Raw genomic sequence first — 263463 nt, 5'->3', positions numbered from 1 at the left:
ACAAATCTGGAACATGGTTCCAGAAAACAGCTGAAAAACTGAGTTTCTTTAAATCAAGGCTGAATCCACCTGTTTAGAGTTGCTTTGGAACCGTAATACATGACCAACATCTTTGATGTTTAATGGCAGCACGAGACAAAATGTAAAATGTTTACTGGTTTTCCAATTGACTGATGTTTTCTATGACTTTGTATTTTTGTGATTTTATGATGTAAAGCAATTTGAACCAAATTGTCACACAAACATGCTATACAAATCTTGATCAAATACAAATAATCAATGCAAATGATCAGAAAATGGGAACATCTTTAAACAACGTTTATGACATTGCAGAGACATTTGGTAATGACGAGATATCTTGTGTCTGACCTCAACACAGCACGAGACATAAAATTATTTGGAGATTTTAGCATATCAGGTGTTTAAGGTGAGCAGAGCGCAAGATGAGAGCCCTGTCAGTTTGGGTTAATCTGCAAAGGGAAGATGTCAGAAAACATTAAGGCCCTGACTCAGAACACAAATGCATGTGTCACATTAAGATGGGAACTTTTTCAAGTCATTTCAGAGAAATTAAAGGGGACATAGCTTTCTGGTGGCAGCTATTAGCACCCACAGGGTTTTAGAAGTGTTTGTGATCTGTAAATTTTAGAGAGGGAAACAAGAGAAGCATTAACGTTTGGAACTGAAGATTCTGATGCTATGAAACAGTAGAAATCAAGACACTTTGTGACTTGAAATTCCAGAAAATGTTCATTCAGACAGACTGATCCAACTATCAATGTAGTGAAGGTTAGCTTAACCCTCTCAGGCTCAAATTATGTACTTGCAAAGACTAGCTAAGTAGCATTTAGCTGTTGCAAATCTGCAACATCTGCCTGGAGAGGGTTAAAGAAAAGTACAGAACATTTTTTTAATTGTCTGACAATAGCATTTCCTGTTTTAGACTAACTGGAATTACCAACATTATTTTTAGTTCTTAAATGCCAGGAATGATGAGGAACACTATAGTCATTTCTTCACACTGAGAGGTTTAGTTTTTCTTCTGGGGTTTATTTACACTCATATCTGGGACACATAACCTAGTTACTGCTTCCAGAAACACTGTGATGCCTGGACATTCCCATGATGTTCAGACTAGTACATACAGTAGCTGGCTGAATAAATGCTTATTCCACCTTCAGTCATCTGGTGAACTGGATGCATGTTTTGCATCCTTACAATCATCTGGACTGTCCAAAAATGAGTGTAGTGCCACCGGACATAAAGAAAGTTATTTAGAAAGAAATTCTGGTGCTCAACAAATACAAACATCGTTGGCAATGCCAACTGATCTAAAACATAAAAGTTTGAACAGCTTTAATCTCAGGCAGAAAAAATATAACAAAAAACATGCTTTTTCTGTACAGTTTATGTAAGACGTAGTTTCAGCTGGGTCTGCTGCTAAAATATTTTTCTTTCCCAAATGGTCCAGTCATGTTTTCCTGTTTTAATTCCAGTGAGTCAGAGGTTGCTTTCAGTCTAACACTGTGGCATATCTCACACATCTCAGGGTGTTCCATCTGTCTGTATCCTGTGGTGTCAGTTTTATTCATGAATCTTCTTTTGGTATAAGTAGTTTTTGTTTTTCAGAACACACACACAAACACATACAAGAATCCACTGGAAATGCACAAGGGTTGCATTAAAAATGAGCAAATGCTGCAGGAATAATTGAAAAGATGACAAGAAATTATAACATTGTGGAAACACTATAGAAAAGGAATCAATGGTTGAAGACTTTAGCAGTTCAGAAAAATAAATTGTTTTCTTTCATGTAAATATAAATATAAAGTGTTTTTACTAAGGTGGAAGATGGGGGTTAAATTAGCGCAAATATGCATGGTATGGATCTGTCTGTTACTGCAAGTGTTCGTCAGAATGATAACCTGAAGGAAGAAACTGTTTTTGCAAGTAGTGCTCCATAACACCAACCTCAATGTAAAACTCTAAGCAGAGTGTGTCCAGGATGTGTGGGATCCACAAAGGGGTTTTGGCCTCTACACAGTTCATTCAGGTGGTTTGTTGATTGTTCAGGAGCAGTTGGTGGGCAGCAAAGGGAGACAGAAATGTGATCTGTGTTGAACCAGAGACAGAACCAAACCACGCAGGATGCTGGCCTTTCAGGACCAGCTTTGGAAACACCTGTCCTAGCCAATCTGTGGCCAAAAGTCTTCAGACTTTTTTTGGCCAAATGCGGCAGAGTTAAAGTCTCGCACTGAGTCTATTTGATCCTTTACAGAGTTGGTATTAGTTTAACTCTGCATTCTGTCATTAAGAGACTGCATAGCCTTAACTATTTCAAGTGTCAAATTTGAAAGAAGGAGCTGGCATCAACTGACAAACACAAAGGCCCAAAACTAACAGAATCTGTTTGCTGGCTGCTTTGCTGTGGTTGCTGCTGGAATAGGCCGGAGGAAAAAAAGATCTGTGGATTTGGGGATTAAGTGTTTGACATATGAGTATGTGTGATTTTCAGAAATTCTGAGAATTAGTTACCATTTCTAGAACCCACAACCCCCTGATATACTGCTGATCCTGATAAGTTTGAACAGCACTGCTAGTCAGAAGCAGAATTATAACAATTACTTTTACTTGAGCTGCACAAACAGATTCTGAGGGCAGCTGTCCTACAAATGTTCTGTTAGTGTGAGACGGTCTTCCATAGCAGATCACTGCTTCTAAACCTCTCCATGCTCAAGTGTATGGCTTTCCCAGCCTTTCAACGGTCAGCTATGATCTATTCTGATGACAGAGGCCCTGAGGAATGAAGCTAAGGACATTTTGCATGGATTAAACTCCAGATTTCCTCTTGCTTGAGGGAGTGGAAAAACTCCAATCATTCCATCCTTTTTTCCTGATGGGAAGGAGAAAAGTGTGTGTGTTTGGTGCATCTCTTCATTTTCTGCTTACACTGACATTTTCCCCTAAAACCTGTTGGCCGCTACTCCCCCTCTGAACTCCAGTTCACATTTTTAAATATTATCTCAGCAGAAATGAAGTGTCAGCATGTGGTAATAGGGATCAGCTAGTTTTGATTTCAGGCTTTAGGGATTCAAAGGGCATTCACAGACTTTTAAAACTGAAAACTGGTGATTAACGTCAATGCTCTGGCATGTGAATGAGCAGCACTTAATTATGACAGTAAGCCTCCAGCCCGCCTTGGACCCTCCTCTGCTGTAGAACACATGCTCTGCCCGTACTCTGCATCAAAGCACTGTCCATTTTGATTTAATTCAGTTAATTTAATTCACTCTAGCTTATTTCATTTTTACATAGAAACTAAATTAAAGGGAAAGGAAAGGGGCTATCACATAAAACACACATCAAGTTCAAATCTAAATGCATGACTGACTCAGTGTGGGCTCATTGGTATTCAGTCTGTTGTGGTCAGGTTTACATTCAGCCCAATTACATCCACCGAGTACAACTGAAAACAGTTAGATCCATTAAATTACTAAATGCCAATAGATAAGCAGCCTCTACTTAAGGGGGATGAGCAGCTTACATCTGGTTAATGTACCTTTCAAGACACCTGGACAAACAGAACGAAATAATTAGTTATCCTAGTAGAGAAGTGGTAGAGAAAGAAATGATGAGTGTTTTGACCCCCGTGGTCAGCAGACTGCTAGCTGTGGCTGAGAGCAGCTTGTTTACTTGCTGCCCTGTGGCTGAACATCAGGCCACTCAGACAAAAGCAGAGGGAATAACTGACAGCGCAGCAGCCCGGAGCAGTCACACTGAACTAATGGAGGGTGGAGAACATGAACTCTGGAGAGGAGTGTTTGCCTCAGTGTGCTGTCCGCTATAATGCACCGCTGAGGTCTTATCAGTTGTGAGAGCAGGCAGTGGAAAATTACTTATAGAATGAAGCTGTAACTCCAGAGCTGGAGCTGCACTGGACGCACTAAGTCAACATTATTGGTTAGGAAGACAAAAGCAAATGTGAAGTGAACTAAGGATCCTCTCAGATGGAGGCCTGGGATTAGGCATGTTTGGCTTGTTTTGTTGGAAGCAACAAGAAATATGTTTTTGCTTGAGTTTACACAACAGGCTTGATCAAATAAGCTCATTAATATAGAACAAAATTGGAAGGAAAAAGCTTTTCTGATTACATTTATTTTCGTCTTAGGGAAATGTTATTTTTTTTAACTTGTGAACATGTATGTGTAACCGAGTTCTGCTTCACTGTACCAGGCTGACCCAAGTAACCCCTCAACTCTGTGTTGTGTAGATGTTTTTAATGAAGACCAGGAGTTTCTGGGTGAACAGGCAGTTTATTTCCTGAATGAGAACAAATCGGGTTGGAATCAGTGCAATGGCTCAACTTTCCTCAGCACACTACAACAGAGCATTATGTTAGCTTTAACTTAGCACAGGAAGTGTTTTACAATATTAACAAAACTAAAAGTACAAAATTGGTGCCAGGCACACAAATCATAAATAGTAGTCACACACTATTGGTGTAAGTTATTAAAAATGATATTTTATGTGTTTCTAACTCTTCCGTGCTGTGTGCTGAAGAATAAAATTCACCTCTTGTGCAGCTTTCATAGACTGGCACTGATTACAGCAACATATAACCAGCCACACAGAGAGGAGGGCACTGTTTCCCATTGCACTGATAATATATAAAGCAAGTGGGATTCTACAACATAAACTCTGTTACATATGTCATTTCTAACAGAGTACACAACTACTGGCAGTCATGCCAACAGATTTTCCCAAATGCAGCTCCTCCAGATGTACCAGAGTCCTCTTTCCTGCTTCTCTGATCAATGATCTCTTTGCCTATTAGTTTATGTGGACAGCCATGTTTTGAGAGGTTTGCAGCTCTATAAATCTATAGCTGAAGCCTTTCACCATCCTGATGATGGATCACAACAGAGCATCTTTGAAGTGTTACGGATCTGGGACATTGTTTGGTTTTCTTCACAATGGTGTATCTGCTAGGTTTCTTGGTTTGTTGACTAATGTTTGCTAACAAACCTCCAAGATCTTTGCAGGACAGTTTATTTTGTGTTGATCTTTCATATGAGAGGACCTAAATGCAGGAAAGGAACTGAAACTCCAGTTTCTCTTTGACTTAAGCAAACTGTTAAAGACCAGGGAGAAATCCAAAATGCTACAGCACAAGGGAATCCTCGGGATGATATTTCTGCAGGGGAGTTGAACAAGGAGCAGGTGGCTGATTAGAATCTAAGTGCAGCTGTGAGGAAAGGAAAGTACCGGTAACTGAAGTTACTGAGAAACAAACAAACAATCCAAATACACAGACTCTTCACAATGTGTCTGTAATGTGTCACAGCTCTGAGTGTGGATAGAGATTTCAATAAAACGCATGAAAATGTCTGGTTATAACATGAAAACTGGTGTAGAAGTGTCAGACTTCTGCAGGATTTTCTGGTATGTTGAGGAATGTTTTGAATGTGATGTGATGGAGAAGGAAACCTGTAAATGCAACAGTTCTAGAGAAAATGTCATTGCCACAACCTTTCCTTCACTCTCTACTCTCTCAGTCTCTACTTCCTCTTCTGAGAGGGGAGATGTGCTACCAGCTCCATCTAACGGGTGAATTGAGTTTCCTAAATCTGCTGGGATTTACCCTATCCAGAACTGAAGAAAACTCTGTTAAGCTGTCATCGAGAAAGGAATTCGCCTGATTTCTACGACCTCCATCCAGATGTCTCACCCTTCTTTCCCCTGTGAATTAGCCAGACTGAGCAGCCTACCGCCAAATAGTTTCACACAGCACATCTGTTAACGGTCGCGCCTTCTCTTTTTCTACAACTTGCACTTGTTACTGAATCAGGTTGGTTTTAGTGTCTCTGGCGAGTCCCAAAGATGTTGTTTTAGATTTGGGCTAAAGCAACGAATAAAACATTTCCTAGTTTTCTTCCCCAGAATCAAACATCACAGCTATTTTACTACCATCAAAGAACTTTGAGGTGACTCATTAATTGAATGTCCACAACATGTTTTAGATTTTCTTTATGCTAAATATTTTATTAGTAAAGCAATTTTGCAAGGGTCAGTACAGCTTAATTAAGTAGCAGAAATAATCAAATAAGTAAAATCAATCATCTCGCCTATCTTTCCCTAACGCTGATACTAAGAACTAAAAAGGGAACATTTTGAGAGAGACGGACAAAGTTTGGTGTTTCGAACCCCAGAACTGGCTCGATGATGAAGAAGGTGTTGCAGCAGGAGGAGGAGGTTGATTGATGAAGGCAGGGATCTCTGTTGGTCTGATGAGCTTTCATCTCTGCATCGATGGTGAGGTCACACAGGACTTGGGTCTTTATCTTTTCCTTGGTCTTCATCTTTGTCTTTGGGGTCTAAACCCAGCTGGTGAGAGAAGTGCGATTTGAAGCCACATGTTGCGGGGCTGATGGATTGTCCCCATGCGCAGGACAGTCTTCGGCTCTGTGGCTCCGGCTCTTCTTCAGCTGCAGAGTTCTTTGTCCATCTCGATCTTGGCTCGAAGCTGCCTGGAGGATCCAACCAAAGATTCCTCTTTTGCTCTCCCCTTATATAGGGTTTATACCCGCTTTCGGTGCATTTGCATTAGCTAACACTGTTGCTGTGCTTGCTTTATTGGGTAACTGTTTGGACAAATGAACTCATATCATCTGTTCATCCGTCAGGACAAAAGGTCTTAGAGGTCTTACAGACCTTTTGTCCTGATGTCTTGGCTAATGTCTCAGGGTTGCTCAACGTTCCTCCCAGGTCCTTTCTCTGACACGTTTAAGTTGTTCAACAATCTATGTCCTAATAAGGCATTGGTCATCTCTGCTTGCCCGTTTGTGCCCATTTTACCCCTAACCTTTCACCTACTATCCACTTCCAACACATCATCAGTGATCTTTAAAAGCAGTTACATGTTTTACACCATTTCAAGTTCAATGTCAAAATCACATTCATAACCCTTTTAATTTCTTTGATTACCTGGAGGCAATATAATTGCCTCCAGGAAGCAATTTGAAGTTTGTCTGTGATGTATGTAATGTGCCAGTTCAACACTAAGAAGCTTACTGGAAGTTGCCTGTGTTGTAAACAACCCTCCTGCAAAAGAGAATAGTCAGTCCTCCAAACAAAGCAGTTGTTCAAGTTAATTCAATATTTGGAATTAAAGTGTGACCAAAACTGACTGAATGGCTTCCTTCACTTCATCTGCTGCCATTCCTAAAACTGTAGGCAGACTACAATTCTATAACAGTGCAGAACAGCAACGTAATCTTTCACAACTTCTCCTTCTGTTTGCTGATTGGACCCATTGAAAATCTACCTGAAGAAATCCAAGTGAACGGGAGAATGACCAGACTATCTGCAAAACGAGATTTGAGTTGAGTGGAATACCACAGGAGGGCAACGGACAGGCTACATCAAGTTACCCACTCAAACAACATTGAACCAGCATGAGTCAAACTATTTCTCCCATAATTAGTCATAGTTCAAACAGTCAAACTTAAATATTTATGAACTTTCCATTTTGTGACGCTCAGAGCTTAGAGTTTTAATTACTGGCAGAGCTTTGAGGACGAATCTGAGCAGATGTAAAAACCCTGACATTAATCAGAGGGCTGCAGCAGGTCCCTGTGCCTGGGAGTTAAATGCGCCTGTAGGATGTTTGTCATGGTGCTGACATGCCATGTACCAAAACCGACTTAAAACTTTCATCGAAACTTGGCGCCTCCAGGATTAATACTTATTTAACACAGGCTGATGTCACTTTGGAAGGCAAATGTTGTTCTTCAGAAGTGCCCTGGGAGTCCTCCCAGTGACTCAGTAATAAAGCTGAGGAAAGATCCCTGCTGGGGTTCATTTGTCGGTTTTAGTGCGCTGTGGCTGCAGCTCAGCGTTGCAGAGCCTCTATGCCTGAAACAGACAACCCCACTGGGGGGAAGAATGGGAAGTCACTGTAATCGATAAGGCCAGTCACCTTCCATCAAGCACCTCACCAGCACTGTTTAATACAATGATTGGTTCATGTTCCAGTTCAGGGTATCCCTTTGGGAAGGAAGCAGCAGATGGCAGTGTTTCTATCTGAATGCGTTCTGGCATGAGAGGTGAGAGAGACGCTCAGAAATGATGCCGCACTCTCTGGGTGTGTGTGGCAACATACATGCTCCCAGATATTTGAGTTACTGTGTGAAATTAGTGAGGAGACCTTTCTCTCCTCACTCTGGCTTTTATTTGCAGAACTGAAAACTGAGAGCAGCCTCTGGCTACAGAGATGCTGTCTGTCTCTGCTGCATCATATTCCCACAGTAAACATTCTCTCTCCTGATAGCCTTAGCATGCATCAAAACAAAGGACCTAGGAAGAAAATGGAGCAATGCAAGGACAAAGTGGAGCTGTAGCATCATTAGGATAAATATCTGTTTCTCCACTGCTTTTACTTCCAGGTAGAAATCATTTTATGTGTTAGTCTGTTTGTGATGTTCTGTGAAAGCACCCTTGTTTTAGGACTCAGTGGTGACCTCTTAACCGAATAATTCTACAACTTAAATCAGATAGTTAAACAGAAGGGCTTTGGCTTCCTGGTTAAAACGTCAATAAATGCAGTGAATGCACTGTGAAACAAACAGACAAAAAAATAAATAAATAAATAAATACCATAAATTATTTTAAAATACTGGCAGCTGTGATTTTCAGAATTGAACTGTAGAAAATGCTGCCATACTGTATGAAGCATTACGGTATAATATTTTGACAAACATAATTTTATGTGAACTATAGATTGTTTATTGAACTGTGTGATACATTATTAAATTTTATTATAAAAACAAACATTATGGTAACTTAACAGCAACTGCAGTTGCCAGAATTTTACCATAAAAAAACAGTAAACACGCAGTATTTTTGAACATTTCAAAATGGAAAGTCTTAAAAGGAAAAAATGTAAAGTGAACAGTGGCTGCCTTGCAGCAACAAGGTCCTGGGTTTGATTCCTAGACCTATCTGCACAGTTTGCATGTTCTCCCTGTGCATGCGTGTTTTCTCTCTCTGGGTACTTCGGCTTCCTCCCACAGTCCAAAAACATGACTGTCAGGTTAATTGGTCTTTCCAAATTCTCCTTAGGTGTGAGTGTGTGTGCATGGTTTGTTTGTCCTGTGACAGACAGGCAACCTGTCCAGGGTGACCCCGCCTCTCGCCCGGAACACAGCTGGTGAGATAGGCACCAGCAACTCCCGACCCCAATAGGGACAAGGATGAACAGACAATGGATGGAGGAACAAAAATACAGACTATGACTGATTCATTTAAATAAAATATTGAACGTTCAGTAAAAACAGAACTGATTCAATTTCCTATCCAATATCCTCACAAAGTATTACTGAGATCTGAAAAAAACAACAGATTTGATTCCACATTCCTACATATTACATCATTAGTAAAGCAATAGATTGCAGAAATGATAGTATATTTTGCAATAAATTATTGGAGTAATAAAACCATATCCTTACAACAAAACTGACAGAACGGTAAGCTTCCTCAAAAATAGCAACAACATTTTTAATCAAACTATCTCATTTGTATATTTAATACAACTGTGTTATAACAGTTGTGTCATTCATTTCTACACCCGGAAATTAATTAATCTCACATACAGGAAAAGGAAACCAGTTCTGTTCAGTTCTAAAAATACCGGATAGTTCAGTTTGACTCTAACAATGTCTTATTTGAAGTGTTTCATGTAAAGTAGCACCAAATCGTCTGTTCTTTCTTCAGCCTGCATTGGGATAGATGGTAGGAAATAGAGCCATACACAAAATTAGCTGGATGGATCAATTTAGCTCTTTAACTGCAAAACAGAAGAGGCTGCCAGGACTTTGTTTATAACTATGCTGCAATCAATTATGAACAAGCTTTCAAGAAGAAAAAGAAGAGAAGCTCTCATGAGCTAGTACTTGTGGATCCGCTACCTTGGCGTTTGGCAACTTGTGTAATAATTAACACACGATTCAGTAGTGCAGCAAAACCTGCTAATTAAGCTCCTTTCAGCCTAATGTTGCTCTTATTCTAATTCTCTCTCCATCTGAAAACCGGTGCACTACTGTTGAAGCAGTAGGGCGATGACAATACTGCCCAAGTCTGCAGAAGGTTACATGGCTAATTTATGACTAGCAGCATTGCGGCAGCTTATAACAAAGACAGCATAAACATCCAATCAGCACCATCCACCACCTGAAATTCAGCATAGATTTCTTTGATGGCTCATTCTTGAGTCTTATATTTAACAGAAATAAAAAATATTTGCTCAATTCCAACTTGTGATAAGATCTACTTATCCAGGTTTACACAAGCAGTTGCTATAGATGCTTATGATTGTGGGTAGACAAGCTCTCCTGTAGCAGTCAGTACTGCAGTGGATCTGAGGAAGCCTCTCATCGAAAACAATCTTTTGCTGTTTCATAGTCAGATGAAGAGGATGCTGCAATGTCCTTCAATTTATGAAGAATCCTTCTTTATGCAATAATCTGTCCAAGACCAGATGTTGCAGAACCGTCCCCAGAACTGACCCAACATTCTTTATCAGCTTGTTGAGCTTAAGGTCTGCTAGTTCCTGGCTCTGAAACTGGAATTCCAGGAGAGATCTCACTGTATGCAAGACATTCTTAGAAGAGCTGCAGCATCTTCATCCAAACGACCTAAACTTCCTCAGGAAGTGAAGTCTGCTCTGCCCCATCTTAGAGACAGCATCATTGTTTTGTGTGTGTTGCAAAAATATATGAATGTCTCTGATATTTGTTAAGTGTACAGCCATTCTAATATGAAAATATGAAAATTACATTAAATTCTTTTGACATATTACATAAAAAATTAATATCTGATATTCTCAAGTGTTTGATAATTTATCTCAGATTGGCTCGGCTATTGAAAGGATATGAGTTTGTCTTGTTGTTGTTGTTTGAGAGTCGTGGTTCTGTTAATTACAATTTATTAGTACATTTCCATATGGTGGTAACAGATGGACACAGTGGAAATTATCATGTATAAACACTTTTTTCCCAGAGACTCTTACTTTTGCCATCATCAGTACTTGGGTTAAATATTACTTTCCATTTTGCATCTTGCTATTGCTATCATATGTATGAAGACTACACCGTGTTCTAAATGTAACACGCAACTAGTCAAAGACTTTTATTTTGGCGGGCCCACTTCCTGTGTTGTCTCAAACTCTGCCAGCTTATTTAAAGCCGCCTCCAGCGCGCAGTTTAAACATTCTCAGCTGTTCCACTGTGATTGTTGCTTGCTGTTGTCTTCTTCACAAACGCACCCAAAACTTTGAATGCATTGATTTGATTGCCTGGTGAGTTTATTTGATAGCACTATTGCTTTTATATGTGAAAATGTTGCTTGATTGCTCATTGGAGCGTTGTTTTATTTGAATTATTGGCACGGCTTACCTGGACCGTCACCTGGATTCTGTCACAGATTGTGGCTCAGTATGCCTCACTCTCTCTGGAGCCTCCAGAGGCTTCCAGTGCATGAATGTACTATTTGGCCCCCCTAACCAGAGCTCACAAGCAGAAACGGTCGCAGTGGGCCCAGCCGTACATGAATATTCATTTTCTAACAGACTTGTTCACTGATGACTGCTGTGCAACCCTGGATGGTCCAGATGGACGCAGTAGTGAATTGGTGCTGGGTGACCACCATGTCCCAACATGGCTGTGATGTCAGCAAGAGGTGGTGGAGTCATTTTTTGGGGCTGAAATCATGTGGAGAGAGAGAAAGCTGGTTGGCCCCTTCAGAGTCCCCAACGGTGTGAAAATGACCTCAGCAAAGTATATGGACTTTCTGACTGATCACTTTCTTTCATGTTTAAAAAAAAAGAGCCATATCTTCAGTATCAAAATCATCTTCATGCATGACAATGCAACATCTCATGTTGCAAGGAATACCACTGTGTCACAGTGGCGGAGCTAGACTTTTTTTCAAGGGGTGGCCAAAGGGTGAGCAAGGCTTTATCAGAGGGTCCATATACAAATGATGAACGAAAGGAAACAAATATTTTCTCACACACACTCAAATTAAAATGGTTTATTTAACGAAGATTTGCCATGACCAAACAAGACGTTAAACGGCTCTATGGAACAGTGAACATGTAAATGTAAACTCAGAGCCCAGAATATGACCAAAAACAAATTCTCAAAAGTAAATAAATAAATAAACTGGTGCTTCTGGTGTGCAATAGGTTGTGCTGGGTGGGGGCAGTTCAGTGCCATTTCCTTCTGCTTCACTGTCTTCCTCCCCAGAGTCTGACTCTGAATCTGTATCACCCTCATCTCTCTCTGGAACTTCATTGGAAATGCATAAACAGACACAATAAAAAATGCAAAAAGCATCATGTTAACCTTTAGAATTAGGCTTATTGGATTTTAATACTTAATAACTCTCTGTCACAGCCTCTAACCTGCTGGTGATCCACTTGGGCCTGGAGTCTCCTGGCTGGATTCTCCAGGTTGGTCACTGCTGCAAGGTTCTGTCTGGTCCTGGTCACTGCTGCAGGGTTCTGTCTGGTCCTGGTCACTGCTGCAGGGTTCTGTCTGGTCCTGGTCACTGCTGCAGGGTTCTGTTTGGTCCTGGTCACTGCTGCAGGGTTCTGTTTGGTCCTGGTCACTGCTGCAGGGTTCTGTCTGGTCCTGGTCACTGCTGCAGGGTTCTGTCTGGTCCTGGTCTCTGCTGCAGGGTTCTGTTTGGTCCTGGTCACTGCTGCAGGGTTCTGTTTGGTCCTGGTCACTGCTGCAGGGTTCTGTTTGGTCCTGGTCACTGCTGCAGGGTTCTGTCTGGTCCTGGTCACTGCTGCAGGGTTCTGTCTGGTCCTGGTCACTGCTGCAGGGTTCTGTCTGGTCCTGGTCACTGCTGCAGGGTTCTGTCTGGTCCTGGTCACTGCAGGGTTATGACTGGTCCTGGTTTTTGCCTCTTTAAGAAGAACTGGGAGATATTCCCTTTTCTCTTCATTTTGGCTCTACACAAAATAAGAGCCTGGTATTTAGACTCCATGACTGTTTGGTAGAGACACTATTTTAACTATTATTTAAACTATAGTTTTTAGTTTTCTGTAGCTAGCTAAAATACTAAATTAAAATAGATTAATTAAAATTAATTAATATAACTAGTTAGGTTATAATTCAAAGCTTTCATGACATAGCCTACTTACATTTCAGTCATTATAAAACTTAATGGTTTTTCACATATTCTTACCACACATTTCAAGCAAGAGCTGGGAGATATAAAACATTAGAGGGCAGCATGTCACTAAAACATGTGTTAAAAGAATCTGTTTAAAACACGATCTATCAGCACTAGCATGGCTAATATAATAAACTAGGCACAACCATTTATTTTTTTTTTTTAGAAATGTATGACAAGTGCCGCCTCTCATTAGGAAGGTAACAGCGGTTACTGCTGAGCGGTAAAATGTAAATACCTGCAAAACTCCTGAATAGTGTAACTCTAAAGCCATGGATGTGTTTTGGATCAAGCAGGACCCACATGTCAGTTAACCAATGAACAGCGTCGGGCATCGGGCTGCCTTCAGGGACAGTCGGAAATTACAATTTTTCTGGCAAATCTTTGCCGATCTCATAAGTATTATATTTTAAAATGACCATTTCCAGTGGGGTGGCAGTAGGGGTGGCAAGGGCTCTGTTGGGGGTGGCAAGTGCCACCCCTCTGGCTCCGCCACTGCTGTGTCACTGGCTGCTATGGGCATTAAAGGGGAGAAACTCATGGTATGGTCACCATCCTCCTCTGACCTCAACCCTCTTGAGAACCTTTGGAGTTTCCTCAAGCAGAAGATCTGAGGGTGGAATGCAGTTCATATCAAACAGCAGCTCTGGGAAGGTTTTCTGACATCCTGCAAAGAAATGCAAGCAGAAACTTTCCACAAACTGACAAGTTCAATGTATGCAAGAATTGTGCAGGTGATATCAAAGAAGAGGTCCTGTGTTAACATGCAACTCTGTCAGTTAAGATGTTTTTGATTAAAATAGCTTTTGATTTTAGTACATATGACCACTTAATCCTGCACATTCAGAGAATGACCGTTTGCAGTTCATAAAATGCTAAGAAAATTTGCTGTGCATAATAATTGGGAACAGAGTATTTTGAGGTTTTTATTTTTGAAGAAGTATTGTTCTCATAGGGAGCTTTGTTCAGTAAAATTTGATTTATACTGTAATAGTTCATGACTTGAAAATGATACTGACCATCATTTGCATTGACCATTTAAGAAAATCCCAGAAAATATCACTTGCATAATAATTTGGAACCCGATTTACTTCACACTCTGTCCTGTTATCACATGGATTAAAGTTAATTTTAAATGCTCACACACAGAGTGTGAGTCCAACAACATGAGCCATCTGTTCAGACTGCAAAGAGAATCCACAACAATGTTGTGATGCGACGTGACGGCAAAGCTCTGTCTCATCCTCTGACATGTCAGATAATAGTAGTATTGATAATCTGTCACCTAAGGTGCTTCATATGTCGCTATGGTTTAGATATGATATCTGACTGAAAATTGCCTCCAGTGTTCACTATATCGTTGCCATGCTTTATTGATCTGACCTGCTGGTTTCAGCCGGTATGAATCTGAACCAAACCTTCTTCCAGCATTGAATGTACAGGATTGAAATAATTGAACTTTGAAGAATTCACTCTAAAATGGCACATAGTCAGTTTGGTTTCTTTGAGACCAGTTTTGACATTGCAATTTTTGGCATTTTGTCTCGATAGATCCTCAGAAATAGCTGTTTATTATTACAGAGTTTTGAAATAAAGAACAATCTCTTGAATTTTATGCTTTTGCTAGAGGCGTGCAACTTTCACAAGTCAGTGGAAGGACTTTAGAACTGGGTGATGTGCTCTATCTTCCTGGTTTCAGTGAGAACACCAGCAGCAGCGTTCTGGATCATCTGCAACTGGAAGACACTGTTGCAGGAATCAATGTGACTAAAGATAAACACACAGATTAATTTTTCTAGATCTTGCTGAGACATTAATCCTTTAATTCTGGAAATGTTCTTTAGGTGATTGAAGGTCGACTTTGTAACTGTCTTCATGTGGCTCTGAAGGTTCAGGTCTGATCCATCACCACTCCCAGTTTTGGGCCTGATCTCTAGTTTCTAGCCGTAATAACCGCTACTCTAGATTGCTGCTCTGCACTTTCAATACAAGATAATAACTTCTTATTGTGAGTTGTAGTTTAGAAGTTGGACCAAAAAGCAGACTGTTAATAGGTGTGTATATCATGTTGAAAAATTGTTTTAAAGGAAAAATGATGAACAAACTTACAAAAATCACAGAGAATCAAGGAAGAAACAAGAAGTAAGCCAAAGCAAAAATAAATAAAATAAAAACAAAAACAAAGAGAGCCTGGAGGCACAAGGAGAATACAGGAAAGGATGGGAGGATCTGGCCAGTAGTGAGTGAGAAAGAGACTTAAATCCTGAGGAGATTGAATGCTGAACAAAAGACTTGGGTTGTAGAGCTAACTCAGTGTTTCTCAAACTGGGGTTCTAGATTACAGGTGGTCCGTGGGCCCCCCTAGTGTTCCAGAAAATATTCCATATAATCAACCGTTTATTTGCTGTTACTTTAGCTCAAAGTATGGCGCATATTGCTAGCTTCCCAAAAGGTTGTGTTTTAAAATAATAATGGGTGATGGCTTAAAAGCACAAAAAAAAAAAAAAAAAAATCAGAATAAAGAAACCTAATAAAAGTAGAGTAGCAAAAAATAATTACAAACAAGAAATAAATATAAATATGACTCTAGGAGGCTGGTTCCAGAGCCACAGCCATGCATTGAGGTGAACCTGACTATTTGTAGCTGAAAGCTCTCAACCTCACACACCAGTTCAGTTCAATTGATTCACAATGCTCAAAATGTAATTTTAAAATGCTCTTAAGTTGTGCCTCTTTGCTGCTCCTACTTGCGAGTTTACTGCATGTTGCATTACGCATCCACCCAACCACAGTAGGACGCTGTGTCTCTGTTGATATAGCAAAGTAGCTAACAGCCAGCTTCTTTTGTCTGAATGGAGTGTGTTAGCATAGAGAATGAGTAGAGTATGATTCAACACGACTTGCTGTAGCTAACCAGTGTCTGGACACACTTTATATTTCACAATGTGCCAGGGAGGAGAGATAAATAAAGAGCAAGCAAAATAAAGTAAAACTGAGATACCTGGGACATATAACCAATGCCCAGGCTCATTCCATCTTAACTATGTACCACAGCCTTCTTTTTGAAGACTGCCATGTGATTTCAGTGTGTAAGTAAATGTTGAGTTTGTGTGTGTTTCAAGGGGCTGGAATAACAACCCGTCATCAACCAGACAGATCCAGGCCATCTTCTGCCATCTGATTGCAGGGTGTTGACAAAAAAAGGCTTCTTGTTGTTCCCCAAACATGGAACATGGTGTGAAAAATGTATTTTTCATTAGTTTTTTGGGGGGGGCAACTTGTCATTTTTATTATTTTCTGACCATCATAAAAATTCAGTTTAATAACAATATTACATTTAAGATACCCTATTTCTTTAAAAATATGAATCCAAGAATCTTTGTCAATTTTGTTACCATATATTCTTTCCCTTTAAATGTGTACAATTTCCTCCCACAATATGATGCCAGACTTGTATCATTGGGACCTGTATTCAAATGGCAACTTGTAATGCACAATATTATGCTTAGCAATTTTTTGGAATGGCCAGTGCACTACTTAATTTTGAATTATTTTTGTGATATTTATGAATACAAATTGTGTACAGCATTGGCTTTATTTATTTGAATATTATTTTGTAGTTGTTCAGTACAAAATGTTGCAAGTGTGCAAATTATTTGGATGAACAATGGGTTGTCTGATCCTGGTCCTTAGCTTTGTTAATTACTCTTGTTTGTTAATTACACTATTTGGTGAAATAACCAGGAGGTTTTCAATGGTGTTCAGTGGAGTGGTCTCTTCATTTCTTCCAGATCAGAGTTGTTAACACTTTTGGTTGGACAAAACTATTTAATTTCTTATGTGAATTTATGTAAATAAGCAGTGACATTTAGAAAAATACACCAACAGACCAACTTCTCTTGGTCTGACCTTACGGTCAGATCCTAAAATCCCCAGTACACGATGAAACCACAAGAAGATCACTTCCGTCATCTGAATATTCTACTCATTTAAAATGAAAAGCTGTAGATTTATGCACTAATCATTTTACTTGAATTTCCTACCTGTTAAAAAATATTTTAAAATACAAAGGTGTTTGTAAGAATAAAACAGTATCAGAAAGGGAGAACACGTTTTATTGGAATTAAATTAAACAGACAAATACAGATCACTGCAACTCTTTTTTGCGCATTGATACGTTCTATGACTTTATGAAATGCAGCGCAGCCACAATGTGTCCACCGAACTGCGCAGCTCCAGGTCTGAAATGATAGGATATGATTAATATACATCAGTGTATACATGGTGAGACAAACATGTTAACAAATAAACTGGACAGTATGCTGTAAGTTTAGTGATATTTTCACAGTTGGGGTCTTGACAGCTCTTGAAATAAAATCCCCAGTCCGAGACGAGATCGGTCACGAGTACTACAACACTGATATACACTAATATTACACGGCTATCACACAGCTTCAATCCCACATGGTATCCCTGACACAATTTAGCAACGTTTCATAATAAAAAGAGTGTAATTAAACTAAAATATTTTAAAATGTAGGGACAAAACAGCCCAAAAAACAATGTATTTTGTCGCGATTAACTGCCAAACAATGACTTGTTTACAGTAGTAACAACTTTGCAGATGGCAAACTAAAGCTATATATAAATATGTTTACAAGCTGCCTGTCATGTAAACTAAAAACATGAAGTAATACAGCAGCTTCATGAAAGTCGGGTATAAAATAAATTAAATAAAGCTTACTGTAGTTTTTGATGAAATAAAACACATGAAAAAAAACTTCAACAGGAAGGACATATTTATAAGAAATCTGCTGAGTAAGCTATATGTGACATAGCATCGATGTGTGCATGCACATTACCACCAGGTAGGATGGATTTACCTTGTGGTAAAGGTAAATCTGTCCTACCTTGTGGATTTACAAGCCATAGCAGTTTATCCATCGAACAGAACACCTGTTCATAAAATAGTGTACTTAAATTCATGTATGCCCCCCCCCCCCACCAAACACACAACCACTGTGGCTGTGTGTTTGTATATGTGTTCAATGTCAATATGAAAATGATTGATCATTTGTATCAAATGCAACAACACTGTGCTCTTTTTTCAGAAAGCAAGAAACAGAATAATCACATCAAAAGTTAAAAATGTCTTAGGTGCTTGTTTGACTTCTGAATATATTAGTGTTTGCAGGCAGATTTGGCAGACAGTGTGACATATCGCAGCGATGGGCTGACCTGCTCTATGAGCTGTGTACATGTTTATGCCTATGATCTCTAGAGCAAAGCTGCTATGAGCCAAATAGCCAAGCAACTGGTTGATCTTGTATGTTCACATTAGATTTCAGTAGAGTGGGTGGTCGTGTGTCTCAGACATTGAATTCACTATAATCCCTAAATCTTGAAATTATAATGCAGCAGTTCTTATCTAAATCTGGGTTGCAAAAGATGTTTTATTTATAGATAAATATTAATGGCAAAGAAGCAAACAGCACATCATGCTCCCTAAACTTTATAATATTATGTGTGTTCATTCAAACATTAAATTGCTGTTTAAGATCATTATCCAAGGAAACCACCATTATCACAACATTATAAAGGATAGTTTCAGACATGTAGGCTACAGTACCTCCTCCTGCTGGGCTCAGTCCTTTTTATCTTTGGAGTATGTTTACTGCAAAGAACATCTGAAACACTGAGATGAAAGCAAAAACTTTTTGTCAGGTCACCAAAACAGGCAGCTGAAAAGCATTGTTCATTTGTTCTTTAACAATCTGGCAGTAACTGACAGGTTTATTTGTTTTTGACCTTGTTGGCCTTTTTTGCAAGCTTACTTCCTGGATTTTCATTCTCACTTTTAAATTAGATTAATATCCATTTTACACAAACTTCCACTTATTTGAATGGAGACACTGACATACAATTTACAGCAGATGTCAGAAAAAACCCAAGTACTCTCCAAATTCAAAGAAATCCTAGTTACAGTCATATCACGTAAAGTAGATTATGTGTTCTGATTAGGCTTGCTTGACAAATTAAAAGTACCTTTTCAAAATAACATTTAGGCATAATTTTCATTAAGCCACATTTCTTATCAAAATATTTTTATTAGTCTCATGCAATATTCTAATCTTAAATGTCATGTTTCTATTAGCTGTTGTAAAATTAACAGAAATAAAAGGCTTTAAACCATAAGTCTGTGTGGAATTAATCTAAATAATGAGCTTTATTTAGTTAATTGAGATACAGAAATCACCTTTCAAAAGTATCCAAATTTATTGAATGGGCCTGTAGTCCACAGAACATTTGGATTACAAACAGTAATGGATTGATGGATGAATAAAACAAGTAGTTTTCAAATACAGTGTCAGAGTGTGATTATATTATTTTAATTGATTCACATCACTAGTTTATGTATATATTATATGTATATACTTGCTATGTTATTTAAATGATCACCACTATGTGTTGAAAATGGCAAGAAAGTAATTTATAACCTTATCTAAGAAGAAAAATGTAAAATCCAAAGTATAGAGCAGATATTAGGGGTGTAATGGAAGAGAAGTCTAAGGGAGAAGATTAGTCATGTCTTTAAATGGTAAATATGTATTTATGTCCTACTAGTTACAGAATGCCATGGGCTGTTGGCCCTTCTATGATCCTGTCCCAGGGCAGGCAGCGCTGCCAGCTGGTCCGGCTCCTGCTGTGGAGCAGGTTATGTATTCAAAGTTCTGGTTTAAAACACATCTCCACCTGAACATTCAAGAAAAATTAGACTGAAGCATTTTCTATTTTATTAGAGAGGTACTGGATGACTCATCAACCTTTGGTGTTCTATTACATTTAGGTTGTTTGTGTGCTGCCAATTCACATCAAATCTCATTTCAAGGCACTCAGAGCTGAACCAGCCTCATTTGCCAGTTGAAAAGCTCTGGCTTGATGTTTCATAAATATATTACCAAGAAGTAATTTTTCACTGTTGCACAATTAGATACACAATCAACAATAGGTACATTAGGTTGCCATTTCATTCATTCTCATGGGTGATGTGAGATCTGTTACTACCAAATTGCATAAATTGGTGGTGCTCACCTTTTTTTTTTTTTAAACGCAGGCGCTTACCTGGCATGGAGGAGACCAGCTTGGTTATCCTGGCTGAGACTTAGCTAACCCTGAACTCACACAATGTTTGCAAAAGATTTGAGTTATGTCTGCACCGCAGGACATTTTTGAAACACAAAAGACAATTTACTCTTGTGTCTAATTTATGCCTATTTAACTGAGAGTATCGTTGTGACCTCTAACATTTGCATATTTTACACTGTACTTGAATGAAATTAATAAGTTAAGTCTGGGAGTAGCGCCCACCTGAACCACAACTCAAATTTTTCAAGCGGCCTATTTTTACTCTGCTCACCCATTCTTCTCAGTCTGTTATGTTTGGTGAACTGTCAGACTCGTGACTCTTGCTATGATTACAATCTACAATTTTGACTGACCATAGGAGGCAACGTTGCTTTTCAGATCAACCCTTCTGATTTGGATGATGATCTCTTCAGCACTCCATCTTATGCTGAACATTGTCCTCCTCCACTAATGAGACAAGCTCCAAATCACAAATGCCTGTGCTTTGTTTTCTTTGACCCTTGTGGTCAGGCTCCCACTACATCACCATCAGCTCAACATCTGTCTGAGGTTCATCTTTCACCTCCAGCAGCATCCCAGTCCTGTGGCTGTGCACTGCTCAGAAACATCAGGCAACACATGAGTCTCTCAGGCAAAGCTATACTAGTGCATCCATGTCTCAGTGTTCCTCCTCACATACTCAACATGCCAAGTCTTCAAATCCTGGAGTGTCACTCACCTTAAATGCTCTTTAAAAGAGAAAATAATTCCATTTAGCCGCACAGACAACAAGTTAAGCTTCTTCTAGCTGCTTTCATCTTTAGTACCTCAACAAACAACAGCACCACTGTCATTCTGGCTTTCTCCTCAGTGTCATCTTCTTCCTCCAACATCTTCCGTGACGTCATTCTGCCGCTGGCTTCTGGACTTCCATTCACACCGATAGCTCCCCCTTGTAGTAGCCAGGTCATGTTTGCCCCTGTGCCTGCATTCTCTCTGAGATTTCCCAACATTTCATTCCTGTCCTCTCAGGCATCACAAAATCCTTGTGTACATGCATCCTTTCATAGCTCCTGCTTATTTTCAAAATGCTTCAGGACTTCCTCATCCATTTCTTTCTGACCTATCCTTTCCTTCTTCTCATCTCCCCAATTCTCAAATGTGTTTTCTAATGTCAATAACCCTTTCAATATCACCACTGTAGTTCCTCCTGGCCAGTCCTCCTCATCAGTTCAATGTCCTTCAGCTATATCACCCTCATTACAATAACAAATTCTGAATGGTAATTATGTAGATTTAGCCCAACTACTTCAGCTTCTTAATAGTAGCTTCAGTCAGTCAAGGGAATTACATTCAAGTCTGGGATTTATCTCCTCATTGTTGTGGGTTCAGTGATTTAATCAAAGTCTTCTCAGAGCTGCGTGTCCCTATTTCTGAAGAGTAAACTATGGGCTCATGCACTTCTTTAGAATTCTTTGGCATTACTTTTGATTCCTCTTTCCCCAAGCATCTGGTGACCTGTTCAGGATGACCCTGCCTCTTGCATGTTGGCTGCTGGAAATAGACACCAGCACCCCTCGCAACCTAACCAGGGATAAGTGTGTAAGGTACAGGATGGATGAATGGATAATTTCATCTATTCTTTCACATCCAGCCGGGGTATTTCAGACTAGACTGTCCAAGCTTAAGTCGCTGCTCATCAAAGACATGCTATTCCTATAGCTGCAGTATTCTCAGGGATTTATGCCATGCTCACTTTCACCTCTGATCATTAATGACCTCAGTTTTGGAGGTCAAATGTGAGCTCAGAAAAATTTGAGGAACAAATTTTGCCGACCATATCCCCACACTAAGTCTTTATCTTCCAAGGCTTCCGAAATTTTCCCCAGATGACCAAACCAAGCTCGTTCATTCCAACATCCCCTCATCCCTTCATCCTTACTGTAATATAGAAATTCAATATCTGTATTATAGAAATTGAAATCATTAAAAAAGCCTTATCTGTCATCTGAACAGTATAATTTCAAGATTACGTCCACCTGGTATCAGCCCACTCTACAAAGATGAGAATAGCATCTCTTTAAATAACCTCAACAGCTCTAACAGTGTTGATAACAACATTTAAGGTAGTAACTGATCCTCCAGGTCCACGGTTTCACACATGAGCAGTCTCTCATTTCCAGGCTGTTCAGTGGTCCATGTATTGTCCCAGCTTTGATGCTCTTTCAAACGCAACTCATGAATATGTTAACTGGGCCTTTTCAAGGCTCAAAGGAAGGCTTCCTGGTCTTTGTCTGCTTTGTTTTCTTCTTACGATTTTCACTTATGAGAGTACTGAGGTCATACAGCAAACAAAAACAGAAATCATTGTCTTCACACAGACTGCTAATTATTGGTCTCAATAGAACGTTGGGAAATGAATTTAGACCCCTCTGGATAAATCTGCAGAGAATAATACTGTGCTTAGAATATACTTGGTTATTTTCACGACTAACACAATGCTTGAATTGTCATTTTAAAATCCTTATCTCAGAATAGGACTGTTAAACAAAAGTAAGCATCTTACTTTTGGGGAGAAATAATATGATTAGATGCGCACCAACTATTTCATCTTTTTCATCTGTTTCTTTGCAGAGCAAATTCCAAGACAGGCAAGCAGTGGACACAAGTGATGCCCTTTGCATCAGCTCGGTGAACAAAGTGGTAAAAAGAAGCACAGGCTCTACTGATTGACAAGCTGCTGCTGAGCCCTCAGAGGGGCTGTTAATCTTCCTCTGTGAATGCTGGAATTATCTCACTGGACCTTACTGCCCTTTGAGTAAAAGGAAGAAGTCAAGTTTGGGAATTACATTACAAAAGGACATGCTTCACCAGGTGGAAGCAGTAAAGAGGAGGTATTTCAGGTGAAATCTCCTCTGTCTAAGTGTTCCCAGCAGTTTCACTCAATCTGGGCCTGACTAGAATTTACCAGATCAGTGAAGTAAAAAATTGGTGTCAACAAAATGAATAATAATAAAAAAAAAACTTAAGAAATTGCATAGGCTTCACTAAGAACCTCCCAATTACAGAATCTAAAAAGTGTTTGTTTGATCATAGAAATGAAGAGTGACGACTCAAGCAAAGCGTTCTCTGCTTTCTGCTTCTTCTGAGCATACAAACAAGCAGCAGTGCCTCTCCAAACCTCTACCTGTTTGTCAGTCAGTAGAGGATGTCTATGTAGCTGCCTAAAGTTTGATGTTTCCTCTGTATTGCCTACCTCTGACAGCTTTACGGTTGAGCTGTTTTGTTTTTGCAGTCTGACTCAGTCTTCTATAAACCTTCCCAAGCCTTCTGGCCAGAGAATGACTTGCCTGTTTCCCAGAACATCAATGATTCTTTTAATTTCTCTGTTTCATTGTCCCTGATGCTTCAAAGCTGCAAAAAGCTACAGTTTTCTAAAAATCAGTCGCTTCCTGGTAAATAAACAACTTGTCATAGCTCAGAATGCTGAAAAACACACAACACATGGACAGACAGATGGAATTCTTTACTTCAGTGAAATTCAAACAAAAGTACAATAAACAGGCTTCAGGCAGAGATCTGGCCCCAAAACAGGAGAAGAGATCTGTAATGACGTAACAAAACTCCAGAAACACTTGAAGAGTAAAGACTCATGCTTTGCAGTTTACATCCACTGTATTTAAAGACACAAACCATTTTCTCTCACTGTCTGACATTAAGTCAATTCAAGTTTATTTCTATAGGGCATTTCAGCTACAAGGCAGTTCAAAGTGTTTTACACCGTAAAAACATATAATAAAGTAACCAATCATAAAGCAGACGAAAAACATTACATTCTTTCAAATGCCATCATCAATGTCACCAAGAAGATATTTGGAGTGCATGTGTTTATTTATTTTTGTGTTTAGTCTAATGCATATAAGTCACATTGGGTGCCATCATCTGGTTAAATGTTGCATGAATCCTCTCAGCAGGTGTGCTGATTGCAACAGAACGAATGCCCGTTTTCTAATGGCTCTAGTGAACCCAGCTTCTCAGCATGTTTCGGAGCGTTTCTTTTTTTTGTGACTTAAATATACTGCTGTGATGTTAACTGATTGGCAGAGGGGGTGGTCAGACAAAGGAGCAAAGATAACAGAAAAACAAAGGCGCAAAATTTCAAACTCGCTACAACACTCAAGAGTCCTCAGAAACTACAAGCAAGCAGTGAACAATGAGATGCACAGTTTACCAACATCTGAAAACACATTGGTATATACATGTGACAATTCTGACCCCAAAGTTATTCACAACACCTTGGCTAAAATTAGCACATGTATATTCAGAACCACAAGTTTCATAGTAGTTAGAGAACAAAAATCTGCAGTGACCGAATCCTGCTTGCCTCCAGATGCAAGGCTAATTCCTGGTTACCCATATATTCATAAAACAAGTTCTAAGTCAGCTCCTATAAAACTTAGAATTTCAAGTAGAACATAGATTAGCCATTGCTTCCAAAGATTCAGGAAGTTTATACATGGATCGACAGGTCTTGTCAACTGACCACTGCTTCTGCTACACATACACATTTTAACGTCAGAATTCACCTTCAAAATAAAATACAAATAACAGGTCACTGACAGAATAGAAATTTTTAATCTAAATCATAATCTTTCAACACAAACAATTATGGATTAATTGTTACATTTTTATAACTAAATTATTATAGACTATTTTTAACCTTAAGCAAAAATAGTTAAGCAACAATATTCTCTCAGCTCTTGGTTGAGTTGCCTTTAAAACTCTTAGCTTCAACTTCCTGGTCGAGTACTTCTTGTTGCTTCACTATTTCCAAATAGCATTTTCATACTTTGTAAATTACACAAAGTATATTATGTGAAATATACTTTCAAACTGCAATCTAGTTTGTTTTTTGAAGCATTAGCTTCTTCCTCTTTAAGTGATCTTGTAAGTCAGACAAGACCACTTAAAGTGATGTGATGGACTCAGTGAGATGAGTGATTGTCTCGTCTCACTGTGGATAATGACTCTTTACAAACTTCTTCGCAAGGTCTTCTGCTTTTGTGCTGCAGTTGATCATCACATTTTTCTCAAATAACGTTCATCTCTGGGGCACGAATCCATTTCTTTACTGGACAGTATGGTGGATGAATATTACCATCTTGGTTTTGTTCCCATATGATTGATGAACATGACATCATCAGGCATCTGGAGAATTTGGAAAATTCTGGGACTAAAAATGGGCACTGGCTGATACTTCCCATATATTTTTTAACAGTCAACAAAAAAGTTGTCCTGACATCTGTTTACATCTATCATACATCAATTATTTCTTTATTAAATTGCACCTTTAAATAACTCCCAGTTATCTGTATGTTTGTATCAGTTCCACTATAAGTCACCATAGAAATAAGAAAAAGAAGGAAGAGAGAAACAAACAACACAGGTTTAAACTGATTGTTTACCCCCCCCTTCTCTCGAGCCCCCCAGCTTGTTTTTACTGTCAGGTTTTCCACATTCATTCAGAGCCACTTCCTCTTGAACAGCTTCAGGACTGAACTGGCTGCAGCAATAAAGATCCAATGTGGCCATCTTTCAAACAGTATTTCATATGTTTACTTTTAAAACGTAATGACATGTGTGTGTGTGTGTGTGTGTGTGTGTGTGTGTGTGTGTGTGTGTGTGTGTGTGTGTGTGTGTGTGTGTGTGTGTGTGTGTGTGTGTGTGTGTGTGTGTGTGTGTGTGTGCATGTATGTGTGTTTGCTAGAAGTGCTTCACTCTCATTGTGGACCTTACAATTGAACCAGACTTGTGGATGTCAAAATTCTCTTGCTGAGTCTTAGCTGATTTAATCTAATTTTTGACATCCACATAGAGACATAGCTGTTTACAGCAGTTTCCTCTTAGTGACTGCTGTTGTTTCTGGAATATGCTTTGTAAAGAAGTGCAGAGGAGCAAGTGATGTGAGCTTCAAATTGATGGCAGCAGTTCATCCAGTTCATTGGAAAATAACTTCCTTTTTTTAAGTTCTTCCAGCTGTTTCTGCTTCCACATGTTAAAAAAGATGTTACAGGCTGGAAGAAAGTGTACAGCAAATCTTAAGCTGTTGCTAGGCAGCAACTTCCCTTTGAACACTGCCACTATTTCACATAGAGGAGATGTCAACATAATTGACAAGGCAGAAATACGCTTGTTTTTAACTTGTAAGTGCTTGAGAATCCTGCCTTCTTCTCACAGTATGTTATTCTAAATATCTCCACTTATTTCATCATGCAGTATGTAAGCAAACAGCAGCACCTAAATATCTAACAAAAATCTGGCCACAATTTCTCTAATCAAATTAATTTTTTGTTTAAAAATTTATGAGAATGATTGAGATATTCTTTCCATCGTTAAATCATCTAATGATGTAAAAATAGATATATTATAAATAAAATGTATGTGATTGCCACTGGTCAGATACTTGCATCTCAGTAACTGCCAAATCGAGGATTGGAACCATATTGCCTATCGCTGCATTGCAGCTGGAGGACCATGCAGGGATGCTGTGTGTCAACATGCTCAACCATAGATCTGTAGAATATTGTGAGGATGCTAGTAGGAAGGACCATTGTTTCAGTTTCCTCAGACACAGCTGTTTCTGCTGGCATAAAGAAAAAAACAAAACTTGCATTTACAGTAATGTCCATCTCTCATTTGTTACCAGGTGAAAAGGAAAGGGGCCAAACCTGGTGGGAACAAGCATACAGCTACAGGGATTATAATATTTATAAGAATTATATTAACGTCATATCAACACTCCAATAGAAGATCCTACAAAAAACTGAGTCAATCAGCTGTAATACTAGAATAATAACAAACAGATCAGGACAAATAAAAAGAGGTAATCAGCAGAGAACCTCAGTCAAAAATACACTGAAAGGAATAAACTGCCCTCACCATGTGTAACTCTTACAAAGCTAGACAGCTAGACAACACTTCAAGGTTGTTGAGTTGAAGATAATCAAGTCCTTGAGAGTTTTCTTGTTTTATTTTGCAACTCATACGCGTTTTTATTTTTACTTTTTTTCATGTTTTGTTTTTGTTTTGTAAAATTGTAACAAGGCACAAAAGTACACATCAACCACAGACAAGATGCAGAAAACAACTAGACTACAGCAAACAAATGACCACCAATTAGCTGACAATATAGCGTTAAATTTCGGTTGGAAAATGTAAAACTTTTTATAAAATATAACACAATACTGATGATGATAATTAATAAAATGAACTTATAGACAAATAGTGTTGAAGGAACAAACATGTCTAAGCAGTCGATGACACCATGCGCACAGCTGGACGAGTTCCGCTTGACTGACCAAATAAAATATGCAAACAATGTCCACTAGGTGTCAGTAAGGTTCTGTAAGTTCACTTAAAACATAACATTGGAAACTAAATGAAACATAATGGTGGAGTCAGCACACCTCCCGCTTGGCAAAATATCATTTTGACATTATATTTACGGAAAACTGTTCATTTTCAAATACCTTCAGAAAGCAGAACAATCATTTCTTCGATAGGTCTGAGGAAAATCTTGGCATGTCCCCCTTTTGTTGTCTTCACTTCTACCGTGCATACAATCTTGTCGCTGCTCGGTAAGGTTTTCACAATGATTCCAATGTGCCAGTCGTTCCTTTGGGCTTGACTGTCTTTAAGCAAAATAACATCTCCCACCTTTATGTTTTTTTTTCTTGCCAAGTCCATTTCCTGCACACTTGTAGAATGGACAAATGTTCCAGTTTCCATCTCTTCTGAAAGATGTCTGCAAGACACTGGACATGTTTCCATTGTTTTACCTTGAAGAACGCCCATCTTGAATTCACCATAAGGAGCTGACACAGTGCTTGTCTTTTGAGTAAGCAGCAATGCTGGAGTGAGGATGGTTGACATCTCAGCATCATTAGACACAGGCACCAGAGGTCTGGCATTCATGATTGCCATGAGAGTGCTCAAAACCTCGCGTGTGAGATGAGTGTGTACTGTTTGGAGTAATATAGCATCCAGAATGCGTCTGGCTACACCAATAAGTCTCTCCCATGAACTACCCATGTGTGATGAATGTGGCAGGTTAAAAATCCATGTGCATCCTTTGCTTTGGAGTTGGTGTTCAGTTCTCTGCATGCATCCACAAAGTTGGTTCCCCTGTCAGATCAGAGAAGCTTGGCAAGACCTTGGAGGAAAATCTCCTCTGAGCGTTGATGAAGCTATCTGTTGACATGGATTCCACCAGCTCTATGTCGACAGCTCTGGTTGACATACAAGTGAAAAGGACTGCCCACCGTTTACCATTAGGACTTCCTCCTCTTGTGTGGCGTGTACTTTTGATCCATGGTCCAAAAACATCAAGACCCACATTTGTGAATGGAGGTTCTGGTGTATTTTCTGATTTTGTAACTGTCCAGGTAGCTTGTGGCAGATAATGCATTTATGGATTACAGAAGACACTAGATGCTTGGCTCCAACAATCCAATAGCCAGCATCTCTTATAGCTCCTTCTGTTATGTGGTGACCTTGGTGAGCCACCTCATTATGAAAAAATCTCACAAGTAATGTGGCAATGTGGCATGTTCAGGGAATGATCAGTGGATGTTTCTATTCATTTGATATCTGCAGATGAAATACGACCTCCTACACTCAGCAAGTCATTACTGTCCTTCACAGGGTTAAGTTTCTGAAGTGGCCTTTGTTTAGGAACTGTCTCTCCTTTCTCAAGACACTTAAATTCCTCTTTGAAAGCCTCTTGTTGGATGTCATGAATAATTAGAGTTTCAGCCTTTTTGAGCTCCACTGTACTTGGTATTTTGGCAAAACGTTTCCCTGTTTTATGTTTTGCATCCTCATGATGCATGCACAGGGAGATCATGCGGGAAGAACACGTTCGGGGAATCACACCCAGGACCTTCTTGCTGCAAGGCAACAGTGCTACCTATTGCACTACTCACAACTCATACTATAGCAGCCAAATCAAACACGTTTAAGAAGCTGAATATTTTTGCAAAGCCAGAGCCATTCCAAATGTCAACAGGTCACTTTGAATTTACTGTCTTCATGGTTTTTAGATCACCTGTCATGTGTTTTGGATTAAAAGAACACTTTAAATATTTTATTGCTCATACATACATTCATAGTATAATCCAAATTTAATTACAAACCCAGCTAGGTGGTTTTCTAAACTTGCAAGTTGCCAGAAAAACAAGATTAAAATATTATTATCTGTTGGAAATCCCAAAGACTCTAAAACTATTCATAACTTTAGCTTTTAACATTTTGAACATGTATTTTCAACATTAACAACTGAAGTGAATTGAAATAGAATGGAGTTGAATTTTTGAGTCCTTAATAAAATTTGATTGAGACTGTGGAGAAACCTAAAGATTAGAGTGATGGCAAAGAAATCTTCCAACTTTGAAGTTCATCACTAAAGATGAATAATCTCAATTCAAATCTTTATAAACTGTCAAAAAGCTGTTTTGTTTGATCACAGAACAGGTTTAATTGCTCTAATAATGATAAAGATTCTTTGTTATTGAGAAGATTGCTTCTGACTAATTTGATAAATGTAAACTGATACTCTTTCTAAATTGTTTTGCTATAATTTGAAAGATACTTGCCACCTGTCCTATGAGAAACAGGTTCCTTGATAAAAGGAAAATAATTTTAAATCTACCTGACACATTTCAGTCAGGTAGATTTGTTTCGGTTTTGTCAGGATAAGTAATAATACATTTTATTTACAAAGCCCTTTATTTCCCCAATTGAAATCTCAAATGGTTCATTCACACACTGATGACTGTCAGCTGCTGGATTGTAGCTACAGCTGCCCTGTGGCAGGCTGACACAACCTGACCCAACAGCAGCAGGCAGGGTGGGTGAAGTGTCTTGCCCAGGGACACAAACAATGAGGGCAGGCAGACTGGGAAAGGAACCAACAATCCACCAATTTCAGGGTGAAGACCTACCTTCGTCACTACAGTCACTCCTTTCATGAAAAATTTACTAGGTAGCATTTTCAATGGTTAAAAAATAATTGCCAATTGTGTGGAATTTAAGCCAAAACCTAACAGTAAGTATAAAATTTACATTAAACTTGGAAATCTCAAAGGTTTTTTTAATGAACTTTTGAAGTACACTGAAAACAGCTACTGCCTTATTAGCAACAGCATTCAGAGGCTCTCACTCAGGTCCACAGTACAGCTGATATACACAATGAAATTGTTTCAATGTGGTCCTGAAGTCATGAATAAGGTTAGTGTCTTTGTTACACCTCGTGGTAAAGCCTGTATGTTTTTTTTTTCAGATCTTTTTTCTCCTCGAAAAAAGGAGGAGACTAAAACAGACTATGAATTCACACTCTGATCACGGATCCATACTTTAACAAAGATAATTTCTCCATTTGGAACATGCAGTATGGTCTTCCCTTGGAGCCAACAACTGATTTCTGTTAACTTAAAGCTTGATTCAAAAGCATAAATGAATAAATGGTAGAGAGAAATAATTATAACATCTGAGTTCTTCTGGAGCAGCTTCACATGATCACTGCACCTATCACACTGAAGAGAGGTGTTTCATGATGAAGCTCTGGTCTGTTTCATTTGTATCATGCTGTCATGTGTCTACTCACTGTTTTTTCTGATAACAAGAAAACAGTCTGCTGCTGTCTGCAGCTTAGAAAATAATTATTTCATGATCATGAAAAGCAGCTTGACAGCCAGAAGAGTTGCTCACAGTATAATTATTTTCAGAGGAATACAACCTTCAAAGCAAACAACAGTGTTATCTTGCAGATGTATTATGCATATAAACCAACAGCTGTGGCAACAGAGTGATCTGGGGTGAAGCTCAGTTTGATGCTAAATGATGCTTCCACCTCGTGAAAGGTGATATTAAGGCAGAAAATATTACAAATAAATGAAAGTTTTTTCTGACAGAGAGCGTCAATGACAGTTCTGCAGAAAATATAAATGTTATATTGTGGAATCTGCAGTGGAATTAAAGGAAAAAATGGTTTAAACTATCTGATTTGCATGAGCAAATGTGTATCAAATATTATACTAGTATGTTACATTCAAACAACTGTAAAACATAAATGTTATGAAGTAAGTGTTATTGTGATTTATAGTGGAGGAGAATTGTTTTATAATATCCAGGACAGGAAGTGTGGGCATTAAGCCAAACATCTTAGAATAATCTCACAGCCATTTAGAGTAAGTTTCCAGCAGCAAACAATACCCAGCAGTGGGCTTTGCTAATTATTGAGGCGGTAATTAGTACTAGCGCTACATGTTTTTTCAATCCATTTGATACAAACACTAAAGCAGTAAGTATATAGAGGATATAAAAGTGTAATGCCAACATGAGTTATAAGCCATGAAACATTCCCAGAAACAGCTTATCCTTTGTGATAGACACTGAATGTTTTTTATCCAAAGCTTATTTTTTTGCTAAATTAATTGGGGACATTTTCACTGTCAAGCCTAAAGCAGGGTCACTGATGACAACTTATGTAGAGGCATTTCACCAATGCAAATTTCTGCATTTATCACTAATAGTGTACAGTAGAATGTTTCTTTACTGGATGTTGCCAACTTTTTCTTTTGCTGTTACCATGTGCTGAGGTCTCTTACAGTTAGACAGTGCCCACTGGGAAAATAATCTAATACAGTATACTTATCCTGTCTGGAAGCAATAAACAGAGCTTTGAAGACCTAAACTTCCACAAATGTTGGAAGACCAAATATCTGTACTGAAAAACTCAAATCTTTTCCAGCCTTCATGACATGATTGTATTTGCAGCTTCAGAATAAATAGCAAGAGACAAACAGATCAGACAATTTATTGAGAACTTCATTTAACTCAAAGAGTCTGTTCTGCTGATCAAAAGTTATATGAATATTATTGTCTTAAATATCAAATTGGGCATAAATTTGACATTTATGCTAGTTTTGATGAGTCACTCAAATTGTCATGAACCAAAGGCAAGAAATTTCTGAATCTTTGAAACTTTGAAACTGGAAGGACTGCTGAGCTGAACAAGGAAGGCCTCTTAAACTATCCCCATGTGGGTGGGACACAGTAAGACAGAATGCTTTAAAGTTCTTAAAACATTTTGAGGGGCTTTTGGGTAAAAAGGCAAAGTCACTCCAAAAAAAAAATCCTTTGCTTTGAGTTCAAGAATCAGAAGGGCTGTTCATTTGGAGTTTATAAGGAGCACCAGACATGGGACATTTAGAGATGAAAGTTATATTCTCAGACAAGAAAGAGTTTCATCTAGATGGGCAGAAATGTTCCTGGGTTTGAATCCTGACTGGGTTTCTGTCCAGATCCTAGTTTCCTCCTGTCCTTCATAGGCAGCACTAAACTGGCTCCTGTCCTTTCTTACAAACAGAAGTTTTTCTGTAAATCTTTAACAGCAATCTTCCTCTCTGTCTCCTCAAGTATGGGGATGCCCAGAGGTCAATATTAATGCCTTGTATCTGCTGCCTCTGGGTTGTATTTTTAAAAAGCACAAATTCTCTTTTCATTGTTTTGCTGATGACATTCAAATCTATCTACCTGTATCTGCAAATAACAGCCAGTCTGATTTACATATGTTACGGTACGGAATCATCTTCAGGATGTGCAGGCATGATTTTGAGAGGGCTATCCACTCATTTATTACATCACGTTTAAATTATTGCAACTCTTTGTACTTAGGGTGGACTGCACAGTCCACCCTAAGTAGAACTGTTGCCTTGCAGCAAGAAGGTCCTGGGTTCAATTCCCGACCTGGTTGTTTGTCCTGTCTGTCTCTCTGTTGCCCTGCGACAGACTGGCCACCTGTCCAGGGTGCACCCTGCCTCTTGCCTGAAACATTTGCTGGAGATAGGCACCAGCACCCCTCCTGACTCCACTTGGGACAATGGTGTACAGAAAATGGACCAGAGCTGCAACCTGCTGATCAAAACAAGGAGGTGTGAATTTATCACTCTGGCTTTGTGCACCTTTCACTGGCTCCCTTTTGCTTTTAGGATAAAATTTAGGGTTTTATTGATTGTTTTTAAGTGTTTAGGGCCTTCTTACTTAAGTGAGCTATTGCAGCCCTACACTCCACCCAGAGCCCTGACCAACTGACCAGCTCTTATTGTCTGTCCCTAAAGTTAGGCTCAAAACTCAAGGGGACAGAGCCTTCTCTGTGGCGGCAACCAGACTGTGGAATATCTCTTAAGCTCTACCAGTCAGGTCAGTTTTAGTCCTGCCTGAAAACTCATCTATCCTCCCTGATCATCAAGACCAGTCAAAGAGAAAAGGTACAAGATGAATGATAATTGTTGCAGCTAAATTTTAAAACAGTTTGGTTTTTATTCATCTTATTAGCTTTAGGTTTCTCTGCCAATTTTATATTTGTCTTATTAGTCTTACTAAACTTATTTTTTGTTGTTGTCTACCTGTGTTGTTGTTTGTTGTGAAGCACTTTGATCAGCTGAGGCTATTGTAAATGTGCTATATAAATAAATTTTGACTTGACTTGACACCCTGACTATATGGAACAGCATTTCTACTAAGAACACGATTTTTTCCTCACATAGTTTGTAAAACTTCTGGAGGCTCCATGCTGGATAGAAATTAAAGTTTCTTTATTCATTAATTCTGTTGAAGCGTTTGTGACAGATCTTATAAATATTTATCAGAAATAAAAGAGAATTAGAGAGAAAGAGAGAAACAAACCACACAAATCATTGTAGGTTTTTGTGACGGTTCCTCTGACTGCTTTGAGAATGCATTTGTTCAACAATGACCTGTTATGGGAATGTTTCTGCTGTTTACTGCTGGGCTGGTGTCTTCTGGAGGTTTGATTATTGCTGATAGAGAAGCAATGTGTAAAATTCTGCATTGTAAAATCAAAGTAAGGACGTGAGAAGAAGTGCAGATAATTCTTTTTATGAGTTAGTTACCCATTACTTAGGCTTACCTGACATTAAAACAATCATTATGAACATGTAAATGTGGTCATTGTGAAGGCAGTTGTTAGAAAAATGTCCTGCAGCTTCTTCAGTAATACACATTATTATTCCGGTCTGCTCCGTGTCTGTGCTTTTGTCTGAGCTTCTCAATTTCTCTCTTCCACTTGAGAGCATGCATGGTGACTAATTGGATTTTCTTCCTCAGTCGGCGAGAGGGGGCATGCAAGCATGTGACAATGGCAGGCCACACACACAACACACAGCAATTCTATTAGTATTTGGACTGGACTATATGCTAATCGCAGCTGCTGTCCACTTACTTCTTCTAATCGCTGTAATTATTTCTTGTGAGATGATGGTGGCTGATGTGAGAGAAGCAGGTTAGAAAGTCAGAACTGCCTCCTGCATGCACATCGCCACCTCAATATTCACATGCTAATTACTGTCAGAATTTTTTTATCATGGCTCATGTTCCAACATGATGATGATGTCAAGATGACATAACTGTTTTTCTAAAAACAGAATTTGATTCAAATTCAATTCAAAAGGGGAAAATAAATCCAAAGGAAAATTAAATGTTGCAGCTATTAATTCAAATTCTTCAAAGAGTAATTGTAGATTGTAACGGCTGTTGGCAGGAAAGATCTCCTGTAGCAGTCTGTGTTACAGCAAAGTTTTATCATCATCTCCATAGGTTCCACAGTCATCTCCAGAACAGAACCAGCCTTCTTTATCAGGTTGTGAGCTTTTTTAGGTCTCCGGGTCTGATGCTGCTGCACCTAAAGATAACAGCAGAAGAGATGACGCTCTCATCAACAAACTTATAAAAGATCTGCAGTGTCTTGCTGAAAACCTTGAAGGATCTTAACTTCCTCAACAAGCCCAGTCTGCTTTGTTCCTTCTTATAGATGCTTTACTGATGCGTCTCCAGTCCAGTCTCTTATCCACATGAATGTCGAGGTATTTATATTCCTCAACCACTTGCACTTCTTGTCCCATGATGGATATATGGTTTGATCTAACTGTGTTTCTCCTGAAGTCATCTAATTTGTTAGATGATTGTTCACATTTAAGATGATATGATTGTTCCCATACCATGAAAAAGCGCTCCACCAGCTCTCTGTACTCAGCCTCTTGTCCATCTCTGATAAACCCGACAACTGCAGAAATGGTAGTAGGAAGCGGCAGTTATTTTGAGGTGTAGAACAATAAGTGACTGACTTGCGAAGCATTGCTATGGCAGGCCCCAATAAATAAATAAAGTGTCAATCAGTCCTGAGGGTGCAGCAATGCTCATTGTTGCATTTGCTTCAAATAGATCAGGGGTGTCAACATCCAGTCCTCGAGGGCCAGTATCCTGCAACATTTAGATGAGCCTCTGCTGCACCACACCTGAATAGAATAATTAGGTCATTGGCAAGGCTCTGGAGAACTGATCTACACAAGGAGGAGGTAATTAAGCCATTTCATTCCTGTGTTTTGTACCTGTGGCACATCTAAAAACTGCAGGGCAGCGGCCCTCGAGGACTGGAGGTTGACACCCCTGAAGTAGATTAAGAAGACAGTTTATACCTTTTGCTCACATGAAACTTCTTCAGAAAATTTATTTCCAAATCTCCGTAATGTTTATATTTTAAACATTCACCATATTTAATGTCAAACTCAGACAGCATTTAAACACTATTAAAGTGGTGTAGTGATGAGTCACATTAACAGGTTTCATTTAACTTTTTACATTTTGAACTGATTCCAGGCATAAACCCCAGCAGCAATGAAGGTGTTAGTCTGATCTTACAGACTGGGATGAAAGAAACAAAACTTTTTAAATACTTTTCATTCCACATCATATGCTGGGGCTGGCTCGCAGTCTGAGAAAATGACATGCCAGTAACTTACTAACCTCCTATAAGGTCCTATAAGATAAAACTACACATCAGCTGGGTTGAGATAAACACAAATTACCTCAGCCAAGCCTTTACACTTATAGGAAGACTTGACTTGGATTATGTCTAAAACCTTTAATCAAGAAACCCTACCTGAAGTTGAAACTTTTTATGCTTATTTTTCTTCCTTTTTTGTTTTTACCATTAATTCTATTTCACGTTCAATTTCAGATTCAACCAAGAAGTTGGATCCTTCCTCTCCAGAAACTTTGGAGTCATCATCGCTTCCTGTACTATATGACTCAATAAATAGGAATTCTGTCCTTCATTATATCACGCACTTACCCATAGTGGGGTCATGAGGTGTGTTGTGCCTTTCTCCAGCAGTCAATGGGTGAGAGACGGGATCACCCTGTACAGGTCACCCGTCCATCACAGGCTCCAACTTGCTTCTTTGTCAAAAACTGCAGATACATTGGCAAAATCTTTGATGAAATGCTTACATCTTTCTCTGCTTCTGTATACTAGCTTAGTTGTTTGCGGTTGTTGTTTACCTTTGTTATGTCACAATATGGCGCTGGTATTTGACCAGATGAAAACAGCAAAGCATTTATAACATTCTGTGAGAAATGTTTATTATCACAGCTTGTACACAGAACAAAAGTACAGTAGTTAATCTTTTTAAATCATCTAAGTGGTTTCATTGTGTCACTGACACTTTAGATTTGTTGCACTCCTAAACACTCAAAGTACACAAAAAATTTATTCCGGCGCTAAGAAGGTAGGTTTTTTTATGTTATGTCCTCTTTAGAAAACATTATGACTGGGACAATGAACTGCCATATTTTTCTTTAACATGTTCTTTAGAAACAACAACAAAATTTGACAAGTGAGCACAGCTTGTTGAGCTGAATGCCCCTGTGTGGCTCTGCCTACAGGTCCTGTAAACTAAGGGTTGCAATAAGCCAGTTACTTTTAAAGTGTGCGTAATGAAGTCTCAGCATGTTTCAGCCTCCTTTCTTCACAGTCTATAATTACTGCATAAGCATTGGAGTTTTGGAACAGAACAAGGTTTAAGGTCTTCGTTGAGCACATGGATTAAAAGGATTACTATACTGTTCCATAATACAAGACAAATTACACTAAACCAGGGGTTTTCAAAGTATGAAAGGATGAGCCCCCCCTCCAAGGAGCACAATGCCTGCTGTGTAAGTCATTTTATTTATGATTTTAACTAAATTGGCAACGTGGCAACATTACTATTCAGCTCACCTTCGTTTTAGTGGGAACAATGTGCTTGTGCTTTTGATGTGCAAATCCGGTTAATGCGGGGTTGCACTGTGGAGCGGTATAACCGCAGATCATTTTCAACCAGCAGCCTTGACCGGGATTTGCTTTTTATCATTGCGAGTGCAGAAAACCCACATTCACAGAGATAGGTTGAAGTGAAGGAGATGGACACGTTTACTAAAAATTTGTCAATTGTTTTCTCTCACATCAGTAGACAGCAAGCGGATAGCTTCTTCTTCGGTTTATTTTTTCCCTCGCACCGTGCCTCCCCTAATGTGCTCTGGCGCCCCCCAGGGGAGGCGCGCCTCACACTTTGAAAACCGCCGCACTAAACCCTTCTTACTTGTTACTTACATTTCTTTTTTTATTAATGAATTTGAACAGTTAATTAAATAACATTTTACCATGCTGTGTGTGGTTTTACAAACCCAAAACTCTTGCTCTCTGCCTTTGTGTTCTAATTAAAATTTGTATTATTTTACGGCTGAGCTACTCACACTTTCTGTATGGGGCTGCACCTGTAACATACTAATGGAACCGTTCAAAACTATAGTGGTCAAACATACTGGCAGTTAGATTGGAGTTGTCCAGCAATGCGAAAATAACTGGATGAACAGAAGAATAATTTTTACACTTCCAACACACTGTAAAAACATGTGAGCCTCATTAAGTTGTGTCTAAAATCTTCTACTCTTTACGCTAAATAAATGTAATGAGTTTTCAATTATGAACCTACATGTTTGAGTTTGTGAAAGATAAACTTACAGTACTATGTTGTGTTAACTTTTTATTCATTTTGTCAAATCTTCAAGAGTTGAATACACATGATTTAAAAAACTGAATGAAGACAAAGTCAGCAGCGGGAACTGGAAGTGTGTTACATTGATCTGACTCGTGTGTTATTAAGGTAAACATTTATCAGATTCAGATTCAGATTTTTTTATTAGTATCCCAAATGGGCAGTTGATGTTACGGAAAGTGCCAAGGGTTAAAAGACAAAGTATCAAAGATTAAAATGATTAAAAGATAAGAAAAGAAAAAAAAAAACATGCCAAAAGGACATGAAATACATAATGGAAAAAGCACAGCAGTGTTTACACTAAAATGTTTAGAGTAGAATTCATTGTGATATTTAATAAAATCAGATCAGAAATTTTGTTAATCACTGTCAGTTGCCATAAACACCCAATCAGGTGCAAGTCCCTCTATCTTGTCCTGCATTCAAAAGAGATATTGCTGTAGGAACAAAAGAGTGCTTGTACCTGTTGCTTTTATTCTAAGAAATCTGAGGCTGATACCAGAATGCAGAAACTGGAAGTCAGGCTGATGAGAAGTATCAGCCATGATGGCTTTAGTTTTCCTAATAATTTTTTTATTGAACAGTTTTGAAGTGAGCATTGTTCAACCCCTAAGATCTTATTACTGGTATGGATTACTCTGCTGAGGGCATCCCTGGGCCTAATACTAAGATTCCTAAACCAACAAAGGAGAGAAAAAGACAACACAGATTCAATATATGATCTATATAATAAGATCATCATTGACTTATCAACTTGAAACTTTGCAAGCCTCTTCAGAAAAAATAATATTTGCTGGCCCTTCTTTTGTAGATTTTCTGAATGACAAGTAAATTCTAACTTATTATCCAAAATAGTCCCAAAATATTTGTAGTTTTCTACCGTCTCCACTGTCTAACCTTTAATTACTGTTTGGTTTGTATTGTGGGGCTTCTGTCTAAAATCAATGCACATGTCCTTTGTTTTCTGTACATTTAATAAAAGAAAAGCTTCATCACACCAGTCAACAAATTCATCGACCACAGGGCCATGGGCAGGTTCATCATCATATACAAGGCTAATCATCACAGAGTCATCTGCAAATTTTAATATTAACCTATTATCATGCCAGCTGCAACAGTCATCCGTGTAGAAAATTACAACTGATTATAATAAGGCTGACAGTTTGGAAAGTTTGAAGATAATGTCCGGTTTTACACTAAAATGTTTAGAGTAGAATTCATTGTGATATTTAATAAAATCAGATCAGAAATTTTGTTAATGCAATTTTAAATAAGAATTTTAATTATTCTAAAGTAATATAAGTCATTATTTTAGCTTGATAATAAGTAAATATGGTAGAGAAATGTGTGCTGTTTGACTAGGTGAGGGAAGATTTTGTCCTGCATATTTTGAAATTATTTGGTTTAAAATAATTATCTTAAATCTGGATCATTATTTTAAACCAAATAAAACTTGCAGCAGTACGTTAAAACTCAGTATTCAAGATTAATGAACTTAAAAAACAATGTTTAGACAACCTGTCTGTGCTAAATCAACTTCATGAACTTTAATTTATGAGTTAAAAACCAAAACAATTTTCTTGTTGAGTTAAAGTGCATTTTCAAGGCAGCAGGTGAACTTTTATTTTTAAGTTAAACCATCTTCAAATGTTTTACAGTTCAGTTGTTACATTTACAAAGAAACAAACAAAACCCAGCTATTATGTTTTCCTCAAGATCTATTTGTTTGGGTAGTTTTTCCTTATTTTATTGTTTATGTTTTACTTGATTTTCAAACGAGCTTCACCAGTGTGATTTAAAAAAGGCATGATCAGGAAAATACATTAGAGGAGTGAAAACAGTGCAGCGTATTAAAATGATGATTTTTCTTTTATTGTTTTAATTATACTTAAACATACTCTCTGGTTTTCCAGCAGCTATGAATATACTAAAAGTTTTCCTGAGGTCTGAATTTTAAACTTCTCTTTCCAACACAGTGGGTGTCAGTGCTGGTTCCAAGAAAATCAGCTCTGAGACCAACTGGGAAAATCATACTGTTGGCAGCTGGTTCTTGTTGCTAGCAGCAACCACACTGTCACAGTTTAATGTCAGCTTGAAGCACATAGGATGGATGTGTGTGGAAGAAGAAGCATTATTTTAATGTCACCTGATGTAAAACTGTCGTCCAGGTGGAATGTGTATGTGTAAATTTAAGTTTCATTCTTCTATTATTCTCTGACAAAATCCCTTTAGGAGAAAAACTGAATAGAACAGCAGTTTTGGGTCACAGAGGTTTCCTAGTGTATGGCAGAATCAGTGTTCAAGTTTTGTGAAATAAAGTGTATTTCATTATGTCAGGTGACATAACGAAATACACTTTATGTCACTTGAGTTTAACTAAGCAAATATGTAATTACTACAGGGTGATTCACTCTCATCTGGCTACAACTTATTTAACCCAAACTGATCCAGTAGCTTCTCATGCCAAAAGGCACACAGGGAAAATATGTTAGTCTATTTAAAGGAATCCATGATTGGTTGTAACAATATACTTCATTTAAGAAATATTTATTTTAGATATAAGAACAATGAAATTAATATAGGCTGTTTGACTTTCACACTGCAATGCATACTGGGTAAATGATGTATGATAGATCCTATTGAGCTGGCTCTTTCCAACCAAAACAGAAATGAGTAATGTAACGTCTTTTCAATTTGAACCAGATCGTAAGAGGTAATGAAAATGAGGAGGACCAAACGGAGAAAGAGGACAGAGTTGGCTCTTCATAAATGTTTCATTTATGAAGGTTTCAGCTTCATGTACCTCTGGGTGGACTGTGTGACCTGGTAAGGCACACAGTAGTTGTCGTGCTCTGTGTCTGATCCACCCTTTGGGCCTTTAAAACCCATTCATTGTCTGGTCTTTGGTCCAGTGTCGGGTCCATAGCTTCACATTCAGTACCAGCAGCAGTAGCAATACTTTTATCATCATTTAAAAGAACTTCCAGTGTTGTCCGTTTCTGTTTCGGTGGCGGGGCTTAGACACATTGTGGACGCAATTTATCGGCATGGCATTTGGTTTTCTTGGGAGGGAAACAACCGTGTGTTAGAGCCTTCATCAGTTTTTCTTATACAAAAACCATACAGAACGGACCGAACCGCATCATCAACCAAGCAGGAGAAAACATGGTCACCTCCATGGGTGAAAAATATAACAAAAGATCTAAAATACTCAAAGTAATTATGAATTTGTATACATCACAAACAGCAGTTTTTTTTAATTAATTGGAAAATTACAACATATTTAGGTCAACATGTTCAACTAATCATGAATCCTTTTAAGAAGTGTGAAATCACTGGAATACATGAAGCACAGAAAACATCTGAGGAGATTTGGTTGAGAACTGTCTGACACATTGTTAAAAATGGAAGGAAAATGGAAAACCATTGCCTTCCAGGAAGAAATGCCAGGAAAAAAAAAAATCTGAATTAGATTGCTAAACATTTCATGAAATAAAATGAAAGAAAAACAACAATGGAACTTAGGGTTATGTTGGTAAATAGTAAATGACCTGTAGTTGTATAGTGTTTTGTCGAGTCCAAAGCGCTTCACACTCAATTCAGTCATTCACACACAAATTCGCACAAGTTTAATAGTGAAAGTAAAATAATTTCCACACCAACAATGCATAGACAAGTGAAAGGACTGAGACTGTAAACCATAAGAAAACTACTAATCAGACTAACTAGAGAAAAAAAAAGCTTCAAGTTGCAAGAAAGCATAAAGACTGGAAGCAGGTCATGAGTCCATATCGACTCTGCTCCAGTCTGGATGTATCAGGGTGAGGAGGTCATGCCTGCAGAGCCTCTTGCACCAGCCTGTGAGGTCAGGGCTTTGTTCTGGGGTTGTTACAGAAGGACCAGCAACATTATGAGTCCAAAGATTGAGGTCAACTGAATACCTGGATATACTGAAAAACCAGGTTATTTCACAAATATATATTTTTTCTCCCGTGGCGACACAGACACATTCTGAGATGCCAGCTCCAGGATTCAAACCTTAAACCCTTTAGAGGGCTTCAGGAAGTAGTCAGACTCTTCCCATCATCAGTAAAGGATTTTGTTGAAAAATTAACTCAGCACTGGATGGACACAAATTTCATCACATTGCAGAAGCTTAGTGAAACAATGCCACAAGGATTGTCTGTGCTAATTTAAGCTAAAAGCAGACCAATGAAATATTACAGTTGTCGGGTTGTTTTCTTTTTTTTCCTTTTGGCCAGGCAGTGTATAATTTTAAGATTCAGGTCATAGAAAATAATTTCTATCACTGTTTTAGTTTTAATTAAATATGTACTGGTTTTAACTTGTAATAAGCTTTAAATCTAATATTAAGTGCACAAAAAAAAAAAAAAATCTAAACAAAGCCAAAGGCTGTATGTGAAAGCTTATGTGAACTCCATAAATTATTAGCTTAGCAGTTATGGCAGTATTAACTGAAAATAGTTTCTGAATGACTTTATCAGCCTCTGACATGACCGCTTCAGTTCATGTGGGGTTGCAGACATTTTTATGCGCAGCTCTGCTTTAGGGCATCTGTCTGAATGATTACCAAGCATTTGACTCTCAAATACTTTGCTTCCTCAATCTCTCCAAACTTGCCACACTGCAATATCCAAAGGCTGAAAATGTATTATTATTATATATTTTTTTGTATTTTAGTTTAGCTTTGCACAGTGTGACCTTGGGATGAATTAGATGGGATGCACAGTAATAGGAAGATTGGCTGGTGTTTTAATAAGAATTCTCATTGTACAATGAGGCACCTTAAATAGTTTATAAATGTCCCTAAAAGACTTCCCAGATTGATGAACATGCAATAATTGCTTCTCTGTCATTGAAGATATTTCTCATTTTTGGCATTGTGTGAGGTTGCACACAGAATGATCCAGATTAGCAAACTCTCAAAACAAATTAATTAGCTGCTTTAATTAGCAGCATTCTCCATAAAATCTCATATAAAACAGCAAATTTGTACATTGTTTTTGCAAATGTCTTTTTTGTTCACTTTGTTGATTGAAGAAAGATAATGTGAAATCGGTTCTATATTTCAGCACATTTGGAGATTTAAATAATGATCTCATGACCATCATGATGACCTCATACACAACATGCTACAGCTGAAATGGGTTGTACTGTCTCTTTATTCAGTATAGGTACTGTATAAACATAGAGTTTTATAGGAATTGTTTTTGTCCAAAGTGATTACTGGCCTCATACAACCCTTTTCTTATGACACACCTCTCATGGTCATTAATAGAAGTTAATTTTTTCCTGATGGAACTGGAGCTCCTTTAAATCTAGCTGTTCTTATTTCTTACCTCAACTTTCTGCTATTTGTGTTATGTTACATCTCGTCTCTCTGGTTGTCTGTGCGTGCGTGTGTGCGTGCGTGTGTGCGTGTGTGTGGCCATCTTTGACTGTTTATTGGCAATCATAACAGTAAGCCTCGATCGCAGTGAAGCATTGTATCAGTATTTATACTAACCTTTGTCAGTCCTCTGCTGCCTCCGTCTTCATAGCGCTGCGGCGCTGCCTCATCACCAGCCTGTCAGGATGTCTGCTGGCTGCTTCTCTTCCCATCAGCCCATCATTTGTCTTGTCAGAGACCGCTGGGCTTCATCTCACATTATCACTAGGTTACTCTGTGAATCCTTCATACATTATCTGATCACCCGTGTCAGCTTTCCACCTCTGTATGACAAGTTGATATATAATTTTATGTTGTTTTCAGTTCTATGTTTGCATTCAGTAAGAATGGAGTAAAGAATGTTTCCCAGGATGGACTGCATGTTGGAACAGTTGGTAGCTCTGTTGCCTTTCAGAAAGTCCTGTGTTCTGGCCTGGAGTCTCTGCATGGGTTTGTCTGTTCTCCTCATGTAATCCAGTTTTCTCCCACAATCCATTCGGTTAACCTGTTCCCTTTATATCAAGTCAAATCAGAATTTCACTTACAGGTTAATTTACAAAAGTAGAAAATGTTGAAAACAGTCAATATTTTTGTCATTTATTTCAGAAACTTATTTGCCATATAGATTGCTTACAAATAGAGTAAACATAATATAAGTGTTTGTTTCTTGTAATTTGTCTTTCAAGTGAATGAAAATCCAAAATTTTATGTGTCAGAATAAATGGATATTTTTAGAAGAATATATTCCCAAACCTGACACCCTCACCATAATGTCTTTGTTTGTCCCTTGTTGAAAATGTCTTTTCACTTCTATTAAAAAAACCTCTAGTCAAGTGAATTCAGGGTTAAAGCACATCTAGGATTTAATCAGATTTTAAAGAACTTAATCTGTGGGTTATAACAAAAAGAAAAAACCTTTAGCTCAAAAAATAAACAAATAAAATTTACCCTCATTACTTTCAGCTTCAGTGTTTTTTTTTTGTCTTTGTCCTGCACACTATTTTTCTACCAGGTCTTGTAATGTCTGGTAACATTATAGGAACAATGAGTAACATTACAAGGAGACAAAGCACATTTTTCTTTCACTTTCTCTTCCTTCATTCTGGCTTTTTTCAGATAGGCCTGCAGAGACGTGCTGTGACCATTTCCATCCACTACTGTTCTGCAATTAATAATTTGTTCATGTGGGAAGTCTTTTTGAGAGGCAATCAGAGATGTTTCACAGGAGGTGACATGTGTAGCTCCAACCCTCTGTTGCTTGGCTCTCATTGAGTTTTTCAGTGTAAACAGATATCAGAGGACATGTTCAACCCGGAGCTGTCTGTGTTCAATGTTATTTTAAAACAGCATTTTGATCCCATTCTGATGCCACATGTTGCTTATACCAAAAGGATTTCTATTACTGTTGAAGCATTATTGAACACATTACTGCTACGTTTTAGCTTAGTTGTATGTGGACAAAAGTAGAACCAATAACAAAATCATTTTCTTTTACACAGCTTAGCAAAGATGTCAATACCTCTTCAAGTTTTGTTTTTCTTTACATTTTGCCATGTTATGACCAGAATTAGTTCATTATCATACTGGGATTTTATGATAGGCGAACACAAAAAAGGTATAACTGAGAAGAAGGAAAACCATATTTTTTTTTCCTCATCACCAGCCTGACAGGTGATGAGGAAAAAAAAAAATATATATATATAATATATAAATATATAATATATATATATATATATATATATATATATATATATATATATATATATATATATATATATATATATATATATATATATATATATATATATATATATATATATATATATGTATGTGGCCAAAGGAGGATATAAAAGCCACAGATATTAAGACCAGAAAACTACTAACGATGCATGGAGGGTTCCATCCCAAATCCAGCACCCTGAGATTGTACACGAGCCGCAAGGAAGGAGGCAGAGGACTAGTGAGAGTGAGAACCACTGTCCAGGATGAAACATCTAAGATCCATAAATACATCAGGGACAAAGCCTCAACAGACAATGTGCTCAGTGAATGTCTCAGACAACAGGGAACGGAGGTTGAGGTGCCAGAGATACCATCATGGGAGGACAAGCCCCTACATGGGATGTACCACCAGCAAATAACCCAAGTGGCTGATATCAGTAAATCCTACCAATGGCTGGAAAAAGCTGGACTCAGGGACAGCACAGAGGCCCTCATCCTGGCCGCCAGGAACAGGCCCTAAACACCAGAGCAATAGAGGCCCAGATCTACCACACCAGACAAGACCCAAGGTGTAGGTTGTGCAAGGAGGCCCTGAGACAGTCCAGCACATCACAGCAGGGTGCAAGATACTGGCAGGGAAAGCGTACATGGAGCGACATAACCAAGTGGCAGGCATAGTGTACAGAAACATCTGTGCAGAATATGGACTGGAAACCCCGAGATCAAAGTGGGAAACACCCCCAAAGGTGGTGGAGAACACCAGAGCTAAGATCCTGTGGGACTTCCAGATCCAGACAGACAAAATGGTAATGGCGAACCAACCAGACATTGTCGTAGTGGATAAACATCAGAGGAAAGCCGTTGTGGTAGATGTAGCAATACCAAGTGATTGCAACATCAGGAAAAAGAGAGCACGAGAAACTGGAGAAATACCAGGGCCTCAGGGAAGAACTGGAGAGGGCCTGGAAGTGAAGACCACAGTGGTGCCTGTGGTCATCAGGGCCCTCGGGGCAGTAACCCCCAAACTGGAGCAGTGGCTACAACAGATCCCAGGAACAACATCAGACATCTCAGTCCAGAAATGTGCAGTCCTTGGCACAGCCAAGATACTGCAGGACCCTCAAGCTCCCAGGCCTCTGGTAGAGGACCCGAGTTCAGAGGATAAGAACCACCCGCGGTGGGTGAGAAGGGAATTTTCTTTTTTTTTATATATATAAATCCTCTTCACAGTACCTCACCAATTTGTATTACTCTGTCTCATAAAATCCTAATAAGATACACTGAACTTAAATTAGGTTTTATTGTGACAAAATGTGAAAAGGTTCTCTTGGGATTCCTATATGTACAAGGCGGTGTAGAAAAGATGCAGTTTTCATAATGTTATTTTGTCCTATTAAAATAACAGGACAAATTTAATTAGGACAATTAAAATAATAGAACTTCTTATTATTCGTTCAGTTCTCCATACAGAAATTGCTGAACACTCATGAATAGTTTTCATGACCATTTTGCTTCACTGTACCAGCTTGCTTTTAATTACCTCCATTTGAGCATCAACTACACCAAACACTGCGCAGAAAAAAAAATATCCAAGTTGTTTTCTGGCTGAGGTGAAAGTTTTTTTTTCTAACAAGCTAAAGCAGTTCTAACAGCACTAGAATCAGTTATGACTGGTTAATTACACTGCAAAATTCAACCATGAGTAAATTGGGACATCTTGTTTTACTAGTTGAAAGAAATGTCTTTATTGGAGGGTAAGATCATAAAGACATAGGAAATAAGCAGCAGCCGGTTTGCATATTGGCAATAACAGCTTGTTGCATCTCCCTACAGAAGCCCAGGTTTCACAGCTTCCTAATGGGTTTCATATTTATACATATAAAATATGTATAAATATGTCTATCTTCATACTCACACACACAAACACATACACACACACACACACACACACACACACACACACACACACACACACACACACACACACACACACACACACACACACACACACACACACACACACACACACACACACACATATATGTATATACGCATAGATAGATACACATGCACGCACGCACATACATATGTATATAGACAGATGGACTGACAGATAGGCAGACAGATAGATATCCCTACTAAGAGGACCCACTCTGTCACTTTTTCCATTTCACTTCCTCCCAAGTCTGCTGACAGCTCCATCTGTTGCATATTTTTTTAAAGGGTGTCATTAATTATTGTCAGCCTCCCCCTGAACCCTGTGCTGGTCATTTCTGTAATGGGATGTCAACAGAAAACTAGACATTTTGAACAGAAGCACCTCTGGAGTTGAGCTCTGCTCCAGATGTGTTAAACATGCAGGTTGAAGTTGAGAAGACACAGCACAGCGCTGCAGTCGGTATGAACATCTTGGCTTTGAATAGTGAAATTATTTAGTCTGCAGACTTTGTCAAACAGCATTCACTCAGGTAGATATGAGTGTGCTTAAAAGAGCATCCTCTATGCCACAGCTCATTAACTCTAAGGTTCAGTGAAAGTTACCTGCAACTTTACTTGATACTAAAAACAGCCCCTGTACTCCCTGGTGTGTGTGTGTAGGTGGCCCTGAAGCCACAACAGAAAGTTGTGAATCTAATAAAGATGCAGCGGAAGGGATTGTAACGAACACATTTCTCATGGATATTAGGCATATGTGCGTGTGCGTGTGTGTGCGTGTGTGAGTATGTGATAAACTGGATGGAAGTAAGAAATTCACACACTCAGAGGACAACAGTTGGTAAATGGGACACATGTGAACCCATCTGGGAGGATTTAAAATGAGCACCAGCTGTGAAACTCTCCCCAGCATGGAGTCATTACATTACTTTATCAAACTGATAGACGTTCACTCGTCACAATGTGTGTCTGCTACTCTGTGCCCAATTTACCATGATTGGTATAGATGATTATGCACAGAAACCTGCATAAACACAGATGGCATCCTGTCACACAACTCTGTAGTTTGCAGAGCTCAACCCAGGCTGCTTGAAAGCCATGGCCGCTGTGATATATGTGGCCTCAGGACACAAGCACTGGCCCCTGGCTTACAGATGTGAGAGGAGGCCGGAGCAGTTTTTATTTAAAGTTGAATTCAAAAGAACAGCTGGAGCAGCAGCAGAACAACAGCAGGCACTAAATGGTCCACAAGGGATCATTCAACCAAGAACACGGTTAGATTGAAGATGTGAGTTGGGAGAAGGAGAAATGGGTCAGAAACCTGAGGGATGTTCTTCCACTCCACTGAGTTTAGGTGAACAAAACATTTGCACTTTTGCTGGCTTCTATTGCAAAAAATAAAAATAAAAATGTACAATTTCAGACACTATTATATTAAAAATGTCGATGACAGTTTAAAGGCAAAGGGCGTGTTGGTGTCGAGCATGAACAGGTCACTCCATCGCAAGGCAACACTGAGACAGACAGGACAAACAACCATGAGCACACGCTTAAGGAGAATTTAGAGATACCAATTAAATTGATAGTCATGTCTTTGTACTGTGGGAGGAAGCCGGAGTACTCAGAGAGAACTCATGCATGCACAGGGCGAACATGCAAACTGCATGCAGAAAGAACCTGGGCTAGGATTTGAACCCAGGACCTTCTTGCTGACAGGCAATAGTTCTCCCTACTTTGTAGCCCAATATTTGAAGTCATTTCTTAAAACAAATATACAACTAATTGAGTTAAAAGCTTAAACACAACTAAAAATATGTTGTGAAAATAGTGATATGCTTTCATAATGACTTAAATAATCAAGGTCATGTAAAAATATCATGACTGGTTTGAAGTTTTGGGCACATCAGAGCAGGACGGATGGATCTATTATTACAGGACCAAAGAAATTAGATTTCAGTAACAAAATTAATCTTTCAATTCTTGAAATAGGAACTAAAAATAATTTTTGTACTTGTCCAATTTAATAACATGTTTGAAGAGATTCAGTCAGGTTTCTGAACTCATCGCTGCAGTGAAACAGCGCTAGTAAAAGTCACTAATAATTTTCATATGAAAAAATATATGATGGTTTCATCGATCACTAGATTGATGAAACCATCAATCATTAGATTGATGTTTGAGTCTTTCAGCTTTCTGAAGGTCTTTCAAAGTTTTGGATGGGTATTTTTATTCACTTTCAGTACAGCTTTTCAGATAAGACATGTCGTGTTTATAGTGAAGCAACTTATAACTAATACATGAGTCATTCCTCCATGGACGTTGAAACATGCCATGCTATTTGGTTCTTAGTTAGGACATGTTTTGCCGATAAAATAATACAACATGACCATCATGAAGAAATTAAAACTCTGCACTGCGAAATGGCTGAGCCTCCGATAGTACATTTAAGAAGAAAAAAGACGCATTATAATCCTGATCAAAAGCAAAAACATCTATGTTAGAATCAATCATGTGCACCTAGTCTGAATGGAAGTTGATCAATGGTGCAACGTGACAATAAATAAATGAGCACTTGTAGCTCATGCTAACCCTCATTTTTTAGTTCTTCCTCTCATTGACCATTAGAATGAATTTATCACCCATACACAGAGATTATTACACTGATTAATAGACTGGCTGAGAGGATAGTGATTAAGTATCACAACCCTGTAATTTATTCTGTGACCCTTTAGTGAATGGTACAATGCACATAAACTACTTAACTGCTGTGCTCTCATTTGTTCATGGCATAGTTCTGACTGTTTGACCCTTTATGCAGTCCATTTTCCTGACTAATACAGATGAGGGAGTTCCTCCTCCATTTTCTGCAAGTTTTGCATAAGCTGCTTGCTTTGCAAAACTGCTTTATCTCTCCACCAGATTTACAAAGCAGATTACACTTAAAGCAAATTCAAACACATTCATGCAGCTGATAACATGGGATAAATTTGGACCAAATTAAATGGAATTGTTAAATGATTATAGTTTATTGAAGAAAGACCAGGCCTAACATCACATTACGTGAGCAGTTCATTCCAGCGTAACGTGTTGAATCCTCCAGGGACTCTCAGCATCCATCAAACCAGTGATGTGTGGTGGGGTTCATGACTCCTCTGGAGTTGAATGTGCAAAGTCCCAACTAGAAGCTCGTGTATTTTAATTGTGACCTTGATTAAAATATTTAGTTGTTATAAATGTTTTCAGTAATGCCCATATTTTATTAAACCCATATGGTTCAATGAAAAGATAAAATATTTTAACACATTTTATAAAATTTTATTTTTGTCTTTTAAAGTTATTTCTTTTTGATAAAACTGAAAATCATGCATGATCTTAACCTTATTTGTATATGCAGTCTCAGTCAATGTTTCAAAATTTGTTCTGGTTTGTCTCCTTTTTCTTTCAGTTTTTAAAGTCCAGCTCTTTCAAAAAATATGTTCAACAAAGGGGGAGAGTCATCCTGGAACAATTCTATTCCAACTGTACTTTTGTGCTTTTGCTAGATTCTTTGTAGTCTGAAGAAGAAAAGCACATATTGCTCTTTGTGTGGATGGGGTTCAGCACTGTCCTCACCCTGCATGTTCAAGTATATCACACACATTCATTAAATGTATCAGATACACTGTCAACATAGGGCATGTGAAATCGAGCATGTATGTTGACTGTGTATAGAGAGTGAGCAATGGGCAGGTGGCAATTGCCTGCTTCAGTTAGAGTGCGTAACAGCGGCACCAGCAGTGAGGCACAGCACTGCCTCACCTCCTACTTTTCCCAGTAATTTCAACAAGCAGATGCTTAAACTTAATATTATATTTTGTAAAATTTAGCAATTTTCAAGATAGAAATGTTGATACCATACATGAAATGAATTTGCAGGACAGTGAGGTGAATAAACTGATTTTCTCTGACCTATTTGACTTGTCATGATGACAGTGGAGACAGTGTTTCACCTGCCTCCCTGACTACACATCACTGCATCAGACAGGACAGATCCTTCCAACGTCGTTCCTCATTCTGACCTTCTCTGTTTCCTCTCAGGCTACTTGCTGTGTCTCAGCCTTCAATCTGTTTTAGCTAAACAAACTGCTCCCCCTTCTCTCCAAGTTAAAGATGTTATAATTCCATAATTGGTCTTTTTCCTTTTCCATTCTTTCCATCGTTTGAATAAACTCTCTAGGTATCGCTATTCGCAAGTACTCTGGCAATAAATATTTTATCTATCAACTTCACACCATTTATAAAACTCTCCACCAACAGTCTGATACCCAGCTACGAGCTACAGAACTCTGCCTCTGCTGACCATACCTTATCTTTATTTAGTCTAGCAGCAGGCTAAAGCAGCAGACATTACTTCATTTTTCAAAGTGTATCTTTTATTTGTTTGGCATCTATTAGGAAGAAAAATGTGTCTTGCCTTTGGCTGTAAAAGCAGACTCAAAATCTTCAATAAACTTGCAGAAGCTCTCTGTTGGATTCTTCACACTACATCTATTTTTCGTCCTGGTTTCTGTTTAACAATCTCCACCGCCCTCCAACAAGATTTGGTATTTTTACCTTTGCAACTTGCTTCTCTGAACTGCTCTGTTTATCCTTTCTAATGTCATCAATTCTCCAGACTATTCCACGCAACAGTTACTCTGCCTAGTTTTTCACAATTTTTTTTAAATGTGTATAATCCCTGAGGGCTGCTTAATCATTTCTCAGCTCCCTAACATGCCTTCTGTCTCCTCCTCCAGTCCAGATTTATAAGAAGCAAACCTGGAACAACTGGAACTTCTTTCTTCTGCTCTGATTCTTTTTATTCTTTTTGAAGAACAACTAGTTTTTTAAAGGCTCAGCTCCTTCTGCTTGGAAAAATTCTCAGATTCCATTTAATTTCCTTCAGATGATCTCTCAACCCTTCAACCCCCTCTATTACTACCTCATAAATCTGACATATGTGACTGAAATTAGCTACTTTTACAAACTAATCATTGGCATTCTCCATCAAGTCATCATCGACTCATTATATTACAGGAAGAACGCCAGTAAAGAGAAACATGTTTTCTCTTCAATGCCAACATCTCCACAACTACTGCAACTGCTTGAATACCCTATACCAATATCTGTCCCTCAATGTCCCCATTCGTCCTCCTGGCCTGTTTAAGATTAACATGTTCAGGGTATGCAATATTAACCTTTCTATTCGTCCATGTCCCTCATCAGTGATATTTACGTTGCTTAGTTTGCCTCATTTAAAGTATGTATTGGAGAGCTAATTTATTTACGTTCTGTTTCTTCATACCTTCCTGTGATGCATCCCACAACCATGCCCTTTGTATTCTGTATTTCAAAAAGTAATAGTCTGAATTTAACTGAACTGACAGAATTTCATTTTGTTAACCGTAAGATCTGCAAATCCATCAAACGTTTCCTTGCATGTAGGAATAAATTCAAAATCAACATCAATTGTCTACAGTCTACTGTGATCATTAGAACTGGAGTATGCTGTTATACTGCTTACAGATCTGATGCAATGTACACCTTCTTTCCACTAATTTATTCTTGACTTGAATATCATTGGAGTTTTCAGTCATGTCAATCAGGAGCCAATCAGTGAATGTGGTAAGCTGTTAATCTAATCACTTCGGTGTCATATCTGGCTTGGTGCTGCTGGTACTGTCCCTGAAGTAGGTACAAAAATCTGAGAATAGCCAGGGCCACACTGGATCTGCAAATGGAAAATGGATCTGGTCGAGGCAGACCAGGACCAAACTGGTTGGAGGGGCTCTAGTGGAAAAGTGCCTCATACATAGCAGAATTCCCACAGAGTTTTCTTTGATCCTTGAGTTGTTCATTATACTTGTCATCAGGACTACTAGATACTTTATAGATTATAAATTAAAGCTGTTCTTTGGTTTATTTTGGTAAGAAATTTCTAACTGTTGTGCCAAACTGATTTGATCAGTCGGTATTTAAATCCCTTTTTGTCTTTGGCTGTTAACATTTATATTGCTTATTAATTAATTTACTGTAATGGTAAGTTGCTGATAAAGCCAAACTTCATTGATCTCTGTAAGGGCCTGTGATGTAATTTCAGTGTCACATGTCTTTTGGAATTGTGTCCTTACTTTCATGTTTATCTGACCTTGAGAGCATCGTGACTTCTTTGGATTAACATCTCAATTACATTTGCATTAGTCATGACGAAGGCAGTGAATTATCACAGCAATTGGTTGATTGCCAGCTTGATTCCTGGTCCACCCGCCCTTGCGCGCGTGCGCGCACGCACACACACACACACACACGCACGCACACACACACACACACACACACACACACACACCCACACACACACACATGCACACACACACACACACTAGGGAGAAGTTAGAGAGACCAATTAACCTGATAGTCATATTTTTGGACTGTGGGAGGAAGCCAGAGTACCAGGAGAGAACCATGCATGCACAGGGATAAAATTCACACTCTGTGCAGAAAGCCAGGAATTGAATCCAGGACCTTCTTGCTGCAAGCAACAGTGCTACCAACTGCCCCACTGTGCAGCTTTAAATATTATTTATAATTTAGATTATAAATATATTAAATTGAGCTCTGCAACAGAAGCGAATGAGGAGGACTTAACTGAAGTGATTTTTGTTTGAAATGAGCTGGATCAAATCAAATAAATTAGACTACCGGTAATTAGATTTCATTTGTGTATGTTTAGTAATTTCTCAAAATATAAATACATCTAAATTAGTTCTCTATAAAGAAAGTCTTTCCTTGTGTCAGTCACCATTTTAATGTTCTTCTTTGGTTCAAAAAACATTTGCCATAAGTTAGACTAGTACTTTCAAGTAGGAGTAATTTGGATTATTACCCATAAGCTGTTTACCTTTCTGAGCCACATGCGAGGTTGACTTTCTTGACTCATAACCAAGTTTAAAGCAAAAAGAGGCAAACGGCTTCTGTTTAAGCATTTAGGATTGTGGTCCTCCTACTTCTGCTTTAGGCTGCCATGTCCAGACCTTTCTTCTCCTGCTGTGATGGGAGGAATATTAAGCCTCACTCATTGATTCGGGTCTTTGCTCTTACATAGCTCACATTTAGAAAATCCATTTGGAATCCAGAGAAATTGCAGGCTAAGATTTGCTTGCTTTAATCCGCTTTCAAGTTTTGCCTTCATCAGTGCTTCCAAAGTGACCATAAGATCAGCTGTCGGTCCTACTTCAGTGATCACAGTGAGTTGTGGAGTGTAATTTCTACAGCCACCTATACTCTGCTGCTCCCCCTGCTGAGTCACAAAGTGCTTTTCATGTTGCAGACAAGTTTGCAGACAGTAAATACTCAAAGAAAATGACTATACCTCCTGATAAGAGCAGTCTGAAAATTTAGCAGTGTAAAATTGCAGCCAAGCGCAGGTTTGCTATTAAACTAGTGCAGGCATACTTGAAAAGAAGTGATTGATGGGAAGTGCATATAAAAAAAAAAAAAAAAAAAAAAAGAGCAGACTTTGAATCACTCCCTGCTCCTGTAATCCCTCAAAACAGAAGCACTGCAGAACTGTTTGAGATTACCACAATTCTCAAGAAGACTACAGCGCATGCAAAGTTCTTCTTTTGTACAGCTGGAAAGAATTTAAAATTGTACCCACTTTTTGAGGAAATGGATTAGGGAATGAAATGAGTGGCTGTTAAGAGGCTCCTTCATTGACAGGTGGAACCTTTGGCTGTGGAGAAATCTAATTTTAGGTGCATTTTCCGATTTTCTGTGTGCTCTGAAATGTAAAACCGATGCACTTCCTCTGTGTTTTGACCAGCAGGTCAGTTCTTATTTCCAGAGTATCAGATACCTTTGTTCTGTCAGGAAACAGCAGTTTTTCAGAGATATGCATAAAGCTGCCAATTGGTATTGGAGCGACGACGCTGTGGCTGTTGTGATATTTGATGCCAGAGGCAAACTGTGGCTTATGAAGGTGGACCACATTCTATTTTTTGGAGATAAGAAGTTATGAAATGATATTAAGTGCCCCAGAAACAAATACATCTAGAAAATAATGATGGAGAAAGAGCAGCTCAATCATTTGTGGGAAATGAAGAACAAGGAATTAATACACTTTAAAACAAAAAGACAAACACAAAAGTATCAGTTTTATTTCCATTTCTGATTTATTTGAGTTTATTTTTAAAGCTATAACCCAGTAGAGATGCATGCATAATTTCCTTTTTTCCAAGAATAATTCCCTCAAAATGGAAGTGGGGATTTTTACATCGTCCCTTCATTAAGTAGGTCATCCAACAGAACGGAATCATTAATAGTCATCTGCATTTATGTGTCCCTCAGAAGAGAACAAATGGAAGTTTCTGTATTTTAATATCTTTTCAAATTTTCAAACGTGAGCTATAAAAGCTCTAAATATTTTCAGTGATTTCACAGATATGCAGCTCTGAGCATTGTGATGCAGTACATTAAACAATCCTGATTCAGAGACTAAGCAATGTCTTTGAATGTTCAGTGGGATTGTTGGAAAAAGTTCTTAGTGACAGATCTCAGCGCCTGCAGGCATCTGCTTGTGATCTTGTGACATGCCGCACCTCTTCGGGTTATCCTCCGACTCCAACAAGTGAAAAATCCTGCGCAGCATACCTTGTCTGATTTAAAACAGACTTTGTCTTGATGATGACAAAGAAGTCACGATGCTCTAAAATGCTCTGAAGCTTTTGAATGCGTCATCTTTCAAACAATGTTTGAGGTCAAGCCAATATGTTGATCACATTCAGTGAAAAAATTTTTTTTTTGTATTAAAAAAATGTTGTTTACCAAGGTAATGGGTGAATTATATTAAATCATCCAAAACCATAAAAATATTTATTTTGTATGATGAGGTCAGAAAGGTGGCTTACTTTGTTCTGCTGGCAACCGACCTGTAGACCCACAGTCTTCAGAAATGAGAGAAAAATCACTCCTGAGATACACTTTCTTATTTATAGCTGCCAATGAAGGTTGTAAAATATATGTAGGATAACATTTGAAAGTCAACGATGCTACAAATTTTGACCATATTCTATGGAATACATTAATAAATTAATTACAAAAGATGCACACTTTTTAAAATCAGATGAGAGTCAGGTTTAACTATGCTTCTTCTGAGCCCTCTATCCTCAGCTACTCTGATCCTCACTAATTACTTTTTGCCACACTATGTAAAAGATAAGTGTTCACTTTCACAAATTGTGAAAGTGAACAATATGTGAGCGAAATGTTTGTTTTGTGTATAGAAAATGTTTAAGCTCTTTTAGTTCAGCTCATGAAAAATGGGAGTGAAAACAAAAACAGTTTCTGTATATTTTTGTTCTAGTTCCTTTGCCCACATGCAGAACACCACAGGAGAACAGATATTAAGTAAAGAAAGTTTATTGAAGAAACAGGAAAATGAAGGCAAAAAGGGATTGGCTCCAAGGATGGTTGGGCTGTCGGTGTAGCGGCGCACTATGGAGACAGCGGAGCGGTGGTGAGTTTCAGGGAGTCGGAAAAGGGAGCTTTGAACAGACAATGGACTGATCTTACTTGTGGGAACAATGAACTCGGTCATGAAGGGTTCGGCTGCTGGGTCGGGTCTCGATCTCTCTGAAGGTCTCTCTGTGTGTCCAGGTTCTGGGAAGGAAGACCCGGTAGCGCAGGTCCGGATGGAAGGATGGAGGCTGCGGTGGAGGGTGGACAGGTAAGTGCTGGTGGCGTGGAGAGAGAGGAGAGGAGTGACTGCCAGTTGGCGTCTCCAGGAACAGCTTGGTCCAAATGAAGAAGCGGGGAAGGAACTCGGGCAACCAGTGGGTAACTTCCACGGCGTCACGTGGAAGATAGGTTTCAGGAAACGGGGATATGATGGGTGACAACAGAAACACATAATTAGTTACATGTAATTACACGTTATTGCTTGGATATTACAGTTAAGTCCCTGAACTTCACATTTTAACGAACAAATCAGAAAAGCGGAATGCCACTGGGATGTAAGGAGTAACACAATGCAATGCTTTCGTAAAAATGTAGTAAAGTAGAAAGTACAGATACTTACTGTAAAATGTGGTGGAGTGAAAGTCGAAAGTATCCAGCATTAAATCTACTTCATTAAAGTACAGATACAAGAAAATCATACTTAAGTACTTGTACTTCTTTACTTTCCACCACTGGACAGGATCCAAGTTAATGGCAGAAAGCCCAAACTGCTGCAAGCTTTTTTTTATTTTGTTTTTGAGAGGGATTGCTGTGGAAGGCAATGGCCAGTCTTCCTCCTGACAAAATGTCATGACTTCACCGCATAAAGAAACTGAACTTTTCACTTCTAACTGTCAGGCCAGGAGCTTCTACAAGAGCTGTTCCCTGTTGTGCTACAGCACTCCGTTTGTATCTGCTGCTTCGTTGTGTATCAGAAAAAGACTGTAGCAATTTTGGTCGAAACATATTACTCTCACAAATTAACATCTCTTAAGGTTATAATGAAGCTTACCCTTGAGGACATGGGAACAGAGAAGCAGTCTAAGGTTTTTGTTCAGCTGTGTTTTGTTTTATTCTTTCAGGAATTAAACCATTGCAGTTTTCTTCAACCCAAACAACCTGCAGCCTTCAGCAAACAAAAGCAACATCTCTGCAAGGTGATTCAGACCAACGGGTCGACAAATATTTTCCATGCACTGCCTCGGCACTGAATGTCAAAGTATGCAGTGTCTTACCGGAACATGATGCTATTACAGAAAGCTGTTGCCCACACATCGCTGGGCCCAAGTTGAACCCCTAAACGTTGTGTGTTTGAACTCAGTAATGCCAAACTCTGTGGTGAGTTACAGATTTATTCGTCAGTGTTGATTTGTGAGGTTTCGAGAGGCACTAGCGATTGATGGCGTACAGCCGACAGGGGTGGCAAACGAGAAAACGATCTCAGCTCACTTGGTGGTTCTGCAGCTTTCAGGTTTCCTCATCAGCAGAATGACTTCCATTGATTCTTCTCCTGCATCATTTGCTTAAAATCGACCAGAGCACTGTTTATTCACCCAACACCATCAGAGTGCCCGCTTCACATTAACTGCAGCAGAGACGAAGCTCTTCCCTCCATCTTCAGCTCTTACACTTCTTTATTTTCCAGCAGTTTTACTCTTTTAAAAGGAACATATCCATAAGGCTTCAGAAAATCTTCACTATAAAAAACCTGAAATCTTTAATAATTGATGCACCTTTCTTTTCTTCAAAAGGAGTTCAGAGATCTACAGCTCTTTGGTCAAGAGGAGTTTTTAAAAATGTTTTATAAAAATTTTATTTGAATCTTTTAAATCAACGTTAATGACTTTGTGTCAATAGCTTGTGTGTGTGTTGTATCTTTTACAACTGCAGTATGTAACTTGTAAAAATATTTTTTTTTCTTTTTTTTTTTTTACAAATTTCTTAGAGTGGACATATGTTTTCAAATCTTTTCTTTTCACTTGTAAATCATTCTTTAATGGTTTATATAAAGTGGAACTGCAGAGCTTTGATTTGAATTTCTGGTTCTTGCAGGTCCACAGACCCTTGTTTATCTGTTCAGAGGCATTTTACAGTAACTCGTTTTGCTGCTGTCTTTTTATATTAAAATATTAATGTTTCCACAATATGAAAGAAGCAAACAAAGCTTTGATAAAATTATGGAGTCAGATAACACAAGTGTCAAGAATATCACTGAATGCATTTGGATGATGTTCCCCAAGAGAAAAACAACACCAAATAAATATATTCAAAACATGCAGCACAGCACAAGGAAGCAGCAAAAAGCTGGCATATAGCGCTAAGAATTAGAAGGCACAATGCTACTATCAAACCAATGGCCAGGATCTCATTATCAACACACAACGTTCATGTCTGAAGTAAAGTTCTACTCTCATTTTAGCGTTATTAGCAGTTTACAAGTTTACCAGTAGAGAGAAGGAACTGACCCTCAGATGAAGTTTTTCAGAAAATCCCTTTTAAATACTGGTGGAGGTCTATAAGTGATGAATGCAGGTACATTCCTGAAAAAAAAAAATAACATTTTACCAGACAGTTTGAAGAGGCTCTGATTTGTGTGGATTACTTACAAAAACATTTGACCTGTCTACTTGTAATAGTAGACTGAACTTGTACTACAAAATCGTTACCAGGATTAAAAAAGTGATAAAACTGGCTTAGCTGGCTTTGTTTAGCAGTTTCAAAACATATGTGTGACATCATAAACAACAAAAAAAAAACATTACACCGAACAGAGAAAAATGAACAAATTGAAAATTATGACTTTCTTTTTTCCACTCCTAGACATTCAAAGTACACAAAATAGGGCTAAGAAGTTAATTTTGCCTGATATGTTCCCTTTAAAACTATCACTATACCATTAAAAATGACACTGGAAATCTGTGAAGAATTGAGGTTGTCCGCTTCCTCCCTGTGGTCCTACTGCCATTTACAGAAACACCCCATTCCTGAAACGACCAGGGAGAGGGACTTGGCATTATCAATCAAGCTTGTGTATTTGCTGCTCAATGTGCTAATTACAGAGAAACAACTTAACCTTTTAAGAAAAACTATATATCCGCATCCATCTGTGCCACTCATGGCAGGTTTCTTGCGGTGAAGTAATTGTAGCGTAGCAGTGAGCAAGAGGAAGGGTGACTCCCAGCACGAGAACCTTCCCCCTCACTCTGGTTGGTTGTTTGAGGCAAAGTCATGTATTGTAGATAAAAGTAGGGAGAAGGGAGAGGAGACTCATTTTGTCCCACAGATTATTTGTCTCACAAAATGACTGTTTAACAAGCATTTATTTTATAAGCAATGCATATTGTTTATAAGTTACCTACTGCAATTTTTATTGATAATTAATTGCCTTCTGGATATTCAGTGATTAAAGTGCTAATCTTTGAGATGATTTTCAAATAAATCCTGAATCCTGAGCAACATGCTGATTCCTCATGCGATCAAGACAGCTGCCTGAAAAGAAAATATAATTATCACATAAAATTTAATTAATCTTTGAATATGAATATAATTTTATGCATCTTAACTTCACTACATGTCTTTCATTATAACTGCTAAAGTGGATATATACAACTGTTATGTCTTTAACAACTGAGGCAATAGTTGTATCTCACAGCACACTAATACTTTTACTCACGTAACAGGAAGACTGTTAATCAAGATGGTTGAGCTCTATTCATCTGATAATGTTCCACTGTGTTCTTTTCAAGGTTGTTGTCAGCAGACACTAAACGAGGAACAGTCTGAGCAATTTACCAACACAGAGATACACGAGAATAACAGCCAAGTTTAAGCCTAATTGCAGAGGTTTTGTTTTCCCTTGTGCTGCTACTGAATTATGAAGAAGGCAAAGAGCAGCCAACATTACCTGATTATCTGATCAGCATCAAGAACGAGGGTAGTTATGAAAGCAGATGTCTTAACAGCTTGCTGCTCTTCTAAAAGCTTAGATTAGCACAATGCCAAGAAGGAAAGACATCAGCAATGAAGAAAATCTTGTTACCCATCAGAGCCGGGAAGGATTGTAAGGTTAAGTCTAAACAATTTGAAACCTGTAAACCTACAGTGAGAAAGATTATGTACAAGTGGAAGTCAGGCCACTTGTGAATTCAGAGATATTAGAAGCTCTGCAGGCCTTATATTCCAGATTGGTGTTAAAATTCATCACAATAAAACAACAACAAAATTACAACAAAGGAATAAGTTTGTGATATGAGTCAAAGTTCAAATCTCAGTCTGGCTGATTTATGTTGAACTTAAAGAGAGCTGTGCAAAATCAAAGAAGCACGTTCAACATCTCCTTCTACACCTCATGGTTCATTTATTTCCTTCCATTGAAACCAGTGTTTTTATTTAGTGGTATTGGAAGCATTAAAATTATCAGAAAACAAAATATGTACTTATGTAGCGGTGAGGTTACAACTGACTCCTTCTTTTATATTAAACCTGTTTTATTTCTGAGGACGGTGTGGCATAGCTACACGTATCAATGTTTCAAGTAATGTAAAACACAAGTAATATATATGAATAACATTACTGCTTATTATCCTGGTGAGACAGTGTTGGACTCTTGGATAAAAGACTGCAGCAATAGAAATGTGTTTGCAAGAACCCAAGCAGAAAAGTTTAGTAATATACTCATTTTTATTATTAAATTATACATCTATACAGTAGATCCTTAATAAAACTGCAGCTATACAAATTATTAAGAAGTGACCACATGTATAACCCATTGCAATATAACCTAAACACTCAGAGGTATGTGTTCATTCACTGTTACAGGAAATCTGCTATCACATCTTTGAGGGATACTTGTGGGACATGCACAGGGGGATCCAGTGGCTGCAGACTCATCATGCTTGTCTTGTTTTTCTCAACCTCATTTACTTCAACCTAAGCCATTATGGAGCTCCAGTCCACCAGTGCATTTGTCCAAAAACTTAAATTAGAGGAACACATCCTCCCCAAGTGTTTATGCCAACATTTAGAATCCCCAGAAGGTGATTTAAAATGTCTTAAAGATGCTAAAATAACAGAGGTTGTTGCATTTGTGTTAGCATGTAAATTTAGCTTTTCTTTGGGATTAACCTTTATTTAGCCTGGTGAGCTAAAGCATAGCTGATGCTGACAAAGACACTCAGACTCCCAAAGAACAGGGCAGTAATGAGAGGAACCAGACAAGCTGAGTTTTAAAATTTGGGAAACATCCTTTTCCTCTGGCATCAGAACTTTCTCCTGCCCTTCCAAGGCATACATCTATAAAAAGTAATGCAGTTGCCATCCAAGCTTTGATGTTGCTTTAAATGTGCCCTGTGCATCACATGTCCTGTTGCAGATGGGCTATGTTTTAGATTGTGTGCACATATTCTACCAATGTATCATTTAGGGAAAAATAATGATTATACTTGAGACACACTGGAAAACCAAAAATATATTTTCCACTTGGTATGGGTCACTCAGGGCATGGCAAAATGAGCAGATTGGCTTTTTGCAGGTTGCAGAAAGTTCTGGCTTTGCTGATTTGCATTGTGAAGTAAGAAACAAATTAAACCTGTGCACAGCCAGACACTCCCAGATAAACTGCAGTGGGCCATCTCCCTGAAATGCAAGTCATTACAAAAGTTGAATGTTGTTATTTTTGCTGCTGGTTATTTTAAATTCTGATCATTTGTTTCACCAGAAGTATCTGTCACCACATCCACCATGTTTAGAGGCTGTGAGCAGTTCCTGGTTGCCTGCAGAGCACACTACTTGTTCTGTGCACATCACATGACTATACTTATTATTAATACAATGCCACTTTACATTCACGTCGTTTCTGCAACTTTAAACATTTAGTTTTAGAATGCTTGTGCTACAGTTCCTACAGACGAGTCTTAGAACTTGCAGAGAATAATGAAGCCTCATTTATCAAACATCCCTGTGCGCAGTGTGGAAACTGTTCCAGGTTTCCAGACAGATCAGGATTCATGTGTTCCAATGCGCATGGAGGTTTGCTCATTTAACGGGGCTCTGGGGCTCCTGACAACAGGTAGGCAGCTAATTACAATAAGATGTATGAACGAAAAAGTTTTTTCAAGCCTTTGTTGGCTGTTTTTACCTTCCTGCACTACTTTGCTTCTGACTGAGGATTTTTATTCCATTCTGCAGAAAGAAGCTATTGATTTCAGAAAATGGCTTTTCCATTAAAGATACTGCTATGTTCCGGTAAGTCCTGCCAAAGGAACATCTTCTTGAATTGTAGCTTTCTTTGCGTAACAGTTCACAGAACATCCTCCACTGGCCACTGGCTTGTCTTCCCTCCACAGTGAACCCATGTCCCACTTGAGCATCTGGTGACTGTGTGTAACCTGAAAGTAAAAGTCATCACTTTTGTTTCTGGTAATAATCGTCAGAAAACTTCTAACATGTTCATTGCTCCTGGACTGAATTACAACATCCATTCCATGCCATGGTGAAGGATTGCTTTCAAGTGGCAGCGCTGCCTCCAGACTCCTGACTGCTACATGAACCTGTGAAAAGGTTTCATCATTATTCTGACTACCTGTCCAGTGCAGGGCTATTTACAAACTGCAGCTTTAGTGTACAGTGTGACAGCTCAGCACGCCACCTGAAGGTCAGAGAGTGCAGCTTCATGGTGCTGTGGGCTCCTGACAGGAGAGCTGGAACATTCCGGACAGGGATGGCACTCTCTACATGCTGCAGCTCACACTGTCAGTTCATTAAGTCAGCAGCTTTAACGCTTCTCAAACCAATCAGAATCCGATTGAAACAATCACGTTTTGTTATTACCTTTTGCTATGTGGAGTAACTTTAAATTATTTCTTGAAATCAAAGTGTTTCAACCAGACTTGGTCATTTATCAAAACTAGAATGATTAAATACGCATAACAGTTTGATTATGTGAATCGTTTTTCATACACCAGCCAGTTGTGGAGTACCATGAAGTCCAGTACCTGGATCAGTTTGCTTTACCTTTACGTAACTCTGAAAGTCCCATAAAGCAGTATTATGTGTCTTTATAATTTAATGATTGAAAAATTAGCTCAAATAAAACTAATAAATGGATGTAGTTTGAGCAAGTAACTTCTCCGTCTGTAGAAGGATTGGATGTGGGCTTTTCAAAGTAACGTGCAATGAGCTTAATTTTGTTTCTTTATAAACAAATGTAAAATTGGAGTGAGATTGTCTGTCTCTTTAATATTCAATAGAAGAAAGTTTCACAAAGCCATGCTTACTCCCACATCTCTGCATATAATTAGCCCTTTCTGAGTTTGATAAATGAGGCATCGGGACTCCATCCAGTTACAGATTTAGAACTTTTCTGGTTTTCTGGTGAAATGGAAAATCCCTCGGTAAGAGAAAAAGTCTCCCCTGATCTGTTCAGGAAGCAGCGGATGCTTACGGCTGAGAGGCTCAGCTTTTACTGTGTTGGTCACACACCTAAATGACAATAGGCTCCTATTAAATGCAAATTAGACTGCATTGGTGCATATCTATGAAAAGAAAATTTCTAAAATGTTGAAAAACAAAAAGGTATATGCAAATTAGGCACTCATACTGTTTAGGCAGTTTTGTCCCTGTTTTTTCTACAACATTCACCACCACTGGAAAAAAAAAGAAAAACAATTACAGCAGCGAATGCACGCATATCTTACAGGCCTGATCTCCAGCTTCTCATCTGCATGTCCAGCTTAGTGCGTTGGGCGTCCTGGGAGAAGGCCAGACTTTCACACGGAACGGGTCGAGTTGTGTTCGTTTAGCAGCTTGTGCTCCCTCTGTTCACAACATCCTTCTGTCAAGCCCTGAAGGACATTCATCTAATGCTTTACACAGTTTCAATGACAGAAATCACAGCAGCTTGATTCTGACAATTTTACCAACATCAAATACACTAACAGCTGCAAAGATTCAGCCACTAGCTTGTAGAGGAGCATTGAGGGGGCGGACGGCAAGCTGCAGGCTGCAGGTGTTTGCAGTGTTCCTGGGAGCTTCCAGGGCACTGGGATGGGTCGATCCTGCAGCAGTGTGTCCACCTATGAAGTCCTTTGTCAAAGAGAGGTACGTTTGTGGAACAGGCTGCACGCCGCGCTCAGATGTAGTACTCCTTCACGTTGTCCCTGACAGAGTTGTGGAGGTGCAGCTCAGTCCTGTAGTCAGTGTACGTGCTGTGCCTGTGCTCTTCTTTCATGCTGCTGCTCCTCTTTGCCCGCCGCTGCTGATACAGGAGGCGGCTTATCACAGCCAGAGCACACACGGCAATGAAGACGACCGCTGTGACCACACCTGAGAACACAGCAGGGAGGGAGCATTAGAGGATGATGACAGGAGGTTGAAAGTCATGCCTGGAGGCAGGAAGACTTTCAGCTTCCAGAACAAAAACATCCAGCACTCAGAAAACAGACAGCAGCAGCATTTCCACGTCCCATGTTCACCACTAAACATGGTAAATCATTCATAAAGGAGCCACCTGGATCCCTAAAGCCGTGGCTGCTTATCAATACCTTTGTTTTCTGTTTCATCTCTTTCCAGATCCTATAAAAGAGACTCAGATATGTGCTGTTCTGTGTTTAGGTTCTGTTTTAGATGGAATGCCAATGAAGGCAAGTTTGATGATCAGGGTTTTGCTCTACTGGAAATGCTTGGACATTTTTCTCTTTGAAACCCAAAGGCTGTTAAAACAAAACAAATCAGACTCCATAAATAAAGGGTATGTTGGTCTTTTCAGTGGATAAAGAGCCATGTAGTCTGTGACCTGCAGCAGTCTGGTCCTGAGCCAAAGAAACCTCTCAGAACAAATCTAATAAATCACAAATATATGTGATTTCATCTTTTGGAAATTGATGTAAATAGCTAAGTTATATAAACTTCAGACAGTCTGTATTTTAGGATAAGCAGAGCAAGCCTCTCAATTGATTTGATTCCAGGAAGTGTCATATTTTAGATATTTTACCTGAAAGGCTTGAACTGTTCTAGATCAGATCTGGGTCACATCTGGCTCTTTAGATGTCCTGTGTAATGAACCAAGTATCACTTCTACATGTAAACCAGAACATGCTGGTTTTATTTGGAAAAGTTTGCTTTTATTCAGAATGCAACCAATGCAGCCTCTCTATGGTAACAACATTAGCATCATTATGCATTTGCTATTGGCATTTCAGGCTAAAAAGTGACTGTAGAGTGTGTTTTTAATGAGAACCAGTTCTCATTAAACTAGTTTAAGCTTCACAAGCTTCACAAGGTCACTTAGCAAAACAAATGTTTATTTTTAAATGCAAAGCTTTGGTTCTACACCATAGAAATACAGGCCAGCAGCTTTAAGACCACAGATTTACAGAAACAGCATAAACATCAATTACTGATTTCTCTGCAGAGGGTGAACCAGAGTGCAAATGTTCTACATGAAGCTTAATCTCTGCATAATCCAGAGTTATCAAAATTATCATAACTTTTACAATTTGATAGCAGGTCTGAAGCTGTTATTGTGAATGTACTACATTAATGTGATACAACATAAATCTATAGTAACAATGTAGGTCAACCACTACATCTCAACAGAAGGCATTCAGAATAAATGAATGCATGAATGAGTGAGTGAATGGGTACAGCATATTTTCATTCTATTTACTTTTTGATGTAAAAAAATAAGAGTTTCTGTCTTTATGTTTTTGTGAGGATGATTTTCTTCACTATGGTTCAGTTTGAACAAGAATCAACTGTTCCCAGCCTGCTGTGTTTTATACTCTCTACACGACAAACAGCATTATCCAGCAGAAATGAAAGTGTCCATTTCTTTTTCTTTTTTATAAGGAATGCTGATCAGATATGGACTGACAAGTTTTTCATGCATCACTGATCAAATTATTGTTGATTCGGAAAGCATTCACATCCTTTACATACTATGCTTCTTTTTTTTAAATTATATCTTTATTGTTTCCCAAGAAAGTATCATCTACATCACAGTAGGAATTTAGATCTCCAAATTAAGTTCAACATTTGAAATAAGATGCACAAATAAACCATTGCCTCATAACAGTAACATCAAAAATGTAACTGCACTTCCCTGAGAAAGATTTTAAAGTGATTACAAAGAAAGCAAGAGTAAAAAAAGAAACTGAGGAAAAAAAGAAAAAAGAAAAACAACAAAACAAAAAGAAAAAAAAACAAGAATATAAATTTACTACGAAGTATGGCTATTGTTGGAGAGTGGATTGTCAAGAACGTTCAACAGGTCTGGTCTTTAAAGATAAAATCAGGTCTTTTAGGCTGTACATAGTGCTGCATGGAGCTCTGAAAATTATTTAACCACACCAGGGGACAGGCAGTCCAAACCTGGCCACACACTAGATCTGAAGAGTTTTTCTATTTCACTTCATTCTAAACATGTAAATAACTCAGAGGACTGATGAAGTTCAGGATACATTGTGAATTTGCTTCTTTTTGAGCTAATAAGGATAAAAGAGCAACTTAATGTTAACATGTCACACATTCAGGAACTGATAGCAGGTTGAGACAATAAAGCAACACAATCAGAAAGCGCCTGAAATAAAACCTCATACTAAACTTCCTTAAATTAATTTTGTCTTTATCTTTTCCTTTGTTTAAAGGGAACTTTAGAAATAAGTGAGAAACATTGTTTTGTCTTTTTGGGCAAGTTCAGTGAGCAGGTTAGTCACGCTTTCATGTCTTTTCGATAAACATGAGGCAGATCTGTAATATGGACTCACGACTTGTTGCCTGGAAACCGGGCTCAAGAAATACTGTGTGAAGGAGGAAATGATCCTTTTCTCAGCTCTTACTTAAAAAGAAAAACATCCAATGCCTACACACTCATCAAATGTATAAGCATTCTGGCTCTGATCATCTTTATGTATATTCCTAACTTAAACATGTAGAACTGACTCTTTGCTTGTTTTAATCTTTTTCAACTGATAATTGTGAAATCAGTTTCCATTTAATAAGCAAACAAACACTGTGACTTTACCCTCTTGTTTTGTGAAATTTAACAAATTATCTCCAAAAGGAATAAAGTGGTAATCTTGTGAAGAAAAGTAAGTGGAAATAAAGACCAGAAGAACTAATAGAAAATTTAAAAAGAAGCCAAAGTTTAGGAGTCAGGTGACCATCCCGGTTGTCCATTTCTGCCTTCTCCATCTTTAATTTAAGACAAGCACTCCTCTTAAAATGATGCTCCATGTGAAGTTGGTTAGTGCTGCTGGAGGCAGAGCAGTAAATGCAGCTTTAAAGCAGCTCACCGTGTGCTGAGAAGTAGAAAACTGATATGCAGGAATCCTTACAAAGGGCATTGATGAACAGGGGAGAAAAGCTTCCTTTGTCTTCGCCAAAGCTATTTTCCTTGTGCTTGTCTGAAAAGGTTATAAGGCCAAAGAGAAATGAAAGAGGCATCCTTAAGCTCTCTGCAGAGCAACAAGAATTCCATCACAGTAAGCTCCTCAGTTAATCTAGTTATTACAGTGATTAACTGGGCTTGTATTTTTTTACATCAACTAATCAAAAAAAGATTTTATGCACAATATTTCTCAGCTATAATTACTAGTTGCAAATTTTAAACATCTACTGCATAGTTCTGATCATCTTAGGCTCTCACGTCAATGATCTTATGCCATATTTATTAAATGCTTTCTAATTAGTAGCGTACAAGTGAGTGTTGCTGTTTGACATATGGATGACCAAAGGGAGTACCATATTTTCTGGACTATAAGTCACAGTTTTTTTTGTAGTTTGGCCGGGGCTGCAACGTAAGCTCTGGAGCGACTTATATGTGGAAATTAACACATCATTATATCATATCACATGTTATTTTCAAACTAAACTGCAAGAGGGTGCTCTCGGCCTGTGTTCTTTTACTTTCGGCGTTAACAGAGTATTTCAAAAGCGACACGGAGGACAAAGATTTAATTTGATTTAATGATTTGGAGTGACACAGATGGTTTGATAAACTTGTTAACATGTTATTTATGATATAGTTATCTGAATGACTCTTAATATGTTACGTTAACTTGCCAGGCACGTTTCTCAGTTTGTTGTTTGTCATGTAACTTTAGCATACCATACAATTATTCAGCTTGTTGCCTCTATTCTATTTTTATTGCCTTTCAAGATGACATATCTGTTCTTGATGTTGGATTTTATCAAAAGATTTTCCTCAAAAATGCAACTTATACTCTGGTGCGACTTTTATACGTATATTTCTTCTTTATTATGCATTTTATAGCTGGTGTAATTTATACTCCGGAGCGACTTATAGTCCGGAAAATACGGTACCCTTAAAGAATCGTCTTCTTTCTTTGAAAAAGGGGTCTTTGAAGCACTTGTCTTTTGTCTGTTGAAGAATCAGACAGCTCCTTTCACTCACTACTTCAGCTTAATCAGTTTCATCGGTTAGGAAAGTGTTTTGCACAGAAATTCCCTTCTGGCTACAGATTCCATTACCTCTTGTTTGAAAATTTGCATAACTCATGTAACTTGTGAGATTTTGGGCATCATAAAAATTAAAATTTATCATCATTTCAGTTTCTATACCAGTTTAAAAAAAAACTGCAAAGGTGATTCATCATACTGTTTCTATGGTTTAAGGGAAGACAGATAAAGAGTCAGTGGGTCTATTTGTCCCAATAGACAACGTGCCTGTCAGCTGGCTGAAGCAAGACTAACAAACGTTAGTCATTAAAAACGTTGACAACTACAGAGTGGTGAAAGAGGACAGGCCGTGGAATGGTCCAGTCGGCCTCCACTCCAGAACTCAGTCCTACAGTACATCTGTGGGTTTGAAGTTAAACTCAGAATCACAGTTAAACCTACTGTTTACAAACCACAGATCTTCAATCACAATGTCAATGTTTCATTAGTTTTCCAAAGGTTAGATATAAAAAGAATGTGCTTGAAATTATCTTAAACTGTTAGATATGGGTGATGTCAATGTTTCTGTACAGTTAGTTATGGTAGTTTTGTTGTTGTTTTTTTTTGTCCAGACTGAGGTCATTGAAGTAAAGGTCAACTGTGTCACTGATGTGCTACACTGTGACTCTGAAAAGTCAGAGCTGTCCTTTCTGCAAGGGCAGCAGACACACCACACACATATACATCTCAGCTTGTTTGTGGCTGTTCTGTTGTTGGGTTTGTGACCTCAGTCATGAGCCATGTTTTTCCAGATATCCCTCCTGAGTTGATGAGGTTAGAATGTAAACAAGTTTCAGATGTCTCCTTTTGCTTCTGTATGTTTGCATTTATTTTCAAGGCAATGACATAGACCTCTCATGGCCACCAATATAACTGCCAGTGATCTGGGTCAAACACCAGCTATTGATCTGAGTTCATTAGGTGTGTTAGTATACCACTGTGTTAAAACCACTATGTTTTTAAGGATCTTCACCAAAGAAAGCAGCTGTAAACTTCTTGCCTGTGAGATGAATGTTTACATTCACCTGTCTGATATTTTCACTTTGACTTGTTGCAGTCATTTGTGAATGCTGTAGATCTACCTGAACCAAAACCACTGAGGTGGATTTTTCTGTGGAGCATAACTCTAAATTATTATTATTATTATTATTATTATTATTATTATTATTATTATTATTATTATTATTATTATTATTATTATTATTAAGTATCTTAGGCATAGGCTATGAAAGATATTTGGAAAAAATGTGATAGAAAGCAGAAATATCTTGGAGCAATGCTATTTGACACACTATTGGTTGGCCATTCATTTTCCTTCATTTTCATTATATCTAACTTGATTTGCTGTACTCTAAACAGCAAAGATAAGGCAGGCTGTGGATGTCAGGTTCTGTGGTGGTGCCAATATGGCTTCCACTGTGTCTCCTTATGGATGTGAAGATATATTTGATGTTTGAACTAATAAAATAGGCAATACTATTTTTTTTTGAGGGAGGTATCAACTATTTGGAGATTTCAGCCATTCTGTGATGCTTGTGGTCCTCTGTGAATACCAAAAGATCCCCAATGGAAACATTTACATTCCAACTTTATTGCCATTACTCAGCTATATTGTCCTATGGTATTCATGCTGTGCAGTAGACTGCCAAGTCATTACTAAGTGAATATGTCAGTAACCCATAGAACACATGCTTTTGTTGCTGAGCGCTCATGCTGCTCAAATCATCATCACACCTTTATGCTTTTGGTTTTTCTGGCAGGTCTTAATGCTCTAACAGTTTGGTTTGATTTTGAGAGCTGGATTATCTAAATAGTAAAATTAGATCTGAACAGAAAAGTTTCACTAATGTTTGTGGATGCTGTGTGATGTGTGAACTAGTAGAGTTGTAAAGAAGTATTAAGGGATTTCTTGCTGCTTGTCTTTGTGTTCAACCTAACTGACTCTTCTCTAGTATTAAAGTGAATTCAATCTTCCTGTTGAACTTCTGACAGATGACAAACTGTGGCTTTTATCTAAACCAAACAAGTTTCGTCTCAGGGTGACATGCCAAGATAAAGTCCAAATTATGTTTGGATTGAATACTTCAGTGATGATAACATTTGCCAAAGAGGCATTTTTAAGCTCCTGTTCATTACCTCAAAGACTGTAGTTACATTTATATCTAACTTGTTTTTCTGACTGCTTTCTACTGTTAAAATCTGAGGAGAGCTCTTTTCATTTCCTAATCACAAAGCCGACATTACGCCATGAAACAAAACACACGAAGCAGCCGGATTGAAAATGAGCTGGAGCGGAGTTATCAGGAGACGAGACAGGAACATTAAGACTGTGAAAAAATGAGGAGAATAACAAACAAACAGCTGGGGCTCATTTTCAATTAACCACAAGAAGAAAAGCTGCAGAAAGGAGGGGAAACAGACCTGCTATTACAGCCAAATCCTTCTGGGCGTTGCTGTCGTGCTGCTCCTTATCTTCATTTGCAGCTTGATCTGAAGAAGCATGAATGAGGAACAGATTCATTAATTATTGCCAAAAAGACAAATGAGAGAGTGAAGATACCAGGAATCCTAGAAAAAAGTTCCATTTATTGTCCTAATTTCTGTTTAGTCATGTTTGACAAAGACATTCTTTTAGGTTTAGAGTGAGTAAAGCTGTCTTTTGAATATTTTTCAGAAAATTTGCCTTGACATTAGACCCATCACACATTCTAAGCCACTATCTGAGAAACACTATCTGAGAAACACTATCTGAGAAAAATAAATTATCTGCAGTACATACTGCTGTAAAATTGTTGAAATAGAATTTTAAATTAGCACAATTGGACACAGGCTAACCTTTATGTTAAAACAAACTTAGATAAAGATCCAGGCTGGGGCAGCTGGTGATTCTCTGAACTTGCATAAATTTCTAATCAGAAGACAAGGGAGTGTATTTGCTATCAGGGCAATAAATTCTTACTCAGGGTTGAATAGTTCAGGCAAACATTAAAAACTATAGAGGTTCGTTACAAAATATAACCAAACGTAAAAATATATTTCTTTAAGCATTAAACAGCATGTTTTGAATTAGAGACCTATTGAATTTTCAATAGGTCTCAGAGGTAATAAAATTAACATTAAGACAACCCTCAAAAAGGTTTAAAAAGCTTTGCTTACAACAGAGGAGTTGAATCGTTTTGTGCTGAGTGAGTGATTCCCAAAGATGCATCTTTGTTCTTTGTTTTTCTTTTTAAACTCATTTCAAGTATTTTTCTATTTGTCACTTTTGGGGACTGTTGATTTCTGGGTGAGATGCTTATTGTAACATTCTGTATGCATTTGAATTCTCTGGATAAAGCCTTAGATATCTGAAGTCTGATGTCGTATGATTGCTCTTTCTCCCTGCACACGCTTAGACTCACAAATCCAGGACAAAAGAGGAAATAAATCAATGAGCTAAATCAAGTTATTCCTCTTTAATTTTTAACAAAATCTATTTGCTTTCCCAAATAAATGCCATATTCTAGCTAAATATCCAGGCTAACTTGTAGGCTTACATTTATGTTTTCCGTCCTTTCACAACCTGGATTCTTTAAAGCCAGTGTTCAGAAGCTGGTGGTTGAGGGTGCTTTCACGGCATCATAGCATATACAGACACATTTTCTCTAATACTTCGTGATCACACTAATGTTCAAGTGAAGTTTTCAACTTTAATATTCCCATTATACACCATTTTATTTAATCAGATTAAAACACAAAGGTTCCATCATGATGAGTTCTCACCAAGGTTAGTTTTTGTAATGAGCCTTTTTTAAATGCCAAAGAAATGTGTTTAAATTGACTACCCAACAGTGTGTGTGTGAATGCGTGCGTGTCTCTGTATTGCTTTGTGATGACCTGGCTTCTTGCTACTGGGCAAGAGCAGTAGCAAGTACTAACATGACTGCAAATTAGAGGACAAAGCAAGTTTTTTAAAGAGAAAGATGGTCGAGCATGGAGCAGAAACGTCCTGACCTCAATTTGAAAGAACCTTTGGGTGTGAAGACTTTGAGACAGGCCTTGTCGTCAAACATCACTATCTGACCTCAACATGCTCCGCTCAGAAATTTCCTACACACACTCCTAAACCTTTCAGAAATCCTTGCCAGAACAGTGAGAGTGAAAGAGGGGGCTGATATTATATTAAACCCTAAGATTAAAAATGTGATTGTCACTATCAGATGCCACAGGAGCAAAACTATTGGGAACACAGTGTCTGAACAAGTGGTGAACAAATGGACTTGATTGAAATGATTCTCATGATAATGTATCGTCATCATGGGAATCATGATGATGCTTGTATTTCCTTAAAAATTTCACTGTAATTTTTAGAAAAATTGAAGGAGTATAAAAATGTGATGAAAAGCCAAGTTGTCCACATTCTGTATAGATATATGCTCATGTCTTTTGTTCAATTGCTTTGGATGGAATTTTATTGCTTGAAATTTCTCAGTAGCATAAAGAGCTGATATATAAAGGGTCTACCACATTTTCTATCAATACACAAGCCCTCCAGAGGAGATGACATGCAAGTTGATCTCTTGAATAGAGGGAAACAAAATGTTGTCAGTAGGAGATGGTGTCACCTTAAAACAAGGACAATCCGTCTGAGCCGTTGAGGTTTATTGTGTCATTAATTGATGACAAGATAAATGTGCACCAGAGGAAAAAAAAAACATCAGCAAACACCTGCTGGTTGATGGGCAGCCTAGAAGGCATCATGTTCAGCTGCTTCACTGACTTTATGCCATCATTTAAGGACTGCTTAGCACTGAAACAACCTTACTCTGTTATAATGTACACAGGCTTGGCTTTGGGTGCACAAGCTTAACTTTAACTTGTCAATGCAATTTAAACTTTGTGCAGACCACACTTGTTTGTGTTAGAGTTTTACCTTGCAGAACATGTGAGGTGGATTCAGCCAAAGCTCCACAATTTGATTGGACCAAAGGGCCGCGAATAGTGATGAGGGAGCTTCCCCGATTGGTCAGTGCTGCCTTGAGTGGAGCAACATGGTTGAACTGCACTGAAGAGAGACAGCCGGCAAAACCTTTGGAAGCAGCTTTCACCACCTCTTCACCAAAGCTGTCCATCCCTGCAGAGACAAAGGTTAAAGGAGAAAAGACAAGATGCACAAGAGCTCTATGATTCATTTCTGTGAATCACATTAATTTCTGATTAAAATACCATCAGCAATGACAAAGGAATGGTGACAGGAAATGATGAATGGTTGCAACACAAGTAGCACAGTGTGCGTTTTCTCAGCACTTCTCCTTAGATTGGACAACTTACTGATGACTTTGCCCAGCGTCAAGGATCTGATTAAGATCAGCTCTGCATCAGATGACAGTGTGTACTTTCTGTGGATGTCCTGGTCGATCTGGTTGAGTGGAGAGAAATCAAATAACAAGGCAATTACACGAAATGTAAACCGAGCAAACGGCTGCAGAATCAGCAGCTCACTATAATATTTTATAGATTGATATTTGTGTTCTCTGCAGCTTCACATAAAACCTCCTCTGCCCACAGCTGAGTGATTTTGACCTCTCTTCTCTGCTCTGCCATGCTGACTCAGATGCAATACTTAACACAATGACGTGGATTGAAACACTGCAGGATTTTCTGTCCACTGCCATCAACACACCAGGGTTATTTTCAAAGAAAACAAGTTTTAACATGTTTTCACTGCAGCTCATAAAGTTGTTGGAGGGCTACAAGCTTAGTCACTTCTAATTCTTCTGATAATTGTGTGTAAATGCTAAATTTATTTATCCTTCTGATCCAAAATATAGGAGGAAAGTATAGATCACCTCCCCCACCCCATATCATAGGAATTAGCCAGTAAGCATCAACTAGGCTCTGAAAAGCAAATAAATCAGATAGGAACTCAACAGAGGTTCAGACATTGAGAGTGGAATACACCAGTGTTTCAGGAGGCTTCAGCTGCATGAAGCTAGACCGTCACTGGATGAGCTAAAAAACTACATAGCTGTCTGAAAACTAAGTTAAAACTATCAGCAATGACTCATTAATAATTTTATTCAAATGTTTTGGAGTTCTAAGCTTGTTAGGATCTAAAAATTATTCAACCCAGCCTGTGAAGGTTCATTATTCTGCTGATGTCCTGTCTGAATTCTGTCAGGTTTTGTTTTACAGTGTAAAATTCTATATTTGGGAAAATTAATAAGAATAATATAAAAGTTCACAGACACACCAGAGGACTCTGGGAATATTAAAACTAGCAGTCCATTCACCAGCCAGCTCTGGTAGACGCTCTGAAGACCTGCTGGTCTGAATGTGACACATAATGCCTTTTAGCAAAATTTGGTCTTGTTCAGAGCCTTCTGTGAGCCTTTTAGTTTAACCCCTTAACATTCACCTCAAAAACACTTTCATGTTGCCCAGTGGTCCATGAGGACACTGGTGTCAACATGACAATTAAGGGGTGGAAGTATGAAGGTTTCAGTGTTGGAGGCAGATTTGACTTTCTGCCTTAGTGACATGTTCAGAGTGTACTTTCACCTCTCTCCCAATGATTGATTCTAGGGACCTTGGAAAGGGCATCTGCAAACATCAGTTGTCAAATTTTGCCTCATATTCTCAATTGGATTTAGATGTGGATTTTGACTGGTCTACTTTAACACCTGAGCAAATCTTCGGTGTAATATATAATCTCAGAATGTGTTTCCAGTGTGCTTATGGTGAAATGTAAACATGACTCCTTATAGCCTATTAAGAGTGACTTCCTTCTTGCCATTCAAATATAAATGACAAATTCTTCAAGTTATCCCATTAGATCCTCCCACCTGAGTCTCTCCAGTGAGAGAAGATTGGACCAGCAGAAGAGTTACCATGCTCACCATGCCTGGCCTGTCAGTTAGGTGTCCAGCAATGTCTTGGTAGGTTTGTAATTGTGTCAGACTCTTTCTTCCAGATGAAGGATTAAACAGTGATCTATAAAAAGTTTGGAAATGAACCTACATCTGCTTTAAACTTCCCCGAAAGCCTAAACAAAATGTGTATGGGTATGAATACATTAGCATGGAAACAATTTTTAAAGTTTTAAAGACATTTTATCTGATTTAAACTAAATAAGCTGTTGCAAGATGTTAGAACTTAAAATCATTTCATCATAGCTCTCTGTTTGGCTGGTTCAAAATATTTGTTTTTCTCTTTTAATACAATTCTATCAGTAATGCAAAAAACATAAGGGAAATGTCAGACAGTGTTTCTACATTTGGTATTCTTGCAACATCTGGGCATCAGGCCACTAAAACCACTTAGCAAAGGTCACAGGAAAATGTGGTTACAAAGCAACATGACACCACTGGAAACCTTTAGCTGACCTTTAGTGGCTTATCTTGTCATCCGGCTACAGAGTACTTGTCTTGGGGTTGGTGGTAAAACAATCTTGATAGTTGCTATGAAGAAAATTCCTTCAACAATCGATAATAAGCTGATGAATGAATAATTTAGGACAAATGCATCTTCACTGTCTGGGTCAGTCGTGTTATGAGGAGTCTGTTGATCAGACGGGAGCAGCAAGATTATAGTTAAACACGGTGAAAACATGCTTAAAGAAAACTTGTGATAAAGCATTATCCTCAGGCAAATGACAAGAGCTTGTGGTGAGTTTAAATCCAACTTGGACTCATTCTGTCTATCTTTGCAAAGAGTGTCTTATGACAGATTCTTTTACACCACACTGAGATACAGGACTGTGTGTGTTCAGGTAAACTAATGAGTGAACTTCAGTCCTCACAAGCTTATTTTTGTTTCCCTTGTGCAAAGCTAATATTAGGTACACACTTCCACAACATCTGAAATGGATTAAAAAAGACTGAAGTTAAACAGAATAGAAAAGTAATTTAAATATGACCTAAATATAAAATAAATATATTAAAAAAATACAATAAATCTACAAAGGAGTCCAGAGTAAACTTAGATTTAAAGAGACTCAGATTTATTAGGAACAACTTCATTCTGGAGTCAGCCAGGTTATATTTATATCCAATCATTACATCACATACAACATACTATAAAGTCATGTTGACACTCAGTTTGTGTAAAATGTTAAAAAGATGAATAAATAAATTTTGATGACATTATTGATGTCATGATTATTGGTTAGAAAACATTTCATTTTGGGCTGCACCTCCCCTTTAAGTGCACACTAAGGAGACCAATGAATGAAACACTGCAAGCACAGACAGTCAGACCATTTAGGAAAGGTGTTTTGAGTCAAACTCTCTTGTTTTTAAGTTCTCAGACCTGAAATTTACTTACATACTCCAAATTTTCATTTCTTTTAGCAAACATCTCCAAAAATTGTTTCTGGAAAATCTAAATTGATTATTTTTAATTGTATATTATAACCATATTATTGATATTACTCTATTTGTAGTGTCGTTGTATATTGGTGACCCACCCAACTGGCTATAATCTCTAAATAAGGTAATGACCTCCATTTACATGGTCATTACATGTTGCTGTAAAAACAAAGCAACAACTGTTAGTCTGTTGCAATAAATCAATTAATGGCATGATAAATTCAATGGTAACGAACCTGTAATGTATGGCGCTTTAACAAGTCCAAAGAACTATAAAGCACTTCACACTTACTGAGCTGAGTTACATTCAGTTACATTCAGTAATAGTTACAAACACTATCCAGTAGCTACTATCCCATGGGTTGCCATGCACCAGTGCTGCCTGTTGGGTTCTCTAACCAGGAGAAGAGGACAGTGAAGTGTGTTGCCCAAGGACACAACAGAGGCAGACAGAGTGGGGAATTGAACCCCACTCTGTTTCTGCTGTTTGGTTTATGTATTTTGGCTATTTAAAATGTCTCCCAGTTCCATTAAGATTTAAAGATGATTGATCTTTTGAGAATGTGTTCTTGCACTATATGCCAATACCATTATATTACTTGAAAAGGTTATTATTTATTCTAATAACTTCTGGGTCAATTCATTTCACAGTAAAAGTTGCTATCATTGCAGAACTACCAACAACACCAGAAGAAACTCAAACTGAGCACTCTGTTTAAATTGTTTCAGCCCGCATGTTGTACTTATTTATATATTTTTTTTCTTTTACTGCAAGCTACTGTACAACTTTGATCTTGTAGGACTATCACTTGAGTCAAATTTGGACTCAGTGTTGCTTTTCATTCAACATACAGTAACTGAAGACATTCTTAGTGAATTATGAAGTCCAGCTACTCCTGAATATCACTGGGAGATCTCTTAACAATCAAAACGGTGTCGACAATTATCCTGTCTATCTAAGCTACACCATAAAGAGGGTGTTCTCTAGTGTGTCATTTACAGCTTTGCGTGTGTTTTCTGATGGTCTCTAAAGGTTTTTCTTTAAACAGTGGCTGCTCATTCATATTTGTGGTTTTACAGATTTTATGAGTTATTGTGTAGAGGAAATTTTTAAGCATGAGGTGACTGAGACACAAAGATTGGGGACAGAATGAGGAGTTGCATCTCCTTGGGGAATACATTTACAAAAAACATCTGCAAATGTGGAGTTATTTAGCCTACACAACAGACTGGAGGACACCAGCTGTGAGGAACAAGACAACCAGACTATTCATCCTGTAAAGCCAATCTAGGACAATTCATCGAGTGGGCAACCTGTGGCGTAGGAGCAAAATCAAATGTGAAACTTTCTTGAGTGTCCTGGAGTGGAAGAATGACTGTAGTAAAACACATAAAGACTTAAAAGCCACATGACTTAAACCCCACTTGTGTTTTCTTTGTAAAGTTACAATAGTTTGGTGAAGTGCTTTTCAAAGAATATTCTGCCTTGAATCAGAATTTTGGATTTTTCTTTCTGTATTGTGTGATTATGGTCCCATGTGATTTTTACAACAATCTACTTTAAAAGGGTGGTATTATGTATTTTCCAGGCACATAGTGCCATATTTTAGCACATAACCATGTTAGCTTCAAATCCTGTTTGATTTATCTTAAATCCTACAAGATTTAAAAGAAATTTGACTTCGCAATTTAACACCTTGAAATTGGGCCTCTGTCTCTTAAAGAAGCTTTACACACTCCTGCTATAGCACATAATGTTCCATTATGAACATAATGTTCATAATGTTGACATTATTTACAACAGAATAATGTTGGCGCATTGGACTGAGAAGTAGTTAACATGACAAGTTCAGCAGACTCACAGTTCCACTAGGTGTTTGGTAATTGCTGCTGCCACTAGTCTAAATGGGGGATTTGTGGGGCAGACGTTTTACTGGAGACTGCAGCTTAGGTGAGACTTTGGATAAATAGGCAACACATTGTACCAGCAAGTGTTTAGACATCTTTGAATGATTGTCATGGACGATTAAAGAATTCTCCAACATGCATGAAAGATTCAAGGGAACGCTGCCAGTAAGTTTTTGATGAAAGAATTAAAATAAAAGACAGCTGAACTCTCAACAAAGCCATTTTCCAGGCGCCACATGAGTCAGTGGTGGAGCAGCAGCACCACAAACTGAGGTTACGTTCTCAAAACTCAGTAGCACAGGCCATTTGCTTCTCCTTTTTCTTCACATTTCTTCATGTCAAACTGTTGTTAAATAAAGGCCACTGGTATTTTCCCACTTATCTTAATATATCGGATCATCAGAATATTAATTAATGTTAAATTTTCTGGACAATATATTTAAAAAGCTATTTTTATTTATTTTATGAAGAGAAAAACTGTATATTTTTGTTGCATTCCTCTTGCCACACCGAGACCTAAATACTACCTAACCTGTAGAACCAGCCAGTCATTATAGCAGAACCACTAAAGACAGATCTGACAGCAAAGATCCTACAAAGGATCTTTTAGCCTTAAGTTAAGGCTAGAAGATTGCAAGTTCGAGTTCAACTCGAACTTACAACTCAAACTTGAGTCCGTTCAGAAACCGGACTCAAGATATTTAAAAATAGAAATTAGGTTTTTTTGCATATAAAAACTTCTTTTAAGCTTAACAGATAACTGAAGTATCTGAAATTTCTCAATCTCTAAGGGTTGCAAACTGTTTTTAAGGCTTTAGGACTCCACCAGACAGCAGTGAGACTCATAACTCACACATGGAAAAGGCATGGAGAACTTCTCCAGGAGGGACAAATCTATCAAAATAACTCCAAGAGTGCATCAAGGATTCATTCAGGAGGTCATAGAAGAACCCAGAACATCTGAAGCATGACAAGCCTGATTTCAGTTAAGGCCAGATAAAGTCAGTGTTAAGGTCAAAGAGAGAGCAAGAATGGCACCAATGGGAAAATTCTATAACACCAAGGCCCATATTGTATTAAAAAAAACAACAAACAAACAAAGCAAAACAAACAAAAGAAAACAACTTGATGACCCCCAAGAGCTTTGGGAGAATTTCTGTAAAGAATGGTTTCCCAAAACTCTATAAAAATAAAAGTGGAAAGTTTTGGAGTGTGTATCCTTACATAATTAACACAACATTTAAAAAAAAGAACACCATACCTGAAGTCAAACATGTTGAGGGCAGCGTGACACTCTGGCTGACAGTCTTCTTTGGCTAATTCCCCAAAGAAGAATTCTATTAAATTTCTCCACAGTGACATAAAAGATTCACTTCTGGCTATCTCAAAGTTGAAGATAATGGTTCTCGCTGGTGATGCAATCAGTTTTTATCTTTTTCAATAATTTGTGACATCAGAATTTGAAACTGCTTTTTTAGTCATGTTATCTTTGTTGATATTAAAATGGATTTGATTATCTGAAACATTGTGGCAATTAGAATAAATGTGTTAACTTAAGTTCGGGTTATGGGCCACGCCCAAACTGCACCTCTAATTTTTCAGGTGGCCTATTTATAGTCTGCTCCCCCACTCATCTCAGTCTATTACATTTTATCAACCCCACCTTGCCTTACCTTTTGTTTCTTTCATTTCATCCTTCTTCAAAAAATGCTTTGCTATCTTTTTTGCTGCAGGTTTTGTCTGGGGGCTCCTATGGAGACTCGGGGAAAATAAGAGGAACCGTTTCCTGAAGACCAAACCCTGACGCAGAGTCTTCACCTCCTAAACCCTCCATCATTCTGCCCAGATAACCAAATCAACAAATCACCTCTTCATCTCATATTTCCTCCCTTCATCCTTCATCCCTTCATTCATACGTCTTTAAACATATATCTTTGTGGTGTGGTCCTTGCTAGTAAAACAGTGAAAAGAGACAGATCCTACTTTACAGCTCTGCAGTTTAACTACTCATTACTGACCTGCACGTAAAGGTTTTTGCCAACTCTGTGGATTCTGATTCGATGGAGACGCCCATCTGCCAGATTTTTGGGGGCAGGGTTGAACACATCTGGACTTCTGTCTGTTTGAAGATGATACCAGATCTGAAGGCTTCCTAGAAGGAAAACAGAAAAACATATATGAACATGTAGCACATCTTTGCAGAAATTATTAACACCTCGTCTTAACAGACTTTTCATCTGACTCAGTGTGCAAACTGCAATGTGTTCTTGTGAACTTCAGAGAATTAGATTCACAAACACTTCTGTTCCTCATTTGTCACCAAAATTAAACCCTTTGAGATTCAGGAAGCAGGGATCTGCTGTTCATTAACAAATACTTATGAAAGGTATCAAACGTCCTCTCTGAAATTCAGAATATTCTTAACCCTTTGAAGGACAAATGGGCAGGCTCAGCTGGAGTCTCATTAATTTAAATCTGTCAGAATTCAATAAGTGCCATTTTTACTATATATAATAAAATTTTTGGTGGCTTTGGAATTGAGGATTTACCATTCTACAACACCATTGATAGAATAGGAGGTTAGTTAGCAGCAGAACATTTCTAAGATTTTTCTGCAGTGAGCCTAGAAAAGCAGCTTTGTCATCCATCGAATCAGACTTATGGGTGTACCAGAAACACAATTTAAAGGTTTCAGTTTGGGACTGTTGCACATAAAAGCTAATTTATTTTAGGCTTAGCTTTTAATTTCTAACAGAAATGTTATATGGGGATGCCATTCTATTTGTGAGATCAATTTTGTTATATCAAGATTTCCCTAGGCATCAAAGTAGACAGGTTGTAGACTGAAATATGAACCCATATTGATATGACCTTAGGCCTTATGTGCATATATAAAATCTCATTATCTTTTTAAACTTACAGACTCCATGTCCACAGAAAGTAGTGACTCATTTCCAAAACTCCTTAGCATGTTATTATGAACTGTCTACAATTCGAGTTCAGAAAAAGTTTGTGTTTCTTCAAGCAAAACATCAGATACTTTCCACCTATTTTGAAGTTAAATATTTTTTTCTCATTGCTTCTTACTTCAGAACTGAACAAGTCGATATGTGCTCAGTGTTTCTGGTTTTAACACACACACACACACACACACACACTCAGACAGCTGCTGCCAGATCAAAGAGTCAGAAAGCTATGCATTGTCAAGTGGAGCTGGGTCAATATTACAATTCCCAGAGTGTAAGTGAAGGGCTTTGTGTTGTGATTCATTTCAGATACTGAGAGTGCTCCACCAGATGAAGGTCACCGTGGATAAAGTGTCTTCTTGCCCTTCCACTGTTTATGGAGGCCTGAGGGACACGGTTGTTCTGCTTTAACACACAAGAGTGGATTAGGAGGGTGACTAAAAACTGCACAAAGGTGCAACATATGTCACTCAATATCATGCTGTTGAGTGTGGATACAGCTTAAACAGTGGCAGCTTAATGCTTTGAGGGCTGTCGTGTGTCAGAAACAGAAAATGCTGGGACACGAGGCTGACAGCAAGTAACAAATACAACAACCTACATCTGAAAAGTGCTGCACAGTGTGATAGCTCTGGTGTAGCACAGTGGAGTGGTTTTTCCCATTTTTTTTTTTTTTTGCTAAAGAATTTGAAGGCCATGAGAAATCCAATTAAGGAAGATATGCAGAGGAGGAGCAAAAGCATAGAGGTCAAATCTTTTCATTTGCTTATGAACAGAAACCTGTGGGGAGACTACAGGCAGAAGATGAAAGATCAGCTTCCTGCTGGCATATATATATATATATATATATATATATATATATATATATATATATATATATATATATATATATATATATATATATATATATATGTGTGCAGAACCACCTGCGGTGGGTGAGAAGGGAATTTTTTATATATGTAAATTCCTTTCTCACCCACCGCGGGTGGTTCTTATCCTCTGAACTCGGGTCCTGTACCAGAGGCCTGGGAGCTTGAGGGTCCTGCAGTATCTTGGCTGTGCCAAGGACTGCACATTTCTGGACTGAGATGTCTGATGTTGTTCCTGGATTCTGTTGTAGCCACTGCTCCAATTTGGGGGTGACTGCCCCGAGGGCCCCGATGACCACAGGCACCACTGTGGTCTTCACCTTCCAGGCCCTCACCAGTTCTTCCCTGAGGCCCTGGTATTTCTCCAGTTTCTCGTGCTCCTTTTTCCTGATGTTGCAGTCGCTTGGTTTTGCTATATCTACCACAACGGCTTTCCTCTGTTGTTTATCCACGACGACAATATCTGATTGGTTCGCCCTTAACATTTTGTCTGTCTGGATCTGGAAGTCCCACAGGATCTTAGCTCTGGCGTTCTCCACCACCTTTGGGGTGTTTCCCACTTTGATCTCGGGGTTTCCAGTCCATATTCTGCACAGATGTTTCTGTACACTATGCCTGACACTTAGTTATGTTGTTCCATGTATGCTTTCCCTGTAATGTGCTGGACTTTCTCAGGGGCCTCCTTGCACAACCTACACCTTGGGTCTTGTCTGGTGTGGTAGATCTGGGCCTCTATTACTCTGGTGTTTAGGGCCTGTTCCTGGGCGGCCAGGATGAGGGCCTCTGTGCTGTCCTTGAGTCCAGCATTTTCCAGCCATTGATAGGATTTACTGATATCAGCCACTTGGGTTATTTGCTGGTGGTACATCCCATGTAGGGGCTTGGTATCTCTGGCACCTCAACCTCCGTTCCCTGTTGTCTGAGACATTCACTGAGCACATTGTCTGTTGAGGCTTTGTCCCTGATGTATTTATGGATCTTAGTTCTTTCGTCCTGGACAGTGGTTCTCACTCTCACTAGTCCTCTGCCTCCTTCCTTGCGGCTCATGTACAATCTCAGGGTGCTGGATTTGGCACGGCACAGAAGAGTATCGGTGTATATAGTAGAGGAGCCAAACACCAACTCCTCGTAGACCACACAGTTGCCCGAGACTGCAAAACCCAACACACCAAATCTGTGCATGGCTTGGATTGATTACAAGAAAGCCTGTGACTCAATGCCGCATACTTGGATCATTGAATGCTTAGAGATGTATAACATCAACAGGACTCTGAGAGCCTTCATTGCAAACTCGATGAGGCTGTGGAAAACCACCCTTGAAGCCAACTGCAAAACACTTGCACAAGTGTCCATCAGATGTGGCATATACCAAGGAGATGCTCTGTCCCTGCTACTGTTCTGCATGGGCCTGAACCCCCTCAGGCAAATTATCAAAAAGACTGGCTACGGATACCGACTCAAAAATGGGACCACTATCAGTCACCTCCTCTACATGGATGACATCAAGCTGTATGCCAAGTGTGAGCGAGACATCGACTCACTGATCCACACCACCAGGATCTACAGCACGGACATTGGGATGTCATTCAGACTAGAGAAGTGTGGTCGGCTGATCACAAAGAGGGGGAAGGTGATCCGCACAGAAGGAGTCTCATTCCCACAAGGAACAATAGCAGACATAGAGGACAGTTACAAGTACCTAGGTATACCACAAGCAAATGGCAACCTCGATGAGGCCACAAGGAAAGGAGCCACAGCTAAATACCTACAACGAATAAGGCAAGTCCTGAGAAGCCAGCTCAATGGCAAGAACAAAATCTGTGCAATAAACAGCTATGCCTTGCCAGTAATCAGATACCCTGCTGGAATAATTAGCTGGCCAAAGGAGGAGATAAAAGCCACAGATATTAAGAGCAGAAAACTACTAACAATGCATGGAGGGTTCCATCCCAAATCCAGCACCCTGAGACTGTACACGAGCCGCAAGGAAGGAGGCAGAGGACTAGTGAGTGTGAGAACCACTGTCCAGGACGAAACATCTAAGATCCATAAATACATCAGGGACAAAGCCTCAACAGACAATGTGCTCAGTGAATGTCTCAGACAACAGGGAACGGAGGTTGAGGTGCCAGAGATACCATCATGGGAGGACAAGCCCCTACATGGGATGTACCACCAGCAAATAACCCAAGTGGCTGATATCAGTAAATCCTATCAATGGCTGGAAAAAGCTGGACTCAAGGACAGCACAGAGGCCCTCATCCTGGCCGCCCAGGAACAGGCCCTAAACACCAGAGCAATAGAGGCCCAGATCTACCACACCAGACAAGACCCAAGGTGTAGGTTGTGCAAGGAGGCCCCTGAGACAGTCCAGCACATCACAGCAGGGTGCAAGATACTGGCAGGGAAAGCGTACATGGAACGACATAACCAAGTGGCAGGGATAGTGTACAGAAACATCTGTGCAGAATATGGACTGGAAACCCCGAGATCAAAGTGGGAAACACCCCCAAAGGTGGTGGAGAACACCAGAGCTAAGATCCTGTGGGACTTCCAGATCCAGACAGACAGAATGGTAATGGCGAACCAACCAGACATTGTCGTAGTGGATAAACAACAGAGGAAAGCCGTTGTGGTAGATGTAGCAATACCAAGTGATTGCAACATCAGGAAAAAGGAGCACGAGAAACTGGAGAAATACCAGGGCCTCAGGGAAGAACTGGAGAGGGCCTGGAAGGTGAAGACCACAGTGGTACCTGTGGTCATCGGGGCCCTCGGGGCAGTAACCCCCAAACTGGAGCAATGGCTACAACAGATCCCAGGAACAACATCAGACATCTCAGTCCAGAAATGTGCAGTCCTTGGCACAGCCAAGATACTGCAGGACCCTCAAACTCCCAGGCCTCTGGTAGAGGACCCGAGTTCAGAGGTGAGAAGGGAATTTTTATTTTTATATATATATATATATATATATAGAGGACCCGAGCTCAGAGGACAAGGACCACCCGCGGTGGGTGAGAAGGGAATTTTTATGTGTGTGTGTGTGTGTGTGTGCACGTGTGTTTGCATGAGGTTGCGTTTTGAAAAGTTGTATTTGCTTCAGCTTATAATTAGCAAGTTGCCAGTCACATTTGCTATTTTAGAATTGATTTCATCATCAGATAAATCATTATTGATTTATCTGATGGGCCATAACCAGGTTCTAAGCAACCTGTTTATGGCCTATCAAATTTCAAAACATACCACAGGAGAGGGAACACATAATTTAAAAACAGTATTTAAACACAAACAGGCTGCTCAGCTAGTCATTTTAAAATGATCTGGTCTTCTGTTATTTTCTGTCAGTCATGACTGACCCCTTCATGACCCTTTCATGGAAAATTCTTTGTGTCTTTGAACATGGTGGGATTGTTCACATATCAATGCTACAAAATGCGGCATAAAAGAATCCAGAGAGGCTTTTTAATCTGCCAATCCCCTCCTCCTCCATGGCTCCGTTTTCTCATCAAACATCTTTATGGCACATGTAAACTGCCTCCATTTTATTATAGCGTAGAAATGTTTTTCTTATTGACTAATTACATAAATATTAGAATGGGTTCTGGGCTTCTGCATGTGTCCTTGAATGGGTTTCTGTTTGTTGATTATCCTTTGTGTTAACTGGAGTTCAGAAGGATTACAGCTGAATCCTTCCACACTGAGTGAATTCTATTTTCCCCTCTATGTCCATCCGCCTCCAAGTGAACTCTCTGAGTGTTAAGTGGACCAATTCACAGTCAAAGACGCTATCTCCAGTGTAATTATGCAAGATCATTCGGTTACCATGACGACACACACATTTGTCTCAGTTTGAGAGTAAAGGTATTTTTTGTGAAAAGGAATGAGTAACAATTCAAAATCAGGGGGATAAAATTAAAGAAAAGATATATGCTTTGAGCAGCATGAGACGCCAGCACGACACAGGCATTTCCAGATACAGCTGTATTATTTTTAATAGTTCTGTTAATGCAACATAATTAAAGTACACCTTTCTGAAAGGTTCACCATCAAGCTGTGGGCTGGTTAGGGCAAGTGTGTTGACTAACTGAATGCTGGTCCAGCTGTCACAGCAGGGTTGAACTCTGTCATCTCAATCAAAAACACCTGCACAGTTTAATGGCATCAAACACAAAAGCTCTGCAGTTTTTCTGTTCGACCAAAGCATCAACCTATTCCAGTGGCTGTAATTGAGGTTCATTTTTACCTCTCAGATCATCATGGTTGGCTGTGCTGTGCTGGACCAGAGAAAATAGAGTTTCATCATGATGTTTGTGACTCACATCAGATATGAACATTTTCTGGAGCCAGAAATAGAAACAATCTTCTTGTAACTTCTTTTTGAATATTTGCCACTCTGCCTTATCAAAACTGTTTGTGTTCAATATAAAGTATGCTTATAAAAATGCATGAACCATGGATATAAGCATGTTTAATTGAACAGCTCTTTCCTTGAGGATCAAGAAGCCAAAGCAGCATCCTGAATTATGTACAATCTGGAACTCAGAATCAACGAGGCTGATCTAGCTTTACATACTGACTTGGAATAATCTCTGTGAGGAAATTGTCTCGTTTCACACACACTTCCAGGTATCCTTCTGATCAAAGGATTCATGGATGTATACTTTCGCTTTTAAAGGAAAAAAAGTTTTGTAGGAAAAAAAGATTTTTTTTTTCAGATTTCTAATGTTGCTATGTGTTTCAACTAAAAGTTTCTGACCATCAAACAAGAATGAATATTAGCCAAAGGCAACATTAGTGAATAAAAAATAAGGATTTTAGTGTTAAGAGGAAAACTAATGCAAATTAACCTGTTCCTTTTGGAAAATTAATTGGCCTCAAAATCTCGTAACTGGTTATGCCACAATTGGCAATTTAAAAAAAGCCATCAAGTGCTTTTATAACTGGCAGTGGGTCTTTAACATAACTATGGTCATATTTTGGCCCACTTCCCTTTAAAGAATGAATTCATTTCATAGAAAGTAATCATAATCATGTCCCACAACCAGACTTGATTACTGCTTGATCAATATACAAATATTTTAATAGATCTTGCCTGACAACATGAAGAAGACAAAAGGATCTACAGTGTTTCATGTTATTCCATATCAGTTTTGATTTAGTAAATTAGGGTGTTTACTATAATCCCACTTGCATTTGACTTTGAATGAATGTTTACTTTTTTACTTGGCATTATTTGATGTAAGGAGTATTGTAACATTTATTTGACATCATGTATAATTTTATGCTGCTGAGAGCTACAGTGTTAAATATGCAATTACTAATTACAGGCTTTTCAGTTGTCTTTTTGACTGAAAACATGCTGCATTGTGCCTTCAAATATTTGGATGTCTGTGAAAATTAGGTGATTTTATGGTTCCATTTTCCAGATCATGTAGAAGAATTTATTACTAAGGAGAAAACTTAACAACCATGTGATCAGTATCAATGATCGGCTCTCATGGGCCATCGGTATCAAAATCGGCAGAAACAACCTGATCGGAGCATCCCTTGTCCACATAGAATATGGAAGATGTTTGAAAGACATTTCCAGTTCCTATGGTCCCTGAATGCAACTGCCATTGTCTATCTGTTGCAGGGAGCTCTCTGTCATGATTAAAATCCCTTGTCATTCAAGATCTTATCTTAAGGCAACAACAGGGCCAAAAGTTTGAAACTAAAAAAAAAAAAACAAGTTTGAATCTGAGAAGTTTTAAATTTTTTTTTCAGTTTCATCTTTTCAGTTTCAAGTTGTTACTTTCAGTTGCATATTTTTTTTAGTTTCAAAACTTTTTTCAGTTTCAAATTTTATTATTTTCTTTTTTTTTTTACATACTTTATGGTCCCAATTTAGCTCCATGTGGGACATGCATGGGAGAAGGAAATGCTTGGTTTTTCAGCCCTGACTGGTAGCCACGAGAAATTCATGGATTTCTCAAACGTGCATGACAGAATCAAGACAACACTCCAAGTCTGTTTTCGATTAACAAATAACATTATCATTTAAAGCTAAAAAAAAGTTAATTTTATATAATACTGCTCCTTTAACAAAAGAGCAGGAGAGTTACATTTTTACACAGGTCTCAAAATATGTAGCTATATAGATAGATTTTTAAAATAAATTTATGAAGTCATTATTTGTTCTTTTTGTATCATGTTTAATTATCAATGTTAAAAAAACATAGCAAATACATTAGAAAAATGTGAGGAGTTAAATCCAGCTGCACATGAGATAAGCAGGACTCCACTGTCTTTACCATTAACCCTACACAATAATGTACTGACTGCATGAAGCTTTTTAAATGTCAAACAACCTGTTTATCTTTTCTGCCCTGTGATTATAGTATTTTTATTTCACTTGACTTGATTTGAAATGTCAAGTGAAATAAACCACCAGAGAGCTGATGGTTTTCATATGACAGCAGGAGATAAATGTTGGGCAGCTTTGCATCTGTCGATTTGTTTTCTCATTCGTGAGAGGCTGCAGTGCTCACACGAGCAGACTGCTGAAGATGTATACACACAGACACTACTCACTTCAGAAATTAAGAAATCAACAAAAAGCAGAGTAGATTAGTCACTATTCATGTAGACGCAGCTAATTTCAGTCACAACAAAACAGCCCGTAAACGTGACAGTGATTCTGTCATTTTGTGACAATATTGCATCAGCACAGACTCAATAAATAGACTCCTGCTTTCACATCATTTTCATGATGAGCTGCATGAGTGTCAACAAGCAGCAGTGGTCTGTGTTGATTATGTGTTATTAGTGTAAAGTATGGATGGATAAAGTGTGAAAAATGACAAGAGTTAGAAGAGAAGGATTAGGAGGAAAGCAATAGTTATGAATCTGTGATTTTGATCCCTTAAATGGAGTTTTCTGTCTGTGGTCTAATGTTTGTCTGACCCACACCACCCTGGCCACATCTGGTATTCTTTGGATCTTTTATTGAAATTAAGAAATCTGGAGCCACCTTTGGCATAATTTTTCAATTGATTAATGGAAGATGTGACAGTTGATACCTTCCACTCTTCCTGAACTCATTAGACATCTACTGTAAGTACAGCAACATGGCAACCACTGAACTCAACGTTTCAGTTCCACTCCCACATGCTCAGATGTGTTAACGTAGTCTCAAAACAGAGACTGCTTTGCCTCTTGCAGTCTCTGTTGGACTTTAGATATTGACAAGAGAAGCACTAAGTTAGTTCAGTCCATTTACCAAGAGCAGATTTACTACGTAATGTCTACCAGTTAAGAAAATGTAACATGTGTATATACCATTTCTAAAATCACACTCCTCTGCTTGGTAAAAAAAAAAAAAAATATATATATATATATATATATATATATATATATATATATATATTTTTTTTATATATATATTTATATATATATATATATTATATATATATATATATATATATATATTTATATATATATATATATATATATATATATATATATATATATATAATATATATATATATATATATATATATATATATATATATATATATATATATATATCAATCTTCTCTGAGAAAATATATAATACATTTGTTTTTTCTATTTCTTGTAGGAAGTTATTATAAACTTGTTGGAATTGTAATTCAGTGTAAAAAATGAGGAAAGACAACTTGAGACTGGCTTTATCACTAACAGGACACAGGTAACTTTCTCTGCAGGTTCAGGTCAAGTTCTGAGTGGAAGTTAACCAGTTTGGTAACCAAAATGTAAGGTCTTCCCTGTATCAATAGAAACTCTTGAGCAGTGTTTAATGTTTACTCAATTAAGCAGCCCTCTGTGCAAGATTCAGGTGTGTAGAGCAGCTGATCCGTGTCAGCTGTCAAATGATTTCACTGTGGTGACGCTTATTGTGTTACAATCTGTTGTGTCTGTACTGGCAAAGCACTCTGAGAAGTCACACAGTTTTAATTCTCCTTCTCCCATATGACATCTGAGCTAATAGCTCTCTCTGTCAGGTGTATTTATGTGTATATAAAGTGGGGAACTGAAATGAGATCAAGAGCTTTATCAGAATCAGGAAACATGTTACTACCATCTCTGGTCAGACTAGTAAATACATGAAGCACTACTTATAGCATCCAAAGCACCTATATCACTCAGTAAGGACATAGTAAATTATTTTTAAAGAAAATACTGAAAGAACACCCTTTACATTCTGAGGCGTCCCTTCTCCCTTTGATTAACATCTTGCCACCTGGAAAAGTAATGGGTGCTTTACCTGAAAAACAGACGGGCTTTATTCCATTGATATTAGCGCTACAAACACAAAGTGTTCCCAGCAACAGTCCCTGCAGATTGCTGTTTACCACCCTGGAAACTCAGTCAGGAATAACCTTTCTCTCCAGAATGGTTAAAAAATTGGGCAAATAACAAAAAACAAAACAAAACACAGTGCTCTGGTGCAGAGCGCTCACTAAATATTTTCTGGTTTTTATAAGATTGCTGTGGGTGAAAACCCAGCAGGTTCTGCGGGACTGAGACCAGCTGAAGTTGTGCATTAAACATCCAAATCAAACAATTCCTTCTGGGAACTTTTTGTTGTTTTTAGGGATTATTTAGATGTGTCTGTATCATTTTGGATTATAAAGAAAAAATTAAATACAGACAAATAAACAAAAATATAGACATTGTCCATACTTTAAATCTGTCAGATATAGCACTGCCAAACTGTCATTTTCACTTTTTCATGCACCATAGTTCATTGCTATTGTTTATCTCACATGTGAATTTGTTCTTCATGTACATTCTTACCATTTTTGGCAAGGATGGTTGTAATGTACTGCTGAGTGAAGGTGCTGACAGTCAGCAGCATGGCCGGCCTCTGGGAGGTAACAAAGCTGAAGGCCATGTCCTCTCTGGCCCTGCTCTCGGTGAATGCACTGGAAGCTTGAGAGCTTCTGTTCTGCATCACTGAGAAGGGCTCCTGGAAGGTGTAGGTCACTGAAGAATCTCTGTCAAAGGACACAGACACCTCTGCAGGGACACAAGGAGAAAAACCTCAGTGCAATGTTATCAGCACAGAGTTCACAAGTCTAGGTTCATTTGCATTTACAGTTGAAATAAAAGACGACAGGGCATTTAAATTACATCAAAAGATAAATCAACAGACCCAAAACAACAAATTTCTTGAAAGACATAGTGCTATAAAACAAAGCACATGATAACTAGAAGGACTTTCACAATCTTAAAATAACCAACATTAGTGTCCATCGTGCAGAGCCTGGTTACATCCAAAAGAGTTGCTGTATTTCATGTCTCATCACTTGGGGCAATTTATCAGACGGATCCCTCTGCAGGCCCAGAAGCCTTTACACAGCTTCTTTCTCCCTCATCCAGTGCTACTTTCTGAGACCTACAAACAACTTTGATGTGTAAAATTGGCACAGTTCTCGAGCCTGTCCTCCCAGACAAGCATGGCGCGTTAAAACAAGCCTTGAAAGTAGAGCATGCAGGATCAGCCTTCCTTGTGTTGATATTATATAACCACTGAGATGGAGGGCTGAAAAACAGAGGAAACCCAAAGTTCTCCTAAAACTTTATGATTCCACACATACAGGAGAGTTTCTTCAAACAGATGTTAATGAGGACTTCACCACAGAACCATTGTGCTACCGGTACTGCTGCAGAGTGACTGATTTCTTTTGTTTTTTCAAGCATAAGATCAAATGCCGTCTTCAAATCCCAGTTTTTTCTCCAGAATAAAGGATGATGGGGGTGAGTAGGAGCGAGAGTATGGTGGTACACTCTGCTCAATGTCTTTACATTGCTGCAACAACATATTTGCATTGAGAGAGGCTGAGTAGTGCCATATCCTTGCTGCCAGCAAACAGCAGTAAAATGGATCAAGACGAGGCGACTGCTTTTCCAATGCACATCAATGCTGGCTGCCACAGCTCTACACACACCACTACCTTTACACACACACAAAACTACTGAAACAAAATGAAGAAAGAGTGATTTTCCTGCAACCACAGCTCTGATGTCTGATGTCTGTGTGTGCGCGTGGGTGCATGTGCGTGTGTGTGAAAAGCTCTGCAAAATAAAAGCATACACAGTGACTTGAGATCACGTTTAAGAATCACATTTTTAAAGTGCATTACCCTTCTGAATGTCTTCATTCAAAATTAGTTTGTTGGATGTAAAGTAAATAAAAAATAGTTCACTTATGACACAGTAGTACTGTCATGGATTCTTTAAAAAAAAAAAAAAAAAAAAATATATATATATATATAAATATATATATATATATATATATATATATATATATATATATATATATATATATATATATATATATATATATATATATATATATATATATATATATTTTATATATATATTTTTTTTCGTTAACACCAGGGCAACTGTGGCTACAATGCAATAGCTTGCTTATCATGATGATGACTGATTTCATTAAAAAAGCATCTTTGAGTATCTTCATAAGCACTACATAATTCTGATATAGTTTAATTTCACGTTTAAATTGGTACTGTAAATCCATTAGAAAAGGGATTGACAGAGATTATTCACACTCTGGCACTGTTATTAATCATGATTAATCGCTGTGCCTAACTTTGCAAGCTTCAAATACAAATAAGCACACAGATGTACAAGCCCCTCCTGCTTCATTCCGACTAATACAAATGCAAACAATTATAAATTTTTTGTAGCAGAAATCAGGTAATGTAGTCTCCATATACTCAACAGCAACTAAGGTAAATTTACTCCAGTACACATACAAACAAGTAATACCAAACTTCTTAAGAGGCCAACTGATAGATGAAGCACAGTTCATTTTCAGGTTCTTTTGTGCCCCAATCCCTTTATGATGTCATCCTGGGGAATTTTTAGCCCCTGAATCAGATTGCCCATGAAGTCCAAATCAAACTGTATGATTTGGACTGTATGAATGTTTTCTAAAATGTGTCATGATCTCAAACCAAACATGTAATGTAATATTAACTTTTTATTAATAGCAGTATCATTAACAGATTGAATAGCATGTCTTAACATGTTAACACTGACAGCCCTACTGTAATATAACATTAATCTGTAATGATATGATTAAAATATCTGCAATCTAAAAATATTTGTGTAGTTTAGTATTTATTTTACGGATTTGAAAAAGTATTAGTCTAGGAGTCATTCATATCTGGCTTCCTGTAAGAGTTGTGAATGAATATTTCCTGTCTGCTGTACTTCAGCTGGAGTTCCACCATGAGATGCAATAAATCAACCTATCCCTCTTCTGTAGACACTAGGCACTGATCCTACAGCCGGAGGCCATATTTTGGGCTTTTCAAATAAGACCTCCAGCTGTAGACCTCGGGCTCTGTTCTTACAGAGTGTTCACTTTGTTTCTTTGTTACTTGGTCAGATTGCTGAGCCTACCCCTCTCCAGCTCATCTCATCACACAGATGAAAATGAGTTTAGTTAAGCTAACTTGGGCAAATTTACATTGTATGATGTTGATTAACGTGCACCACCCCTTGACAAAAAAAAAAAAAGATAAATAAAATGAATTATTCCCTGACTGTAACCCAATCAGACAACAATTAATAATTGTCTGATTGTAAACCAAACAGCAGCAGTCCATAACCAAATACATCCTTGTTTTACCTCAACTGGGTCCAACAGAACCAGCTGGTGAAGTTTGTCTACATCCTGTGTTGATGAGGAAAGTATTCAGGCTTCTCTATGTGACTCAGTACTTCATTTGTTCTGTTCCCTCTTGACTGCTTTGTTCACTAGTGAAATAATTTGGCTGTGCCTGTTTTTAGATCTACACAGAAAGTCACAATTCCATCTGCTATACTGGTGAATTTTGACCACACACTCCCAGCTATTAAATAGTTTTTTTTATAACTAATTCAGAAATATAAATCAGTACATTCAGAAAGACATTTAAAAGCATCATATCTTAGTGATTAACAGAGCTATAAACAGAGGTATCGGCATGGATGGCCGAAAGAGAATGAAACGTTTTGGGCTAAAATTGTTCATACCCCAGGCAGATTCAGTTCGTCAACATGTTTCTTCAGACTGAAAGTAATATGAACATTCTGGAGGACTCCATGTAGCATGTGACTTGAGTCTGATAGAGAATCTGTGGAGGGAGCTGATTATTATGGTTATTGCTCTAATCCCAATAAGATCTTTACAAATATGATTATATCAATCTTGAATAAGCCATGCTTTTGTTCTTTGTTTTCTTTCAGGTTGTTTTTTGTTAGTTTTTTTTTTTTTTTTTTACAAACTTGTTACTCTCTTTGATGCCATTGAATTTACTTCTTTTTATGACTCTGTGTCATAAAAATGGAGGGTAGAAGCAGGTTTTTAAACAAAGCTAAACCTCCTGCTTTTTTCAGATCTCGGTTCATAATCAGCAGCCAACAGTGGAATTGTGCAGAATGGTTCGCCACAGCTTCAGGCGGAGTTTTCATCTGTGTTCTCACAGTGTTCACTTTGTTTCTTTGTTACTTGGTCAGATTGCAGGTTGCTCAGCCTACCCCGCTCCAGTCTGTGCAGGCTGTGCCCATACTGAAGGAGATAATTTGTTCTAATGCATTTTAAATGCCTTCACACTCTGCAGTAGGGACAGGTATTAATTGTCTCTTGCATTGCTCGTATTCCTATTGGTTCTCTGTAATGGAATAACCTTGACAGTGATTGATTTTCTGTTTGCTACAATCAGCCTTAATTGATTAAAAGAATTACACTGTGTATCTTTTGTTTACACACTCAGAGTGGGACTCACCTTGGTTGCAGGTGGCTCCTCCATATGCAGACTGTGAGCAGTCACAGATGTAACCGTTGCTCTTCTCAATGCAGCGGCCTCGGTTGTGACAAAGATTGCTGGAGCCGCTGCAGTACCCTGGACAGCCAGAGCTCACCCCAGGGGTCATCTTAGCCCTTTCCTCCAGGTCAAAGGTCATGCCATTGACCATAAGAGACCTGATGCAGCCCAAGAAGCCTCTCTGCTGGGATGCTGTTCCCCCTGAAAACATATTACCACTTAGATGAAAAAAAATGCAGTAACTTGCAGTAAAAATGCAGTAACTTTATAGCTACTGCTATTTATGAAACATCCATACCATAAACAATCAGTATGAATCGAGAGAAACATTTTAGGCATTTATGGATAAAAACCTCATCTAAACTAATGGTACAAACTATTTGCCTTCATCAGTTTCAGAGAGAAACTCAAACCGTGCTTCTACACTCCAGGTTTTCCCTCCCAGAGATGGAAGACTGATGACTTTGGATGGAAAATAAATCATACAGTTGTGAGAGTAATTTATCTGAGAGAGAAAAAAAAATCACAAACCTAAAGGCATAATCTCCTTTCACAATCCCTTAAGGCTGATAAATGAAGCTTGTTAAATGCTGTATTGTTTTAGATGAAGAGAAGCTCTGCCTGTATTTGCTGCATGCATTCATTATACGTTTCCTCATCTGAATTCAAGCTCTTTCAAGTAGAATTCTACCTACCAGTGTTACAGGTTGTGATGCAGTGTGTCTGTGCTGTTTTTAGTGCTATTAACCCTTCTCCCCGCTGAGGCCCCTGTAGCAGGATTCATATTACAGCATGACCCACAGTTGTCATGTTTTGCAGGCTGAATGGATAAAAAGGCTTCTGATACTACTGAAAGAAAAATTGATGTTTTGTTTCTCTTGTATCAAATCTAGTGTTTGATGTCACTGTTGGGAATTTTTAGAACATTTAAGTCTCATCTGTTTATGTGACTTGTATAAACTTTTTGTCCACTTCATCACCATTTTTAGTGTACATATAAAAAAATAACATACTTTCATAGACTATTATGAATTTGCTAAAAATTCAGTGATGGTTCACAAGATATGCATTTGTATGGATAAAATACAGATAATGTCTTTTTGGGAATATAATTTTATGTTGGGTCTGCACATCCAGTCAAAACCCCACAAAAACATTCTTTGATAACTCAAGATGAAGGTAAAATATGAAACAAATTATATGATTCTTTCTTGCTGAGGCTGTTGGTCTCTCTGTATGGAATGAGCTGCCCACTCAGCAGCTCATCTTTACATTGTTTTTGCTGCTCCCTCTCACATGTCCTGACAACAGTAATCACATTCTAGTCATCTCTACCTACCAAATTTCTATATAATCCTTTGTGGTATATCCTGAATTACAGGTACTGTATTAATCCTTCTCCCACACTTGATAGTGGAAAGCCACTTTACTATGTGTTTCCCTCCAGGCCTGTTATTCACCTTGCTACAAAGCCTTGAACCTTATGTATGTCTTCATCTGTTTCTATTCATATTTATATGTGTATATGTGTTTTCTATTCTTAGTGTTGACTTCAGTATAAACAACTTTAGGTTTGCTTGTAAATCAGAATTAGATGGTGATCTAAGGCTTTTTTTTCTTTTTTTTTTTTTTTAATAAATAAAACAATTTATATCAAAAAAGCTAGGATCAAATGCTATGAGATTGGAGTTTATTTTAAGGTCTGGTCCCTCATTGTTACTAACTCCTCTAAAAGTGATCAAATATGCTAAGAAATATCCACTGTATGTAAAATATTGACAGATCACCATGTAGATATACAGTCATATTCAATACATTATAATGGCACTGAAGGTTACTCAATTCATTTACTCAATGACTAAGTGAAACACATTATATTGGTTAATTTTGCAGATATGGATGTCTTCAAGGTTTTATTTCTGTTTATTATCATAACTTTTTGGGGTGCTGTGGCAGTGCAGGGGTAAAGCACAACTTAGTCTTTGAGGAGTCCATCACAAGTTCAAGTCCCAGCCTGATGACCTTTACCCAATGTCTTCTCCCTCTCTCATTACCCACTTTCCTGTCGATTCACTGCCAATAAAAGCTTTAAAAAAAATTAGGATGCCTTCAACTTATTGAAACATAACCTTTAAGATTAGAATATTACATCCATCAATTTTGTACATCTAAAAAAGAGAATATTACATTAAAGTGCAGTATTTCTTACTAGTCGTCTCAAAAAGTGAAAGAGCCTTTTGTTTAGAAATAAATACACAGAGTAAAATATTCCAACCTTTTTTCCGTATTTTTATGATTATGGCTTACGTAAATCATACCCAAACTTCTATGTCTCAGAAAAATGCTGAATTACTTTACACCAGTCTTTCTCAATCTGTGGACCCTGAAACAACAGGTGGTTTGAGGGGCGCCCCCTAGTGGTCCGTGAGGTACTCGATGTAAACAACCATTTATTTGCGGAGATGTGAGCTCAAAGTGCAATGCTACAGCTAGCTTACTAAAGGATTGTGTTAAAAATAATGATGGGAAAGTGGCTTAACACCAGGTTACTCAAAAGAAAAGATGCAGATGCCAGAGGAAAAAAAACTCCAGAAACGTTATATGATCAGAGGAAGCCAAGTAATAGCTGCTGAGTGTTGATGTGTTGTTCACTTGCGATTGGATTCCTTCAAATGCTGAAGGAATCCAATGAATCCAATTCATGCTAATAGTATGAATTGATCCAGTTAGTCAGAATTGTTGTACGTTTTTTATAACTGTTTTCAGGCAAACATCAATTGTTGTTTTTATTTAATAAAAAAAGTAATTTAATTAAATAAATACAATAAATAAATGCAATTGATAGTGTTAAGAATTAAAGAGGAATAACTTGATTTAGCTCATTAATTTTCCTCTTTTGTCTCGGATTCTTGAGTCTACAAAGAGCAATCATACGACATCAGACTTCAGATATCTAGAGCTTTATCCAGAGAATTCAAATGCATACAAAATGTTACAATAAGCATCTCACCCAGAAATTAACAGTCCACAAAAATGACAAATAGAAAAATACTTGAAATGAGTTTAAAAAGAAAAACAAAGAACAAAGATGCATCTTTGGGAATCACTCACTCAGCACAAAGAGATTCAAATTCTCTGTTGTAAACAAAACTTTTTATAAGACTGTGTATTCCATAAATTTAAATATTATGCATTAGAAGGTGTGCCCTCTTCTTGCAGGGCTGTTCCAATGTTAATTTTATTATCTCTTGCTAAAGAGCTCCAAAGGCAGATATATGGATTGTCAAACTGGGTCTTGCCATACCAGGCGTCTCCTGCAAGCACTCCTTAGACCAAATTTATGACCTGGGCCTGTTTTGGTTTTCTGCCTCAGTGATTGAACTAGAACGTGTTTGTGTTTTACTGAAACAAAATCTAATGCTAAAAAATACTAACTATAAGTTTTGGATCTTAAACTAATTCAAAACATGCTGTTTAATGCTTAAAGAAATATCTTAATATGTTTGATTATATTTTGTAATGGACTTCTATAGTTTTTAATATTTTGCCTGAACTATTCAAACCTGAGTAAGAATTTATTGCCCTGATAGCAAATACACTCCCTGTCTGGAAACCCTCCTTAGGGAGTATAAGACTTGTCTTCTGATTAGAAATTTATGTAAGTTTCAGAGAATCACCAGCTGCCCCAGCCTGGATCTTTATCTAAGTTTGTCTTAACGTAAAGGTTACCCTGTGTACGATTGTGCTAATTTAAAACCATATTTCAACAATAGAAATGTCTTAATTAATTTCAGTGCAGACAATAATTTTTTTGCTGCCCTTTAAAGCAGCTCCAGTCTAATGTCCTTTAATTGTGCTTCTAAATCACAAATGTTATTAATGCACGCAACACTTGATAGATAAGAACAACTTTTTTTTTTTTCATGGGTTTGATGAGACACTTTCATAATGGGTAAATAACTCAAAATGCCCAAGTAGATGTATTCATGGCTTTGTCGTGGCCAGTCACCAAACAGCACCACTCTTCTCATTAGGATGAACAAAGAAAACAACAATAAGTGTTTGCATTGTATTGTCACTAATATTTTAAATTCAGGTTGCATCATGTATTAAGATGTGTTATCGTGGTGCAATTTCTGGCGAGGTGGACCGTGACTGTTTGTTAAATGGGCTTACTGCTCCTCCCCTGAGAAAGTTTGAGGAACACTGTTTTAGACCAATCAAAGAGAGATGTTTTATGCACAAATGTCAGACTTCTGAAAACTGTCTCTCTATGCCAGGTGTGTCAAAATCATTTTCGTTTTGGGCCAAATCAAGATCATGAAGGCTCTTAAAGGGCCGGTTGTGCCAAACCTGTTCACAAACTGTTAATATGTCAATAAATTCTTAAAATTACATAATATTTTTGAACATCTTTTCAGTCTCTTCAGGAACTAATAATAAATGAGACTTTTTATTTACTCGCTGTATAAATCATGGACTATAATAAATACATCAACTAAATTCTCAAGAAACTGGAGGGATTGATTGATATAAATTGGCAGTAAACAAATAAAAACTGTATTGATATGATTGATAATCTAATATTTAATCACACTTAGTATTTAGTCCAGTCTGTGGAGGACCACATAAAAAGCTATGGCGGGCCAGATTTGGCCCCCGGGCCTTGAGTTTGACACATGTGCTCTATGCACTCAGTACTTGGTTGGCCTCCTCTTACATGAATTACTGCATCAATGCGTCATGGCATAGAGGCAACTAGCCTGTGGTTCTGATGTGGTGGAATGGAAGCTCGGACTGCTATGATAGCTGCCTTCATCTGCCTCGTTGGGTTTGGTGTCTCTCATCTTTGAGAGAATGGGCTTGACAACAACCCACAGATATTCTAAGAATTCACCTGCCAAGTCCTGCTGGAAAATAAAATCAACATTTCCATCCAGAGTCTCAACAGAAAAAAGCATGAAGTGCTCAAGCATGTCCTTATAAATGGCTGCATTGACAGTAGACTTCAGAAAACCCGGTGGACCAGAACCAGCAGATGACATGGCACCCCAAACCATTTTCACAGTATTTAAATTTTATGAAACATTACATTTCGGATTTTCTTAATCTATAAGCCATAAACACCAAAATCCAATAAACAAAGACTTGGAATATGTCACATTATGTGTGATGATTCTATATAATATTTGAGTTTCACTTTCAGAAATGACTGACAAGAAAGACTGCATTTTAACATAATATTCACATTTTAGTGTACCCGCTGATCCTTCTGAGTCATGTGGGAGTGTGGAGGGTGGTGCCTATCGCTATGAGTCACAAGGTGAAAGGTGGGGTAAACCCTATGCAGGTCCATCACATGGACTTGTGTAGGGCTTGTGGCTGATGTTCAGCCATTACTGATGAACATCAGTAATGTTCATAAGTGAACATTACTGATGTTCAATGCAATAGCAATTTCAATACAGACATGTTGGCTCAATCATAATTATGTTTACTTCTAGCCTCAAGCTTTTACTTTCAACACCTACATTTAATCTGACAATCAAGCCTAGTAGGAATGGAATTTCATGATTATGACTGCATATAATAGAATCCCCACTTTATTCTGATTCGTTTTAACATTCATTTTGTACTTTTTCCATACCAAACTTTGTGCTAGGTTCATCGCAGTTGTCAGGGACTCTGGAATGAAGGTGACTCGCTGTGTAGAACATTTGAATCCATGCTCTGTGAACAGAAAACTTGGGGCAATAATCCGTAGCCCGGGATTCTTTTGGACTCTTGTAAAAACTGACAAAGCCAGTTGGTTTGTTTGTTAATTTTCCTCGGCGCCGCTCGTTTTATTCTCCATCACTTCTGTACTCTGAAGCATGTCTTAGACAGTCTGCGCTGGCATCCCAAGGGGACTGTAGAGCTACACTACCTGCCTTCCTGGTTTGTGTTCCACACATCTCTTTAGTCTTTTCATATCTACCAGCAACCCCATGAAGTAGTTATTTAGCTAGCATTCAGTTGGTTTGTTTAGCCATGAAATAAATCTCAGATGCTTTACAACATTACTTCCAGGTTGTGTTTGCACTATCTTCCATATCAAAATGCAAATACTGAAATACAAGTGCAAAAGTATTGTAAGATCAATGGTTCTGTGCACTATATCTTTGTTTTCTTAGCTAAAAATGAAATGGCCCCTTTGTGCTTTATGAAAATGATGTTTAAGACCCACAGAGGACTGTGACCTCCATCTGTCCTTATTTAGTAAATTATTTTTAAAGTAAATGAGCTATTAGATGCTTGGGCAGCTTCCTTATATCTAGATTTTATTAAAAAGAAAGAAAATGTTTTTTATGACATCCTATAAGAGTGTCTCTTAAATTGGAGACATTTAAATGTCAGAGGAAATAACTGCAGCAGATATGCAACAAATCAGTGACAATAGCCATGCACCATAATCAGTAGAGTTGTAAAAAAAAAAAGACCAAACACATTAGATTTTGTGAAATTGGTATCTCATTACAAGCCTCTTGTTTCCCGCCACACCCATATAGATGAAAGGAGCTACATATAAGGAGTACAGAAAGTCAGCCATCTGCTCTTTGTTTCTCTCTTACTTACATAGTTCATGGCTCAAATATCAGAGCCATGGAACATCATTGTCAATTTTACATCATTTTAATAAAGGGGAGGGGGCACCTGAATTACACAGCCTGTTCAGGGCCACATAAAACCAGTAGGGATTACCAGGACCTAATCAGATGTGGATGTGACCTTCAACATTTATAATACAGAAGAATTCACAGCTAAAACAAAACACACCTAGCATGAGGTATATTGACTTACACCTACTGTAACGTCAATATCTAATTACTCATCTAAATAAAATCCAATATTACGTCTTCCAACTGTTAAATTATATATTTTCATATTTATAATTCCATACTATCATAATTTTAAATGTATTTTAGTCTCTAAATGTACATTTTTGGGTTTTTTCTGAATGAATAATGTAAAAATGATTTTCTCCTAGTACACTGTAAATGCAAACATTGTTTTTAATTAAAAATGAAATGCATTGTTATATCATCTAATTGCTACCAACACTCACTTTCACTAAGTTATTTGGACTTTGTGGATGAACAGTCTCAACAACTCACTCTACTTACTCTGGATTAATTTATAAAGAGTAACTTTTTGATAACTGTGTTGATAATTCTGTGTTGGAACATACTTTGATTCAACACTGCAAGCAAGTGCAAATGCATTATTTGAGGATTCTTTTACTTTGCTGGAACCAGTAATTTATCTAATCTGACTCATTATAAAATGATTCTATAAATCATTATATAATCCCAGCGTTTCTATGAACAGGACCTCAGTCACATACAGCATCAGAACATCAGAACAGTTAACTAACTTAATGTTTGGGTTTTTTGGAGGGGCATTGATGCAATTAATTGTATTTTGTTCTACAAGCAAAAGTCCCAAGTTGGTCCCTTTGTTCTGTGTTTCTGGTATTCCTGTGACTCTGATGCACAAGCAACACCTACAGACCACAGTGATGGTCGAAAATGAATTTATCTTTATTGTATTTTTCATCTTATCAGAGAATATTTTTTGGGTGTATTATGTATCTCAAAAATGTGACATAATTAGTCCTTCTGTGAACTGGAAGAGAGGGGTGGTGAGATGACACAGGTATAAAGCACAACCCATGTATGGAGGCCTTAGTCCTCGACAAATGTTGCTCAACATTAAGGCCTTTACACCACAAATTAAAGAGAAAATGTGTAACATAATCTAACTGCTTTTAATTAAAATCTGTAGCTTTTTAAAACATCAGCTGGGGTTTGATTTGGTTTTAGATTTTGTTTCTTTGTTATTCAGTTCAGTTCTTAGTGTTTCTAGTTTATTTATTACTTATTTTTTACTGTTTTAGTTTTGTTAGGTTTCTCCAGTGGCTGCTTATGTAGAACTGGTTCTAGGGTTCCAGGCTGCACGGCTAGCTCCTGAGCTCCTCAGTGCTCTCCAGTCTCTAGAGCTCTCAAGGGCTCAAGAATGACCCGCCTCAGCTCCCAAGCCTCTACATGGTCCAAGACATACCTCGGTCTTAAAGGGAAAATTTCAAGGCCAGCTATCAAAGTGTTAAGCTCTCCTCGTGCCACAGCCCTGCAGACGTCAAGCTCCACGTCTGTTTGCTTCAGCCCTGTGGACACTAAATCCCAGCCTCCAAATCCTCTTGGTTGGTCCCTTCAGCCTCACAACCAACCTACAGATCCAGGGTTCCTGCTCCTCCGTTGCCGAACTTCTCAACCGAAACCAGAGTTCTTAAAAATCATCATGAACTTTTTTAAGAACTCTAGTTTTGTTTCTCTTCTCCCTCTCTGATTAATAAGAAAGGCAGGCTAACCAGACTTATTTAATTCACTTCCAAATAATATTTCTGAAGTTTTTATTCAGATTCAAATTAAAAAATACTATATTTTTATCTTACTAATAGTCTGTATTTTACTTGCAATGTTTGTCCTAACCGTTGTGGTTTTAACTTGCAGATTTGTTGTAATTCCTCTAAATGCTTATCTTTCTCAGTTGCAGCAGCTGTTGCTAGTAAAACACAATCTGTCCAATGTTCATCAGCAGCAACAAACAGCAGATGGACAAAGTCAGAGACTAGCTGCAGTGCATATTACTAAGTGCCGGAAAGCAGTTGGACGGCTTGTTTTTTCTGTTGTACTTATCAGTACCGGTAATTATAGAGCCAGATCCACTGATTGAGTAGAGTAGCAGGAACTTCACCAAAACACTGGGTCGGCCATTCGGTTTCTTCTGTCCATCCTCAGTGTGACAGACTGTGCTGATGAGTCTCAAATTCTAAAACCTCAGATTTACTGTTTCTTTCTCCAGGTTGGAACAATAACTGGACTTTTTCTTCTCTGCTACCTCCTGTTTGACCTCCAGCGTCACACCTGATACTTATAAATACATATTTATGCATACCTTGATGTGTTGCATTGAAATAGGTTGATTTGTAACAAAGATACCACAGTTCCAGGGTTACGGAGGTTAATGGATGCCAACATTTTCTCATTTCCAACTTCTCAAATGCTGACACTTAACACATGTAGAGCATGCTTGATGTCTGTTTTGTGGTCTGGATGACCTTTTTTAACACACAGAGTATTCTACTTAAGACAATCGGAGGACTGGAGGCTGGCTGAGGGGATTCCTGCAGAAAAACAAAATTGTATCTGTAGTTTTTACTGCCGTGCTGATGGTTACCTGAACTATACAGATAACTAGAAATCAGAGTATTTTTGTCTCAGCTTTTACATTGGACAGTACTGGTATTGATTTTCAATGCATGTTTTAGAAAAAAAAGAGTAAAAGGTGAAAAGGAGATTTTCTGTCATTCTCTGCAGTTGGCCTTTAGTTGCATAGACACATCTGCAACATGACCTTGATGATTTTAACATTTTTCTTAATATTCTGTAGATTTATCCTGTTTTTGAGAGATTATTATTTAATTTAAATAGCATTTAAATTGTTGTTGTCAAATAGACAGTAATTTGAAGAATATATGTCAGAAAATCTAGGCAATTTTGGGAACAATCTTTCTGAAGTAATCAGTGCAATCAGTGCAATAACTAATTGCATACGTGCTCATATGTTTGAATTATATATTCATTTGTTTTTACTACTGACAGTACATCTTAATAACAAAAATAACTTAAATTTAAGAAAAAGTTGTGCTAATTCATTTGTGGCAAACATGTTGGCAAGATACATAATCAATGTATCAGCTAGCAACATGCACTTATAACTTGAAAGCACGCAAAAAATGTGCAACATTTGTGTTTACTACAATATATACATTTCTGCTTTTATTTTTAATTATGACAGTTTGGTCCTCCATATTACAGCAGCTGCAGTGTGCCACAGAGAATGTAAAATAACACAGAGAACAAATGAGGAACATCCCAAAACTACTTCTATTCCGCTTTTTCTCACTGTGTCAGCTTTACTCTACATGCAGACCCATTGCCATGGCAGCCAACAGATAACAGCTCAACGAGCCAACAGAGTAGAGATTATGTTCAACTGTATCAAGAGAAATAAACACTAAAATACACAAAAACATTTCCCACATAAAAAGTAGGTAAAAAGTGCAAAACAGAACATTCACCCCTGTACATTATGTTTTCATTAGTGATCGTCTGAACACAGTGGTGGTTGATTAGCTCATGTAAACACTGCTTCTAATGATTGTGTCAGACTGAAGGTGAGTGGATCACCTTGTTTTAGTGCTAACTGAACCGAAACAGACCAAACTGCACAACACGTCTTAGTGTCTACAATATACAGCAAATATTTTATCTCTTGTCTAGAATGTTTGCATGATTGTGTCATTTTTTCTAACCACCAATATACAGATACGGTAGCAATGGCAAAAGAGTGGCAGACAATAAGTCTAACCATTATGTAATTGAGATTTACTGTTCTAAGTCATAAAGGGCATACAATAATTGTCTGATTTAATCAGACAGCAGGTGTAGCCTTCACTTTCAGTTTATTGCAGCGAACAAGCCGAGGGTAGTGAAACACCTGCATCAGTTAAATTATTCTTTACCACTTTGCTCCTCATTTTGTCAACTTTTCTAAAATAAATTGAGACTACTACTCTGAATTTTACAACTTTATGGAGCAAGCTATTTTGTCCCCTTGCTGCAGCACATGATAATTGACAAATATTTTCCCTAAACTAGATGATGGACGGCTCTTTTCTGAAAAAAAGCTAACCCACCTTTAGTGAGAGTGTATAAACTATTTCTGGCTGTTTTTTGTTTTTTTGTTTTATTTATTTATTTATTTATTTTCTCTCTTAATAATAATAATAATAATAATAAAACATTTTATTTGTAGGCACCTTTCTAGACACTCAAGGTCACCTAATATAATTCAACATAAAAACAAACACTGAAAAATTTTAATATATAGTAAAAAAAAAAAATAAAATTTCACTTGCATAATTTGTAATGCAAAAAATATAGATGACAGAAAAATGCCTTAAAACAAATTCAGCATATTAGCTGTTAGGATGAGTTCCTGATAATGCTCTAAAGGAGAACATTTTCATGTTACAAAGCACAGCTAGACTAAAACTAAATGTTCAGCTGAATGTCTGAAGCTTACAAAATAAGAATGTTGATAACAATAACTTTTAGTCATTCACACAATGCTTTTCCCCAATGTAGCAATAAAAAAAAAAAGTCTGTTTGATGCAAAGCCTACCCACAAACAGCTGGCTGCTGAGCCGGAGGCGGAGGTGTCCATCAGCTGGAGCCTCCAGGAGGCGAAGCGGCAGCTGGTCAACCTGCAGGGAGGCCTCCTTCACATTCCGCTCTGCCCTCACATAGTGCCACTGTCTGTCATTCAGAGGGAGGTGGGACTTTACGGACAGGACTGCCGGACCGTTGCCCACATCAAAGGAGAAAGTCACCACAGTTGGAGCTGGGAGACACAGAGTCAGATCAGACTGAATGTGATATGAGGTTTTATATGTTCTCCCCCATCCTGCCTTTCTGATGCAATGTGATACAATGCTGATGAAAACTTGATGACCCGCATACATTTACGAAGGGGCTTAGTTGACAGCTTGTCAATATTTTACAATGTGTCTGATGCTGCAGCAATACATAATGACTCCAAATATCCTCACAACATCCCTCTCAGGTTTGAGAACAAAACAATAGGATAATAATAGGAGGCGGAGGTGACTATGTTCCAATGTGTGGAACATAGTCACCTGAATGCACAGTTTATGGTTTTGAGCTAAATACATCTGCTGTCTTCTAACTTGTGTTTGTACATTTCTACTGTTGATCTCAAACCTTTTGTGTAAGCATATCATTTTATTTTATTTTTTGTTGCAATGAATCTGAAAGAGTGTTTTTCATTTTATTTCCACTTCACCCATCAGACAAATTCATTAAGCTTTTATATGTGCATGACAGGAAGCTATTGCTGTTGACTGTGCCACTGGGATTACATCATGCTGTGCAAACTTGACAGGCTGCGTCTCTGGGAAATTGAACTGTCAACTACAGTACTCCCCAGGAAGAGCAAAGTATACTGCTGATGGCTTTTGTGGCCATTCTTTACATGTGGACACTCTGGCATGAAGGCTGATGTCTCATGATGTACTGCATCACTTTCAATGTAGTGTAAGCAATCACTTACAGCTCAGCTCCACCCTGATGAAGTCCTTCAGGCCCTGGTTCTCCAGAAATACTCCTGAGGGAGAGCTGGTCTTGAAGTAAAAGGAGATGTCTGAGGCTAGTTCCGCCTGCAGGCTGGGGAAGTACAGGTAGGAGGACTCCTGGTAGAAAGACGCTGCGTTCCAGATTGACTCTGGAAGAGGAAAGAGAAGAACAATGAGATGAAACAAGAGTCCAAATAAACCAACCAACCAATCAATCAATCAATCAATCAATCAATCAATCAATCAATCAATCAATCAATCAATCAATCAATCAATCAATCAATCAATCAATCAATCAATCAATCAATCAATCAATCAATTCATCCATCAACATATGATATGTAAGTAATTTTACAACACTCACAATTTGGTACACACACTTAGTCAATGTCAACTTCCAACCACTTATTAACTTGTCTGTATGTTAAACCACATTTCTGGTGGGTTTAATTTTATGTCAGCGATCTTTAAAACATGGACATTGAATAAAAGTTTGAGATATATTTGTCAAACGATAATAAATTGGTATGTATAAGCAAACCATATACTGTACATTAACATCTGCACAAGTACTCACCCGCTGTGCAATTAACCAGAACTACTAACTGCCTGGCAGATAAATGATTTTAATACTTCCACAGCGGGATACTGACCCTGGTTCTAACAAACATCCTTCCTGTCCTTCTGATAAAATAAATAAATACATGTCTGTCTGCTTATTTTGCTGTTCATGCAGGCAGCTGAAATTTCAGACTAATTCTAAGGAGATTTTGGAGCATCAGTGTGTTAGTCTGTTGAGATGTAAAATATATTTAACTGTGGATAGTGATACTGATGTTTCAGCAGGGTCCAATTTATGGCAGGTCTGTGCTGTAGTATATAAATGAGTACGTATACTATACTATAAACATGTAAAAGTATCCTAGTAACTACTAAGTTGTTCCTTATTGAAGATTTGTAGACTGTACATTAAAGTGCCAGGAAACTGTCACTCTGAGATAACCTCTAATAAATCTGCAGCCAAGATTTATGTTAGAAGCAGTGTTGTATAGTAACGAAGTAGAAATACTTCACTACTTTACTTAAGTATATTTTGGAGTACTTCATACTTTCCTCGAGGATGAAAATTTTTTATAACTTTCACTTTTACTTCACTACATTTTCAAACTTAATTGCATACTTTTACTCCGATACATTTTCAATGTGTGGTTTAATTACTCGTTACAAAAAAGCGAGAGAGAAACGCAACTGTTTTGATCCCACCTACTGATTGACTGCAACAAAGCCTGCTTGCCTGGGCTTGTTCATCACCACCAATAGGATGCACAGGTTTCGCTTCTCCCCACCTACGTCAAAAAGTTCAGCAAACAGTCTGATTGGTCAGTGCTCCGTTTGTGTAGGTTTGTGCTGTTAAAATGTTCGTTTGTGCAGCTTTGGTTTCCGAGATATTAAAATGATTTTTTAGGCCATCCAGAGTTCACCATCTCCGCATTTTGCTCCAAAACAAACCAAAGTGGGCTGGTTCGTTAGTGCTCCGTTTGTGCAGGTTTGTGCCTTTAAAACAAACGCAGCAAAGTTGTTTTCAATTTGGATTTTGGCTATTCCAATATCCGGTGTGAGCGGCGCCTAACTCGAGGTTGATCCGATTCATGAACGCTAATTTCGGCCAGCCGTTCTCTAGGTCTCCTCCTTCCTCAAGGTGTCGGAGTTTCACTCAGGGAGAGTCAACAAATTTTACATCCAAACTCTCCTGAGAAACTAATGGAAATAGATTTCTTGTCTTGTGACCAACTGACACATTCACACACAAAATATTGAGTATGAAGTAGTCATACTCAATATTTTCAGTAATTGTAATCTTAAAAAGTATATATTTTGGATGGCCTAAAAAATTATTTTTAATATCTCGGAAACCAAAGCTGCACAAACAAAAATTTTAACGGCACAAACGGAGGACAAACGGAGCACAAACGGAGCACAAACGGAGCACAAACCAATCAGACTATTTGCTGGATTATTTGAATAGGTAGGGTGTCAGCTTCACGGAGGTCTGTTTCGATTCTCCCATTAAACATAAAGTTTACAAAAAAGCTCTCCCTCTTCAGATGCAATTAAGCTGCATTTCCCTCCCAATTCTTTTTTGCTTTTGCATAATGACCAGTTGTGTGCACCTATAGTTTGTGAAGTAGAGTAATCGTAACGTTTTTTTTTCTTCATGTTGAAAAACTTGAGGCTTATAGAAACTTTGTATTTTCTGTCCTGGAGGGTTTACTAAAAAGCTGGTTCAGTTGTAAAGCAGGTTAAGTTAACCTTGTGATTTAAGTAAAGCACCTAACTTTCTTAACTAAATGATGCGGGCAGGTTTATCTATTAGCAGGTTTCATTTTGCCTGCACTTGGTTGTGTACATTATGTTAAGTATATTTGACAAGTTTACCAAAATATAAAAAATGTCATTCAAACTGCATGTGCCTTGTTTTACTTTTTACTTATCCTTTTCATTACATTACTTGAGTACATCCATTTTTACAGTAATTTCCATACTTAAGTACAAGACATTTCAGATACTTTAATACTTTAACTCAAGTAACATTTCAATCAGTGACTTTTACTTTTACCAAAGTCATATTTTGGAGCGGTATCTATACTTTTACTTGACTCCGAGATTTCAGTACTTCATACAACACTGGTTAGAAGCATGCTGATGGCTACAGAGATTGCATAATTTAGGTGTAATTTACTCACAGACCTTAGTCCTACTTGTAGGAGTCTATGTGTATATTTGATGTATACATAAAACTGAACCTTAGAAATAATATATTATTATTAAATATGTACAAAATATTTAAATATGTGTTTAGTTCTTGTTTATATTCACTCAATTTGTGTGTTGTATTAATATTCTTGTAAACAAACCAAGTTAAATAAATGATTAAATAATTGTGACTGTCATGCTAATGGCATAACGGGGTAAAGTACCCACAATGACTACTCAAGTAAGAGCAGCACAAATATTTTTACTCAGAAAAAGAGTAAAAAGTAGTCATCCAAAAAAATACTTCACAGTAAACAGTACAAATTTCTCCCATGAGCCATGTTCAGCTAGAGAAAAAAAAACTTCTTTATCTTTTGGTTCCATTAGCACTCACTGAGCAAACGACCTTATCTCAAACTTCTAAAAGAACAAGTCCTGATCAGCTGATTAAATATGTTGAGGAGATCCTGTGCATAGTATTTATATGCAAGATGTTTTATTTTCAAATGATACAAGCCTGATCCATGAAAAAATAGTCAGAAAATTCAAATTTTTTAGAACTAGGATCTTCATGAAGCATTGAAGGAAAATCAATTTTTTTTTGCCATGTCATTTATTTTATGATGTATTTTTCTGTATCACATTTGATACGACAGGCTTTTCTTAGAAGTCATTGTTTGGCTCAGAACAATGTGAGTTTTAGATGCAAAAACAAATGTTGCCTATAACATTTAGAAAATGGAACACTTTAGGAAGTTTTTCTCTTTCTTTTTTCCACCAACAACCTTTTTACAGCTATTTATTTCACATTGTGGTAGGAATTAAAAGAGTGTCTGTCTTTGTTCAGGCAAAGCTGTACCTTATACTTTTTACAGTATATGTGTGTAAAGTGATTTCCAGAACAGTGCTTGCATCTCTGTTGGGCCAGTGGTACCAAACTTGATTTTGACTTTTCCTGCGCTTGTAGGAGAAGTGCAAACTAAAGCATTTTCGCCAGTAGCTTCAGTTAATCTGTTCTGTTGTGGTTTCAAGCATTGATGATGGTTACTGTAACAATGTGCCACTAGATTTACATGCACCATCTTTGGTATCTAAAGCCGAACTCCAGAAAGGCTGATAATCTATCAAGCAGAGCAACACCTCCCATGAACTCAAGTGATTCAACAATGGCTGGCTTGAAAACCATTGTATGAGTTTTGGAGTGGATGGAAAACTGCTTCATGAGGAATAGAAATGAATGGAAGAGTGGAAGAGGGTGAATGAACTTCACAGTGAAGAAGGACAACAAACTGATTGGGATCTAGTATGATGGGTTGTGAATAGTGAACCTATTCATTTGTTGGCATTGAACCAGTGGAAAATGTTCTGCAATCCCCTGGAACACTTCATCAGTGAACAAGGCCTTAAATATATGCCTGGAGAGTTGTAACACCTGGTCTTTGAGTCTTCATCAACCCTGGCAGTGACATCAACGTATGGGACTTGACAGTATTTTCTTCATTTGTATTATTTGTTCTTCATGTTAGTCTTCACTGATTAATTTCTTACTGTATCCAGGGTAGTTGTCTGGACCTCAATTCCCATATCGCTCTGGGTTACACTTCGATCTTCATAGTCTTCATGGTTTCTGAATATCCTTCATCATGCATGGCCAGGGGAGTCCAGTCCTCGTCAAAATCCTAATCATCTTCTCCTTTCTGCTCTACATAGCTTGAATTATCACACATTATCATGTTGATGACTATTCAAAGTATTTCTCTTCTTCCTGTACTCTTTTTTTAAAATTTGAAATATATATAAATAACTAGTCAATACACCATAAATATTATGGTTTTAGAATAATTACTATTGTGAAAAAAACTACATTAATTTTGAAATTATATGTAATGATAATTATTGTGTAAAGAAAAGTTTGTGGCTGTATTGTGGATGGAATGACATTGATTACTTTATAAAAATATTACATAATTCTTCAGTGATAAAGAACCTTAAATACCTGCAGTATCAAATATAATACCCACATTTTAACACAATTTAAATGTAATATAACAAAAACATTTCTAAGTAATTATGCATAATTTCAAAACATAAAACATTACTTTAAAACATTGAATAACAATGCACATATTATTTTTAAGTTGTCTAAAATGGCAAATACTTTTCTGGAAAACGCACATGGCCAATCTCATGCGAGTGATAATCCAGTAGATGGCAGAATAAAAGTTACAAATTGTATACAATAGGTTTTTGGGTAAGTATTGATCATGGTATAAAAACTAGAGACCACAGAAATTTGTGTATTATGTATGATACAATGGCAATATATTTAAGTGAAAATATATATATTAATAAAACAGTTAGTGAATTTTTTTTATTTCTATTGCAAAGACAAGAGTGTTTTTCCAAACTTCGCATTAGATTCCAGCAGCATGTTTTGAGTGCTTCAATAGAAGGCAACTGCTTCTCTTGTTGCCTTCTATGTAAACACTTTGCATTGTTGTGTCCTTAATGACTGAGAATCCACACCAGTGTTTTATTAAGACTGTGACACGTTAAAGTTTACCTCTGTTTTCCATCAGCTCATTTTTAGAGCATTTTAGAAATGAGAAGACAAGCTGTAAAAAGGTTCAAAAGTAAAATGTTTTCAGGATTTAAGTAGCTGAACAGTTTGTGGGATTTTATTTTTTCCATAATGCTCCAGATGTTTTCCCTGAGTGATAGATGTGGAATGCAGGCAGGTCAGTTTTTAAGACACAGCCATACTGTTGTAATCCGTGGAATATGTGGTTTGTATTTTGGACATAACAAGACACTTCATATTTTCTCCGGTTTGCTGCATATGCTACTCATATATCCTTCCATAGTAGCAGAACCTACACAGACCTGATTTGTAGTGTAACTTTAAATATCTATCTATCTATCTATCTATCTATCTATCTATCTATATCTATATATATATATATATATATATATATATATATAAACAATTCCCTTCTCACCCACCGCGGGTGGTTCTTATCCTCTGAGCTCGGGTCCTCTACCAGAGGCCTGGGAGCTTGAGGGTTCAGCGCAGTATCTTGGCTGTGCCAAGGACTGCACATTTCTGGACTGAGATGTCTGATGTTGTTCCTGGGATCTGTTGTAGCCATTGCTCCAGTTTGGGGGTTACTGCCCTGAGGGCCCCAATGACCACAGGCACCACTGTGGTCTTCACCTTCCAGGCCCTCTCCAGTTCTTCCCTGAGGCCCTGGTATTTCTCCAGTTTCTCGTGCTCCTTTTTCCTGATGTTGCAATCACTTGGTATTGCTACATCTACCACAACGGCTTTCCTCTGATGTTTATCCACTACGACAATGTCTGGTTGGTTCGCCATTACCATTTTGTCTGTCTGGATCTGGAAGTCCCACAGGATCTTAACTCTGGTGTTCTCCACCACCTTTGGGGGTGTTTCCCACTTTGATCTCGGGGTTTCCAGTCCATATTCTGCACAGATGTTTCTGTACACTATGCCTGCCACTTGGTTATGTCGCTCCATGTACGCTTTCCCTGCCAGTATCTTGCACCCTGCTGTGATGTGCTGGACTGTCTCAGGGTCCTCCTTGCACAACCTACACCTTGGGTCTTGTCTGGTGTGGTAGATCTGGGCCTCTATTGCTCTGGTGTTTAGGGCCTGTTCCTGGGCTGCCAGGATGAGGGCCTCTGTGCTGTCCTTGAGTCCAGCTTTTTCCAGCCATTGGTAGGATTTACTGATATCAGCCACTTGGGTTATTTGCTGGTGGTACATCCCATGTAGGGGCTTGTCCTCCCATGATGGTATCTCTGGCACCTCAACCTCCGTTCCCTGTTGTCTGAGACATTCACTGAGCACATTGTCTGTTGAGGCTTTGTCCCTGATATATTTATGGATCTTAGTTGTTTCGTCCTGGACAGTGGTTCTCACACTCACTAGTCCTCGGCCTCCTTCCTTGCGGCTCGTGTACAGTCTCAGGGTGCTGGATTTGGGATGGAACCCTCCATGCATGGTTAGTAGCTTTCTAGTCTTAATATCTGTGGCTTTTATCTCCTCCTTTGGCCAGCTAATTATTCCAGCAGGGTATCTGATTACTGGCAGGGCATAGCTGTTTATCGCACGGATTTTGTTCTTGCCATTGAGCTGGCTTCTCAGGACTTGCCTTATTCGTTGGAGGTATTTAGCTGTGGCTCCTTTCCTTGTGGCCTCATCGAGGTTGCCATTTGCTTGTGGTATACCTAGGTACTTGTAACTGTCCTCTATGTCTGCTATTGTTCCTTGTGGGAGTGAGACTCCTTCTGTGCGGATCACCTTCCCCCTCTTTGTGATCAGCCGACCACATTTCTCTCGTCCGAATGACATCCCAATGTCAGTGCTGTAGATCCTGGTGGTGTGGATCAGTGAGTCGATGTCTCACTCACTCTTGGCATACAGCTTGATGTCATCCATGTAGAGGAGGTGACTGATGTTGGCCCCATTTTTGAGTCGGTATCCGTAGCCAGTCTTGTTGATAATTTGGCTGAGGGGGTTCAGGCCTATGCAGAACAGTAGCAGGGACAGAGCATCTCCTTGGTATATGCCACATTTGATGGACACTTGTGCAAGTGGTTTGCAGTTGGCTTCAAGGGTGGTTTTCCACAGCCTCATCGAGTTTGCAATGAAGGCTCTCAAAATCCTGTTGATGTTATACATCTCTAGGCATTCAATAATCCAAGTATGCGGCATTGAGTCATAGGCTTTCTTGTAATCGATCCAAGCCATGCACAGGTTGGTGTGTCGGGTTTTGCAGTCTCGGGCAACTGTGCGGTCTATGAGGAGTTGGTGTTTGGCTCCTCTGGTATTTACACCGATACCCTTCTGTGCCGTGCTCATGTGTTTATCCATGTGTTTGCTTATCTTGGCCGCTATGATGCCTGACATGAGCTTCCAGGTTGTGGAGAGGGAGGTTATTGGTCGGTAGTTGGGTGGGACTGGACCCTTTGATGGATCCTTCTGGATTAGGATTGTCCGCCCTTCAGTTAACCATTCAGGGTGAGTCCCACTTTGTAGCAGCTGGTTCATTTGGGCTGCCAGTTGCTCATGGAGAGCAGTGAGTTTCTTTAGCCAGTAGGCATGGATCATGTCAGGCCCTGGTGCTGTCCAGTTTTTCATGCCTGAGAGTCTTTCTTGAACATCTGTCACAGTGATGGTTACCGGGGCTTGCTCAGGGAGGTTGCTGTGGTCCTCTCGTAGAGAGATCAGCCACTGTGCATTGCTGTTGTGGGACGCCTCCCTTTCCCATATGCCTTTCCAGTATTGTTCAGTCTCCAGCCTTGGTGGGTCTGCTCTGTTGTTATTACCCTGCCATTGAGAGTACATCTTAGCTAGTTGAGTGGAGAAGAGCCGGTTAATCCTTCTGGATTCATTCTCCCTTGTGTATCTCTTTAGGCGGCTGGCCAAGGCTTGGAGCCTCTGTTTGGCAGTTTCAAGTGCTTCAGGTATGGGCATCTGCCTGTACTTTCTGGATACTGGTCTTTTCATTGTACCCTTGTGGAGCTCTGACAGTTGGCTCACTTCCCTCCTTGTTATCTTGATTTTAGCCTCTAACCGTCTTTTCCATGGTGGGTATTGGGTCTCATGGTTGCTCTTATAGCCAAGTATCTCAAGGATCACTGATGCTGAGTTGTAGATCAGCTCATTGGTTTCTGTTATGGTGTTGGTAGGGATCGTTCTCAATGCTGCATTCACATTCTCAATGAGACTTTCTGATGGTACTTCACTCAGCCCTTGTAATTGTAAAACAACTAAGATCCATAAATACATCAGAGACAAAGCCTCAACAGACAATGTGCTCAGTGAATGTCTCAGACAACAGGGAACGGAGGTTGAGGTGCCAGAGATACCATCATGGGAGGACAAACCCCTACATGGGATGTACCACCAGCAAATAACCCAAGTGGCTGATATCAGTAAATCCTACCAATGGCTGGAAAAAGCTGGACTCAAGGACAGCACAGAGGCCCTCATCCTGGCAGCCCAGGAAACAGGCCCTAAACACCAGAGCAATAGAGGCCCAGATCTACCACACCAGACAAGACCCAAGGTGTAGGTTGTGCAAGGAGGCCCCTGAGACAGTCCAGCACATCACAGCAGGGTGCAAGATACTGGCAGGGAAAGCGTACATGGAACGACATAACCAAGTGGCAGGCATAGTGTACAGAAACATCTGTGCAGAATATGGACTGGAAACCCCAAGATCAAAGTGGGAAACACCCCAAAGGTGGTGGAGAACACCAGAGTTAAGATCCTGTGGGACTTCCAGATCCAGACAGACAAAATGGTAATGGCGAACCAACCAGACATTGTCGTAGTGGATAAACATCAGAGGAAAGCCGTTGTGGTAGATGTAGCAATACCAAGTGATTGCAACATCAGGAAAAAGGAGCACGAGAAACTAGAGAAATACCAGGGGCTCAGGGAGGAACTGGAGAGGGCCTGGAAGGTGAAGACCACAGTGGTGCCTGTCATCGGGGCCCTCGGGGCAGTAACCCCCAAACTGGAGCAGTGGCTACAGGAACAACATCAGACATCTCAGTCCAGAAATGTGCAGTCCTTGGCACAGCCAAGATACTGCGCAGAACCCTCAAGCTCCCAGGCCTCTGGTAGAGGACCCGAGCTCAGAGGATAAGAACCACCCGCGGTGGGTGAGAAGGGAATTTTTATATATATATCAGAAGGCATTCAGATGGTATACTCCCCTGTCTAATTGGCTATAGAAATATAGAATCATATAATGTGCAACGGCAGAAGGACTCTAAACTTTTCATCCTCTGACAAACACAAAAGCACGAGTCTGAGAGACGCGGTCTGAACATTGTTTGTCTCAAATCTGCCTCCATCTGCAACCAAATCTGGCACGGCAGCTGCAGCGCCGAGGTGATCACCTACTGTCTCCATAACAACGCAGAGAGCCGACATGGTAGACAGCCTGCGATCCAGTCCTGCTGGTGTCTCCGATCACAATCTGACTCACTGGAAGATGGTCTTTGTAGGAGAGGATGCCTGTGTCATTAGTCCTGAGACAGATAGGGAAACAGAAGAAATATTAGCTCAACAATGTCGTCAGAGACTGTCACTAATTTTTAACAGTCATAGAATGTACAGTGCATAGTTAAGAAATGAATATTTCATAATGTAAACAAGTGCCAGTGAAAATATGAGCACTTGGGATCAGGGAAGCTTTGGAGAGAATTACCCTGCTGTAAACAACAGCTCCGACCACCCAGAGCCTGAAATTAACCTTTCACTCCAATCAACAGAGATAATTATTCACTTCCATTCCTTTATGGCATAATGAATGTAATTCATAAATGTAATGCATTATATCTGACTTGTGCTGTAATTAATTATTTTAGAGGAAATGCTGTCAAATGAAAATGTTAATGCATTTTCTCAAATCAAAAGAATAAATGAGCTGCTACGAGAGATGAGAGGAGACAACCCAAATGCTGCAAGACATGGGACCTTTCCAGAAAGAAAATGCAAATGTCCAGTGGATGTGGGGAAACGTGGATACTTTTATTGATATTTGTTGAGAAAGTCAGCACTTAAATGGCTAATTAGCCAAATGGTGAAAGTTTCACTGATGCAATATAAATATATTTTTTTCTGGGCAGCAGTTCATGACCACATCACAGACAGAAAGACAGAGAGAGACAATTTATCTTTCTACTCTTTCATTTTTCTGTTTCATGTTTACTAATTTGCGTTTTGGAACTGCTACCAAGCTCAGTCATTACAAAATGCTTCGTTTGGATGTTCATTTTGATTACTAGAACAACATCAACTATCCGAAAGAGTCAATATGGATGCTATCGATAAGGTTATACTTATTATTTTGCGAGTCCTATACTGTGATTCAGTTTTGTTCACTTAAGATTTACAAAATATGTCATTTCAACACCCTTTACAAAACAAAAGGATCCAATTCATATCGCAACGAAATGGCTATAGAAATATATAATCATATAATCAATCCAAGAATGATATGATACAAATATTCATCCTTATCTACTTAAAAAACAAAGGCAACTATATGCATAATTTATTTATGTTTATCAAGCAAGAGGGTTCTTTGTTTAAGGTACTTATTTTATTACATGAAAATGAAAATTCAAGTAAAGTGAAATAAATTTTGTCAAGTAGACTAAGCAAAACTGAATCTTGTATGAATTAATAGACTTTTTTAATGTAGTAAATGAAATTTGCAAATACACTGTAAAATGTTATTAATCAACAACCAAAGCCTATTTTTTAAGTAGAAACTACTCAAACAAATTAGTCTATTGAAACAGTTTCTGCCTCCTGCCTCCTGTTTTTCTGTTTGTTTCACTGCTCAGACCTTGACAGAAAACATGGAATGCAGTGATAGTTTGTTCACTTTTCAGTGGAACAAACACAATCATATGTAAGGCTGCACCATCACTCAGAGCGGGATGGTCATGAAAATGAGCATACAACTACAACTCTCTCATGACCCGGTTCATGTATGCAAGACAAATTTCTCCCATGGGAGAGAAATAAATGATCTTGTCTTATCATGTACTTTCTTGGACTGTCCAGCTAGACATTGGTCCCAAAACACAAGACCAAGCCAGCCTGTCCTCGGCTACAGCAGGGAGGGTGAAGGTTCTCAAGAAGAGTTTTCCCATCCCAGAAAATAAACTCTCCAACAACTACCTGACAACACTTTAGAATGGAAGTTAGAGTGGGCATTACTCAATGTTAAACTTTACATTGTGTACACTTTTGACAAGGGTCATCTTGGTGTGATCAGGTTTCATTCTTGTTATTTGTTTATAAAGAGTATTATTTTATTAGAAATGACTCCCCACAACAACTAATCATGAGTAAAGGAAAAAGGTCTTGTTTGCATCAGAATAATGAAAAATAAATAATAATAATTCTTCCAGGACATGTAATTATTAGCACGTCTGTAAATATATTGCAATCGTACACACAGGCAATTACAATATAATACATTCAAGCAGAGCTGATCATACAATGCAAAATCTAAGGGAGGATGTGTGTAATGTAGCCCAGCTGTTTGCATTCATTCATTAACAGCTAACTTTTCCTGCGCCAGCATGGACATCCTTCAATGCTGTAACACCAGACTGGTTTTCACTGTAACAGCTGCTCAGTTTTCTTCCGTCTGCAACTCTGTTTTAATCTTGTCCCAGTTTATTCTTCTGTGGCTGGCATAGTTTTTAGATCAGCCAAATAGATATAATGATGCTTTATTTGAAATGTGGTTCAGGATGTCAACAACCTGGGATAGCACTCAACAAGAAACAATGACATTCTTAGCTTTTTATAGGATTTTTTCTGAGCTGTTTGAAAATGTCATTATGTTAAGAAAAACTGGTAGGTCTGAAGAAACAGCCAAACAAACACATTTCCAAACAAAACTGTGATAATTTACTGGTCAGCTTAAAACAAAAAAAGCAAAAAAAAAAAAAAAAATAAAGTAATTAAACAAGAAGAAAACTCAGACCAAAGATGTTGTTTTACAGAGGCTTTTATGAAATTGCTGTGTTAAATATGATGAACCATGACATAAAATATGAATTTATTATCATATTTAGAATGAGAATCATATATAAATAATTATGGAAGTAAATAAATAAACACATTAAGAAGGTGGTAAATAGGTAATGAGCCACATCAGTGAAAGATGCTGTTCACAAAGCATCCTTTCTCTGCTCCAATTTATTTACATAAATCCCAGTTGTCAGAAATGTATGAACATAACAGTGCTGCAGCCAGAAGCCACTGGGAGACACAGTTCTGTTCCTTCATAAAGAATAGTCTAGTGTTACTGTGTTAAACATGACAAAGAGACGCCACAGCTTTTTCCCTGTCACTTAGTGAATTCTCCCAGCTTTGATCATGGTGGCCGTTTACACACAGCCATACTGTTTTATTCAGTTAGGATAACTTGCAAGAGAAAGAAGACTGGAGCCATGGATTGTAAACAAGACAGTTACCTCAAATTTCCTTTCTGAGAGGGTGTGACCTGTTTTTATAAAATATTTTTTAAAAAAACATGTCTGACATGAGAGAATAAAATAATAGATTTAATTGGAAATTAAAAAGCAAATAAAAACAACTTTATTCTGTAAATATTAAATGTAGTGTGCATACCATGTGTCTGTGTCTGCATCACAGTTGCAGAAGTAATTCATGTCCATGCAGTTCTCCTCCAGACTGCAGGAGCACTGCTGCACTCCGGGCAGAAAGCCCCCCCAGTAACTCCGTTTGTCTCCTTGGCGATCCAGCCACCAGGAAAGCGGGCTTCCATCTGCAGTACAAACACAGCAAAAGGAATGTTTGAGGTTGTCACAAAAAAATATATCACACATTTCCAAGAAAACGGGGTGGTTAATTTAATTGTTCAATAATGGGTTAGTTCTGAAAACTACTAATACTTTATTTTGGTACAATTAAAGCTATGATTCTCATAGAATAATCTATGAAAAAGGATTAGAGCAACAAAGGGAAAAAAAATCTCATTTTAATTTCAGAATTTTGACTGTTTTTCTTATAATTCAGAATTCCGACTTTGTAACAGATTGGCACAAGGGAGGAACCAGATTCAATGTCCAAGATGCTAGTTGTGTAGGAGAACACAAACATTCTGGAGGAATAATAAAACAATAATTATAATAAAAAGTTGCATATTTGGTGACATAGGACACAACATTTATCTGTTTTCAACATTAACTGAGAAACATCAGTGATTCTAAATCCTCTTCTTTGGCTTTTAAAATGATGTAACTATCTTTGGTTTTCAACCTCAAAACATCTTTGCAACCATTTCTGCAAAAAGAGGCTTCTTCATGTTGTTTCAGTTAAACAATCAACATTTTTTAACGTTGATTAAACAAGCAACATTGTTTAATTGAAATACACACCGTACCTATTCACTCCCTTGGATGCTTTACCCTTTAATTCATTTTACAAATTAATCATGAGTAAGAAAATTAGGCTTTTTTGACCAAAAACTGCCAAAAAAGTAATGTCGAAATGAAACTTGATTTAATAATGACAATTAAATGAAAATCTGTAACATAATCAAGTAACTGCATAATCATCCACCCACTTCCAGTCACCATTAAGTATTTACTCCTCTGGCTCTATCACTGGCGGGAGTCGTCGTGGACTGGACTCTGTCAGGCTCCGTTCTTCCAGCTCTGTCAGGTTGGAGGGATCAGCTGTGAACAGAACTGTTCAACTCCAGGCATAAATTCTTATACAGACAGAAGTCTTAGCCTCTCTTCATTTATCCTCAATCCATCTCTTTGCATGGTTCAGGTCATTGTCTGGCTGAAAAATGAAAGTTCTCTGATGTTGTGGTTCTGTCGTCAAGGACACTAAATGTCCTCCATAATTTTTCTATATTGCTGCATATTCTACCTTTACTAGCCTTCCAGGCCCAGTTACTGAAAAGCATCCCCAAAGCCTGATACTGCCACCACCAAGCTTCACAGTCATGATCTCTGTTGGACACATAGTTGGATCTCTGTTGAATTAGGTCAGTCACTTAAAAGGTATACATTTATCAAATCACTCATTTCATCCTACATAATTTTATGTAATTTTTCTAGAAATTTGTTTTCGCTTGGACATTAATGAATTTGTTAAAAGAGCTAATTTTGTTTAACATGTTTAACATGAGCTGTCAGAACAATGAATGAAGGAACACTTCCTTTATTTAACTGAATTCATTTAGTATGTTTTAAACATACTAAACATACTAAATTAATTCAGTTAAATAAAACCAAAATATATTGAGTTGGATAAACTTAGTAAATTGAGTCTATAGGCATAATAAGTGGAATTGGGTATGCATAACTTGACTTGGATAAGCTTAATGAATTGAGTTGGACAGACATAATGACTTGGGTTTTTTGAAAACTTAATTAAGTTGAATAAACTTAATTGAATTCAATTAATTTGGTTCAGCTGCTAAATATAACCTTTTGTATCTGGCAGGTCCTACGTTGTCCGTTCCCACATAATGTCTTCCATAAGATTTTGAACATCTTATGTTCAATGTCTTATGTTGAACATGTTCTGATATTGAACATCTTCAGCATTTTATGTTGGGAGTCGTGCTTGAATAGGTGTTGAACATATAATAAAATGTTTAAAATCTTATGTTGTTCTTATCAATATAAAAAAATTGTTCAGAAAATTTAACACTTTTTGTGCTGAAAGAAGTGTTTTTATAATTCACTTCCTAAAAATCATAAAAGAATGAAGATGAAAATTGTTGACTTTTTCCCTTTTTGTATAATCAATTCAGAAGTAATAAATTCACATTTAGATATTTACAATAATAAACATAGAAAACTGTTATGGCAGGTTCTTTGTGGCAAAAAAAATAAAATAAAATAAGAGTTCAATACTGTTGTCTTTTTACTATGTGACAAAATATACATAATAAAAAAATGAATTAAATGAGTTGAATTGTTTCATCATGCAAAATAGATTTTGGATTTCAAATTCAAGTTTGTTGCTTTTTTGGGGGCGTTTATGGGGCAAGTCATTTTTGACCAATATAACAAGGGGAGTAAACAGAATGTTAAAATTTTACAAGAGGTAAAACGTTCCATTTTAATAAAGCTGGTAGTTAGACTGGTTCTGGTAATTCTGTGATATTCCAGTAGTTATGCTGCCATAGGCTTATGCTGCTGGGGGACAAACTTATGCTCATTCTGCTACTTTCTCCTACTACTCTTAAATTATGCATTATATGCAGTTATTGCTCACATCAATGTTGCTTTCACTGTTGTTTCTTTTCACAGAGCATCCTTTTGGCCTGGTGTTCTACTTCGATGTGACACTCTCCAATAGTGGGCATAGTCTGAGCTTTGCAGCCAACAACTTCCTGTTTTCTTCAGTTTGACGACACACTTGAACCAGGTGTCTCTCCTAGAGACAGCTATTGAAAGAGTTATGCCTGCAACAGAGAGTACTTATAGTACTCTCTGTGATATTCCAGTAGTTATGCTGCCATAGGCAGCATAACTACTTCTAGTACTCTCTGTTATTCTACAAATTGTATGCTTAAGTTTTTCTCTCTTAGATTAAATCCCCCATTGAGCCACAACAGCTATTAATGCTCCCCGCCACCCCTGACATCAAAAGTACCTTGTGATCAGTGAATCTGTGCTTTTTTGTGTGTGTGTTCTGTCTTCCCAAACCCTGAATCAGTTCAGTTCTTGTGGAAGTTTCTTCCTATTCGGGGAAGTTCTCCTCTCCATGGTTGCCATATACATGGTCAGAATTGATTGTGAATATGTCTGTAGGATTGGATTAAATTCTCTTTTCTGTAAAGTCCATGGTTAATTTATTGGTAAGTAAATTAACTCAACTGAAGCAAATTTATATCAAAACTCTTTTTGGGCTGTTTAGTAAATGTCATTAGAAAAGAAAACTTCCACTACATGGTAGAACATGTAAAGTCTGATGATCATATAGATGTGTTTTTCTAAATTATAAAAATTCTAAAACAATAAAACTGGAACAATCTTTATTTTTGATTTGTTTTTATGAGTTTCAAAAATTTCTTCAGATCTGCCTTTTACTGTAACTGTTAAAACTTAAGTAATTTCTACATAGAAATGTTACTTTTTAATCAAGCCTACACAAAGCACATCTATGTTTTGACTCAAACATTTACCATAGAGTTCATGGTAAATTATGGTAAATGCTAGTTTAACATACGGAAGAAATAAGATTTCTTAAATCTAGTCTCTTTCAGTGATTTGGTTCATCCTGAACATGTTGCATTTAATTTAGGGACAAAAAGATCTTAAATACAAATTTATCTTTTATCTATACACCAGTGTTAAAACACACAGCGCATGACTCTACATAAAAAGACAAACATTTCTCAGCAGATATGAGAAACTAAACTACCTTTCCATTATTTTATCTATTAACAAAATGAGCCATTTCCCTCAACTCCCAGCCAATTGATAGTAAGGCTTCACCTGTGCTATTAAATCATAACTTATCACGCTTACTTGTGTGTTAGGGGGTCCAGCTTCAATCATCTATCACACAATGTGACCCCGCATTGCAAAGAGACCAGCCAGCAGAGAGAGGCCCATTAAGCTGCATGTCACAATACATAACCAGGTGTCACCCGCTGCAGTGCCCACCTCCTACAGATATTACAGCTCCATTAAGCAAAGCTTTGTGTAGAGATACACATGTCATGGAAGAGTCAGAGGCTCCAAATAATTTTCTATCTCTTTTTGGGTTGCTTTTTAAGGTCTATATTAGAAGCAAAGTCGAGACTCAATCTAGAGCTGCCACAGTAACTCTGATTAACCAGCAGCATTTGCATCACAAAGCCCACAGCCCCCAACCCTTGCCTTCGCAAACATATGTTCTTCTGTTTGCTTCCAAACAAAATTCAAACCTCGAACAGATCTGCAAATAAGAAAAGGCAACAATCAATAGTTCCTGTAGAGCAGGTCGACCTCTTGCTCAAATTGGCTCATATTGACACAGCTTATTCTCATCAAGAAGGCAAATGCATCTTCCTGTTTCACTGATGCATGATGCCTCACAGGTAGCATCAACATTCAGCACAACCACAGCACCAACAAGGTGAGAATACACACCACAAGAGAGGCTCTTATTCTGGAAAGCCAATGACAAACAAAACATCGCATTCTTCTTCATTTCACCTGGACCAGATTCTTAGCTGCTTGAAAATGACAATATACTCAAAACAAGGACATGCTCAGAGAGAGAAATAATTTATTTCAGAAATATGTTCTAAAAGGACTGCTGAATGGTGAGACTAACGTCACCCTCCTGCTGCGTGACTCCATTTTCTGCAGAGATGCTGTAACTACAAGCAGGTTTCTAAACACACTTAATTCATTCACCCCAGACAGCAGACAAGCAACTAACAAAACAAAGTTTTATAATTCAGTCAATTCAATTAGTAAAAAAAATACCCACATTTTCTTTAAGATTCTTTAAGTTTTTAGGTCAAGAGATACTTTAAAATATTCAATTTCACCAAATTTTTAAAATGAACTCACTTAACCAAATTTATCAAATTGTAAATAATTATTAAGATGATATACTAAAATTATTTATTTGAAACTTTTCGGAGAGATTACAACTACACTGAATTACACAATTCTGGATATATCTGCTTCCAAGAGAAATCATTTGGACTATGAAAAAACTTCAGTATCTTTAATTTAACAAATTCCACCCTGGCTGTTTATTGACAGACATCTAAACTCTAGAAATCTCTTAAATAAAACCTTTGTGACAACATGAAGCAGGTTAGAACAAAACACCATCTAAAGCAAAAAGCAAGAAAGTAACAAAAAGAAGAAGGAAGAATAGAAACAGTCCAAGAAGCATTTTTCCATGTCTCTTGGTAATTTAAGGTTTATCAGAAAGATTTGTAGAGCTGCTAAATAAAAACGGAGGATGATAGTGATCTTGAACGGTCCAGTTATGCTAGGGTCTGTGTGAAATTGAGTTTTGAGTTTAAACGAGTTGATTTTTGTGGTTAGTCTTAAATATTTCTGAGTTTATTTTGGCTTCAAGACAGGGTCTGTGACAATGTTTGATAACAGTAGTTGAAACTTCTCAATGGTTGTCACTGTCTAGCAAAAAAAAAAAAAAGGCCACTGCATCAATAAATAAATGAACTACTCTAAGTTGTAGCTGCCAGCATGCTTTGTGCTGCTGAGCATAATCATTTATGTGGCTAAAACAAAGACAACTTATAAGTTACATAACGTTACAATTTATTTGAAACTTCTCCTGTTAAAATTATTTGAAAGCACAGAATCAGGCCAGTGCTGGTTTACATTCTCAGGTAAGAAAGACTCACCTAGTATAAATGTAAATGTAAGCTATTGAAATTACACCTAAGAGAAATTAATTTAATCAAAGTATGTCATGAATGTATTACATTTTAAGTCCAGAGCATAACAGTTTTTTTGTTACTTTTCCTACCAGTAGATGATACATGTATATAGAATAGAATGTAAACAGGACTGTCAGAGATGTCCTGACATCTCTGACAGTCATCTCCGACAGTTCATACCAGGCCTGCGACTGATCCAATCATCTGATTGCTGATTGCAGAAATCCACATTATTAGCTGAAATAGAGGGCCTCAAAGGCGCATTTTGTGTAGGGCCTGTGAAGGTTTGGGGCGGCCCTGGGTAGGGGGACTCCAACCCTATATTTCATGATTAGAAGTATTTCAGCTGAGGCCAGTGATGGAGATGACACAGTCAACATCAGAAATGCAGAAGATGTGCAGCATTTTGCTTCAAACACTAAGCTTTCTGTTCTCCAAGCAGTCTGTTCTGTCTCTTCTTGCAGACGAAATGATTACCTTAGTTATCAACTGAGAACTCCTTCTTACCCCCAAATTCACTGATGGATTTATTATTATTATTATTACTATTAATTACTGTATTTTTATAAAATAATTCACATATTTTTTAATTAATTATTACAATTAATTAATTAATTTTTAGAGTGTACCAGTTGCTCAGCTATGCAGCTAGGGAATGTATCAAGAAAACTATTCCTGGAAATGTGTGAAAACAACAAACAACACAAGAAGAGTACACCAAACAAGAAGCAATTATCCTCTGTTGGCAGTGGGCTTTTTTCATGTTGTCATGTTGAAAGCCAGTTACTTCTAAGCAAACACAGCATATTGTAGCTCCTGCATAAGGACAAAGAGCAATGAGCTTAAAATGACTGATTTGAATGTAAATGACTTCACTGAAGGTTTAAGAGAAGACTGGAATCAGGAAAGACATGTTCTACAGCTAAACTCCACAACCAGAGGTGAACTTCAGTTGTTCTTGGCATACACCTACAACTGCAATCCCACAGGGTTTCTTTGAACAGCTGTTGTTGTTGTCATTTTCCTTTGAATTTGCATGAAAGGTGCCATTTTGTCAAGAAATGATTAGAACATGTTGCAGATTCTGCTTCTCATCAAAAGGGTGATTGCTTGTATCCAGACACTCAGAAAAGTTAGGAACAAAGGTTCACTTGACTTTATACACAGTGGATATTCCACCACCAAAGAGAAACATAAAAAATTCAGGCTATGTCTGAAAGTGTTCAGGCAGCTGTAAAATAGGCTGCTTCAAATCTCTCTTTGATGTTCCATGCGATAATGAACTTGTTTATTTGCATACACATGGCACACAGGGACGGTAGAAACTAGGACTTCATGAATGTTTTATTATTTAAGAGAAAATGTTTAGATGTTTGGGAGCAAAGGTGCCGGCGCTGTTCCAGATGAATGAGTACAAAAAGACTGCAGCTAGCCTCTCAATATATTATTGAAATGTAACGAGAGGAGAGAACAAGCGTGTGGGAGGGCCTCTGAAAAGACAACAACTCCCAGCAGTGGTGAACTTCAGACTGTCTGAAAACTCAAAAAGCACAATAGCTGGAAAAAAAGGCATAGTGATGTCACTCCAAAGTGAAGTCAATACTGACTTTGGCTCTGCATGTGGCACTCTTCTATTTCTGAAGGACATTCTTGGGTTCACCATTGCAAAGTAAGAAATGAGAGTAATGTGAAAGTAGAAAAATAAACACATCATTTGTCATATTATTGGCAGATGAAAATGCTTTTTTATGTTGTATATCAGCATAAAATGAAATAAATGCAGAAGAGACTTATACTGGGTCTTCAGTTCGTCCTGATCTGTTACATTGTTTCTTTGCCTTTTAGTTAACCTTCTCTGGTTTAGATCAAACCCTGGCAGGAATGTTTTCTTTGAGACATATTCATAAGTGAAGTTTTTATGTAAATAATCTCCTTATGTAACTGAAAGTTGCAAGGAAAACATGAAAGACCTTATAATTCAACTGTTCTCAGTTTACAACCACAGATAGGAGAGAAGGGCCATAAACAGCACCCAAACAGCTACTCCATAAAACTCTACCATCAGTGATGTTTGTGTGCAGGCTTGTGAGTGTGTGTGCGTGTGTGAAGGGGGTTAGGAAGCAGTAGTTAAAACCAGTCCTTTAGAGCTGCAATCCTGCAACTTTTAGATGCTCCAGTGCCGTGACAAAGCAATTTCCCTTAGTTTTTTTCTTCTTTTACTTTTGATTATTAAACACAATTTAATATCAGACAAAACTAACCTAAGCTTTTGTCTAAAGTACAGTACTGTACTATATAAAGTAAATACTGTATAAAATAACAATTTTTAAATTACAATTTTATTTACATGGACAAGAACGCTATCCAAACCAACCAAAACCATGAGAAAAGTAATTGCCTTCCTAAACAGAAAAGCTGATAGTCAAGTATTAATTTTACACCAGATATAACGAGATTTAGACATTCCAAAAAGACCAACTGTTGTCACAGAATGTTCATAAAATATTTTCAAAAACTCTTCTGGATCATCAATATGTTTTTCATCAAGTTGCAAAGTAAGAAATGGTCTTTGTCTTGTATTTGGTTGGCAGTGGTTTCTGACCATGGAATTCATGCATAGAAGCCATTTTGTCCACTCTCTTACACTGACTGTAACAGAGGCAAGTGAGGCCAAAGCGTAGCTCAAGGTGGCAATTAATTGTTCTCACTTTCCCATTAATACAATTGGAAACTTCATTTTCTACTCACCTTGGGTTATCTTTGTCCAACATTAGCATTATGTTTAAGGAACTGAAAGCGTATCCTAGTTAGAAATTTCTTTCGCCCTGAAATTGGATAGTTGGCTTCAGCCTTCAGTTAAGCTTCATTCAGAAGGCTAACTATTACTGAAGTCAGTTAAGAACAGTGTTTTTTTTCTGAGCATTTTATGTATCTAAGCACAAATGCATCACTAACAGAGTCTGTACAAAATTTTGTTTAGATATTGTTTGGTACAGAATTTCTGCAGCTATTAATACATTTTAATGTAATTAACAGGTCGACTGAGTCAGTTGGACAGCCCAGACATTCAAAATTAATGTTGTCACTGCTGTTGGCTCTTTTTGACCATTTGAAACTTGGCATTTTTAACTGGTGAATTCAGTCAATAACAATGCATTGACCAAGCAGAGAGTGACAATAGATAAAGCTCTTTCACTAACAAATTATACATCCAATATAAAGCTCAAGTCTTGTCAAACCAGGTGATAATAGAACTTAGAATATTTTCTATGTTCTGTTTCTAAAGATATGAGGTACTTGGACAGAAAATGAAAATAGCTGGGATTAACATGTTTTCATACTGAAATGTGAAAAGTAGATTTCTGTGAGGAGTCTGTATGCCCTCTGAATTTGCATGGGCGTTCTCCAACTCCACTAAAGCACAAGCAGAACTTGGTCAATCAATTTCAGCATCTACACACACTCCCTGGATTTTGATGATACTAGATAATGTAACAGGCCTCCTTCCGTAAAATATTCCATCCTGAAACAACTATTGAGGAAGAGTCTCCAGAGAAATGGCAAAGAGTTGAAATGGCAACCAAACTTCTATGTTTCCATATGAATTTAGCTGCATGTTTGAGTAGCAAATTGTTCTGGTGTCCCAACTTCACAACTACCGTATGTTCCGGACCATAAGTCGCTCCGGAGTATAAGTCGCACCAGCCATAATAAAGAAGAAAAATACATATATAAGTCGCACCGGAGTATAAGGCACATTTCTGAGGGAAATTTATTTGATAAAATCCAATAGCAAAAACAGATATGTCATCTTGAAAGGCAATAAAAATAGAATAGAGGCAACAAGCTAAATAATTGTATGGTATGCTAACGTTACATGAACCATGACAACAAACTGAGAAACGTGCCTGGCAAGTTAAAATAACTATTAAGAGTTATTCAGATAAGTATAGCATAAATAACATGCTAACAAGTTTACCAAACCATCCGTGTCACTCCAAATCACGAAATCGAATGAAATGTTCGTCCTCGATGTCGCTTTTAAACAACTCTATTAACACCGAAAGTAGAATAACACAGGCCGAGAGCACCCTCTTGCAGTTTAGTGTGAAAATAACATGTGATATGATATAATGATGTGTTAATTTCCACACATAAGTTGCTCCAGAGTATAAGTCGCACCCCCGGCCAAACTATAAAAAAAACTGCGACATCATCTGTAGTCTTTACAGATGATGTTTAAATATTTGAATTGGCTAAGGTGTATTTTCCGTCATAGTCCATATTGGTCTCTGATTCATCTCTTCTGCTGGATCATTGTAAGACCTCTATGTTTTACTTAAGATAAACATTTATCTCCCACACATAATTTATCATAATTATGTAATTTAAAAGATAATTTCTTAATTGTAATATAATAAAAAAATTTATAATTGTATTATTTTATTTAATCATAAAATAATCACATACTGTAGACATGCAAAGATTTAAAGGAAGTTTAAAGGAATTAACTCACCCTTTGTATTGAAGAGACGTGACTTCCTGCAGTTGTAAACTACTTCCTGTTGGCACTGCTCTGCTCCAGTCACAATGGCACGAAGTTGAGCGGCTGATGCGTTATAGCTGAACTTCATGATGTGAGGCTTCTGGGGAGAGGAGTTCTGAACTTTTACTGGAGCTGAGTTGTTGTGGGACAACACCGTCCATACTTTCTTTTCTGTAAGAAACACAGGAATCTTTCACCCTGAAGTAAACACACTCTTCTCAAAGTTGAAACCAAACATTTAAATGTAATGTAACAATGTATTTCTCATTGTTAGACCTGTCATTCATAACCTTTACGCCCCAGTCCACATTTGGCACCACCACCCACGCATCCACAAGAAACTCCCAGGATTTTACCAGGGATGGGTCGGTGGTGAGTAACTGTGCTATCCATCTATCTGTCCTACCTTAAGGTAATGTGTATGCGTACATCGATCCAGTGTCACATACTGCCTACTCAGCAGATTTCTTATCCATACATCCTACTTGCTTTGGTCAAAGAAGGCTTTATCAAATGTAGCACAGTCAAAATGTGTCTACCAGACTGTGCAGGTCACTGTGCACCTGAAATTGTAGGGTATAATAATCGGTCTACTAAAATTACACTGTAGACATACACAGTTTCAATCACACATAATAAAGTTTTCTTAGCATGGTTTAATTAAAAAAAAGTATCTTGAAATTAAAATATTTAAAGAGAAAAAATAGCCCACAAAATATATATTTTTTTTTTCAGATTCACGACGTTGACACCAAGCAATGACTTTCTTGTTTACAGAATACAGTAGCGAGGATGCAGATGGCAAACTAAAGCCATTTACAAATGTTCACAAGCTGCCTGCCATGTAAACTTAAAACTTGAAGTAAAAGCCTGTCACAAAATAAATTAAATCAAGCCTACCCATAATAAAATAAAAGAGACAAAACAAAACTTCCACAGGAAGAATGTATGGATAAGAAAACTGCTGAGTAAGCAGTAGGTGACATAGCAACAATGTGAGCATGTTCATTACCACAAGGTAGGATGGTTTGATGGGTAGCACAGATAGTCAGAAGATACTCTGTCACTTTGGCCTGAAAAAATTGGGCCCCGAGGTCAAAAGGGTTAAGAATCCCTGAGTTCGAACAAACATTTCCTATCAGAAGCTTACAACACCATAACATCATCATCTGGACTTTCCCAAATTGTTTAACAGGATTCTCCCACTCATTGTTCTGACATGTCGCACACAGGCATAATGGTAGAATAAGAAAATGTAAGCATGACTTCATTTCAGAGAGTGAGGAATAAAAGGTTTTGTGCACTTTTGCACAGTTTAGATAGACATCTCATTTTATTTGTTTTCAAGTGATGCTTATTCACATTTTTTCTGAAACAGTAAAACACACAAAACCTGAACAAACATCTAGCAAACTGTGAACAATATGCAACTGTTTTCATTTTAATCTTTATCATTGTATCATTAAGTTTCTTTGGTTCAGTGTGTTATAATTGCTGCAAAGTTTAGAATTTGGTGTCTGTGGAGTGTTGTGACTGAGCTGTTAGTGTTGCTGGTGACATTTCACAAATCTGTTGCTTTACGTCACTGAAAAGCAAATGAATACTCGTTTCCAGGAAACAATCAGACCACCTTCTTTGTCCTCAATCTGCAAACACTTGATCCCCTGAAAATAACCTTTAGAGTATAACCTGGACAGTAGACTTATTCCCTCTGACTCTCTGTGACTAAAACTCTGTACTTTTGGATGCAAATTGAAAGTTTGACTGATAAAAGCCAATGAGGGTTATGTCCTGCTCCCACAACAGATCACTTCATTATTTGGATTCAGTGTTTGCTCTGCTTTAGAGAAAATCCCTCTCCTCTCGCAATTATTCCCATAAGGTTGTATGGCTTATAGCTATTTACATGTATAATGGATTTCTTAATTGAGGTCAAGTTGAGCCATATCTGCTGTCGGCTGATTCTGACTCATAAGGAGAAGACTGAAAGCACAAAATGTATGATAACGCTCTTTCTGTGATGACATCATCAGTACATTAACCTTGCAAAGGACAAAGCAACTGGAAAAACTGTGACAGTCAAGTGATGAATAGTGTCACCAGAGTGTCAGAACTAGACTCACTATTCTGTCCTATGTGTCCCACAGACAGGCACTTCCCTGTCTGTCATTTGTCACAGCTCAGATGATGTTTGATGCTGTGGAAAAGTATTCCTATCCCTTAAAACTTTTCAGAATTTTTGACAGTAGTAGCATAAACTTGCTGCTATGTTTTGCTGACATATATTGTAGTGAACAATTGTGAGGTGGAAGAAACAACACATGGTTTTCAAGAATTTCACAAATAAAACTCAGAAAATTATTTGTATTTTATCCCCCTATGATGTTATCTCCTTCAATTACTCCCAGTGAAACAATTTGCCTTCACACCTAACCAGGTTAGTAACTGGATTTCATGTTTTAATCAGAAGAGACAGCATCATGATAATGAAGGAAGACAGCAGACAGCTCAGGAAGAGGGCTGGGAAGAATTTTAAAACAGGATTGGGCTATACCAAAATATTTCAATATACCAATTTATAGGTTTCACATACTCAAAGTATGTGAGACCTATAAATCTATCAAACCATGACTGTCCATCTATACTGACAAACTGGTCAAGATCAGTAATAACAGAAGCTGCCAAGAGTTTCGCACACCTTCTTCAAATCAGACAAAATTGGTGTCAAATGTTTGTGCTTTTTTTACGCTTTGGCTTTGAAGATATCAATATAAGGTTAAAGGACAAACTGTCAACCAAGCCCCCCACTTTTACGAGTTGGGGCTGGTTGACCTATTATGATCTTTAGAAACATTTATTTATATCTTTAAAATGATAGTTCCGCAAAGATTGCTGCATAAACCAGGACAGATGTAGCACAATTTTGGTTGGGGCTGGGGTGCTTCTTGGTTATTTTGAAGAACCACCAATCAGGTTGGAAAATGTTGAAAACATGTTAGCTGCAAACCCCACACACTACAGTTAGGCATTCTTATAAAACTATGTTTTTGAGACAAAGATTTAAGACTCCAGGTTCACTTTTATCTTCCTTCATCATCAGTGACTTTGCCAGAGATGATAATGTTCACTCACCATTCATTCTGACTGAGACAATCATTTGTTAAACAGCAATGGGCAAAATGTCTGTCTGTAGATGTGCACCATCAGTTAAGGGCCAAATTATTCATGATCCTGAAAATTTTTGATTATATTTCTCTTATCTGTCTTTTACGTTTTAAACATGTTTCTTTTTACTGTTTTTTTTTATTAACAACCAGAGTCAAAGTGAGTCTGTGGAAGCAATAACGATTAGACTACACTGATGACAACAGGAGTCTTTCATCCTCAAAGACTTGGAGCTCATCAATAAAGACAAAATATCAAAATACCAGAAGACATCTGCAAACTCCTGCACATCCATTATAAAAATGGTTTGATTGCTATTATATTAATAATAATAATAATAATAATAATAATAATAATATAATAATAATAATAATAATAATAATAATAATAATAATAATAATAATAATAATAAAAAAACCCTGAGGAGATGGATAAACAAAATATATTGCTATGGCTTTCACACTTTAATCATTGAGAAAACTGTTAGATTTTATTTCCAGTTGTTCTGCTTTGTGTTGATCTTTCACATAAAATCACAATTAAATATCTTGAACTCTGTTGGACATAAGACAAAATATGGAAAAAGGCACAATATGCTATATATGCAGATACCATAAAAGGCATTACATAATTTGGTTGGTTTCTAGCACTTCCAAAAGTTCTAGAAACAGAAGTGGTTCCACAGGTCCAGAAAACTGAATGTAGTCAGGCAACAAAATCAAGCACAGGTTAACAGAGTTTAAACAGGTTTTAGTCCCATTACCACAACTTAGTTCATTTTTCAAATAACTTGCCAATATTTCCACATAACTAAACAATAACATGCAGTTTTTTCAACCTACCAAATTCAGGCTGAAGGGTAGAGAGAATAACCATGTGTTGTTTTGAATCAAGAAAGCACAGACCAAAACCAGAGGAGATTTATACTGTCACTGTAAGATGTGATGGTTATTTTTCCCATGCAACAGTATTGGGAGGCAAGATTTCAAAGAGACATACTTTTATTTAAGGAAACCCAGCTGATTGCAACGAGTCGTGAATTTACGGCAATTCCTGATATTGATGAGGAATACTTTAGTTCACTTGTCACCAGGTTACTTTCACAGCTTGCATCAGGAAAATGTATGAGGCCTGTAACAATGTATATCCAGGCAGTTTGGATTGTTATCAGTATATTCTTTATGTCATCATTAGTTGAGAATGTAAATTTAAACACAAATAATCATGCTGAAGAAGAAGATCCCAGAACTGATTGAGTCTTTTGTGCAGGTCAAATATTTCATCTTTTACGACTCCAAATCCAAGCCTCTGCAGTGTTTACATTCATAAGCTTCTTCAACTGTAGCCTTATTCGACATGGTTACACTTTGTGACACTTGTCAAGATGCCCTTTTAGCAGAAGCAAGTTTATATTATTTGCTGCAGAGCAAGATAAGTTGTTTAAGTAATCTTTAAGCCACGATGATCTGAAAAGTTTAGATGGCAGGAAAATATAAAACCACTGAAGACAAATACAAGTTTTTACCAAGACATGCTCTTATCTTTCCTGCCCTCTTTGAGTTTTTTATTTTTTTCATTTATTTTTTAACCTTTTCTCCATGTGAAGAATGCATACTTAACAAGACAAGAGCTACCATGATCTCACCTGTCATGTTGCAGTATACCTGTGTGGGCCCCAGGGGACCACTCCCATCTGGATCAATGAAGTAGAAGCCTGAGGAGCTGCCGCTCAGCTTGTAGGCCTCGCAGGATGACTCGTGAATAGCTGGAAGAACAGTAGAACATAAATAGTCATTCCTCCAAGAAACAGCCTACTCTCTCCTCAGTCTGAACTGTATGAGTCACAAACTCTATCTGTATTTATACAATGCACGCAACTGGTTGGGCTCTGAGCTCTCAAGAAGCTTTCTGGTCAATCTATAGGATCCAGTGTCAACTTGAGCTGAAATTGCTTTCAAACTTCAATTGTTTGTATTGTATTGTGATGCATTGTGAATCTTGTGCTGCTCACTCAATGACAATAACAAACGTCTGAACCTTTGAACTTTTTGAACTTTGAAAATATCTAGATATATTAAAATGGATGCAAAAAAGAACAAATGTTTAAGACAAACAAATAACTCTAAACATAAGGAGGGAATTACACGATAATAATTCAGAAGTAAGAACGGAAAGAGAAGACTAGTGGTCATTCAATAGTCTAGTGGAAGAGAATTAAAATGTGACTCTCCTCATGCTGGAAAATCAACTGTCCTTTCTGATGAACAAGCTCAATAAAAAACTCTTGGTGTAAAACACAAATAGTGTAGCTTTGATCCTTTTAGTTTAGTCATAAAGGCTCCTCAGAGTGAGACCTTGGGCCTGTAAGTATGGCAGACCAGCTGAAAAATTAGGCCTCCAGTTGAGTTATTCATGTCTTTAGTTGACCCTGACAATGCTGCAGTGAACAGCTCAGAGAAAAAAATTGTTCTGTCTTTCACAGTAGAGTTAGGTACAACCTCTATCATGGTTATGGGAAAGAAAAATTGCTAGATCAGAATCATATTTCACACGGTCTCTTTATGCTTGGATGTCTGCTCTGGGTTTAAGACACTTCTGCTTTCCCAGCTAATCATGTTTTCTGATTTTAGCAATGAATAACCAAGTCAGAAGGTAATCTTTTCAAATTGTGCTGCTATTGAGAATAATTTATTTGTGGTTTCATTATTTAATGCCTTGGCTTATTACAGATTTAAATCACACATGGATTAATTACTTACATGTTTTCATCCAAGCCATTTATGACATTTCTAGCAGTCAAATATTTATATATTTATACATAGTTAGGGAAAATAAAATAACATAGATTACATTGTATTTTCCTTTCAAAAGGTGTAAGTAGGTGTCAAATTTTATGTTTACATTTTTTTTTATAGGATATAGTTTTTTATAGCTTCCTGGTTTGGTCACAAACGTAATAAAAGCATTGATGAAATATTTAATACAGAACTGAGAATGTTTCAGATTTTATTTAGACAATTCCAAAGCAACTGACTAAATATTAAGTTAAAGTGATAAATGGCATCATTGTGAAATGAGTCATAGGTTACTAGACAGGCTGATATGAAATAAGAAAAAACACAAGCCAAAAGTAAAACAAGAGAAGTAAACAATATTTTCCTGCATATTTAGCCTTTAAAAAGGGGTTTTATACATTTAAACACAAAACACATTTTAGTCATTTGTTTTTAAGAAAGATGATAGAATATAGCAGCGAGCTTATTTAGGGCTTATTTTCCAAACTTTATTTAATGTTTTCATATCAATGTTCACAACTTTTCCAAACTTGAACTCCTCATTCCTTTTTAGCCCAGTGTAATCCAGAGTTCAGTAGCTGCTCCTACTCACCAAATTGCATTGTTATTGCTCTCCTGTACTGTACATAATAAGAGACAAGAAGTCATGCCACTTCCTGTTTCCTCATTTCATCTTTCAGACTGAAAGATCTGTTTCAAAGGTTTTTGGACTCAGACATTTTTTTACAGAATAATTGCTATTCAGTAAAATTTATTAGCTCGGTGCTATCCACCACACCAGATGCCCACCAGAACACAAGCTTTGGGCCCATTTACATTGTGAAAACCAAGGTCAGATTTTAATTTGGATGATTTTAATTTAACATAGAATGTTCAATTCTATGTTAAATATCTGCCTGCCTGTTGAGCTTGTAGGAACTCTGGACTTGATGCAAAGTCATGGACTCTATTTCTTGAACTATTTTTAACTGAAATTGAAAGGACTTAGTTAAAAGGCCTTTTTGCAGCCCACTTGTTTGTATTTATTTGTTTTGCTCATGATTTATATATAGTTATTTCCCCTCCTATAGATCAGCCACACCATGTTAATATGGGCTGATAGTAGTAGGAATTTGTCCCTTATTTGGTGGGTTGGTGGTTTGATTCCCAATATTTGCCATTTTATCACTTATATTCAAAATACCAAAGTTCACTATAATTTTATGGCAGATGTTATACAGAACAGTCATCCTGTGTAATTTACATGATAGAATTGGGAAACATCTGGTAAAACAATATACTAATTTGTTTTTCCATGTTTTCAGATCTCACCCTCACATTGACTGTGGTGATCCTATTAATTATTATCTATGAATGGAAACACATGCTAATGTCACTAAACTAATCCGAGATGTAAGAACAATCTAAATTATTTTCGCCTTCCCAACCCACATAGATTGAGGTGTGTTTAAGAGCTATTAATTACTACTAATAAATGAACCTCCTGGATGCCCACTCTAGTGTTGTGGAGATTACCAACTAGAATTTGACAGTGAACTCTGCAGCTTAGTGATTGGGTGAGATGCATGTGAGAGCATGAAGCAGTTCTATGGTGGCTCAGCAGAGTCATTTTTCAGAAACGTAAACAGGGAAAGGGAGCAAATAAAAAAAAAAAAACGTAACTGATTGCGAAGGCTGGTTAGCCTTGCACCTTGAAGACCAATCATCCCATTGGTCCAATCATTGAAAATAATTAGTGGCAGAGCTGCACAAAATATTCAGATCTGGATGAGTTTGGATAACAAAAAAATAAGCTTGTTTTCTTCATTTACATTTACATGCCAAATATAGAATAAATAAAGATGCTTTTACATTAATTTTTGTTTAAGATCACACGATTTATGTATGATTTGTTCTATCATGTCTTTAGATCTATCAGCTTTATGCATTTATTAAAAACTCGAATAAAAACACTGATTAGTGAACTCTAAAATTAGGTTGATTTTTTTCTGTATTTTCAGGGATGTGTCATTGCTCACAAACTGCTTGAAATCATCTGTATGTAGTGAATGATACATCCAGTCCTAGTTGTTTTATTTATTCTGAAACATTCACCTCACAAGATTTGATTCCTCCTAAAGCAGTTAAAATAATTCATCCATAAATGTCTACAATGCCAGAAAACATGCATGCCATGTGTAAATTAAAAAGAGGAGGAACTATGAATGCAGTTCAACTGTCTGCCTCCTAGCAAAGGAGAAACACAACACTGGAGATAAAACTGCAACAAATACATTCCTGATTAGCTGCATGGCTGCTTCAACTTTCAGTTGGAGTAAGAGACAGACTCAACAGACTGATAATAACAAGCTGATAATAAATAATTCTTATAAAACCAACTGGTAGTCTGTTTAAAGGACACTGGTTTCCAGGCTACAGCTTTGACTTGCAGATAGAAAAGCTGAATTTGATGAAAGGAACTATTTTTACTGCAGCAGATGCTCTTATCTGCCATGTTTCCTCCATAACTGTCTGTCTGCATACAAACAAGATATCAACATTCTGGGGAAGGGGACAGAGGTGCAGGGAGGGGGGATTCACACTCTCTCCAACGACACTCCACAGTATATATCAAGGCAACGTCAAAAATGACACCTGGAAGGAAAAACTCCTACAATCACAGCTAGTCTGAAGTGGGGAGCTATTTATGGATGGAGCAGGGAAAAAAAGTGCATATAGGAATTGTGAGGTCATGTCAAGCTGAAACAGGACAACTTTCTGCTTCACCTCTCAGCTACACAAAGTGAGGAAAGCTCCAGGTGAGACAGGCAGGTGGAAGTGTGTAGCGAATTGAATGTGAGAAGACTTGGCAGACCTGGAGTGAGAGGAGGGTGAAATGGTGGCTTTGAAACGGTGCTGAAAACATGAAAGTGCTCACAGTTGTGACACGTGGCTCCAGAGTATCCAGTTCCTGAACAGTCGCAGGAGAAAGAGCGCCACGTCTGGGAGCAGCGGGCGCCGTGTTCGCAGAGGTTGGGCAGGCACCTGGGAAAACAGGAGCAGCACCACACCTTAATGCACCAAAACTAATTCCACAACTCACTTCACAGTTATTTTACTTTCACAGCATAAGGAAAAATACAATCCTAATGAGACCTTGTTTTTACATAATTAGTCCTGAAAATAAAGAGAAATCTTAATTAGCACACCATAAAAAGCAAAGAAGCTTCAATTATCACATTTAAAACTGCAGCTGGAGAAAGCTTGGCTTTATTGCTTGCAATTAATTGATTATCAGACTAGTTTGTAATTATATATTTATTTTGAGCTGACTAATTGAAAAATCTCCAGGTTCCTCCTAATTTGCTTTGATCTTTGTTTGCCCAGCTTTCATGCTTTGGGGGGATCAGCTCTAACTGATTATGATTAACCTGAAAGTGACTATGTCTGGTGTTTGTTTCAGACAACACAATGAAGCACAGGCCATTGAAGAACTCTGCCTGACAGGTAAGAAAAATCCATTTCATTCTCCTCTTTATTGTCTTCTTTGTTGCTATGAATATGAGCCTTGGAACATATCCAAAAGTTAATTTGCTGATGACTCATGTTTTGTGAGCTGAAATTAAAAATCCCAAACGAGTGAACAGTGTCGGGTCCTGCAGACTCCTTGAAATTTGAAAAAGCCGATTTCTCTGAGCACAAAAGCATCACTGTCACCTTCAAAGAATGCCTGTTAATGGGATTTTGCCGCAGAAAAATTTACACCGCACTCTTCTGATTAATAGTCCCTTCCTCAAGCCTCCTTGAGTTTCACATAATTGCCAGCCTTTCAAGCATGCATCTATAATTTCATACACTTTATCTCTCACCTATTAACTGCAGTACAGTGGGCCAGCCGCAACATGGATAGGGTTGCAACAATCGCTTTAATTACCATCAAGCTATTTTCTGTTGTTATGTCCGTGGCTGCCCTTACAGGACGTAAAATTACAGTAGGCAGCACACTTAAGCACACGCTAGCTGTAAACTGAGGTGTAATTAGACTCAGAGAAGAGCAGATTAGCTCTGATAAAAGTTAATTTTCCTCATGCACTCAGGGGTCATTAAGTAGGCCACAGAAGAGAAATGACAGCTAATATCAGGGATGCAATCACTCTCACATGTCATGTCCTCACAGCGGCACAGAAGGTTGCAAAGGTACCAGGCAGCAGGAAAAAAAACAGCCTCTGCTATGCTGTCTTTAGCCTGCTGCTCTGCTCACACACACAGGAATGTATTTGTGCTCTCATTTGTTTGAAAAACTATTAACATTTTTTAAGATTAATCCCTCGTCAGCCTGAAGGTCTTGTGTGCTGGGACCACCAGGCTGCATTTGTTATTAAAATGCAACCCGCTGCCATTTTAGGAATGTTGCTGAGCATGGCACAATCACTGAAGAGGCCTCCTGGTGCAGTTGTGATTAAAACCGATGTAACATTTCTGGTGCAGTGGATTTGGCCAAAGTATAAAACCATATTTTTTTTTCTTGAATGTTTTTTTAACATATTTTTTAAAAACTAGTTTCAAAATTTAGTGTGATTTATGTCTCTAGACAAAAATCAAGCAACACAAAAATGCATCAGGACTTCGGAGTGAGCAACACACAAGCACATTCCAACATTAGAATATTTCACTTGTCTGCTGTGTGTGAGGAAGGTAGTCCTTTTTTTCACATTATATTATTCAATCAATAGTGACAAAATAGCAGATTACATGTCATATGTGTCTTCCATTTTGACTTGTTAGTGGAAAATTATAAAGAAACTCGACAGAAAGAAGCCCAGAGGTCTGAATTCTGACCTGATCAGTCAACTCTTCTACAGGAACAGTTTAAAATCCAACATAACTGCTGCCACATGAACGACCGCAGAATAGAACTCTTTATTTGAGCAACTCTTTAGACATTTCAATCAAATGTGTCATTGATATATTACTCTGTAATAACTTCATATGAACATGTTCCTGTAGTGTGCAAACACAGGCTGCAGAGGAGTCACAGGAGTAGTTCATCTGCTTGCTGAGCTCCGTGAACGGTTCTCAAACTCAGGTGGATCATTAGATTCTGAAAGAATACATGCAACATTCTGTAGATTTTATCATAGACAATTTATGAAGCCCAGATTTTCTACATCGTATCACATTTCATTTTAGAATAAGAGACATTGGAGAGGTAGAGAAACAACCCAATTTAATCTCTGTTAGAGCACAGTTTGTGAAGTGAAAAATGTTTTATTATTTCTTTTAACAATTTTATTGAATTCTTTACTCATTTAACCACATTAGTATTGCTCAGTCTGTTAAAGTATGTACGAGACGACGGCAGATGACCAGAAGACGAGGACTGTAGTTAGTCTCTGCAGGGAGTCTCTTCAGACTCTCTGCAGAGCCAGTTATATAGGTTTCCTGTTAACCTCTCCTTGTAGCAGTTCCAGCAGGCTGTTAGTGACTAAATGCCTCCACAAGTACCAAAGCAAGGCGCCAGAGTTTGTTAACAGATAACAGACATATTAAGTAAATGGAATAAGCCCTAAGGTCTAACAAATTTCTCCATTGAATGTCACAAGCTCAGAGTATGTACTGAAAGCACGTACAAGGTCTGATAATGTTTTTGGTATGCAAAATTGTTCTATTAGCAAACCTGGTTTTTGGAAACTCCCATATTTTGAACAAGAAGAAGTTTATCATCTGAACAATTAACTGACCTTTCAGTGAGGACGAGGTTGCATCCTGTCCACCCTGTGGTTACATGACTGTGCACAATACCTGTTCAACTGGAACTGCCTCTGAGCCAGGGAGTGACCACATTGTGTAGAGAGTCCTATATATTGTGAGAGCTTGCAGCTCCAAGTCAGAGCTCATTGCAGGTACAGCTGCAGTGCTGTAGTTGCTTTGTGTTCTCTGTTTGCAAACGGCGAAATAAAGATTTTTCCTTTTGCCATTTGCCAGAGTTTCAGCGTGATCTGTTCCACACTGATTTTTTTTTTTTTTGTCCACAAGCTTTCAAACACAAGGCACGTGGGCCAAATCCTGCATGCAACATCTATGTATGTGGCCCTCTGGACACTACAGGGCCAAATTCATTCAACTTTAAGATAAGAGTTGTGTGGTTAAACATTTATCAGTTGAGTTTTCATTTGATTAGGACCAATGCAATGTGAAATGATGTTAAACATTGCTACATTTTTAGAAGCACTAATAAAACACACAGAAAATTATAATATTTTAACAGTTTGTGAACAGCTAGTTTTATCAGGAGATATTAGCATATTGCAGCCCAAAAACCATGAGTTTTTATGTCCCTTGTATTGAAAGATCAAAGGGAGATATAAACTCACAGAAATTACTGTTGTGAAAACATATGGCTGAAGTAAAACTGAAAAAAAAATTACATTCACCAATTTAACCTTGCCAATATCAGAATCTTTTCACCTCTTCATAACAGTCTAATCCAATAGAGTATTAGGGATATAGTTAGATAAAAGAAAATGATTATGTTGCCACAGAGAAGTAAATTAGTGTCAAAAGACTATTTAAAATTTCCACATATTTGCAGGAAACAACGGGACATTTTCTAATGAATTGGACAAATTTGTAAAAGCAGGGATGACTACAGGCATAATTAAAAGCACAAATCCCTGATAAAAAAAATGTGATATTCATTGTGAAGTCAGGAATTTGTATAAAAAAAAACATATGTTTGAGACAAAAAATGGCAAACAACACTAAGACCCACCTCTGATTGGTTGTTTGTGACGCAGAACAATGTACTATTGGTCCAGCGAGGAGGTGGAGGAGCTCAATCTTTTCACAGATTGTCTGTCTCATAATATACTGTCACAACAGGGTGACAGTTTGAACAAATACGGGAAACCCTGAATGTTTACCACAAGTGATTCAAAGATTTCACACACATACTGAGTCAAAGCAAAAATGAAAGTAAGATCACGGTCCTAAATTGGTGAAAGGTCTGAATTCAAGAATGACTTTTTACCTTTAGAACCTGAAGAATGACAGACTGATGAGAGTGAGTACAGGCTGCTGCTGCACACCATTCGAGAGAAGCAGCAGGGTGCTCATTCAGCCATGCGCAGACAGATAAATGAGAAACAAAGCCGGACTCAGACACCTGCTTAATGTCAAAGGAATTAGTTTTGCAGCAGTGTTTTGTGTTTCTTAGTGGTCTTTTGACGACATCTACACTTTTTAAAAATAACTTTTGGTATGTAAAAGGGTCTTTAATCATCGGTACACCACGATTAATTGATTGAAATCTTTGCATGTTCTGCGGATAATGTAAAATAGAGGAGTAGATTTGGAAGTTAGATGTGATGAACCATCGTCTATAATTACAGAATCCAATTTATGGTGTGTTTTAAATCAGAGGTGATGAACTGCAGTTTTGAAGCAACTGGTTTCCAATTCGGCTAAATTCATTTTTTGACTGCTTCAGCAATCACATGGTTACATGATTCACTTTACCTGTAAAGTGTGTACATGTCTGTATAGAACTTTGATTGACATGTTTTTTCTGACTGGAAGTAAAATTGCAATTTTGCAGTTTTTGTAAAATTAAAGAGAATTTGTAGAGGTAGATAAAGATTAGGGTAATGGCAAATAAACATGCAGCAAGGTGGTTATGTGTTACATTCAGTTCAGCTCAGTTCATTTATATTGTTTCAACAAATGTCATCCCAAGACATTTTATAAAAAAAAATATTTAAATTCAGTCACACATTCCAATTCCATATTAGTTATCAAACAGTAAAGTATGCTCAATTAATTAGTCAAAGTAGATCTAAACTTTTGTATGTAAGGAAACTCAGCAGATTGCATTGAGTCATTGCCTTGCAGGATTGATGCCTTCCTTTAACAGGAAGAAACCTGCAGCAGAACCAGAACTAGAATCAGAAGCAGAACCTGGCTCAGAGCAAGCATCAACTGCTATGACCGACAGGAGAATTGAGAAGACAGAAAGGTTTTTTTAAGAAGGAATTGATTGTTGTAATGAATATGAAGAAATTCCCATTGATTATTGTGAATGGTATAAATAACTTTGACAAGCATTTTTTAAAATCTAAATAATTTTTTTTTTCCAAAATGAGTGCTGCACCTTACAGATGTTTGTTTTAGTTTCTTTTAGAAGCAGACTTCTTCGTTGCATAGCATAGAAATAATTTTGAACTAAAGCGTTCCAGGACCGTGCATAGTTCAAATTCATTCACTGTTTACAAGCAGCAACGCTATTGGCCAGTGTCAAGAGTTTTAGTTTGCTCAGCTGTTGATCATAGACAATGCTCACTTCTCATTATTTTGGAAGATGATGAAGAACTGTGTGGCAGCAAGTCAGAGCACTTTCAATTCAGAAAACTACCTTCAGGTTTCCATTGTTGATCCAGACGTACATTTTGTTTGTCTTGCTATTCCGGATTGGATGTGCTGATTAAGAACAGACTGAATCAGGCTGGCTATAAATACTTCAATATACTTGGTTTCAGCATGTCCACATGCTGTGTAAAAGTAGCCAGAAATTATGTCTAACTAGCTGAATAAATTATTGTAAATGCAATGGGAGTTTTATAGTCAACAATTACAGCATTCCAAAAAGTCATTTGTGGAGATAATTTTGCTCATAGTCCTACTGTAATAGAAATAGATTTGTGATATATTGCAGAGGCCTGCCTAAAATGCTTATTCAAAATGCTGCAGCTGGAGTTATGATGAGAATTAAAACAAGAGATTTGATATTTCCTTTTTTTTTTAGCTTCCTTTAATTGGCTCCATCTTTAATCCAGAATAGAATTTAACATTCTCCTCCTCACATGATTGTTCCAGATGTTCCTAACGGAACACTTTACTGACAGACTTGCAGCTTTAGTGCAGTTCCTAGAGTTTCTAGAAGTAGAATGGGAGGAAAATTCTTAAGTTCTCAGGCTTCTCTCCAGTGGAATCAGCGCCCAGTTTTGGTGTGTGAGGCAGACTCCCTGTCCACTTTGAAGACTAAACTTTCTTTTTAATAAAGCTGATAGTTAGACTGGCTTAAGCTATCCTAAGTTATTTCTGTAGCATTGCATATCAGTCCCGATCTGCGTATTTTAAGATTCCATCTGCTACTTTCTTCCACTGCTCTCCAGTTATGTAGTTGTTGTGACGCCTTCCAGGAGTACTCACATGCATTGTATTGTAACATGGACTGAATTAGAATTGACTATGAATAAAGCTCCAGCAGAACCAGATCCTGGATCAGTGCAAGCATCAACTGCTACAACCGATTTGACTATATCTTGTCATATTCAATAAATTAAAATATGGATTTTGATGAGACTCATTTGTCAGATTGAAACTAACCTTTAGAAAATAACTTTCAAGCAGGTAATAAATATACTTTTGACTAAGCCCACATTTCTATATTAAAAATATTTTGAATTGGTCCAATGTAATATTCTATTCTTAAAGTTAGCGTTTTCATTAAATGATGCAGAAAATCTCACACTTAACAGAAGAATAGCAAAGTTCTTAAAATCTTAAAATAATCAGTAATTGATCTACATGATGTGTTTCTCTTCATGAATAAATGTAATGTATATTTTGAGTGATATTTCACAGATTATCTGTCTCATACCTCACCGTCACAACATACTAATAGTTTACAAATATGTAAAGAACACATTTTTTTTATATATATAAACGTTCCATACTGCAGCTTTAAGGAGATGATTAGGAGATAATTAATAGTGAAAACAGAAAGGGATACTTTAAGTTTGACCATGCAGTTTCCCAAAGTGAATGAATTGTTTGAATAGCATAGACTGAGATTGTTTTTGATTCAGTTAAGTTTTGTAGTTGCATTGTTGCAGCAGTGATATATGTTTGTGGTGTGTCACGGTGTGTGTGAGGAAGCCATCGCTTTAAGATGGCAGAATTTTTCTACTTGCCCCTAAAATGCTTCTAAAAATGCATTTTTGAAAACTTCAAAAGCAGATATTCAAAGTGTAACAGCAATGATTCTAATGAAGTGAGTTTTATGAAAGGTTTTTCTTTCTTCTTCTTTCACAATAACATTTTAATAACAGATTGTTCGGTTTGTTAGATGGTTCTTGCTCTGTTTCAAGACAGAAACAGAGCAAGAAATCAAGAAGCAGTGGGAGTTTTTTTGTGATCTGTTTGTATAAGCCTAAGGCTTAAAGCTGAATAAAAAATAAAAAAATTGTTGGAGCATTCATTTAGCAGTCAAATAACGTAAATCTTGGTAAATTTAGACCTAACTTGACTAAAAAGGTTGGTAAAATGTTAGACATGTATATCTGCTAAGCTTTCTTTGTATGATTTTAAGATTAAGACAGAAATATTAAATGTTTTAAGTTCAGTTTCAGCCCTACAAGTAAGTAAATACGGTCAGGCTTTCAAAAGTGAGGATCTGAAAGTAACAATTTTGGAGTTTGGTTTGAGGAATGTTATGTCTGAAGACTGTCAGAGTTTACCCATTATTTTAACCCATCATTTGGAATGCAGTGAATTCAAGTGAAGTAAATCTTTTCCCCTCAGTCTGTATTTACATTAGGCAAATTGTGATCCCAAATTTATCCAAATTTATAATTTTAACTTTAAATAAAATATAAATATTTTGTAGCGGGTCTTTGTTTTCATATAATTTTGTACAACCCATTAAAATCTTTTTATTGTCAAGAAATCTACTTTGTTCAGAAGCTCAATGGTTCTCATTTTAACGATGGTTACCCTGAGGATTTAAACAATTACTAGCTCAACTCTCCCTTGTCCGTTCTCATCATGGCTCGGGATCCCTTGAGAGCGAACAAGTTAAGGTTTCTGTCGACAAATAACATCGTATTGGACATTTAATGAGGCTGTGGAATAAGCTGCAGCGCAACTAAAGTAAGTAATTAGGAAAACCTTATTTCACATTTTTTATTGAATCTAATAAAGAACAAAATTGTGCAGCTTGGCGTGAACACAGTTGTGGTATACATTTTGTTGTAATAAGCAGATACATTAATGATCTATAGGTTGGTATAGCAGGTGATGTTTAGCTTTTTCTCAAATTTATAGTACTAAATCTGAGTAAAAACTATTTTTTTAAATATGACACCGTGATTTCATGCTTGCCAATCTGATCCCAACAAGATATTACACTGCAGTGTAATATCTTATAAAGCTTTGAAAACTGTATTATAATTTATGCACATTATTTTGTTAATTGATTTTGGGTTTCCTGCTTAGATCCTCAGCCTTCTTTACCCTTCACAAGGGCATTCCTTGTGAGTCAGGGCTGCTGCAGCCTAGTGTGAGTTTCATGAGCTCACTCCTCAGAAAGACAGAAACAGACAAGGCGTTCATTTTTTTCACCATTTCAAGATTGAGGAATTTTGAGGAATATTGAGGGTCTGAAACAGATAATGAAAATTTTGCTCCTCACTTGATTCACTAGAGCTAAAGTGAAACATGTTATAGTCCCAGTTATCAATGATTCATGTCTTATCAAATTATGTCAAAATAAAGTCTGCTAACAACCTGCATTAAACACAAACAGCATATGTGCTGTCAGAAAAAACAAATTTTTGAAATACTTATTTCAAATTTAGTTACAACTTTCCTCATAAACTGTAGCTTCTAAAATATTTTCTGTATTTCCATTACAATGTGGAAACCTTAGTCTACATTTTACTAATGTTGAAAAAAAACACAATTTTGCAATTGAGGTGTTTCCTTTAAATAAGAAATTAAATTAAAATTATGCATGAACCGGCATGTTCACTCGATAGCCCATTAAAAATCACGGCAGTGATGGATGTAAGCAGTTACATGAGACGTATTCATGATGGTGGTGCCTGTGCTAATCATATATCAGCCATTATGCCTATCAGCTATCAGGCATAATATGGTTTTGAGGCCCTCTACCTCTATTTCAACTAGTAATGTGGATTGCTACAATCAACAGATAGATGACTCGATCATTCACACACCTGCTATAAACTCTGACAGTGCTTTTTATATCCTATATGCATGTATCATCTAGTGTTACTAAAAGCAACAAAAACATTTGTATGCACTATTTTTGATGCACTATTAGGGGTGCACTGATTTATTGGTGCTGATTTCCTTAATTTTTGGTGATTGGCCAATACTCTCATGTGAAGCTGATCTTATCCACCGATCTTATCTACCTCAGAAAAGTTCTAAAAAAAAATCAACCGCTGTGCTCTTCTACTCTCCAGTGAGAGAGGTTTGATTGATAGAGCAGCCCATCAGGTCTGTCAGTCTGCAATCAGTGCACCTCTACTTAAAATGTAATACATACACACATATTCATGACATTGATTATATCCACAGTATTTCTCTTAGTATTTCACCTAGCTAAAATTTTAATATATACTAAATGAGTCTTTCTTGCCTTAAAATGTAGATTGGTACTGGAGTGATTTTTTTTTTGCTTTCAATTAATTTTAATGGGAGACGTTTCACATAAGAAGTTTTCATTATTGTTATCAAATGTTAGCACACACCACATTTGAAGCAAAAAATAACTCTCAGAAATATACAGAGCTTGCCAAGAGAATCAAGATAAAAATCTGAGCTCTGATGGAGCTAGGTACACATTGTCTGAAGAAACAACAACAAAAAAACCCATCAACCTCATCATTTTGTCGAGATGTCACTACTGCCGAAAGGTTGTTCATCACCTCATTTGTGATATTAAATAAGTATTTCAATTGTAGTTTTGCAAAATACATTTTGTTAAACTGATTTGAAAAACCACTTCATAACATAAAAACATTTTATGAAAAATGTAACTTGATGGAAAATATCCATGTTTCCATCAAACATTTTTTTTTCATAATTTAAATTGTGTAATTCTATGGTTAATGGAAATGCAGCTATTTTTAGTACATGAGCTATGAAAGTGGTGAAAAAATATTTTAACTTCTGCTGAACTTGAGTCAGATCTGTTTCCTTACAGCAGTGCTTCTCAATTATTTTCCGTTACGCCCCCCCTAGCAAGAAGAAAACTATTCGCGCCCCCTCCCCACCGTGACTATCCATCTCTGCATAACATTTTTTCCTTATTAACATTAAAGAAAAAAGAAAGACATATGGTCAAACTTACAAAGAATAACTTTATTAAATTGTGTTTTAAGTCTGCAACAGAAAAGATTTTAAGTGCATCAATGCCTGAAATTAAAAATAAATAAATCCATGTCTACTGCTGCAGGCAATATCAGCTCCTCTGCTATGGTGTGGGGCTTTTTGCACTGCGCAATTTGGTACGCCACCTTATGATGCTAGCAGCGCTCGATGGTTTACTGAAGTAGCCTTCACAAAGCGGGATGACTGTTGGCAATATTCAGCACGTTTTCGCTGAAAAAACTCTAGCGGCTTATCGGCGTGATTGAGATGTAACGTATTTAAGTGACGCGCTAATTTATTTGGCTTCATGCTGTCCGCTGCGAGCATTTTTAGACACAGCAAACACACCGGTCTTTCCTCTTCTCCAACTGTAGTCACAGTGAAGCCAAGCGCTAAATACGATTCGTCGTATTTCCTCTTCTTAGCTTTCGGTTGACTTTCTGTTGTCTCATTATCTTTGTCTCTCTCCGCTTTTCTTTTCATCCCTGTGAAAAACTTTTTCATGTTGGGGGTTGTTGAATAACGGAGGCCATAGACAGAACGCAGTCGGAGCTTTTTGTTGACTTAACACTGCTAACCAAGGCAAACCTGTTGTCTTGTAAGTCGTAAAATGTTGCACTGTCGCAAACGTGACAGAAGTAACAATGAGAGCGCCACTGCCGCCTACTGTGCGCAATTACACTTTATACTAGTACGGCCAAAAAAAAAGCCTGTTCCCAGGATCACACGCGCCCCCCCAGGTATCGCACCGCGCCCCCAAAGGGGGCGCGCCCCACTATTTGAGAAGCACTGCCTTACAGAAAGAAACTCCTGAGTTCAAATATTGGTCTGGTTTGGATGCGGTTTGCATGTTTTTTTTATGGATGTATGAGTTTCCTCTGGGTACTCTGGCCTTCTTTCCACAGTCCAAAACATGACTGTTAGGCTAAGCTGTCTTTTTAAAATTGCCATGAGCTCTGAGTGTGGGTGTATGACTGTCCTGTGTCTCTGTGTTGTCCTGTGATGAACTGGTGACCTGTGTAGGGTATACCCCGGCTCCCACCCAATGACTGGTGGACATAGTCACCAGCTCCAACACAATCCTTCACCAACAAGTAGGGTACACACTGATAGGTGGACTTAAAGGTACTGAGTTTTCAAGCAAATCAATAGCATTGTTTTTACAAGCATTCAATTGGAATTTACTAAATTCCTTGGATCAAAGACTAAACATTAAAGAGAATAAATAAATATAACAGCTTTGAAACAGAATTTGAGTTATTCAGGGAAAGAAAACCTTCCAAACTAACTTGGCCCCAAGTGAAATTCCCCCCCAAAGCTAAAAGCTGGTTCTGTCACACTTGCCGGCAACAACTGTTGTCAAGCCTGTAGGCTAATTGGGATCCATTCGGAATTTTGCAGAATAGTTTTAATTCAGCAACATTGGGGAGTTTTCAGCATTGAACAGCCTGTTCAATGATAAGGTCTTGCAACAGGATCTTAATCAGATTTAAGTTCACCATCGAATAGGACTATATGCATAGTTTTTCTTTGAACTATTCAGAGGTAGTTTCACTAGATGGCTTTGGATTAATGTCCCTATCTACAACCCAAATGTACTGATTCCAGAAATCAGTTTTTGATCAGAGGTAAAAAACTGATGTCTGAAATTTTTGCTGCGAGATTGTTTTGTAGAGAGCATAATTCCTGGCTCCAATAATTACTGTAATTCACAGCAAAGTTCATTCATTTCTTTAGATTGAGGAAACACATATTGCTTCTTGGGATCATATGGCTCACTTGATGATGTCAGGCAGTGATCAGGTGAACTTGTATGAACCAGTTGTGTCTGGAGAAACTGAAGTCAACTTTCCAGAAATCTGGTATATCATGATTTTGAAGGGTCACATTAATTTCCGTGTTCCCCTTAAATTAACTTGTCTATTTGAAAACTGATTTCATTTTATTTATGTATGATATTGTCTGATGTGAAAATTGGTTTGACCTGAAAACATCTGTAAGAAAGAATATTTTATAGAGCATTGTTTTCTTTCATCCCATGCTACATTAGGTGTGAAGAAACAAGACCAAACACAACATTCGTCTTGCTAAGCCTGGGAAAATAAAACATCTCTCTTTATCATTCTGTCTTTTCCTACAGTGCATCTCTTTGCGCACTGACATAACAGACTGGCATCAGCGGTGTGTTTGCATATCTTCCAACTGCGAACAATCTGGTCTAAAAAGTAGGTAGTCTGAAACTTGACAAAGGGGTAATCCTCCCCAGGGCATGCATAAGGGAAAGTGGCAGTTTGCATGTTTGCCTCGCTCCTATAAATGTTCCCCTCCACATGCAGACGTTTATGGAGCTCATAGGTCTGCCAGGGCCCACAGCTGTGCAGGATAATGAGGGAGAGCATGCCACACAGGACAGTGGGGAGCAGCTTGTTAGCATAGTCCTCTGCCAGAGAAGGTGCAGCCGGGTTTCTGTTGCACTTTAATTGGAAGATCCAGTCAGCTTGTTTGTCTCTACAGGACAGAATGTCAGCCACTTTCAGGCTTTTCTGCAAACAACACACTGCCATCCACAAATTAACATTGGGGGCATGAATGACTCTGCGTTGCCAACTTGGATAATGTTTGACATTCAGCCATCAATTGAGAGGAAGCTTTTGTCTGCTCCCTCTGAGAACTGTCCTCACAATTAATTAAAGTCTAGAAAAGAAACTCAGACTACTTTACCTGTCTTTCATATTGCATGTGTCAAACTGGAGCTCATTATAATTTCCTAGCAATCCTTGCTGCACATGACTGAGATTCACCAGGTGATTGTTGATGGATATAAGCTGCATGCACCCCTGGAAGGCAGAAGCTTGGATGTGACACTCTGTGGGCGGACAGCCTTGACGAAAGTGACACAAGAAAGAAACAGCCTTTAGTTTTACTCCTCTTTAGTCCCAGAAAACTGGAAGTGACAATGTTGGAAAGACGACACACAGGGAAACTCACTAACCTCCAAAGTAGAAGCTGCCTCTTGATTCCACGGGTTCCCAAAGCTCAACGTTGGATGAAGGCTCGCCATCCACATTCAGAGTGATCTGCAGATTCCTGCTGGCAAGATTCACCGTGTGCCACAATCCGTCGTTGACTCTGCGACCTAAACAACAGAGTATAATCAGTTTCGAGAGATACTGATCAGATACAAATGATGTCAACACAAAGCAACAAATGCCCAGGATTTTTTTTTCCTACAGCTCAGATAGTACAAGGATGGCATACTGAATTTGCAGTTTTATCTAAATTTCATGCAGTCTTAAATTGCAATAAACATCTGAAGTTAAAAAAAGGAAAATGTGTTATGTTCATTGGTCTTCAGTCTGGAGGTTCCAATTTGAAATGCACGCCTTCATATGTGCACCCTGAACAAAGTGACTGACAGCGTTGGTGGGAGTGGCCCGGCAGAGTGACCAATCAAATTTCAACAGGAGCAGGAGTTCACCACTGAAAATGTCTGCCAACTATTTCTGTGATTTTTGTATCTTGATAGACCACATGAATGAATTATGGTACATATCCCAAAATGTAATAAAATGAAAACAGAATAAAGTGAAACCAAGATTATTCTTAACTCTCGCACATCTAGACTCAAAGTCATTAAATCAAAAAGCATATACTATATGTATAGATTGAGATGTTCAGCCATTAAAACACTTGCATTTCTAATTTTGTTAGTTTTATTTAATTTATCAAGATGTTTAAATGTCTGCTCATAGAATCTCAAACATTTTTTCAGTAATTCTGATTCAAATAAAAAACTTCATTTACAAGATTGTTGATTAATAGTTAACAAGATGGTGATTTAAAACCTTGAATCTGTAAAACTACTATGCCATGCGATCAAACATTTGGGTTCACCTTACTTTTGTGCTGATGCACCTCGAAACAAAGTTAAGCCCAACAGTGCAACCACTGGAAGACATTAGTTTAGAGCCCGCTTACATATTTGTCTCTAAAGTCTGGGGTAAATCCAGGCATAAAGTGACATTTTCTTAACATCTGCTGCAGCTATGTAAAATCTTGATGCAGCTGTAAGAGCAGTCTTACCTCCCAACCTCCTCTTTCATGTTTGATGGCGGCTTCTATAGTTTTTCTTCTAGAGTAGCTTGGGCTTTGTTTTTCTCAAAAAAAGATTTCACTTTAATACAGTTGTCTTTTGTTCTGTGCCACACTTTGTACCACACTTTTCTTAGAAATGTCTTGTACTCCCATGGCTTTCCTCTTTGATACATAAGGTGCCTCCAGCACTGCAGCAAAGCATTCCCACAGCATTCCGTACCTTCACTGTTGGTAACAGAAAGCTGGCTGCTCTTTTCTTTATTGGGCTCAATTTTTCACCAATAAACAAACTGTAGAATAGCAGGAGCTAAATTGGACTGGGCCTCTACTGCCACATGCAGACTTTGTTAGCACAGTACTTTCCACATCTTCAACTGCATTTATTTTTACACTCTTCACAGACTTAAAAGCATAAAAACTTTCTGTTGTCACTTGTAAAAACAACATTGACCAACTCTGATATCAAGTATGTTTAAAGATTGTGTCATCAGAACTTTTAGCCTGATGTACGAAACTGCAGCAGCACTAAACAGAGCAGTGAATAACACTGCTCAATTTTTATCTTATAAATAAGACTCAATTTTTATCTACTAATTTTAAAGTTTAAAACATCTACATCTCTAAACTGCCACAAAATCTAATGATCAGACAGCTAGAAAGTAATTTATGTAACAACTAGTTCTTAGACATGTGGATAGAAATGAGGAGAGGGAGCTAAATTAATTCAACTATTTCTGTTAAGACTTTGTTAACACATAGAAATGTTTATTTCTCAAGCAGATACAGATTGCAGTTGCAGAGGAAGATCTGCTTATGTATAGGTTTATTTTATATAAATTAAAATGATTAATTCTGTTTGTGACAAGCAAGTTGCATAAAAAATTATCTCTGCTGAAATCTGGTGGTAGCAGTAAAATTGCAGCCTGTTGCGTGCTAATAGGAGCTATAATTTATCTTCACTAACAATTTATTTACAAAACAACCGTAAAATGTTTCTCTAAGTTAAATAATAAATTGTGCAAATGTAATTGTTCTTAAATTAAGCTGAATAAATTAACACTGTATGCAAAACCTGTTGTTGGCCACCAAATGCATAAGAAGGTTTGGACAATGCTGCTCAAATTTCATCCGAAGGGGTAAATGTCCAACGTAATCTAGAATTTGCAATATTTAGCAAAACAAAAACAAACACATCAGGAAGAATCATGAAGATGTAAACTATTTAACTGACATGGAAAGAAATTTGGGTGAGCAACTTGAATATTCGGAGGTGACAAAACATAAGTCTGTTGCTTTGACAGCCTTTTGATTTTCATAATGATGGTGCATTCTTGTTCTCCTTTCTCTAACATTTCCATTCTTCCAGCTGATCCACATGCAGACAGCACTTGGGGATTTTATTGTTCCCAGCTTTTATCACACCCGATTCAGAGTAACTGGTTTTTAGACCACAGTTATGCATCACATTGTTCTTTTTACAGTTTCTCAAACCATTTTGGTCAGATTATTCTACGTGCACAATGATGTATTCATTCTCTCCCGAAACCCCACTCCGACACAATAACTCCTGCATAGCAACTAATGAACAGCACAGATCTGTACTTTACCATTCTCTGTCCAGGGAAAACTACAGGGCCTATCTCTGAAAGTTTTCTCGTCCTGTTTGATCGACCCCGTTTTCCTGAAATCAAGATTTCAGGGTCTTTCGGCAGTCGCTGTATCCTCTGAAGCAAAGCTCTTGAGGAGCAGAGTTCTCCAGATGAAACTCTGTTCTGGTCCAATCACTTTATTATTTATTTATTTGTCTATCCTTCCAGCCTGTAAGCTCAACAGGGACAGACGATTAGGAGAAATGCATCCTGGGAGCTATTTTTCAGCACTCTAAAATAACATCTGTCCAGGCTCTTGGGAAACTTGAAAATTTCCAGTGATGCCTGTCGCTAACGGCACAGCCTTTTATCCGGGGAAGACTGTGAGCGCCACAGGCGTTTCCTCATGTCTCCATTCAATGTTTCAGTGAATAAGCCATGCAGCCATGACGGACTGCTGGTGAGCTTCCTATCACACTCTTAGGTCATATACATTTCATCTGCTGCTAGCCAGCCCTGCAGGCTCATTGTAAGACACAGATCTAATCACTGTTACTCCCACACTAAAAGAAGAATCCACCATTTGAATCTTTTTTTTTATCAGCTCCTAATGTCAGAGCTTTCCTTTTGTCCAGACATTTTTATATGGCAGTTTTTATTGTTGACTCTGCAGAGGAAGCTGGAAGATTTCCTTGACAACAGACAAAAAAAAGCTTGTTTTGGATCATTTCTTCTGCAAAAATCATTTCTTGCATAAATACTATTTCTGGTCAAATTCTTTCCTTTGTGCCTTCACAAATATCACATGAGAGCCAACTTCTCCCACCATCAAACTGGAGAAAAAATGGTGCAATCAAACAGAAGACGTAGTTTAATTTTAGAAAGGAACATACATGAAATGTAAGATCACTGTGAGCCCTGGGGCTCAGTTTAATGATCTTGACAGATATTGCTGTTTAGTCATGAATCCAAAGGAAAGGTGGGGAAAAGGATTAGAATTACATTTTTCACATCTCTGTTTTCTAAGCTCTAGCAGAACCTGAAAGAAAAAAAGAAAAAAACATTTTTTCAGGACTAAATATCACAGCTTCATAGACCAGATCGAACTAGAATTTCAATAATTTTAAAAGTGACTTCTAAAATTATATAATTGACTTCAAGAACTAGAAGTTGTTATACATTTTATCTTTGAATTTTATTGAGCAGACAGTCTGTTCATTTTTACTGAGCATTTAAGCTCTGCAGGACTGAATGTGAGTCCAGTTTTTTCTGTTGCAAAGCTCAGTTAGGTTATGTTTCAGGACATTTATCATGCAGAGAAGACTTCCAGCTGCTGAAAGTCCTGCACGTTTCTCACAGCAGCATATCGTCAATATCCTGCTGTAATTAAGGAATTTACCCCCCAAGTCTGTGCAGCACGCTCTCACTCAGTCAGGTTGATTCTGATTCAGGGGATTTCTGTATGTGTGTTTGATATGGTAATGAATTTGTAACCAAGATGATATCACAGCTTTGGCTCAATAATCATTTCAGCTGTGACCTCCAAGAATCTACTTAAGGAGTCCCAATAAAAATAATTGACAAATTCCGAGCGAAGCAGTTTATATTGAACCTATATCAGATTAGCTTTTCTGAATTCATTTGTAGTCAAACTTTAACTAATTATCAAACTCTGGGACCTGATGTTGTTGCAGCTTCAAGGTGGATGTGTCCCAGTGCAGGAAGCTAATCTCATGCAGCTTCAGGTAAGTGATAGAAAAAAGCTGCCGCTCCTCTGCCGTGCGTGTCCTCTCAATCTAGATTTCCTGGCAGCCTGGGACCTACAGAAAGTCAGACTACCTGAAACGATCCCACTTATCTATGTTATCTGCACCATGAGGTCCCAGACAGAAGATTGGATGGCATGTTTTTTCTTGTAATTGTAAGAAAAGCTTTTCTTTTGTTGAATCTTTGAGGGCAGAGATGATAATGGACCCCAGGTGAAATTTCCTAGTGCACTATATTGTCTCCGGATTGTGAATCAGGCTGTCTCTCCTCGTCTGCTCCAGTAAATTGAAGCTCAGAGTCAAGCACCAGTAAAAAATGACTTTATTGTGATAATAACATGTACATGTGAATGTGCATGCACTCCTCACAGCTGGGATTGGAACCGATTGAAGCTGCATTTTGAGCTCAAGACTTGAGAATGAATCTCAATATTTCCACTATATACTGTAAGTAAGTCAGATGTATACAATAAATTACTTTCTCCAAGCATTTTAAGATATATATTTTACCTAAACGTGAGTTCACATTAGCTATTTCATACCTCCACTTCATGCCATATTCTCTATGCTTCAACATATGGCCGGATTGCAGCACATCTGAAAAACCTCCTCGAGGTCACTGCATATACCATATATATATAGACATATATACAAACATGTATATATGTTTATGTGTGTGTGTGTGTTTGTGTGCGTGCGTGTGTGTGTGTGTGTGTGTGTGTGTGCGCGTGCGTGAGGGGGTGTGTGTGTGTGATTTTTATTGCAAAAAATTTTACTCAAAATGTTTTCTTATAATTTCTTAAAACATTTTTGGGACAAAAAATCTTGACCAGGAGTCACCTAACCAACAAACACTAACACATTTTGGCCAACTATCACAAAACATCTAACTTCATAATTCACATTGATATAAAACATTTGTAGAGAAAAACAAAGAAGCTTCTATAACTGTTCAGCAGATCATGTAGAGAATTTGAAGAAAAGTTCAACCTTGTCCTAATTTTGTCAAAAATGATCTCTAATAGATTTTCTCTTTCCCCTCATTTCATTCTTAAAATGCAGTTTCAAATTAAGCATCTGGATTGTTAAAATTTGGCTGCATTTTGAAAAACAAGCATCTCCAAATATTTTAGTAATATAAAGAGCCTATTTTTTTTCCTGCTCATTCTGGGAGTCCCGAAAGTGTTTCCAGACCAAATCTGCACATATAAGATGTCAGTTACCAATAGTATCATATTCTGATTTTAAGTCAGACTTTGTAACCATGAATACTGCAGCAGGGCCCAGGGGTGGATTAATGATGGATTAATGATAATTTTAGGGCTGCCCTGCCCTAATCTCATCCTAGGGTCTTCCTTCATGGAGTTTATGGTCTCCTTTTGCCTGCTTTGGTTTTCTCTAGGTACTCTGGTAACATTCTAAACCATGACTTTTAGGTTATTGGCCTTTTTTTATCTGTGTGTCTCCATGTTACCCTGTGATGGACTGTTGACCAGAGAGGACCATGCTGGATAATATGAATTACAATAGAATTTAATTTCCCTTTGAGATTAACAAAGTATTGTTGGATCTTATTGTATACTACAGGTTGAATAATATGTTCAACAAGCTGTATACAAAAGAAAATAGTTGAACTGGAATGCATGAGTCAGGCTGCAGCAGCCACAACAAACACTCTCATTCTCATTCAAACGCACCAGTTAAAAAAACAGCACTATTTTTCTACACGCCTCGGTTAATGTGAAAGCCAGCATTTGGCTACGTGAAAGGCTCATTAGTTCCTCTTCATTTTATGATATAGTTACCTCTTCGGTTCATAATGAGCATGGAAAGCAAAGAGACAGCACGCTCCAGCCTTCCCCAGCATCTCAGCCACACATTCATCTGGAAGCTACAAACGCTTCGCTTTGCATATTATCACCATCTCATGCAGGCAAACAAGATTCAATCTACAGTAACAACAGATGTTCAAAAATACATGCAGCACTGGTTGTTTTATTGCATTCATTATGAAGCTTCAGTTTAGTTGTTTTCCTGATTTAGACTTTTCATGAAAAAAATTTAAAATAAATATATTTATGAAACTAATGAATTAAATCCATTTAACTCTGCATGGAGTTGTAAAACAAATCAGGCTCAGCGATAAATTAAGGTGATGCAAACATTATTGAATCAATATTTGCATATTACTTTCATTAACAATGTGTGCTTGTGTTAAATTACCATTAGTTTAGTAGATTCACAGTTTATTTCAGCAAGACTGGGAACCACAAATGTAACCTGTAATACTGTACTTTCACCCACAACTCATACTAAGTCAGTAATTTTTAATTAAAATAAGTAACATATATGTTTTTACCATGAGGTAACATATATGTTTTTACCATGAGGTAAATAATTACCTCATGGTCTTTATAAAGTATAAGTGCAGAGCTATAGTTTGAATTTGTGGTTATTGTATTTCCACAGAGCCTTGTTTATCTGTTCTGAGGTATTTCGCAGCAACTTGTTTTGTTGCTGTCTTTTTAAATGGTAATGAGACATTTCACTTCGCATCACAGGTCCAGGTAACAGAACCTTGCACTCCATCCAGTTCACCCATTTTTGTAGTTTGACAACAGCAATACAATTATTTACTAGCAGAGAAACTGTTTTATTACAAAGTTGATTAAACACGTCAACAACAGAGGACTTGTCTATGTCAGAGCAAGAGTCTGATTGAAGACAACCAGCATGCAGAACCACACATTCAATGCATGCATCATAATGGTGTTATTAGTGCATTTACACTCTCTAAATATAGTAGACAGTTTAACTCATATGTCATAGCAGCTAAACTCCTATAACATCGAGTTTAACTATAGTTTAGCATCTTCATGAATGTTAGGTATCTATTAAAATATTAATGCTACTACATATGAAAGAAGTAAACAAAGCCTCGATATACTTAACGGGCATCAAGAACATCATTGAATGCATTTGGATCATGTGTTCACAAACAAAGCCAAATAATTATATAAAAAAAAACACAGTTATATCCTAAAGGAAGGAACTAAAAGCTAGCATAGAGCGCTATCAAAAGCAGAAGGCTCAATGTTACTATCAAACCCAATGGCCAGGACCTCATAATAAACACAAAACATTTATGTCTAAATTAAGTTTGCTGTCATTTTAGTGTCATTAGCAGCTTGCAACTTTTCTGTGTACCTGGCTTCAATAAAGAGAACTGACCCTCAGTGGAAATTTTTCAGAAAATCCCTCTCAATACTGGTGGAAGTTGTTGAAGCTTCACACAAACACAGGAGAATTTTCACTCTGAAGTGGATATATTTCTATTGAAAACAAAAATTTAACCAGGCACTTCGAAGAGACTATGATGTTGGGGGAACAATGAAAGAAAATGTGCGCATTAATACATGCCAGAATCAAGTATTTTGACTTGTCTACTTGGCATAGCTTAACTTAGATCACAAAATTTCTGTGAGAAGTAAAATGATGGCTTCACAAAACTGTTTAGCTGGAAGTTACAACCTTGTTTAGCAATTCCATAGCAATTGTGTGACATCATAGACAAGAAAACATTATAGGCGAATGAACAGACTGAAAAATATAATCCCCAAAAATATAAAAAAATCTACACTAGGAGAGAATAATTTAAAGTACAGTACTTGCACTCATCGGCACGCAAAGTGTAAAAAAAACTATTTAAGGGGTAAGACAAAGTGGATTTTGCATGTTGTCATCTTTAAATTTCTGCTATATGAAGTATAATTCAGGAAACAGACAGATCATTTCAACAAAAGCTAATGCAACTATTACATAAAACTAGATTTAAAGGGAAAATTTGCCGGTTTCTTAAGATGGTAACTTTGACTCCAACTGAAAACAAAGGGATTATAGAATACTTGTTTATGCCTACAAACATATGTCCCTCAGATTAAAAGAAAAATCTGAGGGACAGAATTATTCCCTAAGAATTCCCTCAAAATAAATGGCTTAAACCAAAAAAAAAAATGTTTTAAGCTCTTAAATAAAATGTAAGCTTTAAACAAAATGCACCAAAGAAGGGGCTGTTTATGGATGTGCTAACAAACCAACAAAAGCTGGAGCCTTCCACTTTTTTGCATTAGATTATTTTTATAACTGAAAAATTAATTTCATCACATTCATGTCAAGATCAGATCCTTGGATAATCAAACAGTTCAGTCAGACACTACAGATCTCAGTTAGCATTTTAAAAGTGCAAGTTTCTGACAGAATGATAAAAAAGTATGGCTTGGTTTGGATTGTCAGAAGACAGAACGTTTTTTGTCTTCAAAGGCACATGACAGCAGAACCTGAATGTTATGACATGTGGAACAAAGAGCTTTGGACAGAAATCTACCAAAAATCAAGCAATTCTGATTATTTGAGCTTTGGGTGAACTAAAAGCTACTATGTAAAACCACTGAATCCAGGATGAATTTAAGTACAATATTTTAGGCAAATTTACACCTTGGTCCAATCGTGCCAAAGACAAACAGCAACTCTACTAGAGAATAAATAAAAACATACAGAATCAATGTGTTACATACATTGATTCTGTATGTTCAGCCAGATAGAAAGGCTACAGTGGGACATTGCGAGAGCAGAGAGCAGGTCTGAGAGGCTCAAATGAACTGAAGCAGCATCCAGAGTGTTTCCAGATTCCTTCCAAGTGATAAATTCATACAGAAAGCCACATCTCCTTGTTAATGTGTTTAAAACGGACGCCATAGGACATTATATCACAGACTGGTTATCATAAAAGTGAGTCATCAATGCATCATTTCACTCTAAACAATAATCCCACTGGATCTTTTCTTTTTCAACAGAAATCTCAACAAATAAAATACCCAAATAACTTCAACTTTCAATGCACATCAAATATTACTGAATTTTAATATGTTTTCTTTATTAGTTGTTCAGGGAGGTTTTCCTTTAAGTCCTGAGAGACATGTTTCAAAAATCTAACTACCCACACTTCTAAAGCAGATTTAATTAGAGTTTTTCTCAGCAATTATGAACACATTTCTAAAACTGTACGACAGAGGACCAGGTGACATTTAGAGAGGGACTGTTGTTCACACTCACCAGCAGAAACCTCTGATCTCTGTCGTCCTGTGCTGTGGAGGGTCAAATGAAGCCAGCTGTTGCTGATCTGCAGCTCTAGTTTCTGTGGGCTGGGGTTTAGCTGCACTGAGAGTAGAAACCCGTCGGGGTTCCAGGTCCTGAACTGGAAGCGAACAGTGAATTCCCCCGTGGGGGGAGCAGCAGACGGGAGCGACAGGAAGCTGCTGCTGGAGCTCAGGAAGGTGCAGGCCACCAGCTGGGGCGGCGAACATGAGAAGGTCACGTTGCCCTGCAGAAAAAACAAAAAGAAGATTTACATGCATCTTTAGTAATGTGTCAGCCGAGGACAAAAGCTGCAAATGTCATGACCTTTTATTAATTATAGGCAACATCTTTTTCAGGTCCACTTACTATGGTTAGTTTAACATAATTACAGAAAATGGCTACCACAATACGAGATATAGATATGAAAATAACAACAAATGGGAACTGAGATAATTATATGGATTATTTGACATTTCTAGACAAGACTGAAACCAAAGTTACTCCTAATAAAATATGTGAATGAATATGCAGACAGTGGTTGTTTTGACCCAGATTTTCAAAGCATGAATCCATAAATAAAACATTGTTTTAAAAAAACATTCAGAGTTGTGCATAACATTACCCTAATGTCTAACAATATTAGACAATCATCAGCATAGTGCCAAAATGTGAATGCAGATGAGGTTGATACTTTTCATTCAGTACCATCCTGACGTAGATACTGAATCGTCCACTTGTGAAATCAAAAACATGTCTCTGGGTTGCAGCTTTTCATCCAATCCCACTATACATATAATCTTAATTGTGTGTCGGGCTGCAGTCAAAACCCAACCAGTCATGACTGTTGAGGTCAGACTCCTATCAGTCCTACAACCCCGCAGGGCAGCACACAGCAATCACAACTCTCCCACTCTCAATGTGATTCCCTCCCATCAGCCCCGGGGAAATGGTCCCATTGAAATTCCATTACAGCTTCCATCATTCCCGTCTCCTCCACCTCTGCTTCTCTAGTCAGCAAAGGCCTTTAATGCAACAGTTAAAGGCTGTGGGTGTCTCATTTGAGATGTGGCTTGTAGCTCTTTGACTGACCCGTCTGATTGGTGTGGGAGGAGACTCTCAAAAATGCACTCAGACTTAATCACAGATTAGCCGGAAAATCACAATGGCTGTAATGATTGTTTATTCTCCATTTGTGCCTCTGACAGTCTTTATTCAGTGTCTGGATAATCACAAATCTTCAAAAGAAAGGAAAATGTGAAAACAACAGCAAATACCTATCAGAATCTGAAAATAGTGCCACCACCAGGCCAACAATTGAACTGTTTGTGTCAGTAGTTTCGGTTGTTTCTGTGTTTGCTTCTGATCTTTGATTAAATCAGTCTTGATTCATTTTTTCCTTTTGTTTATCCCTAATTATTCCTTGCCAGATTAATTTCCCCGGTTTTCTCTACCTGGCACTCTGCTGCCGCTCTCTTTCACCCACTTGCAGCCCTTTAGCTAATTAGCCCATGTCATTTGTTCCAGCGTTCACACCTTTTTTTCCTTTTATTCCTCACTGTTCCTCTAGTTAGGGCTGCACAGTGGCGCAGTTGGTAGCACTATTGCCTTGCAGCAAGAAGGTCCTGGGTTTGATTCCCGGCCCAGGGTCTTTCTGCACATTTTCCCCCTGTGCATGCATGGGTTCTCTCCGGGTACTCCAGCTTCCTCCCACAGTCCAAAAACATGACTGTTAGGCTAATTGGTCTTTTCAAATTCTCCCTAGGTGTGAGTGTGTGTGTGCATGGATGTTTGTCCTGTTTGTTTCTGTGTTGCCCTGCGACAGACTGGCAGCTGGAGATAGGCACGAGCAACTCCAGACCCCACTTGGGACAATGGTGAACAGACAATGAATGGATATTCCTCCAGTTTGAACTTGTCTATATGAAGTTGTAAATTCCCACCCGTTTCAGGCTCTTGATTGCAACATGTTGTCACTTCTGGTTAGCCGGACTCATTAGCGTATATAGGCACCGGGTGTGAACGCCAAGTTAAGTGTGTGTCAGGTCCATTGTTGTGCACAGTTGGCTGGCGCCATGCTTTTCGGTCCACGATTTAGATTATGGATAAGGTAAATGGATTTTTGATGTCACATGTTGCTGGTCCTGTGAAATGTCAGATCGCTTTTATTGTTCCTACTAGTTTTCTTATGTGATTTCTAATTGTACTGTAGGGAGAATTTCAGCAGTTTACTGCAGCATCTGAATGTGTTCTGTGTGGGGATTAAGGTACTAGTTTTTCATTTTACCTAACACAAAGGCATGCAACATAGAATAAAATACCAAGGGTTTTTTTTTTTTTTTTTTTTTTTTTTTTTTTTCCCTTTCTTCCCCCTTCCCTTTGACACGGAATTTAAGCGCCTGTTATCGCCGGACTCCGCTGTCCGTTTAACCACGGGTATTCGCCGGGCCCCGTTGCCCACAACAGGAAAAAAAAAAAAAAAAAAAAAAAAAAAAATTACATACATATCCACAAATGCAACTCTAAACAGGTGCGTTTTTACTTGAGATTTGAAGGAAGTCAGGGTTTCCCCTGTTTTACAGTTTTCTGGAAGTTTGTTCCAAAGTTTTGGTGCATAGATGCTGAAAGCTGCTTCTCCTCTCTTGGTTCTGGTTCTGGGGATGCAGAGCAGACCAGAACCAGAAGACCTGAGAGGTCTGGAAGGTTGATACAACAACAGCAGATCTTTGATGTATTGTGGTGCTAAACCGTTCAGTGATTTGTAAACTAACAACAGTATTTTAAAATCTATTCTTTGAGCTACAGGGAGCCAGTGGAGGGACTTTAAAACTGGTGTTATGTGATCTATCTTCCTGGTTCTAGTGAGAACGCGAGCAGCAGCATTCTGGATCAGTTGCAGCTGTTTGATTGATTTGTTGGACAGGCCTGTGAAGATGCTGTTGCAATAATCAATGCGACTAAAGACAAACGCATGAATGAGTTTCTCTAGATCTGGCTGAGACATTAGTCCTCTAATCCTGGAGATGTTCTTCAGGTGATAGAAGCCGATTTTGTTACTGTCTTTATGTGGCTCTGGAGGTTCAAGTCCGAGTCCATCACTACTCCCAGGTTTCGGGCCTGATCGCTAGGTTTTAGTTGTAATAACTGAAGCTGTGCATTGACTCTAGATCGTTCCTCTTTAGGTCCAAAAATAATGACTTCAGTTTTATTTTTGTTCAGTTGGAGAAAGTTTTGGCACATCCACACATTTATCTGCTATAAGCATTTATTCAGTGATTGGATGGGTTTAGAGTCACCTGGTGACATCGTAATGTAGAGCTGTGTGTCATCCGCATAGTTGTGGTAGCTAATATTATTTCCTGTTATGACCTGAGCTAGTGGGAGAATATAAATATTAAATAAGAGGGGTCCTAGGATTGAACCTTGGGGTACCCCACATGTGACCTTTGACCTCTTTGATGAGAAGTTTCCAATTGAAACAAAGAAATCACTGTTCTTTATGTAGGATTCAAACCAGTCGAGCACCGAACCAGAGAGTCCGACCCAACTTTCAAGTCGATTCAGTAATATGTCATGGTCGACAGTGTCAAAAGCTGCACTGAGATCAACAGAACCAGCACCGTGGTTCTGCCACAGTCCGTATTTATATGGATATCATTGAATACTTTTACGAGGGCAGTCTCCGTGCTGTGGTGAGCACGAAAACCAGACTGGAAAGTGTCAAAGCAGTTGGTCATCATGAGGAAACTATTTAATTGTTTACACACAGTTTTTTCAATAACTTTGCTGATGAATGGGAGGTTTGAGATTGGCCTGTAATTCTGCAATAGTGATTTGTCCAAATTGTTCTTTTTTAACAGTGGTTTGATGACTGCTGTTTTCAAAGCCTGGGGGAAAACACCTGATGTAAGCGATGAGTTTACGATTTGGATCAGATCAATAGCAATAACAGGCAGGACTTTCTTAAAGAAATGTGTGGGTAGGACATCCAGACAGCAGGAGCTTGAACTTAATTGACTTATAATTTCTTCTAGAGTTTTATAATTAAGTAGTTGAAAATGGGTCATTTTTTCTGTATTTGTTTTGTTTTGGTACAGCAATGGTTCTGGCTTTGAAGTTGATGTGCAGATTAATCCTCTGATTTTTTGGATTTTGTCTGAAAAGAAATCAGAAAACTTATTACAGGCATCATTAGATTGGAGTTCAGGTGGTAGCGTCATAGGAGGGTTTGTGAGCCTGTCAACTGTTGCAAATAAAGTTCGAGCATTATTGATGTTTTTGTTTATGACATCTGCAAAGATGTCACTAAAACTTCCATGTTTTAGTGTTAAGTGATAGTTACGTAGTTTTTCTTTGTAGATGTCGTGATGAACATGAAGTTGAGTTTTACGCCATTGTCGTTCTGCCCCTGCGCAGACTTGTCTTGCAGACCGAACTATTTGTGCATTTCTCCATGGAGATTTCTTCAGTCAAAACCTTTACTTTAATTGGGGCAATGAAATCAATGATATATGAAACTTTAGACTGAAAATCATCTAACAACTGATCTACATCATTACAGCTTAAGGGTGAGGAGGAAGAATAGATTTGATTAAATGTTTCTGCTGTGTTTTCTGTGAAAGAACGTTTTGTGACAGTAGCTGTTTGTCCAAGTGGGTCAAAGAATAAAGAACCTTCAAAGATAACAGCAAAGTGATCCGACAGGGCGACATCAGTTACAGAGACATTGGAAATATTCACACCCTTACTGATAACCAGGTCCAGTGTGTGTCCTTGAGTGTGTGTTGCCTGTTTAACATGTTGTGTTAAACCAAAATTTTCTAAAATATCAGAGAGCTTTTTTGCTCCTCTGTTTTCGGGTTTGTCCACATGAATGTTAAAATCACCAACAATTATTAAACAATCATAATCAATGCATATGAGAGAAAGAAGATCATTCAAGTCAGTAAAGAAATTTTCCACATATGCTGGAGTTTTGTATAAAGTTAGTGTCAAAGTTCGTTTGAAGCCTTTAACCTGAATTCCAAGATACTCAAAAGATGTGAAATGACCGAAAGAGATTTTACTACAGTTTATGGTATTTTTAAATATAGAAGCCACGCCTCCTCCTTTTTTATGTTTTCTATTCTCACTTAAAAAATTGTAGTCAGGAGGCGCTGATTCAATGAGTACAATTTGGTCATTATCGTCATTCAACCATGTTTCTGTCAGAAACATAACATCAACATTATACTCAGTGATGAAATCATTAATTAACAGAGCTTTAGCACAGAGTGATCTGATATTTAAAAGAGCTACTTTAAGTGGCTTGGAGGCCAAAAGATTTTCAGTCTGAGGTTCCTTTAGGCAGGGGATCACTCTGAGGTTTGAATTAGGACCGCTGTATTTCATATTTCTATTTTTTGTAAATTTTCTTGTAGTGATCCGGACAGGTAATGTCCTGTTCTGCATTTCCAGGGGGCCAGATGCATTCTGGAGGAAGACGGGTGTAAAGATAATATCTGGTCCCCGGCCTCAGACCTCAGAAACGCAGAGTGATGGATCCCTGGGAGGTCAGGGGCAGGTTGCTTAAATGTAGTGAGGTCTGTAACGTGAGTACTAAGGAGAGACGTGCCGAGGCGAACCTGTTGATTCATTCCATCTGTAAATTTAAGAAACTCTGGTCCGGAAGACATTTCTTCATTGGTATCCATTGAATCCTGTGAATGCTTGGAGGAGCAGAGAGGGAGGGGGGAAGGAGCGAGGGAAGCAGTCGCTCCATCTCCAGTCGATTTATCAGCTTGTTTTGGAATATTGTGCTCCTGATCCGGGGAGCGTTCCATCCTGGTCAGACATCCTTGAGCCTGTTCTTCTGACGCGATGATCCTGTTGCTGTCCTTGTTGATAAAATAAAAAAGGTTTGCAGTGAGTAGCTTTATCCCATGTTTATTAAGATTGCGTCCTCCTCTTCCAAAAAGGTGAAAGCGCTGCCAATAGATCCAGAGGTTATCGATGAAGGTCACTGAGCTGGTAGAGCAGGTTTTAATCAGCCATTTGTTGATCGTGCAGCCTGGAGTGTTTTTCGTCTCCCCATTGAGGTGATGGAATTGGACCACTGAGAAATAACTTCATTCTCAGTTTTCCCATAGTGTCCAGAAGAATGTTAAAGTCCTTTTTTAGAATCTCAGACTTTTGCTTTGCCAGATCGTTGGCTCCAACATGCACAACTAAAGTCTCAATATCTGGCTGATCAGTGGTTAGAGAGAGCAGTTTGTTGGTTAAATCAGATACAGTGTCACCAGGAAAATACATCACTCTTGTTTTCCTTGGATTGCAAACGTCACTGATTCCCTTTACTGCCTCATCTCCAACAATAAGCATTTTTGGGTTACCTTTAGTTTTCCTGGTGGTCGCTTTGTCCTTTGGAGCTTTGGGGGATTGATGTGTTGGTCTTGCCTCACTGTTGATGTTTGAAGGCGAAGTTTCACTCAGAGGCTCAGGCTGGAGTGCAGAAAATCTGTTTTTCAGTGGGATTCCCACAGAGTCAGAATGTTTTGAGGCTCTTGCTGGTTGCTTTGTCCATGGGAGCGGGGTCGGTGGAGGCGTTTTAGTTGCAGCTGCTTGTTTGTCTTTCTTTGGCGGAGCAGGTGTTGAAGTTGAAGGTGGGTTTCGGCTCAGAGCCGGCCACGCTGATTCGTCCAGGTGCGGGGTTCTCCCTGATAATCGTCTCATCGGATCCGCAGTGCGAGACTCCCGTTTGGCTTGGCACCCAGAGCGTTCCAGGGTGAGCTGCTCGGTGCAGGGCGCACGACCTCTCCGTTGATTTGAGGAAGAGTTGTTTCATTTCCACAAGTAGCGTTGATCTCAAAGTTCACCTCCAGTAGTTTAATCTTCATTTCTATAAACTGAAGTCGTTGTAAAATACTGCTCATGTCCTTGGGGTCAGCCAGAGGCATTTTGCCCTGGTTTAACTTGGAGGTAAAGAAAAGTAAGGTGAAAATAAAAGTAAGAAAATCCCCCAGTCCTTAGGTTTGGAAAAATCCAGTTAAGATGTCAATAATGTAAATATAACTATAAAAACTGTCGCCTTAAAATTAAAAAATAATTCACAAGCAGAGTTATCAGTAAGGACGAGAGAGAGCAGGATAAGCTGTTCCTCCTTCGGCAGTCAAATTATTATGGTCAACAGACAACTTATTGTCCGTGTTAATTTGCATGATTATTAACTTGGGTTGCAGTTATTTTTGTTTGAATCTCAGATTGCTTCTGTCCTGTGTTTTGTGCTCTATCAGGTTTTAGAATTAGAATAATAAAGTATATTTTTAAGTTTGTAAAATAATGCATAAATATTTTTGTACACTACTTCCGTTTCATCATTTGTTAGCCCGACTTACTTGAGTATTTTTAATGGCGAAACCCTAGACCATTTAGTATTTAAGAGGTCTACTAGTTGGCTTTACGGCCACGTCCTCTTCCACATTCCGGGCCCCTACGTACCCGGTTACTGGTCGTTCCTCCTCTTTGAGTTTTCCTGGCTACTTGTAAGTATTGTTCATCATGATTTTGTCACATGTATTCCTTGTATGTGCTTACTCTGCTTTTTTGTCTCAATTTGAATGAACAGCAGAGATACTTGTTAAAAAATTAATCACATTTCCTGATTTAAGTACTATTCATCCTGTAGTGTCTGAATACAGGTTATGCATATATGTCTAAGTAACGGAGACCCAAGCTGAGGTCTCCATGCTATGAGTGATGTAGTGATGTAGTGTCTGGACACACAAAAGGATATTTTGAAATGATTGGAAAAACAGGTCTCACTCCAAAGACTTTGAGTTTGGAAAAAAAATCTATTGATTCAGTCTTCCTGAAGGCACAATGAAGAGTCCAGAGGCTCAACGAGACAATACAGCCCAGGACCCACATAAGGCATCAATGTGAATGCGGTCATATACTGACTGGATAGCTCAATACAGAAGTCATCAGTCTTTCACCCTACCTCATACCATGAGAGATACTAAGATGCGTAACATGCCGGCTCAGACGTCGCCCGGCCAAACAAGGTCTGCGTCAGGTGCTGAGGAACCAGAGCACCTTGATGACAAATGGGCTACTGGAACAAGACGGAAATGGGCGAGAGGTGAAAACTTGGATCTGTTGGTTCAAGTAACCCTAATCAGAGAGGTTACATGCAAAGACTTGGGAAAGAACGGTTACTTTGACATCCCCAGTCAACACTAAATGCTAAACAACTAGTAGCTCAGTGTTCCAAGATCCGCAAATGACAATTGCTGTCACAAGTTGAGATTGATGAGGTACAACACAAATGCTACAGCAAAAAGGAGGAACCTGGATGTCAGAACTGTGGGGACTTAACTACATATGCGGCCCCGATAAATGAGACAGCTGCTGACCTGAGAGAGAGAATCATGACCCAAATGATAACCAGACTTCCAATTACAACAGAAAGTCTCATTGAAAATGTGAATGCAGCATTGAGAGCAATCATGTATATCAATGAGTTGATATAAAACTCAGCATCAACAATCCTTGAGATGCTTGGCGATAAGCAACCAAAAGGGTTACATGGTGAAAAACAAGATAACAAGGAGGGAAGTGAGCCAAATATCAGAGCTCCACAAGGGTGCAATGAAAAGACCAATACCCAACTGCTACAAAGTGGTACTCACCCTGAATGGTTAACTGAAGGGCATACAATAACCTGCCTCTCCACAACCAGTAAATAGCAGGTTTACACAGTTGCCAGAGACTGCAAAACCCAACACACGTACCTTTTTGGTTTTATGACATTATGGTCCACACCACCAGGATCTACAGCACGGACAATGGGATGTAATTCAGACTAGAGAAGTGTGGTCGGCTGGTCACAAAGAGGGGGAAGGTCCTCCGCACAGAAGGAGTCTCACTCCGACAAGGAACAATAGCAGACATAGAGGACAGCTACAAGTACATAGGTATACCACAAGCAAATGGCAACCTCGATGAGGTCACAAGAAAAGGAGCCACAGCTAAATACCTCCAACGAATAAGGCAAGTCCTGAAAAGCCAGCTCAATGGCAAGAACAAAATCCGTGCAATAAACAGCTATGCCTTGCCAGTAATAAGTCACCCTGCTGGAATAATTAGCTGGCCAAAGGAGGAGATAAAACCCACAGATATTAAGACCATAAAACTACTAACCATGCAGGGAGGGTTCCACCCCAAATCCAGGACCCTGAGATTGTACATGAGCCGCAAGGAAGGAGGCAGAGGACTAGTGAGTGTGAGAACCACTGTCCAGGACGAAAGAACTAAGATCCATAAATACATCAGGGACAAAGCCTCAACAGACAATGTGCTCAGTGAATGTCTCAGACAACAGGGAACGGAGGTTGAGGTGCCAGAGATACCATCATGGGAGGACAAGCCCCTACATGGGATGTACCACCAGCAAATAACCCAAGTGGCTGATATCAGTAAATCCTACCAATGGCTGGAAAAAGCTGGACTCAAGGACAACACAGAGGCCCTCATCCTGGCCGCCCAGGAACAGGCCCTAAACACCAGAGCAATAGAGGCCCAGATCTACCACACCAGACAAGACCCAGGTTGTGCAAGGAGGCCCCTGAGACAGTCCAGCACATAACAGCAGGGTGCAAGATACTGGCAGGAAAAGCGTCCATGGAACGACATAACCAAGTGGTAGTGTACAGAAACATCTGTGCAGAATATGGACTGGAAACCCCGAGATCAAAGTGGGAAACACCCCTAAAGGTGGTGGAGAACACCAGAGCTAAGATCCTGTGGGACTTCCAGATCCAGACAGACAAAATGGTAAGGGCGAACCAACCAGACATTGTCGTAGTGAATAAACAACAGAGGAAAGCTGTTGTGGTAGATATAGCAAAACCAAGTGATTGCAACATCAGGAAAAAGGAACATGAGAAACTGGAGAAATACCAGGGCCTCAGGGAAGAACTGGAGAGGGCCTGGAAAGTGAAGACCACAGTGGTCCCTGTGGTCATCGGGGCCCTCGGGGCAGTAACCCCCAAACTGGAGCAATGGCTACAACAGATCCCAGGAACAACATCAGACATCTCAGTCCAGAAATGTGCAGTCCTTGGCACAGCCAAGATACTACAGGACCCTCAAGCTCCCAGGCCTCTGGTAGAGGACCCGAGCTCAGAGGATAAGAACCACCCGCGGTGGGTGAGAAGGGAATTTTTTTATAAAAGTGAATAACATGTTCAGACATAAAACCTATAATTATCAATTCCACCAACATGCATATCTGCAGTCAGAAGAAATTAGTCAAAATTGAAAGATTGGTTCTGACCCACAATGCCTATGAAAATATTCACTTTGGTTGTTTTACAATTTTATTGTACAATTTTATTGCACAGCCAAGATACTGCGCAGGACCCTCAAGGTCTCAGGCCTCTGGTAGAGGACCCGAACTCAGAGGATAAGAACCACCCGCGGTGGGTGAGATATATATAACTTATATAACTTCAAGTAAATCAAATTTCTGTGAAATCAAACTGTCCACTTAGAAATCAAACTGATTGACAATCAATATCACCTGCTGTTGTGCAAATGGAATAGACAATAGGTGGAAATTATTTTTATATTTATTTCATTCATTCAGATCTAGGATGTGTTATTGGAGTCTTCCCTTCATTTTTTTGAGCAGTGTATATAAATTACATTATATATATATATATATATATATATATATATATATATATATATATATATATATATATATATATATATATATATATATATATATATAAATTCCCTTCTCACCCACCGCGGGTGCTTCTTATCCTCTGAGCTCGGGTCCTGTACCAGAGGCAGGTCCTGCGCAGTATCTTGGCTGTGCAATAAAATTGTACAATAAAATTGTAAAACAACCAAAGTGAATATTTTTTATAAGCATTGTGGTTCAGAACCATGGTAGTAAGGTTAGAAACAAATGTTTTAGCTGCTGCTCCGATATTGATTATCAAAATAAGCATTGCCAGGTCAAAGTTTTTCAAAACTATAGAGATCAGCAGTGACAATCACTATTCGCTGATTGGAGGATTTTTAAACTGTAGCTTTGCTAACTAGTAAGATGTTCAAATCTGCATAAATTATTCCAACTAACTCTGTTCATAACACAGATTGGATCAATGGAATGCAGGGATACTAAAACTGAAGGTTTAATAATTAGTTTGATGTATGCCACTGGGAGACCCTGATACTCGTTCATGGACTAATAATTTATTTTCTGCAGTTTCCAGTCTCAAAAGAGGCATACCGTGAAAAAAAGAGAGGAGTCATATTAAGCTGTCCCCCTGTAATGGCCTTAAAAAAATGCTATAAATCCATATTTTCATTCTATACAGGTGTATCATTTCTATAATGATGCAGCTGTTTCAGAATGACCTAAAAGAATTTCACTTTTGTTCCTTCATCTGTTTAAATGCAGACATTGCTTTAATCAGCGTTGGTAATGTGTTTCATCAGAAGATGGTAGCTTGTGCTGGTAGTTATGATTTAGTGAGACTGTTAAACTCCTTACTGACAGCGTTCTTCAGAAACACTCAGGAATGTGTATCATAAATAGTGCACATTTACTGCAGCAGAAACTGTGGGAGGATTCATGCCGTCTAAAGAATTATTGATGTTTGAGACATTAAACTGTCATGTTGATTCTTAGGTCCATCAGATATAAAACCATTTTATTATTATTATTACTTTTTTGTCTCCAACTGCATTTTAATATCTGTTTACAAACCATTCTTTAGGCGCAACGTAGAGTTAAGAGTGTGAGCAAAAGTGTATTTAAAACTTTAATACTAGGAATATGTTCAGTGGCATTCGAGTATCAAATGTAGTTCATTAAAGCAAGATTTTTTTCAGCTTGTAAATCTGTGAGTTTATTGCGGTCTCTCTTGATTATTCCTCTAAGGTTTCTCCTTTTTTAATTTATTTTTTTCCATTCATTGACTGAAGGACTTTTATGAAGCACTGCTGATGTAGTCTGTGCTGCTGCCAGAGTTCTGACCAGCACCAGAAAAATGGATCACATAACCTGTTAAATACTTACTGGCTCCATCATAGAAAATAGATACATTTATAACATTTTTTTACTGGCCTCTAAATTACTTTGGATTGTCTATCGAATGGTACAACATTAAGAGGTTCAACTTGCCTTACTCTAGATTTGTGTTTCTGTCATGTTTGCTCCTAACCTGCAGTAAGTCTATTGTCATCTTATGTAGTAAAATGTTACCTGTGTCACAAGCTGCAACTGAAACCCACAGCATGACCCACCTACCATATTCTATAGTTTTCTTCAGGCACGTGCAGAGGGAGGGGGGGGGGGTGAAACGGATTCGAGCTCCTGCCCCTTTTATCCTAGATGCCCCTAGTGCCCTTTTTGAGTTTTTTTTCTTTTTCAAATTTTTTTTTTTACATTTTTTAAAATTGTTTTATCTAAATGTCAGGAGACCTGCTTTTGGCCTCAGCAATAATATTTAGCTAAATATGATAATTAAATCTGGAAAGACTCAGACGGAGAAAAAGGAAACCATTAGAAGAGTTTATTGAAATACAAATTAGAGTCTTTGGCGCTCGAGCCCCAGCCAAGAATACCAATTATCGCAAACTTTGCAATGGGCTCGGATGAGCATTCCGCATGGTGAGAGGAACGTTATCCCCCCGGGACCCGACATGGGTGGTGGAGCTGAGCGAGTGGAGGTGAAGGGGTGGAGATGGGTTGAGCTCTGCTGGAAACTGAAGACGCCATGGATGATGGTCCTTATCAGCTGGGACTTGGGCGGTGATTGGACATGTCGCATCTTGGACCAGCGTTGATTAATCAACAGTGATGAGCATGCCGCACCGGTTGGATGAGAAGAGTCTTCCAGTTTGAATTTGCGCCTCGGCTTCATTTTAGCAAAATAAACTACTCTGGCTGCCTTCAGTCTAATAATGACTCTCAGTTTCTCTTCCTCCATGTTGTTCAGATACCAGGGTGAGGAGGAGGGGTGGGGGGAAATCTGAGCCTCTAACAAAAATATTTTTTATACACTGGTTTGTGAATAAAAACATAGGTCTGATGTTGACATTAGAAAAACTTTTTCTGTTTATATTTTCATAATTATCCTCGCAATAGCGGGAAAAAAAAACCCTCCTTGCCCCTAAACACAGAAATGCTTCGGCTGCAGAGAAAACCTCTGACTTTACCGTAATTCTGCTAAAAGCCCAGTTCTACAGGCAGTCTGGGTCGGTCCCACCAACAGATAGAAAGAATGTCTAATTTATATCAGATATCCTGATTAAGACACGGTATCGACTGTCACCTCGAGTCGTGACACACCTCAAAGCCCCGGTAACACCTGGTACCACCTGGTGACTGTTGGCTCTGCTTCTCCTTAACGTTACTACCAGGTAGGTTAAAGCAGCTGCTGACGGGATCTGGGCTGGAGGTGAACGGCTGTAAATAGAAGTTATTGCAGAACCTCAAGTGTTAAAGGGAGATTCGGTCCAGAGCATTTAGAGGTCACAAAATAAACATCAGAGAAAATACTGCAGCAATTAGAACCGCAGCATAAAGCCAAACATGCTACAATTAAATGAATCAAAATGTCCCCAAAGTATCGGCGGGCTGACATAGGGCAACCAGGGGATTCCAGGTAGATCACAGGTGAATGCAGGGCTGGCCCAAGGTAATATGGGGCCTTCGACAGAACCCTCCTGTCCTACTATTAAATGTTGATAAGGTGAATATACGAGAGGGAGACCAGGTTTATTGGCCGAGTTTAATATCAATCACTGTTATTGGTTATTTGCTGTGATGTATTTGTGAACAAACCCAATTCAAACACAAAGAATACACCATATTGTAGCCATGGTAACACAACAATCAAACTATCAAGATGATTATTTAAACATTTACAAAGTAAACTTCCTAATTAAATCCTAAATGTACTATTAATTTTTCTCAGCTGAATCCATTAAGGAAAATTTAATAACATTGTCATTCTCTATAAATGAATGCTGCAGATTTAGATCTATGGTCTGTGTTACCATTAAACCATTTCTGGGGGCCCCTGAATGTGCACGGCCCTGGTTTTCTTCACACATGTCATCACCCCCTTTACTCTAAAGTTCAATTTTAAGATGATTAATTAACTTGATTTATTTCCAGCTCTCAGATCCGTTACAAATATGTGGTTAAGTTAACATGAAACATTGATGTGAGTCTACTGAGGCAAGACAAGTCAAAAACTTTCAACCTGCTACAGTAAACAAAAGTTATTGGGAGTGTTAAAAGGCTACTAAGTTCAAGCAAACAGAAAGGAGACTTTCCTACTCTTCTGTGTGTTCTGAAGCTTCATGAGTAGAAATCACTTTATGTGCAAGGATGTTGCGATGAGAACATTTCTAGGGATCAATGCTTCAATGCTTCTGCGTTTCTCTTTGTGTATGCCCTGATTTGTCAAACAGACGGCCATTCACACCGAACCAGGTTCTGGTTCTGGTTCTGTTGGTGGTTTCTTCCTGTTGAAAACAAAGTTTCCTTTGTGGTGTCGAAGCATGCATACTCAGGATGAGGATTTGGTACAAAGTCAATAAACAAATACTTCTCCACTGTTGATGCATGTAGTAAGTCAACCTGTTGGGTTTCCCTCGATAGAAAATGTTGAAATCATTAAGCTGAACTTGACTTGTTTGATAATTAGGATCAGCTGAAATGTGTGTCGCTGTAAGAATCTTTTGATTTAACTTTTGTTATTACCAGGTGCCTTGAGATGACATGTATTGTAATTCAATGTGATATAAAAAAACTGAATTGAATTAGATTACAGTGTGCATTAATTTGAACACAGGATACAGTGGAGTCACACTGTATCCTATGTGACTCCAAACACAGGATTCAGTTTTGAGGTGATAATTTCCTTATATTTCTTTTCATATCTCCCACACCAAGTGAGGGTTTGAACTAAACATAATAATCATTATTATCTTTTGCTAGTACATGTAAATATTCACATCTCTTTGGGTTCATCTCTCAATGCTCTTTCAGAACTGTCTCTGTTCTGTGGCCGTGAAACAACATCCTGTGGAATTATACTGGAGAGCCATATATGATTACCAAAATAAATCGTTAACAGAATTTTTTTTTTCTCCTCCAGTAAAATCGCCCACTCTGCCTCTCGCCTACACATGAGCTCATTCGCTCTCCCTCTCTATTTCTCTGTCTTGTTTTCTCTCTCTCATATCATACCATCAGTTTACCATCCTTGAAAACTGTGCTGCGAGATAAGCTTTACATGGCAAAGTGATATTTTATATTTCTGACTTTTTAAAGGCATTTATGAGTTCTTTGAAGAGAAGCAACAGAGATAAAATTGACAGTGAGCTTAAAAACATTATTTATAAAGAACTTACCTAGAGAGTGATATCTGATCACCAACACAGTCAAAAACAGCTCCATAAATTGGTCTGATTTTAGCTACAGATCTACAAGACTTCAAAAAGGGGGAACTCTTCAAAGAGAGGATTTGATCATTATTTATGATGGTGTAACACATAAGAAAACTAAAGTGTAGCTCACCACACTGTGTATCTGTGGCTTGCGTCTCTTAGCCAGGTCTATGATGTTGATCCCGTTATAGTAGAGGTTCTCTATGCAGCCATGGAAGTTCTTCCTGAGGAAGGTGCCAGGTTTCCCAGGCAGAGGAATGCCTCCAAAGCTCAGCTGAGGATGGAGAACAGCAGATTGATTATGCACAAGAACAAACTAACCTGCTCACATGCACCACTTTTAGAACAAAAATTAGCTGAAATGAAACTCTTTCTGCTCCACAATGTGTGTGATGTTCAGGTGACATGAGTGTAACTTGAATGCTGAACACACACATTCTTAACAGGTTGTGCTTTAACAACTGAGCCAGTTATTCACCAAGTGAGAGGTGATGTGAGAAAACATCACCTCTCACCACAGCATCTAAAGGTGTGCTGTGTACAGCTGCTCTGAACCTGATTTTATGGTTCAGTGTGCATCAGCCGAGTCAAGCCACAGACAGAATACATACTTTCACACATTGGGTATGATCCCACATCTCTGAGCTAGAGCGGTGAAAGAAACCCCTCTGTTTGTCCTGCCAGTGCCATGCTCCTTTTTCCACAGTGGAATTTATTTGTGTGAGCAGCAGACTGGGAGCAGATCAGTTCAGGTCAACCAGAAAAATTGTCAACTTTTTGAAAAAAGAAATGTGTTCAATAAAAAAACTTTGATAATTTGTCAGACTTGTAAAATCACCAAAATACACTGTACAAAAATATAAACGCAACACTTTTGTTTTTGCTCTCATTTTTCATGAGATGGACTCAAACATCTAAAATTCATTCCAGATAAACAATATTGCCATGTCTTTCAAATGTTGTCCACAGATCTGTCTAAATGTTTGATAGTAAGCACTTCTGCTTTGCTGAGATAATCCATCCCACCTCATAGGTGTGCCACATCAAGATGCTGATCTGATATCATGATTAGTGCAAAGGTGTACCTTATACTGCCCACAATAGAAGGCCATTCTGACATGTGCAGGTTTGTCACACAGCAAAATGCCACAGATTCCGCAAGCATTGAGGGAGCGTGCAATTGGCATGCTGACAGCAGGAATGTCAACCAGATCTGTTGCTTGTGCATTAAATGTTCATTTGTCCACCATAAGCCGTCTCCAAAGGCGTTTCAGAGAATATGGCAGTACATCCAACCGGCCTCACAACCACAGACCACGTGTAACCACACCAGCCCAGGACCTCCACATCCTGCAGGTTCACCTCCAAGCTCATCTGAGACAAGCCACTCAGACAGCTGCTGAAACAATTGGTTTCAGCAGCTGTCTCAGGGAAGTCTCAGGGAAGCTCAACTGCATACTCGTCGTTCTCATCGGGGTCTTAACCTGACTCCAGATCGTCGCTGTAACAGACTTGCTCACATTCGATGGCATCAAGCACATTGGAGAGGTGTTCTCTTCACGGATGAATCTCGGTTTACATTGTTCAGGGCAGATGGCAGACAGCGTGTGTGACGTTGTGTGGGTGAGCGCTTTGCTGATCCCAATGTTGTGGATCAAGTGGCCCATGGTGGTGGTGGGGTGATGGTATGGGCAGGCATCTGTTATGGACGAAGAACGCAGGTGCATCTTATTGATGGCATTTTGAATGCACAGAGATACCGTGATGAGATCCTGAGGCACATTGTTGTGCCATACATCCATGAATATCACCTCATGTTTCAGCAAGACAATGTACGGCCCCATGTTGCAAGGATCTGTACACAATTCTTGGAAGATGAAAATGTCCCAGTTCTTGCATGGCCAGCATATTCACCGGACATGTCACCCATTGAGCATGTTTGGGATGTGCTTGACTGGCGTATCCGAAAGTGTGTACCAGTTTCCACTAATATCCAGCAACTTCGCACAGTCATTGAAGAGAAGTGGACCAACATTACACAGGCCACACTTGGAAATCTGATAAACTCGATGCAAAGAAGATTTGTTGCACTGCATGAGGCAAATGGTGGTCACACCAGCTACTGACTGGTTCTGAGTCCCCAGAACCCCAATAAAGCAAAAACGAAAATGCACATTTCAGAGTGGCCTTGTATTGTGGGCAGTATAAGATACACCTGTGCACTAATCATGATGTCAGATCAGCATCTTGATGTGGCACACCTATGAGGTGGGATGGATTATCTCAGCAAAGCAGAAGTGCTCACTATCAAACATTTAGACACATTTGTGGACAACATTTGAAAGACATGGTAATATTGTTTATCTGGAATGAATTTTAGATGTTTGAGTCCATCTCATGAAAAATGGGAGCAAAAACAAAAGTGTTGTGTTTATATTTTTGTTGAGTGTAATAACACAAATTGATGTTTAGGTTTCTTCTACCATTAAGCAGTTAAGTTAATTATGGAAGTTATCTGTCTTTATTAGTGAAGGTCTTACATTCCAATTGTAATTATCTTGGGGAAAAAAGTCCAAAGAGAATTAAATGTAATTTTCTGAAAGTTGCAGAAGACCTATTTCAAAGTCATTGTTCACAGTTTGTTTATTAACAAGTGATTGTGTTACTGAACATAATTTATTGCAACTTTTTTTCTTTTGTCTGAACGAAACCAGGTGTGCCTAGAGTTGCCTAGAGTTTTTTTCAGTGGGTTTGATGGCACTAATGTTCCTGCTTATTCTCTGATCAAGCTGTTGTTCACACTCTTTACTTTAACATGGCAAACTTTGACTGCATTGTTTCTGCCTTCAGATCTCACTCTACATGTCGACGGTAACCGATAGTCTGAAGGTTAGCTTTTATTGTTTCCAACACAAATATGCAGCCTGTACTGACAGACTACGGGTGCAGAGACAACAGAGACAGACAGCAACTTCAAGCTCTTAAATAAAAGAGCTTCTGTTTACAATGGGAAAATCTTTGGAGGCTTGAAGTGTTGTTCGATAACAGCAAAATGTCTTTTTCTAATTTTATGTTTATGTTTAAAGGAGTGCTTCCAGCAGTTCCAGGGAGCACACTTTATGTTTGCTGCAATGCTGCAAGGCTCGCCCTAATGCTGCTCATCAGGCTGTGATCATGATAAGGTCGTCTGTGGAGAAATATTTACACAGCTGTTCCATCTTCTCGTCGGGTTATTCAATCTGGCTGAGAACTCACCTCGTAGTCCACCTCCAGAGACTGTCCTTCCCCTTTGGTTTGGAAGTGCTGTGTGTGGGCGTCTACAGTGAGGTTGACCTGCTTGTTAAAGCGCTCGATGTGAGCAGAGTGCCAGTGCTGGTCATCCAACAGGCTGCCCACAGTAACTGGAACACGGCGACTACTGAACCTTGACCTGCTATCATCTGCATAAAAAGAATGACAGCAGCAGGAACTCAGTTGGTCTGGTGGGAAAGCAGCATCAACTTATGCAGAATTCCTCTCTAAGTTAAGCAACAACTGTTAAACATAGGAGAAAATATCAGCAAACATATCATAAACCATTTTACCAATGCAATATAGAAACCCTGTCATTCAATCTACATAATTAAGATCATGCACTGCAATCAATCCAAAAACTGTAGGAGGGAGAGAAAGCTTCTTAAATCCTGATTTGATTACCCAGCAAGTTATCCACCCTATGAACTAAAGATTATGTGATGGCAAGGAAGCATTCCAACCTCAAAGATTATAAGTTCATTACAAGCTGAATATTTTAAACACCAAAGGAAATGTGAGAAAAGCTGCCCTGCTCATACAACAAGGCTTCTAACTGCTGTAATGCAAATGAAGGCATTTACTTTTACTAAGTAACTGGCAGCACCATTTCTTTACATTTAATAGGATATAAATAAACATTTTAAAGAATGTAAATGAACAATATTAGAATAATTAATAATATTTGTTTTTTTGTCATATTATCTTGGATAGATGCCAGTCCTATTTCTCATCAGAAACAAGTTTGATTGTTGTTTTCCAGGTGTATAAATAATTTTGGGCTTTATTGCATTGCTATGCAAATTGAATGATGTTGTATAGACCAATTCATACTAACTGATGATTATTTGTAATTCAATTTGAACTTTTAAAGCTACAATTATTTTTCTTATTCTTTCTGTTTTGCTCTGACAGGCTATTTTTCATTCAGATTATTACATAAGGTAATAAAGACATGAAATTTTAAGTAGTAATGTCAAACTTATGGAAAGTCAATTCATTTCTCGGCACTCAATACTTGGTCAGGGCCTCTTTTGCATGAATTACTGCAATGTGTTGTTGCAAGGAGGAGATCAGCCCGTGGTTCTGCTGAGGCACAATTAAAGCCCACGTTGCTGTGTTGGCTGTCTTCACTGTCTCTCATCTTTCTTTTAAGAATTCACATATTCTTTATGAGGTTAAAGGTCAGGCCAGACTGCAAATCAAGTACAGTAACCCCATGTTTATCGAACCAAATATTGGTGCCTTTGGCTATAGCATTTTGGAAAAATTTAAATATTCTGACACTAAATTTGAGGTGTTCATTATCTGAAAAATTGGACTCTACATGTAGTGAATCTATATAATATGAGTTTCACTTTATGAAATTAGTGAGAAGTGTTCACTGACAAGAAATGTTGAATGTTTAAATTTACAATACATATAATTTTTTGGGGTGTACTTTTATAGCGTTTGAGATTTTTTCAACTAAACAGACCTTTTCTGTTATACAGTTTTATTTTCTTAATACTTTGGAAGATTTTACAAAAAATAAAATGCTATTTATCTCTGCATTCATGTCTTTAGTTTAGACAGTTTGAATGAATATTTTGGGTCTTCTATCTGTTGAGGAGAAGCTGGAAAAAAGCATCAATTCAATCAATAAAGAAAATAAAGCTCTCATATCCCCTCAGTCACTTCCAATCTCTCGCTCAATGTCAGGGAATGACTCCCACAATCACCACAAGGATGCAAAAAAGGAAAGAAAACAAGTGATTTCAGGGCCAATATCAGGAAGGCGTAGTTCACCTAAGTTGAGATAGAGGTCCAGTCTTCCTCGGTGCAGCTCCAGGGTGATGTAGTCTCCTCTCTGCCCCTCCCCATGCAGTAAGACCCCCTCAGCCTGGTGGCTCTTAAAGCGCAGAGAAATAACATCCTTCACTGTTGACATGGACTTCTGGTTGAACCGATACAGCAGAGAGCTTCTGCCATCAAAATCAGCCACATACGATTCTGTGGAAAAATCAAAACCAGTATGAAGGGGTGTGCTCTGTTAACAAGAAGGAAAGGGTTAAGGTTAGAACAAAACTAGACGATTCTACAACCAGGACTACAAATCAGAAATGTTTATTTTATTTGGTATTCAAATTATTTTTCCTTTCTTTTTGTAAATAATTGCAGTTTGTTTGTCATTTCTTTCATCATCTTAGAACGAGTGACCAGCTGCCAACTGGTAGATTCAACCCTGAGCAAGACCCTAAAAACCATGCTACCTACATCTGTGAATTATTATGCTTTGACTGCAATGTACGTAATTAGGTAAATATAGACATGTTCTTCCCTTTAATGTATGCATCAGAGCAGAGATGTTGTTTGCTCTGTGAAGCAACTTTTGTGATATATCTACATTTGAATGCACACGGAAACTCAAGTTAACAAGCAATCAGCACCTGCTAGGTTTGCAGTTCACTGTTTACTCTCTCTTCATGGTTTGTTGCAAAATGCAAACAGAAGTTCTTATGATTTTCTTTCAGAAAGAAATGTTTTGCTTTTTTGCCACTTGTCTATACAAGCCACATTTGTGGGGTTCAGCGCAGAGCAGTCCAAAGACATTCTTCCACCTACAGGTACCCAGGCCTGAAGGTTAAGTAACAACCCATGTATGGAGGCCATAGTCCTCGACGTGGCTGTCTCAGGTTCGATTACCGGCCTTGCAACCTGTGCCGCATGTCTTCCCCCTTCTCTGATTACCCAATTTCCTGTCAATTCACTATCAAATAAAGATTACCAGAGCCAATAAAACCTTTAAAATAAATGTACAACATGCCGCTTTTATGGATTGAAATTCTGCAGTAACTGACGTTTGGAGTTATTTCTCCCTACCTTGTTGCTCCAACTTAGCTGACTTAAGTTAGTGAGGCAATCTCTGAATTTTGCTTTACTTAACTCATTTTAATCAAATTACCAGTTGATTTGACAACAATCTGTCAAATCAATTTGACAGATTGTTGACAATCTGTCAAATTGTTGACAGATTGTCAACAATTTCCACACAGTATAGTTAAAGAAATTCTGGTTGCAACAGTTTTATTTCATGGAACAAACATTTATTGCCATTCTATGGTAAGGCACTGTAGCACATCACAGCTACAGAGAGAAAGCAAAGCCCTTGTTAAAACCCAGGAATCAACCATCAGACAGCATTTTTCAGGCTACATTTTCATAAAGCTAATGGAGTGAAACCTACCGTGTTCCCGATGACTACCTCTCTTACTTCTGGTTACTCTGCTGGATGAATTAAGACAAACTAACCCTTAAACGCAAAAACTAGAGCAACAGGAACAGAGTCATCACTAAAATAATATCACTAAACAATTCACTGAAATGATTAACAATGAACATAAAGCTTACCCACAATCTTTTACTGAAGTCATATGCCAAACCCAGCAGAATAATGCAAACATATGAACTCTGGTTTTAACTACCATATTAATAAATGTTTTCCATTGTCTTCATTGGTCTTCACAATGTTAAACAATGTTCACAATATTAAACAATAAAGAATATTTATTCACTCACATTAATCCTGCAGTTACCTACTTATGACATGACTTGACAACAAAGAAAGAGCAAACCAGCACCAAAGTCTCACATTATTTCTTTTCTGACACATATGTGAATTTGTTTTGCACCATTTGTTTTAAATCATTCGGGGCAAAAATATAAATTTAACAGTATTTAAATTTATATTAACTCAATTAATACAATATGTCTTATGAATTTGAAGGTGTACTTATGTCTTTTAAGTACATAAGGCAGATTACTTTTTTTTTTATCTCAGTAACCATAACTGTTTGTTCTCTGAAACTGTGACATAAAAGACACACAGAGGTGGTCTCTGTTTCTTAAATAATGAATTCTAGAAAGTAGTTGCTTTCCACAGATTTCACCGAGGGGCATCAGAGTAGGAGGGGCTGAAAACATGTGAACACCACAACCTTTAGATTTTCATTTGTAAAAGAATGGAAATATTTTTTTTTCTTCCACTCAACTTCCATGTACTCTCATGTAAAGTTCAAAAGGTATGAATACTTTAGGCAGGACCAGGGCTAACTGTAAAATGCCTTTGATGAGGCTCCTCTCTGCAGCAGGTTCTCTGACTCCATTTAAATTCCAGGGCTTTTATATTGGTCATGGAAAAAAACTAGTTAATTATTCATACCATTTTTCAGCTTTCATAGGTCGTAGTATACCTGTTAATTGCAGAGTCTGCACAGGACTATCATTTCTCATACACTTAACTGTGCTGGTGTTTTTTTTTTTTTTGTATGAACCATTTTTCTACCACTTAAAATCCCTCAATTGTAAAAATATGAAGAATCTAAGTTTTTGTTTCACCTTTCCATTGAGTGATGTTTTTGGAGAAAAACAATGAGAAAATTGTGACAGGTTTGAGTGTGGAAGCAGACAGATGTATTAAAGTGAAGTCTAACAAGAGGGCAGCAGCTTATCAAACTTGAACTTGGTTTATTGTCTTTATGAACCAAAGGACATTCTATTCTCTCATGGTAAGGTTGAAGCAGAGAAAAACTCAGCTTCTAACAGCAGCACTGAAAGAAACGCAGACAAAATTGTACTCAAGAGAGAAACCGTCTGCCTCAACGATGCTGTGCTGTACCATGTGGCGCTGGGCTATCATAAAACTGCTCACTGTGGTGTGTTCTGACACTGTTCCACAGCGCAGTAATTCTCTGGCTCATCTAGTTAGTGCTGCCTCACAATGCGTGGGAGAGGTGTGCCAGTAAATCCCCATTAAATATCTTATTGAGGACTGCTCAGAATATAAATGGAAGTACGCTTGCCCTTTATCAATGTGCACAACCACAGAAGACCACTTTTTGCTTCATTACAGTCAGAGGTTGAGGGTTATCTTAGTGGATTCTTTACCAACATAAAACAAACATTATGGGGGTTACCAGTCATATTCAAACAATTACAGTAACTTTTTCCCATTAAAAAGCAGTTGTTTAAAGCAAAGTCTGAAGGGCGAGACATGGAACCAGCATGCCGAGCACTTATAAACACATGCACAGATTGCTTTCAGAGTTCAGTGTTCAGTCTGGGCATGAGTCAGGAAATAGACTGGTGCACAAGAAAAGCAGCAATTTGCATATTTGCTTCCAGAAGCAGCACACCGCTGCTACTGTACTGTGTTGCTGCTTCTTCTTCCTTTGTGGCACCTCTGGAGTGTGTAACAGTTTCAAATTACATTCATCAACTCATTGAGGGTCGCAATTGTGTGAAACTTCCATTTGTGGCTTTTATGTCTTTAACACATCAGGTATGCAAAACACAGTGTGAAAGGATGTGAAGATATGATAAAGAGACATTAAAGAGATTGCAGTAGGATCTTACTGTTTTCATCTGCAGCAGTTCTACTGTGTGAACACATGAAAAGGTTCAAACCAAATGTCACAAAGTGAGTTATTTAATAAGGTTGATGGAGATGTTCACCAGACAGGAAGAGCAGTATTAAATAATGTGATAGCATAATTCCATATAGTTATCAATTAAATGTTTTTGCAAAATGTTACATCAGTCAAAACATCTAAAACTAATTCCTCTGTCACATGATTTCACAACAACTTTTAAATTTTATTGCTTTGAGGAAATATGATGTCTGTGACCACCAGATGTGCCAACATCAGCACTCACACACCATCGCTACAGAAGCACCACAGCAATGACCTGATGATAATGTTACATAATGTCCAGCTTTACTCTCCAACATGTTTATCCACTTGAGGCCAGAGGCTGAGAAGGGAGTGAGAAAATGAAGCCCTCCCTTAATGTCTGATTAATTCTGATAATGATAATCTGACCACAAACAAAATAAATAATAGAAAAGAAAAAACTATAAATTTAAATTATTATCTGACTATTTAAAATGCATTGAAACACAATGGAAACACTGAAAGTAATATACCTAGTCATGATGCAGCATAGCAGTGACTTTGAACAAATTATTCTCAATCTACACAGACTAAATATATGAACCAACAGAGGCACAAATCCTTAAATATTTAAGATTTGTAAAATACTTAATGTGCTAGATAAAGTCCCTCATTGCCTGAATTTTTACTATAAAATAATGTTTTTAAAATTTTCATTATGGAAAGATAGGAGACTGTGTGGCAGAAGTGTAACGCTTATGTATAAGGTAGAGGTTAAGCAAGACTTTATTGTTTACTAATTTGACTGAAGGAGTAAAAAAAAAAAAAACAGTCATATGGCTGTTTTTATCCATCAAATTTTAAAATAAAACTGCCATATTCTGATATTTAAAATTGATTCAGTTTAATTACCATTCAGTTCAAACATTGAACTGAATGGATTGTGCTATCACACATCCAACTGAATGAACACATGAAACTTTCTCTGTAGTGACAGAAAACACTGAGTGTGGCCTCAGTAACAGCAAACAAACACTGAGATTAAACTCCCACTGTGAACGATTCACCTGCTATGGCCTGTCTTTCATGGACCTGAACTTTGCATCCACTTGTGCATAATCAAAAGTCTCACCATGGACTGCTGCAGAGGCTATATTCTAGATTCAGCAGAATGTGAACCAGTGGTTCAGTTGCACTGGTCTGTGATCCAAAGTGGCAGAAATTTGAAAATGTCTGTATGTCTGCAAGTGGTAAAGAGTGTAAATTGTAATCCTTCAATCCTTCAGATGTCTCCATCACCTTAAAAAAAAACAAAAAAACAAAAACGGTCAAAGACAGAAAGTACTGGGTTAAGGCGACCCCTTTTTTAAGGCCTTGAATTGTAGTTGAATTATTTAGGAGAAATGTGCCTCCTTGTTAAATAAAGGCAGTTTTTCTGCAGTTTAAACGCAGATCTGCAGTGAGTGTTGAGAGCATTAAGGGACAAAACAGGCAGCAATATACATGTTGATCAACTGGTTAATAAAGGACATCTGCTTGAAAATGTGCAGAACCCCGACCTCTTCCCCCACCTCCCTAGAACTGCCAATCAGCTGTTTTAAAATTACAGTGAACTCCTGTGAATGGCATGTCTGCCAGTACACCGACTGTTGGATTTGAGAGTGGCACCAGGCTAGAGAGGCAGTTAGTATATGGATGCCACAAATGCAGAGTATTCTGTGTAATAAGCACTGAAAATGTATCTCATTTAGTCAAAGTTTATTATACATTTTTGTTTCATTCAATGTATTCAAAATACAAGAACAATAAATAAGTGTTTCAGGGTCTATAATACAGAATAATTTGATTTAGCAGCAGCAGGGACAATTGTTGATTTTATGCTTAATATGAATACACAGTCAGATCATTTGTAAGTTACTGCTTTAATTTCTTATGTAAATACAAATAAACAGGGTTTTTCTCACACTGTGAGTATTTTAAACCAACTAAAGCAAATCCTAGCGCTATAAGTGTACCAGATAGTTCTGAAAAATGGCCTCCAGCAGCATTAAAAATCTAAAGTTAGGGAGGAGAAATGTATGTGAGACATCAAGCTTTGGATTAGTACACTATCCTCATGAACTTAATTTGACCACAAAGGTTCTGTTGCTGATACTGACATTGCATGAACAGAGATGGCTGCATGAAAATGGAAAGGCTTTGATATTCTTGCCCTAAAAGAATAAAACATGGCAGACCATCTGAAGATAAGCACCACAATTCAGGCATATTCAATAAATTAAAATGCGTTCTGGTGAGCCTTGTTCAAATTTAAAGAGTCTTTTTAAAATAACTTTTAAGCAGATACTGAAAATACTTTTCATTAAATCCACATTTCTGTATGTATTCATTTTTTTATTGCTTTGGTGCAATATTCTAAACCTAAATATGTTTTCATTATCTGTAAGCAGAAAATCATAATACAGATTTATAGTAAAGTAAAAACTGTCTCTAATTAAATCTAAGTGTAGACATGTTTCACTTAGTATATTTTTAGTGTGTTCTGTGCAGCATGTCAGAATTGTTGTATGACACAAAGTTACATTCTAAAGTGGATCATTGCAGCTTTAGCTAGAATGCTGGAAATTTGCTTTTGGTTTTGTTTCAAAGAAATGAACAAAAAGATGGAAATGAAAGGGAAAATGATAAAAACCAAAGGAAGCTATAAGAACTGAGGAGATGGTGAGTGATAGAAATAATAACTCTAGGAATCTGCTTTTATACCAGCAGAAAGAGAGGAGAAAACAGAGAACCAAGAATCCAGGGCAACAAACATATCTTCACTTTCCTAAAATAATAATCAGTCATCACCATCTTTTTATCGACAAACAATGATTTAGACAAAATAAAGAACAAATGAAAAAAAAGCTTTTACCAATAAATGACTTATTTCATTATTTTAGGAAGGTAAAAAAAGCATATAAAAATGCCACTGATAACTACACAGTATTAAATAAGTACTAAATGTAGTGTCAACCACAATCCAAGACAGAGTTTATCTTTCGACACCTGAATCTACACCTTAGCGAAGACCTGCTTAGTGTTTTAACATAGAAATAAATGAGGTAAGAAAAAAATTCTAAATGTACAGCAGGTTAGATTTCATTTTTGATCAGGGATTAGTGAATTACCAATGTACAGCCTTACTAATACTAAGACTGGTATTTTTATTTTGACTCTTTTGCAGTTGTGTTTTACAAGGGTGAAATGACTGTATTTTATTAGAATGCATGATATGTTTATTCCTGTTCTGCTGCTGCTCTCAGTTTTCAAAAATATTTTAAAAACTAGCGAATACTCCATAAACCAATGAACTTAATACTCTATAAACCAATATCTGTTGTTTTAGTTTGAGTATATTCTTTTTCCATCTGAAAATAATCTCAGAGGAGTTTAACGAAAGCATAAATTGTTATAAAATCAGACCCGGGAGCAGACAGGAAAAAATAAGTCCAGTGTTCCAGGAGAATATTTATAAAATCAACTTGCAAAATGAGGAAGAAGCAAGTGAGGAGATAGAAAGATGGAAGTGAGGATACTAAATGCCTAAACATGGTGATTAGCATAGACATAAAAAAACAAGTAAATGGGCATATCAGGTATAAATGTAGTTTAAAAAAATCCAACGACAAACAGCTTCCAGGATACCCAAGGTTCAATAATTTCTTACACTACACTGACACTTAAGAAATGGTCCTGTGAAGGGTGGCAGAGGAACACATATTTTTTAACCATTTGGCTAAATATTTGACCACTTTTCATTTGTTTACATCTTTTTGGATCATGGTCATTGTTGAACACACAAGTACATCCAAATTTTCACCATCAAACCAAAACTATAGCCTTCTGAAAACTGGTCAGAAGCTTCATTGGAAGGACCCGGCAGGGCTCCCAGACTCTATATTATTTGCATGTTCCCTGACTACCACTTATCTATTTAATCCCACCTGTGACTGTGTTTCCCTGTTGGTTTCTTGTGGTCATTAGTCAAGTCATGTTAGTTCTTTTGTCTAACGCCCTGACAAACGACAGACATAGCACTGGTAGTAGCTACCAGTTCTACTCGTTCTGTGTTTCCTTGTCTCTTCACTCAGCTGTATTGTCTGGATTTCTGTGTTCTAGATTAAAACCACCATTTTCATCATAACCTGGGTCCAGCCATGTCCATCCTCAGCACCAACACCACAAATCATGACACACAGGTCAAGACCAAGTTGGTTGAAACTTGGTTACAGGTGGGTGTTCCAACAGCACAATGATCCCAACAAACAAGAAGAAATTTCTGTATATTGAAGGCCTATATCAACAAACAAGTAGAAAAACTGCTAATCTACTTTGAAACCAAGTATGCTGTTTGGTGCATCCTCATTCTCCACAAAAATATCAGATCACACAAAACCAAGTCTATCCTTGACAAGGAAAACAGAAAAGACCATTGCTAGATGGGCATCGACAAAGCCTCTCTTTTCTTGTGTACCACTTAGTCTGAGAAGAGCGAGACCCTCAGCCTTGTAGTTTGAAGCAAAACTTTCATCTCTGATGTTGGTCTTCTTTTAGTATTATTTCCTGCTTCAATTGAAAATCTGCTTTAAAAAACAAAGTGTAGAAAGGATGATGCCGGAAGAGAGGAGAAATTTTTTTTATTTATTTCTACACTTTTTTTATTGATATAAAAAAATAGCAAAAGCAATAAAAATGATCTTAGCATTCTGGACGTGACTTCTTTACTGTATGACTAGCTCACTGTACCTGTCTCTTACTCTGCAGACATTGAGTCACAAAACCAATGTCTGGGATCATGAGCGCCCCCTGTTATGAGGCAAGAAAACTTCCAGCCTCACCTTGAATCTGTTCTCTGCAGTTTATGATCACTTCTCAGCACACGTAACACATTACACACACAATCGGCGACAAAAAACACTGTATATTATTTGCATAAGCTAAATAATGGAAAATCAGTTCATATATGAAATATTTTTTAACCGTTTCACTCCTATCTGATGACATACAGATAGGAGGAACATGTTCCCATAGAACGGCAGCCAGCACAGTTAGCGAGAGGTCGATCAGTCCAAGGTGAGGTTCAGCTCGATGCTACATCACCAGCTTTGCTTCTGAGCATTTGACTAGAAAATTACAAACATTCAGCAATGTTAAAGAAAAAGTAATCAAAACTGGTTAAGCTAAATGAAAAATTAATCTTTATAGTACAAACCATACTGAAAATAGCAATAAAAATGATCTTATCATTATATATTATTTTTTTATGATGACACATGAGGCCCAGACTCATCTGCCTCCTCTGACCGCACATCACTGAGGTCTATAAATATTATAACTGACTGTACGTAATGTGTTGACACAAAAATATCTATACCTCACTACTGGCTTCTGAATTGAAGAAACACTGATCTAAATCTGCAAAAGACCAATTCAGTCTTTTGATTCTTGGATTGGTAACTGGTTAAACTGAACTGGACTATTACTACTTGTGTGGTATCTTTATCAGCAAATGGACATTTTTGAATGAATTTAATCATCAACTTATTTGGAAATGTTTGTGGTCAATGTAAGACTGAAACAGTTATATGATGGAAGTTTATCCTGTGTATATTGTAAATCATTTTTCCAGCTACAACACAAATCACCTTTTTCACAATTTTTCTGTCTGAGTTAAATCAACCCTGATCCTCCTTGAGTCAGGGAGGATCAGGGTTGATTTAACCTTGTTGCAAACATTCAGCAACGTTAAAGAAAAAGTGATCAAAACTGGTTAAGCTAAATGAAAAATTAGCTTGACTCAAAGATAAAAGACAAAGTATTTTGTCTTCTGATAAAAGACTGAAAGTCTTTTATCAGAAGACTGAGTCTTCTGATAAAAAGTCATTTACTTTGATTATTGATACCCTCATTTTAACATTAAACATCATATATGTTACACTATGCTGCAGCATGTTAAGTAAATGTATTAACTAACATTAAGATAAATATTTATGAATATTCATTAGCTCGACCTTATTAATTTACTTGTGAGTGTAAATGGGGAACTGTACAGTTTGTTTGTTCTCAGAACTATAACCAGTACACAGTTTAATATTTTAGTGTCTTTCAGAACATTTCTAATGTTTATCATCTTTCTAACCAGTGTCTTCCTCCCTCTTATTTTTTTGTTTTTCAGCTGCTGCTCAGCACTTTGACCCAAAGCTGATTGTAGAATATTGCAGTGAAACTGTCAAGAAGTGGCTTCATTAAATGCCACTGTGAGGAAGGCATCACAAGGAACTAAAGTGATGCCAACCAGAATCAAATTTGTGTTACCCTAACACATACTGTTTCCCTGGTTCATACAGTACAAGGCTTAACCTCATTGATGCTGTTCTTCCATGGACAATAGACTGTTCTGACAGTGATAAGGCAGTCAAATATATTTACAGATCTATGCCTGTTTTCGTAAATAAAATGTTATATTAATGTCAAGTTGACATTTTTAAGCTTGTGTTCACACTTTCTGGAAATATGTTAATTTAAGATAATTATTAACTAGATAATACCCATCATCTGCCAATAAAGTTGTGTGTTTAGCACCAGAGCTTTCAGACCAAAAAATTGACATGAATCAACATTGATTAATTAGCTTTCATTCAATATAAATCAACCCAAATGTGCATGTAGATCCACAATCAGATGATGGTTGAATCAATGTTGATTCAACCATCAGCTCTGGTTGAAATCCTATCGTTGATTCAACATGTAAGTTACCGACCACTTTCAACTTTATTTCAGGCTTCAATGTCAGGCTTCAACATAGATTTAATATTTCTGCCTGACATTGTTTCAGTGTTGTTTCAGTCATATTATGCTATCTGGGCAGTCACTTTAAAAATGTTCCAGTGCTTGCCTGAGGTTGTTGTGGTGAGCCTTAGTGAAATAAAATAAAAATCTACTTTTCTACAGATTCAAGCCTTTTTAAAACCAAGAGGTGAGAAAATGTTCTTCATTACAATCCATCACTGGTAAATGATCTGAGCAGGAGTGGACGCTCCACAGTGCTGAGTGCTTTCAGAAAACAGGCTGAGCCACGAGGTGTTGTGTACTCACTGTAGGAACATCCAAACACCTCCACTCTCAGGCCCATCCACCCGCTGGGATTCCAGTCAAGAGGAACAAAACGCAGGAAACGTGTCTTCACCGGGTGGGACAGCTTGTTCTGGACAACCGTCTCTGAATTCACATTCCCGTCAAACCTCTGCAGGAAGGGGGAGGATAGAGTAGAATTAATAGAGAATAAGCCACCAATGGTCTACTTAGATATGGTGAGCACAGTAAAAGTCTCAGAAGGGTGAAGAAATTTATATCTCCTGAGCATTCTAAACAGAAGCAGCATGGAAATCTAAATCCTTCTTCAGTCAAAACAAAATAAATAAATAAAACATAATAATGACAGGGACCAAGGCAAGACCAATGTCTGACTCTGCTTCTTGAATAAACTATTTGATGTAAAGTGATAAGAATGATGGTGTGCTGGTGAAATGTGAGAATATTCGTTCTAACAGCACCATGAGAGGTGGAGGAGAAATGACCACTGAGGCAGCCTGAGGCAAAATAAGGGCTCTCATATTGTGTTTTTCTCCCTGCAGAGCTAAAAGCAAAGACCTCTGAGTACAACTATGAGATGTCATTCTTCTTTTGCTTTTTTCCACCCCTCACTGTCTTCCAGTCTCCACCAGATAATGCCAGAGGACATAAACAGTGAAACACAGTGAAAGATGGAGGCTAAAACAGAGACAAACAGCCTCTCCTCTAAAATGACTGATTACCAGCTTCACCATAACCAATTTCTGGGCAGGTGACATATCAAATCAATAAGCACGAGAAAGAACCAAGATGATAGATCTTTGACAGAGTGGCTCCAGGCTTTTAAGAATAGTTCAACACAGTCAGACATGAAAAATCCTTCAGCTTGCTTTTGGCAACGAGAACACAACGGGAAGGAACCGGAATGACTGTGGGACTCTTGTGGAGCGCTGTGGAACAGAGGCATCATTAAATGGACCAGAACCCAGCTTCTTACTGGATAATCAACGCAGCAGCAGAGTGCTGTCGCTGATTTATGCCACTGCTTTTACTATTTTCAGCCATGGACTGAGTGGAGCCTGGTGGCAGAGTCTTAAAACAGGAAGAGCTGGCATTATTACAACATATGCTATAAGTCACATCAGCACAGGAGGGATTAACTAATGCCACTGGGCTTTACTTATGTGGTTAATGTGTGTGCATTACCTCAGTTCTGCTGTGGAATGTTTCTGAAGGAAATGAACCAGGTCCAAGAGCATGTTAAGATGTTCAGTGTGAAGGATGGAAAGTCAACATCAGTGTTTTGATGAAAACAGTCTGCTCTGGAAGTTACGCTCAGCTGCAGTTTCAGCATTAATTTTAGTTAACTGCTATTGGATATTTAAAAACTTGCAATTAAACCACTAAAAGTAAAAACTACATATTTAAAATGGAAAGTTGAAGGAAAAGATGCATTCTTAGCAATAATTCATGAGTGAAATTTTGGTGAGGCAGGAAAAGAATGAGGGTGATTGTCTGTGTGAGGACGTACTGCAGAACCAACCCCATTGAATCAATTGGTTGCAATGCCTCCTCAGCATGTAGTCAAATTCTACAGAGTAATGCTAATGACCTAATTATTTGATTCAGTTTTGTTGAAAAACAGGCATGTGTAGAAGTTCCTGGATACTGGCCCTGGAGGGCTGGAGTTTGGCATCTCTGGACCACTGGAGGTACTAAGACTGTACAACATGAGGATGAATGAAATATGGAGTAAACCTTAAGGTTTAACATGTATACTTACTCCTTCACAGGTGATTCAAATGGCTGAATTGCCTACGTCTGTAGAGACCTTCTAATGAACCAGTTATTGGGGACTCACAGGACACTAGCGCTTAATAACTATATTTATCAGGATGAGCCTCCTGTGTTGTCCAGAGGAGGTTAGCAAGGATGATGAAATTCAGTCCAGACGTTGGACAGTGGTGTTTGTTTCTTCAACGTGCTGTCAAAAGTCTGAGGGACAATTTCTCTCAGTCTTTTCTAGTGGTGTGTATTTTGTCCTGGAAGAAAAAGTACATGGAGCTAAATTGGGGCCATAAAGTTTGTTCAAAAGAAACAAAAACTTTAAACTAAAAAAATAAACAGAGATCTGAAACTGAAAATCACCCTTGAATCTGAAGAGTAATTTTTTTCATTTTTATTTTGTTTTCCAGTTTCAAATATTGTATTTTTTTTCTGAACTTAGGATTTTAGGGACCCAATTTAGCTCCACAAAAGTAGACCAAAACTTTCTCCTTGTGGGAGTGGGTGTGGGCATCAGAGCCACTGAGTGCTCACATTAATGCAAAACATAGTACTCACACCAAGATTAGGAATGTATGGACCTTACTAAATACATATAAGTATTGCATTGAGGCTTTTGTAGTTGTAATATTACACACACTGGTATTCTGTTCATAGTTACAATTCATGGTTGTGTGCTGTTTTCTCGTAAGAATATTTTTCATAGCATGAAATGTTGTCATTTGAAAATCATATTTATGCAATGTCATATATGAAAATAGTAATGAGCGTGTAGCTGTTTCATAACATTTAGCTGAACAGAGAGTCTCCCTGTTTACATTGACTTGCTGCAGATTACAGAAATTCTGGTCTCAGAATTACAGTGCATAAAAATGGTGATTTATAAGAACAAATTACAACTGTCAGACCAGACTAAGTTTTAATTAGTATTTAGATATGTTGCTGAACAAATTAACTTTCAATTTCACTACAATGAATCAGTCATATCAATTTGCACAGCAGGCCATTTTACACAGAGGAGTGGTACCGTCATTAAAATCACACAGATCCTCTTTCAGGAGAAGAGAAAAAAAAAACAAAGTGTAGGATTTTACTGTTGAAGAGACTTCAAGAGGAGAGACTGAGAAAAATCAAATTTTCCAACAAGAGTAATCGTGATGAAATCAAGTGAAAACAATCATAAACATTAAGGTAGAAAAATACCTGAAAATAGTGATGCAATTTATCTTGACAGTCATTGAGTGGTAGTTGGGATCATTAACATATCTAACATTAAAAACTAAGAAATTGTCCCACAATGTTCCTTTAACATTATAGTAACATGAGAACCCCCATTTGGTGCCTAAGCACTTGCACAAGATCAATTAAAAACACATGCTATACATTTAACAATATACGTATTTTGCATATCCACGTATTGAGAAAAAGCTCATCTAAATGATAGAAACAATATTTTCTACCTCAACATCACTCAGCTTCAACACTAAACAGCTTGATGAATAAAAACGTAATTGGATGCTAATGAGGCTAACGAGGCATACCCTGTAAAACATGCAGCAATCCAACATGTGCAACATGGCCAATGCACACAAAGCAATGCTCTGCCGTTTTCAACAATACTAGAATCACCAGGCTGCATGCAAAACTCACTGGACCAGCAACAAAAAAAGATGCTATTTGGTGGTCATAATCCATGTTAGAGTAAATATTTCCACTCAGGTAGTGTAATCTATTGTTCTTGTGTCACACTGATGTGATTTCTCACTATTTTCAACTTGTGTGTCTTCATGGATGTCGCCTACAGCAGGGTCACAGTTTTGCAAATATAATTTTGTAGCAATACTTGGAATATGTTCGCACCACTCTTTACATACATCACTGTAAAGATGTGTATAAAGCCATACTAAACAAAAATACTATGGCAGTGCTAAAAATTAATAGAGAAGAAAAAATAACAAAATTTAGGCACATTTATTTATTAAGGGGAAATAAATCCCACATCAAGAGACTATTCTCTTCAAAATCATCCAACCAATTTGCTCAATTACTCTGTCTCTAAGTGAAACAATATATAGACTTTATACACATACAGACAAGTATTGAAGTATTCATTTCTGCTCATTCTGATGGTTTCATTTCAAGCTATGTTTAGAATTAGGATGTTACATCAGACCAATAAAAGAATCATTTTACCACAGAAATGTGGGCTGTAATCTTCCAGTTAAACATGGGGTGAAGGGTGCTGAGTGGTAAAGCACAACCCAAATATGGAGACCTTGGTCCTGTCGCAAGATAGATTCCTGGTCGGACGATGTTTGCTGCATTTCTTCCCCCTCTCTAATTACCCATTTTTCTATCTGGCACCTTCTAAATAAAAGCCACTAGAGACAAAAAAGCCTTTGAAAAACAGGGGGCTAAGATGAACAGAAGACAGAGTGTTTCTCAAGGGGGGGTGTTCAGAGGACAGCATGGGGGGGCTTGCTCAAAGGTAAACTTTACATCTTATATGCACACCAATACTAGTTTTTAGACTTTGAGCTACTGGCAAAAAACTGAGATGTGTAACATTAAGACATGCATGGCTGTAACCGTATCGATGGTAACTTTTCTTCTCTTCAGTGTTGCTATTAGGTTCTTGGTGCAGCTCCGCATTCTTAACTTCACCGCACAATAAGTTCAGTGTTCAGCGTTACAGTGACTAGTGGCCTTGCTGTGATACATCGGTGTCTGGTTTTTAAATATTTTATGTTCAATTGAGGGTTCTTATGTTTTGGCAGTGCTGTAGTCAGGTCAAAGCAGCAGCTTATATCAAAATATATTTTAACCCTCTCAGACTAAAATTACTTGCAAAGACTGGCTAAGTTGTTGCAAATCTGCAACACCTGCCTGGAGAGGGTTAATGTTTGTCTGGACGCTGCATGCTTCCATGGAAGGACGATGGAATATCGCTCTTATAAACATATTTTGCCAAAATTACAATACCTTCACTCTGTATCCCTCAAAAAAATGAACCCATTTAAATTAAGAAATCCATCCATGCGTGATACCATGATTTACAGAATTACCATTGGTGTGTAAGTGAACAGGTGTTCTCTTTGTAAGTTTCCTCATTCATAATATTGTGGTTCTTATACATTAAGCATGCACCGATTGCAGTTTTCTGGCTAACTGCTGATTACTGATCTTGAAAAAGCCTGACCTGTGGATTCCGATTTTGCCCAATATCATTTTTTTGTCTGAAATGTTGCTAAATATAGTAAGACAGTTGCTGAGTTTTCGACAGTGACAATAGTTAACTGCGAATGTGCAGACATGACCTGGTGAGGGGTCAGTCAGTCAAACCTCTCACTGGAGAACAGAAGAGCACAGTGATTCATTATTAAACCTTTGCTGAGGTAGATGAGATCAATGGCTTCACATTTAAGTAACGGCTGATCACCAAGATCTGAAATTAAAGAAATGGGCTGCCTGATGTATGTGTGAAAATTGTATTTTCCTCTGGGATCAATAAGGTGTTTTTGAACTGAAATTTATATAAATAATTTTTTTTTCAATCTCACAAATTATTTCTTACTTGTCCAGTTAGGACCATTTATGCACCACAAAGGAGATTACAATAAAACAGAAGAACTGCCTGAGCAGTGCAGTAGGATACCAGGAACTGGTAGTGACTTCCACTTAGTTTAATTCACTAATGATGATGCTCCATCAGAGCAGAGCTTTAAAAAGGATCTCAGCCTTGGCTTGCCGCCTACTAACCAGGTGCTGCTGGTGTTTAACTGGGGGGTGACTTTTTTTTTTTTTTTTACACCTTTCCCGTTAGGATATCAGGGATTAGGAAGGCCAATGATGGCGAGAAACTGAAATAAATGTGAAATGTTTATTAATTTAGGGTAAGGATGATCATGCGAAAAGTGAGGGATCCTCCTAAAACTACACAAGAAAGTAGTTTTAGGAGGTTATCAATTATAGCTGCTAGATATGGGGTGGATGGTAAACATTTGACAGTCAACATGTAAATAATTCAGGGTAGCCTTGAGAAAAAATGCTGTGATATGATGAAACTCCACATTTTTGGCATCAATTTAGAATTCAATGTTGAAGGAAGATAAATGTGGAATTTGACACCACAAATAGGTAAGAACAGACTGTGAAAAAGTATGCTTTGGGATTGTTTCCCTGCTAAGAGACAAGGACTCTTTTCAGGAGTCGGTGATTGTGTGTGTGCATGCGTGCATCTATGTGTGCATGCGTCTGTGTGGTGGGAATGGTCCTCAAAGAGAACCAGAAATATGGCTCATTGATTTGGTTTTATTGCTTAATAACGGCATAAAAAGCATTTCTAAGGTAACAACAGATTATCTTAAGTTGAAGTACAATAAGATAATGAAGTGGCTTGGCCACAAACCAATTCTTAATAATACAGAAAACTTTTAAAGTTAAAGCCAAATGTATAAATATATAATAAAATCTTAAATTTTTTTCTCAAGGTCAGAGGTTTGGATATTTTTCCATTTGTGGTCAGTAAGGGCATTTACTGACCACTAATGGTCAGTAAAGTCAAAAGTTACACACATTTACATTTTATTTAGTAGAATTTCTTTTTGCATATATCACATGGGTGAACTGTTTATTGCAAGAACCAATGGGAAAATTCCATAGTTTGTTCCACAGATAAAGTTCAACAATCTGGGAAGATTGATCTCCTCAAATTTCATACTTGGTTCTTGGTTCTACTTGGAACTACAAGTAGATTTTGGTTGACGTACGTGGGAAATCAAGTTAGAGAATGTGGCTGCAACAATTCTGGACCTGGAGCAAGAAGGACTGTGAAATTTAAAATAACAAGGTTCACAGTATTGAACCAGATGTGATGTGAGATTTTCTGTTTATTGTTTTTTGACCAACTAAAATGAATGAAAGTATTTTTCTTTGTGACACATGTGAAAGGTCTAGACTAGGGCAAATAGAAACAGGAATAGCCATCTCACCAATATTTCACAGAAATGCGGTGACATGCACAGTTACAAGAGCAGATACACCCAAGGTAGATTCAAACATGGTGATAAACCAGAGTTGGATAGGAAGAAGTCTGTGGCTTGATTTACTAACACTTGGAGCACTTCAGGGATTTTCAGGAATGAATCAGTGTTACAGAGGAACCACAGAAGTAACCAGGAAGATAAAGGTGGGAGACTCTTCAAAGAAATATGTCACTAATTGTCATTACTGATGACACTTTTAGTTAGAAAATATTTTTTAAATGATTAATTTTGTTTTGTCAAGTTGTTTTAGATAACCTTTTTTGAGATATTGTAAAAGTTAAAATTTCTGACATTTGACTTTAAAGCCAAGCTGTAGAGTTCAATACATTGGTTGATCAGAGGGCCCATGTTTTCGGGGCCAATAATAATCTGTGGTAATTGGACAGAACAGTTGCAGAGATAAGCAGTACTTTGGCAAATGCCACACTTTATTTTAACTTGGGCAACTATCTTCAGCTGGGAACCAAAAGTCTTCCACAATCTGATGCAGCTCTCCATGAAGAGGAGCTAAGTGTCCTGTTAATATTAAGCAGCTTCTAGCTCCTTAAGATCTATATGTGATTCTTGTGAATCCAGGCGGTGCAGAAGTTTGTGTGTCTGGTTAGTCAGTCACCATTACCCAAATGAGCTGCCCTCTGTGGGCCAGTTCAGTTGGAATGCAGATTTTTTGTCATAACTGGCTATTTTTGAAATGGGAAGCTATTTCTGTCTTTTTTTTTTTTTTTTTTTTTTTACAGTATGGCATGATGCCAAGAATTCTTTCTGAAACTCAAAAAAAAGTTTTTATGGATATTGACACTGCACATTGCACATAACAAGACTCATAGGGAGTCCATTATACTAAACTCAAGAAAAGCAAGGTATTCCAAAATACCTTTTACATAGTTCCCTACATTCTGCCTGGGCTACATTCTTGTTATTTGATCATCGTTATTAAACTCACGGCATCTGGATCTGAGCCACATGCCCTCTAATTGACTCTGGACTGCACTCACTCACTCAATAACAACACTCAGATGTACGTCATCTTGAGTTATTTGTATTCTAAAGAAATCCCACCTCAGGAGCCCCTCAGGTCACTCTGACGTCTGTGTGGAAAATGTTGCAGCAGAGTGCATGCCATGTGTCCCAAGAGGGAGATCCAGTTTAGTATGTGAAGAAAGGCCTGGGGGTCCAGAAGATGTTCCAAAGGGCAATAGCAGCAGGTTTGGCCCCTATCCACCAAAACAGCCTCACCCTACAGTGACTTCATTATTTCTATTTATGTTGCTGTCACTGTGGAACAGTTCCTCCCTGTTAATTAAGACTCTTTATGCTTCATCTCCCGTGATGAGCTCCCTTGTGTCAGTTTTCCTCTTTTTCTGCATAGAGAACAAGCAGATACGTTTATTTTAATCAATTCACTGGGGGACAAAATTTGCTCCTGGCACTGAAGATGCTACAGTATGTTCTAGAAGGTTAGTGGGAAGTTAAACAGCCCGAGGCATCACCACGTTAAGGGAATGTTACAAAAGCAGAACCACGCTGGGAGAGGAAACTCTGGAGTGATCCCTGGTTGTCAGTCAGCTGAACGTCTCAATTGACAGTCTCATACTTTTCTTCAGCCTAAGCATATAGCAGAAACTTATTCTGTTTTTCTCATAATGTTTAGCTTACAGCTGTTTTATTTGTTATTTACTTTTATTTCACTTTGAAAAAATATTCACATGCTTTGAAGTTTTCAAATTTTTGGCACTATTGAACACAAACTGACATATTTCTTTGGAATGTGATGAGACAAAGCAACATAAAATAGTTAAAATTATTGAAGTGGAAAGAATTTTCTGTAAAATGCAAAAGATGTCGTTCTTAAATGTGATGACAAAATGATGACACCTTGAGGAGGTTGTCAACATATTTCCTTTTCACTCGATGAAAAGAAGATATGTGCCCAGTAACTCATTAACGGATAATATTGTGTTTTACATCTGTATGTAGACAAAGAAGTAATCACAGAGCATACGCCTTAATTTGGCCAGATCTTTATGGAATCTTGCTGGATACATATTTAAAAGTCTAATAGTGGGACTGATTGAACTTCTATCAGGTGCCTAATGCAAAAAGATGAGATATTTGAACATTATGTAGACAGAGTTGCCAGAAATGGCCTTTCATTAAAGAGATCCATAAGAAAAACAAGTCTTTTTATGTACCACATTTAGAACCCAGTGCCAGTTAGAAATGGTAGAAAGCAGCAAATAGTAACAAAAGTAACTGTGTTTTCATTCAGATATTGAAGTACTTTCTTTACACTTTTATACAACTTGTTTAATGATCTTAGATTCTGTGGCTCCACTGAAAACTAACTAGTTGAGGCTATGCGGGCTGCCAGGTGCCAACACAGGCAAGCTGAGTGAAAATGACCCTTCAATCTTTAATACATGCTATGTTGTTTCTGGCCAGTTTGAACTTACAAGTTTATCTTTTTTGCATGAAATAGTGAGTCACATGAAACCTTCTGGGTCTCCCATCAATCAACCTCGTTTTTTTAAAGAGATCTTCAATACCCCAAATTCTAAATTCCAGTTTGGAAAATTGGATAGTACCAGTAAACTTTAAACATGCCACCGTGACACCACAGATTAAGAAGCCTGCTCTGCATTTGTTCATACTTATCATTTTAAGCCAATCCATAAGCTCCCTTTTCTTTCTAAAATCTTGAAAAAGAATTACATACTGTCAATTAAAATCATTCTTACATGGAAACGGCATCTTTGAAGTGTTCTAGTTTTAAGAATTGTCACAGTACAGAGTCAGCACTATGAAGGGTTTTAAATTATTTATTTGTAGGAACAGTTTTTTCTTTCGTGACTGGGGCTCACACACTTGACAACTGAACTCTTAAATGGCTGCCAGTTACTTTCATTTTTAAAATGAAAGTAATCTAATTTAAAATAAATTTATCCATTTTAGAACGTTCAATTACAGAATTCCAGTGAATAAAAAAGATGCCTGACTTTAGACTCCCTGAGTGTGAAAATTCTGACCACACTATGTCACCAGCTTCCAACCATTTCACCAAAGATACTCTTTAACTTGTTCACTATCACTGTTACTGGTGTATAAAAAAGCCTATCGTAAATAAACAACCAGGGCTCAGCCTGGTGGAGGTGCAAGTAAAGCCTGGTTAAAGGGGAAGGGCTATCTGTGGAAAGCTACCAGGGAAACCTGTGGCTGTATTCTAAAAAATATTGCCAAAACAAAATGACAAAAAAGGAATCTTTTTTGTAAATTTCTATTCATTCATACATTCTATTCATTCTGCACTTGCACTGTCACATCATCTGCACTTTACCATAATTGGACCTGCTGCTTCTTCTTTGGTGTGGTTGAGTGCCTTTAGTTAATTTTAGTTGTATATATTATTATTATTGTGTGTTTGTTTATTTAATATTGTATATTTTGACTTTTTGCACGGGAGTTGCAATAGAAATTTTGTTGAATCCTGTTCAATGACAATAAATGCTATTCTATTCTATTCTCTATTCTATTCTATTCATCCATCATGTGTTATTTCGTGTTGTATTTTCCCTTTCAATGACTTGGTCCAGAATGGAGTCATACAGTCACAGCAACTTTTGATGAGGAAAGTCGATACACTATTAAAGACCTGACAGGACGTCACCATGATCTGCAGGCACGCATTCATGGACAAGCATTCTCTTGTTAACATAATGTGTCAGAGTGATGGATAGAAGAACTAAGACATGTGACTGGCATAGCACTGTGTTGTCAACCAAGAGATTAACTGGTGTCAGTCCTTGTGGCTACCGACACTATGACCACAATAAAACATCAGGATGTCTCCCCACCATATCCCCCTCATTAGCACCAAATACATACATGATTTGTCCTCTGCAGTAATGACGCCGATTATGACACAGCACCACTTGTCATTAGTCAATGCATCCCACTCGTAGCTCGAAATGCGGCACTCTTTGCTCTGGTATTAAAGGCGGGCTGCAAGATAAATTTGTTTAATTTATGCCAGGCTTTGTGGGACAGTGCAAAGTGCAAGGATAGGTAACACATGATTGTGTAATGATACTAAAGGAGCATTGTCAACATAAGCTCAGTCTTAGTGGACAGCAACCTAATTGTGGCCTTTCATTTACTGTCTGGTACCTGGCATGCAAAGAGGTGACAGGTACTGGCAAACATCTCTCAATCAAGTGATTGTCCCAATAAATGTTTATTGTCTTTAGTCCTATTGTGTTTCATTATTATTTTACAGAAAATTGTTTGGTCATTTTATTTGGAGATGATAACTGACTATCATGCTGTGGATGTGCTGGGTTGTAGATGGGAGCTTGGAACGATTTTACTTGCCGGTTTTAATTTTGTTATAATTTTGACCTGAATTAGTTCCAGCGTTGGTTCAAGAAATTTGAATGCAGCCTAAGCTAAGTATGGGAATCTTTTTTCCCATACTTACCTTCAAGTCTGATAGAGCTGATATGAACTTGAAAGCAATGTAAAATTAAGTCTTAAACTCTGGATGAGAAACTGGTCCTTTAGGTTTCTCAGGGGCAGTTACTTTTTCAGGTTGGTTTGGATAGCTTTTGTTATCCTTGAAATATAAAATTAGAATTTGAAACCTACAAGTTATGTTTATGAAAAGGCAAAAAGCAGCATTTGAAAAACATGCACTTTCTAACAACTGCATGTTTTCTTTCAGATTCAGTTTTATTAAATTAGACTATATAATAGTCTTCATGATCAAATCTAGCAGCCCTGCATCAGATGAGGATCTTGCCAAAAAACAACTGAATGAAAAACAGTGGTGTGACTAATCCTTCAAAAACCCATTGACATGTTCCAACAATCCTACTCATAATGGCTAATTCTGTCAGAATAGACTTTTGGAATAATGGTGCTTATTGATGACAGGCAAACCCTTCTTTTCACCAACATCAGGTGTTTATCAGATACAGTGACCAAAAGGTTGCTCAAATTTCCTGTAAGCTGTGCAGCACTAGTCCATTCAGGAGCACCATTATCACTGTGTTAGAAGGATAAAGGAAATTAACAGCATAAAATCACTCTTTGGTGCTCATGCAAACACATTTTAATCCTTGTTAGATCCCCATCTACCTGAATTGTTAACATGCAGGCAAATTAATGTTTAAATATTCCCCTCAAAAACGAGAATTTGTTTCACACATTTATTCACCACTGCATTAAAAAGAGATTTTTAAATAAGGCTTTGTTAACATAATGAAGGATAATATGAACTCCCTGCTGAAACACATCCCCCTTCCTAACTATGAATATATGCAAAGACCATACAGTTAATGAACTCTGAAGGATATTGAAAATATCATAGGGGATTTTAGGTTAAAGCACCGTTTATAACTAGAGCACTGATATTTTAAAAAAAAAAGAACTTAAGTTGTACAGCACTATTAAAAATCAAACAGTAAAACATCCTGGTGCATACTATGCATGTTCCCATTCAGACAAAACTACATTCAGCTGTGTTTTCTAAAGATATTCCTTTCAAAATGAACCGTGGTTAAAATGTATTATTATATTAACTCTGTTCCGGATTTAACAGACAAAACAAGCAAGTAAGTTGCTTGTGAAACAATAATTTTAATAGCTCAACACAAGATCAGTGCGACAGCTTTGATCACACATGTAGTTGAAGCTCACCAAAGAAAGCTACAACTGAGGGAAAAAACAACTTCAAATCAAACCTTTACCCTGCATAAAATGATTTCTTTCAAGTAAAGTTGAAACCAGATTTTACATATAAATAGAGCTGGCTATTTTACTTTCTGATATTACATCACCTTAAACTTTTTATCTTTTAGATTAGTGTTATCACATGTCACATAAAGGCAGTTACATTGTAGGCCTTCTATCACCTGGAAAACATTTCTAGGATTAGAGGATTAGTCTCCACAAGATCTACACTTAACAAAAATACAAACATTTCATGTTAAATATTGTTGCCATATGAAGTTAACAACTGTAAATGAGCATTTGCTGACATTACAAAAGAAATATTTATCTTGATTTGTGTATAGTTTTTATCCAATTTCCTGTCACTGAGCATTTATTGTTTTGTTATATCCAGTGCATGGGTGGGACATGTCCAGTGGTGATCAGACAAAATGAGCAACAACTGGGCAATCCTTGGACTGGAGAAAATAAAAGGCCACCCCAAAATGTCAAATTTTTTCACAAGTCACAATGCCTCAAATGTCTCAAGTCATGCGGGAGCATGATGTTGGGTGCAGTAGCTGCACACCTCAATGTCCCAAAAACAATGCCTCAATGTCGGCACATAGACCTTTTAAGAGTTTGTTTCCAACAGTCTGCAAACCAACCTCATCCTCGTCGGCCACTGTGACCACTCCAGTACAGGATCGCCACATCTGGCTCGTCCATCTGCAGAATCGGCTAAGACCAGCAAAACGCACAGCTAATGAGACTATTGGTCTGCACAACAGATGCATCACAACTCAAATTGTCCGCTTGGCAAATTCCTCAATCTGACCCCTATCATGTTCAAAGGTCTGTCAATCCACTACAAATGGCCATACCACGATGTTATCAATGCCGATGTGAAGATCAGTAATTACTGAAAATACATTTCGACTTTCTCTATATATTGCGTAATCCAAATGTTCATAAAACACATTCATATATTTGACATGGGGCATTTATATTTTTGTTAAGTGTAGAAAAACTCATTAAATAAGTTAGTCGCATTGATTATTGTAACAGCGTCTTCACAGGCCTGTCCAACAAATCAATCAAACAGCTGCAACTGATCCAGAAGCTGCTGCTCCTGTTCTCACTAAAACCAGAAAGATAGAGACATAACACCAGTTTTAAAGTCCCTCCACTGGCTCCCTGTAGCTCAAAGAATAGATTTTAAAATACTGTTGTTAGTTTACAAATCACTGAATGGTTTAGCACCACAATACATCAAAGATCTGCTGTTGTTGTATCAACCTTCCAGACTCTCAGGTCTTCTGGTTCTGGTCTGCTCTGCATCCCCAGAACCAGAACCAAGAGAGGAGAAGCAGCTTTCAGCATCTATGGACCAAAAATTTGGAACAAACTTCCAGAAAACTGTAAAACAGCGGAAACCCTGACTTCCTTCAAATCTCAAGTAAAAACGCACCTGTTTAGAGTTGCATTTGAAATGTAATATGTATGGATTTGATTTTGTGGATATGTATGTAGTTTTTTTTTTTTTTTTTTTTCCTGTTGTGGGCAACGGGGCCCGGCGAATACCCGTGGTTAAACGGACGGCGGAGTCCGGCGGTAACAGGCGCTCAAATTCCGTGTCAAAGGGAAGGGGGAAGAAAGGAAAAAAGGAGGGAAGGGGAAAAAGAAGGAAAAAGGGGAAGAAAAGGAAAAGGGAAAAAAAAACTTGGTATTTTATTCTATGTTGCATGCCTTTGTGTTTTGTGTTTATGATGTAAAGCACTTTGAAATGCCTTGTAGCTGAAATGTGCTATACAAATAAAATTTGATTGATTGATTGATTGATCTATGCGTTTATTGTTACTCGCATTGATTACTGCAACAGTCTCTTCACAGGACTGCCTAAAAAATTTATCCTCCAACTGCAGATGATCCAGAACGCTGTTGCTCACTAAAGCCAGGAAGATAGAGCACATCAACCAAGCTCTAAAATCTTTCCACTGGATCCCTGAAGATCAGAGAATAGACTTTAAAATACTGTATTTACTTTATATATCACTGGATAGCTTAGCACCAGAAGCCATTGCAGTGCTAAGCCTCCCGGTTCTGGTCTCCCCAGGTAGAACTATGCCACTATTATTATCATTACTAAGAATAATACTGCTAATAATGTTATTAATATTATTAATAATATTTTTGTTAGCAATAGTAGTGTATCAGTATTATTGCTGTCATTATGAAGAACGAACTCAAATCAACATAAACCTAACTTGTCTAAGAGACTCAACAGATATTGAAAATTAATTGCAATGACTTATTTAATTAGTGCTTTAAGGCATAATCATTATAATTGTAAAGCAGCATTTTTCAAAACACTTCATGTGGGTTGTTTGGTGCTTCTGGTGTCTCATTGGTTCCCTTCTGCTTGGTTGCTGACAGTGAGCTGTTACCTTTGAGCTTTAGTCGACTGTGAGGTGGAATCTGTCAAAAGGTCTTAGTGTGAGCCGAACTCAGGCCAGGTCAGGGGCTGCACACAAACTGACTTATAACACTGCCAGCCATCCTTCAAGTGAATGTAAAAACATTGACTTACTACAGGAAATATGAAGGCTGCTCAGACCTGATTTAAATGTATGCCTTTCTTTGGTTGCTGAACCACTTGGATGAGTGCACAATAAATGACATGAAGTCCATCTCTCTCATGAAGTCAGTTACAAAGAGCAACAGCTCCAGGTCACACCACTAATGTGTAAACATATTGCCTCATTTTGTCTTTGCATAAGAGTTTTAATACATTTTCACACAATTATGAGAAATGTCAACTAGTTCTTTACTTTTCACCAAAATTTAAAAAGATCTATCATCTCATAATAAAATATCCAATATTACTCTTTCAAAGAGATTGCCTTTACTTGCTGAACACTGTAAGATACATTGAGCTTGCAAATGTCTTCCCAAAGGGAAACATTCAGAGTTGCTTTCTGCAGTTATCTCAATATTAAAGGTATTTATTATCAAAGTAAGTAGCCAGAAGTGGATTTTCTTTTCAGAAAATATACAATTATTTGATAAAACACCAAGATTCAAAAGGATTTCACTAAAAAAATGTTTCTTAGAATAATTTTATGGGAAGAAATACATAATGCAAATTTGCTTAAGTTATGGCTCTGTCAGTATTGACAAACCAGAGCCCAGACAGAGGCAGTGTTATAGTTACATAAATTTTTCAGATCATCAATATGAATCTGAGAAACCAAAGTGAAGCAAAAGGCTGAAAAAAGTGGCAATCGTATTGATCATATTCAGAAATTGAATTTGAATTTAAATTGTTTTAAGTTCATCATTTGATTAATTTCTGCACATCTTTGAACTTTTAAATGCCGCTCAATTATGTGGCGTGTTCCTTATGTCACGCCGCAGGCATGGAGCTGGGATATGAAACTACAAAATCAAGACTTTATATGGCAAAAAATAATCTTTAGTAAAGTAGTATGTAATTTTTCTGAGGATCTTTGCTCAGACAGACGCTTGCTGTTAGGCTAAGCGAACTTTAGCTTGCTTCCACTCTATTTTTATATGAGTCACTTATATTTCATTAGAAAATGTATTTATTTGGTTGCATTTAACTTGGACTGAATCACCTTGACATTGTTCCTATTTTTCAAGGCATAAGACCTATGTTCCAATGGTCAACGGTCTTAGATTAAAACAGCACACTGTGGTGCATTCAGGGTCCTCTCACACAATTGTCTGGTAAGAGTAACATACACTAAAATGAAGTAATGATTTTCACCTGAGTCACTGCTGTTTGGAGCAGATCTTGATCATAGTCTGCGGTTTGTAAAGTTTTTAAGAAGTACTTCAAAAAGTCTGTGACTGCAAGCCAAGAGTTATTGTTAGCATAATTATGAATGAAGAAATTAGTCTCTTTTCATTACACAATAGAAGTATAAGTGATTTATAGGATCTGCACTGGCCTGCAGTGATGTTGGTAATTGTTGGTGGGGGAAATAAAGCTTGCAATAGAACTTTTAATTCACACCTAAGTGGTTGATGATTTAGATTATTTTCCTAAAAAATTCTCAATCTTACATATGGCAAGGAAATTATGTAACGTAAGTAGAAGCCTTTTTTTGATTCAATTGTGGGTTATAGTATATTTTTTTCATATATGGGTCAACTGGTCCAAATAGGGGGAAAAAAAACAACAAAATCAACGGAAAATGGGCATAATTAAAAACTTTTTTTTCTTTTCTGTAAAATAAGTAGTGTGCTATCTTGGCATTTTTATGATTATTGACATACTTAATAATATGTAATATGTAGTAATAAACTAAGAGGGAAATGTAAAGTACAGAAAAACATGTACCGGTACTTTAAATTAACATGTAAAGTACAACTACAGAAGGAAAGTAGTTTTACATACAATAATAACAGCCAGTAATGTGGGAATAAATTGTCAAATCCATTAGAGGCACCATACTTTGGTAATTAAAACTAATAATAAAGTTATTTTTAAAGCAGTGCAGATTTGACAATGTAGATTTCTAGTTTTTCTTTTGTTTTCATTTGTTTTGCTTAAATTGAAGTTTTGTGATCAAATATAAATTTTGCATCCAATCAATAGCTTGACATGATTACCAGTAACTTTTTCCAGATCTGTTCCAAGATTATTAGGAGGAAAAAAAAACAAAGTTGTTCCTTACTGAGCAACTTCATCTCTAAATTTAGCAGGTGATAACAACTCACACATCAAGTCCTGTTTTAGCAGAACTCAAGCTACTTATTACTGTCACTGTCCCGCACGTGTGATGTCCTTCCCCTTATTCAGGAACACCTCTCTGTGCTTCCTTCTATTCTGACAGGGAGCCGCACAAACGCACCAACACTTCCTGCAGTGTTGCCCTTGTGGTGCCACAGAGCAGTGTGGACCGATGTGACACAGTCTGTCACTGTCTGGCTGAGTTACCATCACACTTGTAAATAGAGCCCAGATTGCTTCACAGATTTGTATTGTGTGGCTCTCTTAGACAATGCTACAGCTGAAGAACACAATTAATAGATTATTTTAAAAAATGCTGTGATAAAAGGATGATGAAAATATTTTTTAGGACCGGCATTCTTTAAAGAAATATAGTGCCTTTTCTGACAGGCTTATGCTATATCTTATAAAAACCTCACAGCTGTCAACTCCAAAGCTTTTTTCTGAATATTTTGAGGACGGAAGCTATATATTTACCTTTGGTTCACCCTTGACCTGTGACAACTTTATGTTTTCCAAGCAAACATGTTTACTCTTAAAGGTATAGCTGATCATAGCAGTTTTTAGTCTTACTATGATTATGGAAAAAACTCCAGCCTGGGTGTACGTGAGAACTTTCTTATTTTAGCCTCCTGCTTTCTGATTTTTACATTTTAATGCATTTCAGGTAATCTATTTTTAAATAGGTGAGGAAAATAAATAATTCAAACCAGACCAGAACTACACATATTGTTCTATCTCTGTGCTTTTTTAATTTCAGAACAATGAAAAAAAAATACTGTGAAGCAGTGACATGCCAGTAGGCAACTACAATTCTGCTAATTGGACTGCCAAGTAGAAAAACACTCTGAATCACAATTTAACATCCTGTTGGCAGCCTTTGACATAATTGGGGCAAACACAATAAAGAATTAATGACATGTGCCAACATAAGGCTATTTTCTTAGCCTCTGCATCCATGAACAGGCTGCTTGGAGTTTACATGGAGGACAAAAAGAGGCAGCATAATAATTGTGTTGACAGCAGACACTTCCCACACCTTGAACAGTGTTGGAAAAAGTGAGAGGATGTTATCTGACACTGGCCCACCCTGCTGTCAATACTGCAGGGGGCCCAAGGAGCACAAAAACAAATGCAATATCTTGCAACACAAGACCAAGTGTAATTTTTGGCCTATTCTTCGACACCATCGAATCAGGTAACATGTCCTACCACAGTTGACAGATAAACAAATGGTCACAACTCTACTTTGCTTCCAATGAATTAGCAAACATATTCAGAGAAAATTAAAAAATAGAGTTTTAATCTGCATTCAACATCAAATATGTGGGGACTTGGATTTTGTGTTGCTTGTATGTTACTTTTAGTCCTCTTGTGTGTTTTCCAATTTATTGGTTAATTGATTCCACCATAGTCTTCTTGATAGTACCGGCTGCGCCTCATTCTTTGACAATGTTCCGTAGGTATTTAGTCTTTCGTTTACTTATCCTGAGTTACAGTCATTTGAGTTGCCAGAGCTATCTGTTCTCTAGCTTATTTTTGTTCAAGATCCCACTGGAAGTATTAAAATTGTGAGTTTCCTCACCATTCCCGGTTGTCTGCATGGTGACATTCTTCTCAACTCAACTTGCAAAATTATGACAAAATCCAGTATCAATGCTAAGTCTGATCCAAACAAATAGAACCCACGTACGCACAGGGAGAACATGCAAACTCCGTGCAGAAAGACCCCGGACCGGGAATCGAACCCAGGACCTTCTTGCTGCAAGGCAACAGCGCTACCCACTAGCTGTGCAGCCCACCTTGAAAAACCTCTGTGACAATTTCTATATTCTCTGTCTATTAATGTCTTCACAGGCTCCTGCCAACATTAAATCTTTCGCTTGTGTTGCTTTTAGGATACTTTAATGAAGATTTCCACTTTAACCTCACACACAAATGTGTCTTTTATGGGGTTACCATAAGTTCCTAACTTGCATGCACTATTCACTGGTTTGTGTTGGGCTAACCTATATAACCCTAATAAAGAGTTGTGGTTGTTACCTGACAAGGTGAAGTCTGAGCAGTATGAATACTTCTTCAAGGTACTGTATAATACCTCCAGTGTTGAATATCATTATTTTTCTCCTTTTCTACAGTAATAATTCGGCATGCTTGAAATATGTTATTTACCTTCTCAAAGGAATTAGACCTGTGTGCTGAGATTAGCTCAGCAGTGAAGGCATGCGTAGTTCGAGTACCGGATCCCTGCAAACCCCAGCTTGACATTTCCTCATTTCTATTTCACTATAGATTATACAAACAGTTAGTGACCTTTTGAGCCCAGCTCCCTTCGCTCCCTGCTCCCAGAGTTTATGTTAATTTATTTTAATCAACTCTGCAGCTCCACAAGTACTGAACACACGCACAAGTGCTACTGACCTTTTTTTACTAACACTCGACAAAGTAGCAGAGGCATTTTATCTAAACATTAACCTCGTCCATCAACAGCAAAAAGCCCGGAATCAGTCTCTGACTGTTTAACCAGTCCCAAGAAAAAAAACAGCATTTATTTTGGGTATCTTCAGTTTGAAAAACCAAATTGGCAACTCATCTCAACTGGAATGTCAGAGTGTGGACTCACCTCCAATCCATCTTCATGCCTATACTGCTTCCAGATGCGACCTGTGTCGCTGTAGAGCAGTAGGTAACTGCTGACCCAGTCCGAGCTGTCGTAGCGTCCCTGTGTAGCCACAGCTGTCACCTCCATCTGCTCCCTGAGGTCCACTTGGAGCCAGGGGTCTTGGTCTGTCACCATTGGAGACCAACCTCCTGCTTCTGGAGTAAGAAAGAACACACAGTTAGCATTGTATGTTGTGTTTGAATGAAGGGAATGTGGGGAAATCAACAGATCAATGAAATTGTCGACTGGTCGATTTACCGGTCGACAATTAGAAAATTCCACCATTATATTCAGTTTGTTTTTCACTAAAATTGCAGTGTGTATTTTCTATAAATTTTTATTTTTTTTGTTTTGTTTTTACATCTTTGTTAAAACTGTCACTGTGTCCTAACAATATATTGTGAGTCAGAAAAAGCTGAGCTCTGCCTACTCCCTGTGGCCCTACTGCCATTTGCAGTGCTAAAACCATCTCCACTGTACATGCTCCCACATATTAATGTGTATTTGGTTTTAAAATAGGCAGTTCTAAGAGTTTATAGAGGATCTCTGAAATTATTGCAGATTTTAGCTGTTTGTGCGCATCTGTGATCTCTAACCCTAACAAATAAGGGCTCCACTGTCGTTGATTTAGAATTACAAAAAATATTTATATATGCTATATGCAGTAATAATGAGCAAGCTGTGTGGCGTTTTCTAAGAATTTAACATCCCCCATAATAATCAAGGGAGGCAAAAAGTTAAGCATTCTCTTTCTGTCTCCTGTTCAACTCATTGTACAATCACAGTGGACATGGAGATGGAAAGGAAAGAGAAAAGGAAGAAAAGTGGTCAGGGAGCGATTTAACAGAGAGAAATAGATCAGAGGAGGAAAGAAAATACAAGAAGTATTCACAGTGCATATAAAGTATACCACGAACGGTGTCACTAAAAGCACACAGTACTAATAACAGCAGCCCAAGTCAGTGTTTTTCTCTGAACATCTTTGTAAACAGAGTATCTTAAGGCTCTGGATGTTGTAATGCGACTCTGCAGTATCTCATGGACATCGGGGGCAGTTCCCCTGGATTGGCAGACTGGGGTGGTGGTCGGTCCACCTGTTTAAAAAGGGGGATCGGAGGGTGTGCTCCAGTTATAGAGTGATCACACTTTTAAGCCTCCCTGGCAAGGTCTATTCGGGGGTACTGGAGAGGATGGTCCGTCGGATAGTCGAACCTCAGATTTTGGAAGAGCAGTGTGGTTTTCGTCCTGGTCGTGCAACACTGGACCAGCTCTACACCCTCAGCAGGGTCCTGGAGGGTGCATGGGAGTTCGCCCAACCAGTCTACATGTGCTTTGTGGACTTGGAGAAGGCGTTCAACCGTGTCCCTCGGGGTGCCCTGTGGGGGGTTCTCCAGGAGTATGGGGTACCGGGCCCTTTAATATGGGCTGTCAGGTCCCTGTATGACCGGTGTCAGAGTCTGGTCCGCATTGCCGGCAGTAAGTCGGGCTCGTTCCCGGTGAGGGTTGGACTCCGCCAGGGCTGCCCTTTGTCACCGATTCTGTTCATTACTTTTATGGACAGAATTTCTAGGCGCAGCCAGGGTGTTGAGGGGATCCGTTTTAGTGGCCTTAGGATTGCATCTCTGCTTTTTGTGGATGATGTGGTCCTATTGGCTTCATCGGGACGTGATCTGCAGCTCTCGCTGGAGCGGTTCGCAGCCGAGTGTGAAGCGGCCGGGATGAGGATCAGTGCCTCTAAGTCCGAGACCATGGTCTTGAGTCCGAAAAGGGTAGAGTGCCTTCTCCGGGTCGAGGGAGACGTCCTGCCCCAAGTGGAGGAATTCAAGTATCTCGGGATCTTGTTCACGAATGAGGGAAGAAGGATTGGTGCAGTGTCCGCCGTGAAGCGGGCGCTGTACCGGTCCGTCGTGGTGAAGAGAGAGCTGAGTCAAAAAGCGAAGCTCTCGATTTACCGGTCGAGCTACGTTCCTACCCTCATCTATGGTCATGAGCTTTGGGTAATGACCGAAAGAACGAGATCGCGGATACAAGCGGCCAAAATGGGTTTTCTCCGTTGGGTGGCTGGGCTCTCCCTGAGAGACAGGGTGAGAAGCTCGGTCATCCGGGAGGGACTCAGAGTAGAGCCGCTGCTCCTTCACATTGAGAGGAGCCAGTTGAGGTGGCTCGGGCATCTGGTTAGGATGCCTCCTGGACGCCTCCCTGGTGAGGTGTTTCGGGCACGTTCCACCAGGAGGAAGCCCCAGGGAAGACCCAGGACACGCTGGAGGGACTATGTCTCTCGGCTGGCCTGGGAACACCTCGGGATTTCCCCGGAGGAGCTGGAGGAAGTGGCTGGGGAGAGGGAAGTCTGGGCCTCCCTTTTTAAGCTGCTATCCCCGCAACCCGACCCTGGATAAGAGGGAGAAGATGGATGGATGGATGGATGGATGGATGGATGGATGGATGGATGGATGGATGGATGGATGGATGGATGGATGGATGGATGGATGGATGGATGGATGGATGGATGGATGGATGGATGGATGGATGGATGGATGGATGGATGGATGGATGGATGGATGGATGGATGGATGGATGGATGGATGGATGGATGGATGGATGGATGGATGGATGGATGGATGGATGGATGATGGATGGATGGATGGATGGATGGATGGATGGATGGATGGATGGATGGATGGATGGATGGATGGATGGATGGATGGATGGATGATGGATGGATGGATGGATGGATGGATGGATGGATGATGGATGGATGGATCTTCTTAAACACACTTTATTTCAGGCACTTGAACATCACAAACCACTGCCACCTGCTCCTGCTTTTACCCGAACTCTCCAGTTAACACAGTTACTTGTCACAAAAATTGCTAGACAGAGAATAACTCCACACATCCAAACAATGAAGAAAACAGTGTTGGTTTGGTTAAGAGTCCCCAAAAAACACAAACACTAGCATAAGATGAAGCAAATGAATACAGCAGCACTATCTGAAATTGTTGAGGTAACATCTCACTCAAAATCTGGGTACAAAAAAAAGTGTGCAGAGTTGGTGATGGCAGGAATAGCAACTCTTCAACAGCAGACAGTAGCAGTTTGAACAATGAAAATAACCACAATTTACTGGACAGGACGGTCTTTAGTTTTTTAACTGCTTAAGGAATAATGATTCACTTTACAGTTCAATTCATTTTTTATGCACAAATTTAGAACACATATTTTTCAAAGGCCCCTTACAAAAAAATAGTAAATTCAGTCACAAACATTCCATGTCATGTAGTAATGCATGTTGTAGAATCAGTTTCCCTCAGACTGGCATGACCTGGCCTGGTATGTCAAAGGAAACGTTTCCTCAGTGTTTTGAGGAATTCCATGAGCTCTTATAATGTCTGTCACTGAGACACCTTTGTGACATTTTACTCAGTTAATAAAATGACTGTTTGACTGCACCCAAAGGGATGCTAAATAAAGAATGGTTTTGTGAACCGTGGAGCATTTCCCTATTGTAGAACAATATTTAACAGAATTTGTCACTTTTGGCAATTTCCCTGAAATCATTTGAACTGACGCTCACTGAAGCTGTTCTGGGCCCCTCAACTACGTAAATCCTACATAAAGCAGTGAGATTTCCATCTGGTGTCCTGATGTGAGGAAAACAAAGAGGATGTTTCACTCTGATGAAACCATATGTACGATTGCTTTTGCAAAAGACAATACTGTTAGAACAGATGAATATATACCATTTTTCTTTATGTTATTTCCTTAATAATGAAAATCACACATCTGCCTTTTATGAATGAGGCCCACATGGATCGACAAATGCAGAAACTACAATGAAACGACAAAGGACACAACACAATGACATAAAGCCACAAGCATGCTGCTAAAACCTCAGCAAGTAAATTTATTATAACTTCCACTTATTATAAATTCTGTTTTAGGAAAACTTATGTTGTAACTTTTTGCTGTTGTGTTGTAGCTTTTGTGTTTTGTTGACCTTATCTGGACTACCATAAATAAGAGTGAAATTTGGTTTAATTTTTAATTGTGTTTTGCCTTTCAACCACAGACTGCCACATATACAGCACTGTCCAAAGATAAAACCTTCAGTAACCTTCAGAACTACTGATCAAAACCTAAATGAAATTACCATCATGTCTACTTCTGGTTATAATGACAAACGTTTGAATTATATTGGAATTATAATGCATCTAAAATTCTGATGGTTTGAGATGGCTTAGTTTGATATATGAAAGCGAATTTTTAACAGATTATAAGGTATTACTGTTTACATTGATAAATCAATTCAATACTGATGTATAGATCACTAAATTATCTGACAATTATTTTAATAATCAATGAATCGCTAACTGGAGAATGAAGACTTAAAAAGGACATTCTGTTGAAAGAACAAAGTCAGGACAGTAATTAAACCAAAACTATAGTATATGAATACAATATACATTTTACCCTTAAGACAAAATAACTTTTTGTTCTCCTCAAGTGGAATAGTTTTAGTTTCACCTGGTTCTAATTCTTCAAAAACAAAAATGATAATAAAATCCTAATATGCACCTTTTGCTATCTATTTATTAATACTTGAAAATAAAAAGTCTGTGGGTGTTTTAACTTAAAAGAGTGGAAGACACATTTAAATAAATGCAAGAGAATCCCAGTTTGTATGATTATCAAATGAGACTAGCAGTAGTACATGGGAGAGGTAGTCAACCTGGACAGGTGGCCACTCCACCTGTCCAGGTTGACTGTGGTCTCATGATCCAGAGACGTAAAACTGTCTCTGGATCATAATATAAGCCAGGGGTGGGCACTCCTGGTCCTCGAGGGCCGGTCTCCTGCAATCTTTAGATGTATCTCTAATTCAACACACCTGAGTCAAATAATGAGGTCATTAGCAGAACTCTGGAGAACTTGACTGCTTGTAGGAGGTGATTCAGCTATTGGATTCAGGTGTGTTGGACCAGGGAGACATCTAAGAGTTTCAGCACACCGGCCCTCGAGGACCAAGGGTGCCCACCCCTGATATAAGCAGCATTGTTGTTTGACCTCACAAAGAGGAGGCTGGTTGTGTTATAGGAACCAAGCCTGGTTGAGCCTCACAGAGTTCCAGAAGCACACTATCAGTTCAAGACTAGTCAGGTGATAATTTATGTTGTTTTTGCTTTTGGACTCATATGGCTTTGTTGTTTTATGTTTAGTGCTGATGCCTAATCCTAAATAATGAACTGAGCTGAGTTGTGTGAGTGTATGTGCATGTCTGTGTATGTGTGTGTGCTTTCAGTCTGTCCATGCTGATCTCTGATTCTTACCGTTCCAGTAATCTCTGAGCAGCTCTGAGCATGTACAGATCATGAAAAAATTTACATTTATCCATGTTTTCTAATGAAAACAGCCCTTAACTGGGCAGCAAAAATAATCAGAAAAACTGAGTCATCAAATAGTTTGTTTGCAAGTGAACACATGTTTAATATATACTGGGCAAATGCTTTTTACCTGCACAGATACACTTCAATTAAAGAAATTTAGAACAAACAAATAGGTCAGAGAAATGAACAAAAATCTGATAGAGCACATAATGTAGCCTCCGAATTCCTCAAACAATGTTGCTAAAAGACACCAGAATAAATTTAGCATAGGCAGATATTTCTCAGGGTACTGTATTTTTGTTTGTTTGTTTTTTGTTTTTTTCTAAATCAGTGTGCACTCACCATCTCTCCTGTTGAGCTTGGCATAGAAGGCAGAATAACTGGCCGAGGACTGAGATGAGCTCTGAAACGATGAGTGTGGTAATGCTGATGCGAGTGGACCATTGCAATTATCTGGAAAACAAAACATAAACACTGCATTTCAGAACCTGTTATTTTCAGATGTGAGCGGTTTGAATATTGTTGCATATGCAACTTGCCAAACTGGGATTTGCTCTGCGGAGAGTAATTATGGAAAATGTTCCAGGCGTTGTTACACATTAGTTCAAAGTGTTCCTCTACCTGTCAGTGGAGGAGTTTAAATGCAGAAAACAAGGAAAATAACAGCTTTGTTTTGCTCCTCTGTTCCCAGTCGCCTGCAAGTCTGTTAACCCCTGCAGTTCCTCCCAGACTGCAGCACAAACATCCTGCCTCTTCTACTGTAATGTGTGTACTTAATCCAAGATTGTAAGATTACATCACATCCAACCAGCAGCAGATTAGGAGTACTGTGATCTAAAGCCGACACTTTTATTGCGCTCTGATCCTTCTAGCCTATAGCAACCTTCTCCAGTGTGTTTGAGCGGCATTAAGGCCTGGGTCTGAGATCATAATGAAAACTGGCAGCAGCCTGATTACAATTATCCCTCAGCTTTCTCAATCAGTCGTGTAGCTGAGTGAGGGGCAGCCCTTTGTTTTTGGGTGTCACTCTGCTTGGAGCTCAGACGGATTCTGGGCACATCTGGAGCTGCGATTGGACATCCATCTGGCCGACAAGAGCTCAGCAGAAGTGACAGCGTGATCTGGAGTGCTTTTAGAATGTCTCGCTGTAAATCAGCCGACCTGACTTGACTCCTCTCACGACAGAGATTTTTCTAATCCTGATTTCAAGTGACTAAAGTGGATCATGCCGTTTTTTCCTCTTCTCAAATTATGACTGAAGATGAAGTGCAGTTGCACGTGTTCATGTGGAAAAAGAAAGTGCTGGCACGGCACCTTAACAGACCACAGCATGCACCAGGTTATTATTCAGGAACGGCTTTCTTAATCTATAAAAAGTCTCCTTGATCCAATGTTTGCTTCTCACACATTCTCATTCATTTCTCCCACCTTTCAGTCTGCAGCCATCTTTTTAAGTTTTTCTTCCCTTTGAAGTGAGCTTTCTTTCAGTCAGACATCAGACATTGTCGAGCTTTGACAGCTTTAAGGTGCAGAACTCAAGCAACAACATTCTCATGTTCTACTATGGGTTAAAAACAGTGTGTACGTGGAGTAAGTTAACAGACTCTGTTGTTATCACAGATTTGTTCCCAAGCCTAAGGCCAGCTTATGACAGTCAGGATGACTTATGGATGCAGGATGATTTGTCTGTAGAGCGATCCAAAGCCTGTGGGACCACTCAAAATCCTCTGAAGCTGACTCTAGATCTGTGCTCTGATCTTGGGGGATTTTTTTTGTTTCTTTTTGCTTAATGAAGACACATGTTCATATCCGGGTGGACAAATATAATACATGGACAGAGGTTGAGGAGGGAGAACACTTCACTGCTCTTGAAATCTGAAACGTGTCAGCTGTAGTCAGGCAACTGATCGGTTTCCTGCTGAAGATGTTTGCTCACTCTTCTGGCTCAGGGAAAACAATGTTTCAAAGGAATGGCAAAACTGGGGAAGCTTGTCTGGAATTACACTTGGAATGTTTCAATATGAGCACAGAACATCTAAAACTAGCTCATTTTGTGGCCCCCAGGTTTCAGATGTTTGGTTTATGAAAGATAATGAAAGGCAAGAACAGAAACACCATAATTTCATTAAGCCTGACAAAACTCATCACTATATATAATGTCCCCTATTCGTTCACTATTATTAAAACTATTTCTAAGAATTTATATATTTTTTCTTTTCCATATTATGTTTAATTCATTTTAAAGAAGAGGTTTGTTGGAAAAGAATGTGATCATGAGGGGGAAAAAAGAAAACATAATCTGTCTCTCTGGGACTCAGAGTATTTATGTCTTGTTTCTTTTGTTTAATCAAACTTCTGATTACGTATTTTATTGTAATCTGGATTCAGACATTTATTCCGCTTTGGCATAGTTATTTATCATCTCAGAAGACGATGAGATAAAACACCGATGGAGGAATTCACCAAGCAGCACTCTCCATTTGTATTTATTCATTTTGCTATTCGCTTTTTTTGTTGCACATAAGTGTTCCTGCTTTCTTCAAGTCCAGCAGATGGAAACAATTCCCTGTTATTTCACTAATCACCTTGTGTTCTTTTTTGAGCTATGAAATAGCACTGATAGAAATGGTTTTTAAAATAGTTTGATTTTCCCATTTGTATCTTGGCAAAAAACAAAACCCTTCTTCATCCCTTAGAATTTTCTTGTTTTCTCACTTTTTTCTTTCATTTTTGTGACTTTGCTTTTAAACAGCATTGACTTTAATGTTGTGCAAAGATTGAATTCTTAAAAGCCTGATTTTTTTTAAGTCTTCAAATCTTTTATATTTTAAATCAAATAGAAAAATGTATGTCGTTTTGCTTTTTGCTACGATTGTCTCCCATTGAGAATGTACATTTAGTACAAGCTACCGTAATTTGATTTCTAACTCTTGTAAGACTACTTGTTAGAACTTATTTTTAAGGGATTCAAAATTTTGAAAATGTATGAATGGTTCTTAAGTTGGTGAGGACGAATGTTAATGCTACATTCACTCAGAATGGTCAAACTGTGGAATAATTATACACAGCCTATACAAATATGATGTCATGTAGATGTATTGTGTAAAAACACTTGTTTGATTAAAAAAGGGTTTTTTGTCAATTACACTGTGCTCACTATGTGTACTCCTTGCCCCTCCACATTGTTCCCATGTTTCACCCCATCAGGACCAAACCAGTTTCCCAATACAGACACAGCTTCTTTAAAACAAAAATTATAATAATATTTGGAATCTTTTTTTGCGAGACATATCTGAGGATATTCCAGTAACAACAACAATAAAATAATAATAATAATAATAATAATACAATTTTATGGTTTTATTCTTAATTTTAAAAAAGCCAAGAAAAATGGTTTCTAATTTATATAAGACAATTAGCATAACTTCTTTTTTTCCCTCTCTTTTTTTATTTAGACCTCACAAGATTAGTTCTTTTGTTCTCATCATGCCATCATGATTATGACAATTCTGACATTATGTTAAAGTGCAAGTAAAGTGAAGAGGAGAAGAGCCTTTTCCAAAGAACCTCTCTGTTTAATCTAATGAAAATGTTCCCAGAGTTGGAGAAATCTCATTGACCCATTGCCTAAATGTTTATTTCCTCCCCTTTCCCACTCAGGGTTTGGCTCAGAGAGGATAGAATTTAACCAACTGACTGACAATTCCAGATATGAAAAATCCTCAACTGATTTATCCAGTTGGTAACCAACAACTGGTCATCAGTTGCTAGTTATCAACAACTGATAACCAGCATTACATTTTGTTAAACCTACCTATAGTCCAGCTTATTCCATGTCATTATTTTAGTGTTTTATTTTCAAAATAGTGCAAAATAGAATTAGTCTACTTAAATCAGATTTAAGTAGACTAATTCTAGAGAGATTTTTCTAAATAAATCATTCTAGTATATAATTTTAAAGCACAGACATAAGACACAGAAAAAAAATGAATTGTGTACCTCTGCACTTCTGATATTTATAGAGCAGTGTGTGTGCTTGAATAGGGGTGTGTTTGTGGGTATATTTTTGGTTATCTGCCATGATAACACCAGATCTCAACGGCACAGAGCAATAAGCTTGAAACATCACTCGGCTACACAAGCAATCCTTGATAATAGGATCAATTCCTGCTCACTGTTGGATTTTCTGACAATAGAAAAACATTAAACATTTCAAAGATTATCCTTCATGTCAGTAAAAAGCTTTTCACCGTTTGCTGCTTTCATTTTAGAAATGAAACAAGGTTTCTGCCATTATTTCCCAAATCAATGATTGCATTATGTTTAGATCCAGAAAGAATCCAGGGTCCTTATTGTGTTCTTCTTTATCATTTAATCGATACCAGTCACATGGAATGAAAATCTGTAATTAACTTTGTACAAATTATCTTCAAGGACAGATTGTAGAGAGAGAGGAAAGCCTGGAGTGACAGGTTTCACTTTGGGCTGAAATAAGAAGAGAAGCATCCTGTTTCTTATCTGCCAGACTTAGACTTCCTCCCAACAGACAAAGTGATGTTGCATTACGTTGAGTCAACAAAGTAATTTTTGTATGACATATACAGTGGCGCGAATAGTGGGTATGCACTGTATGCATAGGGGCGCTGCACTTGAAGGGGTACAAAAACGATGTGGGAAATTTTTGACATGCTCGCATACACCTCAGAAAGTATGTAGTTGCACTCCTGCCCATAGGTGAATATTTTAGGCACCATAGTCAGAAAGATTCTTCTACATCGTTTTCACTTGGACATCAAAACAGTTGAAAATGAAAAAAAAAAAAAAAAAAACATGCCGAAGGGATTGTTCTAAAAATAGAACAAGTAATAGTTGTAGCCAAAAGGCAGTGTTAGAATGAGCAGTCTGCCCTGATCCTCTTCAGTGGAAGGATGAAACCCATCTAAAGTTACTGCTGCCCAATTAGAGTTGAGCTCTCGGTGGTAGCTTTGAGGAAGCCCAACAGGGGAAGACAGCAGCTGGGGTCGATCACAAGTCAGCTAGTTAGCAAAAGATCACAGCTTCTAATCATGCAAACAAAGTCTCTTAGGCTGCCAACAATTAACACTGTAAGCTCCAAACAAATTCCCCGTTAATTTAACCAATCAGTGCATTTCAGCCTTCTATAAAGTATTCAACTTATTTAATGAAGCCCAAAATGCTGCATTCAATACAATTTCTAATATGTTTAACTTAGAAATTGTCTCAAATTGGCTGTTCTTTTAAGTACTAGTAGTTTGTGGTGTTTGGTTTAAACATTTAATTGAAATATTTGTTCAATCACTGGTTGTGCTATGATGGCCTGATGCATTTGCTTGAACTTGCATTTGTCATGATATATGAAATGCAGGGAGCCAGAGCAGGGAAAAAGCAAAAAGAAAATCACAGGAACCCAGGAAAAAATCTAACACTGAACAATAACTAGACCTAGAAACATAATTAAATACAGGCAACAAAAAATAATATACACAAAAAGAAACATAGTAAACTAGAATTACTAAGGCAGAACTTATCTAAATTAAAACAGAAACAAGACTGACTTAAAACAAAGAAATTAAGGAAATCCCAAGATTAAACTCCTGGAGTCATGAAGATGGTTTTGAGAAATGTGAGACTTTTGTGACATTAGTGGTTTGACCTTGGGACTCGCCCAGGAAGTCCATATTTTCTAGTCTCTTTCTTGTTGTTGAATTAGGAGCTCTGTTATTGAGGAAGATGATGCCAGCTGTGTGTTAGATGTTTTTAGAGCCCTTCACTGACCTCCTGGATGACTTGCTAATTCACTCCTGGAGTATTTTTGGAAAAGTGGACAAAACAGAATTCCATCAACAACTGGTCTGAGAGCAACTCTAAAGAACATTTAAAGTGCAGGAGACCTCCCTTAGAGGTCTAAAGGCTCTCTTTAGTTAAATGTTTTCTTTCTTTGTGGATGATGGTTCTCAATGTGGATTGGTGGAATCCATGTGGGGTACCCCAAAGTTCAATCCAAGGACCCCTCTTATTCAATATTGACTCGGACTTGAACCTTGCGAGCCACATAAAGATGATTACAAAGTCGGCCTTCTATCACCTGAAGAACATCTCCAGGATTAGAGGACTAATGTCTCAGCCAGATCTAGAGAAACTCATCCATGCGTTTATCTTTAGTTGCATTGATTATTGTAACAGCGTCTTCACAGGCCTGTCCAACAAATCAATCAAACAGCTGCAGCTGATCCAGAAGCTGCTGCTCCTGTTCTCACTAAAATCAGGCTCACTGAAGCTCAAAGAATAGACTTTAAAAAACTGTTAGTTTACAAATCACTGAACGGTTTAGCACCGCAATACATTAAAGATCTGCTGTTGTTGTATCAACCTTCCAGACTCTCAGGTTCTGGTTCTGGTTCTGCTCTGCATCCCCAGAACCAGAACCAAGAGAGGAGAAGCAGCTTTCAGCATCTATGCACCAAAAATTTGGAACAAATTTCCAGAAAACTGTAAAACAGCAGAAACCCTGACTTCCTTTAAATCTCATCTAAAAAAAACTCAGCAGACTCAGCAGAATTACACCATATGTCAAGAACATGAATGTGTTTCTTCTGCAACTAACATATTCTGTTGAATAACATTAGAAACCAATTATACCCAGACATTTCTTACATTTACAATATTTGTGATACTGTCTTTTAAACCCAGTATTTAGTTTCACCTTCCGTTTTACATAGTTTTAAAAGAAACAATATATTTAAAATATATTGTTGTATATTTAAAATATATTTTAAAAATCCCTTCTCACCCACCGCTGGTGGTTCTTATCCTCTGAGCAGTATATCACCCGAGAGGGCAGGGTTCAAATCCAATCTGGGTCCTTAGGCAAGACCCTTCAAGCTACTGCCTACCTCATACCATGAGAGATACTAAGTTGCGTAACATGCCGGCTCAGACGTCGCCCGGCCAAACAAGGTCTGCGTCAGGTGATGGGGAACCAGAGCACCTTGATGACAAATGGGCTACTGGAACAAGACGGAAATGGGCGAGAGATGAAAATGTGGATCTGTTGGAATGCTACCACTCAAGTAACCCTAGTGAGAGAGGTTACATGCAACGACTGGGGAAGGAATGGTTACTTCGACATCCCCAGTCAACACTAAGCGCCAAACAACTAGTAGCTCAGTGTTCCAACATCCGCAAACGGCAACTGCTATCACAACTTGAGATTGACGAGATACAACACAAATGCTACGGCAAAAGGGAGGAACCCGGATGTCAAAACTGTGGGGACTTAACTACAAGTCCCCACCCAGTGAGGGGATACACGGCCCCAATGAGCGAAACAGAGCTGAACGAGACAGCTGCTGACCTGAGAGAGAGAATCATGATCCGAATGACAACCAGGCCTCCTCGGCGCCAATTACAACGGCTGAGTGAAGTACCATCAGAAAGTCTCATTGAGAATGTGAATGCAGCATTGAGAACGATCCCTACCAACACCATAACAGAAACCAATGAGCTGATCTACAACTCAGCATCAGTGATCCTTGAGATACTTGGCTATAAGAGCAACCATGAGACTCAATACCCACCATGGAAAAGACGGTTAGAGGCTAAAATCAAGGTAACAAGGAGGGAAGTGAGCCAACTGTCAGAGCTCCACAAGGGTACAATGAAAAGACCAGTACCCAGAAAGTACAGACAGATGCCCATACCTGAAGCACTTGAAACTGCCAAACAGAGGCTCCAAGCCTTGGCCAGCCGCCTAAAGAGATACACAAGGGAGAATGAATCCAGAAGGATTAACCGGCTCTTCTCCACTCAACCAGCTAAGGTGTACTCTCAATGGCAGGGTAATAACAACAGAGCAGACCCACCAAGGCTGGAGACTGAACAATACTGGAAAGGCATATGGGAAAGGGGGCGTCCCACAACAGCAATGCACAGTGGTTGATCTCTCTACGAGAGGACCACAGCAACCTCCCTGAACAAGCCCCGGTAACCATCACTGTGACAGATGTTCAAGAAAGAGTCTCAGGTATGAAAAACTGGACAGCACCAGGGCCTGACATGATCCATGCCTGCTGGCTAAAGAAACTCACTGCTCTCCATGAGCGACTGGCAGGCCAAATGAACCAGCTGCTGCAAAGTGGGACTCACCCTGAATGGTTAACTGAAGGGCGAACAATCCTAATCCAGAAGGATCCATCAAAGGGTCCAGTCCCACCCAACTACCGACCATAACCTGCCTCTCCACAACCTGGAAGCTCATGTCAGGCATCATAGCGGCCAAGATAAGCAAACACATGGATAAACACATGAGCATGGCACAGAAAGGTATCGGTGTAAACAGCAGAGGAGCCAAACACCAACTCCTCGTAGACCGCACAGTTGCCAGAGACTGCAAAACCCGACACACCAACCTGTGCATGGCTTGGATTGATTACAAGAAAGCCTATGACTCAATGCCGCATACTTGGATCATTGAATGCCTAGAGATGTATAACATCAACAGGAATGTGAAAATACTTTTAGTCACACCTATTGTTCTCTTTGTTGTTACTGTTACTATACTTTTACATTGAATGTAGGTCTCTTCAGTTACATGCGTCTTCTTCAAATATTATATTTGTGCAAACGATACACATGATTTTCTTCAGCATTTGAAGGCTTAAAATATGAAGCATATTGTCTATTTCACCGCTGTTAGAATTGTCTCTCATGTGAGCTTCCCTCTTTGCTGCCATGCTTTTGCCTCACTGTTCAAAATAAAAGTTGTGGATTCTTCTGGAGTGTTTTGTTTATCTGTATCTTTCTTTATCTCCATTGCTGAATTAAGATGGGAGCTGCTATTACTGCAATCCACATGTCAAAACAAAGTTCTGCTTTTACTGAGTTCTGCTCTTCAAGACAGTTTGAAAATGACCCTCAAAACAAACAGCAACAAACTTTTATTTTAAAGTCTCAAACTGTGGTAAAAAGAAAGAATAGTAAGCCATACAAAGCATCTGAAAACTTGAAGTACACTGAGCTTCAGAGAGCGAAAAATTTGTTGAACACAACTTTCAATATGTAAATGCACCCTATATATTGAGAGCATGTCAAAGACAGATCTTTACAAAGTGAACATCATATTTCATATTTTGTGTGATATTCTTCATAAGGAATATTCCCAGCTGACCTGAAAAATCTAACTGAAATACCAACATACCTGTGTCTCCATTAACACTAAGTGCTAATGGAGACACCTATTATTAAAGCCGAGGCACGCCACTTTGAACTTAGTTTAAAGTTTAAATGTGTTGTTGTTTGAGAGCTGCGCCAGAGCCTAGGAGCCTAGCCTCTGTTGGAAGAGGGTGCAGAAGTTAATCAACACAGAGACCACAGAGTCAATAATATCAAAGGGTACAGAGATAGTATCTGGTATCAGAGTAGCCTCAGACCTCTGTGTGGTATTGACAAAGCTTCATATGATACCCTGCTTGGACTAACAGGCTATGCAGCTTGGTGACCTCTGCTTAGCGATAGTCCAAGTGGAGCAGAGGTATCAGTTCACAATTAGCTCTGAACGTCGGCGGAATTCAGGAAGTGCACATCAATACAAATGATTGAGAAACATGGTGCACTTTACTGTAGCACTTTATTTCTCTGAAGTTAGAAACTAATCTGAAGGGACCTGCCAGCATTTACAGCCAGCCTGCAGTGTAATTTGTCGATGTCTTTGATGATGATAAAAAAGTGAATTATTTAGCCCTCGTTCAGGAAGCCGCTGAAATAGAAAGCAGGTTTATTTTCCTCTGGAACACTGAATCACTTGGAGATTCTTAAAGTTTTACAGCTCAGTGCAGACAAGACAGACAAAGAGAGACTAAGCAATAATGACTGATTAAAGAAACAGCATTACAAGCTTAGATGTTCCACCTTTGGGCAGTTCTTTCAGGTGGGGATTGTAACATCTAAAACAATATCCATATATAGGAGAATGCTCCACGTTTAATACCTTTAATATCAATAAAAGAACTGCCTTAAATCAACTCAGTAATGTCTCTGTTAGAACCCAAAAGATTAAAAATGATTTAGATTTTTTTTTGTGTATGAAATTCATCGATTCTTGTAATTTAACTGGGTAAAACAATTACATTGTTGTATCATTTACGAAGTTTAACTTTGTTCATTTTAGCTGCGATTGGACATTAGCTTATTTTAGCCAACTCTGGCAAACTAACATCATATGATGTTGATTAATGTGCACAGACACAGGAGCTTCTAGTGGAACTTTGCCACAGTTTAGGAGCTCACAATTGTTACCCTTGGTGTGAAATAAGATCAAAAGCCAAAATTAGTTTAGATGCTTTCACTATCTGCTCCACCTGTATCTAAGGGTGGATCAGAAAATTGCCTAAAATATTTCTTGGTAAGATATGATTTTTTATATTTTAATTTATGTTTAATTTGGTATAGTTGCAGCAAGAAGGTCCTGGGTTCGATTCTCAGTCCAGGGTCTTTCTGCATGGAGTTTGACTTTTATCCCTGTGCATGCGTGGGTTCTCCCCGGGTACTCTGGCTTCCTCTCACAGTACAAAAACATGACTGTCAGGTTAATTGGTCTTTCTAAATTCTCCCTAGGTGTGTGTGTGTGCATGGTAGTTTGTCCTGTCTGTCTGTGATGCCCTGTGACCTGACTCTCATCGAGAATGTTAGCTGGAGATAGGCACCGGCTCCTCCTGACCCCACCAGAGACAAGGGTGTAAGAAAATGGATGGATGTTTACTCTGTTTATGCCTAGTATTGCACACTTCTTATTTAACTACACAAATTTTAGACTTTCCGATCCAACATAAAACACTATGCAATTTATGCTGCAAGATCCTGTCCATGAAGTCATTTTTAACATCTCTAGTTTTTACAATTAAACTTCATAACTTCACTTTTTTCTATTTCAGGTTCTGCTGAATCCTTCTGTCTTTACATCTACTCTGTGTTTTAGCAGCCAGCTGCCTCTGAGACTAGCGGAACTCTGCCACTATTCTCTTTAATATTGACTATTGTGGTCTGTGCTGATTAACTTCTCAACCATTCTTCACCTACCTCTCTGGGATCTGTAAAAGCATTTAAATGATTTTACAAGCAGTAACAGAAGCCATGTAGTTCTGGAGTCATGGTATCAGAATGAACATAAATTACATATTTCTTTTTTTTTTTTTTTTTAAATCTAGGTATACATGGATAGGATGTATAATTACTCAATCGATATTGCTGTTGTTCTCTCTCCTGTCTTGATTAAGTCTCAATTTGCATTTAGTCGTGCAGTCAACATTATTTGACATGGTAATAATGATCTGCATACATAAAGGTGTCTGACTGAAATTCTAAGCAGGTCAGGTTGATCTCTGCCAACACTTACAAAATTCTAGTTCTTTGGTGCTGTAGAAATGAGTCACTTTCAGATTCATTGTATTGATCGAAGTGGTTAAGATAATGATTTTCTTCTTAAATTACACAAAGATAGAGTAAAAAAAAATAAAAAATCATGATTTATTAATTAACTTTGATTAATCACATTTCTGGTTCAGTTTCACATCAAGGTTAAGAATGATAAGAAAAGAAATGTCTTCAATAGAAGCTGCTTGGCAACACAAAGAAGGATTTAAAAAGGCAATACATTATGTCTGGTTCTGAAAGCAAGTTAAGAATCGATGAAAAATTCAAATTAGAAGTAAATTGGTGAAAGCGATTCTAATTGCTTTCACCATCCTGATGAATGGAAAATCCATCGGAATGGAAAATGTATTTAGGCCTTTCCTTAGAGTTTGGGACTCCACAGAAAGCAAAGCAACTTCTAAAGAGTGGTTGGCCTATCAAAAGTATTCCAGGTGAACTGTGATGACAATTCCTTTAGTCCACAAACAATCCAGATCTATATCTGTAGAACAGCAGGCCATTAGCCTTCAAGATTTAACGACAAGAACAGACTGGGAGTTCTGCTGCCCAGTGATGGTCTTTGTGTTCATCTGACCCAATGAACACAAAGACCAACTCATATTTTCCAATTTTCCAAAAATATCTTGATGGTCCCCATAAATATGTGGAAAATATTCTCCAGATCAACATGAGAAACATAAATTTTAGAAAGTATACATTGCTTGTATTTCAGAAAACAAGCAATATACCACCAATTTGGTGATACTGGTGGCCTGCCCCCCCTGCAGATGTTTGGCCTTAATTTTGTGACCATGAGCTCAAGAACACTTAAGTGTTATTGCAAGACAACTCCAACACTTGATGGCAACTGGTGCCATAGTGAGTGGTTTGATTTGAAGGATTACATTTCTCACAGTGCATTTAGTATTGCACCTGTGCAAAAGGCTCATCAGTCTTCTAGTAATCCTTCTTCAAATCAAACCACTAACTTTAGACTAACTCTGGTTAGTCTACTGCTAACCAGAGAAGCAGCCATCTTTAAACTCTGTCTCCAGACTTTGACCCAGTCAGTGAACTCATCAGCGGGGGTGGACGCCCAGGGCACCAAACAGGCTAAGACCACCTCCAAATGGCAGGAGGGGCTCCGTGGTTTGGCTTGTGCTCTGAATCATGCTCTTACAAAGAGCATGACTCAGCATAGATCAAAAAATCAGCTACTGTGGTATTCTGCTCTGCAGTGAAAGGTTTGACTGACCGACCCTCCACCAGGTCATGTCTGCAGATAACATAGTGGCTGAATTGTTAACAACTCAGTCACTTTCTTGTTATATTTAGCAACATTTTAGACAAAGAAAATGGTAGAATATTCTTTGTATATTCTACATTCTCATATTTGGGAGTGGGAACAGGAGTGGGCTGGGGCCAAATACATTTTCATGGCATCGTATATTTCATTGACAACTGCCAACACAGCTTGATGTATTTCTTATTTTAGAAAATCTGGGAATAAAAACCCTTGTAACATTTTAAGATTTTTTTATGATTTTCTCATTATCATGATTTCAATCTGGAGAGACTCAAATGGGGAGAAGGGAAGACAATTAGAAGAGTTTATTGACATACAAAATTAAAAGTCTTTGACACTCGGGACCCGGGTGAGGACATCGGTTATCGCAAAATTCTGTGTGATAAGCTAGGATGAGCATTCCCAATGCTGATAGGAACGTCATCCCCCAAAAAGGAGGCCGAGGCCAGGGAATAGAAGATGGGAAAGTGGTAAAGGAGAGGAGTTGCGCTGACTTGGCTTGTGAAGTTAAAACAGAGAATGAAGGAGCTGATGTGACGGTGATATGGTAGGATGAGCCTTCCAGATGCTGCTCGGAACGTCATCCCCCAAAATAAGGCAATGGCCTGGGGGATTAAGATGGAAAAGTGGAAGAACTGACTTGCAGTTGCACTGACGTGAGATTGAGATTAGAAGTGGGTGATGTAGACCAATAGCTGGAAAGACTGAACGAAGGCTGAGAGAGACAACTTACCAGCAAAGCTGTTAAAATGACCAGGGCTGTAACGACTAGAGATGATAAAATGCCAATGATGACATGAGGGGACTGGGGTGGTTCGGCTTAATGATTCGGGCTCGACAGCTTATTGCAGACAGCGACAATGAGGGTTCGCTTGCAGAAATGACCCCTCGGGAAAGAGGTTACAGCAATGAAACAGATTCCATAAAATATCTCGCAATCTAGGGATGGGTTGCGTAGACCAGGGAATGACAGGATGGCCTGTGGAATAGAACCATGCAGATTTTGGACAATCTTGGATGAGAGATGAAACTTAGAAGCACCAGATGGGACATGAGCTTGAAATATTATAAAACAAGACGGTTTGTTTGTGGTGGAGAATGGCTCTGTCTCTGGACATTTAACAGGGGGGGCACAATGAATCTACGTAGCTGGACATAAAGTATGCAACTACATCGGTAACCAACATGCTACTTGTTACAAGCTTAAGATGCTGTATTATTAGCTAGTCATCTTTTAGCTAGCATTACCTGAATTCAACAGCTTGCTCGACTCAGTCTGTTAGTTTGTAGGAAAAACTGCGCAAAGTTATTTGCGTTTGCTGTTTGTTGCCATGATTTTAATGCATGCTTGCGCAGCTCGCACAGCAGTAGCAGGCTCCATCACTGCAGCACAGGTGTAGACCCAATGCAAGCGTCATGGCGTTCATGTTGCTAAGGCAGCTCGGAAAAACGGGCTATGGCGTGCTAACAAGAGATTGAACCGTTTTAACTGCTAGAAAGTGAAAGAAGACATGTATATGGGAAGAGCGGGAGCCCATATGTATCAATTTGATACAGGAATAACAGTGTTGGCCGTTTTAAAATCTCGAATCACGGAGATATTCAAAGACTAAAGAAAACGCTGTGCCAGCAGGACTGGCCTTTCGAAAGGCTTTCTGTTGTTTTTATACCTTCTTTTCACAATGTGAAAGCTGGCAGAAACGTTTCAGCTCCAGCAGACATTTTTTTAAATCATCATAGCATGATGAATCTGCATTTTTTGGGTAAAATTATAGACGCTGTGGAACTCACAGCTGAGGGATTTATGTATTTTATGTTTTCTCCTACATATTATGTATTTTAATTAATTAATTTTTTTTAAATTTAGTTATTTAAGTGCCCAAAGGTCTATATTACCAATATCATCATTATTGTTTAGATTAATAATGAAATAACAAACAGCTTCCAGTCCAAGGGGGGCACGACTGACTGTGGGTAAGCTAAGAAAAGGGAAAGTTTTGTCAGAGACCTGATAAAATAGCAATGCCAGACCATTCACGTCTTCTGTTTTGCTTGGTGCTGCACATCAGGATGAAGCATGAAACAGCAATCAGCCACTATGCAATGAAACTGGAAAAACTCCTATGAGCCAAACACAGAAACATGTTCTTTTAAATTGAGGCTAAACCACCTTCTATTGAAAGTTGCCTCAATAATTGTAAATACTCAAAATGAAAATTCATGAGGAACGATGATTGGATAATGGCCCTTGAAAAGTGACAATTTGTCACGTTACTATTTATTAATTTATGTAAGTGTTCATTCAGTTAAAAGCCCTGAAGCATTGAAACGCAGCCTGAATGGCGCATATGAATAGGACATGCTAGATCGGGAAGGGGGTGGACTAATTGAACACTCCATTTCCTAATGAATGAAACATGAATGAGACATGTGAAGGTAGTCCAGGGGCGGGCAACTCTAGGTTCTCGGGCTGGTCTCCTGCAACTTTTAGATGTATCTCTACTTCAACACACCTGAGTCAAATAATGAGGTAATTAGCAGGACTCTGGAGAACTTGAACTTTGGAGGTGATTGAACGATTTGATTCAGCTGTGTTGGAGCAGGAAAACATCCAAGAGTTGCAGGTCACCGGCCCTCAAGGACCAGGATTGCCCACCTCTGAGGTAGTCTTATCCCTGAAGTCCAGGTGGGTGTGGTGTGAGGAATCTGATGGGAGGCCCTGATGAGCAGGCTGACAGTTGCCATACGGCAGTGAGAGAAGCTGTTGACGAGGCTGAACCAGAGTGGGGAACAGGTGCAAAGGTGATGCAATGAATGGCGATGGTGAAATGGAGAGATGATGACCTGGGAGGGAGCGGCAACATAGATCAGTGAGGCGAGACCTTGGCAGGCCCAGCCAGGACCTGAGGCGAAGAAAGGCCGCCCGGAGATGAAGACAGTGGGTTTATGCCAGAGATGGACCGTTAAGTAGATGGTGAAGGAGATGATGATGGATTCTAGTCAGGCAAGAGAGCAGCGGGAGAAGCTGTTTGGAATGATCGAGGCCAGGAGAATTTCTCTTGCAACTCGGGAGCGTCTGAGGAGAAGCGAAGGGGGCGAGGATGCGGCTAAACGGCTTTTATGACTGAAGTTAGAGGTGGAAGGATGAGGAATCACAAAGAAAAGGATATGGTGAGATAGCTGGCTGAAAAGCTGAGGCATGCTCTGCTGGACAGCAGAAGATGCCATGGATGGAGGTCCTTATCAGCTGGGACTTGGACGGTGAATGGACCTGACGCGTTTTGAACGACGGTGATGAGCAGGATGCACCAGTTGGCTGATGCAGGTTGGCTAGGAAGAGTCTTCCAGTTTGAATTTGCGCCTAGGCTTCATTGCATATCCAACCCACCCAGCAAAGCAGTGTCTCTGACTCATTTTTTGACTGTGGCAAAAAGATGACATGAATGAAAGAGGAAAGAATGACACCCCAGTCAAAACAAGGTGTCATTTTGGACAATTAAGTGTTCTATGAGAAGAAACATCTCTGGTGGCCAGTAAGCTGCAAACCGTTTTCCCTCAGGTCTACCATGACATGAAGCTGGTTTCAACAGCCTGTGTTGCATGTGATGTTGGTAGCTCAGCCGAAGCGCAACATTCCAAAGCATTATTAGTAATCTTTGGGAAATTGGTCATTTTAGCTTCTCTTTCACCAATTTCTGTTAGCAGATTTTCATTATCATCATCAGAAATATGGCGTCATGTTACAGGGTTCACCAAGGAGACAAGACCTGTAGACCAGGGAACAAATGTAAGAATGAGGGGGAGCAATACGGGATATTTACCTTCTTTCATCACACTCAGAAACTCATTTACCAGCTATGTATCGCCATGATGCGCTCTGCCACCCGTTTGTTCAGACCGGGATATATAAAATGTATTCTGCAGTTCGTCCATAAAGTTATACTTACACTGTAGGCCCGCCGTGTTCAGTCTATCTGCTCACCTATATAAATACTCCTACAGTGCTCTTCCTGCCGTTCACTTTGAACTATCAGCTCCGTAAGGAGAAAAAGTGCCGCACTCCATCGCGTCAGTCATTTTAAGGATGCTTATTGGTCCCCGCAAAACGATGAAAACACTGGCATTATCATCAATCAATAAAATATCCACAGGCCAAACTTGCAAATTGGACATTATGCTGCTAACACTTAGCTTTCGTCAACAACTCAGAGGCAGAAGTGAGAGCTCTGCACAACGCAAGTAATAACCTGGCGGGAACACTGTGCACTAAATAATAAACCTTAAATTAACAAAGCTTCAAGACAGGTAAATTTTCGTCTAGAAATTTTAATAATCAAGGCACTCGACTCATTTGAGGAATCGGTTCAGCCCTAGATAGCACATTAACTTCATTTCAAATGAAAGTATCTCAGTAGTGTCATCACTGCATTTACACCTTCTACATTCATACCAACTACCTTTAATATAAATTAACTGTAGTATTCATGCACGTCAGGTACTTATTAAAATGTTAATGCTATCACAATATGAAAGATGTAAACAAAGCTTTGGTGTAGTTAAGTTGCTAGCTAATGGGAGTGTCAAGAAAATCACTGAATGCATTTCACTAATCACCATCAGATAGATGCTCTGATGCCAGGTGACAATGTGAGGAAAATCCTGTGCATTAATACATCCTACAACTGAACATTTTGACTTGTCTGCTTGCAACTTTCTTATAACTGAACATATTTTTTCTCTGCTTCCAAAAAGAAAAAATGTAAAAACACAGCCAGATAATTATATCTAAAACATACAGTACGGTTATTTCCTTAAGGAAGCAAGTTAAAGCTAGCATACAGAGCTAACATAAGCGGAATGCTCAATCCTGCTATCAAACCAATGCCCAGAATGTTGTTATTGACACACAAAATTCATGTCTGAAATGTGCTGTTCTGTCATTTTAGCAATTTACCAGTTTGCTGTGTGCCTGGTTTCAGTAGAGAGAAGTGACCCTCAAACAAAGTTTTTCAGAAAATGCCTCTCAATACTGGTGGATGTTGCATGAAACACTTGCCCTTAAAAGCTTCATACAAACAAATGAGGGTTTCCAAACGTATTGTTGTGAGACAAAAAATTATCACAAATTACAAAACTGATTTGTCTGGAAGTCATGATCTTATTTAGCTGTTCCACAGCAATTATGGTGATATAATAGACAAGAAGACATTACAGCTAATACAGAAAAATTAACAGACTGAGAAATACAACCCAAAATGAATCTTAAGACATCTGCAGCACCATGAAGAAATACATTTATGTTTTTTCCACTCCTAGACACTCAAAGTACACAAAAAATGTGTCTAAGGGCTAAGAAAGTGGATTTTGCATATGTCTCTTATAAAATATATGTGCAGAACAGAATTCATCTTTCAAGAAATCAACAGGCAAACACAAACACATTAAACATGACACTATTCTGCTCATTTGAGCTAATTTCTAGTCAAATTATGTCAATATGAAATGATTAATAGGATTATTAATTAAAGTTGTCATTACTATGAACCCAGTAAACATAAATAAATAAATGGTAATCTTATGTAATTGTATGCTATTTATTTGTCGTAACATTTCATAACGTGTCAGCCTTAATCAGTTAGACTGAACTTTATTGCAGAGTGGTAAGAGCAGCTATGAGTGATGCAGCACACTGCTGACTTGGGAATATAAAATGGCTTGTAAATACCTGAGTGGAAAGATCTGCAAGAATAAAACTGCAGTGGTCATTAACTGTGCAGTTGTGGGAGCAGCGCTGCTGAATTAGACACAGAGTTAAACACTGAGACAAATCACAAATTGTGCTTCGGTCAAGTCTGCATAGCAAAATCAGTTACATATTGTTAAGTGCATCCAATGAGTTTTCATGGTTAGAGACCCCTTCTCTGGGTTCTCCTCTGCTTGTGTCTTAAACCATAATCTGGATGAGGTAAACTGGGAAATTGTTTATTTCTTTAATTGGTCATCAAAGTTAATACTTTTTTTGTAGGTTTTCAGGATGCATTGCTGATGTCACATTGATACTCATCACAGGTATCATCACTGGTAGTGATGAGCCGTGTTTCTCATAGATGAAGGTTTCCTACCCAACACAAGACAAAGCTTTAACATTAGTGCAGGACAGTTGAAAGTGAATGGGACTAACATACAAACAACATATCCCGAGTAAAACAACTTGAAAGATGAAAAAAATCAGATTACTTAATATGTTGAAACCAAAATCCCTTTTCTTAATGTATCCAGTCTGTCAATAATTGTCCACATGTGATTGTAATTGTGACAGTTGTAAAGATGATCTACTGTTTTTTGCATTAACGATTTTAGCTGATGTAGTTAATTATTATTTAATTAGCTACACCAGCTAAAATTGTCCAAGCCTGGTCAGTACTGTCTCAGTGATCCAGTGATTTCAAATATTTAAACCATGATCATAGTTTAATCTTTGTAAAAAAAATTTGAAATTTAGAATTTTTCCAAAATTTCATAGTCTCATCCAAGGTCTAGGCTGGTTACCACTACAGAGGTATGCTGGATTTGGAAAAACTCCCTCAATTTCCAAGCCATTCCTGGTATTTTAACCTTTTAACACAATGCTAGATAACAAGGGAAGAGTGTTTGTTTTTAACCTTTGCAAACAGGAAGTACCCCGATCTTACCACTCCTCTCTATGTTACTGCATGCTGCCAGTAGGTGCTACAATTCTCTCTTGCTTCCCCAACCAGGTGATATTAAAGTTTCTGTCAGGTGGTCATTTGACAAGCTAACAGTGAATAATCAGCAGACAAAAGGTTTTACCCAATCAGATAGCCTGAATAGTAAGCATCTCAGCAGACTTCTGCTATCACTCTTTAAAAATTATATCTCCAATAAGAGATATTCCTTGCAACAGGACTGTTCAGCTTAATTTAGCAGCTGTTAGTAATAACACAATAGTCCTGTTATGATTAAAACATATACCTGTAGTTTGAACTTTTTCATCTCAGCAAACAGATTTCATCAGTCTGTGGTCCATATTTATCATACAGTGAGAATCTCATATAAGCTTAGTTTCAATCAGTCTTTACACAGGATGCATTCACACTGTTATAGTCTGCTTTAATTGAATTTTAGTTTGTTTTTTAAGAAAGTTGGGACTGGCTGAAAGTTTCCTCAAACTGATGCAGAACAAATCAATCTGGTATGAAGTGGACTACAGTTTTGATTGACAGTGAAAAAGAGAACCATACCAGTTGAAAATGGAACAAATGTAGCAATTTTATTCCCCAAGGGAACCAAGTCTACCCGATGTAAAAACATTTTGAGCAGCTCCCTGGAATGAATCATATCTAAATATAACACTAAGAAATTTTCGATTCATTTAAACTAACAATACAGTACAATGTACAATACAGTACTCAATAGTATTCTCTTAATGTATAACTGTCACAGTTGTACATGGATTAAGAACCACTGTTCCCACAAAAGTTAGCTATTTTGCTATTTGTCAGAACATCATGCTGATTACTGATTACGAAACTGAAGTCTCATAGTTTGTAACTGGGAAAAAACCATCCATCCATAAATTTGTCCAATTTGTCCTTGCAGAGTTGCGCGGGTCCTGGTGTCCAGTGGTCTTGAGATGAGAGGCGGAGTAGGCCCTGGACAGATTAAGCATTAGAATGTTGTAATTGTATGGATGTCAAAATCGTTGATAATTTGAGAGCTGATCTTAAGGTTATATAGCTGTGATATTTGCAAAAATGATCTAATCCAAAACATAAATCGCATCTTCCTGATCTCCTCCATTTGGTTGTGAAGTTGAACTTCAGATCAACCAGGAAAAAAATGATTCAGCAGGTCTCTTTATTTGAATATGATCTAAATCACAAGTAAACAGTGTTTACTGCTGAGTGTACATGATAAACATTGGTAAGTGAGGTTCTTCTAATTATTTAAGGTACATTTGGTAGTCCAAAATATACTAAGCTAAGAATAAAGACTGAAACAGGATAGTGAATAATTTGGTCACACACTTGTATTAAAATATGCAACAACTGCCTTTTTTGCAATGCCTCTGCATCCCTTATTCCAAGAAGTCCTAACTATTTCTCAGTGCAATCAGTAGCAGCATCCTTTGACCCCTGCTGTATGTTCAGCATCTGTTCCAACCATTAAACACGTAACCTTTTCAACATTTATGGTGATGTAAAAAAATCCCTTCCTTATTGTGTAGGTGACCTTCATGTTACATCTGCCTGTGGTTTGTCACGATCAGAGCTCTGCATCAGCTGGCTGGACGAGCTACGTTAAAATAGGAAAGAAGCATCTATCCCAAAATGTTTCTTTAAAAAGAATGTTAATCTGTCAGCTGAAAGCACAAAGAAACCTAAACAGAACTGCATTTAGACACAGAGCATGGATAAAGAACTGCTGTGGAGTTTTAAGCTCGCTTTACAAATATCTGGTTGTTTTAATTATGTGATGAAACGCTTCTTACAGCACTGGGCTTAACATATGTGCACAACAACCTTTTTGATTAAATGCAGGATTTGGTTTTAACAAGGAGCGCAAAACCTAGGATGATTAGCTAATCTCAGAAACCTGGATTTTTCTGATTATTGTCATCATTTTTATGCTATTTTATTATGCATTTCAAGACGTTTTAAGCATTTTAATCTAGTATTTTTATGTATGGTTATCTATGTGTGTGAACTCATAATTGTCTTGAGATTAATAAAGAGCCACAAAACAAAACCTAATAAAATATAAGGAGGAGATTCACCGACAGACCTTCACAGACTTCAAGAGATTGAAGCTGGTGAATACCTTCTTTTTGAGATGCAAGAAAATGTTCCATTTGTCCTGAGTAAACATGACACAGAATTAGTGAACAGATACTACAGAGTGACACTGTGCACACGTCTGTTCAGAAGGCCAAACTATATCTGAGCACAAACAGGCTGTTAGCACAGCTGAAGTTGCAGATGCTCTTGTAGTCCACAGTTAAAGCTGTGAAGTTCATTCATGCACTTCTGTTTCACGCCGTGATGCTGTGATTATGTGATCTCTGCGTGATTCCTGACTTCCACTGAATTAGAACTTAAGAAAAATGTTAAGTAATAAAGGAAGGCAATTTTTTTAATCTAAATATTTTGTGTCATTTATAATAATAACAATAAAAGTGATGATAAAAATAATGGTCGGCATGAAGCTGGACTCTCTGGTGACGGTGGCAGAGGCGAGGACACTGAACAAACTGCTGGACATCATGGACGATAGCAGCCACCCTCTACACGCCGTCATCAGCAGCCAGAGGAGCCTGTTCAGTGACAGACTGCTGCTTCCCAAGTGCCGGACCAATAGATTCAAGAACTCCTTTGTCCCCCACGCCTTCAGACTGTACAACTCCTCACTGGGGGGTCGGAGGTGACACAGGACAGAGGGAAGAAGGAGTAGTTTTTCTACAAATGTGAACTCCATATTTATCAGGCCAAACCATACAGTGCAATACCATATCAATGGTCAATCTATCCACCAAATTGCTATAATTTCCTTTTGTGTTGTATTTATATTCTTTGTTTTGTATTTAATTTGTATTTTTTTGTATTCTTTTGTGTATGCTTACTGTGTGCCACATTTTTGCTTGTGAGCTGCTGGTAACTATAATTTCCTGAGGGAGTCTTCCCAAGGGATCAATAAAGTCAAGTCTAAGTCTAAGTCTCTAAGTCTCTAAAACCAATTCCATTTTTCTATTAACCATTTAAGTCCAAAATTATTCATATACCTCTGAGATTTAAATTAATTGATCTTCATTTAGTCAAAACTCTGCTCTAGCAATAGATAAACAACAGTAAAGAAACATAAATGTTTAACATACACACTGTAAAACATTTGATGTGATTTAACTTGAAAATGAAAGTTCACCTTGTTGCCTTGAAAATCCTACTTTAAAAAATTGCTTTGGTTTTAAGTCAGAAATTAAAGTTTATGAAGTTGTCGAAACACTGTTCAGACAAGTTCATTAACCTTGAATTGAGTTTTAACTAACTGCTGTAATTTAAACCAAATGATTTTTTCACAATATTCCCTCACCTAGTCAAACAACGCACATTTCTCTATTATTTTCACATACATTTTCAAGTTATAATAAGTAATTACTTAAATTCTTGTTTTAAATTACTCAAACAAGATATTTGATCTCATCAAGAATTGTATTAAACACCACAAAGAATCCTCTGCACTAAAAATATTTAGTGCAGCCAGGACATTATCCTGTAGCTTTGCAAACTGTTAGTTGCATTAAAGTGAACATTTGTTTTAAAAACTCACATGAGTCATATCAATATAACACATTACTCATGTTGCAAAACAGGATACAAAAACATGTTACTAAGCAAATTGGGAAGTAGTTCCCACTGCTGTCTTTTTCTTCTTTCAGTTTTTTTAACATACTAACCTTATTCAACTCTTGGAGGTTTGACAAATTTTATAAACATGTACACGATTTAATGCTGTAAGTTTATCTTTCACAAACTCGCACATCTAGGTTCAAAATCTAAATTAATTTGACTTAAAGAGTAGAAGATAGTGGACACAACTAAATATGGCTCAATGTTTAACAGTGCAGTGGTATATGAAAATATTCAAGGCCTTCTCTGTAGTCAGCAAAAAAAAAAATTCCTGCCATTACACCAATTAAACCCATCTTATATTTTCTGACCAGATTTTTAAAGGACTTGCAAAAACCTAAAGTGTTCTAATGAGCTTCAAGGAGTTTGAAGTTGGAAAGCTTCTTTGATTTCATCATAATCTCATCCTCCCTCCACATTAAAGGTGAACAAAAAATATGCCCAGATGCAGATATGGTCAATTCAGACTTCAGGAATAAACACCAAAATTTGATTACTTTTTTGTTCAACTATGATCTGATTTGAACAAAAGCAAAAATGGAACTTGGATGTAAGCAAGTGCAGCACCAGGATATTCTATGGTGAAGACTTAAGGTTAGATAAACTGCACCCTCATCATCAAAGTGAAAATTAATACACAGACTACACCGCCACCAAAACACAGTGACAGGATCACAAGCATGCAAAATAGTTCCAATTTGAGAAGCTTTTGCCAGAGAATCAAATTTCACTGAAACTGCACATTTTATAATGTGTGTCAATTATTATGTTGGTGGCACCAAATAAAATCAATGAAAGAAAGTCACACATAGCTAAATATAAACAGGTTTTATAAACAGCACCAGATAACTGGCAGGTAATGAGGATTTAGTTTTAGATCCAGGTGAGATAAAAGAGATTTTGATCTCATAAACCCATGAATAAGGTCACCTGTTTGTTCATTCAGAATGTGAATTGAATTGACGAAAGAAAAGAACATTTCCAACCATATTGTTAGATTTTGAGTTTTGGATAGCAGCCATCAATATGAGCTCATAGTAAAGTAAACAACAAATACTTATGAACGCAATTGATATTGCAATATTTGTTAAATAAAAGATGTAATAGATAGATTTTTCCAACTGTTGTGTAGTCTTAGACTCAAAAGCTTTTAAAATGTATTTCAAGTAGATATATTATTGACAACAACATCTACATTTAAGGTCAGTTGGAGACTGAGGCCTGACATTTCCTCTGTCAGATTTTTTTCTGACAGAATATGTAAAATATATGTGATTATATAATAATCCTGACAGTCATAATTGCATAAAAAAACACAGCTTAACCTGCCGTACATACACCTCATTAAGCACAACCCCGCAGGAGTTCAGAAGCACAGCTCAGTCACAACCTTCAGACAACACAGCCATGTCGTGCTAAACACACAGTCAAAGCAATAATCCTAACAAGTAAAGCACAGGCCGGGCTCCACTCTTAATCACAGCTACAGCCGCCCTCAATCAGCCCAGCAGCAGGTGGTTATGGCCTAATAACACAGTGTAAAGAGCCACATTAAGTAGCTCTGCTTACAGATGCTGCCAGTTATCTTTAGGCAACAAAGACACAGAGATTGTTCAGATATCGGCCTGGGATTTGAGAGAATGAGGACGTAATATGTTTTAGAATTCACTGATTACATCCTAATCAATATCACATCATGCAATACCAACATGGAGCTCTAACCATAACATATAATTATATAAATGTAGACTGTGAAATCCAGCCAATCACAGAGTTCTCCCATCCAATTAGTATTTTCTCGTTTCCAGCTCTTGGTCTAATTTTTCTGTCACTATAAGTGCCCCCACACATTTTTGCCTGCATCTTATTGGCATAGTCAATACAAAGTGGGTGTTTATAATCCTTTCAAACCCTCTGCCAGTAACAGTGAAATAAATAGAGGAGGAAACTTACAGGCTATAAAGCTATTTGCAGCACACTCTATAGATTGGGAGCTGGTGCAGCGTCACTGTGTGACCAGTGGAGCTGGAAAGGGAAAGGCCTCTACTGGCGCCACATTCATCATGATAGATTTTTTTTCAGGTCCTAAGGGATGAGCCAGAAATTATTTCTCTAAATAGTCTGATATCATGTAGCTTAGTATTTTCTTTATTCCAATCAAAAAGCATGTTGTTGCGTATACTTGATCTTCAGAGGACCACGCAGGCTGTATTTTCACTTTCCCTCTGTGCAAAACAGCACAGGTAGACAGGAAGGTTATATAAAGGTGAATTACAAGATCTGAGTTCATCTACATTTTGACTTCGATTTATGCTGGGTTTATGTCTGCAGACTTTTGTTCAGTTTAAGCTAATTAGTTTTATTAATTGGATTTTTAGTAATTAAGAGTCATGATTAAATCAGTGACTCAAGGAAAAGGAAAAGGTGTAAGAAGATGGATCTTGTTGACAACAGTTTTTGCTAGGAAGGCGTGCGCATACACATATAATGACTATCTAGGCAGTCACAAAATGAGCTGGGTGGTTTGTCCAAATGTTAAGAATCTTTGAAGTCAACCTTTTCTAATTATTTTCTAAACCTTTAGGTTTTCTTCAACATTTTACTTTTACATAACCCCGATAGGCAATACAGCCTACATGGTCTAAAGGTGTAAAGACACACACTCCTTTGCCAATATGCTGCTGACGAAGACCTTTCATTAACAGCTAGGTCAGACTTACAATCTGGAAAAGAATCTTTGGCATATGATGGTTAAAAGACATTAAATAATAAGAAAAGTTTGTTATTAAGGTGCAGTTTATTGCACTGCTGCTTTGCAGCAAGAAGGTCGTGGTTTCGAATCCCAGCTTGTGGTGTACTTGCTTTGGGTATGCATTTTCTGTCCATCCATTTCTTCCTGGATACTCTGGCTCTTACTGATGCTTAAGAGTATGTATAAGAACTAAAAGACATACAAATATGAATATTAATGAGAAATGTCAGATACTATATTCTGAAAAAAAACAATAACATATAAACAATTTGTAGGAAAGGTGTGATGGAAGATGTTCACCATACTAAAATCTTAGCTTGGTTGTTGATTAACCAGCCCATGCTGAAGTTTTTGAAATTTTTTTATTGATGTGTTTGAAATCGGTTCTATCTCAGTGTATCAGTAACATATCTAAGTCTAAAGCCTTTATGCCTGGAATAAGGCACAAGGAAATGTATGTATTTTGGAAGACCTCCCAGTCCAGAGCTACTGACTTCCATCTATGTAGATATATGACGGTAAAGACCAATGATTGAGGGTTCAGTGTTGCAGAGTTTGCCCCAGTGTATAATAAGCTAGGCAGGTCACCAAAGTTGCCCCTCTGACAGGCTAACCTTAGTTTACTTTTTTAAATAAGGTTCCTTTAAATGCACCAGTAACAGTGATGACAAAAATGGGTTAAGAGTATATTTGGCAAATCGGTTGAAAGCGCAATGGCGACATGGTCTATACATGAACACAATGCGAGTCTAGGGTCAGGTATAATTTTTTTTAATCACTACTGAGTCTGACCACAGGGAGCATCTGCTACAGAGCTGACATTTACTAAACTACATTAAGGGCAATAGGCTGATGTGATCCACATGAACAGAGCAATGTGTGTTGTGTGCATTTACATCTCACGCAGTCTTAGATGAGCCTCACCACCAGTAAATCACAGACAGGTCTTTCTTTATCCAATCAGAAGATTTTTTGCAAATGCTACAATTGATTGGAAAAATAACAACCATTCACAACCAGCAAATCAAAATACTGCACCAAGCTGCAGAAGTAAAACAAAGCATAATTTAGGAAACACAAGAAAACGTCACACTTTAAAGTTGTATTATTAGCTAAGCATGCCGCACAAATACTTACTCATCATTGCCCGTTTTTGTTCATATTTCTTTTAATTCTTCTTACTTTTAAATGTGACTATTACTGAACTTGTTTTAAGATCCACTGGCTAATTACTTAAGATTAAATTGAAGTGCAAATTATTACTTACTTTAATTATATTTTTTATGTTTAACTTTTTGAAGACTCAATAGTTGGTGTTTAAGAACTGTGAATAACACATGAATTTTTTGTCATAATTTCACATTTTTTCATTTTTTAAAATTTTTAAGGCAAACCAAACCAGAGTTTGGAAGCCAGCTCAATTTCTTGCTGTTTCACAGCTTTTAAGTAAATATCAAAAGTTCCACAACATCTTGCTGAAGGTAGAGAACCATGATAAGAATGATTACTCTTCATCTCTATGCATCAGTATCTGTGGGAGTTTCCTCATTAATCTAAAAGGTGTTGCAGCTGTGAGTTGGCATATTGACCTATTAAACTGCATTAAACACACAACTGTCAGCAGAGTCAGCTGTGAAAATCAAGTGGCTCTGATGGAAAAACATCAGAGTCACCTGATGTTTGTTTTTGTTTTTCCACGCCAGAGCCAAGCTGAGGCTTGAGAAATTATCAAGCAGAAAGAAGTGCAAAGAAGTAAAGAATTTTCTAAAACATGCAAAACATTTAGCAGGCATACAAATGTAGCTAGCAGACACTGCTGGGTGATTGATTTATATTGTTGATGAACATCTGTAAACCAGATGTTTTTGCAGATGTAACACCTGAAAAATGAGGTAATATTTTCTGCTTAATCTAATAACCTGATTATTACAAAGTGTATCACACCATGGAAGATCACAGCAAAATATGTCCTTAGAAGGGACATACTAATATTTTCTGTATTAGAAAGCTGTCAACTCAGCCGTGCTGAAAGCGCTGAACCTGAGAGGTTGGCAGAATTTGTCCGGTAAACATCATCATGTCCTCTGCTGTTTGAGCATTCTTCACTTCAAACTTTGGTTTTGTACCACATGACAGTATCGATATGACATGACGAGGTTTTATATTTGGTCACTAGTAGAAATAATGAAAAGTAAAATCACTTAAACATCTATGAAAAAGACTCCATACTTTATGTCTACACTAAAACAAGCGGCAGCATTTCAATATCACCAGAACCACCAGAGATAATCACCCTTACTGCATGGTGCACAAGCATTAACAGTTGCAAAAGCTTACAGAGGTTAAGGAGAGTTAAAGATTTAAACATGTTGGATTTTACTGTAATTAAACTTTTAAAAACAATTGTGAGTTTTAGTAAAACGTAAGCAGCAAGAATTAAATACAGCTGGACAATAAATACCCTGACCTCAGTCCTATGTTTTAAAGTTTACCTTCAAAACTAGATAGTTTACCTTCAAAACTAGATCCAAAACAAAGACAAACCTAATGTCAATGTTTGTAGAATATATATGTTATGTCATAACCTTGTATTCATTTAGCTGAAAAACAACAAATCAAACTATGGAAAAGGCCTTGTCAATGTCTCAGATGAAAAAAGATTTTAAGTTAATAAAGATGCACAAACTCACAAAAGGCTACATTTCATCTTTCTCTGACCCAACAGAGAGTGTTTTTTTTTTTTTATCTGCAGAGCTCAAGGAGGAAGTCATGCAGGCCAAACAGGGTTTTACCACAGAGATCCCCAGCACTGATAACCGCAGTCAACCATGTGAACACCACACCACGGATGGAAAACTTCAGCATTGTATTTTTAAGGTTGCCTTAGTCATGTTGTGGATTAATTAAGATCACTGACATCAGATCAATCAGATTTTTTTATGAGCAACAGCCTAATTCGTAACATTCCAAGTCCCATATTCTCACATTTCCTTAAATTTTATTTTGACCTCTGGTTTCTTTTCTATACCTCTGAAACATTTTCATCAATTTTACTGATGAAAACGGTCATTCAAAGAATGACCGTTTGCAGTTCATCATAAAATGTTGAGAAAATCTGCTGTGCAGAATAATTTGGAACAGTGTATTTTGAGTTTTTTTATTTTTGGAAAAAATAATGTTCTCATGGGGAGTTTTGTTCAGTAAAATTGTATTTATACTGTAATAGTTCATGACTTGAAAATTATACTGACCATCATTTGCATTGACCATTTAAGAAAATCTGAGAAAATATCACTTGCATTGTAATTTGGGACATGGTGTGGACTAAAGCTGTGGTGATTCTACAGACTAGAGCTGAACCTAACTGAGCTTTCAACAGAGTTGGTCAATGTATGAATGCTGTTTACAGTCTGTTAGCTTACACAAACATATGTACATAAAGTTTTGAAGCACAAGTATTTACAAACATATGATAGAAGAAAAATAAAAAAATATAACATTTTTCTACAATAGCAAAAAATTTGAGAAGGTAAAATTTTATTTTTTTGTTTAATTTGAATGTTTTCTTGGCTGAATTCTCTCTTCGGATGTATGAGCTAACCTTTATTCTCATATTATGTTAAAGCATCTATCCTTTATGAATACTTCTTTCATTCTGTGGAAGAAACATTCTTGTCTCTCATTTTCCTTTCGTTTTTTTAAAAATCGGGTAGCTTGAAGATGGATGAACACCAAAGCGGTTGAGTGCTGGGTAGGTTATATTTAATTTACTTAGTTTTTTGTATGTTTTCGCATGAAAGTCGAACAGAATAAACACTGAATTAGTTGCTTACAACATTAGCACTCTGTGGACTACCAAGCTGGGGCGTAAAATTAATATGTCTCTTACCTTACATATGAACGCTTGTCCTTCAAAGTAACTGTACAATAAAATATCTGGAAATAATTTTAGAAAGTAGGCGCCACAAATTCTGGCACTGTTAGTTTCTGCACCTGTGTAGATTGTTGATCCACTTTCTCTTCTAATTTTGGTAAGTTTCTTAAAATTAACTCCCTTGTGACCAACTCCCTTCAAACACAAAAATAAATAATAATCTTTCTCTATATTAGAAAGTTTGGAATAACTGAACGCATCTCTGAATTTTGATGCTGGATCAACAAGAAGCTGCATTTACGTCTTGCCCTCCATTTGCATTGGGTGACATCGATGCTACGTCATCTGAAACCCAGCAATTAAAACAGAAAATTCATACAAGTAGCAATTTTGGCCATGTAATGTAATTACCATTAAAAAGCTAAGATATAGAAAAGTCAAGTTGACAAATAAATTTTGTAGGTACAAATGTGATGTCTCTTACTTGAAACATCACATATTCTTATTGTTGATGCTGTAATTTTTCAGTCTACAGTGAAGTTAAACAAAAAAAATAATCTATTTAATTTCTATTGTTCATCCAAATTGTATACAAATCAAAGCTGTGGAGTTAAAAAAAGAGCCATTTTTTTATTGAAAATATATCAGGATTTCAGCAAAGCCCATCATTTTTCAGCTGTGGCTTACGTTACATTCTGCTCTCACAATTTATCTATTTGTTTCCGTACAATTCACCAGAGGTCCCCATCTGAGAGCTTAGTTTTCAACCTTTCCTTCCCCCTGGATTCAAGGCTTTTACTGGTTCAATATTTTATACTTCAAACTTTATTTCTGCCCCCTGGCTCTGTAGATGTAACTAAAATCCTGCTAAATGTCGTTTCCAGTGTTTTTTCCCTGCCTTCTATATCTAAGAAAATGTTGACATGGGAAGAATTATTAAATGATTAAGGAGCAGAAAGTTAAACAAGATATTCACATTTCAAACACATGAAATGAAACAGCTCACCCCATGATCTGATGAGCCTACTGTGACGTGAACATGCATTTTAACATTCCCCATTTCAGGATTCACAGTCTCCCTCCGATGGCACGCTGCTTCCGGTTGGTTTTGTCTCTCAAAGGAACGGTGAGTGTGAGGAGAGGCAGCGCCACGCCACGCCGCTTTGCCTCATTTACCATCTGATAAATTCATCGGGCTCTGAAAGTGTACAGCTGCAGGAGTTCACTGAGTGGCTGTTTCACATTCATTAGTGAGTGAATCTGCAGCTGCATCGTCTCCATCTCACACACACATGCAAACCCACCTCACCGCTGTGCCTATGAAGCTGCATGCATGCTCTGCTTCAACACCTTCCTGGTCCTTCAGATGGAAAATAATTAGTAGTGAAGTATATGCTCACTGAGCTAACTTGAAGCATAAAAATTTAAATAAGTGTGTGTGTATGTGTGTGGTGGGGGGCTGCGTTGCCACCCCAGAAACCGATTCCATCTCATAAAAAATAGATGGCTGGTGAAGCGGTCTCCAGTGAGGAGATCACTGGAAGTGAGGCAGCATTCCTCCCACAGACTCACGCTGAAGAGTGTCACATCAGCCACTAATGAAAGGCTTTTTCTTTCTATTCTCCTGAATCAGGCCTCAAGAGGGCTGAGCACCGTGCCTTCACTGGCTTTATTAATGAAGGAGATTTGGAATTTTGCCAATAAATGTGTAATAAACAGGTTACAAATCCATAAATATGTTAAAATAACATGTAAACAGCAATATAAATAACCTACATTGTTCCACAGTTTGTTGCTTCAACTTTTTGTCACAATGTTTAGGCCCTCTTTTTGTTGATCAAGTAAACTGTCCACAAGATGAAAAAGAAATACATACTGGCATTATTAATTAAGCTGTTGACTGAGTGTCAACAGCTGACACTCAGTGACATTCTGTGGATAAACAGGCAGCTAGAGCTGTGGCAAAATGGATCCTCTGACCCCAATAGGCAGCTCATCGCCTTCTAACAGACAATACCAACTTCTCAGAACACAATCCACGACAATGCATGTGTCTTTTTACAAAAGGCACATAAATAAAACTGACCTTCTCAATTCCTGTCCTACATGGAACTGCTGCAAAAAATGAATGTGACTTCACGGGTCAAATCCTTTAGCATCTTTTATTACTGAGAGGAGATTGTGTAATAATCCTTAATAAATGTATTAGGGTCAAGGAAAAATATATTTTTGTATTTTTAAAACAGAAATGTCATACTCAATGTATCTAGATATTTCCTATGAATATTTATGTTCAATAGAAAATATTTTAGCTTCTGTAAAAAGATAGCAAATAAATAATTTGCTATCTTATCTTCAAATAGATAATCTGTTGAATTTGTTAATTATTGAATTATCCATTTGGTAATTTGATATCTATGGATAATTTCATATCTTAGCAAATTATCTGTTTGTGGAAGAAAATAGGTCGGACTTCACATTTATTTTATCAGTAATTTATGTCACCCGAACTTCCAAATTATTGCCACAAAAATAGTGATTTAGATTTTGTGTAAAAGACCATCGCTACATGAATACTATTGTTAAACAAAGAAAAAGATTATCAATATCTGAAAAGTGTGGCATGCATGTATATTAAATCATAGCTGAAAGTAATTTGTCTTAGGTCTTTACCAGCTTTGCACAACAACAGAACATGTTCATACTCCTAAATATTTTCATTCAACCAAGACTTTTGCTCAATGGAAAATGCAGCAATCAAACCAAACCCTGTAAGTGCTGAGAAGTTTTCTTTCACTTGTTTCTTCTTTTAGGGATTTATCACAAATAATGAATTCTAAGGGTATTACGCTAGAAGTTTAGGTGCTAGTTGTGCTTTTCTCTTTTGATATTCAAATGGTGAATTGAACAGAGCTCTATGAGAAGTTCAAGGTTATGATAATGTTTGGTCACTCATGTCCTCTAGAACACCTCTTAGCAGTGGTGGTTTATGGTATGGGTGACATGGGCAACTGTCCAAGGTGGAATCTTGGGGAGTATAATTGTGTCCTCCCTCCTTTCCGCCTGTCCTCTAATTGTTTTATCCCCTACAACTCCCTAACAACGGTGCCTACAAAAAACACCCATCCTCCTCGTCTTTGTGGACGGAGTTGGTGGGATTCCCACCAGAGAATCCCACCATTCTCTGGTGGGATGGTTCACCCACAGTCCCAAACAGGCCAGGATCGCCTCTGACTCCAAGGCCCTTACTGATCTGTTGGATGTTTAAAGCCTGAATGTGAGGTGACTTCTAGAAGCTTTTGGTTCCCTTTAGAATTGGTGAGGGGTGTCAGAGTAAAGGAGTTAATATCTTAGAAGAAAATAAATTAAAACCATCTCTTTAGAATTACACACTACTTGGTGTTTTTCGGACAAAATCCTTGTAGGTTTTAAGTTGCAATATTACCAAATATAGTGAAGCTCAAGAAATTTTTTTAAAGGAGGTGACATGAGAGTTATGAACTAGAGAGATGAAAATTTAGTTTGTTTTTGAAAAGATTATTTAAACCAAAACTACAAAATCATTTGACAAAGTTTGAAAAACTAAAGGCACTTGATTTTGGCAGTAATGAGAGGAAATCTTCACATAATGGATTAAATAAAGAGAATCTTTGTTAAGTTTCTCTCAAACACAAGGTGTAGATAAGTTCTCATTCTTACGAGGCCAGAGTTGTTTCAAATAGTATTTTTACATATGGATATTGTCATTTGATTTCACATAAACGCAACACAATCTAGATGAAAGTTTAAGATATTGCTGGGTCTGAATTATTGCCAAGCAGAGAGTTGATGAAACAGTATAAACTGAAACGGCATCAAACTACAGTAAAATCTAAAGCAGCACTGATAGATGCTCACATCCAACTGTTAAATATACTGCAGCAGGTTTTCCCCACATATCTCGCCTGGTACTATGGTCAACAGTACACGTGAGCTGTGGTTTTCTGCTGACAGAAAATTTTAAAATATGACGTGATGATTTTTGGTTTTGGAAGACATTATTGAGAATACTTAAACACCAGGAATCTTAAAAAAAAGGCAAACACACACAAATAAAAGAAATAAAACAGTTTTTCCCTTTAATTTCAGTTAAATCCTGATTAACTTTTAGTTAAATCCTAAAAAGTTAATCAACTGTGTAATGTTGGTCACATATAAGAATAGAATAAATTAAAATAAACATTTCTAAAATGGACAACAATGAATGTTGCTATGCTTCACTAAATATTATTGGTTTTTGCTTTAAGTTTTGTTGTTGTGTTTTCCTAAAATCTAGATTTGTTTAGTAATGTCTGCTTTGGTGAAGGTTTTTGATTACTGGTTGTGATTGGTTCGTATTTCTCCAAGCAAATGCAACATTTGGAAGGAGGAATACTTTGATTGGACAAACAGGAGCTTTCTGTGATTGACTGGCTGTGTGGTTCGTTCAGATACGCAAGAAGCCATGTTTAGCAAAAGTGTATTGGATGTGTATGAACGTGCCACACATTATTTTTGTTCACAAATATATATGAGCTTACCATAAATCTCTAAATGTCCAATTATAATTCTATAATTGATTTTAGAGGTCTGAATTGAGCTAGCATTTAGGCTTTTATAGCTGACGTGTGCATTGATGAAGTATTTTCCAAAAAGACAGTTAAATGTTGAGTGAAAGCTGTCAAGATGCATGACCAGAGTGTGAGGGAATCGCACAGTCTTGGGGACAGCACAATTAGTGCATCCAGTTCAATGCATATAAACCCATCTTTGCTAGAATAATAATCATCTTTAATTATAATGCCTTTTATATCTCCAATTGAAATCTGAAAGGGCTCATTCACACACTGATGACAGCAAGCTACTGGATTGTAGCCACAGCTGCCCTGGGTAGGCACACAGAAGTCTGGCTGCCATTTTGCATCAGCTCTTTTAACCAACATCGGCAGGCAAAGCAGGTGGAGGGTTTTGCCCAGGGACACAAATGACGAGGGCAGACTGACCGGGAATCTAACCAGCAATTTATTGTAGGGTGAACTCCTTCCGCCGTCACCGCTGTCTATTTGTGTATCGTTTATACACAACCCCTAATGACGTATGGAAAACTATGGAAAACAAATAAACAACAGATGCTTAGCCAGGCAAGCAAAGTCTGTTGACTACAAGTGATGGTATAGTACAAACATGAGTTCTGCTTTGTAACATATTATAGCAAAAATATAATAGACAAAGGATCAATTGTTTTTTTTTTTTTTTTTGGGATGGAGAACTTGTAGTACTACTGGTGCTTATCCTACAGAAAGACATCATGGTGGATAACACTGTTGCCAGGTTTCCTTCTCAAAAATTTGAGCCTATGATATAAATAATATAACTTTGTATTTTTAGGAGTTCACATAATCCTACCAGAAGAGACCGGATGTATAAAATGAATGAGAAGATGCATCAAAATATTCATTAGAGGGGGCTCATATTTATGCAACAAAACCTTGCACCTTTTTATTTGTTCACATTCCACCTTAAACATATTTGTTTTGGAGTTTTTTTCAGCTGAATCGTACAACGGAAATTGTATATTAAATTAAATGTCCATCCAAAATACCATTGTAATAGAACTGCATGCTTTAGTTGGTTCGGACCCGGAATCAAATGCAGGACTGCTGTACTGAGGCCTCATGACCACCGTACATCCTGCAGCCACTCCGTCTGCTGAGCCCCGCAGTGCTCCACTGCCTGGGTATTTTAATCTATATTCAAACATGATTTTCAAGCTCATCAGCAAACAGTTCATCAAATGGGATTAACAAAATCAGCAGCCACTATTTGAACATAAAATCAAAATTAAAACTCTGAAAGAAGGCTCCCATTAATAGCTGCTCCCACTTCCTGCTGGCACCATAAAAAGCAGCCTGGGCTGTGAAGAGCAAATCAACATCATGCAAGTTTAGTCTATCTCATTAAACACACTAATCAATGCTCACACAATACTGCGACAAACCCCAAGCATGACAGAATTTCTATGATGATGTGATACATCCCGATAGATCTCTCTGAGCGCCCTTCTCAGAAAAACACCAAAACCTTCTTTCAAAAATAATTTCACAAAAAGACAATTTAAGAATAGATGAAGACAAGTCCTTACAGGCCTGAACTGTAAGCCAATGGGAGGACTGAGTGGCACTGGGACATTGGAGGCAGATGTTTTCTGCCTCCAAACATGGGGTAGATCTAAAACAGAACCTACACTGGTTTTAGTCTAGAGACTGATGAGAAATTACAGTTGTCCATCAAGTAGTCTCAGTAATATTCAGTATAAAACAGTAGCAGCATGGTCATTAAAGGCCTCAGAAGCGGCTGTGCAGAACTCAATACATTTGAAAGAAAAGCATTTTCACCCCATGCAGTAATCACTTCTTATTGTTGCGGCTGCTGGAGAGCACCTCATGATTTGCTGTTGTCAAGATACATTTCAACACTGGTTAATAAGGTTGGATTGTATGGTCATTATGCAATAATTGAAAGAAAAGCGTTATTTTGATTTAATTGCAAATTACTCTTTTTGTGCAATTGGAGAAACCATGCCAATACAGCACCAATTAACTCCTGCTGCAGACTGACCCATTGAGCACTAAAATCCAATGACAGACCTGTCACCATCACATAAAAAAGTCAAAGGGCTGCCTCAGAGAGGAAATGGCTGCCACTGTCTGAGCCTCCCAACAGAGCAGCTGTGACACCGCTTCTATCACCTCCTTCTTCCTCCCAGCGGTAAATATGAGAGCAGCACTTTGACCTCCAGGAGTATCTCAGCGTTTCAACGCTGCACTGTATGTCAAGCCTGATCACTGCCAACATTTGAGAAGCACATGACTGTCAAGGATGAAGAATGTAGCTGTCAGCTCAGCTCTGCTCCTCACCTGAACATGACCAGCTTAAACACTGATGTCACACCCACCATATAGTTCAGGGAGGCAAACAGATCAAATGGTGGCAACTCCTCTGGTGGATTTACTGCTGCAAGCCCCTTTTAACATGACATGAAAGGGCAACAATGTAAGTTGAGTCAATTCTCCTTCATTCCTAAGCATTCACTGTTATCATTGAGAAAGCTCAGTTCAACGTGTTAGTCTTGTTAATGGGGCTCAAGGTAAATAATGTATTAAAAATATAAACATAATAGTTATCAGGGAAACCAATGGTCAAATGCTGGACACCACATTGTGCATTCTATAGAATGGCCATCAGAGGGGAGAAACATTTTTTTACATAAAAATTTACTTGTTTTCTTTATTCTTGTCAACATTCAGCCAAAAAGTGACTTTGTAACTCAAAGCTTATTATGGTTTCTCCAGTTCCATCACATCTAACCACACAAAGCATATGTATTATTTGTCTGAAGTGGTTTACAAAAACATAATGCAACGAGCCAATATTCTGCTTAAATTGTCATGGACTATATACAAAGAAAGATGATTACAATATTTAAATGAAAGAGAAATGCCATCCATTCATCCATTTTCTTCCGCTTATCAGGGGTCGGGTCGCGGGGGTAGCAGCTTCAGAAGGTAGGCCCTGACTTCCCTCTCCCCAGCCATTTCTTCCAGCTCTTCCAGGGGAATCCCAAGGCATTCCCAGGCCAGCCGAGAGACATAGTCCCTCCAGCGTGTCCTGGGTCTTCCCCGGGGTCTCCTCCCAGTGGGATGTGCCCAGGAGGTAAAAGCCTATTGTATCAATTATGATACAAAACAAATCCAAACAATGTTTCAAATCTGTTATTTGTATTGATGAAACCATGCAAAACGGAGAATATTTTGCCAATTATATTTAGTGTCAATCTTTACAGAGTTAATCTATCTAAACATATTCAAAATTTCAACTCAATCCAGTTTATTTTATTTGATATGGTAATTTTTCTGTGGTATTTTACATTGATTTGTGTACACATCAAGTCTGATCACCTCTGAGCCAACATTTGATGACTGTCAAGGACAAAGATCATCACAACTAGAGAATATTTTATATTCTGTAATTCAAAGCATTCAAATTGTTTGATATTTACAACTTAAGCCTCAAAAATCCAAAGCAACAACCCAACACAATAGTTTCACAAACATGTTGTCTAATGTTGTTATCCTTCCAATAGTGCTCATATGGAGAAAAGTGGTTGACAGAAAGTTTTTAGCCATAAAATTCACCCCAACATTTAAAAAAAAAGTCTAACCCATGAAAATAAAAGAATTGTAATAATACTGAAAAATTGAATTAACCTTTAGATTTCCCAAAAATATTATAGTTCTAATCATGCCATGTATGGCATTTAATGTACTATTGATACAAATAGGAAGATAGAATAGACATTCCCTCCGACTTGGAAGATATACCGGTGATTATTGGTTTCAACTGTGGTACTAAAAGAGAAACAGGGAGCATCCTTTCAACATGATCCTACCACTGCCATGTTTTTTTTTAATCAAGCTCCTTGAAAGTTCAGGTTAGTGAATAAAAACATTATGCTTTGCTGTTGAAAACTGCTTATTTTGGTAGGCTTGTGTTATGGTGTCTACCATGTTATACTACCCTATTCATAGGACATGGTAGGTTCTACATAGCCAAGACATAGATATCATGACGTGTCCATCTCCCATGCCCCATACAACACTTTTTACCTATCATTGCATATCGACAACCCATCATGAAATCTTTAGTTTCCAGTCCATCTCCTCAAACTCCTTTACAGCTTCCATCCTGGGCTGATAGAAAATAGTACTCTGTTCAAACATAAACATTATGACTTTAATCAAGAACTCAGACAGGGAATGATTACCTGAATAGTGAACGTGGAACTGGTGAACATAGAGCTGGTCCCAGATCAACCCCACCATTAACTGGTACAAGTCTCAACAATACAACAAATGAATTGATGGTGAAACAATACAATTCTAGTTTAGAACAGGGACAAAAATTAAATGACAGGTTTGGCATTGGAAGGCATTTTTCTTTTCAATGATTTAAGCATACCTTGGATGTTCTAGATTGCATGACGTTTTAGGCACAGTGGGGTTTCTGAGAAAGGACAAGTTCTGACAGGATTTGTTGTGAGTGGTTGTCATAAGCTTAGGTCTGTCACAATGACAAATTTGGCTGCATGATAATTTGTTATTGGGACAAACGATAGTTGTTTTAAGACCTTTTTAAGTAATATAATAGTGATGGTAAAATAATGCAAGAACACATACTCAAACATCAATAAACTTTAAATTCTAGTAAAACATTTAACACTGGAACTGGAAGAGATTTTAAACATCAGCGATAAATAAGCAACAGAAACAGCAAATGGAATGGACAATGGAGTCTCTGTAAACAAAATTGTCCTTCAAAAAATGGGCTGAATGAAATCAAAGCAGACTAAAGACTGAAGTCACCCAGTTTATGATATTATGTCAATAATTGATTTATTAATCATCCTGACAATCCTAAATAAACCACATAAAAGTAAAATAGAAAAAACAAGTGGAATTTCAGACAAAATCTGAGAATACTCCAGACCAAAGAGCAGTATTTATGTTGAAATAAATAACTCTGCACAGGACTAAAAATAAATTTGTTCCACTAACTGAAGTGAAACTTTTGGTCCATATTTGACCAGGAATTGTGAACATGCTGCTTTGAGCAGTTATCCTGTGGTGGCAAAAAATATAAAATAAAATAAATAAAAATTACTCTTGATTTTGAGTCTGGTAATGTTGGACATTATGATTCTGTCCAAAGCAACACCCTATATATAATACAAGCATAGCTCTCATCTCTGTTGACTGTTTTCCACTCAGCCATCTCTCTGGATCTGACGATCCAAAGCTGGACATTGTCATTTCCACATGATATGGCTGCGGGCAACACAATGTCTTATTTTATATTTAAGACACTCACTCTCATTACAGCCTCCTAGAAACATCTTGTAGAAGTACACACTCCAACATTTTTATAACATATTCAATATACTGTTGTCTTAAAAAAAATTATAAACAATATCACATCTGTGAACATTGTGTGATTTTGCTAACCAGCTGATGTCGATGCTGCATTTACCACTTTGAAAAAGGGTCTAAGGTGTGGCTGTCTGTGAAACTAAAAGTTGGAGTTTAGTTTAGCCCTTATTGTTAAATCACGCCGTTCTTTGATTTAACAGTAAAATAAAGAAAAAAGCAAACAAAGCCTCAGAAGTCTGATTTTAAAATGGGATGCCATTTTGAAAGATGATTACTTTGTGTGACTTAAGTTTCTGAAGGTTTGTGTTCCTCTGTATTTTAGGTACAAAACCAGCTCAATAAAAATGATTAATTAAAAAAATAAATCCTACTTCTCAATTAAATATGATCCTATATGTATTTCGAACAATAACTGCAAATTAGACTTCAAGCAACAGAAATATACCAACATAACATGCAAATAACCAGAGCAGGGACTGGTGCTTACTAAAAAAATGTGTTTGTTTGTTTTTAACATGTTAAATTTGCGTCCTCAGCAGGCAACACAGCGCAGACAGGCCTTAGCGCAGTTCAACAGCCCGCCCGCCAGCCCGTGTTGGGTGGCGGGCTGTGTTCAGTGGGATGCAGGCTGTCTGGAGATGATGCTCTCATGGAGCCGAACCTCGGCAGAACATCCAGCTGCGGCCACTCGGCACTTTGTTCAGCCCAAGGAGCAGCGAGCAGCGGAACAGAATGAAACCTGTTTGCTTGACCTTCATACATTCGCTACTGCTCATCAACTTTTAACATGTACAACAAAAACTAGAGATGACAACCAGCAGTGTCAGCCACGGTCACGGCGCCCCTCCAGCCGGGCGTGAAGCCCAGCCAGCCGCAGCATCGGCAGCTCCAGCCGCGTAGCCACGGCGCTGACAGGTGCCATACTCACAGTGAGACGCGGCTGATGCTCCGTTGAGGACACTCGAAGTGCAAAGAAGAACCGCAGGAAACAGAACATCCATCTTCCCGGCTGTGCTGCGCTGTTATCTATCCGAGAATCCGCAAACAGGGTCCTGCTTGTTCCTCCAGCTCGGAGGGATGGTGGGACTCTAGTGTGGAGAAGCAGACCTCTCCCACGATGGCACGCCCTCCCTCCTCCCTGTGAGGGAGGAGGGAGGGCTGTACCTCACCTCCCTGTGAGGTACAGCCCACGTCCCCCCACCCCCCACCCCCTGACTGCCTCCCCCGTCTGTGTCTGTTTCAGGGTTTATTGGCAGAACAAGAGAACCGGGCTGCCCAATCATTGCTGCTGTAAAAACAGAACAACGGCAAATATCCACAGAGAACAGCAGCGCTTCCTCTTGAGGCTGTGCGTTAAGACAACATACTGTGTGTAACAGCCTGGACATGAATTCCTTCATCCTGGCAAGCAGCACCTTAAAGTCAGGTTATTTCTTAATTCTTCAGGCTTTATTTAAAGATGAAACATTCGAACCATTTCTGGCTCTGGTATGACATTTGAATGGCTGAGAAAAGGTCAGTTAAACTGCTCAGATGTTGATCTGCTTTTACAGTAAACTGGCTCTCAACACAGCTCTGATAAAATGTTAAGAAGAAATAGATTTTTTAAAACTTCAACACATTTTATGAAACATAGTATGTCCTGTATACCCTGCCGTCAATACAAAGTTAACCAATTTAAAACTTCTGAAACTGCTATTTAAAGCATAATGTGGTTTCTTCATCTTCAACAAGTATATTTTGCAGTAAGAAAAAAACAACTATTTTTTCAGAAAGTGAATATTTTTCTTCTTTATCTCTGTTAGTGCTGTGCCAACTTGTTCTTTCTTGTAACCTGTTACATGTAGTTCATCTGATTCATTTAAAGTAGAGATGTCATAAGCAATTATTTTAGTCATTAAGTAATCTATTGATTTTCCTGACAATTAATTGAGTAATCAATTTTAAAATTTGATAGAGTAATATTACTAAGTACAGCAATATTAATATTGGATTTAGCAAATATTCTAGTTTTTTTGAATATGATATCCTGTAGGGTTAGGGTTAGGGGACAGATCTGTTTTATTATTTGACAGTGAAGCACCTGGTGATTTTAGTTTGAAGAACATGAATGAAACCTGTTCACTGTGTTTTGGGCTGGAAAAACAAAAATATACAGGCTCTCCTTGTTTCAACCAAAGACATTGTTATCACAAAAACTGAAGCAAAACCATTTACTACTATTGCTAACCTTCATCGTTTTAGTGACTCTCTGTTCTTAATTATGGGTTGTAACTATGGCAACATATCACAGCAGAAGCAAAATGTCGGAAAGGACCACTGGCATTTTTAGCAAAAAGCCACTTTTTATAAAAGGCACATTTTCAGTGAGCTAAGTTGCTGCCGGCAGCTGAGAAAACCTGTTACTGTCAACTTAGTCCTGGCAGAAAAAAAAAAAAGACTATGCAAAAGGGTTTTTAGCCATAAATATCCATTCCTCATGAAAGACATTGTAACATGCAATACATCAGCAATAAATTCATATCAGTTTAAGCATTTATGAGCTGAGAAAAAAAAAACTATTCATGTCTGTCTTTAAGGCTCAAAATACAAATAAATACAGTCTGACACTTACTGAGGATTTTTCTGTTTTTTATTGTATTATATATATATATATATATATATATATATATATATATATATATATATATATATATATATATATATATATATATATATATATATATATAAATAATACAATACATAAGACATCAGTATATCACCCGAGAGGGCAGGTTCGAATCCAGTCTGGGTCCTTAGGCAAGACCCTTCAAGCTACTGCCTACCTCATACCATGAGAGATACTAAGATGCGTAACATGCCGGCTCAGACATCGCCCGGCCAAACAATGTCTGCGTCAGATGCTGGGGAACCAGAGCACCTTGGTGACAAATGGGCTACTGGAACAAGACGGAAATGGGCAAGAGATGAAAATGTGGATCTGTTGGAATGCTACTACTCAAGTAACCCTAGTGAGAGAGGTTACATGCAAAGACTGGGGAAGGAATGGTTACTTCGACATCCCCAGTCACACACTAAGCGCTAAACAACTAGTAGCTCAGTGTTCCAACATCCGCAAACGGCAACTGCTATCACAACTTGAGATTGACAAGATACAAAACAAATGCTACGGCAAAAAGGAGGAACCTGGATGTCAAAACTGTGGGGACTTAACTACAAGTCCCCACCCAGTGAGGGGATACACGGCCCCAATGAGTGAAACAGAGCTGAACGAGACAGCTGCTGACCTAAGAGAGAGAATCATGACCCGAATGACAACCAGACCTCCTCGGCGCCAATTACAACGGCTGAGTGAAGTACCATCAGAAAGTCTCATTGAGAATGTGAATGCAGCATTGAGAACGATCCCTACCAACACCATAACAGAAACCAATGAGCTGATCTACAACTCAGCATCAGTGA

At 38.0% G+C, this 263463-nt stretch overlaps 1 protein-coding gene across 1 annotated transcript; it reads right to left on the bottom strand.

Moving 5' to 3' along the window:
- Positions 1-61609: 61609 nt before the first annotated feature.
- Positions 61610-261078, bottom strand: cntnap5a (contactin associated protein family member 5a). Its single transcript, XM_055022388.1, has 24 exons — positions 260930-261078; positions 220557-220667; positions 214792-214985; positions 194898-195045; positions 184117-184320; positions 182293-182477; positions 179168-179311; positions 163555-163822; positions 153985-154128; positions 153714-153873; positions 140752-140858; positions 136685-136804; positions 131845-132045; positions 121556-121712; positions 118298-118425; positions 108585-108755; positions 107637-107855; positions 96312-96551; positions 92305-92526; positions 81668-81801; positions 74704-74791; positions 74306-74506; positions 71815-71883; positions 61610-65259 (listed from the first exon to the last, which is right to left on the bottom strand). Exons 1-24 carry the CDS (start codon positions 261000-261002, stop codon positions 65066-65068), a joined length of 3882 nt encoding a protein of 1293 aa, XP_054878363.1. The 5' UTR covers positions 261003-261078; the 3' UTR covers positions 61610-65065.
- Between the last annotated feature and the right edge of the window lie 2385 nt (positions 261079-263463).

Source organism: Poeciliopsis prolifica, unplaced genomic scaffold (assembly GCF_027474105.1).
Source record: "Poeciliopsis prolifica strain line A6 unplaced genomic scaffold, Auburn_PproV2 SCAFFOLD085, whole genome shotgun sequence".
NCBI classification, from domain to species: domain Eukaryota; kingdom Metazoa; phylum Chordata; class Actinopteri; order Cyprinodontiformes; family Poeciliidae; genus Poeciliopsis; species Poeciliopsis prolifica.
The sequence above is the reverse complement of the archived record's forward strand: the minus strand, read 5'-3'. Positions and strand labels throughout refer to the sequence as shown.

Coding starts and splice junctions, on each gene's coding strand:
- cntnap5a (XM_055022388.1), bottom strand. CDS start 261,002: ATGGATGTTCTGTTTCCTGCGGTTCTTCTTTGCACTTCGAGTGTCCTC. Junction 214,986..220,556: donor CAAGCTCAACAGGAGAGATG/GTGAGTGCACAC, acceptor TTCTTACTCCAG/AAGCAGGAGGTTGGTCTCCA. Junction 81,802..92,304: donor AACCATCCTTGCCAAAAATG/GTAAGAATGTAC, acceptor TTTTCCTTCTAG/GAAGCCTTCAGATCTGGTAT.